The sequence below is a fragment of the Dufourea novaeangliae genome, unplaced genomic scaffold (genome assembly GCF_001272555.1).
Source record: "Dufourea novaeangliae isolate 0120121106 unplaced genomic scaffold, ASM127255v1 scaffold11, whole genome shotgun sequence".
NCBI classification, from domain to species: domain Eukaryota; kingdom Metazoa; phylum Arthropoda; class Insecta; order Hymenoptera; family Halictidae; genus Dufourea; species Dufourea novaeangliae.
Window position 1 is genome coordinate 1362408 of NW_015373895.1, and position 234130 is coordinate 1596537.

General features: G+C 37.4%; 3 protein-coding genes across 3 annotated transcripts in view; all 3 read left to right on the top strand.

Annotated features, from left to right (window-relative positions):
* Positions 1 to 38858: 38858 nt before the first annotated feature.
* Positions 38859 to 192707, top strand: LOC107190826 (Down syndrome cell adhesion molecule-like protein Dscam2). The gene is given in 32 exon segments (XM_015579713.1): positions 38859 to 38946; positions 118517 to 118703; positions 129686 to 129828; positions 149245 to 149409; positions 166492 to 166638; positions 167676 to 167816; positions 168395 to 168588; positions 169383 to 169623; positions 170633 to 170800; positions 170803 to 171000; positions 171555 to 171824; positions 172834 to 172979; positions 174640 to 175075; positions 176941 to 177234; positions 179199 to 179429; positions 180648 to 180803; positions 181365 to 181435; positions 182226 to 182469; positions 182555 to 182701; positions 183011 to 183172; positions 183246 to 183462; positions 184122 to 184210; positions 184289 to 184468; positions 184554 to 184742; positions 184868 to 185053; positions 185146 to 185593; positions 185665 to 185888; positions 186167 to 186335; positions 186469 to 186632; positions 187284 to 187386; positions 189551 to 189757; positions 192656 to 192707. Coding segments are annotated over 32 exon segments (6057 nt in total).
* Positions 192708 to 212155: 19448 nt separating this feature from the next.
* Positions 212156 to 216318, top strand: LOC107189928 (sodium/potassium-transporting ATPase subunit beta-1-like). The gene is made up of 7 exons (XM_015578623.1): positions 212156 to 212296; positions 213037 to 213217; positions 213280 to 213396; positions 214924 to 215096; positions 215180 to 215275; positions 215971 to 216136; positions 216218 to 216318. The coding sequence occupies exons 1-7, from the start codon at positions 212156 to 212158 to the stop codon at positions 216316 to 216318; spliced, it is 975 nt and encodes a 324-aa protein (XP_015434109.1).
* Positions 216319 to 221217: 4899 nt separating this feature from the next.
* The window catches only part of LOC107190665 (sodium/potassium-transporting ATPase subunit beta-2-like), a 28324-nt gene continuing 15411 nt past the window's right edge, over positions 221218 to 234130 (top strand). Inside the window, exon 1 of the mRNA XM_015579512.1 lies at positions 221218 to 221651. Coding sequence (XP_015434998.1) covers positions 221504 to 221651 — 148 coding nt within the window. The 5' untranslated portion in view covers positions 221218 to 221503. The remainder of the gene's footprint in view (positions 221652 to 234130) is intronic.

A 234130-nucleotide genomic window follows, 5' to 3' on the forward strand; every position in this document is an offset into this window, starting at 1 on the left:
TAATGGTCATCTCGTCTGGCATCTGGATTTCCGTGACCACGTTTCAGCGTATCGGGGCACACTCGCTACTGGGAACGTGAAAGCTGTCTTTCTGATGAGTGCAAAAATGGGGGAAAAAGTGTGGTGAAAAAGTAGATGAGAAAAGTTTGATCTGTGTAGATCGGTGTAGATTTCCTGTTGTGACGATTGGTACTGAGGGTAGGGTTGTATCGATACCGCCAAGGTATCGATACCTACTTGTATCGAAGCAAACGTATCGATACCTACTTGAATTGAAACAATAATATCAATACCTACTTGTATCGAAGCAAACTTATCGATACCTACTTGTATTGAAACAAAAATATCGATACCTACTTGTATCGAAGCAAACGTATCGATACCTACTTGTATTGAAACAAAAATATCGATACCTACTTGTATCGAAGCAAACGTATCGATACCTACTTGTATTGAAACAAAAATATCGATACCTACTTGTATCGAAGCAAACGTATCGATACCTACTTGTATTGAAACAAAAATATCGATACCTACTTGTATCGAAGCAAACGTATCGATACCTACTTGTATTGAAACAAAAAGTACTCGGTATCGGATCAAAAGTATCCATATCAAAAGTACTCGGTATCGAAATAAAAGTATCGAGTAACGTACTCGTATTTATTTGTATCGATTCAACCCTAACTGAGGGTGTTGTAATTGACCTTTCATTTTACATATGGAACTTGGTAGGCCATCTAAACTGTAGTGTACCGACACCTTAAAAAGTCTGTGATTTTAGTGACCTCCACGTTATGAGAACGATAAATCTACGGTGGGTAGTGACATTAAAATGGAAATGGGGTAACGTAACCCCAGAAAAGTGGACTGCAAAAATACATTGGATGAAATGTTTGCTCCCATAGGTACCTTGTCTGTGGTATTATGATGTGGAATAAAATGTTGAATTTACAGAAAAAAAATTTAAACTGTAATGGAGCCTCCAGTATCTGAACACCCATTATCCAAATATACTAATATTCGAACGTTCTGTTATCCGAACGTGGTTTCATCCAGCAACAGAAGCTTCCGGTGACATTACGACGTTTATGGTTTTTTTAGTCAACTTTTGTCATTTATTGTTGGCGATTTGCTCGAGACTCCTACACAACTGGTTATCAGGTCCGGCAGATTTTGGCAAAAATTATTTTCAACAAATCCTGGAAACCGTGCCTGACAATACTTTCTACCACACGTAATGTCATCGTCGGAACTTGAATTTTATTGTTAACGAATGATCGAGAATGGCGCCGACTCACCAATCATTCTGCCCGAAAGAGGAAGTCCTCCGCCCGCTACGATCATAAATATACGTTATCGTTACCGTGAAACGATTAAACGGAACACATAAACATGCGCCGGTTAAACGCGCGGCAACGACAAAACTACACCCCGTTCCACCCTCTAGACGCACCACTTGTTACAAAAATAACCACGGTTCTGGAAATATTTCTCCGGGTCGCGAGATGGGATTTATCGAAGGAGAAAAAAAAAATGGCCGCACGGGCGCGCATTACTCCTTCGCGCAACCGGAAGTACGTGAATCCTCTCCGTTCATTCCCGCCCTTTTTTCCTCGCGCGGAAAATGTCACGGATGTACACAGACACGCTGAACCGGCTGGAAATTTATGTCCCATTCATTACGCGGCGAAATTTCGAATGAATTTAATCCTTCCATTACGAGCCGGCCTTAACGGAAGTGCGAAACCGGCTCGTTCTCGAGCGATTCAAAAAACGGGAGATCTAATTTTCGCGAATTTCGGTGGTTCTGAACGTGATAAAAATTACCACGGACTTCCTGCGTTTTCTGATGACACCGGAAGTGTGAGAATTGTATCTCGCATTGTTGGCAGGAGGTAAATGTTTGATTAATAAACTGTGGGTGTTCATGCAAAATAAAATTTTATAAAATAATTCTTGAAGACGAGAACAAAAGTAGAAATTTCTATCGTCGCTTAAGTATGTTATTGAGTTAAGAATAAAATAGAAAAATCGTTGCAAGCGATGAAAATTTTGTCTTTTATTGTATTTCACAGAGCTCTAGAGTTTGTAAATGCATAAAATCGGCAATGTATTGATTAATTTATTACATTAAGTATTCCGCTGTTGTCCATCTGTAGGAGACAAACATTAATTTTCTGCATTCCTTGACGCTACATAAGAACGAATGATTATATGGCGTCAATGATACAATGAGGGGGCTCTCCGTATATTGCCATTGGCGCGAAATTTACTCTCCTATACATATCAAGTGTCCACTGTAGTTAGATTGCCTTTCCCTTCTGTAGTTTTTTGTTATTCTCTGGAGATAATAACAGGATTAGGGTCCGATTCGCGTGATGATTGACATCGCGACTCGTAGTTCATTTCTTAATATCTGCACGACAATAAATAACTTTTTGAGAATTTTTTACTGGAGGAAAATAGTCGAAATTCAATTTTTCCCGACTTGTGGATTCGAGAATTCCCCACCCCTAGGAATGCTAGGGTTAATGAAAGAGTCCCCCAATTAAGAGATGTATGAAAATATTTTTGATTTTCCATCGTCTCATTTCACCACTACTTTTTACTTGACTTGAGAAGTGAGTGGCAATTTTTTCATCTAAGCAGGACCGTCGGTTTCGTTATACTGTTCTGTAATTTTATAATTTGGATTCAGGGGGTGGGGAACAAAGGGAATCCTAATCATTGATTTTCACAGGTCCACGGTGGCAGAAAATCGTTTGCGGTGAATCGCATCTAAACACAACAATGGGTATATGATCAACAATGGGCGTATTGTTTCCTCCGTCATCATCCATTCCGTAGCTCGCGATTCCATCATCAGAACCCTGGAAGCGAAAACAACAAAGGGTATTTCCAATCACCGATAGGCTATTCGTGTTTTCCGCTCCTCCACCCCTCCGTGAATCCTCCTTCTGCCGATTTTTTTTTGCATTGTCAGCTAATACGAGACACATAGCATCGCACAATGCTTCGATAATCTACGCGTTTGTCGAAGGTGAAAGTTCTCCGTCGATTATTGGCCGGACGACGACAGCGGAACCGCTCGGATCGATTTCATTTTTCTCGTCTTTTGTCACTCGTAATGTTTCGCGGTAAATTCACTTGAATCTAGGATGCACAAACATTGTATAGAAATAGTATACAGTCGGGTCCTTTCTAATAGACATAGTGAAAAGTATTAACAATGCACAGTAGTAAAAATGATATTATCTCATTTTTTCAGACTTACACCAGGGGTCAAATTTGCAAAACAAATGTATTTTTAATATTTTTACATTGCAACAGTAATTTCACGTATAAAGCCAAAAAGTAGTTAAAGAAGTGAAAGGGTAATTATGTATAGAGGGTAACTTTATGTATGACCTTGACCTTGACATATGTTGTCAAGTTTTTTTTTTGTTTCTGCAATTAATTTTCTGTGAGCTTTTACCTCAACTAATTACGTGCGAAATTTTCAGCCCAAGGTCATTTTAAGGTTATAGTGTGATACATTGTTGGATACGTTTTGATCTTTTCTTTGTAATGGCAAACAAAAAAAAGGGCATTCCATTTAAAAAACGTTACCATTAGAGAAATATCACAAGATACGACCTTGAGATGACTTTCAATCTCATAGCTTAATTTCCCCCCTAAAATAGACTAACTTTCTCCCGAACCATTTATTTGTACCGTGACAAATAAGAGAATAATTAAGGGTGGTAGAATTAAGTGGGACACCCAGTATAATAAAACTATTTTTCCCCTAAAGAAGTATCAAGTATAAAAGTTTATAAAAATTGAACAAATTAAAATATGAGTAATTATATATAGCCCAATTAAAGGCTTTACTGAGAATTAATAGAATGTATCTCTTGAGGCATAATGTAATCGTTCCTTAACCGACAAAATGAATTTATTGTCGATTCCGGTCTGTTTCGAAAACAGCCTATGAACAGGGGACTTTAAACACATTATTCGTTGAAATGAGCAAATTCTCAGACAATTTTCTTTACCACTGTTGCGATAAATTCACACAATCGCCAGTGTTTCACGCAAAATACGCTCCTCCAAGCATTTTCGTTCTCTCAATACCCTCCGTCGCCCGACTCACGCGACAAAGGTGAGTCGCACTCGAAGAAAGAGCACGCGGCTCAAAAGATTAACGCGTGATAATTACCTGAACAAAGGGGACAATACATTCCATTGACGACTACCAGTTTAACGTGTCTCGAATGCATCGTGTTTCAGCCATTCAACATTGGGCTGGGGACAATATAATTTTTGTATAATTAAAAGCCACGTAATGGCGAACGAGAGGACTAGAGAAGCCGTTTTAATTAAGAAGTATTATGGAATGTGAGACAAATGCAAATGTGAAAAGGAAATTACTCGAGTTAGTAAGTTTTTTCTAAATACAGAAAAAATGTCAGTTAAGAGCGTTAAAAGAGTGTAAATTTCTAGGGTTTATATTTAACTCAGAGAAGTTTTGCGTTAGTTTACCTACCGACAAGGGAAAAAACGTCTAAGAACTCGTGAAGAAATTCAGAGACTAATCGAAATGCAGGATCAAAGAAATTACGCAATTCGTAGGTTTACTAGCATTGACTTGCCCAGTCGTCAAGTATGCTTGTTTAAACTAAATTGTAAACTAAAAACTAGGGTAAACCAACCAGTGAATGACAGAATTGTTGAATTTCTGAACGTTTAAGATTAATACTTGAATGTATTTATTTATAACAACAAAACAGTTGTTGAAATTACAATTACATTTATTTTTCTTGAAATTTTTATAAAAATAATTACTTATCCTCATCGTAATCTTCTAAAAATTATTTATAAAGTGCAAAACGTGTAAAAGCCCAGTAAACTGCTATATTTCTGAAATATTTTTAATAAGAATTGTATTTACTAATGTCTGCTTAATACGCTAAACTAAAAATATGGGATATTAAAAGTGCAACAACGCTCCATTTATAAACATTAAATAATTTTTAAATTTATAATTTACATTTTTTGCCTAATGGTGATTCACTGGTATGCAGTCAATTATTGGTTGGTTTACCTTAAATATGATCCACACAATATATAACAAATACAAATAGTACGTAATAAGTCCAATAAACATTACGTTATTCAGATTTAAAATGAGCTCATTATTTTTGGGACATCCTGTAGTTCTTTAACGATTCTTCTTTTCGTGCCCCATAATATTTAAATTTTTCATCCATTCGGCCGATTACCGTTTTTATAACCGTAGAATTTCTCGATTTTTGACGTATCGCGTTTCCCGCGCGAGTCCCGGTTGGATTTTTTCTTGATTTACGAACCTGTGCCGGTCGTTTCTACGCGGCTCTCTGGTTTGCAAAATTCGCAGGGACCACTTTTACACAGAGTCCCCGCTGACATTGTTTATTGTTCGGCGGCGTGTCCGCGAAAACACGACGCGATTAATTTTTGTTACAGCCCGCGGTCGTAAATTTACGGACGGATTTATTTTGTTTAGTTTTGCGACCACGACTGGCCGAAAAAAATATATTCTTCCAGGAATCATTTATTCCCTACTTTAATGATTAATTAGACGAGATTTAAGCGTTGCGTCGTTGCACATTCATCTCGTTTGAAATTATTTATAAAATTTTGAATTATTGTTACTAAAATCATGATTTCAGTAACGATTAAATTCTACTTTTTATATAGTTATTAATGACCAGCACTTATTTATTTACTTACTTAATACACAGTTTGATATTATAAAATGTATAATATATTACAGAATTATTAATAAGTATGTATATCGACTGTGTTGGTAGAATTGAAGACCACTGAGGAAGAACTTGATAAGTGCATTTTTGCAGTTGCAAGGAGAGGACATAAGCTTTTTAAGAATAGGTGTACAGGGAAATAAAAATTGCATGTCCAAGTGAAACAGGGGAATAATTTGTTAAATCCATGAAGAACTCTTCATTAAAGTCACAATTTAAGTAGTTCAATGACAATTCAAGGAGAGTCTAAGAAGTAATAGCTTGAAAAAATTGGTTATTGAAGAAAAAAAAAGATTAGCAGGGGTAGAAGCTGATAAATTTACGAAATATTTGTAAAAAACTAAGACTTTTTGTTAACAAATCAATGTTATGACAATCAATACTTCTGAATTGTTTTGGAGGGCGACAACAATACATATTTGAACTCAAAACCAAATAAAAACACAGTTTTGATAATATGGAAGTGGTTGGAAGCATTTTGGACTTTAAAATGACTCTCCTGTAAAAACGAAAAATGTGATTCATGTTTTCTCCCTGTGATCTTCAACTAATATGGGCCAACAACATTTACTTATATTTTCAAACAATAATAATAATAATAGTAAGTCTTTATTGCACTTAATACAATTATACAGGGTGTAACAAAAATGTTGAAGGACTCGGAAATGGGAGATTCGTGAGGTGATTTGAAACAAGTTTTTCCTTAGCAAAAATGTTATCCGAGGCTTTGTTAACGAGATATTAACTGAAAACCCCGACCAATCAGAGCGCGCGACTGCCGGCCGATTTCCCGCGGTAGCGTTGTGTACCAATCGCAGCGCGTAGCCGACGTTACCGCGGGAACTCGGCCGGCAGACTCGCGCTCTGATTGGTCGGGGTTTTCAGTTAATATCTCGTTAACAAAGCCTCGGACAACATTTTTGCTAAGGAAAAAAATGTTTCAAATCACCTGACGAGTCTCTCATTTCCGAGTCCCCCAACATTTTAGTTACACTCTGTATAGCAGGGTCTTGATACCCCGACGGTATATTAATTACACAATAAATTGCATAATGCAACACTCTTTATGTTAAACGTCTTGTTTTTCCAATAACGCGATGCTTCAAACCATAAGTTCTCTATTTTCCGTTAACTCTACCGTTGTTGGACTCTGACTCTTGACGTTGTATGGAAGACCCGTTTCATGCGCGGCGGCATCCACGCTTTTCAAACAGCCATCGCATCGTTTCGCGTCTAATAATTTCACTGGGGCATGGATCCGATGGTGAAGTGTGGATACGCAAACACCGTTCGCTTCGCAGACGCCAGCGTTATATCTCGTGGCGATATTCCAGCGTGTTAGCTGACTGGGCGAGCGTGTACGCGATACAAGTTGATTGCATTCCGACCGCATAAAAGATTCCATTCGCGCTAGAATCGAAGGGACGGGATGGGACGGAACGGAGCGCGGTTTACTTTTCCATCCCCTTCGAAGTCGGTGCAGCCACCCCCTTCTTTCGCCTCCCAACGATCCGCAGCCTCCTCCACGGTTCAAAATTTATCCGACCGGAAATTAAACCTTGCTAGTTCGATGACCTGCCTATCTTCCTCCAGTCGCGGTCCACATCTTGCTCACAGTGGTCTCCCCTTGGTTTCTCATCTCCTACTCATTCGACGATAAATCTGGACCCGGTTTCCGGATCGGGATATCACCCGGAGTCCTCTGTCGTTCCATTCTCCGATGAAGGATTGATCTTCTTCACCTGTGAGTACGGTCCGACGTTAGATTTCTGTATGATTCTCAGCATAGGACTAAACTGGACGGAAAAAAGTGGCTTTTGCCCCACCCTACAAAAAAAAATTGGATTCTACCCTCCCCCCCTTCCTAGAGTTATAAAATTTTTGCGTAATATTTAATATTGCAGTATCATTTGAAACACGGCTAACAGCCTTTATTAACAAAACGCATATATTTTTAACGATTTATGACTTTAAAAACAAAATGAAATGTGTCTGGTTACATATGGCCTTTTTCACTGTGGCAGTTGATTTGTTAATATTTTTGCCCCCCCCCGTCCCCCTCGATTGATAACCTGGCTACGCCCATGATTCTCAGTCAATTTTCTATACGCAGTCCCACGATGAATGCACGATCGATAAATACTAATAAGGGACTGGTTTCTTTTATCACTCTATGTACAGGTTGTTCAGTAAATTGTAGTGCAACTGAGAAATAGATGATTTTTCGTGTGGTAACAAAACGAAATCGGAAATTTCATTCGTGTTGAATAAAAAAAGTTCAAACTTTTTTCGAAATTTTGCTTATTATACCATTTAACTTTTGTTCGTAACATTTTCTTCTATCTCTTATACTTCAAGAGTTACACGCGAAAACGTGGGAGTACCTGCTTAACTTTGAGGTTAGCTTTCACACCCTTAAAGGGCGATTGGGCACAATTTAAATATACTGTTATTCTTCTCTGGAATTCCTCTATAAACCCACAAAAAGTTTCATTCCAATTCACGACTTCCCTTGTTCGTGTTGCACTGAAAATCGTATCACAGTAATGTCCCGATGAGTACGACGTACTCGGGTGCTCAATCCGTCATAAATTTGTTTTTTGCCCAATGTCGAGCCTCTACTTAGCTTCTGGTTACTTTGTTTTGATTCGTTCCACGGGGGACTCCCACTGTGGTGGTAATAATGTCGTTGCTCGTGCTGCATTCATCGAGGGATCACTGTACTAATCGATGGTAAATGTCACCAGTGTATGCATATTTTCCGTTGCCATTATATATTTACACCAATACAACTGGATACATTTAATATTTCATAAAATATTCCCTTTTTTTTCTTCGTTTATTTACTGCGCATATACTTTTATCTTCCACTGCGCATTCATGCAACACAGTTCTCATTTCCCCCCATTCATTACTTATAACACGGACACGCGTTTAAAGTGCACTCCACGCGTCTCCCCCTTTCATTAGTACCATCATTCATCAAACATTCTTCTACGCAGTATTTGTACGCAAGCGGGTAACAAATCAGAGGGTACAGAATCACGTCGATCGGTATTACCAATTCAAAAAGATGATTCAGGTATCGTGAAAGCGAGATATTCAGTCGATCGAGGGTCGAAAGGATTTAACGGAAACCCTGACAAAAAAAAAAGCACGGAAATAGACGGGAGTGGTTCGTTCGATACGAATTGATTACAGGATTCGAATGGTGCTCCCGTCGATGGCTGGGTAACAAACAGTGTGAAGATGTTATCGAGTTTAAAGGCGAACCCTTGGAGAAGTGAAAATTAACGATCTTGTCTGGGCCCCGCCGTGAAACACTGCGTTGCATAAAAGCCTCCTCGTTGTTTATGCGTTCGCATCGCTAACGAAATGAAAAAAAAAAAAAAGAACGAAAGGAAGCGGAAAGAAAACAGGTAGGACTCGCGGATAAAGAACCATGAAGAATTCCTTTGATCCATCAATGACTCTCCGGTCGCTGTATTGTAATAAATGTTTTTATACCCTCGTTCTCTTTGTCGACAAGTCTAGCTCGCGTTGTTTCATGACGTAAACGCCGCCAAAGAATTTCCGATTGTTATCGACGCGAGTGGGTTTGGGTCGGATTTTAGTGAACTGTTGCGAGTTTGGACGATTTCGGAAGTTGCAATTGTATTTTCTGTTTCAATAGATACAATCATGAACAAAAAGGTAGCACACTTCAAGGGTACATTCTCGTGTGAACGCTGTAAAAAAAAATTGGTTCCTTTAGGATTTTTACAAAGGGACACTATTGTTTAGTCTATGTGTTATAGTTTTCTTTTGCAAAAAATTGTAATAATGCCGTTTTTCACAACGTTAAGAATTACTCTGTTTCTATTTATAAAACAATATGAATTAAACTCTTTGTATATAGACACAGAGTAGATGCCCCAATTACTGCCACTTTAAGAGTGTAGCGTAAATTCTTTTAATCATTTTATGTCTTGTTTGACCTCAAATTCGGTTCAGTTTGGAACATGAAATTAGTTATCATATCTTTCATTTTAAGGTATGATTTTATAAATTAATTAAAATCTGCGAGCAATACTAATGCCCCTATAACTGTCACCTCAGAAAGTAAATAATTATTATATGCTTGTATAATAAATCTACGTTGAATAATAAAATTACGGCTTTTTCTTTACTATGATTATGCAATCACATCCTACATACGTAGTCACGTTTTTGTCGATCAAAATCCACTTTCATTTCTTAACATTATTTTTTAAATACCTGCTATATACAAGTACAGTAAATCCTCGATAAGTGTAAGCCGGCTCCTCCACGATAAGTGTGAAGTCGTCATCCCCACCACTGGGGAAGGGGGCCGTGGAACCAGTCAAGCGTATAATTTTTTGTCCGGCGCGACGCGACGGTTTCCCTTTCACGAGCCAATGGCTGAACGAGTGCTAGCTAGAAAATAACTGTGTGCTTTCACGATTTGAACTAAAGTTACTTGCGTTTTGAACCACCTAAACTATCGCCAAAAACTGTAGGAACTTTTTTTTTTAATTTGTTTATTATTGTCGCATCAACCTCTTGTAGGTCATTAGCGACTTAACAATATTTCCTTGGTGATTACATACATAGTATGTACATTGTGATAAATGCATCAATATAATACAATGTGTTCCAGTTAAGTTTTATGTTATAATACATTGCATTATAGTATATCATTTCAGTCCATTATTGTTGCAGTTTGCTTTGGTCTTTTTCGTTAACTACTGCTTGTTAGTGAAAATAATAATTATTGCTTTCCTGCTTCTATTTTTGTACATTCAAGTTTGGACACGGTGTAGAAAACTGATTTCTTTTAGGAAGACTAACGTGTTGTCACATGAAGTTTTATCGTTGAGACTTATATTAAGGTCTTCTAGAATGTGATGCTTTATTCTTTGTACTTGAAATAGGGGACAGTCGATAATTAAATGTTGCACTGTTAATGGGATGTGGCAGTGTGGTACATGTTTGGATTTCCTTTCGTTACAATGTGTATGTGGCTTAAATTCGTATTCCCAATTCTCAGTCTCTTTATGGTAGTTTGTTTTTGTCTCGACAAATTTAATGCTGGGCTTTTTTCATGTATATATTTCTTGATTTTATGAATTTTATGTGATTCTAGATTTTGCTATTTTTCGGTCCACGAGTTGTATATTGCATTTTTAATAAGTGTACGAACTTTGTATCCAACCCATTAATTCTTTCAAGAATACCCATGAATTCTCTTCCACAATAACTGAACAACCTCTCGGGATCGAGTTCCGATAGACACGATCGCCGATCGATCCCTGATAGTTTGAAACTTTGTCCCACCGGGAGCTGCGGGATCGAAGCTCATCGTCCAGGAAAACGTAGTTCGTTATCGTTCTCGAATTGCTTAATTCACGGGAACGAGCCTCCTCAATCCCGTGGGCAGGGTGCTCGTACGATGCCTTATTCTCCGCACGCTTAACCCTTCACCGATCGATCGGGGTACCGGTCTCGAGAGCGGCGAAAAATGAGATAAAAGGAGGAGCAGATAGGGAGCACAGGAAATAGAGGGAAAGAAATGGTTAGAGGATTGGTGATGGCGGAGGCGGGGAGGGGGCGGCGGAACGGACAGAGAGGAAGGGGTAAGAAACGACAGCGGGTTTGGAAGGACTCGAATGGTGGGGAGAGGGAGGACGAAAGGAGGATGTGCTGTCGTTCTGAAAGGATAGATTGTTAAGCTACGGCTGAATAGGAACGTCTCCTTTTTACCTCTCGTTCGGTCTTTTCTTTCGCTCGTCTCGCAACCGACTTTTCGATTTTCTACGTCGTCGCGAAGAAAGGATATTGTTCAGCGAGCAGGAGCAAACCAAGAAGACAGACGGTCGGGCAGAAAGGAGACGGCCGCGAGCCGCCGTGAGGATTTTTCATCAGCGTTTGCTCAGCCAAAGTGCTGATTAGCGGGAAACGGCGCCGATGAAATTGTTTCCTGCCTGACGTCGAGCTTCTGATGGAATCGGACCGAGCACTCGGAGGTTCCTGCCGACGGATCTTAACGGTCGACGGATCTCCGTTGAGCCCACGATTTTATTTGACGCTCGGATCATAAGTCTTGGAACTGCTGAGCAGCTCGTTATTAGCTTGAAAACCAGGGATGATGGTACTTATGGTGGTTCGTGACAAATTATGGCAGTCTTACGATTTCTTACCGGATGTATAATCTTGTCTATTCACAGAAAGTAGAACTGCTAACTAAAAACTATGGTACTCAAAAGTATAAATCCTGAGCTTTCTGATAATAAACTAAATCTTGTACCATGCCGATTATTCAACAAGTTTGTATAACATTTCGCGTCTCATTATTAATAATGGAGTCACCCTAGATGGATAACATATAACTTGTTATACATATAACACGAAAAATGTTATGTACCATCACGTTATATAACATTTTTCTTTCTGTTTTTCTAAGAAGTTTTATAACTTTGATATATGTATAACATGTTGTGTCATATAGTGTTGACGCAGCTTAAGATACTGGTGTTAGCGTTTCAATTCACGTTTGTTGCAAATGTTTAAATACAAAGCAATTATTCAGAGAGTGCTCAATATTACATCCTATTGATTATATATATTTGATTACTTGCACATTTTTTTTCATTACTTATGTTGTACCTACATTTCAGTGAAACGCAGTATTAAAGAGTATAAAGAAATATACGTAAGTTAAATGTAAGTAAGAAACATGGCACCCGTTACAGTAAAAAATTACTTTGTTCCTTAACGTCTGTTTGCAATAAATAGACTGCGGATTTTATGCATTCATCGCCTATAGGATTCTGTTATTTACAATAAAAGACAATACTTTCATCAAATGCAACATGTTTTCCAGTTTATATTTAATCCAATAAGACATTTAAAGGAACTAAGAAATTCCTACCCTTATTCTTGTTTTTATGAATTACTTTATAATATGTAATTTTGCATAAAAATTCGTTGTGTAGTAATAAATAAGTATTGTACATATTGTTGTAAACAGAAGCGGTAAATCTCGAGTTTCCATAAAAACGTTACAATTTCTAAAGTACGATACTCGAGAAACTAATGGTAGATCCTCGAGCCAAGAGGGAAACGTCGCTGGTCATTTTTCAGTATGGAATCCGCCACGATAATTCAGCGGCTCAGGGAATTAGCCTTAAGGAGTTTCGTGCGTTTCGCGACAGACGCGGATAGGCCGCAATAGGAGACTTTCTTCGCTGTATGTACGTAGTATGTACTTAGATTTCTTTGTACATAAACGACCGGGGTCGGCTAATGCGAATATACGGGATTCTTAGAATGAAATATGTCAGTAAGGGGTCGGTTAAATTGAGCTTCATAGGATACTTAAGAGAAAAAGAAATTCGGTATGTCCCAAGATGTCAAGTGTATTAACAATTAATAAGAAGCTATTTTTACAAAAATTTTTAAATTTGAAATTAAAACTTTTTTCCTATTTATATTCAATATTTTTTTTATAAAAGAAATAGAAGTTCGGTACTATAATAGCATAAACTATTGGGCGTACTAATAAATGGTCCATTACTTTTGACAAATTTAATGATTGTTATGATTAGACTATAGAATAAACTATAGAATTAAGTAATTTATAAAGAAAGAAGTCAAAGTGGATTTTATTTTTTTTCTAAAGAACTTTATTTAGTTGTAAAAGAAAATATAAATTTTTTTCAGGTCGATTGAAGTTTCTATTTATTACATGTAGACGATAAGTGCATAAAGTTTGAAGTTTATCTGTGACCAACAATCTCAATCTTCTCCACCCTATCATTACTCAATATAAGGCTGAAATGATATGTGAAATTTGAATTGAACTATAACTTAATCAATTTATTGAATTATTCATATTACACTGTTCAATACGTAAAAAAATTTTCATTTTCAATAGGCGTATTTAAAAAAGTTGATTTTTCAAAAACTGGACGTGCTGGAACGAAACGTTTCAACAATTCGTATTCAGCCCACAAATGTCTACTAGGAACGCCCATTGGAGGTTACAAATACTAAAAAAAGTTCAAATTTGTTGGACAGTGATATTTGTTAATTGAGTTTTATTTATTACTTTTCCAATGTGATGAGAATAATAAAAATATACGAAGGTTTTCACATTATTAGATTGTTTTATATATGACAAATTAGTTGAAAGAGGTATTACGACGAAAAGTCTACAAAAGAATCGACTGTAGTGTTACATACTGCCTCTGAAACATGAGCGTCAATATCTTTCAATCTTCAGTTAGAAAGGCCTAGATCGCTGTCAAAGAAACTTTCTTATTAGAACTTTTTCGAAATATTTATCCCCAAAGGTGTATTATGTATTGTCTGTTACGTGTACAGGAATAGAAAGGTGGTAACATGGTGGCCTCGGATATAAATTTCACTTCACTCTGCGAATCTGTACGCACATACACTGACAATGACGGATTGAAATCAGTCTTTATTCTGCGCATAAGTAAATCTTTTTGTATACATATAATTTATATGAAGTCGATGTTGCATGTATTAGATGTTATTAAAGAACATTATTTAACACATTAAACTAATCGTTAAATAGATATCAAGTAATTTCTATAGAATTAATGTCTATTCTTTGACAAAGAAAACTTCCACCAATCTCATTTAGCCCGATCAAATTTATTTTATGTAATATTATTTTCTATGTGTCAATTTTTAACTTCAAAGCAACAGATGTATAATTGATATAAGGGTGGAAGAACACGAAAACTACAAAGAATCTTCTTCAATTTTTGCTATTTTAAGTTCGTCGAAGTGGACTAAAAGAAAAAATTAATATTTTTACAATATAAAATACACGACCAACATACCGTATTTATTCTGTATAAGCCAACATATCTGTATTTAATTTTATTCCGTTATAATATCGAGTAAAGAGAATGCCTACAATAATAAAAACCACTTCTGAATTTCATTATTAATTGACAATTTCATCAAACGTGATTCCAAGTAAAACAGAATTTCATTTATAAATGCGTGTACCCAAATTTCTGAACGACACTGTACACGCCGCGCCATTATTCGTCATTTACTAGCACAAATGACCGTCATCGAAAACAGGCAGATTTATCTAACGATTTACAGATTCCACTCGATTATCGTCTGGCTTGTTCTATACGATTATTGTCCAGGCGTTATCCCCACCTCTGGAGGGGAGGGGGGCGTGGAACTTGTCAAGTGCATACTTTGTTGCCCCTTCCCTTTTATTGACCAGGCTCGGCTTCGGGCAAAAAATGAATTTTCGATGGTCTGAAGCATTTCTCCCTATTCGATTATTGTCTCGACGCGGTCCCGAGTTTGGGACGATAATCGAGATGAGTCTGTATATCGTTCGACCGGGAATGTTCAAGCCACGCCTGCTCGACAACGCGGCGCAGACTGTAGAGAAACAAGCACCGCTCGAGTTGAAGACGGCTTAGAGACGCCTTGAAGACGGCTTAAAGACGCCATAGACCTAAAATAGCTGTAAAATAGGTGTCTTTAAGGCGTCATGGGTTATTTGGGATAGGACCGTCTCCTCGTTCCGAGAGTACTTTTATATTACGTACAAAATTGTATTCGTTTCGTCGTTCGCGCCGTTGTTTGTCGAACCAGTCGATATTACGAACGTGGAAACGAAAGTGGTGGAATCGTGAGCTGAAAATATTCGATCGATGGGACAGTTTTAATTTCCCGCGGCAATGCGGCCATTACTGCGGCGTTTCGGCCTCGTGGCGACAGGGGACGCGTTCGATTATTCCCACACGGTCATACATTTGTTTCCTGGTATCTGCTAATCGGCAATAGAATTGCCGTTTGTTAAAGAGCCGTCGAATTTTCAATTTACGGGGACAATTGCCGCAGAAAATCCCCGGGAACGCATTCTCATCGATTTCAATGGGGATCAGTTGGTGGACCGACTAGATACCCAGGCGAACTCTATCAATTGGATCCTGTGAGAGGTAGAAAATCTGATATATTCTGAAAAAAGGATATTTTATAAAATTGTTTTATGTAACGTGAATGATTGCTCGACGGGACGATTGAAAAAGAACTGAATGATCGGAAAAAAATCCTTTGATAAAGGGTCATTCTACGCCAAATTGATTACTTTTTTGTTCTTGCTATCAGAGATTTTGTTCAAATTGAAATATGTTGTAGTCCGCGCGAAATTAGGTGGGGGGGGGGGGGTTTAAGTCATGATTTATCTGTTCCCGAATTTGTTTAAGAAATACAGGCCGCCGAAATTTACGATTTTTGCCTATTTTCGTGAAACAGAGATGTACTTAAGAATTTATATCACCGAGTCTATTTGTTGTATCGATTTCGTTCTTCGATTGTTTTAATCTAGAAGGATTGCCCAACTGTCATAATTTTTTGTTACATGTAAAATTTATTTTTTAATACTGAAAATTATAAACCAATTCTTTTACCGCGATTTTCTTTGAAGGGGGTGTTTAAATTTAAAATAGTTAGTGCAAATGTAGTCTGTATACATGTATCGACAACAAAGTAAATTGAAACTACATAAAGTGTTATCAGAACATATGAACCAGAATAATTATAATTTCTATCGACATTTTTCATTTCAATCGCATTTTTCTTAAAATCATAAAGTGGTAGACATATTCTGCGGCCAGATTTGAATTCCGCTTGTCGAAGTCTATAGGACATGATGTATAACAAGTCAAGGAAAAAATTCAACCATTACAACGAAAAAATCGAAATTTTCTTAAAAAATGTCAAGTTTGACATAGATTTCGAAGGTGAAAACTTGCGTGTGGTATTTTTTGTGTAATTTTCCCTGACTCTGCAATATTTTAGCTTTAACCTAAAAAAAAAATTCATTCTTCCTCGATTAACCGGATCGTGGTAAACCAACGTCTCCGTTATCCGGAACATAATAAAAGAAATGTAAGCAGATACGTCTGGCTATGATTATATTGTAAAACGGAATGCATCTCCTGTCATACAAAAAGCTTATTTTCTATATAAAATATATCCTCAGTAATTTCACCCCAGGGTCGCCATTAGTTGCTAAGCCTCGATCTATCCGGGCTGCTTGTCTCAGGATTAAGTCGGTTAATCGAGGTCCTACTGTACATTCCAGCTGCAGTTACCTCCAGCCCAATTTGAACGATAATCATCTCGACAACAAACGCGTCGAAGATCACGTTCTAGGTCAGTGATGGCGAACCTATGACACGCGTGTCAGAGGTGACACGCCAAGACGCTTTTAGTGACACGCATCGCCTACGAACGTTAGTCCTCTTTTTATATTCTAAATATAACTGTTATTTACAAGGGCTGAAAATATCACAAAAATTAGGGATATTTCAATGTGTGACACGATACCCTGTTTAAGCTAAATTTTTATCAAATTTTGACACGCATCGCCTACGAACGTTATCCCTCTTTTTATATTCTGAATTTTTCCCGTTGAAGCCCAATTTATCTAATATTTCTTATTTACTAGGACTAAAAATATCACAAAAATTAGGGATATTTCAATGTGTGACACAATACCCTGTTTAAGCTAAATTTTTATCAAATTTTGACACGCATCGCCTACGAACGTTATCCCTTTTTTTATATTCTGAATTTTTCCTGTTTAAGCCCAATTTATCTAATATTCCTTATTTACTAGGACTGCAAATATCACAAACATTAGGGATATTTCAGTGTGTGACACGATACCCTGTTTAAGCTAAATTTTTATCAAATTTTGACACGCATCGCCTACGAACGTTATCCCATTTTTTATATTCTGAATTTTTCCTGTTTAAGCCCAATTTATCTAATATTCCTTATTTACTAGGACTGCAAATATCACAAACATTAGGGATATTTCAGTGTGTGACACGATACCCTGTTTAAGCCAAATTTTTATCAAATTTTGACACGCATCGCCTACGAACGTTATCCCATTTTTTATATTCTGAATTTTTCCTATTTAAGCCCCCAATTTATCTAATATTCCTTATTTACTAGGACTGCAAATATCACAAACATTAGGGATATTTCAGTGTGTGACACGATACCCTGTTTAAGCCAAATTTTTATCAAATTTTGACACGCATCGCCTACGAACGTTATCCCATTTTTTATATTCTGAATTTTTCCTATTTAAGCCCCCAATTTATCTAATATTTCTTATTTACTAGGACTATAAATATCACAAACCTTAGGGATATTTCAATGTGTGACACGATACCCTATTTAAGCTAAATTTTTATCAAATTTTGACACGCATCGCCTACGAACGTTATCCCATTTTTTATATTCTGAATTTTTCCTGTTTAAGCCCAATTTATCTAATATTCCTTATTTACTAGGACTGCAAATATCACAAACATTAGGGATATTTCAATGTGTGACACGATACCCTGTTTAAGCCAAATTTTTATCAAATTTTGACACGCATCGCCTACGAACGTTATCCCATTTTTTATATTCTGAATTTTTCCTATTTAAGCCCCCAATTTATCTAATATTTCTTATTTACTAGGACTATAAATATCACAAACCTTAGGGATATTTCAATGTGTGACACGATACCATGTTTAAGCGAAATTTTTATCAAATTTTGACTTGCCTAGCTTAAAATGTTAGCCATCACTGGTCTAGGTCCTTCTTGTCCGCATTCCGCGCGGCCATTCAAAGCCAATGCCAGGCGTTAGGTCGCCGCCGGGACGTCGCGTGCGAGATGCCCGCCGGGATAAATGAAATTCATAAGATAGCGGGACTTTCGCCGAGGGAGCTGAAGCGTTCGGGGAAGGGTCGGGGTTGGGGGCGAGGTCACGGGGGCCTCGGCCTGTGCAACAAGTGATGTTATTAGGTTGGTGGTGGAGGGTGGAACACCGGCAGGGGGAAATGAGGGGAGGGGGAAAGCTTGCGAACGCCGGATCATAATGCATAACTCTTGCCCGTCCTTGTCTTACCCCTCTGGCTCGACTATTCAACTTCCAGCGAGTTTCTCCGACGCCCGACCGAGATTTCTACGGAAAACCGGAACCCCGTCGATCGATTTGTATGGCGCGAGAGACTCGTATTATGCCACTCTGAGTGTCTTTAAACGACAGGAGTTTACTCTTTCTTATTGGTGTGGGTGAAGATGGAATGAGCTTTCTCAGTGAGGATTTCTATACCTGTTTTATTCACTTGTGACGGAAGTTTGGGTGTGTTTTGTTTGAAATTAGGGGGTGCGTGTGGGGGAGTGTGTTAACCCCTTAACGGAGAAGATTTTTCTTTAGTTTATCGGTGGAAATTATTTAATCTAAGTTTTATGCATGAACTCATAGTTTAACGATATTGTGTCACGTTTTATTCACTTTTTCTTTGTATGCGAAATAGTTTTAGCGAAATAGACAGTTAAGTTTGACACGAACTAGGAAGCTAGCGATGATGCAGACACGTTTCGTTTACTAGAAGCCCATCTATTCTTGTTCCGAGAATGTCGATGTCCCTCTGCGACTAATTGAGGGTTAACAATGCGTCCGTTAGTTTTTGTTCGAACCAAATTTCGGCCAAACTTCGAACTAGAGACGAACGAAGAAGTATCACAGAGTTGGTACCATGTAAAGGGCAGAGTTTACCATACCACTGACGCCTGAAATCCACGAACAACATCCCCCAGAATCATTCCATAAATCCCTACATTTGTTCCGTCAAGCAAACAATCCATATTCACCATCGCCATTTCTCGATGTGAATTAACTCAGTTCTCAGTGCGGTCCCATTCAACAAGACCAGACAGCGTTAGCAGAAATCCTCTGGTAGGCGGTATTTTTCCATAGGTCAGAGGGAGATCTCGGCCTATCCGAGGAACATTTACACTTCAGGTCGGCTTCTCATTAAGGCGGGGTTCGTTCGCCCCCAAAGTGTCCTCTCGGCCGTTACGATAATCGGCTGAATCGAAGATGAGAGTCACCGAGGAAAATAAATTCTTCCCCTCAGAAAAGAGGACAGAGCGCTCCCCACCCAACCGCCGTGAGAGACAAAGAGACTTTATTATGCGCGAAGAACGGTGGAAATTGAGAACGAAGGAAGCCGGAGATTGGCGGTGATGCCAGGTGTTCCTCAGCCGGGATGGCTGGCAAGCTTATATCCGCAGACCATAATTTATTACGGTAGACGGACGTTGTTTTATCTTGCGGCTGCTTTATGAGGACACCTGACGATTTCCGCTTCGATTTGTAATAATATAAAGCCACGTTTGCTCGGTCTTCCCGCCTTAGAATTGGAGTCATCGTCGCAACCACAGTGGTGAGTGGAGATGAACAGTGTGGTCGTAAGTTGAGATTGATGAGCTTCAGTGAATTCTTGGTCCACCAATACGCAATACAATATTTGTTTTGATAAGATGACTACATAATTTAAATTATTAGCTCGTTACATATGGAATGTCCGCCTTTTTTAGTGACCACAGTGTATTGTTGCCTTCCCCAGGAACAATGTCTCATATCATGTATTAGCGATTATGCTAGTCTCCTCTGTGACCTACCGCAACTTAAGGTTAGGCGGCAGAGATGCACCGATGCCGCCACATAAACACAGACGGATTTACGTCTCGTGACACTCAGAGGTCAGAACCACAAGACGTCAATAAAGTATCGGCCACTTGGACTACCGTCGAACCTAAACATTGATGATAGATACAGTAGACTCGCGTTAAAGTCACGGTACGAGCGCTCCAGCTCACACGCATTACTCACACACGTGCGACCACCCCACTATCGGTCGCCATCTGAAACTAATCACCAAGGTGGATCGACCGAACTGCCACGAGATCTTGCGTGTCCATTGGCTCACGTTAAAGTAGCGTTTCCAGGAAGAACCGCCTTGAGAGCGCCGCACCGCTACTTTAACGTGAGTCTACTGTAACTTCTTAATTCTACGTTATACTCATCTGGAGTTAACACGTTCCGTGCCACAGTGAAAAAGGCCGTACGTAGCCAGACAATCTTTATGTCGTTCTTCAAGTCATAAATTACCGAAAATGTGTGTCTTTTGTTAATAGAGGCTGTTGGTCTTGTTTTAAACTACAATTCAACATTAAGACGTGCCATATGTACCACCGATGGTACACGTTAAATTTCCCATGCAGGCTGCGTGTACCACCGGTGGTACATATGGCACGGAACGTGTTAAGTATCAGTTCATAATATTTATAAGAAGTGAATGTAGCCCCGCATTATTTATTTTCCCTTCGGTTTTCTGCTTTCTTTAAGTGTTTTTTGACGCCACCGGATCGATCGACAGAAAGTTCCGTGGCACGCTAATTGAATACCTTCGATTTATCAAATGCTACGAGTGCCCTCGCCGGGCAGATCAAGCTTTTTTCCTCGCAGCCCGTTTCCAATTTAGCGACCAGCGATTCCGTATATCGTGACAGGATGGACGGGTCGGAAGAACGGGAACCGGGGAGTGTCGGTTCGACCACTACGAGCTCCTCCAACTCTCCTCGCCTCCATGCCTTATTCCCTCTTCATCGGTTTCGTACTAACTCACTGTTATTCAATTCGGCTCACCCTGGCACGTTCAAGCGGTATTAGGAATTAAGTCGTGCATTGAATTCTCCGGCTTATAAATCGATTCCGTTTGTTATTTAAAGGAAAAACTAATATACGGGGTTGGTCAAAATGATCGTAAAACGGTTTTTGAAGAACATGTGTTTGTTATCAAATGACATTTGATTCGAATAAATGAGTTTCCTATGTTAAGCTTTCACGTAATTCTGATAAATAGTGTATTCTTGGAAGCGATTAATATCAATGTAGGGATAAACTTCAAGCGGTGATTGTAATTGAAAGAAATACGGTTTTATTCTGAAAAGTACTTATAAATTATAGTTGTACATGAATCGCTCGGACATGCTTGAAGTCTCTGACTTTTTGACGTTCGCTGGTCTCACTGACACCAGTGACACCTTTCTTTCAACCTTTGCGACTTACGGTCACGATCGGTCATAGGTTCGGCCCTATTTATGGTCTTACAAGACGCAAATAGACAATTTGGACCAATAGTAGAAAAACCATTATTTAAACCGACGAACGTATGTATACGTGACTGCATCCAAATCAGTCACTTTGAAAAGCTATGAGGAAGTTCGTGTTTAATATACACGTTCTTTCAACTATTACACAATTTTTAATCCGCATTTTGAACACAATTTCGTACAACGATCACTACAACAATTTTGTTGAAGTTACTGAAAGTTAATTACCAAAACTAGAAAAATTGTTTGAGGCTATTGAAAGGTCTTTACAACTAAACTTTCGTTTGATTTTCTTCTTCTTCCGATAAATTTTCGCACGTACCCTCGTGAATCTTACCGGCTCCGAACTCGGCGCCCTTCTTCCTCTCGCTTAACCGGAAAAGGAACGGAAATTTCTTTCGCGGTCTTCGAACCGGAGAAAAAGCGACCGCGGACTGACAGCTGTAATCGTTTTCCTTGCTGATAAAGAGGGTACGGAATTTAGATAAGGTTCGTCTAAATTTTACGTTCCGCTTAAAAATGGCCTCCATTTGTATTTTTCACCGCGTGTATGTGTGTGTACGTGTGAAAAACGTTCATCGGTCCGACGTAAATTGCATTCAGTAATTTCTGGCTGACGCGAGCGGAGACACGTCGCGCTACTTGACGAGTTTAATCAATCAGAAACGACCCACCGAATTCCTTCGCGAGTCCTTAACGATTTAACCCAATCGGGAAGTTCGTTTCTTTCCCTTCACTCGACTGAAAAATTGACATACGCGTCTGCTGTGTGTTGGGCGTGCCGTCAGTGATTCAGCATTTACAGACTCCTCTCGATTATTGTCTAACTTGTTCTACACGATTATTGTCCAGCCGTTATCCCCACCACTGGGTAGGGAGGCATGTAGAACCTGTTAAGCGCATACTTTGTTGCCCCTTTGCTTTTGATGACGAGGCTTGGGCTTCGGGCAAAAAACGAATTTACGAGGGTCTGAAGCATTTCTCCGTACAAGATTATTGTCCCGGCGCCGACCCGAGTTTGGGACGATAATCAAGAGTTGTCTGTATTAACAAAAGTATGAAACCTATCATGTCCCAAGTAAAGTGGAAACCTCATGTAGCCCTAGTAAACTTTCTAATATATTGCACAGAATAATTGCTATGTACAGGGTGTTAATAAAGATATGAAACACTCTCACAAAGGTGAATTCTGCATGCCAAACTAAGATGAATCAAGAATGACGAAACTGCATTCGAGATTTCATTTCCGACTTATTAATTGTTGAAAATACAGGCGATATTTTAAGCGATGTTGATATTTTAAGATCAAATTAATTTACAAGATTAACAAAAGCACATTTGCTAGATTTATAGGTCTTCCAGTAGGATTGTGACTCGACATCTTTACCCGTACATTCACTGTATAAGACTGTTGAAACTAGTCAGTAGAAAAGAAATATTTAGAAACATCTTGTAACCAGTAATAATCATAATTGTATAACATTGTTTCGTATACATACAAGTTGAAAGAGGAAAGTTCGCAATATTCAATTCATTACGTAAAGTCCGTCTTTAAACTTTTATCGTAATCTCGCCTTGATAAAATCCTCTGTTCATTATTCATTCTAATCATTATTATCCTTCAACATCCGCCACCAGCCTCATGAATGTTAAAGAGCGGGTAGCTATACTGAATTATTTCTCCTCATTAACACACTGAGTGCCGACATTCCTGGTCTTAAAATATTTTTTGCAGTAAAATTTCGCGTTGACTTGTACACGTAGTATTTAGATCGCTACTGTACTACTACAATAGAACTTCATTTCTTCGAACCCTGTCGGGGGAGAAATAAAGTTCATGTAACGGATGGTTCATATAATAGGACTTCATTGATTTTCCCAACTACAGTGGACTCTAACCATATTGCCATGGTCGGGGCTGTAGGGGAGTAAAATGGCAATGAGTTCCCTCCATGCTAAGTTTTATCGTCATAGGTAGAGATAAACACCCTATAGTATAGGGCCTATATAATTAACAGTAGAATAATAATCCATATATTGACTGTATTGCAAATAAATCCATAAATCTTTATATTATTAATAGTAACTACTTAAAGAGGAAGTGCCTCGCGTGGCAATATGTTTAGTGGCAATATAGTTAGAGTCCACTTGTTATTTTACTTACAGTAACGTTTCCAATCTTGTAAACCTGGAAATAAATTTGCGAGAACAATAACTTCGTAATGCTTAGTTTAGTGAATTAATAAAGCATGATTCCTATAATTAATTGGAGTAACGCTTGGCGGTAGTTCGGATAATAGGAGTTCAGTAAATCGGACATTAACTCGAATTCTTTTAAATATAACTACTGTAATTATATTTGCAAGATTGAAATTGTTACTGTTCAGAAATTGAACATTCTTCCATATAATTCGATGGCACCTACCACCGATGAGTATTATCATGGTAGTCAAAGTGTTAATTTGGTAGCTTAATCTGCACGTTACTCAAAATCATTCAATATCTCATATTTTTCCTCGACAGATTCTGAAAATTATGTGAAAACTGTCACGAATATTGATAGGTACTTCTTAATGATTTTTGAAAATCTTGTGACGACTAGGTGATGCAAATTTCTTTGTAATGCCTTTAAACAGTCTACGAAATCGCTGAGATAGTAGATTACTCAAAGAGGATAATTGATAAGGTCATTTCCATTTACTTTCAAGCCCATTGTTACATAACCGTTGTAACGAAGCAGCGACGCCTGGTTTAGTTGGCTTCGTATAACGACATCTTAAGTTGCGTTATTGGATTCCATAATAGCCCGGCACAGCGGCGTTACAGGTTGTTTACCAGGCGTTACGTGACGCAGACTCCCACCGGGAGCTTTATTGTGTTTGTATTCAGACAAGTTTGCTTACTGGTGATCCGCTCCCGTTTCTACTTGCTGATTTCTTTGAAGTCAATTGCACCGGATAATGATGCACAGTTGTTTAAAGTGCAATTCTAATCGAGCAAAAATAAAAAGTGGAAGTACTACCGAACATGATTATTTTCAGCCAAAAATATCCGAAGTAACAGTGATCCCTCGATGAATGCGACACGACCTAAATAGCACAAAAACATCCTATGTACGTCCGTTCCGGACGTTCTGTACATTCGGAGGATGTCCCGAAAAGGTCCATATGTCCCCGTTAGGTCCTCGTTAAGATCTTTAAATGTCTTAGGAAGGTCCTATTTACAAAGTGGAACGTCCTGAGGACGTCCTGTGTCAACATTCTTAAAACGTTTTCCGAATGTGTAAAAGTAACATTCCCTGTACATTTTGGGAACGTTTAAAGAGATTTTAAAAACGCTATGGTAATGTCTTAAAAGACGTATAAGAAACGTTTCCCAAATGTTTAAAATTGCGGTTAGCTTTCATTCGTTGCAAGGTAACAGGAATTAGGTTAGGTTGTTTTGTGTTTAACAAATAAAAGATTAACTTTCTTGCAATTTCCGCACTTAGTAGAAATTAGATCTAGTTAGTCCCTCTTAATAAATAAAAGGTTAAATTTCCTATAACGAATTATAATGAAAATGTAGGTCTAGGGATTATGATCTCAAAGTACATTGCGTTTATTTCTATTTTCCCAGCAAAACTCTGATTCTGTGTTGGTTAGAGAGAGTTTAAGAAAAAAAATGTTTTTCCACTTTCTTGAGGTTTTCGCGCAAAACCACTAGTGTCGTTACACTTCTCTATTGATTCTTTAAAGACTGACAACTTGTTCATGGGGTTCCATCACCTTGCACGGAATGACATTGGCAAAAATGCTAAACGAAGCCATCCAAAATTTAAGTTTTGAAGACATCCGTAGGACTTTTGAACAGACGCTCCTAGAACATTCGAAATTTATGTCTTGAGAACATCCGTAGGACTTTTGGGATGAACGTTTCCAGAACATCCGAAATTTAAGTCTTACGAACGTCCTACGGATGTCCAAAATGGATGTAGGACATTCGGATATAAACTGGACATGAAACAGGCGTCTTTAGGATGTACGGCGCTATTTGGGGAGCAACGGCGTTATTAGTTTCATACATTAAATATGAAAATTTAATTAACGATTAATTAAAATCTGCGAGTAATCCCAGTGTCCCTATAACTGTCCCCTCAAAAATTAATGTAATTCTTATATACTATAACGATTCATTTTGTACAATAAACATAGGTTGAATAATGAAATTTCAGCTCTTCCTTTAGAGTGACTTCGCTATCAATTTTTACTTACATAGGTTCGTTTTTAACGATAAAATTGCACTTTCATTTTTCAACGTTAATTTTGAAATACCAGATACATAAAAGTACACATATTTCCCTATTTTTATGGAAATCAGAGTCCGAATATAATAATAAAATTTTTTGTTCACAATTCTTTATACGTTACATTTTTATTGAGTAAAATAAACATAGTGACAGTATTAGGGACACTGACAGTAATTGGGGACATTTACCCTACGGCCAGCTCGAAATCGTGTACGTCCCGAGCTCGTGCGAAGGTATTCAAACGCTGAAGAGAAGCGAAATTTGCACGATGGCACTCGACAGTGACCGGTTTTGATCCATTATTCACGCGCAGCGAGCCGCGAGACCCCTTTTCATTATTATTTCTGCCCGGCCCTATCGCGCTCGGCCCCCGGGATCGACGTTAAAATTTCTTTCGTATTCAACAGGTGAAGCTCAGACGGGCTCGGATAAGCGATTTAGACATATCCTAGGGCGGACAAAAGGCGGGCCAGACTTTCCGCCGATCGATTGAATAACCGTAGTCCGGGAGAACTTGTTAAAGTGCCAACGAATTCAATATCGTAATTTTCTGGCGAAGTAGATTTTCCGCCGATTAACCTCGCGCTCCCCACAAATCCACCCCTGCTCCACGTAAATCCTTTCGATATTCGCTGCAATAATGGTATTCATTACAGAGGGGCGTGAGAGGGGGAGGGGGCGATCCCTCGAAACGAGCACCGTTCGTACAAACCACGCGTAATGTCTGAAAGAACGTTCGACACTGTGATAGCAAGTCGGCTGGTAATAACTGTTCGTCGACTTCGGTAATTAAATTATGAGTGTCGTAATACAGATTTCTTTCGATTATTGTCCCGAACTCGGGTCCACGTCAGGACAATAATCGTATAGGGAGAAATGCTTCAAACCCTCGTGATTTTGTTTTCTTGGGGGCAATAATGTATACTCTTGACAGGTTCCACCCCCCCCCTCCCACCCACAGTGGTGGGGATAACGCCTGGACAATAATCGTGTAGAACAAGCCAGACAATAATCGAGAGGAGTCTGTACATTGTTCATGGTCACACGTTTTTTTAGATCATTATCCCGCATATGGCAGCTCTGTGAGAAAAGTGTTGCTAGTTAAATATTTCTCATTTTTATTTTATTGCCTATAACAGTGGTTCTCTACCTGTTCGGTTTGCGTACCACTTGGCAATCTATTTCCCTAAATCGTACCCCCTGATAATACAAAAATTGTTGTAATTTATATAGCTACTGGTATTTCAATTCTTTTTGTGTACCCCTTAAACGCCAAGCACGTGATCCCGAGGGTACGCGTACCCCAGGTTGGGAACCGCTACCGTAAAATATCTTCTAATACTTACAATTAGATCGACCATCCAGGAGAAGGATATAAGTCCAATACTTCAAGCGAGATGGCACCAGCGGGACTGTGTTTAATATACAGGGTGTAATAAAAAGTTTGAAGGACCCGGAAATGGGAGACTCGTCAGGTGATTTGGAATAAGTTTTTCCTTAGCAAAACTGTTGTTCCTTAGCTCCTTAATTCCGTAGCTGTATTTATTTTAGAGCTCAAGAAAAACTGCAATATCTATGTTGATACAAACGGTTTTCTACGCGTAGTTTCAGTACTTGGTGAATTGCTGCAAGATCCCGCGTTATGCAGCGAAGATTATTGTCGATTAAACACTTAATTTGATCGTCCCCTGGTAACCAGTGATGTATCAGTCTCGAGCAAATTGCCAGCAATAAATGACAAGTTGTCAAAAAAACCATAGCCATCTGTTTCCGTATTTGACTTGGGTTTTGCAGGCAACGCCAGCTGACAAAATGGTAAAGCAAATTGACAGAAAATCTTGCGACATGACCTATGTCAAATTGAGGGCAAAACCAGAACAAGGTTTGCCCAAGCCAATTTGCTACATATGTTGCTGTCAATTTGCTGTTTATATATTTACAAGTTGTTTACAGCACATCTTGCATCAAACTTGCAGCTATAATTTTATAACAGACATTGGTCAAAATTTGGCTTTGCAGGTTTGGCTGACTTGGATTGTGAATCTTCTATGCCGGAGGATGGTGCATTTTGGAGGGAAAAATCCCCTGAACAAAATTTCGCAAGCCAGTTTTGGCACCCTCATTCTTTAATGGCAATCTGTTCGTACACCTTGCATAACTTTTTACAGGCTTGCGCCACGTTTTTCCCTTTTTGGAAATAAAACAGAGAAAAATGCCGAAAATGCTCGTTTTGGATGTCTATCTTCAAAATAGCGCCACAATTACAGAATAAATCGAATCTTTGAACTTTTCGGTTAAAACCAGTTAAAACGTACTATTAAATGTTAGCTATTAAATACCCATATGCGTTGAAGATTTGAACTAAAGTTAGTTACGTGTTAGAGGTCCTGGAAACAACAATCGCCAAATCAGCGCAACATCTTTGGCCAATCCAATGCATACTTACGAACCAATTATTGTCATCAATACAGCAATAAGATTACAAATCTTGAGGTTTTATTATTACTAAAATACAAAGAACACGACTTTTTCTGATACCTTCGACTCTCTAGTACCAGCACAAACATTAATGAAAGGAGAAGTATACTTTGCCCATTTACCCTAGGGAAGCTTCCCGAACAACGTATAAAAATTCCCGAGAACAGACTGAGGCCAACATTGAATAAGAACCCACGAGGAATCCGTCCCGCGTAGGATCAAACGCAGTCAGCGAGGCTTTCGCGTAAAAAAACCACTCTCTTTTCCGAGCATTTCGAAAAAATATTCCATCAAGCACCGGGACACGTCGCGTCGCGGATAGAGACGGGGAAGAATTATTAAAGGTCTCGAGAAAGAGGGGAAACATTACGCGGAACGGCATCAAGCATCTCGACGTGTATCACATGAATGCGTTATTCGTTGGGAAACGAATGCACGGTGAGTAACCATAGACCGTGGGTGAACAGATTTCGTTCGATCATGCGGCGAGAAAAGCTTCTCCGGGTTCTCCGCCCGCGTGTCTCGCTTTTGCCCGAACCGTTTGATGCTTTTATCCACCGCAATGGCCGACTCGACTGCTCTCAAAGCTTTTTGCGCAAGTCGCCGTTAAAAAGAAGTCGCCGTCCGTTAGAAATCATGTCATCGTTCTCAAATAGGGGGGGGGGGATGTCTCTTTATTTCTTCTTTACAGTTAACGGCTGGAGGACCGGTTCCTCCATCCGATCCGTGCAAATATAACTCGCGAATGGCTATACATTTGTTACACCCTTGCCTCTCCCCCTTTGACGCAACCATGGAACATGAAGGGGGAAGACTTTACTTTCATTGACATTATCAAAGTATCAATGAAAGTTTATAATTAATACAAATAAAAAAAAATATAATAATACAATTATAATATACAATATAATTAATAATTGAATAATATAATCCCACATAGCACAAAAACGTCCTATGTACGACCGATGGACGTACGTTACGGACGTTCTGCACATTCGGAGGATATCCCGAAAAGGTCCATGTATCCCCGTTAGGTCTTCGTTAAGATCTTTAAATATCCTAGGAAGGTCCTATTTACAAAGTGGAACGTCCTGAAGACGTCCTGTGTCAACATTCTCAGAACGTTTCCCGAATGAGTAAAAGTAACATTCCCTGTACGTTTTGGGAACGTTTAAAGAGATTTTAAAAACGCTATGGTAATGTCTTAAAAGACGTATAAGAAACGTTTCCCAAATGTTTAAAATTGCGGTTAGGTTTCATTCTGTGCAAGGTGATAAGGGTTAGGTTAGGTCGGTTTGTGTTTAAGGGGAAGATGGGAATTTTCTGCGAATTTGATTCCTCCCGCGAATGCGAAGAACTGGAGCTTTTTTCCCCTGTTGATCGCGATTCTTCTCTTCTTCAAAGAGTTCGATTCTTCTTTCAAAGAAGTGAAAAACTTTCATCGGATCCAATGATTTTTCTATTTTCGTCTGAACCCAATAAGATACTTAAGAGGAAAAATAAATTTCTATATTTGTGTCTATATTTATAAAGTATTTCAGAAAATGTTATTTTCTATAAAAATCCGCAGTCTAGTGATGAATAATCCGACAAGTATGCAACACTTTTAACTTTTAGAGGACGGAAAGTGAAACGCTTCCCCCACCGAGAAGCCGAGAGTGAAGGGAAGGGGAAACGTTTCTACTCTATCTACAGTAGACTCACGTTAAACTAGGGGAAAGGTGTCTAAAACGATCCCTTTAAGGCGTTATTTATATAAAAAATACAAATACTGATTATTTAAATAACAGGAAAGTAGTTTTTGTAAGTTAGTCTATCTATCTTATCATTGGCTTAAACACAATTTAGCTACGTGATCAATTATATTTTTTATTCACATTTCTATGAGGCATACTTAAGGATCATTTTGTAATGTATGTGTATAAAATGATCCCAAGGGACTACTGATAGTAAATTCTACGAACATTAAAAAGCATTTCAGTTATTACATTTTATTTAAATAAAAACAGCTTTGACGCGTTGGTTTTCTTTCATACTGACGGGGCATTGTTGTAACTAAAACAAAAAACAATAATATAGCATATGGGTAGAATGATTCCTAGGATCATTTTATCCTATTAGAGAGGGATCATATGACCCCAAACACCCAACTCACATTGAGTGGTTGAACATAACATCAACTTATTACATGCGGTAACGAAACATTAATTAACTTATTCTTGAATTGTGGTGAAAAACAAAAGTTACACAACATTAAAAAAGACCTTATCTTAGATAAATTGCAGTAATTTTTAATTTTTCTTGTAGACAACACACAGAGCACTCATATTCACATTGCACTTCTGCTTTATACCGTCTAAAACACGACCCGTTTTTCAGGCCACGCCCATCTACGCAAATCGAGTACCACGAAAACGATGTACAGTAGACTCACGTTACGTTTTATTACTCACACACGTGCTCGCACCTCACTATCGGACGCCATCTGTAATTAAAGTTCTGATCCAATTGGTGGATCGAACGAACTGCCACGAGATTCTACGTGTCCATTGGCTCGCGTTAAAGTAGCGTTTCCAGGAAAAACCCGCCTCGAGAGCCTTGCCTCGCTACTACAAACGCGAGTCTATTGTATAGCGGTGTCCGCAAGTAGGTCTAGGTTAGGTTGCAATTGGTATCCAACCGTGGGAGCTCGGCCGGCAGACTCGCACTTTGGTCGTAGTTTTTTGTTAATATCTCGTTAACAAAGCCTCGGATAACATTTTTGCTAAGGGAAAACTTATTATATTACAGCCCGTAGAATATTACACCCCGTATAATATTCACTATAAAGACTCCTCTCGATTACCGTTCCGAGCTCGTGTTCGCGCCAGGACAATAATCCTATAGGTAGAAATGCTTCAGACCCTCGTAAATTCGTTTTTTTGTCCGAAGCCCGAGCCTCGACAATAAAATATGCGCTTGACAGGTTCTACCGCCACCCAGTGGTGGGGATAACACCTGGACAATAATCGTGTAGAACAAGCCAGACGATAATGAAGAGTAGTCTGTACACGACAAGAAGTCTATGAATACATTAAAAATCCTTAGTGTAAAATTAAGTACGTATTTCCTTAGAAGCTTTTTCTCACAGTAGTTATAACAGTACACTACGTTGTTCTTAATGGGTACTCGAGAGGATCACGTACAGCGGATAGTGGATCGGCTCGATCCGAGAGGATTACGGTCGCAACGAGCGTTCGCGATGGGTTGGTAAAAAACACATTTTGTTGGAACCCCAGGAAAGGTTCAGGATGTCTCGCAGGGACGGCGGCCATGCCAGAGACCGGATGTGCGACAGCGGTCATTTTTCACGACGCGGACGTCCGTTTCCGGTCCACGATCACCGCGAAGCACAAACAAAATAGCGCTGGAAATATGTGAGGAACGAAGTCCAGGGACGAGACTGGCTGGGGCGAAAAAAGAACGACGACCCCTTTGATGTTTTTTTTCGTTCTTTCTCTCGTTCGCTTTTTTTTCTTTGAGCTGTGTCATGCGAAAAGTTCGGATGTACGTACTAAATCGGAGAAAAGTGTCCTGATATGAGAAAATCGGGAAAGATTGACGGATTGGTTGGTGAGAGAGGGTGAGACTTTAATACAGTGATCCCTCGATGAATGCAACAGGAGCAACAGCATTATTCCCACCACTGGGGGAGTCCCCCCGTGGAACCAATCGAAACAAAGTAAACAGAGGCTCAACTTTGGGGAAAAAACAAATTTATGACAGATTGAAAACTTTCCGCCTTGCCACGAATGCTCCAAAGTGGACTGGTATAGTAAAAACTGTTGTCACGAATAAATAAGAATACATCTAAAAAATGTTTCAGTTCCAGTTTCTCTCACAGGTGGCTCATTTTTATTTCTTTTTCCCGTGGGTTGGTACGTTACAATTGAATAGAACAATGAAAAACGATCCTGGTCGCGATCGTAACGTGGATAACACTCGTGATCGAGGGAAGTTCAGACAACCATAACCCGTTTATACTTATTTTCCGTGGGTGACCTAACGCGCTATGACAAATATTGTTTTTCTTCTCTCTCTCTGGTGGATCGTATTTCTCGCCGGTTTATGATGCGTGTACAAGGATTTACCGTAAAGGCCGTCTCGCGTTTTAGCCTCCGAGCGGCGCATAGTCTGACGAAGCATCGCGTTCCGAACAAGAAACTAGCTTCGAAAGGATGATTTATGGGTTGACCACGTGCGCTCGAATTTTTCCACTCTCGGGGAAATCGGTTTACCATCCGGGAAACGCGATTATAATGTATCGTCTGGTATGAAACTGCTGATAAGAAAAAAAGAGCATGGCTCCGATGTTGCCATCGCGGCGACGTTCTTCTACAAAATGGTGAAGTTTGGAAGGACGCATTTATTACTTTATATTTCTTTATTTTTGTTTTGTATGCATTATTGATCAAACAGTTTTGAAACAATTTCACCAGTATTATTAATACATTTTTAATAAGACGAAGCACGTTTACCTGAATCAATCAATAATTCACTGAGTGAAACTGGACAATCAACTGATTACTGTTTGATTTAATTGAATAATGTTTGTCGAGAAATATGGGTACGAAAGAATATATAATATTTAAGCTTAGAATGATTACACACCATCAAATAGTGGATACATGCATTATATTGTGATTTTTAAACAGCAGTAAGTCAGGATATATCGTAACTTTTATTCTTATAAAAATACTTTTTAGATTGTACTATGGTAGATAGATGATTCTGCAGCTCTGATACTACAATTTACTTGAAATTGTTGTATAATGTACTAACCTCAAAATTGTAATATTCTTAGTTAGTTGTCAAAAAAAAAACTTCTTCGTTAATGAATCAGACCAAAGACCCAAGTATGAAAATCATTTAGATATAACTCAAGTTGAAATTCTTTCTATAAATAAAATTGTAATCAATTACTTATATTTTAATCGAAAAGTGCAATTTTTCTAGCAGCCAGGTAACGTCATGAACCTTGGACGAGAATATTTTTTCTTCTTTTTTGAGTATATATTTGACAGATTCCTTTCCTATCGATTCGTTTTATTGTATTAATACATTTTTTTTCTCGACCCCGCCGGACAGCATGAAATATTAAGATAAATGTATTATACGCTCGTGGTAGGACGCCCTGAAAAATAGCACGTCACCCTTCAGAAATAAATGAATATCTTACTTGCGCCACCATCAATCTTATTGCTTATCGACCGGTCTATACGTGTACCTACATCGAGGCTAATACGTATCAATTCGGTGGTTGAAGTGTGGCTTTCATTTTTATTCTCCTCTGCACTCGGATGTAAACTTTTGAAACGGCCAATGAAAACGTAGAATTGCACTCCTTCAACGTAATTTCACTCAACGAAAAAGGGTTCACTTTGCCTTCGTACAATTTTATACCATATACAGGGTGTTTAAAAAAAAGGACCCGAGAAGTTTTATCGATTTTTTTGACTTCAATCCGTTTTATGATAAAGTACATTTAGTTCAATATTGTCCTTTACGTACTATCACCATACATTATCTTCCTAGCAATTCCTCGACAATCTTTGCACAAAAGTTCTTCATTTCTTCAGTGAAATATACACCAACCACAGAAAGTAGAAAGTTTTCGACCACTTCAATATGCTGTAGAGATTTGTACCTTAATTAAACTGAAGAGATTAATTTTAATTATTCTTGACATTTAACTATAAATTGATAAAGGGGCATTCCACGTCAAATCGATCACTTTTTTCCCTCGATTTCTGGGATTTTGTTCAAAATAGGCCATGGTGTAGTCCACGTGAAATTAGAGGGGGTTTAAGTCATCATTGTTCCAGTTTCGAATTTGTTTAAGAAATAGAGGCCTCTTATTTGTTGGTCTTTGCCCATTCTCATGAAACTGAATTGTACTTCTGAATTTATATCTCGGAAATATCGTTTCTTGTTTTAATCGGGAAGGATACGACTTTTCTGAATAAATGTTTTTCCAGGTCAATCATTTTTGCAATACTGAAAATTATAAACAAATATCTGTTTTGCAAATTTCGGCTCGAGGTCGTGATTTTAAAAGTCCGAAAAAAAACTACCACATTCGTTGAAGTGTTTTCTATAAAATAAGCTTATCTGTAGGGTGGTGCGGCTCATATTAACGTCGCAGTAAGCTGTTGAAGACAGCGATGCGCTCCGATTCGGGTAAAAGAACCGTGCGCTCGGCTATTACGGTCCACTGACCGTAACCAGATTATTTTAACTGACGTTTAAAAATAGTATAAAAGTGTCAATGAAAATTTATAATTTATAGAAATATACAAAATATAATAATACAATTATAATATACAATATAATTAATAATTGAATAACGTAATCCCAAATAGCACAAAAACGTCCTATGTACGTCCGATGGACGTACGTTCGGGACGTTCTGTAGATTCGGAGGATGTCCCGAAAAGGTCCATATGTCCCCGTTAGGTCTTCGTTAAGATCGTTAAATATCCTAGGAAGGTCCTATTTACAAAGTGGAACGTCCTGAGGACGTCCTGTGTCAACATTCTTAAAACGTTTTCCGAATGTGTAAAAGTAACATTCCCTGTACATTTTGGGAACGTTTAAAGAGATTTTAAAAACGCTATGGTAATGTCTTAAAAGACGTATAAGAAACGTTTCCCAAATGTTTAAAATTGCAGTTAGGTTTCATTCTGTGCAAGGTAACAGGAATTAGATTAGGTTGTTTTGTGTTTAACAAATAAAAGATTAACTTTCCTGCAATTTCCGCACTTAGTAGAAATTACATCTAGTTAGTTCCTGTTAATAAATAAAAGTTTAAATTCCCTATAAGGAATTATAATGAAAATATAGGACTGGAGATTATGAAATCCAAGTACGTTGTGTTTATTTCTATTTTCACAACAAAACTCTGATTCTGTGTTGGTTAGAGACAGTTTAAGCAAAAAAATGGTTTTTCAACTTTCTTGAGGTTTTCACACAAAACCACTAGTGTCGTTACACTTCTCTATTGATTCTTTAAAGAGTAACATCGTGTTCGTGGGGTTCCATCACCTTGCACGGAATGACATTGGCAAAAATACTAAACGAAACCATCCGAAATTTAAGTCTTGAGAATATCCGTAGGACTTTTGGACGGACGTTTCTAGAACATCCGAAATTTAAGTCTTGAGAATATCCGTAGGACTTTTGGCCGGACGTTTCTAGAACATCCGAAATTTAAGTCTTACGAACGTCCTAGGGATGTCCGAAATGGACGTAGGACATTCGGATATAAACTGGACACGAAACGGACGTCCTTAGGATGTGCGGTGCTATCTGGAATATTTATAATTTCTTTGTTTTTTTTTATGTTTATATATTCTTTTATGATTTCCTATCGATATTATTTTTAGACCTCATTAAAATAATCTGTAGTGGTAGTGGTATGGAAAGTACGAAAATTAGCGGAAAGTACGAAATGTAGATAGACTTATTTTATGGAAAATACTTCAACGAATACAGTAGTATTTTGTTCGGATTTTTAAAATCGCGAGCTCGAGCCGAAACTTGTAAAATAAGAATTTATTTATAATTTTCAGTATTGCAAAAATAATTTTCGAACTGGAAGAAAATTATATAGGAAGGCTGATCCTTCTCGGTTAAAACAAAAGGAGAATCAACCGAATACGATAAATAGTTGACGCGATAAAAATTCATAAGTACAATCCATTTTCACGAAAATTGGTAAAAATCGCAAAATTGAAAGGTCCGTATTTTTTAAACAAATTAGAAACTGGAAAAACGATGATTTAAACCCCGCCTAATTCCACGTGGACTACGTCATAGCCCATTTTGAACAAAATCCTTGACATCGAGTGTAAAAGTGATCGCTTTAGCGTGGAATTACCCTACATTAGTATTACTATTAGACTGCGGATTTTCATGCAAAATAACTTTTTATAAAGTGATTCATACTGACAAAGAACAAATATAGCAATCTCTTTTTTCTCTTATGTATCTTATTAGGTTTAGAATAAAATAGAAAATTTGTAATAATATTTAATAATAATTAATTAGTTATTCAGTACGCTCATAATGACTTCAGAACTGCAGGCAGACGGTGTGTGTTTACGGTTTCGAACTGTTTCAATTCGAATTTAACGAATTTTAACAATTTCGCGTTATTAACGTTATTAAATGTCTGTTCGGCTGCCAGTCCGCGGTTTTTCGGCCAGGATCGTTTAACGGGGCCATTCGGTCGAAATTTTACGCGGGGGGGATGTTACGCGGTCGGTCCGGTGGTGGTTATACACGGTGGCCCATGGAACACACACACACACACACACACGAAAACGTAATAATTGATTAATGGTCAGCAGATGTAGGGGTACCATGCTAATTTGCCCTGTGCCTGTTAACACTCCCGTAAAATCTGTTAAACGCGAAGCCGTAATAAGCGTTACGCTTCCACCGGACCATTCACTTGAATTTATTGAATTCACTGGCGCCTGGAGGCCCATGAATTATTTCGAGCTCATCAATGGGAATACTTGTACGGTTTGGCAACAATGACGCCTCATGATGATCATTAACAGATCGACCGACCCGTTCTCGCAACCGAACTTGCTATAAAAATTTCATATATTGTTGTTCGAGTGAAATGAATTTAATAAATCGATTACCAAAGGTACACTTGCTCACGTAAGTAAGATTGTCACTTCACGTCATGAGAATAGTGTTGTAAATAAAGTAATAATCAATAAGAATACTTTTCATAGAGGAAAAACCAAATTCGACGGTGTGTACAAAGTTCGTAGAATACTGACGTATATACAGGGTGTTCGACTACTAGTGGAAAAAGAATTAAGGGGTAATTCTTTGAGGCAAAATAAGACGAAAGTCAAGAATAACGAAATTGCGACAGATGCTTCGTTTGTTAGTTATAAGCGTTTAAAAATTGACCCAAATGATGGCAATACGCGCGCACGGAGTGTCAGCAGATCAAGGCTCGTAAGGGACGAACAGTCACTTTAAAGACTCAACGACGTACAGGAAAAGTCGGTAGAACAGCTGTCTACTTACCCCGTAGAAGATGTCGATGACTTGTGCCCGCGGTATTCGAGTCGAATCCACTTGTATCGCATTAACTCTGATTACTCGATAAAAGTCGCAAGAAATGTAAATATCTTCTTACGAATATTATCGAGTAGAGAGGATTAATTCCCCCTCTAGTTGTCACGTATAACAATTGTCCTGTCTACGAGTATCCATGAAATTAATCCGCACATGCACGTACACCACAGAAGTCTGCGAAAAGTGTCCACACACACTGCGCGATTGTCCCGTCCGCGAAAAATGTTCACGCACTGCGCGATTAATTAGATTCGCAAGCGGCGGTTCCTCCGTTGGGTTTAACACTGTACACGTTACACAAAACTAACACTCAAAATAATTAATTTATAATTATTTAACACTCATTTTTAACCTACACTAATTAATTTATAATAACTATTTATAGTAATTTTTAACAAGCAATAATTAATAAAACCTATAATATTTCATAAAACCTGCAATAATCAATAAAACCTAGAATATTTAATGAAACCTACAATAATGACTAAAATCTACGATAATTACTAAAATCTACAATATTTAATAAAACCTACAATAATTAATAAAACCTACAATAATTAATTCGCACTATTTATAACAACGACGTACTAAACTAAAACTTAGTTTTCCGAACATGAACTCTATTAGTATATGTAGGTATACATATACACAGGGTGTTCCACTTAACTCTGCCACCCTTAATTATTCTCTTATTTGTCACGGTATAAAAAAATGGTTCGGGAGAAAGTTAATGTATTTTAAGGGGAAATTAGGCTATGAAATTGAAGGTCATCTTAAGGTCATATCTTCTGAGATTTCTCTAATGGTAACGTTTTTTTAAATGGAATGCCGTATTTTTTTGTTTGCCATTACAAAGAGGAGATGAAAACGTATCCAACAATGTATCACACTATGACCTTGAAATGACCTTGAGCTGAAAAGTTCGCACGTAACTGGTTGAGGTGGAAGCTGACAGAAAATGAATTGTAAAAACAAAATAAAGGCCATAATCGCATTATTTATTATTTTAGCGTATGTTCAAAGTGTTGGCACCCAATAATGTGGGATCGTAATCGAGGAATTACTGTAACTGATAGTTTTCTTGCTGCCTCCGCTAAATAATTGACTGTTTGTTGCAAGAATGCGCCGAGAATGCGTTGAATTGATTCCACATCGACGAATTTTGGCTTCGGGAATGAATTCGACCGTGCTGCTCTTTCTTCTGACTGGTGAGTCCTGAATTCTCGATAATTTGTTAACAGCTTCTGTTAAGTAGCTTCGCAAATATCACTTAAAAATAAACAGCTAATAAAGAGGATAACAGCTAATAATAGGACCATTAATTTATACATATACTTGTACACTACGTGGCATAACTATAAAATTAACCTCAAATTTTCAATTAGTATGTATTGTGGTCAAAATACAAATGAACCAAGTATGCCGTGTCTGAAATCGTATTGATTGAACAAAATAATGAAATAAATTTCAAGAAATAAAATTTAATATCTCTTTTTTTGTATAATAAGTTGTGAAGCATTGACCTAGCTCTCTGTACTTTAAACCGAAGAACATATAAATAAATTTGTTTGATTTTCGGTTTAAAGTATGTTTAATTCCGTTTAAACATTCATTTTGATGTACTTGAAATTAATACATTATGAGATAGTTGCTGTAATCATAAATACGAATTATAAAGTCATTTGCCCCTCTCTAAATATAAAATGGCAATAAGGTATAAATTTTAAAATGATGTCAAACTACGTCAACGGTAACAAGTTACAAATTTTATAATGACATGAAGTGTTAATAGAGTTGAATAAACATTAGGTTGGGTCATAATAAATGTAATTTTTTAACTTCAGAGTTCAACAATGACGGTTACCTTAAACAAAGGCATTTAATCTAACTAAATAAGACCTATCTGAATTTGAGCAAGCTTCTTGTACTCACGTTTAAGGATTTTCAGTTGGTTCAAATGAACTAAGAAACAACATTTATTATGGAACAATGTAATATTACCTAGGAGAACATAATAGCTGAATAAGTAAAAATTCGTGAAACTCATCCAAATCTGTTTCATACTTAATTGACGACCGTGAGTGAACATAGTACAAAATAAAAAATAAGAAGCAGACAGTTAAATTCAATCGCGATTGTGAAAGAGCCATTTATTCCACATAATTATGTAAACAGACTCCAACTGCGCTACATCCCAACCCTCATCCAGGGACAACAAACCACATACTTGAGAAAAACAATTTCATCCTCTCATTAATGTTTCAATAAACCAATCGCCGAGCCGCGCGGCTCACAGGACGGTACTGGATCGTCGACGTTATCGCGATTTGACGGTACTCCGCTTGAAACGGAATCCAAATTACCCTCCGTTCAAGCCTCGAAAAAGATCGCAGATTGCCGGCTCTATTGTCTTAAGGAGCTGCCATATAATAACAGTCTTATCTGTCCATTAATCTATACACAGTTGCACCCCCTGTACACGTTCCCAGCAGCACACAAACCCCTCTTCATCCGTCGTGTCGGCCATTATCAAGGTGAGACGGGGGATGTGGGGTCACGGGAGGATGCGTCCAGAAACGAGAATAGGGGTGTCTGGGACACGAGTCACGCCTCGATTGCTGCCAATTCTCTATTGCCGTTGGCAATCGTCCATTTTTCCCTCTTACACTGATCCCTCGATGAGTGCGACACAAGTAACGGCGTTATTCCCACCACTGGGGGAGTCCCCCTGTAGACCCAATCTAAACAGAGTAAACAGAAGCTAAGCAGAGGCTCGGTTTAGATAAAAAAGAAATTTATGAGGGGTTGAAAACCTTTCCGCCTTGCCACGAATGCTCCGAAGTGACGAGAGGAAGTGACAAGAATGCTCGAATGACCCGAGTACGTCGCACTCATCGAGATATTACAGTACATGCTTCTTCGTTCGACGTTATTAATGAAGGAATGAAGGAATTCATTTATTTCGACAGGATTGGATTTTCTTGAATTTCTGGGCAGAGACTTCTACCGAAACGCAATTATAGCGGTATTATACCGATATTTTCGGTTGTACCTTCGCTCTGTATAACTTTATATACGCCTTACTCTTATAGAAATCGAAAGGATACCGGTATTTATTTCGGTTTTCGGTAATATATCGGTATAGCTTTGATGGCGTAATACCGGTATCAAAATCGTACTGGTTTACGTCCCTGCTTCTGGGGCTCTTTGATTGCTGAGGTGGATCTTGAAGTTTGGATCCTATGAGTTTATATTACTGAACGGATTGCTGATAGCTGGAAATGATTTCCGATAGGTTGAAGGTTGGAATTATTATTGAATATTTGTAATCAGGGTAATATTCCATTGTTTAACCGGTTTCTTTATATTAGGATGCCGTAAAATATATTGTATAGTCTTAATCATAATTGATTTCTCGTTAATTTTTCATGTAGCACAGCAATGCTTGAATAGCATAAATCCTGGTGGGATGAATTTTAACAATTGCAATTAATTTCCGTTGAATTTATTATTAAACAAATTGAAACTTCGAAACGCGTATTTTCTGATGCATAGTAATACATCTAGGGAACGATGAATGTTTGACATTACTGTACGGGAATATCTATCAGAACTGATGTTCGGTGTTACAATTTAATACATTCAGTATATTTTCCATGGCAATAGCAGAGATTATATTGCAGTGCAAAATTAATACAATTGTTATTACCCCGATTCTAGTTGTCATAAAACAAACCTTAAAAACGAGATGTATGGTAGGTATCCCAATTACTGCCATTTTAAGATTGTAGCGTAAGTTCATTTTAACATTTTACGTGTTGTTTAACCTATAAATCGTGTCAGTTTAGAACATAATATTATTCAATATCCCCTTCATTAAAAAAATAGTTTAATACATTAGAAGTGAAGAATTAATTAATAATTACTTAAAATCTGCGAGTATCCCATTGTATCTATTACTGTCACTTTAACACTTTGACTGCCACGTCACCCAAATATGGGTGACACGTACATTGAAAAGTGCCTGGATTATTTAAACACTGTTATAAAATGTTTGCATGACATTAATATCGCAGTATAATGTAAAACAAGACCTATAGCCTCTATTAACTAAACACAAATATTTTCGACAATTTATGACTTAAAAAACGAAATAAAGTATGTCTGGCTACGTACGGCCTTTTTCACTGTGGCAGTCAACGTGTTAAAAATCGTCTTGTCCCTATAACTGTCACCCAATAACCGTCAGTCCTATTAAATGTGCTCAGATGTCTGACGGTTCCTATTATTGACAATGAGACAATATTACTGCCAGTACATAACTAAATAACTTTAGTTAAAATCCAATGCAAACTATAGAAGAATTAAATATTACAAGCAACAAACGTACACAATTATAAATAAAATAACCCTACTAAATTATAAATAATAGAAATTACAATGAAGAATCAGAGGATACGTTTCACACGTCAAATCTGAGGTTAGAGTTAAGAACTTTGCAAATGACCCAAATGACAGTCACGCGGACCTACTCTTACATGTCACGTTCTTTCGTCCCGAATACTGACGACAGTGATAGGGACAAGCCGAAAAATATTACCCCTAATAATGTCACCGTTAATTATCATAATTTAACAATAAATACCTATCACTCATTTTATTAGTTGTATCATTAAAATAATTCTTATACACTTTAACAATTCATTTTATGCAAGATATATAGGTTGAACAATAAAATTACGGCTCTTTCTTTAATATGCTTTCGTCATCATTTCCTACTTACTTTCCTACGCACTTTCATTTTTCAACATTAATTTTTGAACACCAGGTATATACAAGTACATGTATTTATTGTTTTTACGTAAATCAGAGTCTCAATTTAATAATAAAATTTGTTGTACGCAATTCTTCATACACCGTTTCGTTTTTATTAACTGAAATAAATAAAGTGGCAGTATTAGGTACACTGGCAGTAATTGGTACAGCTACCCTACACTAACAAGGTAACATACCAAATTGACAATCGCCGATTTTTATGCAATTGTGTGAGTTTATATTTCTCATAAAAATATTTCACACGTATTTTTTTTTAGCTGCTCTTATCCACGTTAAAAGGGTGAAAACAATCCTCAAATTTAGGGGTGTGAACAGTATTCTGTTGAATATATCGGAAATTATTAGAGATAGAAAAACGGTGTAAATTGCACTATTGTGTTTTTTAATAAGAAATTCAATTATATTATTGGATTCCAGAATAATCCATTTGTTTAAACAATACATTTAAAAAACAGCATTTTCTGTTCATTCTTCTGGTCAAATGTTAATCGATTTTCTTCTACATTTGTATGTGAAAACTATATACCCAAATATAAAATACGGATCAATTGGAATTTCGATTTATACCGCTTTTCTATCTCTAATAGTTTCCGAGATATTCGACAGAATACATTTCAAACCCCTAACTTGGAGGGTTGTTTTCACCCGTGTAACGTCGATAAGAGCAGCTAAAAAAAAAAAGAATACGTGTGAAATATTTTTATGACAACAATAATCTCACACAGTTCCATCAAAATCGGCGATTGTCAATTCGGTATATTCTCTTGTAAGAAAGAATCAGGTCTACAAACGGTACTACCGAACAAAAGCGGACGAAATCGGCGGAAAGGTAGACGTCCCTGTCCGCAAGGTGACCACCGTAGACAAAATCGATACCTCGAACGAAGGGGCTCCTGAAAAGGAAGCCGCCCGGTAAAACGGAAGAGTGACCGAAGTTTGATTTGGCAGAGATCGACTCGTATTCCGCGACGACGTTCCCAATCCTTTCCCTCTATTTGTTGGTACGCTGGAACGGGCCCCGCTCTCTGGCTCGCGCCTCGCACAAAGCCAGACACGCTGGAAAAAGGAAGAGCCTCCTCTCGTACACACGTCCGTTGCGCAACGGCTACCTCCGTCGTGGTACGTCCACGGTCGATGCAACGAAAGCGAGACGGAGAGAAAGCTGGACGACGAGCGAGTAGGATCGAGCCTAGAGGAACGACGGTCAGGAGTGAGGGGGGATGGAGGATAGTAGAGGAAAAAAGAGAAAGAAGTACGTTTGGTTTGGCAGCGGGCGGTGGGCGTCGAACTCGGGACATCGCATCGCGCGCGGATGACGAGTAATCGATCACGAGCACTGTGCCAACACTCCGTGTCGAAGAGGCCAGTGATTCTCATTTGCTGGTTTATCGATGTTCCTCGGGACTGGCTCGAAATCGCGATGATTTACTACGGGAAACATGGCGGGAAAGGGGTGGGGGGTGGTTGCCGTGATTCGGAGTTCTATGGCGGAGAAAAAGGGATTGGGTGGGGAGGTGGGCCGCGAAGAAGGACAGTTTGATCTATGGTATTTCCGTACTTTCTTGAAGAAGTGAACTGTTCTTTCAGTGCATTTGTGCGTTCGTTGGACGTGAATCTATGTAAGTATTATACTTTTATTTATTGTCGCATCGGCATGTTTGGCATTAGCGACCACTTTGGATTATAGTTTTGTACATCGACACAGTGATCCCTCGATGAATGCGACATAAGCAACGGCGTTATTCCCACCACTGGGGGAGTCTTCCAGTGGAACCAATCGAAACAGAGTAAAGAGAAGCTAAGCAGAGGGTCGGCTTCGTGTAAAAAACAAATTTATGACGGGCTGAATGCTCCGAAGTGGACTCGAGTACATCGTACTCATCGAGATATTACTGTACTTGTAAGTTTAATGACCTAAATTCCTTTACATACTATTATTACTTGATTAGAGAGCTATTGTATTTGGTATGTTGTTTACGTTGTATGAATTTTATTTTTAATAACTACGTGTCAATTTGCGTTATTATAGTTTATCAAATATTTTAATCTCTTTAAAAAATATAATAGTTCCTATTATACTTTGATGAAATGAACAGATTATATATTTACTTCTTTTATACCGACGTCGTTGTATTCACCCCTGGCGTGACTAATCAAATTTGGAAAATCGTCCGAAAATGCTTACTTTTCTTTTTTTCATAAATTGATTGGCTAACTAGTTCTAGGGAAACAGGAGCAATTCAGAGGAGTATGTATTTTATTGGAAATATGAAAAAAACATACTATTCGATTACAATATATCTAAAAATATTTTAAAGCAAAGAGTACAGGGCTCTGCAAAATACAGTGAAAGACAAAGCTTTTTATAATTAAGGGAAGAATGGAATTCCTATTTTTTGTCCTTGTCTTTAGAAATGACTTTGTGAAATGTCATGTTGCATAAAAATCCGCAGTTTATTTGTACCTATGTCTAATATTTTATAATATTGAAAATACATCTCTATCTAATTCCCAATTCCTTGAACTGTTCTACATAAGTACAAATTTCCACAAACATTCACAATCTAATTATGATACATACCTATCGCTTCCATCCACCGTTCAACCAACAACAAAACCGGTCGATTATGATTACTATGTATTGTATTATGTACTAACAATAAGTATTATGTATTCAGACACTGTGATCGCTAATACCTAGACTGCGGATTTTTATGCAAAATGAAATTTTCTAAAGTAATTTGTAAAAACAGGAGCAAATGTAGGAATTTAGTTTTCCTCTTAAGTGTCTTATTGGGTTCAAAATGAAATACAAAACTCGTTGGATCCAATAAAAGTTCTGCCGTTTATTGTATTTCACAGAGCCCTAGGCTATAAATGCATAAAATTCGAAGTCTACTAATAACTACAAGGTTGATGTGACTTTAAATAAAATAAAAAATCGACAAAGTGTAGAGCACCGTCGACAGTCGCGACAGTCAACAGACGTAAAGTACATTGACATGTACCTACAGGGGCCTGGGTATTGGTCCCACTAGACAGTCCTATTGATTTCTTATTTGTGGCAATCGTCGATGCCAACTGCCGTATCGTACAGGTTTTTTATGCGTTTGCTACGAAGTTTCCAGTCATCGGGAAATTATCCATTAGGAGACGGAGAGACAGATAGCCCGGTGTTGAAATATTGACGAGTAAACGACAGAAAAGGGGGAAGTGGATGCGAGAGGGGGATGATAAGTTGCTCGATCCTCGATTCGAGTGCCTCTCGACGGTAGGAAGAATTTCTCCCAGCAGTTCTTCAAATATTTAAGCAGACTTTCCGGGGAACGATGAGTTGCCTTTATCGTTAATTTCGATGAACAGAAGTCAGCGAATAATCGACGTAGAAAACGCTGACGAGAGAGAGGGAGAGAGAGAGAGAGAGAGTGCTAATTATGAGTGTGTACAAGCCAACGGAATTTCAAACCCATGATTTTTCATTCGTATTTTTTTTTCGGTTTTCTGGCAGGTAAATTAAAAGTTTGATGGGAAATTTGTTGGCCAATTATCGCGACACTGCGACGCGAACAGATTTTCACAGTTAAATTGCAATTTTATTACTTCATTATAAGTTTCGACCGGTTAGAAGCTTGCTGTAATATTCTTAGGTAAGATCGTTTACGTTGGAGGTATTTGTTTGCTGGCTAACAAAGATTCAATTTGCTTAAGAATCGAAACTCCGTCGTACTTCGATTAATATCTGGCGCGTACGGTCTCGCTAACTACAATGCGGCCGCTCGCACAACTCTCGTGGATTAACAACTTCGTAACGAGCACAATGAAGTATTAATTACTACTTGGTGGTTAATTAGCGAGCGGTTAAACAGAATGGCCGCGGAATAATAGCAATTAAGCACTTCCCGTGGCGAATTCCACCGAATAAGGAATCTCTGATCTTGGATGTAGAAAAGTATGCAGTGAATGTTAAAAGTGAGTATACATTTTGGAAGTATTGGATTCATTTATATTTATTTCTCTCAATTTGGAATCTAACATTTTACATAGATGTTGTATTAGATTGAGAGCTGGTCACTGTGGAGAAGGACTTAACTGGTTGTAAGTGTTTTCCAGAAAACAATTTCCAATCACCTTTGCTCTACATTTTGGGTCACAATCTCACTAAAAGACCCATGAATACACTTGCAGCTGAATTCGGTTTTAAAATATTTAAACATCCAAATTCGTCCATACCATAAAAAAAAATCAACTGTCCTACACTAGAAGTTGCCATGTTGCTCCAAACCATAATAGTACATTCACCACGTTTAACGGTATTTACCAAATTTTCTAGTTATATCATCGAACTTCTAATCATCCCAAAAATGTTAAGAAAATCATATCAAACTGTATCAGTGCCATGATCTTACAATAGTAGGATGCAACAAAAACATATTACACGAACCTCACCCTTGTAAGGTGTATACAGTGGACTCTAACTATATTGCCACTGAACATATTGCCACGCGAGGCACTTCCCACTTGATAAATTTATTTGAAGCACAGCAATAAATGTTAAACCGAATGTTAATTTGGCATACATTTCAACAGTTCCCGCTACCAAATGGTAGGAGGCTCTTCTCCTAGGTCATTTTTTCACACTAGTGGTAAAGTGTCGTAGGGGAAGGGCCTCCTATCAGTAGGAAGCCCTTACCCCTGCACCGCTTTTTTCTCCCCTAGCGGAAGTCGAATTTGCACGTTAGTGTACAACACACTATCGAGAATTTTTACACCGGAAGCCAGCAGCCACAGCTGAGAGCCACGTGTAACGCGAACACCCGTGTCCGTAATGCTTTCGTGAAAAATACAGACAGCTAGCCCCACCCCCAGCCCCCCGCCCCCCTAACCGTCCCTGTATCGATTTCTGGCCGATGGAGTATCGCGATACTCGTTCTATCTCGCCTCTCCCCAATGCAACCAGCTCCCACGCAGCCGATCGCCATTCTTTGTGACTCTGCCCACCACCCTCTCGTGCCATCACCCCACCCCCTTCTTCCCTTTTCCTCTTTTTCTTGTTCCTCCGCCTATGTACCTACACGCGTACTTGCGCATCACCGTTTCCTGAGTACCGTAAATGGACATTAACACTAGAACTACCAATGTAGTCGAAATGACTGGTCAGTAGAATATTGTAACGATGATTAAAATGTCACCACAATGCATTTTCTCGGATCTTTCAGTAGTTTCATTATAATATGAAAATGAAGAAATTGGTTAATTCAGGAATTTGAATATATTCGAATGGTTCTTATGATTAGAGATCTGACGGAAATAAATATACGGGGTAATTATTCGGAATAGGTCCATCCTTTCCGATTTCAATGACCTTGAAATATGTTGTCAAGGTCGTCGTTCTGAACAACTTTTCCCCATACATGTTACCGCCGCTCGGCCTTAGTTTCCGACATACTCAGGAAAATATGTTTCAATTTACATGATACTTTTTCAGGTTTTTATTAATTAACTGTATGTTTCACACCTATGACCAGTAAAATGTGTTTAGAAGAATATCTGTGTAATTTAAGGTTAATATAACTTCGTTTGAAAATTTTAATTCATTTGTTAATCAGAGATTCATCTATCCTCTAATGTATAATGAATTCTAAATAAATCGAAAGAAATTCTTTTTGCTTGGAATTCATGATTCGCATTAGAACTGTGCTACTCAGAGATTGCCTATGATTATTATAGTTTCGCGAGCAATTTTTATTATTCCTGATCGTATTTAACTTCCATATTTTCCATCATTTTACTAACTGGTTTCAGTTCGGCGGGTATTTTTCAGATGATCGGAATCTTCGCAACGCAAGAATTCAAAAATTAATGGCAGACGTAACGAGACTGACCCGAATATTCCGTATTCAATCCCGCCGAAATTACTTTAATTTTCGTTCGCGAAAATACTGGCGATGATGAATCGACGGTTCTCAGTCGTTCGGCTAAAATGCAACAATAAAACGATGATTAAAAAGAATAGAGCCTAAAAAGAACAGCTCCTCGCCGCTTGTCCCGTTGTCGCACCTCATTAAAAACGTATTCTTCGTGAGGCGCGAACCAGGATGAGAGGGGGCTGAATAGGAAGAGAAGTTCGCGCCGTAAAAAATAATCTACCCTTTTTTGTAACTTACATTTGTATAAAAACGCTTCGCTATTTTTTACACTGAAAACTCGGGGTACATATGGCGAAGCATATAAAATTCAAGTATATTGATTAGACTGTAGATTCAGTCTATATATCGTATATGTAGACTGCGGATTTTATGCATTTATAGCCAATATAACAGATTAGCATCGTTTTTAGTCTACGATAATAAAATGCCCGTTTGCAATGTGACATTTGGAATTTCTTTTGCAAAAAAATTATCACACTTTTTCTAGTCAACGTTTCAAAGTATATTTATACATATTTGAAGAACATTTATAACTTTGTATGTTGAGAAAAGATAAAAATTGCTAACTCTGTATGCCTTCGTACGTAATCACTAGACTGCGGATTTTGATGCAAATTCATATATTTCATATTGCATATGTTTTGCATGTCTTAGATAAAAGACAGATAACTGAATATGTTACATATTTTCTACATATTGTTGTGACGCCATGGAAAGTCGCCCTTTATTTTCGTTAAACGACCTTTGCAATCCATTCATCTGAAGATGGTTGAATCGAAAGGGTTGCTAAGAGTAGTCTGTTTTAAACAACTTGACAGAGAGTCTTAGATAGAGAATCTTGTAGCACGGACCTGTTGTGAATTTGTTGTCTTTTAATATTGTAGAAAGTTTTGTTAATAAATAATGTTTTGTGTTAGTATTGTAAATAAATAAATAAAATGTCGTACTATAGGACACCTCGCCATAACAATATTTTACGTACTTTCTATTGTTATTAGTTCTCTTTACAACAATTTATAAATTATGAATTATGATTCATGATACTTCCATATTATAACGTGGTCTGATCAGTATAATGTGGTCAGATAATATCCATGTGTATACACAGTCAGTAATATCCAAAAACATGTAAATAGGAACGTTGAGCACGTTATAAAGTAGAGCAACAGAAATGCATTAGGATGTTAGTTTAATTTCATTGTTTTCGGAGGGCTGAACGTTAGAAATATTTACTAATTTTCGTACAATGCCTAAAGTAAGAAGTGCCAAACAAGTTGTAATTAACAAATGGATAAGCGAAATAGCTGATACAAATTTTATAACGGAAGGAGACATTGTTAATTATTAAACGTGTAATAAGCAGATTAACTATAATAGAAAATCACAGTTGACTCATTCGGTAGGCATATTTCCTGTATATTTATTCATATTTTCTGCATATTTTCTGCATAGCTTCTGCATATTTTCTGAAAAGTTTCTCCATATTTCCTGCATATTTGTTACACATTTGGATACGTTTCAGCTGCATAAAAATCCGCAGTCTAGTAATCACTTATAAAACAATGGTCTCCGTGATTCCGGCCGTTATGTCCGTCTGAAATAAAAAAAGAAAAAACAAAAGATTCTTAATTAAGACGAGTTCGGCTACATCATGTCCAGAACTAAAGAAAAAAGTCGATACAGGCTCCTCTCGATTATTGTCTGGCTTGTCCTACACGATTATTGTCCAGGCCTTATCCCCACCACAGGGGGGGGGGGCGTGGAACCTGCCAAGTTTATACTTTGTTGCCCCTCTGCTTTTGTTGCCGAGGCTCGAACTTCGGGAAAAAAACAATTTTACGAGGATCTGAAGCATTTCTCCCTATACGATTATTGTCTGACGATAATCGAGAAGAGTCTGTATCTACTTTTCATGTCGGGCCGATAAGCGTGCGAAGGCGAGAGGCAATTTCCTGGCGCGGATATTCTTTTTCACGGATTCGAGGGAAAGGGGTGACGGTGGACTGTACAGACGTCGTCGCAACTTCATTCGCTGACAGTGCTTACGTTGCCATAACTCGAATCTAGGCATCGGCTGTTCTGAACTGCCGAAACGTGATCGTGTTCCCAGATCGAACCATTTAGTTTACGAGATAGCGTGGTATCTGGTAACACGGGCCAATCCGCGTCGGACAGGCGTATGTTATCCCATTATCATTTTCGGCTCGAGGACCCATCGATTCGGATTATCCGCACGAAATCGGTAACTTGGACTGTTTGCAGGTCGCGGAAATAATTGAGTGAATTAGCTCTAAGACGTTCAGTCGACTATGTATTGGATTTTACGACATATTGGATCAGTGTGAAACAATGAACAATTCCGTTAATCATATTATATGTCGATTTGAATGTAATACAGTGAATTATTGTTTAGAACAAAAATCGACACGATTGATGAGGAACACTATATTCAATTGATGATAAAACCGCAGAGGTTTTTATGTATAGCTCGAAAGTATATGTCACAAAGGATACGAAAATGGAAATTAAAAGTGCTATTGAAAGCTGGTTTGACCTTGAAAGGTCAAACAAGCGTTTGTGAGAAAATGCATAAACAGTGAGTGAGGTAAAAGGAGGAGGGCAAAGAGTGTTCCTTGTGAGTGTGTCGACGCGATTGTGTTTTATTGTGATTGAAATTAAATTAAAATTGAACTCATGAAAAGAATTGAAAAAAATGAAAGGATTTAATTTAATGATCTGTTTGAGAAAGCTGTTATGTTAATCTCACTTTGTGGTAAACTGTAAATTTGTTGATAAAATTTAACTATATAAATTCATTGAATAATAATATTCAAATAATTTATTAATTAGAATAAAAATTTCTATTTCAAATACATATCTATATTATAAAAGTATCAGTGGGTATTTCGTTAAATTACTATAAAATTATAATGTAATTTATTATCAATCGACTCTTTTAGAGTGAATATTTCCTATTTGGTAGTAATTTCCAACACACATTACTAGCCATCAATTACTTTGTAAGTTCACAAAATATATTATTTCCTTCCTACATACCAACACGCGTAATTCGTTTCTACAATAATTAATTCACATATTTTAGGATGCAGAAGTGATTGAATAGCGCAAAGGAATTAAGGATAGGTTTGTTAAAGAATCTAATTGTAAAATTTAATAGACCAACGAAAATATGATTTTGAGGGTCATAAACGCGTTCACCGTTCCGTAACGCGCAACAACCTGGTATAGTTAACAATAGATGTTATAGATTTATGCAAGCATCGCGGAGCGTAACCCGCGTAAACGATCACGAGTCGATCCATCGAGGGCGCTATTTGATCGGCGATATTGTTAATGAAATTTGCGATAGCTGTCAGTGATGCGTTCCGCTCTGCGGTTCGGAGTAAATATTAAGCGCGCATTTTAGCGCCTCTGGCAACGCGCCTTCTGCGGTCACGCAATGCCGTGGAAATGTCCCCCGGGAGACCCTACATAATACTCGTGGATAAAATTGATTCTGAAAAAAACGACGAACCGAAACTCGACTCGCGGCACGTTCCAGTTACTGTGTTCCCTCGATGAATGCGACACGAACAACGGCGTCATTCCCACCACTGAGGGGTTCCCCTGCTGGAACCAATCAAAACAGAGTAAACATAAACTAAACAGAGGCTCAGTTTCGTGCTTAAAAACAAGTTTATGAGAGGCTGAAAATCTTTCCGCTTTGTTACGAATGCTCCGAAGCGAATCCCAGTTCGTTACACTAATCGAGATATTACTGATCTATGTACAGTGGCTCATATTGAAAATCGTCCACGTCCTTTCTTTCTTTAATTTTCTTTACAAAATGTAATACAGTAATACCTCGACTTACGCGAACTCGGAGTTACGCGGTTCTTTATTTTTTCGGTTGGCAATACTACCGCCCGCTATCTGCTGTCTTCAGTGTTTTTGTTGCTGTGATACGCATATGACGCGTTTCGCGCGACCTCTACGTGCACGATTACGATTCTACGATCGACAAAAGTTAAGATTGTTTTGTTATACGTTTTCTAAACCCTTAAAAAAACTATGTCGTCCAAACGAAGTAAATCTGATACTCCTGCACCTAGGAAAACGATATTTTTGGGATGTAAACTTAACATTATCAAGGATTTTGAAAGCAGAATGGAAATTTGTAGATTGTCAAAGAAGTTTGAGATACAGGAATCCACAGTAAGAACAATCATAAAAGATAAGGAAAGAATTCTCGATGTGGTGAAAAATGCTCAGTCCTTGAACTCAAGCATAATTAGTAAACATTATGGTATTATTGCTGAGATGGAAACAATGCTGAAATTATGGTGTGATAATCAAGTAAAAGTGAAGAATTGTCCAGTCGATCAGAACACTGTGTGCTATCAAGCTAAGCTGATTTTTGAGAGGTTGAAAGAAGAAGCTGGGGGGCGGGCGAAGATGAAAACTTCGTAGCTAGTAACGGTTGGTTCAGTCGATTTATAACTCGCTGTAATTGGCACAGCATCGCGGAGAGTGGAGAGTCGGCAAGTGCCGATAAAGAAGCTGCGTCTTCTTTTCCTGAGACACTCAAGGCTATAATAGAAGAAGGTGATTACAACAGTGAAACAGTATTTAACGAAGATGAGACTGGCCTGTTCTGGAAAAAGATGCCAAAAAGAACTGTTATCGCACGCGAAGAAAAAAACTTTCCAGGCTTTAAGGTTTCTAAAGACCGATTGACAGTGATTGTTGGCGGGAATGCAGCTGGTGATTGCAAGTTAAAACCTCTCTTAATTTATCACTCCGAAAACCCAAGAGCCTTAAAAAATATATCTAAAATTAGCTTACCAGTGATTTGGAAGTCAAATCATAAAGCTTGGGTGACAACTTTTGTTTTTGAGGACTGGTTTGGTCATCACTTCATACCCAAAGTCGAACGTTGTAGCAAGTCTAAACAGAGTCCATTTAAAGTGATGCTTCTTCTTGACAATGCACCCGGTTACCCTCCTGCCACCTTAATTGATTTCGACCCACGTGTGAAAGTTGTGTTTTTGCCTCCAAACACAACCAGCTTGCTTCAAGCAATGGACAAGGGAGTCATCAAAATATTCAAAGCTTACTAGACGAGGCGTTTATTTGTACATCTGAAGGAAGTTACGAGGAAAAACAGTGAGATATCTGGTAAAAACTTTTGGAAACAATTTAATATTTTAGATGCCGTTAGAATCATTAGAAAATTTTGGGCTGAAATTTTCAAAAAAACATTGAATGGTGTCTTAAAGAAAGTTTGTCCATTTTTTTTCAAAAACGAGATGGAAACAAGCCAGAAACTATTCATGTCGCTCATGCGATAGAAGAAGTTGTTTATCTTGCCAGGCAATTAGATTTGGAAGTCCATGGTGATGATGTCAATGAGCTGTTGGATTCACATAGTCAAGAGCTGACAATCGATGAACTCATAGAGATGCGTGAGCAAAACGTCACTGAAGTATCCGACACTTCAGACCCAATTCCACCGGAAAAGCACATGACAATTGCAAGCTTGACAGAAGGTCTCAGCTCAATTGAAAAGGGCTTACAAATTTTAGAAAACACAGACTCCAAGGAAGAACGCGTTATAGCTACAAAGTAAGGAATAAAAAAGTTATTAGCTTCCTACGAAGAAATTCTGCGTGATAAAAATTGTGTCGTCAGACGAATTTGTTAGATTTTATGAAGCCATCGATATCGAAATAACTTTTTCACGTAACTCATTTATTTTGTTAATACGTTGTATTAATATGTATAAAGGACTGTAATTCTATTAGATATTTTTCTTCTAAACTAGTATTTTTGTTAGTCCTTGGTCCCAATTAAACAAAATTTATATGTATTTATATGCAAAGTTGTACCCCGACCTATGCGAATTCGACTTAAGCGATTTTCGTCGGATATTACATATTTACGTTACATAGATTATATATTTTTTAAGTTAATCATTAAATCTTATAAATAAAAACAGGTGGACGACTGTATATGCTACCATTATAATATCGTTTCTTCGTCCTTATTCCATAAATCGTTTTATTTCCCAGTCATATTTTATAACAACAAGTAAAGAATATTTCTGTATTGATTATAAACATCTTTTATTTGTATTTAGTGGATTTTACAATGGAGACTAAGGAGCGCGGGTAGTGGACAATTTTCAGTGTGACCAACTGTATATGTATACGATGATTTGAAACAACTTTTTCCTTAGCAAAAATGTTATCCGAGGCTTTGTTAACGAGATATTAAGGAAAAACCCCGACCAATCAGAGCGTGAGTCTGCCGGTCGAGTTCCTGCGGTAACGGCTACGCACTGCGATTGGTAGCCAACGTTACCGCGGGGACTCGCGCAGTGAGTTCAGAGCGCCGATTGGTCGGGATTTTTCCTTAATATCTCGTAAACAAAGCCTCGGAAAACATTTTTTCTAAGGAAAAAGTTGTTTCAAATCACCTCAGGAGTCTCCCATTTTCGGGTCTGCCAACATTTTTGTTATGCCCTGTATTTGGACATACGTTATTAAAATCGTAACGAAAACATCGAACAAAGATATTATAATCGTCTCGAGACGCGTAAATTTGTCGCTAGTTATCGCGATTCAATATCAGTAGGAAGACCGAACCGCGCGCAGCATCGAATCCGGCAATTTCCTGGCTCTAATATCTCTCCTATTACAAGGTTGTTGCACTGACGGCGCGCAAACCCGATTTGTTGTGTCAACCTGACAGCGGAGACGAACTTTAACACGCAATAACGAGCATACGCGTCGACGGGCGTCGCAGTGCCTAACGCCGTCGCCGGCCCGTGATGGATTAGACACGAAAACGCCACGTGACGGATACTAAATGAAAATCTGATTCGAAACGTACGCAGTGTTACAATCGATCGTTCGAAATATTTCGGAAACGAGCACGGACATCGAATGCCTGTCGTGATCATTCGAATTCCCCGTGAACACTTTGGAATTCGGGAGATTCGCACACGATACGGAAATAATTGAAATTTTCGACAGTTGGCCATTTCTTTCACTCAACCAACCTGGAATTTTGAAAACCAATTCTTTTTTTCTCGTATTAAAGGATTATTTGTGATTAGAAATTTTGGAAAATTTGGTAGCATTTATTTGACTTGTTGGAGGGCTGTACTATAGGCCTAGAATAGATGACTGTGTGAGTTATAAAAAAGTTTATTTTACACGTAAATGAAATTTGAAATTTTAATCGCGCTTTTTTCAAAACGACATTTTCATAACCGATGAACACTATCGGTCGCCATTTGTATCCAAAGTTCTGATCCAATTGGTGGATCAACCGAACTGCCACGAGATCCTGTGTGCCCATTGGTTCACGTTAGAGTAACGTTTCCAGAAATTTAACGCGAGTCTACTGTACCTCTAATACTTTAATCACCCACTGTATGTTAATTAAGAATTTTTCACTGCTGTCGGAGATTACTATGAACCCTGAAAATTCTAGGCCCGCTTATCGTGACGTTTCAACAATTAATCTGATTGACCAGGTGACTGTCCATTTATTATTTTATTCTATTCTTAAATTTGAATTATTTTTAAAATTAAAATCTTTATAAATTTGCTACAGAAACTCTTCATGCAGATCATGAATTGACCCATACCTGTAGTGTGTTTTATAAATTTATCATTCGGAAAGATTCAAGTTGCTCGAAATGATTAAAGGCCTCGCAAAGACGATCATTGAGGTTATGTACACTTCGATGACCATCCTCGAGGAATAGTTTCTGTCGTTTCAATCAGAATACGACGTGCCTCGAGTTTCGAATCACATTTTCGACAGGTGATATCCGTCACACGTTGCTTTCGACTCCAATCCATCACGGTTGTCGATCCGATCGATGTCGTGGATACACACCAATACAAATGTTTGTGCTCGGAATTGAGCATCTCGTGATTCCTGCCTTCACGATCTGGAAAATTCAAGTTATCAAAAACATTGTATTAACTTATTAAGTTGATTTAGTTAGTTCACTCCACATCCAATTTCAATTCATAACAATATCGCTATAAATAAAAATTAATGTCATAAAATAAGTAATTATAATACTGAAGTGTTCGAATATTTTATGTTAAAGTATTTATGTTAAAATTTTTGAAAGTTCTCTAGAATACAGAGAGGGTGTCTCATCTAAGACCGAACACCTAAATATCGTTTTTATTTTTAATGATATGAGAAATATTTCAAGCACAGTTTGAATGGTTTCAGAAGGAAAATATCGTACATGGAACATTTCTTCTATGGTCATTTTTTTTCGAATTTTGTTTAGGTCACCGGTATTTTTGGCAGGCCGCATGTCCTTTTTTTACTACGTTATGTAGCACGCGTTAAGTGCATTCAAATATGTCTAACTGATAACCTTGAGGTGAATATGAACATAGAAAAAAATAATGAAATTACGAAATAATGTCACGTATATGATGGTATGTGAACAATGATAATAACGCTAAATGTCATTCCAATCATTTTCTTTCTGCTTGTACCACCAGTTTGGTGACACTCTGCATAAAATCGTGGCAGGAGATGATGGATGAATATTGGACAAATTTTAAGAGATAACGTCGAATATAATTTCATTGTCGGTTTATGAAAAAGTAAAATGTTATTTGACATTCTTTAACAAGTACTATAAACAAACTACATATGGTCGAAGCTATTGTTGAAAAAAATCATCGAAATTTTTCATATAAATTACAGACCGTCGTCAGCGTAGAAATCGAACAATCGGATGCAAACATGGAAGCAAATATGGAAGCATTTATTGATCGGCGAATATTAATAGCAGAAGCATCGGGCGGGTCCGTGTCGGCTGGTTTCGACGACACCGAAACTCGCGATGGTTCTGCAGAATTTTGGAAAATCCTATTTCGCGGCCGGACAAATTCGTCCGACGTCTCGATGACGCGTTCGAACCCGGCTGAATTCAATTATTCCCGCGCCGGGTTATCTACATAATAATCAGGGCTGGGATCCGATTAAATCGGTAAATCGTGTCAGTCATGGACCGTATCTATTCTGAACAATACTCCGCCGTTGTTCGAATGGTATCGACGTCTTGGGGTAGGCATAAAATTGGGTAAACGATTTACGGCCGATTCGCGAACTCAAGCAACTGACCTGCCCTCTAGTGGAAAAACATAGAACTAGTTTTGGAGGTTATAAACAAGATTTCAACACTGTGGTTGACAATAGAATTTATATTGAAGTATTACAAATCAAATCGGTACTGTTAGGTACCACAATGTAAATCAAGGTGTACCAATGACATTTCTCTTTTCATTTTTCCTAAATATGAGAAGCTGAAAAAGCAATGGCATGGCCTTAAAATAGGGAAGAAAATAACCAAGTACATGCCTAGATAGCACATGACGTCTAATGATGCCTTGAAGACAGCTTAAAGGCGACTTAGATCTAAAATAACCGTAAAATGGGCGTCTCTAGGGCGTCATGTGCTATCTGGGTGTATGTGTGCAGTTTGCATTTTCTCAGGAATGATATAATTTTACCAAGTATATTTACTACTTTGTAAGTTTTTTTATTAACGTACAATATTATTCCAGTTATATTTATTTAAATGTAAAACTGTTTTGGTATATATATGTTTATATTTGATCACCTATTTAAGTTTGTATGTTATATTTCTTCATTTTTACATTATCAAAAATGAATGTACATGTTAAATGTTCTTTCATTTTTAACATTATTGTTTGTATGTACAATGGTAAAGTTATTGTGCTATTCGTACTAGATTTTGCTTTCTTTTATTAATAAGTGCGTTGTAACAGTGGAACTACCAGCACTGAATGTATATTAACTTAAATTCTATAATATTGTAATATACATATCAAGAACATATTATCAAGTATATAATGAATTAAAAATCAACATAAAATACGACCAATAGACATTCATAACTTGAGTAATTGTAAAATAAGAAATCTGAAATCCGCCATTTTAACGAGTTTGCATTGCATTGGTCTTATATATCTATAAAGAAAAGGTATTTCTTTAAGTTAAATTTACCGTTCCGTCAATCATCGGTAAGGTAGATGGTCATGCGCAGCCTCAAGGAGACACGTGGAATTTCATGATGGCATGATAACCAATAAATTAATTATTATTAAATATAAATTTGTTAATGTAAAAGTGCGTGAAACGAAGCTGACCATTGAACAATTGACTTCAATTGTCGTTTCTCTAATTTCAGGTAAGGATTTTGTACATAATGTAAGTTAATGTGTAAATAACAGAATAAACTCTAATTTCAGAGCAACACATGAGTTTTGTTGATGGTACATTCCTCACCAATAAATAATATTATATATGTGTACCCTGAAACATTAACCGTAAAAACTGCTACAGTTTCTTTGGTAAAAGAATTTAAAAAATTACATTAACAACATGCGTCTACACTAGAATATTCCCTCAAACAAAAAACATTTTATAAAACGGCAAATCCAAAGAGAATGTTAACTTTGCCATACACCAAATCCGAAACGTCGTGCACCTTTAGTCCACCTTAAATTCAAACTTACTCCCTTGTGTTTCAAATCGTTTTCCATCGACTCGATCTTTCGCGCAGCGTCGTCGCTTTATCGGCGCTCTCCCGTCACCGATAACGGAGAACAACGTGTGCCCGTGGGATCACGAGATTTCGAGAAAGCGGACTCCCGTGGGCTGCGATCGAGAACGGGACGAACGAAAAAGAGCGACGCCTTTTTTACTCTCTTTATCGGCGAAGCACTCGACCACGATGGCTATATTTAATACAGCGCTTACGCGGTGAACCGTGCTACTTGACTCAATTTTCCCCTGGTTCGATGGACTCCAGGGCTAATTCCGATGTATATGGAGCATATACCAGCCGCATTGTGCCCATTATGATGATTGTCAGAGGTGAAAGGACACTGGTAGACTGAACCGATAATATTGTATACAGGGTGTTCCACCTAACTTTGCCACCCTTAATTATTCTCGCATTTGTCACGGTACCAAAAAATGGTTCGGGAGATCGTCCGTGTATTTTAGGAGGAAAATTAGGTTATGAGATTGAAGGTCATCTCAAGGTCATATCTTCTGAGATTTCTCTAATGGTAACGTTTTTTAAATGGAATGCCCTAGTTTTTTGTTTGCCATTACAAAGAAGAGATCAAAACGTATCCAAGAATGTATCACACTATGACCTTGAAATGACTTGTAGAATAATTGAAAAAATGAATTGTAGAAATAATTGTATTATTTATTATTTTAGTGTATGTTCAAAGTGTTGTCACCCCATAGTGTGATACATTGTTGGATACGTTTTGATCTCCTCTTTGTGATCCGAAATTTTCTTGTCGTAAACAAATTATATTATGTATCTCCTCTGGTTTTCGAGATGGTACTTTCGGGTCGAAACTTCGAGGGTTGGTTTCACCCCTTAAAGTCGCGCCTCAGCCGATAAACAAATACGTATCCCTTATTTTTAACTGCTTAACAGACACACGAAGTTTCATCAAAATCGGAGAGGGACACTTCCGTGTTTTCCCTTGTTAGTGGCTAAAATATTTACTATTCGGCCGTTTACAAAGAAAGTTTACCGACCCCTGGTCTAATACCATCACGTTCAATATGTTCCTGCAATTACAACGGTAGTGCACGCACACTCATACCGTTCGACAATTTAAACGTCAGTCATAATTACAATTTCAGAATCAATAATTCCGTCCATTATTGCTCATTAATCCTATCAATCGATTCCAGACCAATCACCGTCGGTGCACGTACCACGACGTTAAGTAATCCTGGTCCTCCCATATTTCTCAAATTATCGTATCCGGAACAGCCTTCAGAGAATTGTCTCCCTGTAATCGAGATGATAGTACAAGGAACACCGTACACTCGAGTGGCCTGCCATGCTGCGGATCTCCGTTTCAGCGCGTCGATTCCTCGTTAAAACGCGGCCGGGACTTCTGTTCGCGATACTCGACACGATCGTGGCATAATGGGACCGCAAACGTGAAGTGTGCACACAGTAATATCTCCACCTCCCACCCCTTCGGGAAGAGGGATCTGGGATAGGTCTCGGGAGGAAGGGTGGGGGATAGTCGGTTAACGTACAGAATAATGCAATAACGTTCTGCTATTATTAACGTTCATGGCTGCAAGAACACGAGAGCTGAAGTAGCTTTCGAGGGCCACTCGACCATATTTCCCGTACGAGGACCGGGACTTTTCCTGTTCCCGTTTCTACGTTTCTCTATTTTTTTTTTTTTTTTTTCAAACCATCGTTCGCTCGATTTCGAGCCGCTATAAAATTTCACGAGGATACGGTCGATTATACGCAACCGGCTCGTACCTCGGACCCTCTCAAGGAATTGACAATCGATGGACTTGTACGCTTCGAGCCGGATTCGGCGAAGTGTTTCTCAGGGCCACTTTCGACCTGTGTGCGGAGGCGATGGGAAATGTTTTACAGGAGAGCACGTTACCGTCTACTAAATGGAGGGCTTTTGAGTGCTCTGATGTAATCGATTATGGTTCTGCGAATGGTTATCGGTGGCGAAGTACAATTAATCTGTGGGTACCATTTCTTTGGCATATGGGTTTGGATTTGTTTTTTGTTCCCTAAAGAGCTTTATTGAAGTGTTTTTACATGTTTCAAACTAAAGCTAAATTCAATATACATGAACGATAGACTGTCATTTGTTAAAAAGTTCCATTTCTTTGGTTAATGTTTCATTCGCGTTTTTTACAGAAATGCCATTTTATGAATTTTTATGTTGAATTCATATCTGTAATTTCAGTATATTTCTGAGAAAACAGTTGATGGATTCTACTATACGTTTAAAAAGTACTATTCTCTTTGTTCATAGGTTTTAATTTTGTCTCCCTTCAACACAAGTGTATATGTAGAACTGTTCAGTATAAGTTGACATTCAATTCAATTTCAATATGATTATAGGTTAGGAAATCATTTTGTCGAGACAGCTGCGACGTCCGGAACCATTTTTCAGTTTCTTTTGACACGAACGCTAGGAAGTCTCAAAATATACAATTTTCCATTGCGTTTGGAAAGCTAGAATTATTAAAATTATTAATCAAAGTAACCCACATACCACATGACGCCCAATAATGCCTTGAAGACGGCTTAAACGCGCCTTAGACGTGAAATAGCCATAAAATGGACATCTTCAAGACGTCACGTGTTATCTGGGAAAGCATCACTTCGGTATGAAAACACTATTTGTTAATCCTTAGACTTTGTTAGAAGAAATTCGAATTCAATATTACACTTAAAAAAATTCAGAACACCAGAACTTATTACTAGTTACTCAGCTTGTTTCCAGACGAAAGTGTAATATAGTTCACATTTGTACCTTGCATATAACAAATATCAATTTGTTTTCCAGATTTAGTGACAGAAGTTTTTTTTGTTAATAACAGCAAGCGAATATAATGTTCAATATATTTAATCTTTTATCCATACAAGTAGTAACACAATCATCACTGTCGTCGCTTTTTTGGGAGCAAATGGAACGCCGCGCCGTGTGAAAAGCCATGTTCGTGTTACATGGTCGTACACGTCGCAGTTCCCCGAATATTTGGGTGAATTTGTTTTTCATTTGTTCGCGGCGATTGTACATCGGACGATCAATATCGCAGCACAGGCACCGTGTATTCCACGCTCGGAGCAAACAATTTATTTATTCAAACAGAACCCCGAGCTCGGCCGATCATTTTCCGAGGTTCCTTCTCGTTGTTTCGAATACCTCCATTGTATACGATTTGTTTCGAGTGTTCCGCGATTAATTCCTGCCTGATGGAAAAAGTTCGAAATGAAATTTACATCGGGAATGCAAACGAAAATGGCACGATCGCCATGGAATGACGTCAACGCGGTTTAAATATAATTTGGTCGTGTGCCACAGGTATATGGGTCAATCAATTGCGGTTGATCCGAATTAAATATAAACTTTCGAAATTTCGTTTCTTTGTCCCGAGCAATCGATACGAGAAATACAGCAAGAACTCCTTAAAGACAACAATAGACACATAAGAGTATTTAAAAAAAGACTCGGATAAACCCACAACAATAGGAAATAGAACTAACATTACAACCCAAATAAATAGCCGATGATGCGTATAAATACATGCTCAGAAGAATACAAGAAAAATGGAACCAAAAATGACAAAGGCGACAGGTTTTCTTTTTTTTTAAATAAATTTTATACTTATTTTTTGAAACCGATCTGTACATTTTGTGCAATTAAACCTAAAATTCTACCAAATACAATTTTTCATTGGTGCGGAATAATTATAAGTATTCATAAAAAAACATGGTGACAGATATTTCGGCTAATCTATATTCGAAAAATATCAAAATCGAAATACACCCTATCATCATCCTTAATCTCTATTTCGAACATCGAATAGTGATACAGAACGCCGATTTAGGAGTTCAGAAGCTTAAATTGGATGTACAAATACGAATTTGAAAACCTCACTTGGTAAACGTATATTTAATAATGGCCATGTTTATTAAAGAAAATACAAAATTAATAAGTAGTGTTTTTTAATAATAATTACTTTATAAACAAAATAAAGAATTATTTTCTTTCACAAGTTCTCTTACATATACCCTTTTCGAAAATTGATGGACTGTCCTTTAAAATAACTCTTTTTGTTTATAACACAATTATTATTAAAAAATATTACTTATTAATTTTATATATTCTTTAATAAATATGAACATTAAATACATGATTACGAAGTTTGCTTTTGAAATTCCCATTTTTACACCCAAATTGAGCTTCTGAATTCCTAACTCGGCATTTCGTACCACTGTGCATCGTCCCGATAGAACCGAAACGTGTCACGGTGAAACAATAAGATCACCAAGTACCTCGTGAAAATCGGTGAAAACCGTTCCTTCGTTGCACGCCTGAAAAGAAGTCGCGATTGAACTGAACCGAGGCGAGAGGTCTCGGTTTATCCAACGATCTCCATTTCCCCGCTCATATTTGTACATTATCCAGAGCGATGGTGAGAGGGGGATGGGTACGGCGCGAAGGGACGCGGATAGAAACGCTGTGCGCTCTTTTGACGCCGGCCGAAGCTTCGGGAAAGCGGGGATTCGCCGCTGGGAGCTTTGATATACGAGCATGGGACCACTCACAATCTCCCGGCTACCAATAATCGAACGTTATTGCGTTACCAGACGCTGAGACCGACCCGTGGTCATATCACGTGCGCAACCAAATAGAGAAAGGCCGTTACGCGTGAAAAAAAAAAAATAACGCACAGTCACAGGGAAATTTCCCACTGCCAGGGGACTCGGTTTCAGTGACACACACCTGCATGCCCATGATTCGGACCTGCCCGTTGCGGTTTGGTCACGCGAGGATGATAATTGGCTGTGTGAAGTTCGAGTTTCAGCTTTGCTTTTGGGGTACGTGAGATGATGATAGTACAGTAAATCGTCGATAAGTGTTCAAGGGCTCCTCGGCTCTGAACATTAAATATTTGATAAACTAAGGGTCGTATGCGGGTGAAACAAATATCATTGGCTCCAGAATTCCAAACTCTATCACTGTGATAAATCTCATTGAAAAGACAGTGCTACACCTGGAGACCTCTCCTTGTCAATGCTGAGGAGCCTTCGAACACTTATCGAGGATTCACTGTAGTGGATAAGTGGGAATGATGGATCAGGAGTTGAAATTTAGTACGTTATAGCCAAGATCGTTCCTGGGTTGTTGGCCGCCCGGGTGCAAAAACAGTACCGCCCTTTTAATTTAATATTATTTAATTAAGAATTTTATATGTAGTCTTTAATTTTTTTTCTAAATATATACATAGTTTTTTAGCATTTGTCATTCAAAGGGAATATTTCATAATTTTTATTTTCGTAAAATAAAACGAAGATCCTTAAAAAATGGTTTTATTTAAAATAACTATTTTAATTCAGATATATGTAGAAAACTAACGTATAGTGGTTGTAATAATGATGTTACGATTGATAAGTAGCGAACATTAATTACCTACACGCATTCAATCCAATATTTCTAGCTAAATATTGTATACGAGTTGTGTTACCAAAATTTCATATGAAATTAATTTGATTAAATTTTATTTGTCTAAAATTTTCATAATCATAAAAAAAGTCGTGAATACTATTTTTACTAGCCAAAATTTTACATATAATAAACGACGAACGGCCTTGCTTATGTTGTTTGCTTTTCGTAGCATAATTATTGGATATTCTTGAATCAAATTTTAAATAACTTAAAATGTGAGTATCGTCTAGTCTAGCTTCATATGACCTAAAAATGGAATTTCATTTTGAACCCTGAATTGAAGAGAAACATAGATCAAATCTACAAGGATTTGATTTTCTTCATTTTAGCGTATCATTCTTCTTAATGACTAATTCAGTAGATTACTGTAGCCGTGGGTGTGGCTTCTGATAAGAAATGCCAATTAATTCCCTTCTGTTAGTGGTCGAGTCCTCCGAAACAGCTACCGGAATAGAGTTTCATGGAGTTATACATTACAAATTACAGTAAACACGCTATAATTGCGTGAATTCAATCCTTCCTAAATTTCGAGCCGAGCCTCGGCAGCTGATCTTGGTATATTGCCGGCGCAAAAAACGACAGCGAGCGAAAAAGATTTAAATACCCTCGTATCCGTGAGCTAATACTAATGCAACGATGAAACTTTTGTATTTTTGGTTCTTTGTTAATGAAACTTTCGATAACATACTAGTGACATATTTCTGATTAAAATGATACTAAACACGTTATAATTTGGATCATACTTACTTATTGATCATTAATGGCACTTAAGGGGTTATGTCTATCTGTGAGCTCGAAAAAAGACATGTACTTTCGGAATTTATTTTTAAAAAACTTGAAGACTTTTTTACACCTACGTCATTGTATTCGAAAGTGTATATTTTAATGTGCTTATAGTAATTTCTTCAATGCAAAATATGAATAAATAGGGGAAATATCAACGATCTCCCGGCGGCGTTTTTATTTTAGGCGTTTTGAGGTGACCACTGTAACTTTGAGTTCGTTTATCTAGAATAAAAAATCCGACCAAATTTAGTTAATATATTAAATTATCTAGCGCCCGATCGTCCATTATTCTGAAAAATTAATTTACGAGAAAATGGCGGCTATTCAAAATCGAAATATCGATTTTCGCCAAAAAAATCGTTTATTTTTGATCTATAAAATAAAAACTATGCAATGAAATACAAAAAGCCACGATCAGGTACTACATTTTTATGTCTACAAAGAGTCCACCAAAGCTGAATCAGTTCGGTGCAGCGGTTTTCCAGATATTTTGGTCACTGATTTTGAAAATGTGGTTTTGAGAAAAGCACGTTTAAAGTTTCAAGTCAGGTTTACAACCGAATCAATGCAAATTTTTTATATGTAGTTATTCTTAGTACTATGGCTTCATATAGCTTTGTGTATTTACTAACACAACCATAAATTGCATTGGGGTACAGTATTCATGACTCACGCACCCCTAGAAAGTAATTCTACCACTTTATATCTGCTCCGAAACTTTCAAGGTCGTATACTTTAAACGGGCATAACTCCGCCAATTTTGGTCGGATCAATTTCAAACTTTCACACAATATTTCTAAAATATTAAAACCAAAAAATCGATTTTTTCAAAATTTATAGGTAGGCATATCCCTTAATCAATATCAACAAGTAAATATAATTCACATTATATCGTTTTTGGTTTTATTTCAATCAGAAAAATCTCACAAACGCATTAGTAAAAGTTCCATTGAGGAATCTCGAAAATGAAAAAGTTTCATCGTTGCATTATTATTGCCTCACCGATACGCCGGTATTTAATCTTTTTTAGGCTCCCCTCATTCTACCGTGGGTTCGTGAAGGGAATAAATTATGCATACGCTTGACCGGTTCCAGTGGGGATGATTCAAGGACAGGCAGCGAGTAGGTCTGGGATAGGTCCATGAAAAAAATAGAATATTTAAGAAAAACTTTTTTGATTATGATATTTAAGAAGAAGTCTTTATGATATTTAAGAAAAAATCTTTATGATATACAGTAAAAACTCTATGAGAGTTTGAAACTGGGGACCGTTTCAAAACGTCACAAATCTATTCTTTTCCGGATGCCTGAGCCTCGACAACAAAATCGGGAGGGGGGGGGGGGGGAACAGTAAATTATGCGCTTAACAGGTCCCATTACCTGATCCTCCCAATGGTGGGGATGAAGTAGAAACTCTCACGAGGAACTTTCTATTCAACTCTCGTGGAGCCTTTACTGTGTGTACATCATAGTATTTACATGTTCTTTTAAGAATCGGAAAAATAAGAAAGAAAAAACGCTTGGAACGAGGAGTGCGTTGCGTTTAGCAGTAGGTCAACATACTTACGTAAGATTTCCGTAAATATCTTCATATTAGCAATTCAGTATTTGTAATAACATAATTATAGTGATTGTATTTGCTATCACAGCACGTGCAACAGTGCCTATAGGAATAAACATTTCTTAGAAGAAAAGTTCCTAAACCCAGCAGAGGGATGTAACGAGGTCATCAGAGGACATTGTATATTTTAATAATTGAAAATCTAAATCTATTTCAATAATTGAAAATCTAAACCCATTTCAATAATTGAAAAATTTGAAAACGCTGTTACTGTCTCGAACTGTCTGAATCTTCTGCTTCATGTATAAATATTAAAATTGAGGCATTTTAACGTCCTAACATAGAATTGCGCTGACGTTTAAATATAAAACCTTAAAATCTCTGAAAACAATAAAAATTAGTCCTATGACACTGTATAAAAAACATTAAGTATCTGTTATTGTAACATAAATACGTAAACACATAATAACACAAAGCGATAATGTCACTGAAATTTATTTCATAAAGTGCAATGAAAATTGTCTTAAACACTAATACCATCGGATATAGTAATTCGTAATGGCAATGGAATGCAATCGACGGCAGAAACGTATCGCGAATCACCGCTAACGACGAAACTCTGGATGAAATTTACGGAAGATAGGCGGGTTTGCGGCGGTGTCGATTTCACCAAGGAAGTTTCTCGGTGAACCGAAGTTCACTGCTAATTTCTCGTCTCGCCACACCTCAAAGTACACTTTAATTACGTTAAACGGGAACTAAATTACATTAGATTGTCAACGCTTGGGGATATAAGCTCCGATGTCGCTAACCTTCGCCGGCGTCCGACATATAAAATAGTAATAAATAATTTTGTTCCATTTGTTCTTGTTAAAGGAAACAATGACAGTTCAAATATTTATTTGTATTATTGTGCGATCTTCCATGACATAAAAATATGTCTTTCAAAATTATTTTATCTCTAATTCTTTCATTACATAACTATAATATAGGATATACACTAAATCTTCGATGAGTGTTCGAAGGCTCCTCGGCACTGACAAGGAGAGGTCACCAGGTGTAACGCTGACTTTTTAATGAAGTATCACACATTAATAGGACTTGGAATTCTGAAGCCTATAACATTTGTTTCGCCCGCCTACGGCCATTAGTTCATGAAATATTTAATGCTCAGTGCTAAGGACTCTTTGAACACTCGTCGAGGATTTACTGTAAATGTATGACTTTGGTTCTTCTGTGCTAATCTTTCGAAAAATCGCTTGTCTCTATTTTAATTCGTAGAGTCAACGTTCTACTATAGTCACATTTTTAGAAAAGCATGAAATCCTTTTTTGAACTTAATAGGGATCTGAAAGGCAGAAATTAACAGCTATGAGGTAGGTAACAGCTTCAGTAAGTAAATAGATAAACGGCTGTGTATAAATTGTTATAACTTATAACAATTACAATTATAGTATTAAATTGTCTCAATGCTTACGTTACAATTTTCAGGGATTTTTTCTACTATAACTCGCTTGTCGCTTGAAGTTCGTTAACAAGAGATTCCAAAGCTGAAGTGGGAACCTCGATTAGTCGTCCTGCAGATTATCTATCGCTATACATCTGTTCGGTCCTTTTTGATATGATCAAACCATTTGTAACACAATGTGTTCAATTCTTACTAAAGTTAATTGTTAAATTCTTACTTAAAATTTGGTCAAATTTATACTGTGTTGCTTAATCATTCTGAGCTAAATTTCAGGTGATTTGATCCATCAGAAATCAGAAGTCTTATCACTAGATTGCGGATATTTATGCATTTATAGTAATGTCTCGATGAGTGCAACATACTAGGGTGCACTTTGGAGCATTCGTGGCAAGGCGCAAAGGCTTTCAGCGCTTGATAAATTTTTTTTTTTGCCCGAAGCCGAGCCTCTGATGAGCTTTTGTTTACTCTGTTTAGATTGGTTCCACAGTAGGATTCCCCCATTAGTGGGAATAACACCATTGCTCGTGTCGCATTCATCGAGGATAGCAAATTTTAATAGGTTAAATGTAATAATCTAAAGACTTCAATAAAACTTAATAATATTTATATATTATTGACATAACAAGGTATCTAGTGCAGGAAATAAATTTCTATCTCATTTTTACGTTCATAAATGCTTAAAATTGTGATTTTGCATAAACATCCACAGTCTACTGATCACTAAACGTTGTCCTTCCAAAGTGCATTTTCCGAGCGGACTTGTTATTGCTAAATGAACGACAGAGGTTATATATACCGAAATTATTGTCAAGAAACTGTTTTAAACTAATAACAGGGACACCAACTTATGATTCCCGGGAGTACAGTGATCCCTCGATGAATGGGACACGAGCAACGGCGTTATTTCCACCATTGGGGGAGTCCCTCTGTGGAACCAATCGAAACAGAGTAAACAGAAGCTAAGCAGAGGCTTGGCTTCGGACAAAAAACAAACTTATGAAGCGCTGAAAACCTTTGCGCCTTGCCTCGAATGCTCCGAAGTAGGCTCGAGTATGTCGCACTCATCGAGACATTACTGTATCAACTTCATATTCAGATATTACTTGAACTGAAACTTTGGCTCTTTACTTATTGACAGATCCTCGTACAAATATCGAACCAATTGCTACTCACAGAGGAAACTTCGTTATTGCACTATCACTTTTGGATCCCTATTTTCGCAAGATAATCAGCCAGGCAATTTCGCCAAGCTGACAACTGCTCCGGGATGGCATTTCCAGGAGCTTAGCTGAACTCCTTGCTTCCGGAATATATCAGGCATTACGCTGGGATCGCGTTCCCGCTGCAATATCCAGCCACTTGATTTAAAATTTCTTCCTCCTGTTGCACACACGTGCATTTAGAAGTGGATGACGTAATCCGAAGCGTAACGGCCCAGTGCTGAAGCTTTTTCCAGTGACGTACGCTTTAGCTTTAAATCCGATCTTACGGGACATTAGCGAGATCGGCGATCGTGGATGTTGCAAAAACAAATTAGAATTGTTACTCGCGAGACTGTTTAACAAATATCCTTCCATAACCTAGAATCTATCGTAACGTTTTGTACCAGCAGCATTCCATCTTCTTAACCTCTTTATTTATAGAGGGCGTCTTAGGTCGGGTAGTACAATCTACCGTACTATCTACTACCGTGTGCAAAAAGTTTCAGGAATTTATTTATAAAATCAGAAATATAATGTTATTAATTGTAAATCTCATTGTTGCCTTTAAAGTGGTCTCCATTGGCCGCAATGCACCTACGTCAGCGTTTGATCCAGCTTTCAAAGCACTTCTGGAATTCGATTTTTAGTGTAGACATCAGCTCAGCCTGCGATTTTCGTTTTATGGTTTCAGTACTATCGAAACGCGTTCCCCGAAGTGGTATTTTTGAGTCGATCGAATAAGAAAAAGTCGCACGTTGGAAAACATGTCTTTTGAGATTTCAACACGATTCCATGTTTGCAAGAAATTCAATTCTTTCGGCACCAATCTTACAGCAACACGTTTCAGACCCATATTAAAAATCGACCAGACACAAAACTTTGAGGTAAACAGAACGCTGTAATTATGATAAATGATAAGCTGTCGAGCTGAATATTGGAGGGAATGTAAACAACAGGGAATGTAACATCGATGACCTTGAAATAACCATCAAGACAGCATCAAACGAAAAGTTTGATTATATCACCATATTTGCCCCCTTGAATAGGGAGCAAATGCTACTCTTTCTTCTTTAACATTTTCTCCAAACTTCAATCCTAACAAAGATACTTAATTGTTCTTTTTGTGGTGAATCGCAGTGTGCAATATAATGTAGAACAGTATAAAAATTAACAGATACTTAATTGTTCTTTTTGTGGTGAATCGCAGTGTGCAATATAATGTAGAACAGTATAAAATTTTTGATGAAGTAAAAGTCAAACTGATAAATTCTGTGATTTCAGTAAGTGTAAAGGAAGAATTCTGAAATCCGTCATTTCGACATAGTTAGTCCCAGTGTTAAGAGCCACGCTTTCTCGGGATAAGGACCTGTCTTGGGAGGAAGAAGTTTTCTCTCCGAGAAGTGTTTCTAGTTTAAGTCCAAGTTCCCTTTCTTTTAACAATCGACGCCACCTGCGACCTTTGTCATGAAGTGTTCAACGAGTCCATCGAATCGTATCTGACCCATTTCCTGCTCCGGGTACACCAATAACCTCCATCTTGAAGGAGGGAGAAGTTCGCGTGCGAGCCAAAAACCATTAAGCGTAAACTAGCTCCGCTTCCTTTCGAACACGCTCAAGCTCGCCATATTTGTTAGCGTCACGTGTGCGCATACGGCCGCCCAATTATAGTGAATCCTCGATAAATGCGATATGAGCAACGGCATTATTCCCACCAATGGGGGAGTTCCCCTGCGGAACCGATTAAATCAGAGTAAACAGAAGTTAAACAAAGGTTCGGCTTCAGGAAAAAAAACAGATTTATGAGGGGCTGAAAACCTTCCTGTCTTGCCATAAGTGCTTCGAAGTGGACCCGAGTATGTCGCACTCATAGAGACATTCCTCTACCTAGTGACTACTATAGCAAATTCTTGTTTCCTTTGTAATGTTTAATATTGTAGTATAATTTGAAACACGACGAACAGCCTCTATTAATAAAACGCATACATTTTCAACGATTTATGACTTTAAAAACAAAATAATTTAATATTTTTGCCCCCCCCTCCCCCCCCCCCCGATTAATAACCTGGCTACGCCCATGTATGTATTAGAAATGTATAATAATGCCAATACATCTGGAATTTATTTTACTTATAACACTAGTTTACAAAATCCAAAAAATTCTATGTGATCCAGACTCCACTATGAAATTCTTATGGAAGGTGGTCGCCTAAACTCAGAAATCGACATGAGACGTAATTCTATGGATACGTTTTTGAGGTATCGCCGGATGAATATTTTGGTAATTTTTTAAAGACGGCAAATCATCGATGTTAAAAAAAAAATAAAATAAAATAAAACAAAATAAAATAAAATAAAATGCATTTCAATTTGTTTTCTTCTTAAATAAATAAATACGCGGAAAACATACATCGAAATTTGTTCTCATTGAAGACAAATACGTAATTCGACAAGAAACAGGAAGAAATAGAGAATAAGTTGAGAATAGGCACTTCCGCTCAATCGCCCATAACTTCCCTATTTGTCCATGGATTTTGCTCAGGTTGGGCTTCTTTTCTTCGTAAAGGTTCGTGCTCTACGTAAAAAATAAGAATCTGGACGTCACATAATTTATATGTTTTCCAGGCGATGTAGTGAATTGTCAATTTCAATTTCGTCCTCAAAAAATGAAATTTATCTTAACTTTCGTTCGATTTCGCCGAAACTATTGATCCGATGGGAAAACAATATAGGAATGAATTGTATGTAATTTAATTACCTTTAATTTAAGAGTCATCTCGATCACATCAGTCAACTATAACGCAAGATACGGCCAAAACGTCTGGTCGTCTTTTTAAAAAATTACCAAAAGATTCATCGGACGATATGTCAAAAACGTATCCAGAGAATTACGTCTCATGTCGATTTTTGAGTTTAGACGACCACCTTCTATAAGAATTTTATAGTGGAGTCTGGATCACCAAATGACTGTAAACTAGTGTAATTATCGATATCTTTGGTCAATGGAAATTTTGTGCCTATTATTCAGCATTCTCAGTCTTTTTTTCGTGATGTTTAATTCAAACAATCTCGAATTGGAGAGAATGAAAAGCACGGAGAATAAAGACAGAACGGCGGACGGATTTATTGCACAATTATGGTTAGGTTCGCCGCGGCGGGCAATGCGTTATTTACATTAATAAATTAACTATTTACTGTGCTGCCCGTAATAAACGCCAGTAACGTGAGAAAGTGCCGCTGGCGAACCACAATCTCGACTAATCTCCGCCGCTGCTGTTGCCACCACCTCTTGGTATTCTGTCGTCTATATGTAGACGTATAAATGAACCCACGAGAGGAATGCACTGGCTGTGAAAATGGCGAAACATTCTAGGAACTATCACGCATTATCCGATCGGAGATTTATTCTATATCAATAGCCTTGAGAAAATTTATTTAAAAATTAAATATAATTTTCAAATTTTATTTCTTTCAATTTAAATTTTTTTGCGAAAATCGGCACTTTTTTGCAAGACTCCGCCATTATGTTATTTTTCAATATTCTTTTATTTATTCCGGTACAGGTGATAGTCACGTTCATACAGATTAAGAATCTTTCTCAGTTTTTGATTTGAGAAAATGTAGACAGCTGATATAATGGCAGCCATGGAGGTACCTTTTTTTAGGCAGTCCCGGAAAATTACAATTACTTTTAATCTGCACTAGATTTTCAAATGAAGAAATTTAAGCTCATCCTATTAGTGTATACGAATTCAAAGAAAGAATTTTAATATCGATATACCTCATAGTTTTTTCTAAAAAAATTCCTGAATTTCGCCTAATTTCTGATTCGTTACAGTAGGGAGAACCCTTCACCTTTATAAGCACGACCAGCAACACATTCGAACAAAGCAGGTCCACGGTACGAAACGTTAATTGTATCTAAATGCTCCACGCGATCCTCCATCGTACAATGGATACCATACGATTACTGTCGAGGGTTAACTCGAGCCGATCGAGAGGTCGGGAATCAAATAGGGGATTTGCAAAGGGCGGGTGAGGTGTGTCGGGGTCGCTGATAAATTCGAGGGAAGCACAGGGATCTCCCGTAGGGCCGCCCTCGTGTTTTCAAAGCGCTTTTGAGCAGCATGATGCAGCATTCGACAGGCCAACCGAACTGCTTTTGACACAGTTTCTGATGCGTCGGTGTCTTGTAGTGTGCAATCGATGCATCGTGTATCCTGCCTTGAAACGCGAGGATACTCGACACGTTTAGATACTCGTGTTGCGTATTCCCATTGAGAAATAAAGTTGCTGTAATATTGCACTGTTTCTTAAAGTTGGACACAGTTCGAGAGAAAAAAGTCACTTTTTTTTTATAATATCTTCTCCAGAAGAATAAACGAAGTTCTATTTGATCTGGTGTACCTGAGACAGATTTTACTTGGAAAGGAGGAAATTGTATTTAACGTGAGGTACATATCGAATAACCGAACATATAAATGAATAACAAAATACTATAAAAAAGAGAATATAGAATTTTGCACTGGTTTGTAAAATTATTTTGTATACATTTTTATACCATTTTAAGTAGAAGCTCGTCTATCGTTTTGGGGGATGATACATTGCTTTTGTTAGTAATTTTGGAAAAAATATATATTCTGTTTTTGACTTCAGCGCATCGAAATCGGTTAGAGAGCCAAACTTCTAAATAATAATAATAACTTTGTTACAACGGCCACCCCCAACTTAAACCATCACAACACTGTTCATGACCTTGATAACAAATTGAAAAATCATCGAAATCGGAGGTGGCTCCTTTATTGTAAATATGTACTATCTTTTGATTAGTAAGCAATGCACCGGAACATGAGCAAGCTCCAGTTTATTAGTGGAGCACCACAAGGTACACACCAGTATCAGTGTGTCATTCGACCCCTTGGTGAAGCTATGTACCTGTAATGCTTGCGACACGTTGGGAAAATAATAGTCCACCAGGACACGGCTTACACCCGAAAGCATGAACAATGATAACTAGGCTGGTGGATCTTTACGCAAAATAACATTTAATGAAGCAATTTATAAGGACAGGATTTGAAACAGAAACTTCTTCTTTCTCTGAAGTTTCTCGGGTTAATAATAAAGTAAATATACAGTGGGTCCAAAAAGTATCCGTACACCCTTTAAAACAGAACAACTCTTTAAAAATTGGACCAAGTGGCTTGAGTTTCTTTGTGAAGTTAGAAGGGTTTGTTTACTAAATGATGTGTTAAAAAAAATTTTGAAAAACTTTCGACTTTTCAGAATGTCGAAGAAAATAGTAAATGTTGTTTTTTACAACTTTTTTGTCTGAGACTGTAATGAAAATTTAATAAAATTTAAAAGAATAAAAAAAATTAATAAATACATTTCGGAGATTTATGTCAGTTATATACATGCTGCAACTTTGATTGAAATTGGTTAATACAGAAACGAGTAACAGGCATCGAAAGATGTAAGAATCTTTTGATATACTACAGTTGTAGGTCAAAAGTCGTGAAAAACTGCGATTTTCAATATTTTTAACCGTTTGTATCTCATAACAACGTTAACCGATTTCGATGAAATTTTCAGCATGCATATAGCTAACATAAATCTAAGCAATGTATTGGTTAAATTTTTATTACAATCTCAGATAAAAAAAGTCGCAAAAAGCGACCTTTACTATTTTCTTCACGATTCCGACCAATTGCAACTTTTTCAACTTTTTGTTAATACATCATTTAGTACACAAATCCTTCTAACTTCACAAAGAAACTCAAGTCATTTGGTCCAATATTGAAAGAGTTGTCCTGTTTTAAACGGTGTAGGAATACTTTTTGGACCCACTGTGTATTAAACCTAATGCAAGTTCTATTTTCATTTGGCTTTCATATACTACTTTATGGTATAAATGCATAAAATCCGTAGTATAGTGATAACTGTCCTTTGTACCACAATTTCAGGGGCACCTTGTATATCGTGATAAATTATTATCAAATATGAATTTGCATAAAGATCGACAATCTGTTATAATTAGAATTTAGAACAGATTTTATTACATTGATCTCCCATTTTTCAGACCATCTCCACTCTTTTCTCACTTTAATAACACAGACCCAATTATTAGAATTTGCACATTGGCAAATAATTGGAACGACGAAGATTGAAATTTTCGTACGTAATATAAATAAAATTAGGTCTCAATTACACAGTGTTTTCTATGATAGGGTAGCAAGTTATTATTATTATAAGGTTAAATACCAATGTATTGTTTATACCTATTTGAATTCTATTTTTATAATTCTCATATCTCACTATACTTCATTTGATGATTTGTTGTATTAGTGTGCCGTAACGTTTTAAAACACGTATTGTAAAAAAGAGTTTTCACCCATACGAATTAAATTAAATTAAATTAAATTAAATCTTGTCGTCTATGTAATATGCCTCAAAATTTAATGTACATATTTCCTGTTTGAAAAATCTTGTTGTCGTGAAAAATACATACTTTAAAGTATAAGAGTTTAGTTTCCAAGCTGCAAGGAATAATCCCAAACTCGATCGAATAAGCTTTGTATTTCGAAAACGCTTTCCAGGCACGCTGTAGTGTGTTTCTAGACAGTAACTGAACTGCACTTGACCCAGTTCCCGATACATTGCTATCATCTCGTCGCGCGGGAAAACCGTGCTTCAGATCAAAGCACCACGGGAGAAGGCTGCACGCTTATATATTGATTGTTTTGTTGTCGTCGTCCCGTTTTACAAATCGCCTCTTGTCCACACGATCCCAGCAACGCCCACAGAAGTACACATTTACGTTTTTTCGAGGGTCCATCGCGAATTCATCCATTGTAATTTTATTCCACGAGACAGTGATTCTAGAATCACGTTCGAAAGAAATAATCTGAACACGATTTTCGTTTACAACGTTCGTCCAATATTTTTACTAAGAAATTGAAACGTTTTCTTCTGGGAGTTCGACATTGTCAAAAATGTCATCCCTTCTTAAAGTCACCCTTACCTTCCTGTATACAGGGTGTCCCAAAATAGTTTCGACTTCTTGAAATAAGAGGTTCCTGGGATGATTTGAAACAACTTTTTCCTTACCAAAAATACTATTCGAGGCTTTGTTAACGAGATATTAACGAAAAACCCCGACCAATCAGAGCGCGAGTTTGCCAGCCGAGTTCCCGTGGTAACGATGGCTACCAATCGCAGCGCGTATTTGATAAATATAGAAATTGAAATATTAACTTTTATGAGTAGTCATCGAAACCTACGGACTGAAACTTTTCTACGGGATTTAACTTGGATTTGTGATTAGATATTAAACTTTATCCTATCACTGGTTGTTATCTACGTGCTCCTTGTGTATTACACAATCTGAAATTGTATGCTGACTATGAAACAGAGGAAGACCTTCTATCTAACGTCGTCTCGCTTTTCATATACGCTGTTTCACAATTTCCGTGCTCGTAATTACGCGTACTCTAATTAGTAATTATTATCAAGAGCTCCAATATTCGCCGTACTAATCCTCGAAGAGCGAGCAATCCAGATTAACGTCACTACTCAATGTCGACTCATCGCTACCGTCCACAAACTATCAAAATCACTGAAAACATTAATGATGTACTGTCAACAAATACTGACAGTAATATCAACCGTGTAACTTCCACTTTAGGTCTATTAGATGTTAATAACATTCTATCGATGTTCCGATTTTCAATAAGATCTGCATTCCTCTGAGATTCTGGGGTAAGTGCCGTGCGGTCCAATACAGTCCCTTAACCAGAAGACACCTTCGCCTTCCCCACTTCGTGGCTAGATCATCCAGGAATAATGTCCTTATTTTTAAGGCAATGCAACGTTCGGCTACTTGCTATCTCCACTTTCCTTCAACTGTTTGTCATAAATAAACGTACAATCGCCGATAGCTGAAGGACGCAACGTGGTCGTCAGCCATCACGTGACATCAGAACTGTTTAGCTTCAAGTCCTATCATAAATCCTTCGATCGTAAAATAGCGCTAGACCATCCGCTTTCGATTCCATTCGAACTGAAAATAAATACTAAAACAACAAACGAAATTTCTATCAGGTAAATACCATCATCATCCAGGGTGTCCCAAAATAGCTTCGACTCCGGGAAATGAGGGGTTCCTGGGATGATTTGCAACAACTTTTTTCTGAGCAAAAATGTTGTCCGAGGCTTCGTTAACGAGATATTAAGAAAAAACTCCGACCAATCAGTGCGCGAGTCTCCCGGCCGAGCTTCCGCGGTAACTTTAGCCACCAATCGCAGCGCGTGGCCAACGCTACCGCGGAAGCTCGACCGGCAGTCTCGCGCTCTGATTGGTCGGTGTTTTTCGTTAATATCTCGTTAACGAAGCCTCGGACGCCATTTTCGCTAAGGAAAAACTTGTTTCAAATTATCCCAGGAACCTCTGATTTCCGAGAGTCGAATCTATTTTGAGACAGCCCATATAATTATCCACCCAGATTATCCGGACGTGAACGAAAATCTTCGACGTAGTTTACAGTTTAAGACGTTGTTACCGTGACTACCAAAACCGGTTGATCACGTTCAATACCATCGTATCACCATTAATTTTCTTGTTGGACGTTGACAGGTGCTCGGATACATCGAACACGAGGCCCGCGTGCAGCGGGAAATACGAACGGATCACCCGGCTCTCCGTATTCCATTCTGTTCACCAGAGACTCGTGAGGATTCGTTTCCCCTGGGTGAACAAGGGACGGCGGGAGGGGGGGGGGCGGATGGGAGTTATATCGGAGCTTTGGAGGTATCGAGGCTTTGGGGATCAAGTCTGCCCGTCCGTTCACGGGCTCATCGAGCTGCGTTGGTGTAAGCCGATTATACAGGCGTAGGCGGCGTTCTTGTTCATCCGACACTAGGCGCACACGCTCCGGTTTCACCGCTCGCACGAGACGAACCGACGGGAGCGCGTGTTCAACGATAGGCGTTCAGCTTTTCGAAGTTTTCGATGAAACGCGGACGGCTGTATAATTTCGCAAAAGTGTATTCATGGTGATTCTTATGCCTGAGTGAGACACACGAAACGCGGCAGCCTGTTGGGTTGGCCCATAGGTAATGTCGGATTTCTGCAGTAGATGATGCTTCCGAAGTGAAACTTTTTTAACCGCGGTAGAAGAATTCATTTCGAACATGTGACTGTAGTGTAGTAAATGTGTCGGAGTGTTTACTATTATTCTGACGCAAGCTTCCATAAAAGTTACACGGAGCTACCTGCATACGTATCACAAAATATAAAATAAGTTTTATCTGTACTTAGCTAGACAGAAGTATTTGGATGTTCCATTGACAACCATAAATTGTAATATAAAACATGAACTTCACGAAAACGTACATTAATCTTTATTTTATCCATTCTTGGTTGGTTCGAGATAAAAGTTCACCTGAAATTTTAAAACAAAGTGTCATATACGACTCAAATGGAACGCCGTCATCCATAGTTTCTCGATGTGTGGACGTCACCAAATAAACGGTATATTTAACAGAACAAACAATTTGTTCGAAGAGCGCGAATGAGCGAGAATGAGTAACGAGGAACCACCTCGTGACGTCATAAATCAGTTCCAAAGCATCTTTTCCATTGGTCGCTGCCCGCTGCATTTGGTACGCATGCGCCATTGTGGAGTCTAGCGATGACGCAATAGATATTCGTTACAAATTGTAATTAAAAGACAATTGCTTGTGAACAAGCAATAAAAATGAGTGAACAAAGATGTACAAACGATAAGCAATCGATTCCATATGAAATTATTGGTGAGTAATGAAAACATATATAAATAAGGGGCTGGGTGATTAAAAAATTCCAGTCGAATTTCTTTAATTTATTGTAAATAGTCAATTAATGAACAAATAATATAAACTAATGAACAATGATGTACAAACGATACACAATAGATTGCGTAAAAGAGAAACTGATATACAGGGTGGTCCACGTAACTTGTTCACTTTGAATAACTTCTAAAGTATGCATTATATGAAAAAACTTTTTGTAGAAAAGTTATATGGTTTGGAGGGATAAATTGTGTAATGCATACATTTTTGTTGTAAGTGGAGGCGTTTCGGAGATTTGAAGGTCAACTTCGTTTTTTTAAATGGAATGCTATATTTTTTATACCAAAATATCGATAAGCTTTCAATTTTGAGTAAAAATGTACTCACCTCTTTATTAGCCGTAAACCTAATAATTAATCAATAATTTCACTTTGTTTCTTGCAAATGGTCTGTACGTAATATCCAAAGATTCTATAAGACCGCAGAGTTTACGTGACAATATTTATCAATATGACGGATTCTGCATATGGAATCGTAATCGCCTATTCTGTCTGTAATTCAGTATTGAAGTTATCATCAGTGTTGATCAGTCTTGAGAAGTTATCATCAATCAACTTGATATTACGCACAGACCATTTCAAGAAACAACCTGAAATTATTCGTTAATTATTAGGTTTATGTCTAATAAAGGTCAGTACTTTTTTACTCAAAATATAACGCTCTGCGATGTGTTGGCATAAAAAATATAGCATTCCATTTAAAAAAACGAAGTTGACCTTCAAATCTCCGAAACGCCTCCACGTACAACAAAAATGTATGCATTATATAATGTATCCCTCCAAACCATACTACTGTTCTATAAAAAGTTTTTTCATACAATGCATACTTTAGAAGTTATTCAGGGTGAACGAGTTGCGTGGACCACCCTTGTATACTCCAATGAGGAGCTAACTTTTCGGAGGTGCGCAACGGTTGGGTCCGCTGAACCAGTCAATGGCGGTCATAGGCGAGTGTAATCCACGGCCAATCTCGCGGTGGCATAGTTGTCGCCGGCGGGAATGCGGGACTACGACGACACACGTCGAATTTTCCAATACTTCGGCCCTTCTCGGCACCCCATCGTCGCCGATCAAAGCGAACGCGTCTTCTGTTTCTTCTGTTTCCCCGGAGGACAGACTGGGCAAAAAGCTAGATAATCTCCTTCTTTCGTGTTTCCGCCCTCTCGCCTCTTATCTCCGGCTGTCGGCGTTCTCCTTTGTTCCCCGCTGTGATTCCCGCTCTTGATTTCATCGCTATCGTCCGCACCGTAAGTGTCTGCTCGCTTGAAAAATTTCGTGCGTCCTCGTGCCCGCTCGTAAAATACGCTTTTTTATACTGGAGAACTTTTGATAGGGATGGATAGGAGTCACTACCGCAGAGAGTTTGCACGACGGATGATCTTGCGTACAGAAGCCTCGCGTATTTACAGAGATAATGTGCGTAGAAATAAAATACGAAAATGTACAATTCAATTTTCTCTTGGGAAGATTCGTTTTTGCAACAATCAAATTTAGTCATTTCTCCGAAACGCGTGAATTGTGGGTGTACAGGGTGTTAAAAAAAGAAGTCTGTAAGATTCGAGGGGTCTGTAGTACTCACCGAGAGGTGTAGAAAATGTCTAATCAACATAGGTTCCAAACATAAGTAGACACTTTCAAAGAAAAATAGAGAAGTTTGTCCTCACATTTGTTACACGTTGCCTTGCCTGTATTACAGAATGTGTATCTTGAACTAATGTGCTTCTCAATAGTTATTGTGTTTACATTGCTTGTAAGTAGAAAAATTAATTACATACTATAACAAACTATACAAAAATTAATTCATACATCTATTATTTATTTTTCGAACTAGTGTCACAAATATCAAAATGATTGGTTGATAAGCCTAATAAGGTTAAAAATTCCATAATTGGTCATATTACAATCCATTTTTCAAGATCGAATTGCAGACAGCTCCCCGTACGCATCAGTCCTCGATACTAATAACATTAAGCGCAGTTAGGTCGCTTCGACGGTACCCAAAGAACAATGCAAACAAGGGTGAAACAATGACGAAGACAATGCTCGCGAGTAGTACTGACTCGCATTATTCCCCCCCCTTTTTTTTTTCTTTTCCTATACCCCATCCCAACTCAATCCGTCCACTGATCCCCATACCCATAGCGCGAAGTCAGAGACGCTTGGTGACGGCCGCCTGCGGGCCGACACCCAGAAGAATAGCCAGCCGAGCGACGACAGCGAGGGACGTGGAAACGAAGAAAGGGGACTTTTTTTTATTTAATTAGCGAGATGTACGTGGTACAAAGACTCCCTCTTCGGGCCATCTGTGCCCACCAAGAGTCTTGGTTCAAAGACAGGGCCGCGCGTTGCACTTTTATCCCCCCCCCCCCGTCCATCGCCCAACGGCTTTTTACCAACCCTCTTACTGCGTCGCTCTTTCTCGCTATCTCTCAGCGCGGGATTAATATCTCTCCAGGTACCGTCACGTGGATCATTCTCGTTTACTCACCCGACGTCGATCGCAACGCCGATTTTTCTGTATCGGGAGCGCGTTAATGGGTTGTCGACATGCTTTGATCTCCGTAAACGTCGTTGCCGTTTTTGGATACGGTTGATCGGATGATACAGTGTTGTTTCGATGAGTGTGAGGTCTGTAAATATAGCACCCTCAAATGCGACATTCTATGAAAAATCATCAGTATTCGTTTGTCCACGATTTGTCCACATTTGTCCAACCAAAATTTTGAAGTCCAACAAAATGTTATAAACACATAAAGAAAGAACCCTGCACTAATTACATGGGAAATTTAATCCCGGGTAATTTCGTTCATTCTCACATATGTTGTACCTTATGACCCGAATGCAATAAGAAATACTCAGAGCTGTCATATCTCATTACTTATGTTTTTTTTTTGTGAATAATTCAATTCTGGTGGGTGGACAAACGAAAATTTAGGGTGGACAAACGTGAACATATCGTGGACAAACGAATACTGTTTATTTTTCATAATATTTTGCATTTTGGGATGCTAATTTCACAAGACCTATGAGTGTGACATACTCGTGTCCAGTTCAGAGCATTCATGGCAAGACGGAAAGGTTTTCAGCTGCTTATAGATTTGGTTTTTGCACGAAGCCGAGCCTCAGCTTAAATTCTGTTTACTTTGTTTTGTTAGGTTTCACAAGGGAAGCCCTCCCCAGTGGTGGGAATAACGTAGTTTTTCGTGTCGCATTCATCGACGGATCGCTGTAGATCTAGGTACTACAATTATTTTCTTCTACATTGGTATGAGATTCACCGAAAAATAACAGTTTAGAATATCAAAGACAAAAATTTAAGAGTAAATTAAGAAATGTGGTTTGTTAAACTATTTTACTACTAAATGAATCAAAACGATATTTCTTTTATAGACGAATAAGAACCGTGTCACTGTATGATTATATCCTTCGAACGTCTTTCTAATTAATCACGGGAAGATTCATCAACCGGTCGACGAATGCTTGGTGTTATCATCTATCAACGTCTCCCCGCCCCCACGAGTCTTCCGTAGAAGCAGGATCGAAGGAATCACCGTCAGGATCTCCCCCTTCTTTCAAGAGCCGGCATACAATCGGTGGTCCATCATCGGTTTCAAATCTGAATCGATAGAAAGATATCGAGTATTGTTTAGGGACGTATTGTCCCGACGAGCTTCCCTATCGTTGTTCTCGTAGTTTCGAGTGGCATTGTGGAATAAATGCGTGCCATTGTCCCGCAGTTTATCGGCCGGGGCGTGCGATGGTTGAGGCTCGTTAGTTCGTTCGATTCGTATATGTGTGTGCTGAATCCGCCGTTTTGCACGAATCACGGCGCTTCTCAATGAATTCTGTGTCATATGTCGCATCCGATTCTAAAACCAAATCTCATTAAGCTAATTATAATTTAAATTGGTATTCCCAATTGGAGAGGTCACCTTGAAGCGAGTTTTAGAACTAAAAATTAATAGATCAAGGAAGTTGAAATTTATATTAACAAAGTTATTACTCTTTTTTTGCAGTGTATCGCCCTGAATGGCTGCCACGATTAGCATTGTTGTATTCACTTGAGACAGAAAGGTCAAAGATAATCTTGATCTACAAGGTGTCTGTTTTATCTCTATACAGTCAAATATCTTTTAAGGAAGTGATGTTACGAAAAAAATGTTATAACAAAAGTTGCTTGATATAGAGGGGGGCGTTATGTGGTGTAGATCCTTTTTTTGTACCTGGTATGGTGAGAGAGATTTCAAAGTCAATTTAATTTTTTTAAATAGAATGCTATATTTTTTCATACATAATATGGTAGTGTATGTTAAGACGAGTTCAATAAGCTCCTAGCAAAGTCATATCCTTTCATGGAAGGTCGTAAAATTGTGAAAACCCGTAAGTCGGAACACCAGACGTTCTTCACTGTCGCGTCAGCCTGCGACGCCTGTTTCACCTCGTATGCAACTGGAATAAGACAGACACAACTATGAGAGAAATTTTCTTCCTTTGAAGAAGTTGCAATCAAGTAAAGCTAGCAAATAGTTGAAGTAGTTGTTGAAGAGTGCTGTCCATTTGGATATACCACCATTCGCAGCCAATGTCCGAATAGATAATCTTGGATTTTGTGTAATAGCAGCCAATACATTCAGTTCATTACTATCCGTAGTAATGGAAGATCGCTGTCTTTGCCTTATAACACTTCCAGTACGTTTAAATAATGAAAAGATATTTTTTATTGTTGTCGGTGTTGGTTTTGGTCTCATTGGATGTCGCTTATGAAATTCGGCACTAACTTCTCGATAAGATAAATGTTCATCACCACGTAAAAGCACTAATTCTATTTTTTCTTCAGTCGTAAAGAACATTTTTTATCGAAGATATTCTTTTCACTACAAAGACCACAAAATTTACTGTTGATTGTTCGAAGACTTGTATTAAACTGACCCTGCAATTGTTTTCAACAATACGTAAACTGCTAGCATTTGTTTCGAGTCTGTTTTGTTTTAGTTGCATACGAGGTCAAATAGACCGACGCGACAGTGAGGAACGTGTGGTGTTCCGACTCCCGGTTTTTCGAAATTTTACAACCTTCTATGAAAGGAGATGACTTTGTTAGCAGTTCATTGAATGCGTCTTAACATACACTACCATATTCTCTATGAAAAAATATAGCATTCCATTTAAAAAAATTAAATTGACTTTGAAATCTCTCTCACTATACCAGGTACAAAAAAAGTATCTACACTACGTAACGTCCCCCTCTATACCAAGAACCTTTTGTTAAAACGTTTTTTTCGTAACATCACTTCCTTAAAAGATATTTGACTGTATAGAGATAAAACAGACACCCTGTATACAAATATGCTTATCATATAAACTTCAATGAAGCAAAAAAAAATGTATTTTAATAAAATAGCAACCATATACAGCGAAAGTATGAATTTTATCATAAAAGTTAGACCCTCGGACGAGAAGAACAGTTATTTTAAATATTGACATAATCCTAATTCGGACCGCAATGTGGCATCTACTTTAACACTAGGTTTACGGGACGCATCATTTTGACGCATTTCGAATGCTTTCTAACCTCGAAATTCTCTATGTGGTATACCTATCTCTATAGCTATGCATTAATTTCAGAGATCATAAATTGTGTACTATATAAAATAAGTTGTTTTTTAAAGAAAATCTGCGGGTTCGTTGATGCGTGCCGTGGAGATACGTACACGATAAGTGCCCGTAAACCTAGTGTTAACTGCTGAACTAGTTTGGTTGACTCATTACTGAGATATCGTGGTAGCCAGTTTGGAAAACGATTTTGAGAAAAACGTGTTCCAAATTTTGCATGCAGTTTCAACAAATGTAGCAATATATTTATGACACTTAATCTACTATTTACTCTGCATAATGGAGGCTCTCTTGTTCCACAAAAATTCATGAGTGCAGAACTCATTCCGAGTAGAGCATGAATCGAATGTCTACCGTAGAAATATCCGTTTGCTTCGTAGTCATAGTTTTTCTTTTAATCTTTATAAAACACCTAAGATGAATCGTTGTATGATATTAAATATCTCTACTCATTAACAATAGGATTCACAAGGACTTATCAAAAAGGACGTAACAAAAATGAAGGACCCGGAAATGGGAGACTCGTGAGGTGATTTGAAACTTTTTCCTTAGCAAAAATGTTATCCGAAGCTTTGTTAACGAGATATTAACGAAAAACTTCGACCCAATCAGAGCACGAGTCTGGAAGCCGAGTTCCCGCGGAAACGTTGGCTACCAATCGCAGCGCGTATTCCGAGATACTCGCGCTCTGATTGGGTCAGGATTTTTCGTTAATATCTCGTTAACAAAGCCTCGGATAACATTTTCGTTAACGAAAAACTTGTTTCAAATGATCCCAGGAAGCCTTCATTTCCGGGAGTTGAAACTATTTTGAGACACCCTGTATATAATCACGATCTAAAGCACCAACCTCTAATACATGCACGGTAGAAGAAAGAAAGGGGATGAAAGGTCTGAAATCGCGCCGAAGAGAAAGCGATGCGATCAGTTTTCTCATAACGCCGTGAGTTTAAAGGCCTGTTAAATATTTACTGGGCCAAGAATCCTTTAATAAGTTTTTTATTGCGGCTCTTTTTCCCATTTCCGACCGCGAACCCCGTAGCGGCTCTTTTTCCACAACTTCGACCCCTTCCTTTCCACTCTCTCTCTCGAGACTGACAATGAACTTGCCACGTTCCTGAACCGTTTTCGAGACGACCGGCGCAAGGAGAACCCGCACTCGACAGTCCGGGAATGCGGATCGACGTTGATTGCCTGCAAAAGCATCCCCGGGATTCCGTGTTTACTCGACGATAAAGCAAATGCCGTGGAAACGTCGATCGGGCCGGCGTGATCCTCGATCGTGATTTCGAACGGTGAGAGAGGCTTCGTAAATGGACCACGTGGATTTCTTTGTTGTCCGAGCCACAATGAAACTGTTAATTCGTTGTAGTGTTTCCTATTAAGGAATTAAGAGTACTCACATTACTCAGATACAAAGTATTTACGTTATAAACACAGCAAAGTTATATAACAAATTGTTATAAAACACTATTTTGTTATACAGTGTAGACGCAGCTTTAGACGACACTGTCAATTCTCCGTCAGATGGGTTTAGTCGCATCAAAGACACACGTGCACAGGGTGGAAAATAATATCAAGCGCAAAAGTAGCTACGTTTTCAGTCTCCGTTGAATAAAAAAAAAACAAAAGAAAATGAACGCATCCCCTGTGTCGAGCACGATGTCCAAACATTCGTAGACATCGCGGAGCACGGATCTCCAATAGAGTATCGACAGCCGTTGACAGTATAAGCTCGCGTTCGGTGCGTTCGGGGATCGACGTGGCCGCCACTGTCAGGAATTCCCGGTTCCATCGAAAGAATAAAGCCACGTCTACACTATACAGGGTCAACCACGAATCGTGATCACTAAAGATTACTCTGTTATTAGCAGTCCGATCGAAAATGTTTTTATCAGGTATAGCGTGGTTTCAAGAGAGCTTTAACGTGATTATAGCAAATGTTGTGTCAACTTTTTTTTTCATGATTTGTCAAGGTCACCTTCAATTTTTTGCAAATACACCTATAATTTTTTTACGCCTATCTGTTAGAGGATTTCAAGACGAGTTCGGTATCATAACATAACATGTGTTAGGCATAAAAAAATTATAGGTATATTTGGAAAAAATTGAAGGTGACCTTGAAAAATCATGAAAAAAATGAGTTGACATAAAATTTGCTATAATCACGTTAAAGCTCTCTTGAAACCATACTATACCTGATAAAAACATTTCCGGTCAGACTACTAATAACAGAGTAATCTCTACTGATCACGATTCGTGGTTCACCTTGTATAACATAACATGTTATACAGCGAAGTTATAAAACTTGTTAGAACAACAGAAAGAAAAATGTTATATAACGTGATGTTACATAACATTTTTCGTGTTATATTGCATGTTATATGTTATCCATCTAGTGTGACGCCATTATTAATAATGGGACGCAAAATGTTATACAAACTTGTTACAGATTTGTCTTGTAACAAGTTATAAAAACATGTTGTATAGCAGGCTTATACAATAATTTGTTGTATAACACTGTTTTGCTGTATAATGTAGACGCAACTTAACGATCTGTTCAGGGCATGCGATACAACCGCTACGCGGCTGCTCGCGCAGAAACGCGAGGGCAAATGGTTCGTTGGAGGGCGATGAGGACCTGGAGGGCGAGGACCCAGGCAGGCGGTCTCGAGTGTCTTGTCAATATGTATAGTGTCATCGATGTCTCCCCACTGGACGTCGATTCTTCGTATGCACGGTGTAACTGAGACGCTTGTGTGTGTATACAGGGTGTCCAGTAAGTTGCAAGGATTCAAACGATTCCAAAAATAATTGCTAATATACCTGTTGTACATTAAAGGTTCTGATCCTTAGGAAAGATTCTTTATGCGAATATCGATCTTTAAAGATTCATTTCCAGAAACTCAAAACGAGCAGAAATTTCTTTACTGCTCTGGAGGCTCTACGAGGGTCTACATAAAATGAAAACCACACTGAAATTTATTGAACATCTTGACATATTGAAATTATGCTATAACGGTTTTGAACCGATACAGAACCGATATTGGTCAAAATCTATTCATCCATAACCATTATAACATTAGTTCGGTTCTTCATAACTATACTGCGGATTTTTATGCAAAATACATTTTTTAAAGTAATTTATAGAGACAGGAGCAAATGTAGAAATTTATTTTGCCTCTTAAATATCTTATTGCGTTCAGAATAAACTAGAAAACTCGTTGGATCCGATGAAAGTTTTGTCTTTCATTGTATTTCACAGAGCCCTATAGGCTATAAATTCATGAAATCCGCAGTCTATTCATAACTGTTACGAAAACCGGGACGAATATTATAACTGTTTTCAATCCCTAGTAAATCGTGGCACAAATTGTCCACGTGAACAAAGAATGTGACAGAAAATGTGTTTTACACAACATCTCGTAAAATCGAATTTGAATAATTATACTAAATGTCGATGGCACTGCGATATTCTCTGTTTTCTGTTACTCAGTTTATATCAAATTACCGTTAAAAATTATTATTATTTATAATCATTGACACAAATGAAAATAATCGGTAATACATAGATAGAAGCACCGAGTTCAGTAGTGTGAAAATGTACATTTCACATTTTCTGAATTTCCAATAAGGGATCATGAATTTTACTTGCTTCGTGGTCCTTGGTATGAAGAACAGTAGTCCGTTTGACAAATGTACTATAGTTTTGTAGTAAAGTGAACCTAATGGGGGTGGCTAGACACTTATGAGCGGTGGTGTATATGTACGAGAAGAAGTCAGAAACGCAATTTTCTTGGATTTTATTGTATATTTTAATTTTGTGTTTACACATACAATAGGGATTTACAGGGTGTAACAAAAATGTTGGAGGACCCGGAAATGGGCGGCTCGTGAGGTGATTTGAAACAAGTTTTTCCTTAGCGGAAATATTATCCGAGGCTTTGTTAACGAGATATTAACGAAAAACCCCGACCAATCAGAGCGCGAGTCTGCCGATCGAGTCCCCGCGGTTACGCGCTGCGATTGGTAGCCAACGTTACCGCGGAGACTCGACCGGCAGACTGGCGCTCTGATTGGTCGGGGTTTTTCGTTAATATCTCGTTAAGAAAGCCTCGGATAACATTTTTTCTAAGGGAAAACTTGTTTTAAATCACCTCACGAGTCTCCCATTTTCGGGTCCTCCAACATTTTTGTTACACCCTGTATTGGGAAAGGGGGTGGAGAGAAGGGTGGCTGGGAATCATCTGCTTGTCTAGTGGCAAGGATGCCTATTGTGGTTGGGGCACTTGGGATAGCGCCAATTTCGTGATTCTAACGTGTTTGTGAAAGTATTGTAGCTTTCTGTTGGTGAGAAATTATGTTCTCCCTGTTTTTTTTTATGATTAGGAAAAATGAGACGAGGAGGAGGCTTGTTGGTAGAATATAGATCTCAGTTGTGTGAGTTGGACGTTGCATAGAAGATTTTTTGAAATCAAGAGGTAGCGCGCTGCAAGTTTCGAAGACATTAACGAAACTTGTGACTTATGCTACGTATCTACATAGAAGTGTCACCAGCAAAGATTTCAAGTTAATTATGTACAATTATAAGCAGTTTTAATCGGAATTTAAAATGTAGAATTGTTCATAATTGCTTGTTAAGTAATAAATAGAATTTCTCACATTCGAATTTTACGATTTAGGCTGCGTGGCCACACGAGATCAACTATAAAAAGGAAGTAACACTCGAATTTTACAACTTGAAATCTTTAACAATTGAGTTTTGTGCTCCAGAAACAGTTACCGATTACTTTTACGATTTGCATGTTGGTACTTGTAACATAGTATTTGTAGTTGCTGTTATTCAGGAGTAGTAGCTTACGAATTTTGTTCTTTCACTTAGAACTGATTGGCGATTACGTTTGCATTCTGATATTCAACAACTGCCTTATTCGAATCCTCCATTATGAAGGACATTTGAATCAAATTCAACGACTTAGTAACCGTCATGCCTGAACATCTCATCCAGTAGCTGCCAATTCGTATTCGACCAATCAGAAATCCGCGTAACCGAGTTCCATGGCTCGAATGATGCCATATTCGGGTTGTATAACTCATAGAGTGCTGTGTCCAAGTTTTACGATTACGACAGCCATCGCATACGAATTTTATAACCCATGAGACTTCGTATTCGATTCCCATCTCTTACAAAGAATTCTATACTTGTTTCTGAATTATTGAAACACATCTAATTAAAGTAATCCTGCAATTTCCATTAAAATAATTCTGCATCAGTTAGTTAATAATTTTTGTGAGAAATTATTACAATTGCATATTTTATAATCAATTTCATGTGATTATCTATACGGAGTTTTCATGTAACTCCTAAGAAGTGTTCGATGAAGGAAATCTTTATTATAATTTATTTCTTCTGGCCCTTACAAAAATATATGAGCAATCCTACCGATACTATTAAAATTTATATCTTTGTCACTGTCGAGATAAAAACATTGTAGCTACAGATTACCACGTTTTTGGAACTGTTTCTTTTTTAATTTTATTGCAATTTCATGGAAGGAGTATAAGTTCAGCTCTTATCTCAATACCATGCAAGGGTTAATCGTCATCAAGATGATACTGTCGGAAGAAAAAGTCGAATCGATGCTTTCCATGGAACAAACAGAAAGGCACGAAGAGAAAATTAAGCGGACTTACGACGCGATATTAATTTAGAAAATTATTGAGGGTCACGGTGTGAATTGTATCGGGCCGTGCGACGATGCCGAATTTATGGAAGTAATTTTCGTGGGACGAGAAATTAATAGGAAAAAGCCCCCATACGTGATCGTAAACAAACGCCACAAATTTCACCGTGGTTATTTAAACGGATCCGATGAAAATGTTGGTGTTATCGGTAATTCTAACGATCAGCACGTGCAACTAATTAACGCCCCATTAGCTATAGGCTGGTATTTTACGGGGTTACCATATCTATTCGTACGATTCAGCTGTGTTTCCGTATCCATTCGGTTTCATTCATAAAACGACGAAAAAGTCATTAATTCGGTTTCACTATATATTTTCGATGAATGATAGGTACGAAATAATACGAAAAATTTACAAGATATCCTGTATGATCTTTTTGTAATGTTTTCTCTTTTTGTAAGAATATTTTGTAGCATTGTAGCTATTCCAACATATTTCCAATTATTATATTAATTTGAATTATTATACAATTATAAATGAATATAATAATTGTAATGTATTGTAGCGATTGTAATGGGTTACAATGATATAATAAATTAAAATGGATTTTAATTATGAATTATAATGAAACTCTTGGAGAATAGTAAATACATAACAGGAAAAATTTGCATAATTTACTTATTATTAAACTTAACTTCATAACATTAAACTTAATTGCTATCTTTAGAAGATTGACTGTTAGAATTACATTTGTTTCACTTTTCAGTGAGCAATTTATCCTTTATTTTATGCCCACCTGTAATAGTAATAATTTATACGAAATACACTGTATAATAATGTACGTTCCTCGAATTAGAAGAATTACACAACACTTAAAATTAGAAATGCATCGAATAGAGTCTAATTTAAGCTATCTTTTTGTTAAGGTTATTGTTATCTAATCTTCCCTAACACTTTGATTGCCACGTCATACAAATATGGGTAACACGTAGATTGCAAAGAGGCTGGATTATTTAAATACAATAGAATTACAAATTTATTAAATACAAATAATTTAAAACAAGACCAACAGCCACTATTAACTAAAAAACAAAATAAAACGTGTCTGGCTACATACGGCCTTTATCACTGTGTCAGTCAATGTGTTAAAGACTTGCCTGCATATTACAAAAACGATCATCAAACCGACTGACTATCTCCAATTAAGAACGAGTAATATTAATTACAACTGGAATATGACAGAAAATATTTAAAAACACAGATTATCTCTTTATTATAATATCATAATCGTAAAACTTGAATGTAAAGTCGTTAGAGATTTCGTTTCATTGATCGAGAAGAGAGTTGCAGACCAAACGAAACAAAAAAACAGGCGAGGCTGGGCGAAATCCATGAAACGTTAATAAATAATTAGCCCCATAATAATGCGAGCGTGCACGAAGAAATGCATCTAGGATTTCCTCGAGGACGAAAATATATTCTGTCCCGTACGAATCGCGGACAGTCTATGCATATTCAGTGTGGTCATTATAATCCAATATAATCTGGAATAATTTACGGGACCGGGTAGAATGTGGGGAAAAGGATAGAGGCCGAAAAAAGAAGACGGACAGCGTGACGTTAGAAACCGCATTGGGTAAATGTCCCAGTTACTGCCAGAGTCCCTAAAGCTGCGTCTACACTATACATATAGCAAAACAGTCTTATACAACAAATTTTTGTATAACCTTGCTATACAACATGTTTTTATAACTTGTTACAAGACAAATCTGTAACAAGTTTGTATAACATTTCGCGTCTCATTATTAATAATGGCGTCACATTAGATGGATAACATAGAACTTGCTAAATAACACGAAAAATGTTACGTAACATCATGTTATATAACATTTTTCTTTCTGTTTTTCTAACAAGTTTTATAACTTTGCTGACATGTTATGTTATATAGTGTAGACGCAACTTAACACTGACACTTTATTTATTTTAAAAACGTAACGTACTAAGAATTGTGACCAAAAAATTTTGTTATTAAATTGGGACTTCGATTTGTATAAAAACAAAAAAATATATGTACTTGTAATCTAGTTTGTAAAAATTAATGACGAAAAATGCAACTGAAATTTGAGTGTTAAAAAGCTGACTACGTATGTAAATAGAAAGTGATGGCAAAATTATACTAAAGGAAGAGCCGTAATTTTACTATTCAACCTATGTTTATTGTACTAAAGTATATTAAAATTACATTAATTTTTTAGGTGACACTTATATGGACACTGGGATTAGCTACTCGCAGATTTTAATGAAAGAGATGTTAAATGATATTATGTTCCAAATTGAAACGATGTCCAAGTTACACAACACGTAAAATGATTAAATAATGTTGCGCCACAATCTAAACGTGGCAGCGATTGGGACATCTACCCTATGGCACGCTCCGACCCGAACATTGTTTGAATCTCACCCCCCTTGTCTCCTCTTGCTTTCGATTAATTAAGTGCTCGACCCTTTTCGGTGGCTACGAACTACCCCGGGGCACACTTCGTGCCTGCCTGACTTCTGAAAAGTGTTTTTTGTCTCCGGGAAGCTACGTCAGGGAAATTGAGTACACTTCGTTCATTCCCCTTTCTCGGACTTTTTCAGCGGAATTCACATTGCTATCAAGACGGTGTGAAAGCATATTCGAGAATTTATGGACTTTATGATAATGGCTGTATCGGAGGCTATGTGATTTAACAGAAGAAAAGTTGAGTAAAAAGTACAATGTAATATAGTACGGTGAGCAGGGCAAACGTCATATTTCGTTATACAGGGTGTTTCGTTTAAAACAGATCACCTATATGTCGTCTCTATCTGTGATTATATGGGATATATTTTTCACGCGGTTTAAATGGCTTCAAAAGTCGAGTCAGATAGTGGAAAAATATGTTTATAAGTGTATTTTTCGTTTTTTTTTAGGTATATACACATAATTTTTTCTGCTGTATGTTATAGCCAACAGTATTACGGATTTACCCATGTATAATAGTATGACCGTTGAAATCACCTTGAACTTTAAAAATGTAAAATTAGTGTAGAACTTACTTATAAGTTATGTAATAACTAATTTTTCGAAAACAATTAATTTACCAATAAATTAGTAATAATTTATTATTTTAGTGTAGTTACAACTAGAACAAGAATAAAAACGTGAGTATTTGACAAAAATGAAAGAAACGGGTACAATTTGTTAAAAATATTTCTATTCTTAAAGTAAGTTCGTAAACTTTTGTGAAGAATTCAAAAATTTTATACCATACCAACGTCGATTTAAATATAAATATAAATTCTATATTAGTCACGTTGTTGACGATTTATTAATTTTTGAAAATGGTATAAGCCATTTGCTGTTCACAAAAACATTATTTTACTTGGAGAATATTTATACCTATGATCACATAATGAAATGAACCATGTCTGAAATCTTAAAAGCGTAAAACAAGTTTATTAGCATTCAACAATATTTGTAAATAGTGTAAAATGCAAAATATTGAATATCTCGAAATAAAGAAAAGAGGATCAGGACTCTACCACTTTAATGGAAAAATGACTCATATAAAGAATAATATTTTTAATAATATACAGTAATGTCTCGATGTCAAAATCGAGTCTCTGCTTAGTTTCAAATTCTTAGTAATCAAATTCTGTCTACCTGCACATGGACGTGTTACACAAATGTTTTAATGGCTCTTCCATCGTCACTTTCTTTTCCTCCACTAGAAAACTGCCTGTTTGTTCAACGAAGCGGAGAACTGCGTATCGATCAATCCAAGTTCCTCGTTATCGACTCACTCGAATCACGAACCTCAGCCGAGCGAACTCGAAAACCAATAATTAGGCGCACGACGGTAATTAAGAATTATTGCCTATCGATCACCCCATCAAACTTCCGGCGGTGGCATCGTGTGCCGTTTCTTTATACGAAGTACTTTTTGTCCCTTTCATTTTCGGTTCGCTGTCTTGTCTAGTCGATTTTGACCATCTTTCCGTATTCTCGATTGAAATCATCCAGGTATTTTCTGCTTTTCAGTCACTTTTTTCTTTTCAATCAAAGTTTCAATCAATCGATTTAGAAAGTTACTACTCCCAATAATATTATATTAGTAAGAATAATAATTAAAACTTTTCTCATGATCATAAAAATTTTAGAGAAACAGAATCCAATCAAGTTCATTTTGTATATAATATTTGTAACACTACTCTTATGCAAGAATAAACTATCTTGGACAGCCCAATATATGGCTTTTAGCTATATTTATTGAATTCCATTCGTGTAGGTAATTAATTGTCCCTATTTATTAAAAATAAATTAAACCATTTATTTTTTAAGGATTTTTGTTTCATTTCATGAGAATTAAAATAAAAAATAATTGCACGATAAATGTTTAAAAAGTATGTATATTGTGTGTATGGATATACAGGAAACAATGTATATCAAATTCTTAGTTAAATAATATTACATTAATACGGGCGGCGATACTGTTTTTGCACCCGGGCGGCCAACAACCCAGGAACGGCCCTGAGTGCGTAACCCGTCCTCGGAGGGACACGTGCATGACTTAAACTAAAAGGTAATTCTCATGGGTGGAAAACGAGGATAGCGGATAAAGCGGACATTTCCAATAAAAAACTTCTTTAAATCCTCTGGAGGGAACGTTTCAAGAATCACTCGTTGCCGTTTACGACAGAATTGACCCGCACGCCGAATGAGGGAGTTCTGACGTTGGTAGCTTCCGTGGGGGAAAGTGACAGTGCTGGTCTTCGCGTCTCATTGTCGACGTGCACTTGTGTGTTACGTGCACGTATGCAGGGCCGTTCCTGGTCGGGGTGCAAAAGGTGCCCCCACACCTGGGCGGCCGCAGATCATTTTTTATATGCTAATTTGTGACTAATAAGAATAACAATCAAAACTTTTTTGATGATTCTTAAAGTTTCATACAAACAGAATTCAATGAAACTAATTTTACACATAATTTTTAGAACACTACTCGTATATACGAATAAGCTCACTTCGTATACAACCCAAAAATGCATATGATATTTAGCCGTATTTATTATAATAGTCGATATTATCAACGTTAGTTTTGTAGTTATATGTAGAATAAATATAATATTCGCCGAAATAATAAAATATTCATCACAAATAAAACCATTTCTTCTTTAAGGATCTTTGTTTCGTTTTATGAAAATATAATTTAGAAAATATTCCTTTCGCATGATAACTGTTTAAAAACTATGTATATAGATTAAAACAACTTAAACATACTTTCATATAGATATAAAGGTAAACACAGCGTAATTGAATAATTTTAAATTCATAAGGGCGGCCATATTCTTATATGCACGACTGTCACAGCCGTCTAGACAGCAATATATTCTACTTTTATTTTTTCTACGAGTAAATTCCATGGTGTACCTTTTTATAACTGTATAAATAATTATGACTATTATTAAATATATAAAACACTGGTTTATCTCAACCTGTCTATTTAAACATTCTCGATCATATGGATACTCGACTTACTCTCAGTAGTTTCATTTTCCGTCACTAGTTGGCGTATCGAAATTCCGACTTTCCCAACATAAAAGTACAATAGAATCACGATGTGCTATTTCAACCATCGCGACCGTTATTTCCACGACCCTTCAAAGTTACGCCAATCCAATCTCCAACATTTTTAATTCTCACAATCGCTAAATCCGGTCGCCGTTAACCTCCAAGCCCGGAAACCTCCCGTCCCCGATCTCCGTGTCTTGAGCACCACTGAAGGTCGGACGTTTCACGACGCATTCACGACAGAAATAAATACGGAGTGAAAAGGGCTCAGGCTCTTTTCACGGAAGAATATAATTGCCAGAAAAATAAACGATTGCAAAGTCTGTTTGCTCGCGCCTCTCCCGCCCATCCTCGGAATTCACCGCCCCCTCCCGTACCACCAACCGGCATCTCATCCCCCTGGTTGCGTTCTCTCTGTGTAATCTGCCACTCGTCGTGGGTCCCACCAACGACTCCTCCATCTTTTTTTCATCCCTCCACGCCTGTCGTTCTCGGTGTCTCTCGCTCTTTCGACCTCCGTCGGTTACCCTCCAACCAGCACCCTACCCCCTCCCCCCAACACCCCTCCCCATCGTCCCACGGTCCCTCTTCAACTGGCGTCCCTCTATTGCGACTTCGTGGAGAAGCTCACTCGACTCGCGGGTCAACGAATTCGCAATTACGATCTTTCACGTCGACGTGACTACCTACTCTCTCGTCGACTTTGGAATACCGGACGATATTCCAAGTCTGGCTGGCGTTCCACTGTACCGTCCTTTCTCCCGTGTCGCCTCTTTTCCACGATTTTCTCGCGTTCACCCAACCCTCCCCGCCTCAGCGCACGATCTTGTTGGTTTTTCCCGTCTTTCCTTCGACTGTTGACTCGTCCCAAGGGCTTTCTTCGACGATTCCTTCGCCCCCTGCCGTTCTGCGGTCTCTTTCAACCTTTCTATCGAACGTTCGATACGTTCAGGTCCCAACCCGGCTTTTATGACGGCCTGGATACATATTGCATTTATTTGTTTATTAAGGAAGGCGAAGATAGATTGGCGGTGAAAGAGTTTTCGAAGTATTTGTTTAAAGGTGATGGGTAGTGTTAGGGAAGTGTTGTATGGTGATATTTTGGTATGGGTGTTTGCATAGTTACAGTAATTCTTCGATAAATGCGACACGAACAACGGCGTTACTCTCATCGCTGGGGGTTTCCCACTCTAGAACCAATCAAAATAGAGTAAATATTACAAATAAAATAAAACGAGTCAATACACGAATACTCCGCAGCACACCCGAGTTCGTCGCACTTAGTGGGTCATTACTGTATAATGTATGAACTAGGAGAAGAAGAATCGTTAGTATTGTAAGGTGTACATTTAGTTTTGACTGTCACTCTAGTCGTCATTGACTACTACGCATTTGGTATATCGCACCAGCTTTTTTAAACCTGTATCAAAATATCTTCCGCGAGTATCTTCAGCCAGTTTTATCACACCTGTCATCAGTCCGTCGGCAATTTCAATGCTGACACATATTGCGAAACTTTCGAGAAATTGGCAGGCGCCATTCGGACGAAAACACGTGGAATGCAGCATCTGGGACTCGGCTTTTGCACGATAAAATGCGTCCTCACAGAGCACGTTTCACTGTTCCGTTTATTAATCTTTTTGGTAAGGACGACGAGTACACAAGTTGTTCATAGAATGCTCGCTATGGCCGAAGATCGAGTAGACAAGTCTTTTTCGAAATCGTATTCATATGATTTCTCCTCGGCCGCCAGGAACAACGACGCACTTTGATGTCGTCGTACCGATAGGTTAAAAAGTTTGAATAGAATTTGTTTGATTACCCACCCACAACCCCGACATCGTGCAGAGATACTCTGCCATACGCCCCTTCACTTAAAGGATTATGCCTACCTGCGAGCTCGAAAAAAGACATGTACTTTCGGAATTTATTTTGAAAAAACTTGAAGCCATTTTTAAACATACGTTATTGTATTCGAAAGTGTACATTTTAAAGTGCTTATAATAATTTTTTCAATGCAAAATATGAGTAAATAGGGGAAATATCAGCTATCTCCCGGCGGCGTTTTTATTTTAGGCGTTTTGCGGTGACCACTGTAACTTTGAGTTCGTTTATCCAAAACAAAAAATCCGAGCAAATTTAGTTAATATATTAAATTATTTAGTGCCAGATTGTTCATAATCCTGAAAATTTAATTTACGGCAAAATGGCGGCTGTTCAAAATCGAAGTATCGATTTTCACCCAAAAAATCGTTCATTTTTGATCTATAAAATAAACTCTACATAATGAAATACAAAAAGCCACGATCAGGTACTAGATTTTTATGTATAGAACGAGTTCTCGAGATATTTTGGTCACCGATTTTGAAAATATGGTTTTCAGAAAAACACGTTTAAAGTTTCAAGTCAGGTTTAGAATCGAATCAATGCAAATTTTTTATATATAATTATTCTTACTATTACGGCTTCATATAGCTTTGTGTATTTACTAACACAACCATAAATTACATTGAGGCACAGTATTCATGATTCACGCATTCCTAGGAAGGGATTCTACCACTTTATATCTGCTCGGAAACTTCCAAGGCCGTATACTTGAAACGGGCGTAACTCCGCCAATTTTGGTCGGATCAATTTCAAACTTTCACACAATATTTCGAAAATGATATACTGTAATTAAAATATTAAAACCCAAAAATCGATTTTTTCCAAATTTATGGGTAGGCATAACTCTATAAAGCAGTAACTTCCATCTCAGGCGCTATCGAAATGACGACGGACTGAAAACAACTGGCTAAAGTCACTGACAAGATATTTTTTTGATGCAGGCTCAAAAAAAGCTGATGCAACAATACCCCAAATACGTGGTTGTCAATGAAAAGTAATGTATGGATGTAGATATTTCGCGCCATGATTTAACCAGACGCTAACCAGACCTTACTTTGTGGATGCGCCTCGTATAAACATGTAATTTTGGAATGATCCACTTATAATTAAGGTGTTGCTACATTTGTTATTAACATAGGGTCATCTTGCCTGGACACGCTTTATGGGGATAAGAAATAGTGTTCTTGAGTGTTTCACCTTTTTCGACAAAGGTTCAACGCAAGACGTTCTCAGACAAATCGTTGAATTCTTCAAGCAGCACGAATCTCACGAGCTGGTTGATTGTTTTGTAGAAGGTTTCCAGGCTCCATGGCGACGGGAGCGCGCGCGCGTCAAGTGCCACGACTGAGCCTAAGGCGATTATGGCACTGCCTTCGGATCTCGAAAATCTCATTACAGTCTCGACGGCTGTGTTCTCGAGAAGACTCGGGCCCTCTCTTGGCCTGCAAGGAAGAAGTCAAAGAAACCGGGCGCGCCGGTATGAAAGAAGCGGCAGAAGAGCGAAAAAGATCAACGGTAGGAGGAAATGTCGGGGGCCAGAAGGTGTTGGTGGAGAGAGGACGCGGAGACTGGAGGAGCACTCGTGTGTTAGGAAAATCTAAATCCTTGAAAGTGTTGCCAACTCTCGAAAGACAACAACGGGAAACTAGATAGTATAAAATTGGGAAGAGAAACATGCAGGCTGTCGAGGAATTAGTGGTTCTTGATACAAAGAAATGTTGCTCCAAGAAAAATCATCGGGTCAGAGATAATTGAAAAAATTAAACTTTGGTATATATCACAGGCCCAAGAGGAAGGTCAAATAGGAGCACATAGAAGACGCGGGAAAGTTGTCGAGAAGCCAATGTGTTACGGTTTCATTAAAGTAGAAACTAATAACTGAATCTAACCACAGACGAGATATAGGAATAGGCCTAACATGCAATGTAACTTTCTGTCCCATGCTTTGGGGGTGTTTTGGAGCTCCCGTACCCTTTCAGTATTCCATTCCTTGCTAGTGAAACCTGGGCAATAATGTATGTATTGCTATATGCAGTCACGGGTGTGTGTGTACTGTGCGTTATCACGGTGTCGAACATAGTTCCTGAAATAGGAACCTTTTATGTAGAGGTGCCTTCGAAGCAGCGTGATTTTAGTGGGACACCAAATCCCATAAGATGTTAGGTCTATTCTTCTTTGGCTGGACAGAAGCTGGGGAAGGCTCACCTATCGCGTGACGCAGGTGCTCACCGGACATGGGTGTTACGGTGTTACCTACGGTTAAGTACCTGTGCCACATTGGGAGGGAACCGACCGTGCAGTGCCACCACTGTCGGGAAGCAAAGAACATGGCGCAGCACATGCTGGAGTCCTGTCCAGCGTGGCAAAAGAGCGCCGTGTCCTGGAGGGGGAAGTTCGATGGGACCTCTCGCTGTCGAGAGTCATCAGAGCGATAAAACTGTTCAACAAATTTGACCTTTTTCTCGTTTCTGGTAGATCTTCATGGGCTGAATACGAATCTCCAAACCGTTTCTTTCCAGCACGCCCAATTGCATAACTATTACTGTAAAAGCACAATACAGTTCCAAAGTTGAAAATTTGCAATTTTTTTTTTAAATTGGTTTTTTCAAAAACTGGACGTGCTGGAAAGAAACGGTTTGCAGATTTGTATTCAGCTCATAAAGTTCTGCCAGAAACGTTTATTGAAAAGTGCAGAAATGGTTAGGTGTTGAACAGTGTAATCGATAGCAAGAGGTAGTGGAACCCATTCGCCTTCTTCTGCGAGCAAGCGATGATGCGGTAGAAGACAGCGGAGCGGGGCCGGCCTTTAAATTTAGGCCCAATTTAATTCAAGGAATAGTAAAGCATTAGTTTATCGAATAGTATGCAAGAATTAATGATTCCCTTGATTTTATATAGATTTGTCAAGAATTATTGACCTACTGTATTTATATAGCCACGAAAAAGTTTACACGCTTTGTGTGGTCGTGCACCAGCGTATACCACTAGCAACACGATGCTGCAAGATACTGCACGTAGGATTATATACGATCGAACACTACTTCCTCGATTATGTAGGATCTAATACTGCTTGCCTGATCACATATGGTCACGTACTACTTGTCGGACAGCATACGCTCCACGTGCTACTCCCCTGGTCAAATATGATCGCATATTACTAGCCTGCATAGATACTACCCTCTCCTACTTGTGCCACCGTGTACTAGCTTATAGCGTTCAGCCACCGTAAACGTTCAAGACTGTAAACAAATTTATATCAATCATTTTGTACAGGTAAAATAGTTTGTAACTATTAGAATATTTTTATTACCTAATTTGGTAACCCCTTGGTTTACTATACCCAAATAAAAATTATGTTTTTATTTCTCCTTAATTACATGGTATGGTAGTTATACAGTGTAGCACGGTCTATAATTTGAAGTTTGAAAATTTGAAGAAGGTGGTAGCTTCAGATATTAACGAAAAACCCTGACCAATCAGAGCGCGAGTCTGCCGGCCGAGTTCCTTGTCTACGTTGGTAACGTTGGCTATGCGCTACGATTGGTAGCCAACGTCACCGCAGGAACTCGGCGGGCAGACTCGCGCTCTGATTGGTCCGGGATTTTCCGTTAATATCTCGTTAACAAAGCCTCGGATAACATTTTCGTTAAGGAAAAACTTGTTTCAAATCACCTCACGAGTCTCCCATTTCCGGGCCCTCCAACATTTTTCTTTATAATTTATTCTGTACGTTCACCAATTATCTATCAGTCCAGTATTAACTGAATCATAGACTGAAATTACGTTCGTTTCCACGAATCACAGCCATCGATTTCCCGGAATAACGGTCCCTGTTGATGATTCAAGCCCGCATCCGTCTCCGCGACTCGGTTCATAAAAAATACAGTCCTGAAATCGCGCATGCATTCCTCATCAAATGTGGAGAAAGAGTAAATATTCCGCATTGATGTTTCTCCTTTTCTCTCGGCACTGCCGCGCCGGGACGTACTCTCATTTATATTTAAGTCACGTCCCGCGCGCTTTCGCACGCACACGCGCTCGCGCCCGGCCCACGTACGTGTCCAATAATACGTCGGTGAAATATATGAAACGCAACCGCTTACATTTATCGATCTTCCGGTTGCGGTTACCTTCGGCCGCGAAATTTTCCGAGCAGCCTGCCTTTCGACAATGCACCATTATCTTTTCCCTCGTTTCACGGCACAGTGACCCGCACGAACGGTGGCGGACTCAATTAATCAAAATTATTTATCCGGGCCCCGAGATGCAGCTGCACAAACAGCTAAAAAGTGTGGAATTGTATTCATAAGTTTTAAAAGGAATTCACATAAATGTACTCCAATGTTTCATTTTTCCAGCAGTACAGTATCTTTCTGTCGGCGTAGAATGTAATCGATGACGATCGAACCACTGTACTATTTTTCGTTAGGCTGATAGCATAAGGAATACAAGCTGGTTCATAAAACGATACTCCATTTGAAAGTTGAATACCTTTTTTTCTATTATTTGTTTCACAACATTTGTTTTAGCTTTTGAAAATTTGTCCCTCGGAAATTTATTAGGGAATTATTTACGACGAAGGAGCGTATATAAATAATTCAATTTTATTTTCAAGTCGGGAATATTAGTCCACAATCGGGCCTAGATTTTTGAGGGCGGAAAAGGCAATACGGTTACGGTTATCGTGACCGGTGACCGATATTGGTGAATAGACTGCGGACTTTATGCATTTATAGCCTCTAGGATTCTAGGAAGTAAAATAAAGAACAAAACTTTCATCCGATACAACAAGTTCTCTATTTTATTCTTAATCCAATAAGATACTTGAGGGAACAAAGAAATTCCTACCTTTGTTCTTGTCTTTATAAATTACTTTAGAATATGTCTATTGATAAATGCTGGGAAATTTTGTACGTTTTGCAATGGAGGACAGGTTTGAGACATGATGGCAGCAACAGGGCGGAACTGCCCAGACTGCCAGGCCCACAATACAACCGGCAAGACAGATTTTTGAAAACTTCATTGACCTTCCCGTTTGTCCGATTTGACTGGATGTATATTAATAATCCTCCGACAGCCCAGCAGCCTAAAGACAACATCCGGAAAGAAATTCAAGCTCTGGAGCCAGCCAGATTAAAGGCTTAAAGGGATATGATAGGATTAGGGGTAATTATTCTCAATAGGGAGCTCCTCACCGATTTGGATGACCTTGAAATATGTTGTCAAGGTCATCATTCTAAACAACTTTTCCATATAGATGTTACCGCCGTTCAGCCTTCGTTTCCGAGATATTTAGGAAAATATGTTTCAAATTATATGATACTTGTTCAGGTTTTTATTTATTAATTAATTATTATACCACGTATCCAACATCCCACCAAACACAAGACACACTCACGCTGTGCTCTGGGGCCCGACAAAGAAACTTCTTTCCTGTTTTGGAGATATTATTAACTAAACTTGTATTTGGAGGGATGTTGAGTACGTGGTATAATAATTAATTAATAAATAAGATGAACGTTCGCTGAATTTTATTTATGACTGTATAAAATGGGTTAGCAGCCCAGATAGCTCATGATGCCTTGAAGACGCACATTTTACGGTTGTTTTACGTCTAAGGCGTCTTTAAGCCGTCTTCAAGGCGTCATTAACCCATTTGCATCACCAGCGCACATTTCCGCGCAATTTCTCTGGGCATTGCTTTTATTTCTTCTTTTATACGTTTTGAAATATTTTCATTTAGATACAATCAACAATAATTTTGGTGATGTGGACGAATTTTCCACTTTTACGTGTGATGCAAATGGGTTAAGCGTCATGTGCTGTCTGGGAGGAAAGTTATTTGAATGAACTCTGTCAAAGCTACTGGGACGTCGTATTTTTCATGGAAAAACGTTCAGGCATAAATTTAATCTCTTTTCATTTTGGAAAGAAACAGTTGTTAAACATGTGGGTCTTTGTGCTCCGTGCGTATTAATTCCGTCAAAATAATGGCTGCACGCTTTTTACTTTCGTGCTTGTCTAACTTTTTTGTTCCCGAGTAAGGATCCCCGCACATCGTGAAATAACACTAGGCTCGCTGCGATGCACCTGCTTCCGCGCGGAAAACGGAAAAATGGCTGGCACTGTCGTTTCCTGGTGCGTTATGCACGTTGCTGAAACCACGAAACGTCCAGATATTCCGTCAAACTCTTACGAGATGTTCACTTTTCATTCTGATATACATTCAGAGTCAAAATTGAGTATACACTTTGAAAGTATGTGATTTATTCATATTTGTTCTTCGAAATTTAGTATCTAACATTTCGCATAGATACTTTATTACATTGAGATCTGATTACTGTGGAGGAGGACTCACATGATCGAAAGTGTTGTCCAGCAAAAAAATTGTAACCATCTTTGCTGTATACAGAGTATTCAACTACTAGTGGGAAAAAATTTAAGGGCTGATATTTTGGGGCAAAATAAGACGAAAATCAAGAATAACGAAATTGCGACAAATGCTTCGTTTGTTAGTTATAAGCGTTTAAAAATTGACCCAAATGATGGCAATCCACACACACGGAGTTTCAGCGGGCAGGGTTCGTAAGGGGCGTACAATCGCTTCAAAGACTCAACGACTTGTATCGCATTAATCCTGATTACTCGATAAAATTCTTAAGAAACGTAAATATCTACGTACGAATATTTTCGAGTAGAGAGAGTTAATATCCCCTCTGGTTGTCACATGCAGCAATTGTCCTTTCCACGAATATCCATGAAATTAATCCGCACATGCACGTGCACCACAGAAGTCCGCGATAAGTGTCCACACAAACACTACGCGATTGTCCCGTCCGCGAAAAGTGTCCACACACATTGCGCGATTGTCCCGACCACGAAAAATGTTCACACACTGCGTGATTAATTAGACACGCACGTGGTTCCTCCGTTGCGTTTACTACTGTCCACGTTATGCAAAACTAACACCCAAAATAACTAATGTATAACTATTATTTACGGTAATTTTTAATCTACACTAATTAATTTATAACTACTATTCATATTAATGTTTAACCTACAGTAATTAATTTATGACAACTATTTATACTAATTTTCAACATGCAATAATTAATAAAACCTGCAATAATTAATAAAACCTACAATATTTAATAAAACCTGCAATAATTAATAAAATCTACAATATTTAATAAAACCTACAATAATTAATAAAACCTGCAATAATTAATAATACCTACAATAACTAATAAAACCTACAATAATTAATTTGCACTATTTATAACAACGACGTACGCTACACTACTAAGTAATCACTACGTAATCGCTAAATAAACTAAAACTTAGTTTTCCGAACATGAACTCTATTTACTCGGGTAATGCAAAGATCTCCACTCTTTCATGATCAATACTTTTTGGGAAGGAAAAGCTGTATGGGAAAGTGTTTTGTAGGTCACGTTTGTCTTCGCATATTCTTAGAGCAACATCTGTATTTTCTTTTCATACACCACTCGAAGCCACTTGGCCACGATACCGAGGGTGTGCAAGTCTGGACATTATAAAACTGTCTCTTGTCTTCTACAGTGCGACCACTCATGGATTGCCTGTAACGTGTTGCTGTCATCGACGAATACCTTGCCTATTATGTTTTCGGCTGTTTCTCTTGACATTAACTTCTAAAAGTAGTAGTAACGTCGGCTACCAATCGGAGCGCGTAACCGCGGGGATTCGACCCGCAGACTCGCGCTCTGATTGATCAGGCTTTTTCATTAATATCTCGTTAACAAAGCCTCGGATAACATTTTCGTTAAGGAAAAAGTTGTTTCAAATCATCCCAAGAACCCCTCATTTCCGGGAGTCGAAGCTATTATGGGACACCCTGTATATTAGTTACTAGATTCGTCGTTACTTCACAGCATATAGTATTGTATAATACGTTATAACAAAATATGTTTAGTACATCATGTTTGGTATTATAGTAAATGAACTCGCATACAGTAATGTGTAAGTTGAAAATGATTGGAGAATGATTCACGGTAGAAGTGTACGATATTCCAGAATTTAATGAAATCCAACGATCCACGAAGACCAACCACAAAACGAGTCGTTCATCGAACGAAACGAATGCTGCTATGCTTTTTCTTCTTTTCATTCACCTTCGCGAAGCTATTTCGAATCGTTCACTGAAAATACAAAGTAGAACGAGTCCTTCCCGTGGCAATTTTCTGCACGTGTCGAGCAATTACCCCCGCATGTTTTCGATTGCTGCCAGCGGGAACGATTATTGCCTCGAGTTAATTGCAGAATTCAATAGAAAACATCCTTGAAGCTCACTGCTTCTTAGGCTTCTCGGGGATCGACGAAATAAATGGAATCACATGTACCTATTTTTATATTTTGACCATATATGATATTTAATTGGGACAATGCTGCAGACTATTCTTATAGGAACTAAAGTTCAGTATAATAATAATTAGATTGCGAATGTTTACGTAAATATAGAATTTTCTGGATTAATTGTTCAAATCTGGACGTAAGGAAAGATTTCTTTGCTTTGTTAAGGGTTCTAGTAGATCGTAGATAGGTACTAGGTTCGAAAGTAAAAGAAAATCTGTATAAACATTCTGCAACATTTTGCTATACTGAATTTTAGAGTTTATGGCTAACGCAAGACACTTTATAATTTAATTCAGTTAATTTTGTCATGACCGAATTTATATTAATATTGGAAAAATATTCGACAATATTTCTTGGGTACAATATTATTTATTGCACATACATAGAATAGTTGTACAATCACAACTAAAAATTCAATAATCACAAAAGGCATAAAAATACAGTAATGTTATATTTTCTGACTAGATACAACAGATAATGCAGATCATATTTAATTCACTAATCGCGGTTGATTGTCAACTATTTCAATGCCGACGATTTCATGTGGTACAACTTCATTGTTGTTGTACTCGATAAAATACTGGGACGAATAGGTACTAACACATCTAACGATCATGTTCATAAGTATATCCATTTCTTCCCCTTCTAAGATTGCACATTGATTAATTTTATTTCTATGATCATAAGTTGAATGGAATCACTTGTCAAGCCGTTCCAAGATACGTGTTACGCCTCCGAGAATACATTGACTTGTACTACTTGCCAGACCATCCTCCAATGTCTGCATCTGACAGTCATGCATAGTACTATTACTGTCTTATTGGCATGGGCGTAGCCACGGGGGCCAGGGGATGGGAAAAGTGGCTTTTGCCCCACCCTAGAAGAAAAAAATTGGATTTTGCACACCCCTCCCTTCCCAGAATTACAAGATTTTTGCGTAATATTTAATATTGCAGTATAATTTGAAACACGACCAACAACCTCTATTAACAAAACGCATACATTTTCAACGATTTATGACTTTAAAAACAAAATAAAGTGTTAAGATTTCGTTCGGACTGCAACTTGCAAAATTCTACTAAAAACTGATTATTGACAGATTGTTTTACGTTCAATTACAATCACTGTTTTTCCAAAAACAAAAACAGTCGGTCTGCCGTGAAATTAACGTAACAGTTTTCTTTGCAACGGCGAGGTCGGTGTATTTTGTATAATAGCAAGACGAAATTAAATCTGACGAAAGGCAAGACTCGCGACCAAGGCAACCAGCCGGCGACGTGGCAACGAGGAGAGAGAGCACGCGGACGGTCGGGCAACGAACAAAAGGCACACCTAAGAAACAAGGTTAACGAACGTTGGCCAGAGAAACAACGTAAACGGCATGCAAAAATAAAGACTAGTGTGCCGTAGACGGGGTGAAACGGTTTTAATAGCATGGTCCTCGACGATGCACACGCTTCACCTTTTTCTTCTCCACCTTTGGACTAAAAAAATACTGTTCAAAGCATTATACTGATCTGACAAGTTAGAACCACTTCAAAAACTCATGGAAGTTGCTTATTTCGTCGTTGAATTCCGCAAAAAATCCACGGTGATAATAATGATACCCTTTTTCTTGAACCGTCTCTAATCAATTTTGAAGCATTACACTCATAGGAGTTGGTTAGAGATAGTTCAAGCTTTTTTTTTTGTTCCTATCTTTTTAATACCCAATGATCGGCGGTTTAAACCTTTTGAAGGTTACTCCTGGTAATATATATCAAGATCAAGGTATCGATTTATCCAGATATTTTATAGAATACTCGGGGAGTACAAAATTTAAATAAATAGACTCAGTATTATCCTCGATTCACAGTATTTTACTGAGGATAATGCGCAATTAATGGCTGCAAACGTAGGACTTGTTTGGAAAAAAGCTTTTGGATCAAAATTCTTCTTTATGATCGATTCCGATTGCTCGATATTATTAAATAACATAGAATTTATATTTACGATCTTTTTTCTGTATCGAATAGTTTCCGTGATATTCGATACAAAGCGAGGTCTCGATAAGCGCGACATACTAGGGTCCACTTCGGAGCATTCATGGCAAGGCGGAAAGGTTTCCAGCTTCTCATAAATTTGTTTTTTTTTCCGAAACCTAACGTTTGCTTAGCTTCTGTTTACAGTAATGTCTCGATGAGTGCGACATACTCGGTTCCGCTTCGAAGCATTCCTGGCAAGATGAAACGGTTTTCAGCCCCTCATAATTTTATTTTTTACCCCAAGGCAAGCCTCTGCTTAGCTTCTGTTTACTCTGTGTTGATTTATTCCAGAGGGGGTCCCTCCAGTGGTGAGAATAATGCCGTTACTCGTGTCGCACTCATCGAGGGATCACTTTAATACACTTTCAGTCTCAATATTGAGGACTCTCTTCATACATAGCCGACAAAAAATAATGCGTCAAATATGTATATCCGTGAGGAAACTGCTTTCTAATTCAATTTTGTAAAATATCATGGCAGTTCTCAATCATCTTCGTGAGTGTTTTTCTAATTAAAAGACTGTTGTCTAATTACAAGACATTTTGTACGTATCCATAGAAAGTGCAAATCAAATTACGCAAACGAATAGAGCACCGCGATCAAAATCAATACCGAGGGAGAGCACCGACAAAATAGGGAGGGGGGGCATGGGTCATGAAAATTGGCGAAACAACGCGATGGGAAAAAGAAGAGGAGAAAGGGAACATTGCCGGTGGGTCGAATGGGTCGGTGGGAGGACACTGTAGATTGGGTGGTGACAAGATGTGGTAAAATTGCAACTGTCGAATCTCACGTTCCACGACCACACGCGCCACCTGCAGACACACCATTCCGAGAGATTTTCCGAGCTTGCGAATGGGGTTTCCCTATCAATCGATCGATGCTATTTCGACCCCGGAACGCCGCTGCGCCTTTGACACACGACTTTCGGAATTGATGGAACGGCGGCGTTTAATGTTATGTCGTTCTATTCGAGCTTTATTGGGTTTTCGATTGCTACGTGGAGGCTTGAGCTCCGTGACAAGCTGAAAACCAATAAGGGTTCGTAATTTCACGAATTCTGGATGACATGTTGCATAGAAAACAGCGCCCTGGATCCTGCATCGACATAAAATGATAACTAGACTGCGTATTTTATGCATTTATGGCTTGTAGAAGTTGAGTATAATCGATCTTTTATTTTATATCCATCTCACTATAATCCCTGACACAAGAAAGATTTTCTTATTTCTGCTCCTGTCTTTATAAACCAATTCATAAAATGAGATTGTGCGTGAAAAATGTACAGTCTAGAGATAACCAATCCTAAGATTATCATTTGCAGGAGATTTCAAATAATTACACTATTTACCATGTAATGTCAATGTCCCTTTTTAGTAATCACGTCTCGATTTCTGCTCAGTACGTATATTTGTTATTTAATATAAAAAGTTAAATCATAAATTAGTTATACAAAGAATTATTTAATTTTGTTCAGTATTTCCGTACAAAATTCTGCAATGCACTGTTCAATAATAGCAGCATTTTAATAAAAATAAGTTTAATAATAATTCTGCCATCGTAAAGAAACGTGATTTAAGTGGTTCCGTTGCGATTGTGAGTTACACGGGAAGGGTGGGTTTCTACTAAAAAAAATTACGGAATCTTTAATATTGTTCGCCAAAGTTTCCTATAGGCACTTCCATTTTCGCTGAGCAAAAATAGGGACATTTTGTCCTTCATATTAAATTAACTATGATCAAGTTAAAATGTTTTCGAAAATACTTTTATTTAAATTTAATTATAAAAGGAGATTTAGATTTTATATCTAATAAGTTTTTTCGCCGATTGTTGCATAAATAAATAATAAAAATCAATTGTTACGATAGCAGAAAATTGTCCCTGTTGTATGCTCGATACATTTTCTCACAGAACTTGTTTCACCTATTGGTGACCTACAAATCATTTGAAAAGAGGGAGGAGCCTGACCTAATCACGGGATAGGTTATCGGACGATGCCTGTGAAATTGTGATTCGAGCGATGGGCAGCGTTCAGCGAACGATTCGAGGAGGCTGGGGGCAGATTATCGATCAGATTGTTTGGAAGACGTAGCCAGCTGTTCGGTTCGCAGGCCAACGTGGATATCACGGCACACACGCGGATCCGACAACTCCGATGACAGGTTTCGAGGGCAGACGAGGTGAAATTGTCGGATCAGCGATTGAAATTCATACCGAAATTAGGACGTTGGCTTATAGAGAACACGGTTGAAAGGATGGTACCATCAAACAGAACCTCATTCTTTATGTAAAATAAATCAAAAGTGCAGAATAACATTTTTTTATCCAGAGCTTAGTTTCCAAGATAATGGATGTTGAACATCAGTATAATTGAACGGGACTTTTCTAACGCGTCTAGTCATTGCATTCCAATTCTACTTATTGCTGGTAGAGTAAAGTAGCCAAATATGAGACCCATTTCTTTAAGCACGCATAATTTTGAATTAAAAATACTGAATTGAAAATACTTTTATTGAAATACACCACACGTTTTAAATATAAGATGTGTACACTTTTACAGCATATTAGAAATTATAACAAAATAGATACAGTTCCATCATAATAAAATAAAAATGATAAGTATGCAGAAACGCGAATTCAAAAACTGATCGCTTAATATGAGACCCAGGTTTCATCCTGTCAAAACTTATTTTTTCTTTTGTTTTTTCACACATTGGCCATATGAAATTAATTGCGTCTGCACCGCAGTCTTCATGGGCCCACTGGTAACATTTGATACATTGAACCTATTGTTCACCAGGTACATCTGAAGAATAAAGTCCTACACAAAACAATCATTCTGCATCATAATTTTCTTCGTCATCACTTTCATCGTTCAAAACAATGTCCTTTTCATATTCATCAGTTGAACTATCACTTTTTACGCGTATCCTTGTAGTGCATTTTTTAAAATTGTTTGCGACGTTCAAGACTTCTCTGTAACGGAGAGAGACTAGGGTCTCATATTAGGCTACTTTATCCTGCTAATTGTACACGCTTTTCAGAATGAGTATTAAACCCTTCAATACCCAGACCCTTAAATCGTTATTTCAAAATTATAAGACTGAATATATGTTGTATCTTGTTATTTTAAAGTAAAAAATTACCGATATTAAACCATCCTATTTTTTTCGTTTTGGTGGCAATGCTTGAATTTCTCAACAGAAAAAATTGAAATTCACTTTACCATGAATGAATTTACGGATCCTTACTGACAAAAGTTAAATATTAACCTGCGACAGAATTCAACGCACTTTTAAAATGAGTGTTGCACCGGTGCAATTCTGGACGTTGAAGGGTTAAAATAAATTTTCTTGAAAACTAAGCCTTCGACGAAAAAAATGTGTGCCATAATTTCGGCGACACCCGGTATATCTCCGTGTAGCATTTAGACTCTTTTTTTCTACCATTGTCTCGTCGCGAGGATTCAATCAGCGATAGAATTGCCGACGTTCTGGATACTAGCCATTCGAAATAATAATCACAGATAAATCAACGGTATTATATTCAGTGTAATGAATAAATTGGTCGAGTTATTGTACACCAAGGTATAAATTAACGCGGACGTCAGCGTGTCGCGCTTTGTTCGATCTTATACAATCGAAACTCGAGATCTGCGCTATGAAATCCCTACTGCAATGCAATGGTACCGGACCTCTTTGATGCAACGGGTTTTACAAATGCGGAAAATAATTGACGATGTATGAAACAAGGTGTATGTAAAGGGATAAATTGGAGTAAAACATCGGCATCGTATAAAAACATCAATTTTATATAGTAACAATATTTAACTAACTATATGAAATGGATATTAACAGACTGTCAGAAGTTTTTGATAAGAAATACTGTATGTGTATTCTAAGTGCAGTGAATCCTCGATGAGTGTTCGAAGGCTCCTCGGCATTGACAAGCAGAAGTCTCCAGATTTATCACGGTGACAGAGCTTGGAATTCTGAAGCCAATGATATTTGTTTCAGCCACATATGGCCATTAGTTTGTGAACTATTTAATTTTCAGTGCCAAGGAGCCTTTGTAGACTTATCGAGGATTTACTGTAGAATAGTATCACTATGAGTTCGGCACAGATAATGACGGCCTAATGGAATAAAATAAAATAAACAGAATAAATATAATGTTTAGTCGGACATACACAGCAGGAACTGTACTTCGTCGGGACAGTGGAATAGGCATCCTCTCTGAGGAGTCCAACAAAATAAAAATAATTGTTGCACAAATAACGGGATTGGAAACATTCCCTGACAGATAAATGTGACACTGAGGCCATTTTTGCTTACACATAAGGACACTTACGGTGACATCAGGGCAATCTTTGACCAGAGAGTAGAATGAGTGGCATGTTCTTGGTCAACAAGCAATATGTATATGATCACATGCGATTAAATAAGCTGCTTAGATCTGTACTTAACACTCTCATGGTCGTTGATCGGTTTTTTTATTGAGACCCAGGAATGAGTTTTCTATAATTCGTGTTCTTCCTCAAGTGCATTTTTTTTCTATCAATAAATGAATTTGAGGCAAGATAGTGGTAGACATTTCCTGAAGGAACGTTTTCCTGCGGGTATCTCCGTGTTTCAAAGCTGCGGTCTCGTGATGGAGATAGATGAGAGGAGTTCGCAGTAGCAGATGTTTCGTATGGTCGTGGAACGCGAGCCCCCTTCAGATTATAATAATGATCAATCTTCGTGTGTGCGTGTTACCGCGCGTATATCCGTAGTGTGCGATAAATCACAAGGTATTAATCAGAGAAAGCAAACGCACCGAAACCGATTGTCAATGGAACTGCAAATAAGTAGCATTAGATGCGGACCACCGATTACTGGTTGAGTTTACGTACAAACTTACTTAGCAAATTAAAATTCCAAGTGAACTCGTTAGTGAAATGCTTGTGTAGGACTTTATTCTTCAGATGTACATGGGTGAACAATAGTTTCAGTGTATCAAATGTTACCTGTGTGCCCACAAAGACTGCGATGCAGACGCAATTAATTTATATGCCCAATGTGTGAAAAATGACAGAAAAAATAAGTTTTGACAAGATGAAACCTGGGTCTCATATTAAGCGACCAGTTTTTGAATTTATGTTTCTGTATACTTTTCATTTTTATTTTATTATGACATTTACAACGTGTATCGTATTTCGATAAAAGTATTTTTAATCGAGAATCATGCGTGCTAATTAATAACAAAAAAACGACGGGACAATGGGTATCGGGATCTGTATGATTTCCAATCAATTCGTCCACGAACTCGTGTGATCTACGGACAGGAAGGAGAGATCCAGCCAGTATTCGTTTTATTAATTCGATTCAATCACTCTGATATTCATCGGTACGCGCTTCCACCAAAGAATGAAGGCATTGAAGTAAATAAAAGCGCCTTTCATTAAATTTCCGATTCAAGTTGAAGAAAATACTGTGAAAGGAGGCTCTCTTCGTTTCTGGTGTCTATAACGCAGAACAAATCAATTGTCACTTGAAGGATAAGAGAGATTCTTCGCCTTGATATACGGGGAAGTAATGATCGAACAGATGAACAAGAATGCAGATACCTTCTGTTCCACGGAACTTCAGTGTTTATTGACGATTTTCATCATAGTAAACTGGGTCTTTATTCAGGATTTCTTTAAATCTACTACGGACTACTGGCGAGAATAAAACTGTATTATTCCTAGTCAGCCCTTGAAACACGATTTCTTTCAAAATATTCATTAAATCATTTTGGAATATTGTCCTGTTGGTTACTCTGATTCTTTGTTTTCTTTTCTAAAGTCAGCAGAGTTTAATTCTATTTAGTGGATCAACTCCAATTCTCAGCTACATATTCTCTATGGTTCGTTTGTGATTTACAAAATTTATGTCTTTAATTTTTGCTCGGACGTATCCAAGAAATGTTACAAGATTAACGATATTTTTAAACGAGGGTTCCAAGCCTGAAAGTATTTTTAAACAAACCTTTTATTTACCTTATGTTTTTAACCAAGAATTTTTTATAGCACTTACGCAACACTAAACCTCGATTACTTCATCAACTACGTATGTTCTTGAGAGCTAGTCCGACCAAATATTTATGTAGGGTAAATGTCCCAATTACTGTCAGTGTTTCTAATACTGTCACTTTGTTTTTAATAAAAATGTGACTTATAAAGAATTGTAAACACAGAATTTTATTATTATATTGGGACTCTGATTTCTATAAAAACAGAGAAATACATGTACTTGTATGTATCTGGTAATTAAAAGTTAACGTTGAAAAATGAAGGTGCAATTTTAGCATTAAAAACGCAACTATGTAAGTAGAAAGTAATGGCGAAATCACGCTAAGAAAGAGCTGTAATTTTACTATTCAACCTATGTTTATTCTACAAAATAAATCATTAAAGTATATAAAAATTACATTAATTTTTTAGATGACAGTTATAAGAACACTGGGATTACTCGCAGATTTTAATTGATCATTAATTAATTGTTCATATTTAATGTATGAAACTATTTTTTGTAATGAAAGAGATATTAAATAATATTATGCTCCAAACTGAGATGATTTTTAGCTTAAACAACACGTAAAATGATCAAACGAAGTTATGGTACAGTCTTAAATTGGCAGTAATTGGGACATCTACCCTACATATATCCGACATTACCTACAAATTCCTATAACATACGTCTGATCAAACGTGTTTATTGATACTTATTTGACTACATGTATACATAATACACAACCATTGGGGTAACTAGGATTGTTGGCTTGGCATAACACTCCCTATCAGGCACCTTTACGTGGGTTACACCAGATGAAGTTATATATTTTAGAATAATTATTTGCATATTTATTTAACATTAAAACTAAGAATATAAAGTGTTGAACTTTCTTATTTTACACACATGAAATGTTTTATTAACTAAATGATAATGAATACGATAGATGTGTCGACATTTTTCTTTCGTTCTCGACCTGCTATAGCCGAACTCGTCCTAGTTAAGAATCTTTTGTTTTTCTTTTCTTTTTATTTCAGATGGGTAGAACGGCCGGAATCACGGAAACCATTGTTTTATAAGTGGTTAGTAATCACTGATTATATACGAAGGCATGCAGTATCCCCAATTTTTATCTTTTCTCGACATAGAAAATTATGAATGTTCTTGAAATGTGTATTAATATACCCTGAAACGTTCACTACAAAAAGTGTTATAATTTCTTCTGCATATAAAATTCCAAATTTCACATTGCAACGCGCATCTCCATTGGAGTAGCCCTATAATGCTACACCATTATCGTAGACTAAAAATGATGCTAATCTGCTTGTCTGATTAATTTCATTGGCCCTTTTGGCCTGTTCTCGTAATATCCCGGACCGCATGCGTCCTTTTCAAGACGATAACTCTTTCACAAGAGTGTTAATCAACCGAACGCGAAACACTAGTCTAGTAAGGCGTAGCCCGACGTGAAATAGAATTTCAATTTCCTGGAAAGGTGTCGGTTTGTACCTCCTAACGAGGAATGCAAATTTCGTCTAGCGTCGCGGTGTGTGACACAGACGCGCCTATATACCGAATCCCGGGCGCGTCAAAATGTATTTTAAGCCGTGTCGTGGTTTTAGATGGGGCTAAATAATTCATCCGATGAATTATTTCCACTCGCCCGCCGCCCGTTAACTAGGATCGATCGGGTGACACGTCTTCCTCGGCCTGGTGTCTCCTTGATCGAGTATAAAGTGGAAAATTTTGCAGTCATCTTAATATTTCAAAACTTTATCCGGGAATTTACACAACCTGAAGATATTAAATACCGTCACAAGCAACTTCAGCTATACTTTTCTATATTTCCTCTTTAAGATAATAATTCACGTTAATTCGTGAACCATTTCGTACACACGGTACCGTTTCCAATACATACCAATAGTAGATTATCTGTACATACAGCGGATTTTTATGTAAAATGATATTATTTAAAGTAATTTTCCGAAGACAACAGCAAAGGTAGAAATTTCTTTCTTCTTTTAAATATCTTATTGACTTCACCCCAGATAGCAGATGACGCCTTGAAGACGGCTTAAAGGCGCCTCAGACTTAAAAAAGCCGTAAAATGGGGGCCTTCAAGGCGTCATCTGCTATCTGGGAGGAGAAAGTAGAAAACACATTGCATTTGACGAAAGTATTATCTCTATTGTATTACACAAAGCCCTTACATTCAGCTCTCAGAAAAATTGCATTAATTCCCAGGTAGTACATGACGCCTTGAAGACGCCCATTTTACGGCTATTTTAGGTCTAAGACGCCTTTAAGCCGTCTTCAAGGCGTTATGTGCTATCTGGGTTATGAGATGACGTAATACAACGATAGGAAATATTCGAAACATTTCATTCAATCTTGACGTTATATGACCTTGGCGGCCATTCTATCGCACAATGTTTGAATTGGTAATGACACACGCTTCTATACAATATAAAAGAGTATAAAAAATGAAAAAATATTTCAAACATACCAAGTTTACATACCCTATTATGTTAATTATAACAAAAAAAACAGTAAATCTTTTCCCTCTTTCACATTTTTCGTATATTTAGGTACGTGAAAAACTCTGGCTATTTTAGCTGCATGAACACCCCGTATAATCGTTCACGAGAAACGGGACGACGGAATGATTTCCCTATAAATCGAGGGGCCACTTTCGAAAGCGCTTTTTAATCCCCGGATTTCGAATTAAATATTTCAACGGACCGGTGACGCGGTTGTCCGTTCCCAGGCCGTTTAATCTCAGGCTGGCCCTTGGTGTCACATCGATGTGGAATGTAGGTCGAATTTGGCTTACCCGGAATTGATTTCTCCGGTTTCTGAATTATTGTTGTAGTGCGCGTGCACTGGACCGTGTGACAATCCTTCCCTCCCGCCCTTTGTCCCTCAACGCAAAATGCGATAGAGGCAGGCAATATCAAAGCGTTCATTGTCGAACCATTTGATGCGGTTCCTCCGTTTGGAAAGTGGTTCTGAATGGTATTATTAAAAATCGCGAATTTGTTACCTATAACTACCTATCGTGATACTTATTTAAGAGTGAACAATATTATAATATTACTTAATAAAGTACAGTACCTTTCGTAATTATTAGAACGATACAAATTCTACAGTAATGTCTCGAAGAGTGCGACGTACTCGAGTACGCTTTGAACCATTCATGGCAAGGCGGAAAGGCTCCCTGCTTAGCTTCTGTTTACTCTATTTCGATCGATTCCAGAGGGGATCCCACTATTAGTGGGAATAACGCCGTTGCTCGTGTCGCATTCATCGAGGAATCACTGTATACTTTACTTCTATTTCCAGAGGCAAATAAATGTCCCCTGTACTTCAAGAATTATTCATAGTGTTCGACGGCCTATATGTTCTTCATTCTTGAAATAAGCAAAAGCAAATAGCATATTGAAGGATTAGACGGTAAAAATTTATACAAGTTTTATCGACTCATTTGCAAAATGAAAAATGAAACAAAAACATATTTGCTCTATTGAAGCGTCTGGAAATGTAGAAAATCATTGACAGATTGTATAATGGTTTCATTGTATTTAATTATACGAATTAATAAGTATCCACCTCCTAGCGGCACAGTATGAAATTTAAATGACCAATATTACAAACTTCAGACAATTATGTGAAAAATAAACGGAGTCATAATTAAATGAAAATTTTGTGTAATTTATAAGCGAAGCCTTTGAAGGCTCGTATTTGTCTGACAGTATTCCATTTGTTTTTCAGCGTTCATTTTGGAAATCGTGCTTGGCCAACAAGGACCGGTGTTCGTTCTCGAGCCACCAAGTACTCTGGTCTTTTCCAATACCACGGGCTCCCAGTTAAGCTGCTCTGCCCATGGGAGTCCGACGCCCCACGTCACCTGGATAATTAGTCCAGATCAGAGATCAGTCACCGCCGTTCCGGGACTAAGGTAATCATTTAACATAAAAATTACGCAAACAATTATACAGGGTGTAACAAAAACATTGGAGGACCTGAGAATGGCAGACTCGTAAGGTGATTTGAAGCAAGTTTTTCCTTAGCAAAAATTTTCTCCGAGACTTAGTCAACGAGATATTGACGAAAAACCCCGGACCAATCACAGCGCGAGTCTGGCTACCAATCGCAGCGCGTAGCCAACGTAACCACAGGAACTTGGCCGTCAAACTCGCGCTCTGATTGGTCGGGGTTTTTTTTATTAATATCTCGTTAAAAGCCTCGGGAAAAATTGTTTCAAATCATCCCAAAAACCCCTCATTTCCGGGAGTCGAAGCTATTTTGGGGCACCATGCATTTCTGTAAATTATTTTGCCTAAACAGAGCGTATAGGAGTTTTCTTCTCTATTCAGGATTTTGCTGGAGTGAAACTAATATAACAAATTTTATTTCCATACATAGTATCGTTGTATTAGCTGTAAATAAGTAGTTATCCTAGACAATGACATGTGGCATGTAATCATTATTAAAGGAAGAATATATATTTGTAGCATACGTGACTATATAGACCACAAAAGAACATGATTAATAATCGATTAAATAACTTAATCCTTCATTCTGGCTTTCGTTACGTAGTTCATAAAACGGCAGTTTGCACATACACAGTCTAGTGATGATAATAGGACGCGCCCATGGTCAGTCAAGTAGAACAAGAATAGGTTCAGTCGGACAAGTAGAACAGGAAGTGCACAGTCAGACAAGTGGAATAAAGATCGTCAGTGGTCAGACGACACAGTAGCAATCGTAATTAGTTAATTTAAATAGAGAGGTTTTTGATCAGTCATCTGGAAGAATGGTAGTATATAGTTTGTAGTATATAGTTTCGGGGTATATAATTATAGTATATAGTTACGGGGTTTTTCGTTAATATCTCGTTAACAAAGCCTCGGATAACATTTTCGCTAAGGAAAAACTTGTTTCAAATCACCTCACGAGTCTCCCATTTTCGGTCATCCAACATTTTTGTTACACTGTGCGTCGTTACCGATATATTCGTGTTCGAAAAACCGTTCACGACGGATGTATCCAACACAGACAGACAGGGTTTCGTTGTCCGGGGCAGGCTTCACGTAATTCCGTTTCAGTTATCGAGCAGCCTTTGTAAGATCCGCTTTTTCAGCTGGAATTTCGCGGCGTTCCCCGTAAGAGTGTACGGGACGATAGAAAAGGGGTAAGCGGATTAGCGTGTCCAGGATTTAGAAGTTTCGAGCCGCTGTAAATTGCCGGAGTTTCCTAACGTGCTCCTAGCGATCAGGACTTACATTGTACCGCCGGAAAAATCTGGCCGCAGAATCGCACGGAACCGTAATTATCGCGTAACTTTGCGGAACTAATTAATAAGTCTGCTCCCCTTCTTTATCGGGCAGCCGTTTCATAAATTGGCGCGTATTTTTTTAAACTGACGCAATTAACCCATGGTACGACGGGTTAGGAAAAACATTCATTTATTGCTAACTTACAATCAAAATTAACGCACACCCTCGAGTTGATGCTGGCAGAAGTATGCACGTTCGAGTTAACTCGAGCAGGGTATAATTTTATATTACAAACACAGGTAATGAAAAATAAAATAAAGAATGTCATGCGAATATAAAAGAAGAATTTCTATTTTAGTATTTGCATAATTTAACTTATTTCTTTAATCAGTTTTGTAACTTTTGTGAGCCTAAAATACCGTGATTCTTCACACAACAACACTAACAACAACACCAACAACAAGACCGTCAACACGAACAACTCGTTTAATCCTGGTTATTCTATTTTGCTGAGTTTCAATACGAAAAAGCTAGTCCAACAATATTTTCGGTCACTGGAAATATCGTTGATGATCAGATCTGGAGTACGTTGGTATTTGTCGGATGGTACCGCTAACGAAGACCACCGGATCGTGTAAGATTCGTATTATTGGAAGTTTGATGCTGTACGCTTGGCAATATCGTAACCGTAGCACCTGGGGAAACCATTTCCTCCTGGTAATTGAAATGTTCCTTATCCAATGGTCGTCTCGTAAGTTTGTCCACAGTTCGATGTCTCAAGGGAGAGCGTAAACTCTCGTTCGCCTGGCTTCGATATATGTGCATCACACGTTAATCGTGTTGACGGAGGGTGGAAACGGAACTTCGATCATTCAGTATTAACCATCATCGTTGCAATAGAAACATCAAGGCAATTAAATTTAAAGTATAAAAGATACAATAATAGAAAAGGATTTAATTATAGGAAACAAAGTATTCTTTGGACTTCTATACATTTTCAATATTAATTGATAGATTAGATCTTACTACATGCAGTAAGTATTCTACTTATCATACCGATAGGTGTAACTTTTTCGATTCCTCGGTTTTGTTTCTACAGTAAAGTCTCGATGAGTGCGACACACTCGAGTCCACTTCAGAGCATTCGTGGCAAGGCAGAAAGGTTTTCAGCTCCTCATAAATTTGTTTTTTGCACGAAGCCGAGCCTCTGTCTTCTGTTTACTCTGTTTTTATTGGTTCCACAGGGGAACTCCCCCAATGGTGGGAATAACGCCGTTGCTCGTGTCGCATTCATTGAGGGATCACTGTAATTATTCTGGCAGGTGTAACTTTTGCAATTCTTTGGTTTAGTATGTGATGAATAGACTGCGGATTTTATGCATTTATAGCCTATAGGTCTCTGTGAAATACAATGAAGGACAAAATTTTCATTGAATGCAACGAGATTTCTGTTTTCTTTTGAGCCCAATAAGATACTTACAAGAAGAAAGAAATTCCTACTACTGTTTTTGTCTTTATGAACAATCTTCTAAAATATGAAACCTTTCTAAATATGTCTAGTGATGAACCCATCCACTCGTCCCTTTACATACAGTATGATTTCACTAGTACTAGGTACTGTCTCTAATCCACTTGCTCGACCACGTACAATGTTATTTATTCAGGGTGGAGTGGTTGTGTCCGGATTTAAACCGGTCCCCGGGAATATCTTCGAACTCGTTGGCGATACCGAGAAATGTTTCAGATAAAAACTGAATGCTTTCTCGGAATAAATAATCTGGTATGAATGATTTTTTCGTAGGTGGACGCGTAGGATATGTGAAAGTCAAATTTGTTTTGAATCATATATTTTTTACTCTAGTAGTCAATGCTGCTCGTTATTCCCTGTGAACAAGTGTTGCCAGTATATACGCCAAAAATCCAATACATGAAGAGACATTTTAATTTAAAAATTGCGCACTGGTAGGGAAAAGGTGTCTAAATCGATCCCTCGGGGTAAAATGATTCCTGGCTGCCCTGTGATTATTAGGGGTGCCATATCGCAATGTCATTCTACAATAGTTCTCTCCGCACGTCACTAGTTGTTGCTCGAAGTGCCATGTGAATATCAATACTCTGTTTGTTGTCCCGAAAAAAAATTTTAAATTACTGCAATTTATCTAAGATAAGGTCTTTTTCAATGTTGTGTAACCTTGTCATAAACGGTTTAATGTGACAGCTGCTTCTTGCGCGGATTTAACCACAATTCAATAATAAGTTAATTAATGTTTCATTACCGCATATATTAACTTGATGTTATATTCAACCACTGAATGTGTGTTGGATGTTTAGGGTGATATGATCCCTCGCTAATAGAATAAAATGATCCCAGGAATCATTTTACCCATATGCTATATTATTGTTTTTTGTTTTAGTTACAACAATGCCCCGTCAGTATGAAAGAAAAACAACGCATCAAAGCTGTTTTTATTTAAATAAAATGTAATAACTCAAATGCTTTTTAATGTTCGTCGTATTTACTATCAGTAGGTATAAAATGATCCCCGGGGATCTTTTTATACACACACATTACAACATGATCCTTAATTTTCAAAGAAATGTGAATAAAAAATATGACTGATCACGTAGCTCAATTTTATTTAAACCAATGATAAGATAGATAGACTAACTTACAAAAACTACTTTACTTTTATTTAAATAATGAGCATTTGTATTTTTTATATAAATTACGCCTTAAAGGGATCCTTTTAGACACCTTTCCCCTACTAATAGGATGTCGGAAAGTTCTATTAGGTTTCCTGTCTTCTTGAAAAGACTCTTTGTTCTGTACGAGAACGAACTAGTATATGTTACTTTTGTTAGTTTCATGGGCGTGGCCAGGTGACTGGGTGGGTGAGTCGTGTGGGAGGAGAGGGGGGAGCAGAATCTATCTCTAATTTAAATGGACTTTAGAGTAATTTTTACATACAAAATATTGGTTGACATAATATAATACATTTTTCTCGCCTAGGGGGAAGGGGACAAAATCCAAGTTTTTCCCTTTAGGGTAGAACAATGGCCACCGTTTTCCTTCCAAGGAGAGGAGTGGTCAAGTACCTTCTATAAATATTTTTGTTTATTTTCTCTAGTTTTTGTTAATATTCACGTTCCATCCGAAATCTACCCTTACACTAGTAATACCACGTGTACCTTTATAAAGTTGATGTTCAAAAGTATGCCCTTCGACCTGAATGCAGAGATTTACACGGTCTCGAAATAATCGATCGAGCCCTTGTAACATTTCTTTCAAAATTTCTTTACATATCAGCCATATTGGCATAAGATGTTAGGTGTCACGCGTACTAACTCTACTACAATTGAGTAGTAATAGTAAATATTCAAATTAAAATATCTCTTAACCTAATGGTCCTCTAGCATAAACAGATTCATACTCTTTTATATGGAATGACGAGTCGCATCAGTTAATGCATTTGAAAATTTCGATGCCTGGACTTCACCAGTCATCTGCGGGTCCGCCTATCAAAAAATTACTTATTAAATTATTGTCTCCTTGACACAATTTATTTTTTATTTGAAACATTTTTCCGTATCGACGACGGTTTCAATGACATTCGTAGGGATCGATTTAAATGAATCGCCCTGTATTATCAGATGACATGTTATAATTATTTAACCCCAGACAGTCCCATTCCGTGTGTTAAATGCATTCTTTTTTCACTTTCTTTAAAATAAAGGGCAAGTTTGATGTTCCTTTTCGTTGAAGAGTCCTGTCTCTATACGAGTATCAGACCGCAGGATTCAATCACAGATAATGACTTTCAGAAAATGTTACTTTCACGGGAGGAAATTCCTCGCCGACCCCCGACCGCGGCGAAGATTGGATCGTTTCCAGCCGAGTTACAACAGGGAACAGTCGCATTCTTCGACTGGATTCGAATAGTAAGAGTTCGAAGCCGCAAAGAAGTTCGTGAATTCGAAAGGAAGGCAACCTTGGATTGGGGAAACAACCTATTCACCCTTCTTCACCCTCCCCAACCTTTCCCTCTTCGAACGAAGGTTTATTTGAGGTTCGATTTTCGCTCTCCATGGTCGGCCATGCAACTGTTCCGTTCATTTACGTCTCGGGAAATTAGCTCCCAGTCATAGAGTATTCTAATACGGAATATTCTAATACATATACGTGACCAAAAGGTTGCGATAAGGGCGAGGAAGAATTTTCTTGAACAAAGAAAGCGGTGAAAAGACGCCGAAAATCGATAAAGTGCAGGTTTTATGCAGTTCTTGTAAGTGTGAATGTGTCAAACACAATAATGTACAAGTTTCTGTGAAGATTAGTGTGAGCTTTATTCGACTTTGGACCCAAAAAAAACTTATAATAAAGAAAACGAACCTTCGACATAATTTGAATTGCATAAATTGATCTATAAAAATTTGAACTTGCATCAATTTCGCAGTCCAGTAATGATTTAGGATTGTTAAAAGAGAACGAAATTGGTAGTTTATATGTGGACGTTAGAAAAGGGGGGTGTATATTAAATCTGATAAATATAAACCTGTAATACTTGTTCGATTGCACTTCTTCTGACACTTGTTACATAAAGCATTGATCTCTGCTGTTTCTATACAGGGTGTCCCAAAATAGCTTCGACTCGATTTGAAACAACTTTTTCCTTAGCAAAAATGTTATTCTAGGCTTTGTTAACGTGATGTTGGATAACTCCGCCGTTTTGTAATTATAAATAATAACTAACGTACGGAAATGAAGTTAAAATACTACCTGACGTCCTTTAAGAAAATTCCAATATTCTACTTAATAATTACGTTAAAAAGAATTTCATTTTACCTATTTTTTATTACATCTACAAGGGGGTGTGCCCTCTTAAGATCAATGCGTGTAACTAAAAAAATTTGAAATAGTCAAGTTCTTGAATACAAAACGAACTACTGCAGGGAATCATAGAATAAAAAGGATAAAAATAGGAGAACAAAGCAGAAAAAATAAATTAAAAGGAAAAAAAGGGCAATTATTGTTACAATTATGTACTTCTTATTAGTTAGTAATATTATTATTATTGTTATTACTATTAGGTGCACCAGTAAGTAATCCATTATAGTTTCAGTGACAATGTAGTTCAAATGCAAAATACTTTTCCAATCATCTGCTTAATCAAAATGGTTGAGAATTATGAAAAGAAATAAATGTTCATTACTTCGACTTACAAGGAACTCCAGGTAGATGTGCCCCTCCGATCCTTTTCATTTTCACATATTTTGTAATATTCAAAACACTAAGCGACACATGTTTTTTCTATATCTGCAGATATTCGGTTTAAATGGGTGAATCCCCTGCTGAAAGACTTACGTGTAACAGGAATAATCGGAATTTTTTATAGAAATATTGAATTCTTTTGAATTTTAGTGGGTGTAGAATATTTAAAGAAAATACAAAACTATAGAAACTATACAAGGTTGATTCACAATTATTGATACACTCCGCAGTGTTGGTTATTTTCGCTGTCTCCCAAAATCCATAAATTGGTAAATTGAAATCACTTGGCATAATTAGTTACCACTATAACTTCCCTTTCGGACTAGAACTAATTCATGTATATTACTTGCTTCTTTCTGTGTTGCAAATGCCTGTAAAATAGACAAACAAAATAGACTGATACGTGACATTTATGAATCATCCTGGTAAATCCGAAAAGAACTACCAACACGAACAATAACGTCGGCTACATGTGACTAGAATCGAATATAACATCGACATACGGTCTCAATGGATTAAATACCGCCAAAAATATATTTTTTTTAATATGGTATATCGTGTAATACAGGCGTTGGAAGCGTGTCATGCACGCTTTTTCACCGTGTCAAGCGTCATTAACAGATTTCCACTCGCTCTTGCGATCGCCCCGCCCAAAACGCGGTCGTCCCATTTTCACGCGGGTCGAGGATGCGTTAACCGATTCTCGGTCGTACATCATCCACGTGATGTCTGGCCGGCCACTGTAAAATATAACAATCCCGGGACGTGTATTAAATGGGTGGCTCCTTCGCTCTGTATACGATTCGCGGAACGTCGGAACTACAAGACAGTTTCACGTGAACGAACGAAAATACGACACACTTCGGTATCGTGAATAGAAACCGTAAAAGTAGAGCCATTTGTGGCTTCTGTAGCTGGAGATGAATCGATACAAGTAAATACGAGTACATTACTCGATACTTTTATTTCGATACCGAGTACATTAGTCGATACTTTTGTTTCGATACGAAGTACATTACTCGATACTTTTGTTTCGATACCGAGTACTTTTGGTATCGATACGTACGGTTGCGATACCAAGTAGGTATCGAAAAAAAGTAGTCGTATCGAATGGAATGAGTATCGACCCATCAACATTTGATATTGTAATTACATTCAACCGAAAAGAATGTTGTTTATATTAATAATTAAGAAATGTGTATTTAAATATATTCAATATTATAATAATAGGTATATATGGTTAAGTGTGAGCTTCCGAAAATGGTATTTTCAAATATAGAATAAGCTTTCCTGCATGGTTTCCTGCAGTTCTCCATCTACCATCTATGTTATGTTTGACATAACCTTGATCAATGCATGCTACCTCCCCAATCAAATATTTTACTACGTAAATTTAGCAAATTTAATTCACTTGCGAAGTCAACGACTGCATTTTCCGTATCAGTTTTGTATTAAATATTTTACTTAATTTTATCATTTATACACGAATTATTCATGTTACTGATGAATCTTTATTTATTCCTTCTTTTTTACAAAAATAAGGGGCTTTCCCATTCTTCTAAGTACAACATCATTGTCTTGTTATACATTCACACAGTTCGATGTCAAGTATATTCAAAACATAAATTCTTGTTCACACATTATCAACGTATGATACTTTTCCATACCGAAAGAATGATACCTTCGTCGTATTTAATTTCCCGCGGGCGTGTAGAAGAGTTCCACGCAGAACCTGTAGTTTTTTTTTGTAGAAATGCGCAGCAACGCGGGGATAAAATTATAGTAAACGCAATGGTCATTCGCGGGTAACGTGTTTCGGTCGTTCACCTAATTTTTCGTTCACCGACTAATCACGATTTGGCGGAGACGGCTGTTTCCGTTCGGCGAGTTTTCAATTTTTCAGGGTTTTACGTTTAATTTCCTGCCAGGAGATAGCCGTTTGTCCTGGACAGGTATACGTCGCCGCCGCCGCGAGCGTGTGTTAAAGAGAGGTCGTGTCCCCTGACTGTCATTTGCATTCGGTCGAGCATGACAGAAAGAGCACGCAAAGTTTCAATCTCCAGTGTTGTTCTGTAAGCACCGTGAAAAAAAAATCTGCTCTGCCAAAAAAACCGAATTTTCGATTTCGATTATCGACTTGTTCCGGACAAGCTTCCCCGCGCATACGCGATAAATATGAACACGGAACGAACGTATCAAGGGAATAATGCACATTGACGATGATTTCGTTCCAACTCGTCGTTCGTGTGTGTATGCGCGTGAAATAAAGTTAAATTCGCTAAGTGATCGAAGCATTATGGTATGAAGCCGTTCTGTTAATAATTACTGAAAATTACGATATGTCACATGTTACTAACAAGGGAATTTACCCAGATGTTAAATTAGTTTTGAAACAATAATGGTTGGAAATCGTAGCAGTCGGCCTCCTAAGGACTGAAATAGGTGTCACTCGCCCGAAAATTTCACTATCATCCAGAAACGTGGCGTCGATATTCGTCATAAGCAGCTCTGAAAATTGATACAAATAACTTTTTTCTTGAGAAATTTGTGATTCCTTACGTTTCTTTAGATACATACAGGGTGTCCAAAAATAGGTGTAAATCCCTGGAAGGGGTGATTCCTAGGGTGATTATAAACAAGATTTTCCTTAGCGAAAAACTGTTTGTTAACGAGATATTAATGAAAAATCCCGACCAATAAGAGCAGGAGAAATCTTAAACGATCAAAGAAATTGTGTAAAGAAGTTTATTCATATTCATTTTCAAACTGACACTTGTTTCAATTTTAAGGAATCGATATCTATGACTTTTTCAAAATTAATGTAACATCCAAGTAACTGTGAACTTATATGACCACATAGTAGAATACCATTTATTTGGCTATGTATCTTCCTAAATTACTTGTTTAAACGATACGTTACCTACACTACTTGCCTTGTCGTAACGTCTGCTACTACTCGTACTAGCCTTTTCATAGTATTTCCTCTCACTGGTCAATCGTTGACCTAACATATGAGCCATTTTTTTTTAAGTGCTATTTGTCTAATTCTGAAAAAATTAGTTAAAATTAGTTTCAGCTGCAAATGGAGGCTTTTCTTGCATTTAAACTAACAAAATCAATACAGTACGATATGCTCAGGAATTAGTCACAAAAAATTTGGCTGCTAAATGAAATTGGATAAATATTTTTTTTTAAAGTAGTATAAGTCTATTAACGGTTAGCAAAAACACTGTTTCACTTAGAGAATATTTATAAAATGACTACATGATAAAATTAACCATGTCTGAAATTTTAAAAGCTTAATACAACCTTCTTAGCGTATAACAATATTTTTAAATTGGGTGAAATGCAAAACATTAAACATCTCGAGATAAAGACATATGAGCTTATACCACTTTAAAAAAATGTATATTCAAGTGAACTACATCAGTACGTTAAACACTTGAACAGCGTGCCTCTCAAGAAGAATAACCAACCACGACAGACGTGTTTTACGAGTATTTCGACCGTATTTTCAACAGTTAATATTTCGGAAACGAAACTTCCAACGCAGTTTCGTTATTCTTGATTTTCGTGTTAGTTTAGCGTGGAGAATCCACCCTGTGAAAGTACCCCACAAATAAATTCACATGAATTAATTAATATTCAATTTTAGAATCAATTGCACCCTCCACATCCTCCGAACCAAATAATATTTTCCTCTATTTTTCTTCCATTTCAAAAGCAAGTCAGATAATAACGATGCTTATGTTACATAAGACACCCTTACATCGGCATAGCCAAGTTATCAGTCAGGGGTAAAAAGTGAAAAAGGCTATACGTAGCCAGACACACTTTATTTTGTTTTTAAAGTCATAAATCGTTGAAAATGTATGCATTTTGTTAATGGAGGCAGTTGGTCGTGTTTCATATTATACTGCAATATTAAGTATTACATAAAAATTTTGTAACTCTGGGAAGGAAGGCGGGATGGGAACAATCCAATTTTTTTTCTTGTAGGGTGGGGCAAAAGCAACTTCTTTCACTGCAGAAATAGTCAAATTCGTCCATCTTTGAAACGAAGCAGCACACGAAAAAATTCTGTTCTAGGTTTTCCATTTATTTTTCCGCGTAGAATAACCTCCTTTCGTATTTACCACTCTTCCTGGCCAAATCTGTACACCCGCAAACGACCGCGTCATATCTACCAACTGAATACAGTTTATGGTCAATGTGCTTCTCGCAGCAGCACGTGAAAAGCTTGTTCTACTTTATATATCTAGTAACCATATAATCAAAGGAAAACCGCGAAAATGTAGAATTTTCATTTGCAGTGCTAACACCGGAAATGGAAATGCGCGGGTGACATTACGGCCGACGACTAACGGTTTTTTTTTCTTCTTTTATTTCCAGGCAATTACTCGGGAATGGGACACTCTACTTTCCACCCTTTCTCGCGCAGGATTTTCGCGCTGAGGTCCACAACGCGAGATACAGATGCAGGGCGACCAGTTCTGTGGGAACGGTCCTCTCTCGGGAGGTCACACTTCGAGCCGGTAAGCCAACAACAATATACAGTGAAAGTCAAAAGTGAGTGTATACTTTGAAAGTATGGGATTCATTCACTTTAAAATCTAACATTTCCCATAGATACTCTATTACATTGAGATCTGGTGACTGTGGAAGTAGGAACTGACCGATTAAAAGTGTTTTCCAGCAAACAATTTTTCACAACCTTTGTTATGTACATATTTTGGGTCATGAACTCTCACTAAAAGACCCATTCTTGCAGCTGAATTTGATTTCGAAATATTTAAATATCCCAATCTGTCCATAGTACTATGAATAGAAACCAACTGTCCTACATCAGAGGTTGCCATGCTGCCCGCAAACCATAATAATACATTCACCATGTGTAACCAAATTTTGTGGTTATAGTTCCGAATTTCTTTTTCTCGGACATGTTGGCTGCCTATTTATCCCGAAAACGTTAAAAAAAATCATATACAAGTGTATTAGTACCAATGTCAATAGCAATGATGGGCAACAGTTTTTTGTTGAAAAATCGTAAAAAAATATACAATTTACAACGATATTTGTATAAATTTAATATCAATGCTCTTAAATACTACTTAATATACAGGCATCGTTTTCGCGTGGTTTACACACGATCAGGTTGCTTCTATCTTTTTTGAATAAAAATAAACATAAATGATTTATAAAAAAGAAACATAATTATTATTAATCTATACTAGTGATACTCTAGTTTAGATTAAAATGTGCGTGAAGTGTCAAGACATCCCAATACACAAATATGTCGTGATGTTTCCTGCCGCGCATCGCTTCCACAGGAGCCCGTGGCTGCCCGCCATTTGCCCGTACGGGCAGCATGCCAGAGCGGGCCCGGTTGCCCATCGCTGATCTATAGCAAGATGCTACAGAAGTATTAGTGGACTCTAACTATATTGCCATGGTCCGGGCTGTAGGGGAGTAAAATGGCAATGAGTTCGGAGCTCCCTCTATGCTAAGTACTATTGTCGTAGCCTCAACCTCAGCGCCTGCGCAAAAGCTGAATCACGCTGGTGCGCCGGCGTATGCAACGTGGTGGGAGAGCGAATTTGTGTGCTCGAAAGTACGTGTGAAGGGGAAGTGCCTAGCGTGGCAATATAGTTAGAGTCTACTGTACCACGAACCTCGTTTTGTAAGGTGTACACTTAGTTTTGACTCTCACTGTATGCAGAAACATTTTTCATCGGTGTTTCCAGAGAAAGATCAACATAATCGTACACGAGTTTGAAAAAATACGACGAAACGAAAAATAATTAAAGAAACCCTCACGGAGACGAGTTGTCACGAAGTTCTTGAATGAACGGACAACTCGCCCCATTGATAATATAAAAACAGTGCAAAATGTGACGGAGGAAGAACGTTCCAGTCGCCCGCTCGCCGTGCATACGGACGCAAGTCTCATTATCGCATCCCAGCGCGGTGCTCATTAATTACTATGCTTTTTTCCAACCTCTTCCTCGACAGTCAGAGGGAAATACGCGACACGCTATTGCAGCGATACGTGGTATTACGAAACTAATTACGTTTTTGGTTCCGAATGAAGGAGGTCTGTCTTATTGTGGTCCCTAATAGAGATTTCCTATTTCCCTTCTTTTTCTCGGATAATTTGTACCTACTCTATCGTTCAAAAGTTTTATCTTTAATTATCAACCAGACGTAAGACAATATAGTGGCTTATTTGTAATAGGCAACCATGTACGACTATAAAACGATAACATTGCTGAAAAATTAATACATTAGAGTACATTATATTATAATCTACTAAAAATTATGAATATTTTCAGTGATTCCAAACGACTGAGCAGAAGTGCACATCAAGATAGTGAAATGAAATGTTGAAAAAAAATGTCTCACATTCACAGTGGGTACTTTTCGAACGGACACTTCGATTTTCCACTCGACTGGATTTTTAACTCAATAACAGCTGCTCGCTTTTGTCAATTTCGCGATCGTCACCTTTTTCACGAATTTTTCGCACCAAGATAATGATCACGACCAGTCTGGCTGACCGTTAGGTAACATAAAACCGTATCCGAAGCTTTCGTCTCATATTCCCCGCTCGTTCTCCGAACTGTTATCCGAGAAGCGTGATCGGTAAACACAGCACCTACTTAACAGACCGCATTGTCGCTTAACAAGCCGGTTGCGACTGTTCTCCGCGCGATTTTCAACGTGCGGATCAATGTTTGAGCTACGCGCGGCGACCGATGCTGTTAACTCTAACCCTTTCGCTACGGCAGACTTTGAGATATACCGCGCTTGTCGTACGGTCGAAGTTTTGTCGCGATGTACGCTGTGAACGACGAAAATTTTCGTCAGTGTGCATTTTTCAGAATTTATATGGTAAACGTCAAAACATTGAATTACTTTATCAATTGTATTACTTTTATCTTACTAGATTAAATTCATCTATCATTTATTTATTGGTGAACGCCTATTTAGATTTTAGAGCGCCTATAAGCGCCAACCGTTTGTAGTGTGCAATATGAAATGTGCGCCTATAGGCGCCAATCGGTTATAGCGAGCAATATGAAGTGAGCGCCTATAGGCGCCAACAGTATTTAAAGGGTTAAGTACTTCCACCCAAGGGAAAAAGCAAACCGTGGATATTATATTAGCTACTTCTGAATCCTGAATAAATTCACCAGTTTTGTTGATTGGAAGTGGAAGCTTCTTACCATAATGAACTGAATATTTAACAGTTTCGAAACAAATTTATCTTGACTGTTCCGTACACAATTCGAGCGTGAATGTTTGAAAATCGGTCGATTCTACTAACTTATTCTTTACTGGTACAAAGTACAACAAAAGTATTCGTACACCCTTTAAAACGGAACAACCTTTTTCAAATTGGTCCGAGTGACTTGAGTTTTTTTGTGAAGTTAGGAACATTAGTTTACTAAATGATGTGTGAAAAAAATTTGAAAAAGCTGCAATTGGTCCGAATCGCGAAGAAAATAGTAAAGGTTACTTTTTACAACTTTTTTCTTTGAGACTGTCATGAAAATTTAATAAATACATATCGAAGATTTATGTCAGTTGTATACATATTGAAAATTTCATCAAAATCGGTTAACGTTGTTATGAGGTACAAACGATTGAAAATCGGACCAATTTGAAAAAAGTTCTTCCGTTTTAAAGGGTGGACGAATACTTTTGTTCCCCACTGTATACAATACATTTGAAGTACCTATAAAGTTAAAAATAATATTTAAATAAATAATATTTTACAACAAATTTAACAAATTCGATGAACGTGTGTTGATGGCTTTTCCCATGTAACAACGATCTTGTGGTACTTTCTTTTGGGAGATTCCAAACTTCAATTGATTTACCCGCAGAATTTCTGAATAATTATTTTGTAGATGGATCACAACCTAAAAACCATGAAGATCAAGTGTTCGATCGCTGCCATTTTGTCATATTTTCACTTATTTTCGACAACTATCCCATCATATTTCGGGTAAATATTAATAATATTTTCTGTCCTCCTGAAGCTACTCTATTAACATCCTGTAAGAATGTTCCGTTCTCAAGATTATCCAAAAATGGTCCATATTCTCCTTTCCAACCCTCGAACGATGATCCACGGGAATTCCGTCGAAACCGCAAATGTTTTTTCACCATTTCCCATCACGTCTCCGTCGCAATCGCCAGTTTCTCGGCGGTGTGTAATCGATCTAGAAAAGAAAAAAACTCGAAAATGTATTTATCCATCGATACGCCGACCGAGTCTTCGGCTAGGATGGTTACGTGCGTACAATAAACGTCAATTACAGACGGAACGTCGGTTCGCGGACGTGACTGGTTGCGACGTCGACTAAAAGTTCCCGAAGATCCCATTATGCCGGAAGCGTCGTAACGGACTGCGTTTCCACCCAGACGTCCCCAGGTAAATACCGAATGGAAAACGCCGCTGAAAGCCGTTAAATTGTATCGGAGGAAGTTCGATTCGAGTTGGATGGGTAGCATGGAGGGGGGGGGGGACGAGTCCTCTCTGAGGCGCAAGCGTTACTGCAACGGGACAAAACTTTGTCCAGTGGGGAAATGGGGGGGGGGGGAGGGGAGCCACCATTTAAATGGCCGATTTTAAGCGAGCCGACGCAACCGGCGCATACAAAGCTACCCCGTGGATAGCACCTGTACACAGAGGAACCGAAATTAGAAAGGAATTTGGATTCCTTCTATTTAAGTTCACCCCTCCGCTGCTCTCGCTAGGACCGTGGTCCCTCGAACGCCAATGGATACGGCCTGTCGAACCTTTAACGCTGTTTACTCCCGCCTGTCGATTTTTTAACGCGCCCAGACTCTTTACACACGATGCTTAATCCAAAATGTAATTACTAGACTACGGATTTTATGCATTTATAGCCTATGGGATTTTGTGAAATACAATCAAAGGAAATAGTATCGTCAGATGCTACGTGGTTTCTATTTTCTTCTTAATCCAATAAGATAGTTAAGAGAGTAAAGAAATTCTTACTTTTGCTCTTGTCTTTATGAATCACTTTATAAAATGTTATTTTGCACAAAAATCCGCAGTCTAGTAATTACCTTCGTCGTTCGCTGTTCTGTCTTGTGAATAATTTTTTTACTCGCCTTTCCCTTCGGCATCTTGAAAATCTTATTGGTATAAAAAACTTGTGAAACAAAAGAAATAAAATAAAAAGGCGATTTTTTTAGCGAACCATAATTAAACACTGTGTTATTAATATAAAACACACAAAAATACTTACTGTAATATAACGAAAATAATTTTTCAAGTCATAGAGTAACTCTCTGCTCGATGCTGCTCGAGTGACTCGACAAGCGTCCAACGACTACGCATCAGCATTCTCATGTATCAGTAAATAAACTCGGTAATTTCGACATTAAAAGAAAAAGGTTTTATAAAAACAAAGTTGGTATCGATTCTGGAGACTTCGATAAGTTCAAGAAACCTTTACTTAATAGAAACACATGAATTATTTAATATTCACGAGCTTAAGAAATGCGCTCTCAATGTTAGCGAAACATTTACGAAGCCATTCATGTCGCACCAAATTCATGATTGCTAAATGATAATATTTTTTTTAAATAATACACCGCGCTTTTGCGAACATTTTTATATGATTTATGATAAGAAATGACTAAGGATAATTATTGTCTACCCTGAAGTTCGTTATTATTTTTTCAAAATTTAATATTAACAAAAATTCACGACAGTGTCCAATCACCAGGACGTGTCCAACCATTGGGACATTTACTTTACTCGATTAAAAGGGAGTCAAAGTTGTCTGATCCCCGCGCTTTCCATCTCCAACCGGTTTGCTCTTCCCGACGCACGACATCACCAAGTGAAAAGACGACGACGGCGCGCTGAAGAGCGATGCCGTGCCGGACAAGCCTGAAAAGCGACGAGGAATTTATCTGAAATGACATCGAGCCGACCCTCGTCTCCAGCAAAGGACCTTATTCTCGAAGAGGGGATGAGAGAGAAAGCGGTATTGTCTAAAAGGGGAATCGTGCTACCCTTTTTTTCCGAGCACCTATCCCAAGCGGGCCACAAGTTCCGCGAGAAGCCAAGGGCCCCTGGGAATATTCATCGAACCGTGGCACTTTCAATCATGATCTCTGACGGAGGCTAGCTGAAGCCTCGAGGAAACGATAGGACGGAACACAACAGGAGAGAGCTGGGGGTTCGTTGTTTTTTAAGGGATCGGTAATTAATTAATTCTCGCTTGAAACGCTAACCCGCGGGATTTCAGCGTATTTATGAAGGTAATTAGTCGCTGTTATTTCATGATCGTTGCCTTTGCTCAGCGATCGGGGATTTGTAATTAATTATGACGGTTACGGAAACGGATGTGACGATGCAGCGTTAGGTGTATTTGACTTGTTCGTGTAAATATTCTCGGATAAATTGCTAGTGCTTTCGTAAACTGATCCAACTCATGGTACAGACACGGGAACATCGGGGACTGATACACTCCGATTTTAATGAAACTTTGCATAAATATTCATTAGACATATCTAAGAAGATAGCTGTAATTCGTTCGTGCCCGTGTTTCAATATGAGGGAGATAAGTGCTTATAAGTCGTAAAGAACAACAGATATCGAAAAATGGTTGATTTAAAAGTTATACCGTTTCTTGAGATCTATAAAGCTGCTTTTATCGATTAAAAAAAAATAAAGTTCTTCAAAATGGAGGGGGGGGGGGTTCAATTTTCCAAAAAAAATAATTTTTTCAACAAAATTTACACGCAATTTTATAGATCTCAAGAAATGGTATAACTTTTATTTCACCTATTTGTTGATATCTTTTGTTGTTTACGACTTATAAGCACTTATATAGAAAGGGCGGTTCGGATAAAAGGGTTTGATATCTCCCTCAAAGTGAAAAACGGGCACGAACGAATTACAGCTATCTTCTTAGGTAGATCTAATAAATATTGATGCAAAGTTTCATCAAAATCGGAGTATATCAGTCCCCGATGTTCTCTTGTGAGAACTTTCGTATTCTGGATCCCAGAACCAGAGTGCGTTAAGTCCACTTTTTAAAAAAACTAACATTTTACATGTTTCCTGTATCAATTACTTCACTCCTCCAAATGGTAAAAATTATTTCGTTTAAAGTCGTCTAGTTTTTAATATAGGTACGTAATAGTCGAAAAATGATATTAAATTCATATTTTTAAAACAGTGTTCATTACATGGGGAATTAATGCAAAGTTCACCATTTTTACATATAGTACAGCGTTTCTCAAACTGTGGTACATATACCACTAATAGTACATTATGTTATTCTTGGTGGTACAATTCTTACACGAAATATGTTGAATCTTTTTGTGGATAAATATTAGTTATTCATTTGAAATTAATAAATAACTAATGTTAAACATGTTCAATGAAACAGGCTCATCCTTCGCATTAATCCTCACCAATAATAAATCTCTTTAATATTTGCTCATGTATTATTACCCACCAATTATTATATTTTATTATAATTTCAAAGTTTCATTTACGAATACAATTAAATCAAATGAATTGAAAATATTTTACTCGTTGATTACGAACACTCCATTTGGGATGTATTGATTTTTAATCGGGAAATGCTTTTATGATGGTACATATTTTTTTTTATTCTCATTTTTGTGATACAAAATATAAAAAGTTTGTAAACATATAAAGAGATTATAGAGACTTGTTTTAAATCCATTCAATAGCTCGAAAGTAGCGATTATTTCTCGCTCAATTATTACCGAACGGTTCCAAAGTTACAAGGTTTGCGTACCTTTCATTTGCTCTCCTCTAAAGTCTGAAAATTGTGACTTAATACACTCTGGCTCTGGATTCCAGATATGGATTACTTAACCATTGAAGGCGGTATTTATATTGTTTCTTTGTGATTTCTTCAAAGTTTCATAAAACGAAAACCATTTGTACGATTAATATCAAATGTTTCAGGCACTTTCATAGAAACAGAAGACATTAAATTAATACGTTGATTTTATATTCAACAAGACTTGTATATAGCCTGGCTAAACAGAAATGTTGCATTTTATCTCTAACGAGTAGAATAATTATTCTCTGATTAAGTGCTGAATTTTGCCGCTTGTCTGATCAGATACATCATCCTACTACTTATTTCAGTAGTTTCTTGAGTAGTATCCGGTTTGCTAATTAGTAATGGGTCATTCCATCGATCACTTTTGGCGGATGTTGTAGGAGATTGTCTTCAAAATAAAATATAATGCAGTCCAGGTGAAATTAGGGGGGTTTAAGTCAATTGTTGACCATTTTCGTCAGACCGCGATGTACTTAAAATTTTATATCTCGGAAACTACTTATTTGATTACATTTTCTCCTAGACCCATAGTTTTTAAAATAAATTGAACAAAATCAGCAGAAATTGGTGCATTTTCAGCGTCCTTTTCAATTTGGTCATTATTTAAATATATTTATCTATCTATAATACAATAACGATTCACATCATTTTGTTCGGAAGAGTCCAGAGAATTATTTCGTATCAAAAGAAACTGAATAACTATTAGTGCAAAAGCACAGCACAGCTCCAACTTTGAAAACTTGCATTTCTTTAAAAAATCGATCGTTTCGAAAACTGGACGTGCTCGGAAGTAACGGTCTATCAAAAACGTCTATTAATGGTTATGAGATTTTTTACGTATTAAACACTATTGTGATACGAATTACAATTTTACGTTTCTCATGATAGGTAGAGTTAAATTATAATAAGGTACTCAGGAGAAAAAAGGAATTCCTACCTTTGCTCTTTTCTTCATAAATCAATATATAAAATGTCATTCTGCATAAAAATTCGTATTCAGCTCATAAGGATCTATCAGAAACGCTTCTGATTGTTTATGAGGTCGGAAAAGCGTTGAAATATGTTGAACAGTACAATCAATAATGGTTCTCACTCTTCTATATTTCGTAATAACAAGGTAGGACATTTGTAAAGCCATATTTACAATCGTGAGAAGATACGATAAAATTGATCACTTGAGAAGAAGCTAATTTCGCCTCGACGAATTGAACCGCTCCTCGCCCCAAGGTATCGACGAATCGAGCCGCATCGACACCGAAATAGACGGCAACGGATGCACGACACCGTCACGTAAACCGAAGAAACTTAATCCCGACGATGGCTGCGAATCCACGGAAATATGGTTGCCCGGTTGGCTGGAGATCTGCGCATATTGGCTTCATTTGCACGTTTCGTTTCGTCCGTCGTACCTACGCCACGAAATTTTACCACCGCCCAACTATTTCCCGACCTCGTAACCGAGCATCGGGAATCGAAGATTTCGTCGAGGCGGTTTCTTAATTTTGTATGCCCCTCTGAAACGACTGTAATACTCAAGATTCCGGGGTTTATAATAATAATAATATTTTATTTATAAATGGGTTATGAACCTCTTGGTATAATATACAAGTGCACTGAACCCTCGATGAATGCGACACGAGCAACGGCGTCATTCCCACCACTGGAGGTTTCCTACTCTAGAACCAATCAAAGTAGAGTAATTATTACGAATTAAATAAAACGAGTAAATACACGAATACTCCGAAGCAGACTCGAGTGCATCGCACTCATCAAGGGATCACTGTATATAGAACTCTAAAGGACAAACGTAAAGTAGGAAGAAATTCCTAATTATCGAAGAAAATAACAAATGACGGAAAATAAAGCAAGAACAGAGTAAAAACTACGAAAGAACATAAAATTAACTGTGAAAAATAAGAATACACCAGAATCAAAATTACGTGTTCTGTATAGACAGTAATACGGATCGTTTAAATGCAGGGAGAGAGTTACAGAAAAAGTTAACGACATTGCAGAAAGAGTTGGCAATGGCACAAATACGGTGTAAGCTGTTGTGTCTACCATAGAGTGTGAGATGGACTTTTTCGGTTTCCAAACGATGTCACCTAATTGGAGCTTTCAGGGTGAGCTTCGTCCTTACGATGTGGCGGTTTATAGTTAATAGTTAGCATACATTTATGGCCACGTTCCGACTGCTTTGCAAGCTGTAAACCGCGAAGTGTAACTAAGAATCTTAAATAATAGTGATCCCTCAATGAATGCGACACGAGCAACGGCATTATTCCAGGGGGAGTACCCCTGTGGAACCAATTAAAACAGAGTAAACAAAAACTAAGGAGAGTCTCAGCTTCGGGCAAAAAACACGTGTTTGACCGTCTGAAAACCTTTTCGATTTGCCACGAATGCTCCAAAGTGGACGCAAATATGTCGGACTCATCGAGACATTACTCTAATTAGGATTCTGTAGGAAACAGTAGGTGTTAAAAGAATAAATTTTACTAAATTTTGAAAATAAATTTCTCTAGAATCATTATCGATCAATTTCTATATCGAGTTTTCGTAAAATGAGGGGCTAGACTTCACTGTACTTTACTTATCGCAGTGATATATGCTGTTACATGAGCAAAGGTCTCCAAACGCTTTATTTTCAAGATTCAGCAGTCGGAAATCTTTATCTCTTATGAAAGGTAATTTCTTTATAATAGTGTTTTATCATATTTTTATTGCCTTGTGCAGCTTATCTATCGATGACCAGCTGATCGTGTAGAAGAAAAGTATTCTAAAATCTTGCCAAATTATTCGAATCAACGAAGAGGTATTTAAATGATGTATTTTTATTACATGAATGTTACATTCGTTTTACTTACTTTACAAACACTCTGTATGTAGAAATATAAAATAAACTTGCATCGATAACTAGACCCGTTTAAAAGACAAGATACTGAATTCGAACAAATTTTTCAAGACGCTTCGTGCAACTTTCTTTCTGAATTTGTTTGGAGCGAACGCCATAGGACTTCGAGGAGACTGAATTTCGGTCATGGTAGAAAAATATCCCGACAGTGAATTTTCGGGAACTTGGCGTCCCATGAAGGACTCAATCGATTGGTCCCTGTCGCAAAGAAGTTCGCAAGTTGAGGCCGTCAACAGCAGCAGAAATTCTTCTGGTTTTCGTCGAGTCATTCCTTGGAAAAGTTTCACGGCGAGGAAGCTCGCAAAGCCAATTTAAGCCGTAACGAGGAATTCAAAAGTCGAATTTAAGATCGCCACTCGTGACCATACGTTCTCCTTTATGGGGACGAATTTGCTGAGTTTGTGAATGGTTCTCAAATGTTTGAAGTCGCCTCGGAGATGGCCGACTCCGATTACATTCTGTCAGATTCGGTTCCGTTTGGTTATTTGTTTGTTAAAAAATAAGGAAAAAGTATTGGTATCGAGAACGTTGTCTCTGTTGATCTAAACGACCTATGGAAAAAAAAACATTAATACCAAATAGAAACTAAATCATGAAAAATTCTACGTTTCCCTTTTGACTAAACATTGACATCTGTCTCTTATTTGACTCCATTCTAGTCTGTTTCGATGGCTTAAGAAGAAAAGAATTGTTTGTATATCTTGTCTGCTCATAGACAATGTTTCACTGATTGAACAATAGACCCTTCCACTTGGTACGACAGACGCTTACTTATACTACTTGTCCACTCAAGCATTCAGACACTGAAATTTTATCCAATCAAACATTTTCTAGTTCTGGGGTTATCCCTATTATTTGTCCAACAATACACTACTTTATTCTGATACGCCAACCATCCACCTGTATTTACAAGTTTGTATTACTTAACTGACTACACATCAATCTGTACCGCTGGGCCCAATTTAACACATGATAGTACAATATACAGGGTGTTAATGAAAGTGCCGGAAAAGTTTAAATATTGGATTCTACATGCAAAACTAAGATAGAAATCAAGAATAACGGCATCGCGTGCGAGGCTTCGTTTCCAAGTTGTTAATTGTTTCATTCATTTCATTTCACTTCATTCATAAATTTAACTAGGTCATTGATCGATCCCGTGTATCAGCTGTAATTCGACTGTTGTAAATAGTATAACCCATCGGAGCCTCGAATGCAACTTCATCGCTCTTGATCTTCGTGTGAAAGTGTCCCACATTTTTATTAACACCCTGTATATCTAATCAACTGTCAGCTGTCAGTACTCTTTCCTGTGAACATCAATTCACTCGATTATTTCACAAACTGCATTGACTTAAATCCCATGAAACATACATCTCCACTATTTGCCTATCACCCACTGATGCCTACTACTTGCCTGACAAAATGTGAAAACAATTACTTGTCTGATAAATGATAAACAGTTACCACTTGCACGACGAAACCTGAAGCTGGTTGCCTAATCAAATCCAAGTTCCTAAAATAGTATAGGGGGTCGAAATAGGCGATCTAGCTATCTATCATTTGTAGGAGGTACAACAATGAAACCTCCATTTGTACAGGCTAGGCCTGTGGGAGAAGACAAGAGTGAGCTGGTACTCACCTTAGGAGACGAAGGATGTGTGATTCCCCAACGTTCAAAGTCCACTAGCTTACAAACTAGGTAGTTATGGACCGTCCTAATGACTCTCCGAATCCTAGCGCGAGTACACTCGTGCCCTCCATGTGACTCTCGGGCCTGAAAAAGATCGAACAAGTGGAAAGCCGGGATAAACAGATACCCCAGGTAACGCCACCCCTAGACTCCACCATAAGTCTTTGCGTAGGCTAGGCCAGGCGGTTTAACAGCTAGTCTGCTGGCCTCGGAGGGAATACCAAAATCCACCTCTCCAGGGAGGAATGTGCCAATATCGCTATCACTAATCAAATACAAGTCCAAATTACTTATCCGACCCTCCCAGAACATCCAGTCGTATTTAAAATACCGTCCCAGATAAAAACTAACCAGCAAAGGGACTGCCCCTTCGTTTTTCGTGAAGATAACACAGTGCTCTGTACAACGGGAGGCGGTATAAGAGGAGGAACACACGGTACGCGTCTCGCAGACCGTTATCAGTCCCTGTTAAAGATACGAACGGTCCCCGGTATCTTTCAAACAGCGATAATTAACGTGGGGATAAGCAACGCGGTCCGTGACTCGAAATGTAAACGGGGTGATGAATGGATACGACGACCCCTATCCTCACGACCAATTAACTGTCTCATTCAGAGTATCTCGTAGATCTAGCCTGGGTAGACACACGAGGACGGTGTCCCGAAGTGCCGGCGACGAATGTGACAGAGACGACAGAAGGACGGAGACGACGAGTAGAGGCTGGCGCTTGGCCGGTCGAAGACCGCCGAGCTGAAAAGGGACGCCGGAAACGAAAAAAAAAAAGGAAACGAAATTGCGAGTCTGACTGGGGGAGGAAAAGAGGGGAGCACGCCAAGAGCGAGCGGCACGGACGATTAGATGAAGATGGCCGGTCCGAGATATCAAAAAGGGGAGCAGAGATAAGGTTCACAGGGAACGAGTAAGGACACAGAGGAAAAGACGGTGGAAAGAGAGAAATTCGCGGAGATAGAAGAAATAAGAAGCAAATAGAAGGGTAGCTGGGTAAAAAGAAAAAAGAGAAGAATGACAGATACAGAAGGGGAGCAAACGCAGGAATGGTAGTGAATCGGACCCCACGATGGTGAAAAAGGTAGCAAGAGTTGGACTTGGGGTAGGGACACGAAATCTTGCTGAATGCCAGGTCACTCGTTTAAATAATTGAACGCGTAATTACCGCCGGCTGGAACACATTCTAATGAACGGTGCCTTTTACACGCTCCCCTCTTCGCTCGTCAGTCGTGCAGCGTCCCATTCCTGGAGGAAGCTCTTGAAGAGTGTCGGAGTCGTCGACCAGGCTATCCCGGTCCCCCGACTTCCGAGACGTTTGGTAAAGCGAGACCAGGCAAAAGTTTTTCATTTGAACTGGCGAACGAAATAGATTAGCTGGTAACAAGGCGGTCCTTTCCGTCTTCTCGTCCTGATCCATCGAGACCCTTTGACCTATGGTCAACGAAAGGACACAATTTGTCCGCCTTGAAAGTTCCTCGTCTTCGTACACAGTTGCTCGAATATCCTCCAAGTGCTGGCAAACGACTCGGGATTATCGGAACGCCGTTCCGAATCGTTTGTTAACGAGACCCCCGGACGAGTATCATCTAATGAGGTTTAATTAACGTTGCTTTTCATAGATCCGCGGCCGCGATCGCGCCTGTGTTCCCGTGCCGGTACTTCCAGACCCTGGACCCCACTTTTTCGCCACGGTAATTACACTTCAGGAGAGGAGAGTTGCCGTTTATTAGTCGGAACTTGTTAGCGAGGTAAAGCGGACGGGTCTACGAAGCCGGGCGATATTTAAAGGCTGTTTGGAACTTGGGCGACGTTTCACGAGGTGCATTTAGTGGAAATACGATTGGAACTTGCTCATTGATTACGGTTAACGAGTGATCGTCCTTAGACCGTGATATTGTTAACTTATTACACGCGTTTTTATTCATCAGAGAAGTAAATCAAACGGCCACTTAATTTATTCGAATTAAATTTCGTTCTTCCTGGACCATGTTTTAAAAGCAGTTTCTAGAGAACAATAAAGTTAATTCCTTCAGACTCCATATACAGTGCCGGACAAAAACCATTTCCTGCATTATTTGAATTAAGGATACTGCTGACATCACATTAAATAATCAATGCCTGCGGGAAGACGAAGTAAGGTCTTTTTCAATCTGTTTCTTCGGAAAATCAATTTTTTGGATGTGCATAATTATACACATTCTGCTTTTTTTGTACAAATGAAAAAGAAAAGATTTAAAAAATAGTGATCAAGTAGAAGTTTAACTTCTTGATGATGAATGATATGTTGTCAAGGTTATCATTCTGAAGAACTCTTTTCTACACATGCTCGGCCTTAGTATTCGAGATATTCACCAAAAACTTTTGTCAAACTTAAATTTATGACTGGTAGTATGTGTCGTACTCTGCTTCTTACAACAGATACAGAGTATACACTTTGAAAGTATGGGATTCATTCATATTTATTTCTCTCAGTTTAGAATCTATCACTATGGGGTGACAAGACTTTGAACATACACTAAAATAATAAATAATTCGATTATGACGTTTATTTTGCTTCTACAATTCATTTTCTGTGAGCTTTCACCTCAACCAGTTACGTGCGAAATTTTCAGCTCAAGGTCATTTCAAGGTCATAGTGTAATACATTGTTGGAAACGTTTTGATCTCCTCTTTGTAATGGAGAACAAAAAAATAGTGCATTCCATTTAAAAAAAGAAGATATGACCTTGAGATAACCTTCAATCTCATAGCCGAATTGCCCTCCTAAAATACACTAACTTCCTCCCGCATCATTTTTTTGTACCGTGACAAATAAGAAAATAATTAAGGGTCGCAGAGTTAAGTGGGATACCCTGTATACCATGACAATCGAAAAAAAATGATCAAAGCGAATGAAAACTAAATACCTTTATATTGGTATCGATACTACTATGTGTATATTAAATAAAAATAGTAATTATGTATAACATGTGAATACTGTTAATAAACACTAATGGTTAATGGTGGAATTTATTGTTAGAAAGAAATATATACAGCTTTTATGAATCTCTGGATATCGGTGACAGAAAAGACACGTCGTAAACGCGTTATGTCCGATATTTAAATTACGCCGCCGAAATGAGACAGCGTAACAGCGTGACGACCGACCTGATAGTACTATTAAGAGCAATATCGTATCTACCTGTCGGATCTGAAAATAAATGGAGCGGCGACGGAACTGCTCGAGTTGAAAATGAATTTCCGGACGCGGCGCTAATCTTATCTCCGCTGGAGAATTCACCCCGACGAACGTCCTCCTTTCTTTCCCTCCTAAAAATGAGTAAATCTAGAGACCGCTGTCAAAAAGAACATTAGTATATTAAAACGTATTCCCCTTAATAATTTAATGTCTTTGATATTTTAGTAAATCTGATCGCCTAATAAATGGAACTCTGAGAAATTGTCTCCTCGAATACACTTCTGTGGTATCCTTAAGAGAAAGATAAAATAAGTGTGTACATAATAGTGTAACATTGTGATACATAGTGTAAACATTGCATACACTTTTGGAATTATAACGAAATACACATTAGCTTTGCTATTATGTGTAATTGAAACTATGCAATTAAAATGACTTTAGAAGATTAAAATGAATTACAGCAACTAGATTGGACCATTTGTGTATCTCTATAAAGAAATATATTTACAGATTTTTCGTTAGTTACATTGATTTTAGGAGCGGAAATAAAATGTGCGAGAACAGTGAAACAGGTAATTAATTTGTTTGTCGTTTCACGTCGTCGAGATATAGAAATACGTGGTGCGTGATCATTATTTTTCGTGCTATTTCAAGTGAATTTCATTTTACACCTTGTAAGTACCATAATTTTAAATGATACTAGTATAAAGTATACTATCTTAGCTACAATTTCACATTCATACTTTCCCATTTGCACTTAAATATAACAATGAAAATATATTTTTCTGGTACAACCTACAAGTTGCCTAATATTGGACCATCGCTAGTTGCCTAAATTGGACTGGTGTATTCTAAGATACAATCTATATCCTATATAAAAATAGTTCAATAATAGTTCAAGTTATACTAACAAAGTTTTTTCCTGTTAAATTTCTTTTTCATTCAGATTCAAAATGGCGACAACACGGAAATATGGAAAATGTGAAACCCACTAAAGAACGTACTAATGCACCACGTGCACGGTACGATACTTTTTTCTTACTGTTTCTACTTTTTTCAATGTCCTGAACAGTGTTTTTTAAATTGTAGTTTTAATTTTATTAGTTTTTAGGAGCCGTCCAGTGTAGGAAACCGGTGGTCCAAATTAGGAAACCAGTTGCCTGGAATGGACCGAAGTCATTAGTTTAGTTTTTTAAAGATATTACTCTTACCACACATTTCTTCAAAACGACCAATACACCATACAATTGCTACGTATAATGATTGTCTTTTTCCGTTTCTCTTTGCATCCTGCGATGTTCTATGCGTGTGTAAGAGAGAAAAATAAAAAAGTGGTCCAAAATAGGCAACTCTCCCCTACGTAAAGTACACAGGTGTGAATGCTGACCAACCATTAATTTTCTACCAACCTAATATTACACCTTTAACGAATATGTCGCCTAACAGAATTAATAAGTCTATTGTTTGTAACTACATTTAGAGTAAAATGTGCTTGATGATATAATAACCTAAGACAGAATGGCTATTGTTTCATATTTTCCCGATTTCTGGAAATTCTGTACTTTATTTGCTCCCTATAAAAAAAATAAATATATATATATTGTAAACTATTCAAAATTCGTCAATAATTTTCTATTTCTCAATGTATTTTATATAGTCACATATGAATTTTTGTCATAATACAGTATAGCATAACATAATGTAATGTAAAATATATAATAAATTGAATGTCAACATAAATTCCCACGCAAGCACCTTAATAGTTTCAGTAATTGTAAAATAACAGATGAAAATTCCGTCATTTTAGGGGGTTTGGTGATTCTAGTGTTAATAAAACTAGGAAACAAATAGGGATCACAAAAGAAAGATACGAGTAATCGTCTAATTCTCCAAATTTTTTGGATTCACTATCATTTGCCTAATGCGTATAAATATTGGACTTCGGTTAAATTGCATTATTCTTACCACATGAAATTTGTTTTCATGCATTCCATTTTTAACAAATACATTAATCCAATATTCTACAGCTCAATTAATGATCAGACTCGAATCTTACAAAACTGTGACATGCGGCGGTTTTCTTTACAGCCAGAAATATACAGAGTGTCCCAAAATACCTTCGACTCCCAGAAATGGAAGACTTGTGAGGTGATTTCAAACAAGTTTTTCCTTGACAAAAATGTTATCTGAGGCTTTGTTAAGGAGATATTAACAAAAAACCCGAACCAATCAGAGCGCGAGTCTGCCGATCGAGTTCCCGCGGTTGCGCGCTGCGATTGGTAGCCAACGTTACCGCGGAGACTCGACTGGCAGACTCGCGCTCTGATGGGCCAAGGTTTTTCGTTAATATCTCGTTAACAAAGCCTCGGATAACATTTTCGCTAAGGAAAAAATTGTTTCAAATCATCCCAGGAACCCCTCATTTCCGGGAATCGAAGCTATTATGGGACACCCTGTATTGTCCAAAAATGTTTACATAACGCAGTATAACTTTGAAATCGTCGAACAGGGAAGTTTTCTAATGCTACTTTAAACCCGTCTGCGAGGGACATCCAACGAAACGAGGGGAACGCAGACTTCCGTGAACGCGATTCCAATTCTTCGATGGGTTCCGAGGCAAAGCAGAAACTTCGGGCCATTACATCCTCGATTTACCCCGGAATCAGGGGGTGAGGTGGAGGGATGGGAAGGAGTTGGAAGGGAAGGGCGTAATGGCAGGCGCGCCGTGGCATCTTCCGTTCGAGGCGTTTCGTCGATTTTTACCGTGAGAATTTCCCGCGTCGAATCGGGACCGGATGTCACGTCGAGCCGCGTGATTTATAACTTCTGCGTCGGGCCTTTACCGGCGCTCGAGAGTGTTGGTAAACAACGTCGAAGTCCATGAAAAATCTCCGCCACGAAGGGGGAGCTTTATGTAAATACCGCGAGGCAGAGCTGAATCCGACCAACCGTCGTACCCGTTCGCTGTCCTCGGGATTCCATTTTATCGTTAAACAAATACTGGCCGCCTGATCTGCGCCCGAGGATGTTGTTCCTCCCACTGATTTATCAGTGTCCAGAGATTAATCAGTTTTTGACGCGTCCATGTCTCTTCTTCTGTGACCCATTCATTTTCCGTGGAATTTTATTATTTAGAGTGGGCCAAAAAAGTATTCGTGCACCCTTTAAAACAGAACAACTCTTTCAAAATTAGACCAAGTGACTTGAGTTTCTTTGTGAAGTTAGAAGGATTAGTTTACTAAATGATGTGTTAAACAATTTTTGAAAAATTTGCAACTTTTCAGAATGTCGAAGGAAATAGTAAATGTCGTTTTTTACAACTGTTTTGTCTGAGACTGTAATGAAAATTTAATAAATAATGTAAGATTTAAGAATCTTTAGATATACTACAGTTTCAGGTCAGAAGTTGCGAAAAACTGCGATTTTCAACATTTTTAACCGTTTGTATCTCATAACAACGTTAACCAATTTCGATGAAATTTTCAGCATGCATACAACTGACATAAATCTAAGCAATGTATTTGTTAAATTTTCATTACAATGTCATATAAAAAAAGTCGCAAAAAGCAACCGTTACCATTTTCTTCGCGATTCCGACCAATTGCAACTTTCTCAACATTTTGTTAACACATCATTTACTACACTAATCCTTCTAAGTTCACAAAGAAACTCAAGTCGCTTGGTCCAATTTTGAAAGATTTGGTCTCTTTTAAAGGGTGTACGAATACTTTTTTTATCCACTGTATGTGCTTGACGTGAGGATAACGCCTGGACAATAATCGTGTAGAACAAGCCAGACGATAATCGAGAATAGTCTGTATTGTTCCTAGTGTCATTGAAAATGTGTGTGAGATCGTGCGTTGTCGTGATGGAAGGTAGCTCCTTTTCTAGATATAAATGACAGTCGTTTCTCTTCTATTGTTGTTTTTAAGAGATTCAGTTGTGAACAGTATTTTGTCGGTATTAATCGTATAATGGTGCGGTAAAAAGTTCATAATAGAATATTCCTTTAACGTTTCTGGAACATCCGAAATTTCAGTCTTGAGAACATTCATAGAACTGTCGGGACGGACATTTCTAGAACATCTTACATAAGTCTTATGAACATCCTAAGGATGTCCTAAATGGATGTAAGACATTCGAATATAAACTGGACATGAAACGGACGTCCTTTGGATGCTATTTGAGTACATGAGTTGTTCTAATATTGGACCTGTCCGTCCCTAAAATATTTTCAACGATTACAATTTACCAGTTCGGGATTTTCTTTGTTGATTTCAGTGCTGACGGTGCCCGGATACGACGTAACGGTGAATAGATCATCGGTGGAGGAGGGGTGCAACGCGGTTTTGTCTTGCACCGCCCAGGAAGATGTCAAAGAACACTTAACAGTCACTTCCTGGTTCCGCGATGACGCCATTCTCTTGCCAGGAAGCACGGATACGGGTAAGTTCACACTTATTTTCTAAATCAGAGTCTTTGGACAGGATAGAGCGAATTTATAACATTTTCTTCGGTGATTGCAAAAACGTTTTATTGCAAAATTTGTATCTAAAATTTCAGCGAGCAATAATACAATGTTTTATCCATGTTATCGTGTTTAATTCAGGTACTTAAACCGGTATGATTTTGATACCGGTATTATGCCATCAAAGCTATACCGAAACCGATATATACCGAACACTGAAGTAAATACAGGAATGTTTTCGATTTCTATAAGGGTAGGGCTTATATAAGGTTATATAGGGCTAAGGTACAACCGAAAATACCGGTATAATACCGTTATTTTACGTTTCGGTAGACGTCCTTGGTTTAATTTCGTTGGTTGTTTTATTAATTTACGTCACGTTACTTTATAACGCAAATATTGCCGTTTCTTGACCGCACATGTACTCGACGCCAAATAAGACCATAACTGCGAAATGACGATTTCAGTTTTGTTTGCGCAATTTCCTCTCGGTTACCTTGGTTACCAACGTCTTAAACAATTGAGCATCACTATGCCTCGTGTAGCATCATAGGGTAGATCGAGGCGAATCGGATAATTTTCTGTTTGATAGTAAAAAAAGAATAGTTAATGTTTAGAAAGCCAATTAGGTATTATAAGTTCGTAATTAGTACACATTTAACTTAAACATTAATAATAGAAAGACGAAGAAAAACTAAAAAATCTTTCTTTTGCAAACAAAAAATGAAAAAGCGAGAAATATCCGATTCATCCCAAAAATTATGACGAATCGGATAATCCAGAAATTTCTGAAAAAACTAAAATTTTCATAAAAAAATTTCTTTATATTAATTTTAAAAAATATACTTTAATGATAATGGGGTCAAATGACTCTACTTGGCACATAAGACGCAAGTACAGTCTCCTTTAACACCATCTGTATCGGCACAATTCTCGTAACATCACTCTTCGCAGACATTGCACTGTATCCAATCTTCTTTCATTTTTTCTGGACACCATGAACCTTGATTGGTCTTTTTAATGTACTTACCAACTATCTTTATATAAATAATTATCGCATTTATAATCATAAAAATATTCAAACGAAGAAAAAGAGTGATCCGATTCATAAGGACTTTAAATTGAATAGGATACGTAGACGAATTATGATATAATCTCTAAAATATATGAAACACCAAATTTGGATACCATACAAACGAATAATAATAAACACATTTGAATTTTCAAGCTTACTTTTTTATTTTAAATACGAAATTGCAGATTACGCATCTTAAATTCGTACTAAAATTATAATATAACGTTCGCACGCGTTCGTCTCAATGGCAACTTGTGCCAGCACTAAACAAGTACATAAAACAATTGATGGATTATTGAATTGAATGTGGGGAACAAGGATGATGCAATATGAACAATCGAAATGTTTGTTTCCATGAGAATATAAAAAATATCGACTGAATTCTTATTTTGATCCGATTCGTCCTATGATCCGATTAACCTCGCTACCCTATATGGGATGACTAGTGAAGTATAAACATGCCAATTCATAAGTATTCATGTCTTGAGAAAACTTCATTGTGTCACGTAGTGTATGACAAATTTTAACGCCCACGTTACAGAACGCACCAAAAAGGTGGGGAGTCGAGGGTTCGAGAGACCTCTCGTGCTCGTTTCAGATGCACGAAACAGTTATGGTCATATTTGGCGTTGACTGTACATATGAAAGAAGCCTTAAAGGGACCGTCCACAGAAGGGTTGTATTCTGCAAAATATTTCATAAAGTCAAGAACAACATTCTGTCGTGGAATTCGTAAGAAATGAACCTCTTTGAAGCGCACTTCCAGCGCGTCTGGGGAATACTTGACTCTGACTAGTGGGAGCCTGGAATGCCATATTAATATTGAAATGTTGGCACCTCGGGGCCATCTGCTGCTCGAAATCATTCCAATTTCAAAACTGTATACAGCATTTTTACAGTATATTTTTTCTATTCTAACCCTCGTACTTTTTAATACAGCAGTAAAATTAAATTAATTGTTTCGGGAGCTTGGAAAGTTGATTAAAATATACTAAAAGTTAATAAAAAAATTCCAAAGTCCGATTAATTCGAAAAGTTTTACGAGTTCTACACATTCTAACGGTTTTAAGAGTTCTGTACGTTACAAAAGTTCTAGGATTTCTAACTGTCCTGTGAGTTCTACCCGTAAATCATAAAATTCAGCTTACGTGTTCTCTCTCCAACAAGATTTGAAGGGATAAATTCGGTAGTGGGTATATAGAAAGACGAATCTCGACTGAGCCCCGTTTCTGAATTATGCAACGCCTCCTGACCCTATGAGTTCATTTTCTCACATAGGCCATGCAGGACATTCCACAAAGATCCCTTGTTCAGGGTAAGCAACTCATAAATCAAATTTCAGCTATATACAAAAAAACAATACTGATATTATGTTTGTATGGATCCCCTCGCATGTGCGAATTGTCGGAAACGAAAAAGCTGATACAGCTGCTAAAGAAGCCATGGAAACATTACCCCAAAGTAATCCGATCTCCCATAACGATTTAATCAAAGAGCTTAAGAAAAGAAATAAACATTGCTGGAATTAGAAATGGACTTAATATTAAATATTAAATATTTATAATAACGGATGCCCCAATATTAGTCACAGAAAAGACCAAGTAATCATTACACGATTTAGCATTGGTCATTCAAATATCTCACACCTCTATAAAATCATGAAAAATCCTCCAATTCTTTGTAATACCTTTAATCTAATAGGGAAAACCGGGTCAAAGTGAGCCTTGGGGTAAAATAAGCTTTTTTAATTATTTATTTGAAAATAGCATATATTTACAAATTCTTGTAACATACTGAATATGTAGAATATAACGATGACAATTATGCACATTCAGGTACTAAGCCTGAACGAAGTCGTATTTTAAACTTTTACAAGTCTACAAATTTTCAGTAATTAAAGTGCAATCGGGAATTAGAGCAACAGATTAACGGACAATTCTATGCTTCGTCATGAGCATGGAAATTCTAACGAATCATTTATGGCATGAAGCACGAATTAATTTTCTTCTCTACGGTGTAATAATTACGTGAATTCTCATCAAGAACGGGGCAATTCAAGGAAACCGTGTGAATGGTATCGTCAGTAGCACGGTAGCATATATAACCTCGAAGCGGTGCTGACCCATATCTGCTTAGCGCCATGATACATTTTGTTGCAATGATAATCGTAAACAAGTCACGTGCACGCGCCGAAAGCAATATTGATGGAGGCAGCTACGAACATGTGGATGCTGATTAAACTACTCCCGGTGATGATAATTAGATCGCTCGGATACCGTGTCTGAAATTCGTTCTTTCGTATTTGCAGCGTGAAAATAAGCTTCCGCGAAAATCCAATGGCGGTCTGTTTATTTCTGCTGCAAACCTGATGCTTTCAGTAGCCAAATACGTAAACACTATGAAGAAACAAATTATTTAGGTACATATTTACTTATCACGAATGGTAAAACCTTTTTATTACCCACATAACATGTGACGCCTAATGACGCCTTAAAGACGGCTTAAAGGCGCCTTAGACCTAAAATAGCCGTAAAAAGGGCGTCTTAAAGGCGTCATGTGCTATCTGTATAGAGTAAAAACGATAATACTTGTGTATTATAAAGGGCAGAGAAAGAAAAAATATAACAGTAATAATAATGATAGCAAAAGAATAAAAGATTAATGTGCTTTGCAAGCACAAAAAAAGATGCGTGTAATACATGTAAGCACAGACAGGACATTATTCATTTACAGTTTATTTTTAATTTTTATTTTTCACCGCAGTATTAGGTTGCAGTACTTTACACCAGGTGTGTTTATTACTGCGAGCAGGTGACTGCGTAAGCTAACCTATTTTCGACCGCATTTACTCACTTAAAAAATAAAGCTACAGAATTAATGTTATTGAAGAAAAAAACAGAATTACAAAATTTTGAGTTTCCTTTGAAAAGTTTATTATTACTTTTTTTTATTATAAATGTTCATAATGTAATAAGGCTTAATACCCAGATAGCACACGACGCCTTGAAGACAGCTTAAAGACGCCTTAGACTTAAAATAGCCGTGAAATGGGCATCTTCAAGGCGTCATGTGTTATCTGGCTATAATGCTATAAATATCTAGTAAATTAATACTTTCTGTCTTGTACATTATATCACATTCTTCTTACAAATAAAATTAAATAATTTTTCTATTTACAGGATATAAGTATTTATACTATATACTAATATTTTGCAACGCGAATTCACAGTAATATACACCCAGTAATAGGTATTTCGTTGGTAACTGGCACACAGTAGTAATACATGCATATCCGCCGTAATTCCTGCAATGAGATGTGGCTTTAATTTCTTTGATTTCTATTATATCCGTCCATTAGGTACACCATCCTCACTTTTTTATAGAATTAATGCCATTCAACTTTCTTTAAAAACAAGAAGCAGAGACTTTCATTCATTTGAACACTTTATCGAGCACTCTAAAGTTAACCTATCCCAAAAGTCCCCAGTAATACCTACACTTACCCTACCTCGTCTGCATCTTTGACATCGCGACCAAACGAAACCTCGGGCATACGAACTCACTGCGGAACATGCCCGTACGTAAACATCCCCACGTTTCATGCATACTCAGATCCGTTCTGCAGAAAAGAATATCATTCCAAAGAATTCTACGAGCATACAATCTCTTTTCGCGACGACATGGAAAAAAAAATAATAAAAGAGAGCGGTCTACAGTTTTCCAACTGGTAAAGACTTTCATAGTCGTCACTCCCACTCGCGAAAGCCAGACGCAAAATTATGCGGAAGCAGGGTTTTATAGCCGAGTAAGCGGCAAACTTTGATCCTCCCTGGGTGTGGTGGTGGCTCGAAAAAAAGAAACCTGCCGACGAACCCGTCCAAGTGGGAGAGCAAAGAAGCACGGGCGAAAACAGCGCGGAAAAACGCCCGTGTAAGGGCTCGAGGAGGAGATCCGAGAGGATCGTGGAAAGTTTCGTCAATTATCCGGATTCGAACTTGGCAACCGTCGACGGAAACGAGGCTCGTGGCTCGTCGACGCACTCATCGACGACGACAACGACGACGACAACGACATTGCCAATGGAAAACAGCTGGGGTGATTGTACAAAGGCATAAAGCCGTAGAGGAACGCTTGAAAGGGGCCCGAACGCGCTCGCAATACTGCAACCAGTGAGCGGTTCACCGGCGGCAGGACAAGGGGCGGGCCATTATTGAAAGCATAAGGCCACTTCTGCGCGTTGCGACAGCGCACAGAGGAATTAAATGGTATGAGGATCTCAAGGCTATGGTTGATTCGATACCGCCAAGATATCGATACTGTTACTCATTACTAGTATTGCACGAAGGTATCGGTACGTACTCGGTATCGAAACAAAAGTATCGATATCTACTTGTATCGATACTTACTCGGTATCGAAACACAAGTACCGATACTTACTTGGTATCGAAGCAAAAGTATCGATACCTACTTGTATCGATACTTACTCGGTATCGAAACACACGTACCGATACTTACTCGGTATCGAAACAAAAGTATCGATACCCACGTGTATCGAATTATATTTTCCTAACCTTGATACCCAACATAAAAGTTGTTTATATCTTGAATAAAAATTCTTTTTTATGGCATTTCGCATATTCGTATCGTCGTATACCTATAGGATTTGCAAATTTTTAGTCGTTCGTGTACTATGGACTTCAATATAACATCGATGTATAGTATTTGGAAGTTATTTAAAACGACAGTATGAATCATGAATTCATTCCATATTTGGAAATTTTTATTCAATTGTAAATAATTGAAAAACAGTTCCCTAATCACTGTTAAACATTTGAAATTATTAGATTTCACGTAATCGTGTATATTATGAATGCATAAAATTCACAATCAACTTATTAATAGGAACGCGTTGACTTCCAGACTATTGTTCCTATAGAGGGTAAGTGAGGAGGAGGGTGCGACAAAGCAGAGGGCGAGCCCTTGTGTGAGGAGTATTAAGAGTCATTCACTATACAATAGGAAAGTGTGAAACAACACCTGTGAAAGGAAGAACAAAATTATGAAAAGATTTTATGAACTGTAATTTCTAAGTAAAACGAATATTCTTAACACTTGCAATTAGAGGACAGATTATTATTCTTTTAGACTTATGCCGTTTTCGAGTATTTTAGAGGAAGTTAAATAAAACTACATGCAATTTTTTGAAACTTTATTATTTTCTTAAAAGGACATCACTATTAATAAAATGTTCAAATTTGTATATCAACATTGTATATTTATAAGATTATCTAATTTGATGACGTAATAATTATATTTAATAGAAAACTATTTTTGTTTTTAGTTGTTGTTTTTTTAGGTTATTATGTTTTAGTAAATTTATTCATAAATTTTATTTTTATAATAATAAACTTGGATAAAATAAAGTGGGTAAATTATATTAAAATTGGTCTATTTTTATCTAGAATATTTTATTTAATTTTTTTTTAAAGTTATTTATCTTAATCTATTTAATATTATTTATAAGTATTAGGTTAATTTTGAAAAAGGATTGGATTTATTTATGGGCCTAAGTTTAATTAATTTATGTGTTTGAAATAAATTATTTATTTGTAATAATAGTTGACTCGGACTAATTAATTTTATTAAATTATGTAATTTTCATATATTAAAATAAATAATCTAACCTGTAACTACAAAACAGACACTTGCTGATCGATCGTTGCAATGAAACCGACGATATCAATATTTTCAAACCGCTTTGGCATCCTTCTGTCCAAATTGGTCGTTACAAAAATTTCAATTATGTTACAACTTACTCCAGTCTTCCCTAATCGGTCAAAGGGTAAAAAACACGGAAGGCCTACCTACTTATTCAAACGGCAACAAGGTTACACCGATACGTTTCGTCCCCATGCTCCCGCCCCCTATAAAAGAGGATGTATCTCCCATCGCATCCGCGCTCAGAGTGTACGTGCGCTAAGTCAGTGGTACGGATCGTCCTGTACACGCTCAGGCATTCATGTCCCATACATATTTATGCCGGTCGGATGCACGTAACAGGTACGCGTATATACAGGTATACAGGGACCGGTCTGCGTCAGGCAGGATATCATGGAGAACATCACGTCGTGTCGGGGTGTGATACGTTTGTTTCGTAACTAGGCGGGTAACATTGTGCCTGTACACGTCGCATGGAAACACCTGCACGTCGTGGCACCGGCGTGCCACCAGCCTCTTCGTCATCTAGCGCGCCGGTTATCACTATCCTGACCCGAGAGAACCCTTCGAAGCGACGCCGAGGCAACGTACCAGCCCCCTGTCATTAACGCATCACCTCTCAAAGAGGTATCCGAGGAACCGTTCTCCGATCTACGGACCCGAACTTCACCCCCTCCCTACCTGGGATCGATGGTACAACAGGCTTTCTTCGACTGAAAGGACATAGCTGGCTTTGGTGTGTTACAGATAGATCGTGTCGGCGATGCGCAGGCTCCTCCGGTCACTACGAGTATAAGGGATGGGGACTGATGTTCTCGGATGGGTGACAGACTGGAGGAGTGGGACAGGGTTGGTCTGGCAGGTTTATGTTTCTATGGAGTAGGCAGGTCGAAATGGTTGCTGAGAAGAAATTCAATGGGCTTTAAGTTCTATTAAGCTTTGCGGTAGTTAGTTCTGCGGACCATGTTTTTTATGTGATTGTTCTACGCATGTATTAGAATAAGGGTGAACCACGAATCGTGATCAGTAGAGGTTACTCTGTTATTAGCAGTCCGATCGAAAATGTTTTTATCAGGTATAGCATGGTTTCAAGAGAGCTTCAACGTGATTATAGCAAATTTTTTGTGAATTTTTTTTTCCATGATTTTTCAAGGTCACCTTTAATTTTTTGCAAATACATCTATAATTTTTTTACGCCTATCTGTTAGAGGATGTCAAGGCGAATTCGGTAAGTATCATAACATAACATGTGTTACTTTTTTTTTTCATCTAGGTCGGGAAAAGATTAAAGAAACATTCGAACTGTAATATTACAAAGAGTATCGTATGCTATGTCATGGTACACGTTCCGATGTTGAGCTCTTGCCTACTGTTTGTAAACATTTCGTTCTGTACATTGGAACACATGTAATGATATCTACTGATCACGATTCATGGTTCACCCTGTATAGCAACCATGAAATTTCAAAGAAGTAAAAAGTATTGTTCAAGGAAGCAAATATGGTGATACGAACAGGTCTTCTATCTGATGTTATCTTTAGGGCTATTTAATGAATTCGAACATCTGAATCAACGGAACAACAGAGGCTTTCTATTGACCTGAAGACGGTCAATGTTTCAGGAGTTTATCTTCAGCAAGCCATGTAAATGGCGCTACTTCACAAGGGCGAATAATGTTGACATCTCATTCCCAGGTTAACGCTGGGTCTCGGTGTCCTGGCTACCTGAAAATTCCTCTTCTGTACGACGTTCTGCTTCAGTGGCGAGCTTGTACGAGTATCTGCACACATTTGCAAAGCAACTAGCTCTCCCCCCACCCACTCGGTCCCCTCCACCTCCGCCCCTTCGTCCTCTCATTTTCCGTTCCCTTTGCGCGAATAGTTATGATTACGGTATTATTCCTTTTTTCGGTAACATCGTTCAAGCTACTTCGTCTCTTCAATTTGTTCGTCACCGATTACATGCAGATACTTCCCTCCGCAAAAGCTTCGGTTTACAAATCTTTAAGAAGTTTATTAAGTGTAACCAGTTAAGTGTAACCAGTTAACTATCTTTACTACAGTGATCCATATTCAACAGAGCCCCATATACATATAGGCTATAATATACAGGGTGTCTCAACCGATTTCGACATCAAAAAATGTTTCAGCGGAGACTTGAATGGTATCGAGTGGAGCATATTCTGATGTTATTAGTTTTTTCGTGAGTAGACGCGTAAAGGTCATATAAAGGTCAACTTTGTTTTTTTAAATAGAATGAGGTATTTTTTAATACATCAATCGATGCATCTGGACATTCGTTATAAAAAAATACTAACCTATGTATGTCGAAAAGTTAGTAGTTCAGGAGATATTTAAATAATTCTAAAATACCATTACTGTCGTACTTTATTACCATTCCTGTAAATTAGTGTAAATAAACGCTAACGTACGGCTTTAATACGGCAGTAATGGTATTTTAGAATTATTGAAATATCTCCTGAATTACTAACTTTTCGACATACATAGGTTAGTACTCTTTTTAACGAATGTCCAGCTGCATCGATTGATGTATTAAAAAATACCTCATTCCATTTAAAAAAACAAGGTTGACCTTTATATGACCTTTACGCGTCTACTCACGAAAAAACTAATAACATCAGAATATGCTCAACTCGATACCATTCAAGTCTCCGCTGAAACATTTTTTGCTACGAGTAACAATAGCGAGAAAATCAAGATGTCGAAATCGGGTGAGACACCCTGTATATGTTCCTTTAAGGGGAGTAAGTGGTACTATCTTTAGCCAGACAATTAGTACAAATCTGATAACGGCGACAGGTAAAATGGGCAACTCTTAGGGAGACAAGTAGAATACGGATATTTCCTTTGAAACTTTTACCACTTAACAAATGAAGGAAGATACCTATCAATCTCATCCCTTAAGTAGAGTAGTATGGTCAGTAGACAATTAGTGTATGTCTGTTTCTGGCGAATGAAGTATTAGGTTGCTCTACGATAAATATGTTTTCGAACTGCTAAGTCATAATGATTATAATTTACCGTAAAATACAAAAATGTAATCGATGTAAGATTCATCTGACTCGATATATAAACAATCTATAAGTTTATTGATCTCACTTTCGTGAAAACTAAGATGGCTGTGGGACTGATTAGGTGCAAAAATATCAGTTATCTATCAATTGAGAACAATTTGGATTTGGGTAGCCGATTAGGCGCACTTACCATACTGTAGGCCAATTTTTGGTTAAAAAGACCACATATTGTTTTCAATAACTTTCAAACAAATGTTGGGAATTTTATTTATTAATTTATTACAATGTTCTTTATGTAAATCTTCTCATTCTACTTTAATGTATATACTCCCAGATTTGTGTGGCACGCGTTAAAATTAATTTTTTTATGTGGGACTGTTTAGGTGCAAAAATATCAATTATCCATCAATTGAAAACTGGGATGAATTTGGGTAGGCGATTAGGTGCGCTTACCATACTGTAAGCCATTTTTTGGAGCGACAAATAAACGTGAAACATTCAAATGTTACACAAGAAACTTTTCCCCTAGATCAACAGTTCTCCAACTCTATTCCAACCTTTTAAAAACATTAATGTATCGAAATACCCTATTTTCTGCAGAAGTTTAGTAACCATGATTCTTCTCACGTATTTTAACGGGTATCAAAGTTATTTCACTACTTTCACGGACGAGTGCACTTTCATCCCGAATAATAAATCCCTCCTTCCCCCTCTCTCTCTCTCTCTCTTTCCCATTTCTGTCGCAACCAAACTGTATCTGGCCGACCTGGCGATCCGCTGTTTGCAGTTGGGAGCCTCGTATCGTGTACGACCGTATATTACTATCTCTTCGTCGTGTCCATGCCGATGCCCGCTCCCGGAATATTTCCCCGTGTTTCCCCGGGATTTCCATATTTCTTCTAGTGTTGCCGTGTTTGTTTTCGCCATTTCCCGATATTAAAACGCTCGAGTGCCGCGGACCCGGTGTTAGGTCTGGGTTAGTACTGTCCCCGTTGCATCGTTCCAGGCGTTATTGTCGTCACTCCAACGGGACCCGTGGCGATTTCTTGCGGAACTGAACGGAAATATTCTTATAGAACCCGTACCAGATGTCGCGATTCTTATGCATCGATGTGCCGGAATTCCGTATTGGCACTTCGATATTCAGATATCTCAATTGACTAACCACCTACCAATTCGATATGTTAAATATTTAAAAATAAAATTTATATCATATGGGTGGCCAATTAAAGACCTTGATACGGGTAGGAAATTATTTATTTCATTACTTTTTATAAATTCAGGTATTATGATAAATGTTATTTTTACAGTGGACTCGAACTATATTGCCATGCTCGGGGCTGTAGGGGAGTAAGTATCTTCTAAAAGAGATGTCTTGTATCGTTACTTCTCTACAATATGTCCGGTTTAAGTATGTATACGCTATTTATTATTTCTTCTGTCTATATATTATTATTTCTCTGACTATTGAAAATACGAAAAAATGTTCCATATGAAAGTTGTTTGATTTTATCGAACACACTTAATCATCCCTTTCTGAGCGACTGTATTTACTAAAGGCTGTAATACTAACTTACACATTATTCAACGAAACTTGAACAGAAATAATTAAAAAAGTTAGGTGAAAAATTTGAAAACCATACCTCCCATCCATATACATAAATGACGTGTTTTTTATTCATTTAAACTAGTGCTGTTTCCTCTACGACTATTGAGTTTTACTTTGAAATACTGCAGGAAAATATTCTGATCTTATACGAGAAGTTACTTCGAGTTTCAGACACTCTGTTCAATAATAGCCTGTAAAGTCGCCCCAAAAATTCTTGCCGGCGGTGCTTGAAAGCTAGAAGAGTAAATGGATGCTCTCGCGAGCGAACGAACCGTTCGATTGAAATACGTGCCTGGAGAATCTGTCGCGAACGTGCGTCCGTCGAGCGCTTGAAGATTTTACGAAGTGGGTTGGGAGCTTTTACGTAAACGCGTCCTGCATTCTCGGTTACTTGAAGTTCAATTCTTTGTCAGAGGCACTTTCCACTCGAGCTAATCTGAAATGCGTGTCTGAGAATGCGCCCGTTGATAGTTCATTGTTTCGGCAGTGCATTGGGTGAGTACGGAGAGTTTGCTTTTCATTTCAAATAAAATCAAATGTAAAGGGGCATTCTACGCAAAATCAGACGCTTTTGGGGGAACCATTTCGGATTTTGTTCAAATTTGGATATGTTGTACTACCAGTTGATATTAAAATAATAGTTACAATAATTATAGTTAGGTTGTAAAATACACTTCTCAGAATGGTGAATTAAGATCTTAAAATCTATATATTAGTCATGTGGCAATTTTTAATAAAAATTGAAAAAAATTTTTTAATAGATTGTAGTCTTTAGCAATATACGGGGTAAGTCACCTAACGTTTGCACCTCAAATATCTGTGTTGTTTTTAAAGACAGGTCAAATGTTTTAAGGACGAAATTGGATGGTTAAATCGGGCTCGCACGATGCCAACAAATTTTTGTTTTTACGTCATTTTTTTAGAGATATCAAGGTCACCTTCATTTTTTTAAATGGAATCACCCTTTTTTAAACACCTACGGTGATAGTCCTTTTCATTAGGAATTCAGTGACTATAATTATTCAAGGTCATTCAACGTTACTGCAGAAGAAACAGCATTAAAATAGCCGTGAGTCTGAAAAATTAATTTATTGCGGAGATCATGGTCACAAGAGATTATAACACGCGCTATTGCAATTATCGATATATTCGAAAATTACGGTTGCTTTATGAAATGTAACGAAAATATTGGAGTACCCGGAAATGGGAGACTCGTGAGGTGATTTGAAACAAGTTTTTCCTTAGCAAAAATGTTGTCCGAGGCTTTGTTAACGAGATATTAACAAAAAACCCCGACCAATCAGAGCTCTGCCGGCAGACACGCGCTCTGAACTCACTGCGCGTGTCTGTCGGTCGCCGGACTCTGATTGGTCGGGGTTTTTCGTTAATATCTCGTTAACAAAGCCTCGGATACAATTTTTGCTAAGGAAAAACTTGTTTCAAATCACCACACGAGTCTCCCATTTCCGGGTTCTCCAACATTTTTGTTACACCCGGTAGAATTCCAACAAACTCTGACGGTTAAAGTGAAAACAACTAAGTCGAAAGTTCATTCGACGACGAAACGAGCACCGAAATGAAATTCTAAATAGTTAACAGAAATATTTATTCTTCATGGCACTAATTCGAGATCGCATCGTGGCAACTTCGCAACTGTTCCCAATGTTTTTTAATTGCTTGTCACGTCGGCAATGGAAGAAATCGGTTCCCATTGATCTATCATGAAAAATTCAAGGTGAACCGAAATAACGTGATTTCTGTCCCTATCGGAAATTACGTTCGTGCCCGCGTTTCTAGTCGTTTCACATAACTTCGACGGGGGATTCGTGTATCGGAGGCCTCTTGAGCGTATCTGCGGTCCTTGTCGATCAATAAACGTCGATTGCGAAGCGGGAATCTCGTGAGCACAATGAAACGCGTCTGGAAATCGAAGTAATAACGAAAACCGCGGCCTCCATGGCAGACAAAACTGGGAAACACGCATGGAAAACGACCTGGAAAATGGTCGAAAAATCTTCCTTTTAAAGTTTTTGAGAGTGTATCGTATGTACGATGAACCACTAGTGACTCACACGTTTGTTCGCATCAAAAAATTGTATTTTCTTGTTCTACGTATGCGAACGTGTTGCTCTATGTTACAATCAAACAATATATGTAAGCAAAAGGGGCAATATTTAAGGAAAGAAAGATGTGATGAATTTAGCAATCATTTTTGTAGGTATAAATGAACAATTTTATGAATCACTGTATGCAGACATAAGCATTGGGACACATCTTAACCCCTTCGCATCGGAGGACGAGATATCTCGCCATGTGATATCGTTCATGATATACTTTGGACGAGATATCTTGCAACGCAATGTCTTTCATGCGATGCTATGTACGAAATATCTCGCGACACAAAATCGTTCGCGTGCTGCTTTGGACGAGATATGTCGCGCTCACGTTCCCATTTTTCAACGTTTACAACTGAATGTCACTCATCGGTTGCTTTTAGACGATGGTATTCCGCTTCTACATTGAATTCATTACAACAGTTTTCATGGAGCATTCCGTAAGTGTAGTCATCATGTTGCGATGATTTAATAAGAATCGCATTATGGAAAAATAAAATCATTAGTTTCTAGAAACAAAAGATTTTCTTCATTTGACAATCCTAACCTTTTCTACATTCACATTCACAGTGACCTACGAATTTATTTTGATACAAATCGTTGGACGAGATATCTCGCGTTGTAATAAAAGAACGACTTTGTGTCGCGAGATATTTCGTACATAGCATCGCATGAAAGACATTGCGTTGCAAGATATCTCGTCCAAAGCATATCACAAACGAAATCACGTGGCGAGATATCTCGTCCTCCGATGCGAAGGGGTTAAATGCGAATCATACCCGGTAAGTTCGTACAAAATCATCGGTGATATTAAATATATTTTGTTCCTGGCATTGTTTATGGTAAATGGTAAAAGTGATGCAAAATATATAGTATCCATGAAATGTTAAATTTTTTGTAGTCAGAACGGGTGTTCTGATCTTCATCGGTGGGCATTGTATACGTTCTGTAAATATGTATATTGAGGTATACAAGGTGTCTCAGATAACTTGATCACTTCGAGTAATGACTTAACGGTACACTTTATGAAAATTTTGAGGCGTGGAACTTAAATGGCATCAAGGGGCACATCTTATAAGGGACGTGCTTTTTTTGTGGGTGGAGGCATTTCCGAGATTTCAAGGTCACCCAGATTTTTTTTAACGGAATGACCTATTTTTTCGACCGTAGATCGATAGAGTATCAAATTCTGAATAAAAATATGTTAACCTTCATACGTCCCAAAACTAATAGTTAACGAGATACCGTAATGTCTCGATGAGTGCAACATACTCGGTTCCACTTCGGAGCATTGATGGCAAGGCGGAAAATTTTTCAGCTCCACATAAATTTGTTTTTCCCCGAAGCCGAGCCTCTGCGTAGTTTCTGTTTACTCTGTTTTGATTGGTTCCAGGGGGGACCCAAGTACGTCGCACTCATCAAGACATTAGTATAGTTCTAAAATCTGGTCACATATAACTCGATATGATTCCCTTCCCTATCATAGTTCCTCCGAGGAACAATTTTCGATTACGAAAATGTCGAATGGATCGTGTGTTTCGCTCGTCTAGCAGACAATGACGTGACGCGACAGAAGTCAGAGTCGAGATAATGAAAATGTGTCTTCCGCGAAATAGACAGACAGCAAGAAGGACAACAAAGCCGGCGAGTGTCGTTTGGCACGTACGAGCCGGCGAAGAAGAAAAACTTGACGATGGATCGATAAATCCCCGCACCACCCTTTTCCTCTTCCTGCCAGGACATATGGAGGGCGCGAAGTTCACCGACATCGGACGCGACCCTGACTGAAACGCATAAAGCACCTTCCGTAATGAAAGCATTCGAGCAAACGACGGCTCTGTCGAAGAACGTGAGCCATTTCCACCCTTTCTTTCGACAGATCGTGCTTCTTGTTGCCGTTTGAAGAGACAGACGTGTACTTAACGTATTGCAGGTGACAGCAATTCAGATATTGTTGGCTACGTGCTCCGTCATTTCTTCTTCTGATGGTTCCCCTTCCCCTGCGTACAGTGAGAGTCAAAACTAAGTATATATTTTATAAAGATAAGGTTCGTGTAATACTTGTGTGGCGTCCTACTATTGTAGGATCATGGCAGTAATACAGTTGGATATGATTTTCTTAACATTTTCAAGATGAATAGATAGCTAAAAAGTTGGAATAAAAGGAATTCGAAGCTATAAACACAAAATTTAGTAAATATCGTTAAACATGGTAAATGTACTACCGTGATTCCTCGATGAATGCGACAGGAGCAACAGCGTTATTCCCATCGCTGGTGCGTCCCTATGTGGAACCAATCAAAACGGAGTAAACAGAAGCTAAGCAGAGGCTGGGCTTGGGACAAAAAATAAATTTATGACAGTCTGAAAACTTTTCCGTCTTGCCATGGATGCTTCGAAGTGGACCCAAGTATGTCGCACTCATCAAGACATTACTGTACTATGGTTTGGAACAGTATGGAAACTTGTGGTTTAGGGCAGTTAGTTTTTATCACAATACTATAGATAAATTTGGATGTTTAAATATTTTAAAATCAAAATTCAGCTGCAAGTGCATTCATAAACATTTCGTGAGTATGTAACCTAACATATACAGCAAAGGTGGTAGTTAAAAATTGTTTTCTGGAAAAATTTCTAGTATAACCAATCCAACTGACCAACACAACTATGTTCGCCGGAAAAATCTCACATATAGATCAGTCTCATAATTCGTTCTACGGTCCCGAGATTCGTTCCGCGATGCGAAAGAATCTCCATCGGATGGTCTGACTTGTCTAGCCAGTCGACGGGTCCGAGGTCCAGCCGTTGGCTGGACTAAATTGAAAATTTCACACCTGACGGTACGTCCGTCGGTGATTCGATGGGATTTCATCGACAGACGCCGGGGATTTTGCATAACCTTTCGTTGCCGCGGATTCGAACATGGAAGCGAAATTATTGGGGTATCGCGGCCTCGCTGTGAAACGACCGTAGTATTTTCCCAGGCCCTGGGCAATCCGGGGTATACTGGTCTTGTTTTCGATTGAAACGGCTTCGCCGGCGCAGCGAAGCAAAGCCTCTTTTCGATCAGCGCCCAGATATGTTTAAAGGGACGTACCTGATCCACTTATACACCGAGGGAACGGGTTCTGACGTCAAACTGTATTATTTTGCCCCATATCGTGTGTACTTTTGATATATAGGGTGAGCTATATAAATCAAGTCCCGTGAATGTCTTCGAAACCGTTAATGATATCGAAAATGTTTCTTATTTTAATATATTATAATATATATAATAATAATAATAATATTAATGTAAATATCAGTAGTATACCGGTATTTTCGGTTGAATCTTCGCCCTATATAACCCAATGTAAGTTCTATCCTTATAAAAGCCGAAAAAATACCGGTATTTATTTCGGTTTTCGGTGATATATCGGTTTCGGTGTAGCTTTGATGGCATAATACCGGTATCAAAATTATACCGGTTTAGGTCCCTGTTTTATACAAGTGACTTTGATCCAATTGCAGGTGGGAGGTTCGTGGTCACATCCCAAGGCGACCTCCACATCAGAGCCGCCAGACAGGAGGACGGCAAGGCGACGTACTCGTGCTTGACTCTTCACGCGTTGACCGGTGAAAGAAGAAAAAGCGAACCTGCTACGTTGACAGTAACAGGCATGTCATTCGTGTCGATTCTTCACAGTAAACTTCTAAGTAAAAGCCAAAAGTTTCCGGCTTAATCTTCGGCTAATACTGAAGAAAAAAAAAGAACTTTTCTTACGTTTCACTTCTGGTTTTGTATGATTTAAAAAAAAAACTGTTCTTACGTTTCAGTGAAATCATAATGTGCACAGAATAACTTTTTAAGCAACGAAAGTGCAACTCACTGTACAATAAAGAATTCACTTCTATTAAATTGTTGCACACGAAATCATCGTTTGTACCAACAGTTGATATTATATTGAACATTGCATGCATTTTATTCGACAAAGTAATATTATATAAATTGTATACACATTTTTCATTGAAATACAGGTGTAACATTCGTGTTTATTTATTACATAATTACTGTACTACATTTGGAGATTACTCTTCGACAACACTTACTTACAGCTGCCTTCTTTGTGGCTGGGTACTCACACGATGCCAACAAATTTTTGTTTTTACGTCATTTTTTTTTTTAGAGATATCAAGGTCACCTTCGTTTTTTAAAATGGAATCACCCTTTTTTAAACACTTACAATGATAGTCCCTTTCATTAGGAATTCAGTGACTATAATTATTCAACGTCATTCAAGGTCACGGAAAAAGAGTGGTTCCATTTAGAAAAATGAAGGTGACCTTGATACCTCTAAAAAAAATGACGTAAAAACAAAAATTTGTTGGCATCGTGCGAGCCCCATTGAACCATTCAACTTTGTCCTGAAGACATTTTACGTATCTTTAAAAACAACAAAGATATTTAAGGTGAAAACGTTCGGTGAGTCACCCTGTATAGCTATCACTAAATCACCCAATTTGTGTGCAACAATCTAATTGCAGGTAAATCAGATTTAGGTCAGAAATATTTGAATCTTATTGCATACATGAACACCAATCTTTTCAGATTACTGACAATTGATTATTATCTGTAATACTTTTCTTTAGAGTCAAAGGTCAATTCGTATGAAATAAACTCCATTAGAATTTAACACTTGTGTTTCAATTTTCAGAACCAAGTAGACATATGCCGCCGAGACTGATGCAGAGGTCCCAGATCGCCATTTCTGCCGAAAGCGGCTCGGACGTTCACCTGACCTGCTCTGCGCAAGGAAACCCGCCCCCGCAATTTACCTGGTATCGCGATGTTAACGGTTGGTTTAATTAGGGGATTGTTTACTGTATAATCCGGAGCACACTGTAGATTGCGTAGCCTAACGTGTTCGCGTAATATCGACATCGTTCGGACATTGTCCTCTAAACAGCAGAGAGCTAGGGTTATAATTTAACTACCATTATCAAGAATGTATGAAAAAGATATTGAGGAATTAACACGTGACACTTCTGTTACAATTTTCACTCGACCAAAGACATATGAAACTGCTTTGTGATATCCTTTTTGGGTGATCCATCGCTTAGGCTGTGGCACAAATATTTTTATTATTCATAAATTGTTCCAGATTTTGTTACCTTAAAACGAACAACATTTTATAAACCTTCCAGATCAGTTTGAACATATTTCACATAAGATTCTGGAGTTATTTTGATTAGTCACCTTACATGGAGATAATATGGATGACCAATTATGTGATTCATCCTGTACACGCGACGTTCCGTTTCGTCTATTTAACAACAACATTGTCAGGACCATTTGGTTACTATCCTCCTAACTGGAAGCAACAGTCGTTAGGATTGTTAGCATCCTGCATAACGTTTATGGTTACTGTTACAGGACACTCGATACCCGTGGAATCATTTAGCCAACGGATTCAACTCTGGGGCGATTTGATGCAAATTCGTCGCGTGGATGCGCAGGACGCAGGCAGATATATTTGCCGGGCCAGCAACCAGGTGGGCGAGCAACGGGCGGAAACACACCTGTCGGTCACGTCAAAACTTAATGCACGGATACAGCCCCGTGTTCAGGTACGAATCTGTCCAGTGACAATCAAACACTTTTATCCTTATGAAATTGAAGCTTATATTATTCCACAAATACTCTCCATAGCCATCAAATTGTAAAACGAATGATAACGTAACAGAAAATTGATAAATACATATAGTCTAGATCAGGCCTGGCCGAAAATTCGCCCGTGGAGCCTAATCAGTTTCATTGCCAAGATCTGAAATCCCAGTTTCGATAATTTATGAAATCTAGGACGAGAATTTCATTACGCAAGTCCAAGTTTCTATTGTGCCGACTCTGTCTCGGGATCATAGATAGCCTGTAATAATTGTCAAAATGTTAGAACTTTTCCATTTCAACTTCACAACATTTCCCAACTACAATGATCCCTCGATGTATGCGACACGAGCAACGGCGTTATTCCCACCACTGGGGAAGTCCCCCTGTGGGACCAATCAAAACAGAGTAAACAAAAGCTAAGCAGAGGCTCGGCTTCGGACAAAAAACAAATTTATGAGGGGCTGAAAACCTCTCCGTGTTGCCACGAATGCTCCGAAGTAGACTCGAGTATGTCGCACTCATCGCAACATTACCGTATAGAGTTAAATATCTTGTGTTAAATAATCGTATTTATTACGTAGACATTGATAAATATATTTATCTAGCACGAAAACAATAGCGCATCGTGATATTCGTTGAAGGGCAACAGACGGAACTGACAGTGGCGGCGGAAGGGAGGACAGGGCTGCGTAATTCGTGACACGGGCATTAACTTTCGAGCACGAATCGTTAACCGTTTCCCGGTTATTTACAGACCATCAATTCCGGAGAGTCCGCCACTATGAATTGCACGGTGGAGGGTTATCCGGTCGAGAGCGTCGAGTGGTTGCACGATGGTGTGCCAGTATTGACCGCTCAGGACACAAGGATCAGATTGCTGGCTCCTCTGGTACTCGTGATAGGCTCGATCGGTCGAAAGGACAAGGGGATGTATCAGTGTCTAGTCAGAAGCGACAAGGAGAACGCTCAAGCCACAGCCGAATTGAAACTTGGAGGTATTTCCACGGATTATACCGTTGTTACGTTCAGGAATATAGTAATTACATGAAACTATTAAAATATGCATAGATATTACTCTATATGAAAACAGGCCCAGAGTATAAGTACCTATCAAAATTAGGAACTGTTGGCGCTACTAGACGATACTAAGAGGGTGTAAATTAGTGTCTTACAAGGAGAGGTCTCTAGGTGTAACGCTGACTTTTTAAGAGGTTTAGCAGAATGATAGAGCTTGGAAATCTGAAGCCAATGATATTTGTTTTAGCCCCATATGACCATTAGTTTACGAAATATTTAATGTTAAAATTGTAGCTTATATGTAGGGAGTTCCCGAACTGATAATACAACCCTAAAAGAATGTGATTTTGCATGCAAAAATATACCGAAAATGTAGAATATAATTTTTTCGTACGATGCTTCGTTTTCTAGACAAACAAATTTGAAAATCTGATAGATCCGCGTGTAATTGAATAGAACTTGGTTAACACGTCTGTTATTATATTCTGTTTCTACTTGTTGTCAACACGAATTGTACATAAGCGTTCCATGGATTTCAAAAATTGATTATCTTGAAAATGAAGCATTATACGAGAAAATTTTATTTTGTATTTTCGACTTATTTTCACATGCAGAATTATATTCTTTCGGGTTGTACCGTCAGAGAATCGAGTACATTGAGTATCGAGTACGTTGAGTACCTTGAGTACCGAAAACTTTGAGTGCAAAGTACTTTGAGTACCTTGAGTGCCAAATAATTTGAGTGCAGAGTACTTTGAATCCCTTGAGTACCTTGGGTACTTTGCGTACCGAATATCTTGAGTACCGAGTACCGAGACCCTTGAGTATCGAGTACCGAATACCTTGAGCGCTGAGTACCTTAAGTACCGATTCCTGTGTCTACCGAATACATAGAGTCCTGAACATCCATATTATAAAAAACAGAGCAATCATGCTCTGAAATACTGACTTATAAAATTCCTATTAATCTTTATTCAATTATCCCAGATACTGTGCCAGAACTGCAATACACGTTCATCGAACAGGCCCTACGACCAGGACCTCCAGTGTCTTTGCGATGCTCTGCAACAGGATCTCCACCCCCATCATTCACATGGCTCCTAGACGGAGAACCTCTGAGCGAAATCGCTGCTGGGCACAGGTGCGAATCGGGATCAGATCGATCAATATTCCACTTCTTAACCACAAACAATGTCCACCCAGGTACGCGATAGGACAGTACGTCGATCAGTCCGGGGATGTGATGAGTCATTTGAACATATCATCAGCCGCGGCTGAAGACGGCGGCCTCTACGCCTGCGTCGCGTTCAACAACTTGGCTACGGTTGAACACAAAGCCAGATTGAATATTTATGGTAATTTTAATAATAATGGAAAAATACTTATTTGTTTATTATAAAAGAAAATACTGACGTTCTATTCGGCATTCTTGATTTGGTTTATTCTAAGGTATTATACATTATGGAGTTTTATAGTTTGGTTAGGACAGTTATTTTTTTCCTGAACTGTGTCTAATCAACTCTGAAGCATTATACTAATCGATTTGCAATTCTATGAAACTAAACGTCCGTTCACGTTAATACCTCTGCTAAATAAGAATGAATCGTTACTCTGTATCAGTCAAATAAACGGAAGGTTAAGCTAAACGAAGCTAATTTAATGCGCTAATACTGATAGTTTGTCGCGAATATTTCGCAAACTAAACAACTCCCCGCGTTATATGTATGGTAAAAAGTTGTTCAAAATGTCGAATTTTACAATATATCCAAAAATCATTCAAATCGGAGGGTAGGTAGCTTTTCTACGTATTCACCCAATGTTTTGAGCGGAGAACGTCGAATTCAGATGCCGATCATTCAACATGGACGAAGCCTATTAGAAAACACTCCTTGTCGATTAATCATTTCAGGTCCGCCGTATATCCGATCTATAGGACCAGTCCGAGCTATAGCCGGTGTCGATACCACCATAACCTGTCCTTACTCGGGTTACCCCATCACATCCGTCGAGTGGTCCCGCGGCGGTGTTAAACTGCTTCTCGACATACAGCACCGTGTCGACAAGGAGGGCCGTCTTACCATTGCCAACGTGGACCCAAACGACGCTGGCACTTACACTTGCATGGTGCGGGCAAGATCAGGTGAAACGGCCAGCAGAGATATCAGACTCACAGTCAGCAGTGAGTATCACATTATAAAAATCCTGGAACGTTCTGGTGTTTACTAGAAAACCAGTTTACCAGTATTTATGAATGGACGTTTATGCAAATTTGCGAGGTGCACCAATGAGTAATTTCAGTTCATATACAATATATCTTCCTGAATCTTGAAGAAAATGCCGTGGAACGGTTGAGAACAGGCAGATAATATGTTAAGGGAACATTATTTTGGATTTGGTTCGAAACAAGTATTAAATTTCGGAAATAATTTTTAATACGTACTTTGTATCTGAAAGCTATGAGAGCTCGAACTGATGCCCCTCAATTTCAATACAGTGATTAGTTTGTAAATACTTCGGTAACTATTAGATTTAGGACGTATGAAGGTCAACATATTTTTACTCAGAATTTGATACTCTATCGAACTATGGTACAAGAAAATAGGTCATTCCGTTAAAAAGAAGCCAAGATATCCTTGAAATCTTTGAAATGCTTCCACCCACAAAAAAAGCACGTAACCCATAAAATGTGTCATTTAATGCCATTTAAGTTCCTGGCCTCAAAATTTTCATAAAGTGTACCGTTACGCCATTATTCGAGGTGAGCATCTTAGCTGGAACACCCTGTAAATATAGAGACTCGTGTTAATAAGAGAGGAAGTTGTTTTTCTTTGTTCATGGTCAACTAGCTTACCGCCGTGAAGAAGTCATGAAGTAAATTGCACACTCGGGTGTATTCGCGGGGCGCTACTCTTTAAGTTTCTCTCATTTGTCAAGGCGTGTGGGGAAAAAGCTGGCGAAAGAATACGTGGATAGAAAACGGTGAACTCTAACCGGAAATAAGTTCCACGCTTTTTATGATTACTATAATAGTTTTGAAGGTCTTTTTCTTTTCTCTAAAAAAATATTGAACTTGTTTCGGACATTCGTGTTACATCTTATTCCACGATTATTCTAAATAAATACGAAACTATAAGTAAGAAAAACAAATAAAATTCATTATTAATCAGATAAAAATTCATCTGTTCCAGGTCCCCCAATTATGAGTCCCTTCAATTTTCCTCTGAACCTCCAGGAAGGCAGTCGTGCTCAGGTCACCTGCAGCGTCACTTCCGGTGATCTTCCCATCGGTTTCTCTTGGCTCAAAGATGGCGAAAAGTTGCCCTCCTCTCTACGTGTACGTTCTTTTTCTTCCCTTACTAATCAGCTATGCGTTTTGTACACTGACAAAATTAAACTACATTGCTTCTATAATATTCTCCTGCAAAAAAATATCGCATCTCTTCTTGGAAAACTTAATTTCTGTGTTTACTTGCAATAAAACGGAAACAACGTTCGTTGTGGGATGATCCAATAATTTATTAGACGGTTACCTACACTGAGAAGATTCAAGTCAATATACAGGGTGTCCCAAAAAGGTAGGATAATCAGTAACATGGATATTCCTCATGCAAATACAAATCGAAAAGTCCTTCACCGTTTTGTAATCTGAAGCTCCATTTCCGAGATATTAGCAGTTACACAAACTCGACTTAGCAGTTAACGACCAGCAGAGGCCAGTGACTTGGACCATGCGCTTTTTGACTGTGTTTGCGCGTAAATATGTGTTCATTTAACTACTAATGTGTCGGAAACGAAGCTTTAGATGACAAAACGATAAAAGACTTTTCGATTTGCATTTGCATGAGGAATATCCATATTGCGGATTGTCCCATCTTTTTGGAACACCCTGTATAGTATGTCCAATAACTTAGAGCACAGGCAAAAAGGTACTGATTCTACATGAAAAAATGAGACCAAAACATACTACAGAATTGATCGTAAATCGTTTCGTTTTCGAGATAATCGAACTTCAATTTTGACGAAATACGTCCACACTGAAGATTTGTTTTAGAAACATGCACAAAACATCTCGAAAACGAAGCTAGCCACGATAAAATTTTCTTCCAAGAGGGTTGATCAGACACTAAAGTTCCCTGTGCTGATAAGGTTTCTACATATAACTTACTCATAAATTAAGCTATCATTCATGAACTTTACACTAATGACTCCTTTTGCATTTATGCACCTGTTCTATCGTGGTACGAGCTTGTAGGTTCCCTCTTCATAAAAATCGGGCTCTTGACGTTCATAACATTCTCGGACAGCATACCGTACGGTTGTATCATCCGAAAACCTTTCTCCAAAATGTTTCTTCAGTGGCCCAGACGGATGAGAATCTGATGGGACCATAAATTTATTTCAATTGCCTATAAATTTCGACGGAAGATACATATTTGGCCCCTAGAAAACCGAATGACAGAGAATTTCTACGCTGGACCATGCTTCAAGTTATGCCACGATTGGACCGTATTGTAAAGAAGCAACATCTCACGTCAATTACATGTGTCATACTGTCAGAACACGTTGGGTCAGAAGTTCAAAAGCAGTATATATACTCACAGAAAAACTAAACTTCCTCTAGCACGCAAGGAAGTACAGTGGACTCTCACTACATTGCCACTGAACATATTGCCACGCGAGGCACTACCCCTTCATATATATTTTCAGTTTCAGAATTCCAGCTTTTGCGCAGCCGCCGAGGTCGAGGCTATGGCGATAGAATGGAGGAGGCTCTAAACTCATTGCCATTTTACTCCCCCACAACCTCGACCACGGCAATATAGTTAGAGTCCACAGTATAACCGACTGGACCCGGTTTTTCATCCTTCGTATATTCTCGTCGTATTTCGTACTACTCTATCCTATTATGCCACCAATCATGGGACACCCTTTAAAATGAAAAATATAACTCTGAAAGGGGCAGAAACAAAGGTTCAACTAAATTTCTCTTTCAGATCGAAGAGAGGGCGGCAGAATTCTTCAGCGTGCTAGTGTTTAAGGAACTGTCCTCGCGTCACAGCGGCAAGTATACTTGCGTAGCAACCAACAGCGCCGCCAGGGTGAACCACACGGCTGAGCTTCTAGTCAAAGTGCCGCCGCAATGGATCTTCGAGCCCCAAGACGTGTCCACCCTTCTTGGGAACCCGTTGATCGTTTATTGCGAAGCGAAAGGTTTTCCACCGCCACGGGTCACGTGGCTACGTGCCAGGGGCCGAACTTCCAATGACTATAAACCCCTGCCCGACGGTTCTGACGGTACGCTAACCATATTACCGAACGGATCACTGTGGACTGCCTCCGCCGGACCCCAGGACGAGCGTCACTACCTCTGTCGTGCCAATAATGGGATTGGATCCGGCCTCAGCAAGGTGATCTACGTGTCCGTTCATGGTACGTGCCGGGAACACTGATACCCAGATAGCAAATGACGCCTAATGACGCCTTGAAGATGGCTTAAAGGCGCCTTAGACCTAAAATAGCCGTAAAATGGGCGTCTTCTAGGCGTCATGTGCTATCTGAGTATTGTATCAGTGATATAAAGGGATTCGATGTTAACCCTCATCCGTCCCTCATTTTCCCAACTGAATTTGTCCCTCGCTATAAAACTGACCCAGTGGTAAAAGTTAATACAAGGAAGTGATAAATAGTTAAATTTGCAAAGTCTTTAAAAATAAAAATCACGAAGCTTCAATTAAATTTACCTACACATGACAGAATAACGTCATTTCTTGGGAGAAAACTGTGTCAAATTGACACATGGGACGAATGAGGGTTAACTAATTACTAGACTACGTATGTTTATGCAAATGGAATAGATTGCCTAATATCGCCATTCGTAATGTCTCATGAATAAAGTGCCAAAATCTGTGCGTAATGAACTGAACTAATGGCCAAGCATATACAAGGTGTAACAAAAATTTTGGGGGACCCGGAAATAGGAGACTCGTGAGGTGATTTGAAACAAGTTTTTCCTTAGCAAAAATTTTATCCGAGGCTTTGTTAACGAGATATTAACGAAAAAACCCTACCAATCAGAGTCCGGCGGCCGACAGACATGCGCAGTGAGTTCAGAGCGCGTGTTTGCTGGCTGCCGGACTCTGATTGGTCGGGATTTTTCGTTAATATCTCGTTAACAAAGCCTCGGATAAAATTTTTGCTAAGGAAAAACTTGTTTCAAATCACCTCAAGAGTCTCCCATTTCCGAGTTCTTTAACATTTTTGTTACACCTTATATAGGAAGACATATCATGGTTACAACGTCATACGAGCAACGTGTAACAAATGGGAAGTATTTCAATAAATCTTGATAGTAGATATAAAAATGTGTTGATCGGTGACAACTTTACGTCACATTGGGAGAAGTAAGTTTCAAAATTCTATGAATGCATGAACATTTACTGGGAGTATCTAATTAATGATATACTTCAGTTATCTAATCAATTCCAATATTCTTGTTAACGAAAACAGTTCTTTTTGTGCCTTGAAACTTACACAGCCACAGAACTGAACTTTGCCCAGCATGTAAACGTGATCGTCTGGAAACATAATATGTGGAAGTATAAGCATTCTGAAATTGTTTTTCCCCATTTTTGTAATAAAGATATTTTTTAAACATAATCCTATTGAAACAGTTCAGCAAAAATGCTCCAAAATGTTCGTATAGTCAAAAATATACTATATTTTATAGTAAAAAATTATTTAAATTTGAGATTTTGCTGTTGCGATAAGTAGGATGTTGTAAGCAACAAGTAATAAAGTTTGTTAATAATTTTCACGCACACCTGAATATATTTTTGGTCGTCCTTGAAAGTATAACTTCCTGGATATCTTTGGTTGATGCGGTTAGATTCATTGATTCAAGATTGTTGATATCTATATCTACGCGTTAGTAAATTTTACTGGGCCACGAATAATATTTGTAAGAGCCGACGATATTTTACTCGTTATCTGCAATATTGTATCAATCAGTGAATTTAACTCTTCAAATAGAAAAGTTAGTAAATCTCGAATGGAAAGTTTCGAGATTTGGTACTCGTTTACTAGTTCTGAAGGACTTTAGCCTCGTCGTATTTACTCAAATTCTCCACTTGCCTCGTTTCTAATTGGCTACACCTTATTAATAACTTTGAAGTATCTGCAGATATCACTGTCTTCTAAAGTAAGTTTAAAGCTCGCGTAAAAACCATCAAGAGCTCAAGAAATTCACAATTAATTTCGTAGATGTTTGTAACTTTTTACATTTTTGTTCTTTTCAGAACCGGCCAGATTCGAGTTCCAAAGCAAAAATGTAACCATCCGACGGGGCGAGTCTGTGACCTTGGATTGCACTGTGATTGGCGACAACCCTATAAAAGTGCAATGGATACACAACAGCGATCGTATAGACACGAACAGTCATCGATTGAGCATAAGTCAAATAAAAACAGACAGTGGCCTTAGATCTCAATTATCTATAGGGAGCAGTGATCGTCAGGATTCTGGGCTTTATCGGTGTACAGCTGACAACGCTTATGGGAGGAGTGAACATCTCATTTATCTGGCGGTTCAAGGTATATTCTTCATCGAGTTATAAACAGAAGAAAAACTTATCGAAAACACATTGCCACAGGAAAATAAGATTATTTTTGTTTCCTACGGAAATACTTTGTTCATGTTATTATTGGGTTGGCCGAAGAGTAATGTCGGAATGCTCTTTATTTCAATACAAAGTATTGCCCCTACCTAACAAACCATATACATATTCTGACAACTGACACATGAATGTGTTATTTTAAAAAAAATCATTACGATTAGGTTACATTTTCTTGCATCGAGCTTGTTTTGAAAATGAGTGATCAGAAGGTATACTAACGAACAATGATGCTTTTTTATTTCTGTTCGTATACACCACGTTAGAAATCTTTATCGTTTGTGCTGCGTTTTTTCCATTCCACAAACAAGAACATCTTATTTACATCTTCCATAAAAATTTTCTATGCTCAAAAATATTTTATGTAAAGAGCATTTCTTCTTTCGTTTACAGTTTCTCGTCAGTCATTTTCAAAACAAGCTCAATTCAATGATATTTAACGGAATAGTAATAATGTTTTTTAATAACGCTTTCAAGAGTCAACATTCAGAATATGTGTGTATATGTATACGAGATTTCATTAGTTAGAAACAAACGTGTCGTCTACTACAGAAGTCCAATATTACTTTTAGGCCAACCTAATATTATGAAAAACCTCACGTTTTTAGAAGTACATATTAGAATTCGAAAGTAAGTGCTTTCTTTATCAAAAAGTGATCTGTATCAGAACCTTAAATAACGTTTTACAAAATTTATTTCTGATTCATATAATGATTTCAATCGAATTATGTCTCTCTATATCATTGGCTGTAAATGATTTTGAAAAACTCTCTAAATAGTTTTACTGCTTAAAATTAGAAAACTTGCAGTGCCTAAAAGGTACAAGATTCAGATGAGTGAGAAGATCAGTGAGTAAAACCGACTTTCCGGTCCATACGGAACGATCAATACACAAACACATTCAGTGAAAACGTAAAAACGTTCTAGCAGAGATGCCTTTTCTGTTAAAAAATCAGTCAATTCCATTTTTTTAAGCACACATAATTCTCGATTAAAATACTTTTATCGAAATACGATAACGGTGTAAATGTAAGATGTGTACACTCTTACAACTTATTAAAAATTATAACGAAACAGATAGAGTTCCATCATAATAAAATAAAAATGAAAAGTATGCAGAAACATAAATTCAAAAACTGGTCGCTTAATATGAGACCCAGGTTTCATCTTGTCAAAACTTATTTTTTCCATCTTTTTTCACACATTGGCTATACCTAATTAATTGCGTCTGCACCGTAGTCTTCATGTGCCCACCGGTAACATTTGATACACTGAACGCATTGTTCACCATGTATATCTGAAGAATAAAGTCCTGTGCAAAACAAGCATTTTGCATCATAATTTTCTTCGTCATCACTTTCATCGTTCAGAACAATGTCTTCTTCACACTCATCAGTTGAACTATCACTTTTTACGCGTTTCATTGTAATGCATTTCTTTAAATTCTTTGCGACGTTCAAGGTTCCTCCTTAACGGAGATAGGCTGGAGTCTCGTATTAGGATACTTTACCATAAATAGGCAAACTGTTTTCGAACCATTCGACTCTACGCTTAAAACCGTCATCACTAGACTGCGAATTTTATGCATTTGTAGCCCGTAGAGCTTTGTGAAACACAATAAAAGACAAAACTTTCATCGGATCCAATGAGTTTTCTATTTTAGTCTGAACCCAATAAGATACTTAAGAGGAAAAATAAATTTCTGTATTTGCGCCTGTCTTTATAAATTACATTAGAAAATGTTATTTTGCATAAAAATCAGCAGTCTAGTCATCAGTTTTTCAAGGATTGCAATATATGTATGTTAAAGTAATCTATCAACGTTAAGGACTATTTGATTAAGGAATATTTGATCGGCTCATTACGTTCACTTTGTGAATGCAGAGAGGCCAGATTCACCGGCTTCGCTGGAAGTCATAGAAATTGGCTCGCGATCGATACGATTGCTGTGGAGAAGAGCCTTTGATGGAAACAGCCCGATACGGAATTACGTTATTCAGTATCGGTCCCTGAATCATGGTTTGACGGACGATTGGAATCTCGCAAAAACGCACAATGTCACCTATACACCGGGAAACTCCAACACTGGCAATACGATCCACTCGACGCAGAACGGTACGTAGCCATGTTTAATCTAACAAGCTTTGATCATTCAGAAACTCATACGTGTCCAAATTTTGCTAGTTGCAGGAGTAACCGTATTACAAAACTTGATTTATTTTACATTTGTAGATTAAATATTTTAACGCTTTGCCTTTTTAGTATATACTCTTTGACTTTTTCCATTTGTGGCGGCCACTGTGTAGAATAAAGACCAAGGACTTAAACCGGTATGATTTTGATACCGGTATTATGCCATCACAGCTGTACCGAAACCGATAAATTACCGAAAACCGAAATAAATACCGGTATTTTTTCGATTTCTATAAGGGTAGGGCTTATATAGGGTTATATAGGGCGAAGGTACAACCGAAAATACGGGTATAATACCGGTATTTTACGTTTCGGTAGAAGTCCCTGATAAAGACTTATTTCATCTCAGGAGCTAAATATTTATTTTATTTTAACTGGTTGATATTTGATCTTTAATTGAAATGGTATGACAATATGTATCAACTTACACAGTGTGTTACTACACTAACATAAATTAGAATGAGCTACAAATGATACACATGAAACGCCTGAATGTTTACTCCTGAAGACATTAGTAACTCGAATATTTTTCGTATCGAAAACATACAGTTAAAGGATCCTCACTTTCATACACCATTTCTTATAGATTTTGACACGCTAGATTCAAATCTTGCTGCAGAATCAGTCCAAAAACGATTTTTTCACTTAAATCACATTTTTCTTAGTATTCTAAAGGATCAGACAAATTCTGCGGCAAGATTAGAATTCAGCGTGTCAAAATCTATAGAAAATGGTGTATGAAAAGTCAAAGAAAACATTCAATCACATATCCTATCGGAAACATCTAAATTTTCTTAAAAAATGTCAAATTTGACATAGATTTTAAAAGTTTATAGGAAATGATGTATAGCAAGTCAAGGAAAAAATTCAACCACACTAACCGGAAAAACCGCAATTTTCTTAAAAAATGTCACGTATGATATAGATTTTCAAAATCATAACTTGTTTGTAATACTTTTTGATAAATCTTTTGTGATAAATTTTTCTGAAATTTGAAATAAAATCTGTGAATTACTGTATTTGACTCTAGCATAGCTATTCTATTATCTCGAATATATTGTTGATACTACGTTTCTGTCATCCTGCAAACGTACGTATCGTAGCGCTACAAAATTTTAAGTGTATTATTCATATTCGAAGGCTTGTCCCCTTTCGAGACGACTAGCGAAGACCAGGAAGTGGCTCTGGTGGGCGAACTTCATCCCGCCGTGACTTATACGTTCCGCATATTCGCTATAAATTCGATCGACGTGAGTGCACCCACGGAAGCCGTGGTGGCAAAAACCCAAGAGGAAGGTGAAGAAAATATATTTCTGTCTTTTTGCAATACTGCCAAGGGAACATACCGAATTGACAATCACCGATTTTGATGCAACTGTGTGAGATTATAGTTCTCATAAAAATATTTATCCACGATAAAGGGGTGAAAACAACCCTCAAAGTTAGAGGTGTAAACTGTATTCTGTCGAATATCTCGGAAGCTATTAGAGATAAAAAAATGGTACAAATTACAATATTATGTGATTATTTATAAGAAGTCTAGCTGTATGATTGTATTCCAGAATAATCGATTTGTTTAAATAATACATTTAAAAAACAGCATTTGTTGTTAATTTTCCTGGTCAAATCTTAATCGATTTTCTTGTACATTTGTATGTGAAAACTATATACCAAATATAAAATACGGATAATTGGAATTTTGATTTTTGCATTATTAAAAAATATACGTGTCAAATATTTTTATGGGAACTATAATCTCATACAGTTGCATCAAAATCTGCGATTGTCAATTCGACATATTCCCTTTTTTTATATTCCCTATTTTGTTATATTTAATGAGATTCTTCCGTACAACAGCACCTACTGAACCGCCACAAAATATTAAAGTGCAATCGGCTGGGCCCGGAGAACTGATGGTTAGTTGGCAGGTAAGGAGGATGTTCCGAAAAATTTATTTATTTAAATAAAATCCATAATTTTATCTAAAAAGAATAACGTACAATTGCTGTGCTTTATGACACAGAATATTCTATATGCATAGTTTAAACCTAGCTTTTTCATAGAAAATATTTAATAATGTTTACAACACACAGGGTTTTAATAAAGATGTGGGACACTTTTACAGTGTAGATTCCATATGCTAAACTATAAGGCGAAAATCAAGCATAACAAAATTGCGTTCCAGATTTAAAGTTAATAATTATTAAAAATACAATAGTTATTTTATTCGAGAAGCGCATTCTTCGACTGTATCATCTAGTTAAATGATTCAGTCGTGATATAAACAAATTGAATATAAACAAATTTTGTTTATATTCAATGAAACGATTTCCTGAAAGAGTCTGTTTGATGAGTTAATTACAATTTAGTGCTCAACCTGTATACAGGGTGTTCCTGAAATGAGAAGTCAAAATTTATGAGTGTTTTCTACACACCGAAGTCATAAAAATATTCCGTACAAATTTCCGTTTGTAAATACCAACTCTACTTCCAAGGTTCAAAGGTTAAAAATGTCTTATTAGAGGAAGTGTTCCAAATGACCTGTTTTAGCAAAAAACTTTTTTAAAAAATTTCAAAAAGTTTATTCAGTATTACTGGAACCCTTTTAATTAACAGAGTAAATAACTTTTTGATTGTGTCCCACTTTAAGGAATTAATCCGTAAAGTTCTATATTCGTATAAACGTCAAAACAAAACGAGAGTCTCTGCCATTCGCAGGCACCGCCGAAGGAATCTTGCAACGGGGACCTGTTAGGCTACATAGTAACATGGTCCGAGCATTCATCTTCGACGTCGGGCGTGAACCAAAGCAAAAGTTTAACCGTAACCGGGTGGGCGACCACGAAGGTGCAACTTACTGGCCTTAGAAAGTTCACCAAGTACGATATATCGATCAGAGCTTTCAACAGTATAGCGAGCGGCCCGGCAAGTGTTCCCATTGTCGGGACCACGCAAGAAGGAGGTACAGAACATTAAAGATTTCAAATCGTTAAAGCTCAGACTAACAATAAGATATCAATAAATCGCGAATTTATTTATTACTTCAGTGCCAGAAACCCCGCCAACTCATGTAGCCTGCGTTCCTGCGTCATCCCAAAGCGTGAAAGTGTCCTGGAGCGCTCCTCCGCCCCACCAACATGGCGGAATCATTCAGGGTTACAAAGTATATTACAGACCAGTTCCTACTGACAACAGTGAGTGACAATTAATTATAAACAGTTGGTATATACACAAGATTTTATTTTAAAAAATGAAGACCATTGAAGTGTAATTAACCTTGCTGCGGTTATTACTTTAACTTTACTCTTGAAATAATGAACACGAAGGAGAACAACGCTGAATAAAAACATTTTCGACGAAACCAGGATGCAGCTTAATCGAAAGATGCTGCATGTCGTGGCAATGTAAGAAAAAATGATTCGGTCGAAAGAAACACAAACCCGCAGCACGGTGAATTAAAAGTTGCCGACGTTCGTATGTGATGTATAATTCAATTGTTCCAGTGGACATATCGACGGTAGGTGAAGTGAAGAAGACTTCTAGCGTGGAGACTTATCTGCACACCCTGTACAAGTACACAAACTACTCGATCAGGGTACTGGCTTACACAGGCGCAGGTGATGGAGTCCTAAGTCCCCCAATTTTTTGCACAACAGTAGAGGATGGTAGGCATCAATCGGGCAACCTCGTTAATTTCAAACGTTTAACGACTACTTCCACGAAATAACTTTCTTCCAGTCCCTGGTCCACCAGCTGGCATCAAAGCCTTAGCATTAACTGCGGAGAGTATATTAGTTTCGTGGTTACCACCCCTGCAGCCGAATGGGAACGTCTCCAAGTACACGGTTTACAGCAGGGAAACTGGCTCTAGCAACCGCAACACACGCACCATGCACGAGCCACCGTCGTCGCCGACCGACACCCTCACCATGGAACTTCGAGGTCTCGTAGAGAGGTAATTGATGGAATTTCAAATAAAAAATACAATGTCTGATCAAAAACTTCAGGGATTTTATGTATAAATCATTTATTATTAATCTTAGCAATAATTCCATGGCATCGCCATGAAGTAATTTTCGCCTGCCCTTATACACGTACGAAATCTTTTTTTGTAGTTTTCGAAAGTGTCATAGAAAGTGGACACCGAAATCAAGTTTAACTCTTGCGATTTCTTAATTCTTGTCTCTCGCGTGGTGAAACGTCATCTTTTTAACACTTGTTTAAGGCGAGGGTACATGACGATAAATTGTTAAAATTAACCGTAACTGGAACGAAACAATAATCTCAACATCGTAACCGTAATCCCCTGTTTCGTCCCCAGTTTCTGTTTAATTGTAAGAAATTTACATTCTCTTCCCTCGCCTTAAAAGAGTGCTAAAATGACGATGCTTTACCACGCGAGAGGCAATAATTAAGAAATCACAAGAACAGCTAGAGTTGAAAAAGAAAATTTCAAAAGTGTATAAGGGAAAAAGGGATTACCTTTATGGTGATACTATGGAATTATTGCTAAGATTAATAATAAATGATTTATACATAGAGTCTACGAACTTTTTCATAAGACTATAAGTTTTCTAGAATAATAAATGTTAAAGAGAATGATTTGTTCGTTAGACAACAGTACGAGTTCTGGGTGTCCGCAACGACTGGTCCAGGCGAAGGCGAGCCGACCACTATAGTGACGCAAACTACAAATACTAGAGGTACCACAAAATTTCTTTAGCTACTCTGTCAGTTTGATTTCTTGCCGACAGTTTAAATATTCTGAAATGTTCTTAAAGCTCCAGCGCGAGTGGCGTCTTTTTCACAATTACTTAGAAGAGCGATCAAGTCATCGATCACCTTGTCGTGTTTGGTTGTCGGGAATCCCACGCCACGACCAATATGGAAATTTCGGGACAGTCAGGTCTCCACTGGCCGTCATTACGAGCTGACCGCCGACGGTCATCTTAACATTCGCGGTTAGTTTGATGTTTGATGTGTATCTCAAAGTAACAATGTATCGAATAAAAATGATCAATGGCTGAAGTTTCGTTATTCTTTCAGGATTAGAAGAGTCAGTTGCTGGAAACTACACGTGCTCGGCTAGAAATCTCTATGGTGATGATTCTATCACTTACACGGTGGTCGTAGTGATGCCGCCGAGAGCACCCATGCTTGAACTACAGTATACTACAACGAATAGCGTAAGGCTTCAATGGAATCGTCCAAATAATGGCGGTGCTACAATTCAAGGCACGTAAAAAATTTAAATAATACATCGCGTCACTGATCCCTCCTTCGTATAATAAAAGATATTATAGAATAATATTGACAAAATAGAGAATTACTATTAATAGAATCGACGTAAATTTCATTAGGGTATGTGCTAAGTTACAAAAGGGACCAAGGTGACTGGGAGGAAATCGCATTATCGCCAGAACAAACGGAGTTCATTTTGTCCGGGTTAAAATGTGGTTCCTCTTACTTGGCGTACTTGACTGCACACAATCGCGTGGGCACGGGAGATCCGAGTCCCAGGATAAGCGCGACGACACAAGGAACTGGTAATTTACACAAAACTATTCACTCGAAACATCAAACAGTTGCTTCGCGGGAAAAGCTATATGAATCTTATTTCGCTGATTTTTATTGGCAGCTCCTTTGCTACCAAAAGACCGGGACATCATTTCAGCGAACGGTACATCCGTAAAGTTGAACCTGTTGTCCTGGCCCAATGGCGGTTGTTCAATTCAATACTACACGGTGGAGTATAGAAGACGAATTAGCACCGAACCGTGGATACTCGTGGAGAAACGTGCCACGGAGAATTTGATTATACGGGACTTGAAGACCGCCTCGTGGTATTCTTTGCGTTTGACGGCCCATAACGACGCTGGGTCGACGCAAACTCAAATGGAGTTCGCGACGACCACCCTTAGCGGAGTCAGTATAGGCCCTCCGAATGATTTGATCATGGAGGACGATGTGAAGAAGGCTATACCCAATCAGAAAGTCCTCTACGTCATCGTACCTCTTGTCTGCGCCATTGTGCTCATCGTCTCGGCCGCTATTTTAGGATTTGTATTGCTGAAGCGCAGTGGAAGGTAAGCTATACTCAGAGTTGCTAGTTATTGTTTCGAAATTGAAGATGTTTACAACACGAATAAATCTTCAGAGGAAATTATTTGGGCGAGATACTCCCTGGGCAACAACCGAATCAGCAGACAGGTTTGGGGCTGGTTCAACAACAACAGCATCAACAACATCATCATTTGTCTAGTTGCATGTCTACTGTGCAATTAAAGTCTACGGCAGAACGCGATAACAGAAGGAATCATCAGGTGTACACTAGCTCACCGGTAAAACAGGATAATCACAAGCCAAACGACCATGGATCAGGTATGCGGATAATGATAATTTATATCAAGAATTCATTGAAAAATATTATAATTGTCGGCAAAAACTATTTCATCTTGTTCATTATTGATTAAAGAGGATACAAAATAAAAATCTAACAATCGGTAAATTATATAGAATTCATAGATCTTAGTTTCTTTCCAAAGTCAGCCTACAACAGTTATTAAAATTTAATTTAGTCCAAAATCGAATTTTATATATATAGAAGTTACTAGTTTCTCCTTGAGTAAGGAAGCTAAAAACGATCATTTCTTCCATAGAAATGTACGAAATAAGTCCGTATGCTACATTCAGCGTTCCCGGTAGAGAAAATCGCTCGGTGACAACAGCCACGCTAGACTATACTATGCAATTCAAAACATTCGGGCATTTGGAGAACGAAGATATCAATACTATCGATTACGAGAGGTCCAGCGTGGACTTCGAAAGGTAACGAAGTTCTCTTTCGATTATTAAGCGCCGCCAAGTGCATGCTTCGTATTTAATGAATGCAAAGTTCCTTGCTTGAATTTCGCTCCGAACCCCTTTTCTCTTCCTCCTTCTGGTGTTGTTTCACGCGCAGGTCCAAAACGCAAAGATGGCACAAACAACGATACTTCCCGAGCATCACGGAAGCTGAAAGCAAGCTGCGCTCCAGCCGGCAGGGTTCCGGAAGTGACACGTCTGGAAGCCCTTGCGGAGAGTGCGCGGGACCTAGTTACAGAGTGCCGGTGAAACCTTGCAGAGGTAAACATTATCCTCTATGGCCTGTCCAACATGTGGCCCACGGGTCACATCGCCAGACGACGCAATCCCCACCATCACTCAGTCCATTCCCCACTACAGTAATGTCCTGATAAGTATGAGCTTGCTCACGATAAATGTGAAGTCGTCATCCCCACCACTGGGGAAGGGGGGCGTGGAATCTGTCGAGCACATACTTTGTTGCCCCTCCAGTTTTGTTGCCAAGGCTCGAGCTCCGGGCCAAAAACGAATTTACGAGGGTCTGAAGCATTTTTCGCTACAAGATTATTGTCCTGACGCGGACCCGGGTTCGGGACAATAATTGAAAAGAGTGTGTACTTATTAACATTTTCTTAATAGGCTAAACTAAAAATATGGGATATAAACAGTTAATAATTTTTCAATTTATAATTTACATTTCTTGCCTAATAGTCATTCACTGGTATGCAGACAATTATTGGTTAGTTTACCCTACGTGTTGTTTGTCGTACGTCAAGTCGTAGTCAAGTTGGAAGCCTCTGCTGTACACTCTTGTAACGAAAAGCTCCATGACATAAAACGTCCTTTTTTCGAGTATATTTTTTTATGAAATCGATAACGTTTGTTTATTGCTTCAACTTCAAACTGACCTTAATCGAGTAAATTTCGTTTCAGATGTGTTTTCACGAGGAGTGGAATCGAGCACAGAGTCCAACAACGAAGGTTCACCATCACTTGCGAGACGACGAAGCCGACAACCGAGCCGGTCTACTCGCAGGTAGCCAAGGTTTGTTTGTTTCCACATAGCACTCAGTCCTGATTATATTTGGTATTTGTATCACGGTCTTATCGGTCTCGTACAAACATAGAATACAGAAATAACGGGACAATGCTGGAAAAATGAAGAACTCTGACTAAAATAATTTAGTTCCGTTGCTCGATATTCCAATGAGTTATTACTTCCAAATAATTTCCGTCGAATTTAAATTTAGCAGAATTTTCGAAAAGTATTTGAAAGTAACGGTTCATTTGAATATTAATTTAAACATTCCATATCACGTAACATTTTATGTTTTTAATATTACTTTGAAAACTATTCAAAAACATAAACTTCAATGTTTAAATACAAGACAATAGTATTCGCGTTGAATTCCGTATAGACTCATCTTCTCTTTCTCACGTTATGTTAGTTAATCAAGTCCTCTCTTCTGTGTTGTAAGCAGGGGTTGAAACATCTCCGAAAATAACTGTTATATAAAGGTTCTGACTGAAAAATTGTTACGAAAAACCGAAATGATGCTATAGGGTCATTCCAAGCGAAGTGGTCCAATGTCATTGCTCGACCATTTTTTTTAAAACTAATTTTTTGTGTATGTTTACTCTCATATGTTAACACTTCAAAGCAAGTGTCAGTTAAAAAAAAAAAATTAAAATATCTCAGTATCTGCTAATCATAGCAACATGGGACAAGAAGCATGTTTTTCAGAAAAGAACATGCTGCAATTATTCTTCTATACACTTTTATCCTAAACGTAACTCCACAAGCTAAAATTTGGGTCTAGTTTGCAAGTTTGATTACTAGAAAAATGAAAGGTTGAATTGAAAATTTCGGCAAGAAAGGATAAAGTCTCAAACTTAATTCTGTTTTTCTTAGCAGAGCACATGCAAATTTAGTTGGCTGATAAATTTCAAGTCTGAGACTGAATCCCTTTTTCTTCTATAATTTCTCAAATATTCCGATTTTCATGATTTTTGCAAACTTTGGGGCTAATTATCTCTGGTGGGGGACGAGATAAAATTCTGAAATTTGGTTATTTACTGATACTATGGGTGTATATTACACAGCAAAAATTTCGAGATTCAGATTCAACTAGACAGTGAGATACGGTGACCAAAAGTGGTGCCTGATGAAGCTCGTTCAGAGGAACAAGTGTCTACAGTATTCTTTCGGTTACTGTCCAAATTTTGTTACTTGTAATATCGGTTCTATGTATACCAGATGCAACACAGTTTTTAAATCGATTCCATCATTCTATCTTCATGTCCAGTTCTTCTTACACGAAGTGTAAGGAAAGGTGTTCACTTTCACGTTTAGTTTACTTCAGTTATAGACACTCGAAAACTTAGCGACAAATAAATGTATTAACTTACTATTTGCAGGAAATAAAATTGCCACGTAAAGGTGAGTACCCTTTCTTACACTTCGTGTAGAAAGAACAGAGCAGGAAATAAAATGACAGAACCAATATAAAAACCATTTTGAACCGATGTAAGACAGACGTAGCCCAGACAGAATAACAGACTGTGGAATCGTAACCAAAACCGATATAAGCCAAAATCTTTTCGACTCATAACAAATACAACATCATTTCGGTTCTTCATAACTTATAGACTGCGGATTTTATGCATTTATAGCCTGTAGGGGTCTGTAAAATACACTAAAGGACAAAACTTTCATCAGATCTAATAAGTTTTTTGATTTATTCGGAACCGAATATGATACTTGAGAAAAGAAAGAAATTCCTACATATGCTATTCTCTGTATGAATTGCTTCAAAAAATCTCATTTTACATAAAAATCCGCAGTCTATTCATAACTGTTTCGAGAACCGGAACGGATATCATGACCGTTTTCAATCCCTGATCGTAAGTGATCAGCTACTCACGAAGTAGGAAACCCTGTACGCTAATCAGAGAAGCTACTCTGATATGGGAACTCCAGCTCGCTGAACCGACCCATTGTTTTCTTTCTCGATTAAATTAATTTGAATCGATGCCACCGACAAGATTCTACCGAGTACAGAGCGAACCCTCGACGAAATCGGTTCAAGTTAATTTGCAAGTTCGATCGGATCGGAGAACGGTGACAAGATCTTCTACGTGTCTTTACGTATTTTAATCATCTGTTTCCCTAAGACGTTTCTCTGGTCTATTGTCCGTAGTTCGGTGGAGGACATGACGTTGTTGCCGCCAAGCGGGTTTAGCGACAGCCGCGAATTGAGCGACGTAGAATGTGATCGTGATCGTGATCGAGATCGTGACCGTGACCGTGATCGTGATCGCGACTGGCAAGGTCTGTCAGCCGGGACCCGCCACGGCGGCAGCTTGGGTAGACTGCCGATCGAGGCCGTCGAATCTATGCTCGCTAGGTATCGACACGAACCTCCGTAGATCGTAGTAAGCTGACACGTTGACATTCATTCTTTTCACGCTTAAGGAGCTACATGCATTTCGGTTACGTCAAAAATTCGATGTCCCAAAAATCCTGTTTAAAAAATTATATCATGGAATTCGTCGAAAATTTCATGTTCAAATTTTTGAAAGAGACAGACCTATGATGCTTCATCCCGTTGACAGTCAAATTAAGGGGTCTCCCTATTGTGACGGGTCAAAAAAATCGATTTTTCTTTTTTTACATTTTCTCAGGGCTTAATATTTCAAAACCATAACCCCAAAAGGATTTCGCCCGATTCGAAATCTTCTTTAACCGAAGCAGCGCGCCGTGGCACGCAGGTTCAAATCGAAACTTTAAACGCGCTTTTCTCGAAAGGACACTCTTGTAAATGGCTGCCACGATATCTCAGAAACTATTTGACGGAGTGGCTTGAAACTATCTAGGCATGTTCAGTAGGTGTATAATTCTCTCCCGTACTAGAATGAAATTGATATTCGCAAAATTCGAATTTTCCAACTTGAAAAACGAGCTACTTTTTTCGCGAAAATCGGCACTTCTTTGCAAGACTCTACCATTGTGTTATTTTTCAATATTTTTTATTCATTCTAGTACAGGCGATAGCCACGTTCATATAGATTAAGAATCTTTCTCAATTTTTAATTTAAGATAACGTAGACAGCTGATATAATGGCAGCCATGGAGGCACCTTTTTTTTAGGCAGTCCCGAAAAATTACAATAACTTTTAATCTGTACTATATTTTCAAATGAAAAAATTTAAGCTTATCCTGTTAATGTATACGAATTCATAGAAAAGAGTTTAACATCGATATACCTCAGCTTTTTCTAGAAAAATTCCTGAATTTCGCCTAATTTTTGAATTGTCACAGTAGGGAGACCCCTTAACGTATTGGTCTTAAAGGATCAGATATTAACCTTTAATTACTCGCATGGGATCATTGTAAGGACGATGTCTTCATAAATGCGTAATTTATCGCAATCTGCACGTATAGCTCCCTAATTAGGTCTTCTTATGAGATTCTAATAATGACTGACTCCATGCGACTAGTTACGCAAAGAAGCATACAGTGATTCCTCGATGAATGCGATACGAGCAAAGACGTTATCCTCACCACTGGACGAGCCCCTTACGACGAGCACAAAGCGGTGTGCGAGTAACTAAAGGTTAATTGAAAGAATCTTGGAAAATGTTTCGGAGATTTGTATGAGAGGCAAAATATATTGTTCCATGTTTTTGGTTTTATCAGAAAGACATTCGATTCAGTAATGGTTTGCGTTAATATTAACGACGATGTCATAATCCAGAAAATAAGCAGGATAACCTCGTTTTTATGTGTACTTCTAACAAAATATCCTACTGTCAGTAAAAATTTGAAAGACAAATTTAATTTTTGTACCACCAGATGTATGTATACCTTTAAGCATCAACAAACTTGTATTATAGCTGCCATATTCTCTAGAAAAATATTAAATACTTCTTAGTCCAACAATAATCAAACCTTATTCGATATGTTACAATAAACCGTACAACTGAGTAATTTTATACATTTGCTAGTAACTTCCGTATATTTTTTTCACAATTATAAACGTTTACTAGTAAGTGTGTATAATTATGGAGGTCTTAGAAAAAAGGAAGAATAGCAACCACTTACCAGCAAGCGTACATTCTATAAAATGCTTTAGTTAAAGCGTATTAATTAATACCAAGTTTCCGTGAAGTGTGTATCATATTAACAAATGGGTTTTCTTAGCAACATCATCTTTTGTATTGCACCTTTAACACTTTTGTGAGCAAATACAGGGCTTTCGAACAGAGTCTTTGTTTTTTAATAGGGGCAATTTTGGATGTGGTGACAGTTTTGTCATTCTGTTTTTTAACATATGTCAAGTACAAGGTCTACAACTTATTATAATGTCTTCAATTTCAATCGAAAATCGCATAAAAATAATTAAAATCCACTATGTGGCTTTAACAAGACGGAGCCACATTCCACAATATATTGCGAACGAAATTTCTCGATCGAATAATTTCGCGTAATTCTGCAGTCAATTGGCCGCTCAGATCGTATGATTTAATGTCGTCAGACTATTTCTTGTGCGGCTATGTGAAAGATCAAGTCTATGCAGATAATACACAATCCATTGAAGCCTAGAAAACCAACATCCGACGCGAAATTGGTGAGATAGAGCCGCAATTAAGCAAAAATGTAATCGAAAATTTTAACAAAAGGATCGACGTCTGTAAACGTGGTCATGGTGGACATTTGTCGGATATTATTTTCGATTCATAAATTGTAGACTTTCTACATTATACATGGTGTAACAAAAATGTTGGAGGACCCGGAAATGGGAGACTCATGAGATGATTTGAAACAAGTTTTCCCTTAGCAAAAATGTTATCCGAGGCTTTGTTACCGAGATATTAATGAAAAACCCCGACCAATCAGAGCGCGAGTCTGCCGGCAGAATTCCCGCGATAACGTTGGCTACCAATCGCAGCGCGTAGTTACCGCGGGAACTCGGCCGATAGACTCGCGCACTGATTGATCGGAGTTTTTCGTTAATATCTCATTAAACAAAGCCTCGGATATTATTTTTGCTAAGGAAAAATTTGTTTCAAATCACCTCACGAGTCTCCCATTTTCGGGTCCTCCAACATTTTTGTTACACCCTGTATATCAATAAAGAAATACAGAACTTTCATCCAAAATGTGTGTTTTATTGAAAATTTAAAAACAAAGTCCCTGTTGAAACGTTCTGTATATGTATACACTTGCTAGTACGTGTACACAATTACTGGTCTTATGCTCTTACTGTAACAGATATAAACAAATTCCACATGCTTCGTTTCAGGTACCAGCAAAGGAAGGAACAAGAGAGACAAGAGTTCACTATACACGTATGATTGGGACCTAGCGAATTCTAGTAGGAGGATTCGGGATATGTAAATGGAAAAGACTGTTGTTGACTGTCTAAACGGCTTGGATGATGTCAATCGGGAATTACAGCTGTGGACAGCGAGTTTCAGTCTAGAGTGTCACACGTTTACCGGTGTAAGTGGAATTACGGGTCGAGATCAATCATAGTTACCTAGCAATGTTCAATCTTGCTAGAAGAGATATTGGTATCCTGAAACGATGACCATTTCATTCGTGGAATCTTCTGAAAAAAAAAAACTATCTGCCCAATAACGCCGTTCCGTAGCACGCCATTTTGCGTTACTTCGAATACGACCAATTGCAGCGCTCGTGAATATACGAAAAAAAGATTATGTATCTTCGAAGCTCGATCCCAAAAAGCATGAATTCCACCACGATTCTTTGAATAATTCCATGGGAATTAGTACACCGGACGCACGTTAGAAAACAAGTCAATTTAGCGACGGATATTGAATTAAACACAAATATAATAACCGTTCACTGTATAGTGTAGAACCTGCGTACTAATCACGCTGTTATAAATGGCGAAATTATCGCAAATTATTGACTGCCATTATCGCGATACAGTGTCCAAGTATTCTTTTATTTTTCTGCCCTAATACGTGCACGAAAATGGCTGATAAGATTTCTGCTTGAGACAGAGGGCCAATTATATACAATACTATTAGTTATCAGTAGACTGCGGATGTTTATGCATTTATAGCAAATTTTAACATGCCAAATGCAGTAAAATAAAGATTTTGGGAAAATTTAATGACACATATATTACTATCAACGTAATGATACATTTAGTACGGGAAATAAATTTTTATCTGATTTTCATGTTTATAAATTAATGTTTAAAATTCTGAATTTGCATACACATCCGCAGTCTAGTTATCGGCATTAATAAGACGCAACTGTGCGATTCGACGTTTCTTTGGAGCGAATAATTCCGTTCATCACCTGTTTCATAGATTACTAAGCATTATTAAACGAGTCGATCCGCGCAGTTGCGGATTGAGGTGAAGCCGTGCGACTGAGACAGAGATGCAAGTTACAAGTGTACATACATGTATGACGTGTACTCTCAGGAGCTAATTCGACTTCCGCTAGGGGAATAGACAGCGTAGAGAAAGGGCCTCCTACCACTTCGTCTCGGCAGTTATTGGAATTTATGCCAAATTAACATTCGGTCTAACATTTATTTCAGCACTTGAAATAAACTTTACCAAGTCGTAGAAAGCCCTTTTCTTACGCCACTTTTTTCCCCTAGGGGAAAAGGCAATGTAGGGGTTAGGGCCTCGTATTGCTTGATAAACTTATTTCAAATACTTAAATAAATGTTAAACCGAATGTTAATTTGGCATAAATTTCAATAATTCCCAATACCAAGTGGTAGGTAGTGGTAGGAGGCCCTTTTCTTAGGCCACTTTTTCCCCTAGTGGAAGCCGAGTTTGCTCGTGGGTGTACAACATATTTAGAGGATGAATAATTTATCGATATAAAACGGACCTCGATCATGAATTATCGCGAAAGGTAACATTATGGATCATGTAGTTTTCATTGACGTAACGGAGGGCGCAAACCGTTTTGTAAAATAACTATATAATATAAATAATAGAACGCTCAACCTTTTGTGATCTTTGCATTTGCGGTTTTCTCAAATGTTCGTAGATATATTTTGTTAAATATTAATCCTAACCCATTCAGGACGGCGCGTGACAATACAAACTAATGCAATACAGCATTAGCACCACATTATTGTGTCATTTTCTATTTAAAAAAAAGAAACACGTATATCTAACAGGTAAAAAGATTAGAAACTGAAAAATAAGTACATATTAGAGTAGACATTCGATTCACGCACGATTCGGAGCTGTAGAGGGCTACATTTCAAGGAACCGTGCATAAATCTAGAGCCAATCAACAATGCGCTTTCCCCACTGATCGTCCGTTCACTTGTGTGATATAGCTACATGGATGGTGGGCTGGATGTACGCACTTTTTAATCACCTTAACTATCTCCGTTATTTTTAGAGATATCAACAAATTATTTCCAAAAGTTATTTAGTATTGAAACATTTTATTAAAATAATATATATATATATACAGGGTGTCTCAAAATAGCTTCGATTCCCGGAAATGAGGGGTTCCTAGGATGATTTGAAACAACTTGTTCCTTAGCAAACATGTTATCCACGATTGGCCGGGGTTTTTCGTTAATATCTCGTGAACAAAGTCTCGAATAACATTTTTGCTAAGGAAAAAGTTGTTTCAAATCATCCCAGGAACCCCTCATTTCCGGGAGTCGAAGCTATTTTGGGATACCTTGTATATGGGGTAGGCGAACATGTTTGAGCGAGGGGATCCCCCCATTGTACATATATCGGGCGTGCGTGAATCGGATGTCTACTGTAATGAGAAAAACGCTTCCCGAATAATTATACCATTCGACCATAACAAACGCCAACAGTAGCGAGCGTTTCGTGAATGTCGCTGCCGTCCTAATTGTGTTAAAATTAATTTGGACAAAAAGATTCGAGTAGAATACTTTCTTTTTATTATAAATGCGAAGAAACAAAAGGTAAGAACATCGATCTCCAGGGCGAAATTCGCGTCGATTTCATCGACCGTATTCTTACGGCGATCGAAGACGATCTATCGAATTTCAACATATATCAGTTGCCACGGACTGACATGGGACTCTGACACGCCAGTATTATGTAAAACTCCAATCCTTGCGCATCGTTCTCAAAATGATGAGACCACGGCCGGTTAATTACGCTTACATTCGTTTCTGCCAAACAGGAATTTACGATTCGCTAAGACAACTCATTTAAGGCTATTGCCTTTCAATTATCGTAATAATATAACGGAGTGTCGGTTTCGGTCGACTGCGACCAGAGATGGGAATTATCTAGATAAAAAATTATTTAAATATCCGTTCGAATAAAAGATACTTTTTTTAATCGAGGCGTTTTATCCGAAGGCTTTGAATAAACTTCGGCCAGCCAGCGAGCTCGAAAAAACGCGTTGGCGAGCGTCGAACATCGAACGTCAAAGGCCAGCGACCGACAGTCGGCATACAATGTAAACAGACGTAGATGAGGTAAGGAATCACGCACAAATAAAAATTTAAACTTTTATAGTTTTCAATATACATTAAATCAAGTGTCATGAATGAACTGAGGAGATTCTATCGGTGGAAATGAGTACAAATACGACATTATTTAGACTATTTTTAATAATATATCATTTTTATCCGCAACATTACGTATGAGTAAAAATTGTGCCATTACATTGAAATTTGGACGCATTTTCATCGCGAGAATCTCTTCAATTCATTCATGACACTTAATATATATTGAAAATTGTAAAAGTTTAAATTTTCATTCGTGCGTGATGAAAATGTGATGACAAAGATGAGAATATTATCGACGCTATGAATAAAACGCCCCGAATAAAAAAAGGATCTTTTATTCGTCAGATAAATCTCGTCGAATAAATTTATTCAATCGACGCTCGTCGAATAAAGATACTTTTTTTATTCAAACTTCGAATAACGAATAAAATTTTTTTTTCTTATATTCATTATTCAAAATTTTTATTTAGATAAAAATTTTGCCTGTCTCCGACTGCTACTCGATCAAGAATCGAACGCGAGGGTATACTTCGTCTGTTTCCTCGAAAAGAGACAGAAACTCGTCCACACACTAACGATTTCCATTAAGATTCACATTTCATAAAACACAGGTCTATTGAAAGTTTCGAACAGTCTGGATCATATACAGTAGAAATTGAATACAGTAATGTCTCGATGAGTGCGATGTACTCGGATCCACTTCGGAGCTATTCGTGGCAAGGCGAAAAGATTTTCAGCCCCTCATAAATTTGTTTTTTACCCGAAACTCAGCCTTTGCTTAGCTTCCGTTTACTCTGTTTTGATTGCTTCCACGGGGGGACTCCCCCAGTGGTGGGAATAACGCCGTTGCTCGTGTCGCATTCATCGAGGAATCACTGTAATATGTGTTGATTAATCGATAAAATCTTCCACACGAATTGCAACGCGTAACAGTATGCATAGCGGATGGTACTTACATACAACTTGACTGTAATTATAATAAGGTTCGGATTAATCCATCGATTCTACCTCGGATTAGTGCAACCCATCACCCTGAACACTTCGTCGACTTTATTCTTACAATAAAGAGCGTACACAATTGCACTAGTCCGAGGCTAATTGCCCAAGATTTAATTTCATGTTAATCAATTAACTGCCAGAAATCAGCTTTATTTAAACTTCCCATGAAAGTGTGAGTTAGATGTACATCTTCGCTTTCTGAAGTTCCTCTGTGACTAATATTAACTAATGTTGCTATGCAACACATGTCGAAAGTTCTTCCAACGTTACTTAATTTTATAAGTACTTTTATCTTTTTAACTCTGCATCTTGCTATTAAGATGCAATATATATATTACATTTACAAATTGAACGAACCTGTACCAAAAGACTTATTTTATGTATCATATCCTTGGATGTGTGAAGATACCGTTAAAAGAAGAAATTGAAAATTTCGACTAGAAGCGAAGTGCATACTTTGCCGTCTTACAAGCGAACAATTTCTTAATCTGTACAGAATATGATGGACTGGACAATTTTCGGGAGGACTGAATCCACGCACCAATTTGAATACGCGAAAGGTAATCGTATGATTTCTAGTCAGCTTTGATCGCAGATGGAAATCGTGATCGTAGTTAGAAGATAATTGGACGACAAATTGAGGGAATTTTGTTCTCGTGGGTGACGAACGCCTGTATGAGTGATCGCGTGTGATATTATAGCAGCTAGGTGAGTAGGCTAGCTACGAACCAGCGAACTATTTGTACATGAAAATCGTAAGACTTAAATTTTATGTATCATATCCTCGTATAAGTATCTATGGACGAAGCTCGATGAATTAATTATCGTTCATTACGGTTAACGTGAAAAGGATGGAATAACTAGAACAATCGAATGTCGTATCGAAGTGTCAAACATTCACAAGGTATGTTAACTCAGCTTGTTAATAAAGAAGGAGAAGAGACATCTATACTGTGATATTTAATTTCTATACCTGCATCAAATAAGAAACTCCCTTCCACGCTCCTTTACAAACGTTTCTTGGATAAATTTTATTCATACAGTCAAATACGTTGTTTGGTTATGCATAGAAACCTACTGTTTGTTTATACAGGGTGTCCCAAAATAGCTTCGACTCCCGGAAACGAAGGATTCATGGAATAATTTGAAACAACTTTTTCCTTAGCAAAAATGTTATCCGAGGCTGGGTCTCATAATACGGAACACTTCTGCTTTGTGGTTCCGATGGTGCCAGAATGGTTTTAGGCATCCGATAAATCGCACGACTAAGCCAGACGCGACCAATCTCAATCGCAATACTAATTAAAAAAATAATAACTTCAATCGCGCTCAGTCATTATCGCAACATTATTTTGAAACATAAAAACAATCTTAAAGGAAACACGGTCTGATTTTCTCGCAACACTATTCTCTAAGTACCTACGATGATCTGTATTGAAAATTTAGAATTCCATGCAAACCGTGATTTCGTTTCATCCGCAACACTAACTCAAAACCACGATTTACCCAATATTGCTGGTGGTTGGGCCGATATGTCGACCACAATACAAACTACTACGACTACAACTACAGGCGAGTACAGTGACAAAGTAGTAACAGAATGACTCCCCATCCGAAGATGCAGAGCCATTAGTGGTTGCCCTTTTCAATGACACAATTTGTGTCGGGCCTCTTCGGCATATAGCCTCTTCTTTTCTTCGGCAGTTCGGCTTTCTTTGTTTCGACGGTCCTATTCTTCCGACCGCGACCACGACACAACTATTCGACGAATTTGAAGAATCGAAATCAAAATTGGAAGCAGACGGCAAACTCCGTCTGGACCAGTTTCGAATCGACGCTACAAATTATCCCGGTAGCAGGACTATCACGCGAATCGACGCTACAAATTATCCCGGTAGCAGGACTATCACGCGAAACCTACACGAGTTTACCCGATCAGAAAATGTGATAGCCTGCCCCGGCCCCTACCTACTTAAAGTCTAATCGTACACATTCACACACCAGAGAGTATGCTACCTACCTACCTAGCCCTATATTTAAAAATAAATTCGCAAAAGACAGATTCTCACCAATACACAACACTCCACGGTTCTCAAGCATACGCCCGGGTGCAAATCAACCTAGGGAGAACGTCCCGGGACGTCTCCGACACCCGAGCGCGACTTTCAACATGCACACTCTAATAGGTACGTACCATTTTCCTGAAATCGACTGGCAAAAGCTAGCGTCCATTGCGACAATAGAAAAATTGTTTAAACAATATACGTATACTTGGTATACTTTATATCGATTATGTGTTAATTTTCTCGTCTGATAGCGAGAGACACGAAACCAGTACACATTCCATGGAAATTTTATTATAAGCATTATATAAAGAAAAGGTATATGTACGACCGATACCGGAGTTGTGAGAAATTGTTCCAAGGAACAACTACACATGAAATGTTAATTGATAGAAATCTAACCGACGCAATTCCACTGCCTAACAATCACACACACACACAAGTGGAAAATACGTCGTGCACGGTAAGTTAACGCATTGCCAGTCGCATACACATGTTATTGTTATTATATATGAAATCAAATCATCGTTCCCCGCTGCTCTCGCCCAATCAAGTAGCACCTGGGCACGTGAAAGGGTTTGAGCAACGAACACGGAATAATTATCCTGAAAATCCTGACTAAAACAATTATTAGTTTCTGCTCTTCTAACGGTCTAATATGTTCTCATTGGTTCTCACTTCATTTGCAACAACCATGACTCGACTTTGTATTAACAAGTAAGAAGATCCTAATGTAAATTCATTTTTAACGACAAAAAGACTCTACATCATGATTATGTAATAAGATATTTGACTCTATAAATTGAACAACTCTCGGACGATTCCGTCGTCAAAGTCAATGTAAGACATATAACATAAGTGTAACAAATCATGTCACTTTGACTCAGAAATCTACCCGTCGCGAAATGCCTTCTTGTACATGGTCTGTAATATCACATTTGTCCAGAACGTTACGTTCTAACTCAATCTATGTGTATCAAAGTGCACTATTTAATTTTTATAACTGTCTTTGAGAAACGTGAGAGTACGTATTTCTGATATATTTCAATACGCATAGTTAATCTGATAATATATATTCTTCACAAGTATTAATCTTAAACTTCTTTGCAGTAGTCTGGTATCATATTAAATCCTGCATTTATTAATCAAATTATAAAATAGTAAGTAGTAAAAAATAGTATTACTAATTACATTAGTAAATACATTCAACTTCCATTCATTTTCTTATTTGTCTACAAGTGACAGTACAACTGTTGAAAATAATAATTAACACACTAATGGGTAAAATCAAATTTTCTTAATATGCAACAAGTAACTATCATAAAAATATAATTTATAACAGAGGTGTCCAAATGTCGCTCACAAGCCACAAGCTGTTCGAGCCTCCCCTCGTGGGTTTCCTCCACTACCGACCTCAGTTTGACTCGACCAAGTCAAACTAAGACCCATAATGAGGGTACCTCCGGAGGGAAAGAATGCTGCTCATAAGCAATAGACGGACACCTCTGCTCTGCCCTTTATAAAAGACAGAATATTCATTCCTTCTGAGTATATACGTCTACCATACAAATATGTTTGTGGGACACAATACATGCTGGTGAAACACAGTAGTACCTTCCCTGCATTTAACGCTCACACTCCATTAAAGTGGTCATGAGTACACGCCAGTACGTCTCGATAGTCTACCCGTGTACGTAACCGTATGACTTCTTTGCCAGTGGCAACGAAAACACCGGCCACGATAACTGGAAATCGCAATGCACTTTTCAATGGTCATACATGCATAACGTGTTAAATTGTTCCATAACACGCGGTTTTTCACTAGGGCGTGCATATCGATGCACAGGTGACATAACTTAATACGACTTCTTTTTATGCACCGATACGTTATTGCAATTCCCAGTACACGTGTTCCACTATTCATGGAACTTGCAAATACAAATGATACCTTTGTGTCTTGCAACACTGGTTCCGGTTTTTGAAACGTGCTGTCGCGTCTCGCGGTATTGCGCTAACTGCTACAACATGCTCAGCTAAGAAGGCACCAATATGTTTTCCCCTTTATTTTAAACATATCGGTATGGTTCCGTTCTTTCTACTCTATATTCAAATCTATTATCTAAATTTCTTTTACACATTAATGAATTCAATACTATTTTTGTACCAGCTGACTGTAGTTGTAGACTACTGTGAATTTATTATATTTTCTATATTCTGTAAATATCCTTTACACCTTTAGACGACGACATTGAAATTATAAGTAAGCAATGTGACTTCGTTCGCATCACATTCACCTCTATATGAAACTTTCAAAGTTGAACTCATAAATATACTTTTAATATAAAATATTTATGAATTGCATTACTAATTGTAAACATGGCATACAAGAAGACCCTAGCCTAGCTAAGGAACACAACAGATCAATGTTACTACTCGCGGATATGATTGCATATCCGCGTTCACTGTACTCGCCAAATTTAGCACGTATACAACCAGTCGCCCGTGCCGCTTCGGACCTATCGTCCTACGGCATGATTGGGGACCAGAGGAATAAAAAAGCATGCGACTCACCCGATGATAGAAGGGCTCCGTATAAGACAAGAATCTTGAATCAAGTGGAGCTTTGCCCGTAGACATCTTATTGAGTACTCAGTGATGAATGTGAGCTTTGTTGGATGACATTATCCTGAAAATCCTGAAATGATTCGACTTTGTATTAATAACAATTGTAAAGCAAAGATTGGATACTTATTAATTTAATAGAATTCAGTCATTAAGAAGAAGACCCTACTGGAAATTCATTTTTAAAAACAAAAAAACTAATCTAGATTCTTTAATAAGATATTTGACTCTAGATATTGAACAACCCACGGGTGATCCCATTGTCAAAGCCATTGTAAGACACATAACATAAGTCTAGCAACCATGTTACTTTGACTCAAACACCTACCCATCGCAAAATGTCTTCTTATCCATGATCTCTAATATAATGTGTGTATGGAACACCTTTTTTTAATGCAAAGTATCAAATTTTTCAATCATGCAAAATATGAAATTAGATCAAGCTATGCAATGATATTCTCATTGGATATCATTCTGTATTATCATTCTGTGATTATATTGGTTAGTGCAAGGAAGAAGTCTGAGGTTGTCACATTCCTCCACTAATGTTTCATTCATCATATATATATTCAATATATTCTAGCCTACAGAGATTCATATATACAATGCACTCAAGAATATGCATTGAATATTCCGAGTATTAATACTGCTTTGTCCAATTATAAAATGTTTATTAATTGTATCAGTAGTAGAAAATTCTATGTATAAGAAGACCCTACCCTAGCTAAGAAATACAATTGATCAATGTTACTACTCGAAGGTATGATAGCATACCCATGTTCACTGCCAAATTTAGCATATATACAACCAGTTGCCTGTGCCATGTTGGACTAATTGTCCTATAGCATGATTAGGCACTGGAGGAATAAAAAAGGCATGCAAAGACTCACCCGATGACAGAAGGGTCTACAGTCATTGCTGGTGGAACTTCACAGTAGGATGTCCATTTTAGTGTTTGACTAAAAACAAAAAGACAAGACAAATTTATTATACTCAATATTATTATTATTGATAAATGTTACACGCTAATTATTTAGTTTATAATATTTATGTATTATGTTGTAGCATAATACATAACTATGCTGTAAGCATGTTTGTTTTTTTATTTAATCCACATCCTGCTTTTGTACATATTCAGAAAATCCTTACAAGTACCAAAATTGCATTAGTTACGCATGCTTTGATACAAAGCATGATAAACTATACAGCTTGTATTAATCAAATTTATATCCAAATCTGTATGTAAATGCAAATACAATAATCTCATATGGAAAGACACGAGAAATTGTTTATTTTAATACGATTTCACGACCGAGATACAGTAAATCACAAACATTTCCAATTTGAATGTCTCGAAGTATTGTCGTTTAAATTTTTTAACATTGAAGGAAGCCATTTTGAATGCTTCAACTAAATATATGAATTGAAAAAAGTGCTCGAAGAAATTCTCATTTGATCTTAACACAAACTACGAAATCACGATTATTTCACTTACGGTTAAAAACGATATAAAAATAAGTAATGAAGTGTCACTTTGTCGTTATAATAAATGTTATAATAAATGTTACAATAACTTACCAGAATTCACCAATTTCCCGCTGAATTCCGTTTGAAGAGACTCAACGATATTCAGGCCGGTAGTGCGTAGTTCCAAGCCGAAACTCTGAAACAGAAAATAAACATGCATTCTATGTCATTACACAACGTTAAGAATAGTTACGTTACAAATGAACAATTACTGAACTCGTGGTGTGTAGCAAAAATTTCAAATTGAGTCAGAAATACGTAAACATTATATTAATTGGTACACAGTGAAACCGAAAAGTAAAGCGATACCTACGATATCGAATTAATTTGGGATTATTCAGTCTATATTGAATAAATAATAGAGGACAGTAACGATAGAGAACTAATGAAGGTACTAGTAATTAATATATATGAATAGAGATGAAAAGTGAATGTCATACACTCACTTTAGCACGAGCAAACGGCTTCTACGTCTTATTGCGTCAACATCTCCGAGACGAATGACACTTCGGTTACACTCGGCCGGTCTCGAGCAGTTCATTCGGCTATCTTCGGGAGATTGCGAGTAGCTGATTGGTCAGGTCAGAGCGGTAGCTTCCCGCCTAATCGACTTGGCGGGAAAAAACATGTGCACTACTCCAGTTTAAAAGCCGAATGTAACACTTGAAAAACATAACACCAAAAATATATACGTATGTATTTTGTCACTCATCTAAAAGATAACTTATCAAATGTCCGTTAACGTGTTTATAGAAAATACTAAATTTATTCAGATTTTACTTGATGGGAAGCATGATCTGGGAAACTAACATATCTCTCATTCTTGTAGACGAAGCCAATGTCAAGATTGATAACAATCGAAAGCCGATCGAAAAATTCTTACTTTCTAACAAATTTGTTCGACACTTATGTACAAAACATAGTTAAACTCATTTAAATAAAATAATTAATATTTAATATCTCTCGCGAAATAATACAAATTATTTACTTGTAAAACTTGATTACCATATCTACATCTTACATGTTACAAATATTAAAGGACAGTAACGATAGAGAGCTAATGAAGGTACTAGTAATTAATATACATGAATAAAGATGAAAGGTAATTGTCAAACACTCACTTTGGCACGAGCAAACAACTTCTACGTCGTATCGCGTCAACTTCTTCGAAACGAATGACACTTCAGTTATATTCGGCCAGTCCCGAGCGATTCATTCGACTATCTTCGGGGACTCGCGCTTGATTGGTCAGAGCAGTAGATCCCTGACTAATACGACTTGACGGGAATATACATGTGCAGTAATCCAATTTAAAAGATGAATGTACCACTTAACAAACTCCTTAAAGAATCTATATACCTGATACAACCATGAGACAGCGGGTAATTGGCGTATGTTAATCGATCAGTTTCCGGAAAATTGGCCCAGTTTATAGAATAGAATTTTTCTCTTACCTCAATTTGTATGAAATTAAATAACAATACATTAAATATTTTCGACAATAGAATATTGATAGCAATCAAATAATTTACAATAAAATAAAATTTATTCCACGTGAAAGTTCCTAAAACGATCCATATCTTGCAAGTTTCTGTATATCTCGATTTCTATCTGTTATAACTATTAACAATTCGCATTGTAAAAGGGATGATACTATTATACGCGCTGCAATTTGTAGCCAACGCTACCGCAGGAACTCGGCTGGCAAACTCGCGCTCTAATTGGTCGGGGTTTTTCGTCAATATCTCGGTAACGAAGCCTCAGATTACATTGTCGCTGAGGAAAAACTTGTTCCAATTCACCCCTTGAGTGCCCCCTTTCCGGGTCGGGCAACATTTTTGTTACACCCTGTATAACACTTGACGATAGAGAGGAGGAAAGCAGTGATGAAGTAAGAGGTGTAAAAAGGCGAAAAATCAGGGTAATAGAGAGTGAACGCGAAAGCAGTATGTAAAAAAAAACTTTGGTTGACAAATTGAGAGGAGATTTTCGCCAGACACGACATCGAGCTTCTACTTCGACCTGCAGTTTTGATGAAGTTCGATTGAATGGGCAGCTACATGTTATGCTAACAGGAGTTAGGAAGGATTGCAAGGTTTGTTGTTAACGGAATAAGCCTGGCGAAAGACACCAAACCACATATTATTGCGATACTTGCCCCGACAAACCGCGGATGCATCTTGGAGACTGTTTTATAAAATATCATACAAAGCAACGATATAGAGCTTAATGTTTAACAAATTTCCTTCTTTGATGTATAAAAATACATAAAATATTAAAATATAAAAGTTTTATACGTTAATTTGTGTGTGAAATCATTTTAAGTTAGCTGTAAGAAATTCACCAGATATGCGGAAAATCGTCTCGAGTTGCTGGTTCATCCGAGCGAGAAAGGCCTCGAGTGCAAAGGGTTAATAGACTTAAATTGTGATCAGCCATTGTGCATACCAAGTTATTATTAATTCATTTTGCTCGTTGATTTCTCTACACAGACTTGGGGTATGGGCAGTGGGTCTGTACCTATTATGGTACGGGCAGTGGGCCTGTGCACTAAGACTGTTTGCCGATCCCTCTGGTTTCTATTGAGAAGCCAGATATCGGACGTGTTTAGTCTTTGCCTGGTAAGTAGGATTTGGAGTAAAGGCTCGTGCGCGCCTGGGTACAATGTACCCGCCTACGGGGTAGTCGGGAGTCTGCTCCGTAAAAGGACTCTGTTTTACAGGGGATCTCGCTTGCACTACCATACTTGGTCATGACCTGTGCTCGGGTCTGGTACGTAGGTGACCAGCCCAAAGGGCCTGGAAAGTGAGAGATGGATTCGGGTTTGCGAGGTTGCGCCCGTCTTTCCTATTTTCTTAAACCAGGTTCTGGCGACAACACTTTTATCGCGATACTTGTTCATACTGTAGTTTAACGTGGTTCATCGTAGAATTAATAACTGCTTGGTATATTAGGTGCGTAAATGAAATGATCGATGGAACTTTTTCCATTCCGTCTATCTCTTTCGTTTGAGTATTAGCGAATACGTTGCGTTTAGTTAAAGTTATTTTGTATTAATAGCGTTAAGTCGTATTAATTAGAATATTACGATAATATTAGTTCTAAGCTGAAGAACGAAGACAACCGACGAGGGAACTTAGTTTTTTATAGGTTTAGGCTCAAGAAAGAAGTCATCCGCGGAGGGATTTTAGTAGCGATAGTATTAGATAGTTAAGATTTAAATTATTTATAAGGTTTATTGTGAAAGGTGGGTAGATGTAGAACTTGTGATTCCATCTACTTGCCTTGGGCCTCCACTCGCAGCAACCTCCTCGTGGTGAGGCCTCGGGGGCAATCGGTATTGTCATCGGTAAAGTACTATAAACTGAAGACAATATCGAGCTAATGGCTGCGAACTTCTAATCTATCTCATAAAACCACGTTCTATATTACATCGAACTAGGATTATTTTAGAAATCGATATGAAATTCAAAGTGTAAAAATGTCTAGTACTTTGAATGTTTTAGAAAATTATTCGAGATAAAGATGTATGGAACTACTGAAAATTACTTTAGATTCCTTTTCCTTATTCTGTAAATTCTTTGATTGGAATATGAATGCTGCTGGAAGTATGAACATTTTCACAGGACAATGATATAAATGGAACTTTAAAACTTTTTTAAGTGTTACAGTGATATTTCGTTATATGTTCCATAATGTCAATAGATTTCCCCGCAACATCCATAATTATTACAAATGTCAATATAACGAAATATCTTTTATGCGATGTTTGTGATGTAATAAAAATCTGTGTTTCGATTACGTTTTTGATACGTATTACTCACTTATATGTAATAATATAGAATAAAAATATACTGTTAGTCCGATATTTGAAAATATACATGCGTTCGTTGTCACTGTTAAACTGTTGTAATAACAATGGAATAATAAAATAATTTACTCAAATGTACATAATAATACATATACATATTCATAAAAACAATATTAAGCGCAATAACTTTTTTGTACGCGAAAAAAAACCAATAGGTCCGTCGGGACTGAAACCCAAGACTCCTTTCTAATACGTCTACTTTACAGCGAACGGACAGATACGTTAATATTCGGCGCCAACTATTTCCCGGTGGCGCTAGACATCCCGTGCGGTGAGATCGTGGGGTCACAGAACCCCCGCTGGAGACGCCAGAGCCCCGGGTGGTGAGATCGTGGGGTTACAGAACCCCCGCACGAGGTGCCAGAGACCCTGTGTGGTGCGATCGAGGGGTCCTAGAACCCCCTATGTAGACGCCAGGGACCCCGTGTGTGTGAGGTGTATAGTAGACATTCGCTTGCTGCGCTACCGTTATCTGCACGAAAGCCATACCCCTTGCTCACACGTATTTCTCTCCGCGCGCGTGTACCGACTCTGCGCCCAGCACGCCCAGGCCGGAACACATACGGTGTCGCGTTTAACTCGCATATCTCATCACGAAAAACGCAGTGTGTATAATACTGTTTTAATGAAATGTTGCTATGTTTTTAGATACTTTCAGTTATAATCAACTACATTTCGTATTATTCTTCATTCATAATGAATATAAATACTTATGTAAGCAGCTAAACCTGTAAAAATTACACAACAAGTATAAGATATAACATAGTTAGAGTGAAGAATAAGAATATTATATATCTTTAAGGTGTTTAACCATAGAAACTGAAAAAATGGTAAAATAATATGTACAGAATATCCGGTTTAACTATATACACGCTATTATTTTTGTAACCATTGAAAATGTCAAGGAATGTTTCATATGAAAACTGTTTGATTTCATGAAGTAAACTTAATAGAATATTTGAATTTTTCTATTATTGTTATTTACTTAGATTCTAATACCAATGTAACTTTTTTACAATGGAACTACATATTTTGTTTACTGTCGTTTCATTAAGCATTTGAAGACGAATTCAACGACATATTTGAATGTTTTGTTTGAACAACAACTTCGCGGACAACTGTATGAATATTGGTAGCAATTTCATTTCATATAGCAATAATAACTTTCTTGTAGGTTGAGTAGGAGTTACATAACAATTCGTGACATATTTCAAATTTTTTATGTAAAATATGTCACGAATTATTACCTTTTTCACATAATACCTTATTACTTTATTACGCAGAATGTTTGGAAGAATTGATTTATGTAATGAAAGTATTTGTTTCATAATATTTCAATATCATTAATAAAAATAACATAATTAACTTTGAAAACTTAGAAGATACTCCACCTACGAAAAACTTGTTACTGCTAAGTAATAGCCCTCTTTATATTGATCAACATCTGTGAATAAACTTTTCTGATATCTCTAAAAATAACGGAGATAATTAATTTAACCGCTATATGTAGTTGCGTCGCTCGACTGAACGGCCGAGTGGTGGGGAAAGCGCTCGGGTAACTGATGACCGATACCTGCATGGTTCCTGGAATTCTGGCCCTCACAGCCCCAACTAGTGTGGGAAACGAATGTCTACTTTAAAAATCTATGTATGTGAACGCAGGAATGAATTATTTTTTCGCAGTAAATCAATAAGTTCCTACGTATTCCTTTTATTACCATATTTATTTATTATGATCGTTCTTTATACTTAAATGTTAAAAATAAAAACAGAAATAGGAAGGAAACAAACGTAATGATCGGTTTAATAAACAACACGTAGTTACCATTTTCTTACCTGCGATTTAAATAATTATGACAAAATTGGCGATTTACATATTATTTATACTTGCAAAAGTATGTTAATTCAACTCTTACGAATAATTTCCGTTCCGATATTTTGTTTCTTATTATTTTGTGATCGCATAATTTTAATTTAAATCTGTCTTGTAATCATGTACACGTAGACATTTGGAAATTGAAAATGGTTATTGAAAAAAAAAGAATCGACCGTTTTGTAGTAGTCCTATGCTTCTTGTAAGCATCCCGTAATAATAATACGAACGGTGTCATATTAGTCGCAGTTAGTTACGCACCGTTTGATTTATCTCACAGTCAGGATTGAAATGTTTACATACAGCTGGAAAGGTCAAAATACATAATAATTGGATGATGCAGGGCCCAGTAAATAAACTGATTTGAGGAAAAAAACTATGATCAACACCACACCCAGATAGCACATGACGCCTTGAAGACGCCCATTTTACGGCACTTTTAAGTCTAAGGCGCCTTTAAGTCGTCTTCAAGGAATCATATGCTATCTGGGCAGGATATCGTAGCATGTAATGGGACTATTGTTTTTTCCGGACTGTCTTCTGGGAAGGAATTCTGAAGTGGACAACTGTTTTGCTTGGCGGTGCATGAGGTGTATCTGACAAGATAACGTCCTATTATCACATGATATACGGATCATTCCACGCCAAGCGAATCATTGCTGAAACCATCCCGCTAGCCTAAATAAGCCCAGACCGATCCAAACCGTCTGTCTTTTGTAATTGTTATTTTCTTAGATCTCCCATACTGATATATTTTCTAAATGTCTTCCTCGAATAAATTGTATATTTTGCTGAATATACCGTCTATTTGAGGATGTCCGTACATCACGAAACTATGGATGATTGCGCTCCATTTGAGCCGTCTATGATGTTTCGTTTTAAAATTTTTGCTGAATTTTTACCTCGTGCCATCCGAGAATGGATAAAATAAAGGTATAACTATAATGTTCTCGTGAAGTTCTTGTTTCAGATTACAATTTATGATTGTGAATGAAACGTCCGAATACTTTTGTCTAGCTATATACAGATAAAACTTCTTTTATATTTTGTGATACGTAAGGTAGCTCCGTGTAACTTTTATGAAAGCTTGCGTCGGAATAATCGTAAACACACTGCAGGGCAGAACTTTAGTAACATCACCATAACAACAAATATAACGAAAAATGTCTTTGTCTGAATTCATTTGCCCGGTACTGTCCCAGATAGCACATGACGCCTTGAAGATGGTTTAAAGACACCATAGACCTAAAATAACCGTAAAAGAGGTGTCTTTAAGGCGTCATGTGCTATCTGGGGTGTGGGATATTCGATTGTGCTCCATCCACCGTGCAGCCCGGACATCGCAGCTTCGGACTTTCATGTGTTCCGAGCTCTTAAACGACATCTGCTGTCGCAGCATTTCCCGTCAAGTTCGCATTGGTTCGCATCATTTTCCGTCAAGTTCGCATCGGTTCGCATCATTTCCCGTGAAATTCGCATCGTTTCGTATTTCCCGTCAAGATCGCATCGGTTAGCATCATTTCCCGTCAAGATCGCATCGGTTCGCATCATTTCCCGTCAAGATCGCAACGGTTCGCATTACTTCCCGTCAAGTTAGTATCGGTTCGCATCATTTCCCGTGAAGTTCGCATCGGTTCGCATCATTTCCCGTCAAGATCGCATCGGTTTGCATCATTTCCCGTGAAATTCGCATTGTTTCGCATTTCCTGTCAAGATCGCATCGGTTAGCATCATTTCCCGGCAAGTTCACATCGGTTCGCATCATTTCCCGTGAAGTTCGCATCAGTTCGCATCATTTCCCGTGAAGTTCGCATCGGTTCGCATCAAGATTCCATCGGTTCGCATCATTTCCCGGCAAGTTCACATCGGTTCGCATCATTTCCCATCAAGATCGCATCGGTTCGCATCATTTTCCGGCAAGTTCACATCGATTCGCATCATTTCCCGTGAAGTTCGCATCGGTTCGCATCATTTCCCGTCAAGTTCGCACCGTGTCGCATCATTTCCCGTCCAGTTCGCATCGGTGCGCATCATTCCCCGTGAAGTTCGCAACGTCTCGCATCATTTCCCGTAAAGTTCGTATCGGTTCGCATCATTTCCCGTAAAGTTCGTATCGGTTCGCATCATTTCCCGTCAAGTTCGCATCGGTTCGCATCATTTCCCGTCAAGATCGCATCGGTTTGCATCATTTTCCGTCAAGATCGCATCGGTTCGCATCATTTCCCATCAAGATCGCAGCGGTTCACATTATTTCCCGTCAAGTTAGTATCGGTTCGCATAATTTCCCGTGAAGTTCGCACCGTGTGGCATTATTTACCGTGATGTTCGTACCGTGACCGCATCATTTTCCGTGAAGTTCGCATCATTTTCCGTGAAGTTCGCATCGGTTCGCATCATTTCCCATAAAGTTCGCATCGTCTGGCATCATTTCCCGTGAAGTTCGCACCGTGTGGCATTATTTACCGTGATGTTCGTACCGTATCGCATCTGGGCAAGAACTTTAATAAGTATACCACTCTCAAAAAGTATATTGGTGATTTTTTCGCATCCCAGCCCCGATTTTTCTGAGAGAAGTCGCATCTGGGCAAGAAATTTGATAATTATACCACTCTCAAAAAGTATATTGGTGATTTTTTCGCATCCCAGCCCCGATTTTTCTGAGAGAAAGACATTCATACCTTGCCGAGCATATAGCTGAATGCTATTGATCATTATCAAGCGGTGATTACATCGTAGAATAGAAATTAAGTTTCCATAAATACAAAATAAAAATAAAACTGGTTGTAAATTGCAAGGACTGATGGGACAGCCCAACAATAGAATTTCGTCATTGTCCCCAATGCAGGTAATAGTAAATGTAGTGGTATACAATTTTTTATAATACATAAATTTTTTTCAAAATATTTCCTTTATGTTGTATTTCAGTGACCTTAAACAATATTGTGTTGGAGGTCGCTGAACTCGTTTCGACAACCGCTTTCAAGTGAAATAAACCAAATTGTAGCTATTACACGAAAGGCAAATTTAAAAAATCTGTTCAAGTCATCGTATAACAAATAATTACTTTGTCCTATCCAATTTTTCTCACAGACCTACCACTTACGAGAAAAACACTGGTAACTAATAGCGTGAACACCCTGTATATCTTTAAATATGTAAATTACATACTTTAAAACAAGTATTTACATAATAGGTAAAAAGGTATCCATGGAAAATATTTACGTTGCATATCCATTTTTTCTATATCAACAGAATGCAGCTACCTTCAAAACGTCGAAAATCTCATATTAACCTGCATAAAAATTTGTGTTCGGAGCTATAAGATTAATTTTGAAATGGTTATATTACACGACGACAAATATTACGAGAGTCGTATACCTCAACCTGATTTAGGAGCCTTTGGAAATATTCTACGGTTTATCTGGAACAAGAAACGAAAAGCATTCCTCGGTAGAACAGGAAAAGAATGGGGTAATGTGAAATAGAGGTTACCGCATTTAACATTTGTCTCGATGCTTTTATTCGATTTTAACAAATCCGTATTTTCGGTTACGAACGTGTTTTGCTTACACAATCTTTAAATGCCGTGGGAAATATTAAAGACGTAGCAACAATGTGTTACATCAATTTATCGTCATCCGGTTTTTTGTATCTTTTGTTGCTCGTCACGAAAAAACGAATCTTTTTCCAAGGTTCTTTTTTAATCAAATATCTGAATTATTTCTTTTAAACTTTTACGTTTTCACGTCGTATTTTGATTGCACAACACAGAACACACATGAGCTCAAGGTTCTTTCAGTTTCATACCGTGGCACATTATTATTTCAATTAATTAAAAAAAAACACTAATAGCCGTGAAGGAAAAGTGATAGAAACTAGAGGATTTTAAAAATTATCGGAGGACAATAATCTTATTGCATGATGATTTTGTATGTTACAAATAATTAGCAAACGATAATTATTTATCCCAGAACGGATGGAAAAGTTAAAATAAACGCCGATATATGCAAGGACATATTTGTGGTTTATAACGCATTTACTTGTTATATTTCTGTTGTTTTTTCGTGTTACGGCATTTACTTCTTTTTGCCGTATTACACATGGTGTAATATCAATTCGTGTTCGTAGCTTTATTCGTTTCAACACTAACGTTTAAGTCGAAGGCATTCGAATACTTTAAGTTCGATGTAAAACATTCTTTTAAAATTTAGCACAGCTAGGACTGTTCTATTTGTGTTTCTTCTCCGTGTTGGGAGCAATATTCGCGCTTCAAATGAAGATCAGTGTGGATTTTGTTTCCAAGTTGGACAAACCGTTCTTTCAGTACACTGACCCAGCTACAAGATCCATATTAATGCCGAAGTATTTCAATTCACTTCGGAAATTCGGTAGTCCAGGTAAGTGGAAAGCATTATTCGAACAAGTAATACTACCGGTATTAAATGCAATTCTTTTGAAGGAATAGCGTTTAAACCAAGAAGTATATCGGCATCATCGCCAATCATTTCGGTGAACAATTCAAGCATCAAAGCTAGACCAAAAAGATATATTCAAGCCTTAACGGATTTCCTCCGAGGTATACAAATACATATGTATATTAGCATTGCTTATACAGGGTGTAATAAAAATGTTGGAGGACCCGGAACTGGGAGACTCGTTAGATGATTTAAAGCAAGTTTTTCCATCGCAAAAATGTTATCCGAGACTTTGTTAACGAGATATTAACGAAAAACCCCGGCCAATCAGAGCGCGAATCTGCCGGCAGAGTTTCTGCTATAACGTTAGCTAAGGGAAAACTTGTTTCAAATCACCTTATGAGTTTCCCATTTCCGGGTCTTTCAACATTTTTGTCACACCCTGTATAAAGAAAATTTAAGATTGTTTAGAACTCAAAATATGAGTTACACGTTCTCTAGACTAGAGTGTAGAGAATTCATAAAAGTTTGTTTATTTTATAATGTATACGCTTTTATAACATTTGTTTATTTTGATTCTACATTCAGTACCCTCGTAGCAATTACTGTTAGCATTTTAATGGGCCTTTGATGCACTATTGGTTGGCCAACAGTTAGAATTGTCACCCTTTTTGCAACTGGGCCAACAATCATACCCAACGTAGGGCCCACGTCACTATACTACGAAGGGCCAACTGGAGGTTTCTTTTTGTAGGGCCAATTGTTGAGTATCTACAATAAACCAACAATAGGAAGACAGTTGGCTATACTACACTTCCATAAAATCCTTTACAAATATTTGAAGGAGCATAACACTGGAAATAATATTTATAATAATTACTTCTTATAATAATTAAACAGGTAAACAAGTGTTTTACCAGAAAAGTAAACTTTACAATTTATTATGTACAATTTATACATGTAGCTAATTATTATAAATTATTTCCAACCTTCTATCCCCTGACACTATTTTCACAAAATGTCAAATGCCAAACGTGTTGCGCGATAGTAACAAATTGTGAATATATTCATAAATAAGAAAGTAAAAAAATCAATTTGAAATATACTAACAAGTTTTTGGTTGTAGCAACGTTTCTGACGTCTTTAAAACGATATTTAAATGTTGGCAAACTTTGAGTGGGCCAATGTTGTATTATCATTGTAAGTTTCTTGTTAATTAACCAACTATAATAATTGTACGCCCAACATTGGATATTCGTTGGCAAATTGTCATAACTTTGTCGTCGTAGGCCCTATTTTTGGAATTTGTAAGCAAAACCACTAACTATATCTCAACTAACTCCCAACTGTTGAATACCATTGGCCAACCATAAATGCTACTAGGGTAACATAACTGTATCCAATCATTTACGAACAGAATTGTATTAAGTGTACCAAGAAATAATCCACGGCATTTCGTCAAATTTAATACTTATTTTCGAGAACATCGGATGCATACGCCGTTTCAGTGATATTTGTCATCGTTGTTTAATCTTCACTGTAATTTTGAAAGAAGAAAAGGCTAGAAAGACTATTTATTGGTGGACCTAATATGTTAGGTATTTTCTTAATTTTCAATTCTCTCTCAAGAAGTATCAGCGTTCATGTATAGGTATATAGAGTAGTACTTGTCTATTGTTTCATTTTAGAGTACAATGCAAATGTATCGAAATATAATGTCAATTGTCAACACCAAAATTATGAATTCAATCGTACGAGGAGGCCTTGTTTCTTTGATACAAAAAGTCTCGGGGTATGCAGTAGATATCCGTACGGATACTCAAAACCTTTGAAACCCTGTGTTCTTGTCAAATTCAATAAGGTAATTTTTAACAATATTTATACAACATAAATATAACATAAGTTGGTTCCTTCATATTATACTTATACATGTAAATGCTGCAGAGGTTCGATTGGGTACCCGATTATTATAATCAATCCTCGCGTTTGCCTAAGAATATGCCGAATAACTTAAAGATGGCGATACAGTCGTCAGAAAAGGTTCGTTTACACAACTACTGGAAGAAAATGTTCAAGATTTTCGTTAATTTGCGAAAGTGATTAACTCTATAAAACTTACATTTAGGATTTATTTTAAATATAATTAGTTAAGCACCAATCAAGTGGTGCGGCACCATTAAAATTTGAAAAAATTAAACAAATGGAGTTAATCACTTTGACCTTAGAATCAGAATTCACAGTTCAAATTTTTATTATCACAAACCTTGATTAATATACAATAGAATGCATTCAACTTGGAAATTTTACACATCTCATTTAAAAAAGGTAGGTATTCCTATTTTAGGCAGTGAAAAAAGAAAATATATACGTATACACCGACCGTCGGAAAAAAATTATTATATTAATATTTAATTATTAATGCAGATGAGAGTATGATCGTGGGTACATCTGATAGAATATTAATTTATTAAATATTATTTTTAGCTTCTTTTTTTAAGGACAATACTTTCTTAAAATAAACTATTTATCACTTCTGAATTGAATATATTCTAACCTTAAGTATATTAATCAAAATTTATAATTATAGAAATTCTAATTAATATTTCGAATTTTAACATCACTTAAATATGCGAAATTTGTTATTACGTATGGAGTGGGCAGATGCTTTTGTGACTAAATGTATATAAATTGTAACCTTCGTGTTGCAAAATAGCATTGAAGTTACTTTGTTGTAGTTTTACATTTGGTTATCTTGCGACGGTGCAAACAGCGTTGATAAAGAGCATATTGGAGAAATAGATTACATTCCAAGTCCTGGGTTTCCAATTGAATATTTTCCGTTTACCGGCCAGCAAGATTATCTTTCGCCCATTGTTGCGTTACATTTCCAGAATTTAACACGTAAGAAAAATCATCTAAATTTCTCTACCAAATAAAATGTACCTTAAATCATGATGCATACTAGTGTTGTGTATATTACAGCAAACAGATTGGTCACGGTTGAATGCAATTTATGGGCCTTCAACATCGAACAACGATCTCATTACTCATTAGACTTCCAAATAATAATAGATGACTGGTAAATATAACTTAAAATAAAATTTATGCAGTTATTAGATAAAATGTCAGTAATAATTTTTTAATATCATTTAGACAGAAGAATGTGGATGACTTTTCGTGAAACGAATCCAAAGAATGAAATAACTTCGTTTACTTAATGAAAATGATATCTATATGCTTGAAATCGATACAAGTATTGGTATAAATATTTATTCTGACGAATAATCCAAGTAAAATTGTGGAAGATTTATTTATGAATTTATTAACAATATTTACTAATTTGTTAAATCTACGGTTACGTAAATATCTACTTTAAAGTGCTGTATTAATTCGTTACTTTAAAATACAATGCGAATTTTATTAATTTTACTGTAGTATTCAATGTATTATACTTTCAAAAGTCAAAAGGCATGAAATCTGTGGTTTGTTAACAAACGGCACCATTTTATTATTATGTGTATTATTTGACTGTGAATACCATATAATGCAAAGTATGGGAAACATATCAATTATAAGTTTCAACTAGCAACTATTTAAATAACAAATATTTATTTGCTTTGTTGTTCGTATAAACTGTCATTTGAATAAGGACATTATTAATAAAACATTATTTCCATATTACGTAATTATAATCCTATCGAATTTTGAAAAATAATTAGACATTAAATTAGACAGAGTAATTAATAGACACGTTAACTAATTTGTAGAAATTTCAACTGACATAACACAGCTCGTTTCGTACATTCCTAATATAAAAAGTAAACCTTGCAACGTCTACTCTAAACGATAAAATATACAACAAACTCCTTTTGTAAATAATCATCCTTCCTTCAATCCGTGAAATCCAATTTACAGCAAAGCGTGATCTTAGTTACGTTTAAACCTCGTGACAAAAAAAACATGCGAAATAATGTGACCTTGAGCGTTTCCGATACATACAGTCATTATTCTGTGTATAACCGTGGAGATAACATCTGATAGGTCTATTAATTTCATGTAAACTACACTACGGTGCATCGTATCGCGTTAATATCACAATTTAATTTAGCGGTTAACGATAATAATAAACTGTTATTAAAATTTCAAATTGCAAACCGACATAAGGGTGATATGAGTATATGGGGGATGGGTACAAACATTTAATCCCTGCATGCCCACCATATTGCTTTTGATACAAGTCAGTTTCAAACAATACAGGGTGTCTCAGTTAACTTGATCACCTCGAATAATGACTTATGAAAATTTTGAGGCGTGGAATTTAAATGGAACCAAGGGACACATCTTTTAAGGTACGTGCTTTTTTGTGGGTGGAGGCATTTCAAACATTTCAAGGTCACCTTGATTTTTTTTAACGAAATGACGTATGTTTTCTACCATAGATCGACTAGAGTAACAAATTCTGAATAAAAATGTGTTGACCTTCATATAACCTAAACTTAATAGTTAACGAGGTATTGACAAAATAATTTGTAATACGTAGTTATTAATTCTAAGACTTAAACTGGTATGATTTTGATACCGATATTACACTATCAAAGCTATACCGATACCGATATATTACCGAAAACCGAAATAAATACCGGTATTTTTTCGGTTTCTATAAGGGTAGAGCTTATACGTATAGGATTATTTAGGGCGAAGGTACGACCGAAAATACCGGTATAATAAAGGTATAATACCGGTTTCATTACTTTTTAATTATTTAAATTACGTTTCGGTAGAAGTTCCTGGTTACTATCTGGAAGCTATAGCTCGAACTGGTGCCCCTCAACTTCAATACAGTGATTTCAATACAGTGATTATTTTGTAAATATCTCGTTATCTATTAGATTTAGAATGTATGAAGGTCAACACATTCGTACTTAGAATTTGATACTCTATCGATGTATGGTACAAAAAGTAGGTAATTATCTTAACAAAAATTAAGGTGACCTTGAAATCTCCGAAATGCCTCCACCCACAAAAAGAGCACATATCTTGTAAGATGTGCCTCTTGATGCCATTTAATTTCCATGCCTCAACATTTTCATAAAGTGTACCGTTAAGTCATTATTCGAGGTGATCAAGTTAGCTGAAACACTTTCTGCATTGGCATATAAACTCCCACATATTTAAAATAATTTTATGGTTTTTCAGATTGTCTTATTTATTTAATTATTTCTTTTTTATTTCATAGTAATTTAATGTAATGAAAACGAGTATCACATCATACTATGTGTGTATATTTTACAATGTTCGTCTTATGTAAGAAAATAGTAAAATTAATTTTTAACGCCGTAATGTTTGGTATCGTTAAGAATAAAATGAACTCTTCATGAGGAAGAATTGTAAATCGTAATGGTTATTCGTGAATGTAATTAATTCCCATGGTAGTCTATGACCATAAAACCATGATTTATTCACGTCTTTAATATAATACTTGAAGTAATTAACACCTTTATGTAAACCTTGATCCTATGATGGAGATTTCTATTACACTCATATTAGGAGTCTAGTCAAATCATTGGATTATTAACTCTGTTCGTTTTTTATGAAGTATTGTGAAGGAATAATTTCCATAATTAATTATTTAATTTAATGGTAATAATTACTATTTTACAATAACTTTCTTTTATTATTATTCGATGGTTATATTCTTTTTACGGCTCGTTTACTTATCAAGATATGAGTTAAGAGGAATTAGTGAGACAGGTGTCCATAGGAGATCTTCGATTGTCAACCAGCTAATTAAGCTGTGTTAATATTCTCGATCGTTCAGCTACCGCAGTCATAAACACTTTTGAGAAAGTTTTATCACAGCATTGGAAAGGTATTGACTTCGGCTGAACACGTAAGTGTAATCTAAAAATGTCGAACAATCCAGTCTTTTGATAGAACTGTACTTACTACCTCAGGTTCATGGCGTAAAACTTAGTTAATTATTATTTCCATTAAAATTTAAATAGCCATTTAGCTTGTCAGTAACTTTCACCATTCTGTTGGAGTATATAATAAGTAGACTACGGATTTTTATGCAAAATAACATTTTCTGAAGTAATTTATAAAGACAGGAGCAAATGTAGAAATTTATTTTTCCTCTGAAGTACTGTATTGAGTTCAGAATAAAATAGAAATCTCGTTGAATTCAATGAAAGTTTTGTCTTTTATCACTGAAAACATTCTCGAAATCGGAATGGACAATGACAATTTTCACTAATGAGAATAGAGTCACGCCAAGCCAGACTCAGGAGTAGTTTGTTGTAATAATATTTCGGATTTGGTTGAAACTTGGATAAGATGTGCTTCGAGACAGCGATAAATTCAATTAATTTTTTTTTCCGACTTCGAGTGGGATGACCTAATAGTGGACTAACAGTGAACATTGACGTAATATAAAAAAAAATAAGAAAAACCAGTCACATGTTTTTCGTGAATTAGACGGTCTGACTAAGCATTACTGTATTCACTTTTCTTCAACATAAAACGATTTTGATTTCCTTTCTGTCGTCCCTTTATTTTGCTTGATGTATTCTTCACAATAGCATTGTATAATGTGTATAATAAATTCTGCTTCAAAAAACCTCATTGTTACACCACTTTTAATTTAATAAAGCAGAACCAAATAATAAAAATTGTTAATAACATTTAAGTAAATAATCACCCGTACTACTTGTGATAGAACGTATTCAATCAAACATGTTTACATGATCACCGCAGGAAGAACAATAGTTATACACGTGTTGAAAAATAGAAAATATCATATATAATTAAATGAATGGAAAATAGGAAGTAGACACTATTCACAGACAATATTAGCTAAACAATATATGTTCACACATATTTTTGTAATAAATATTTTTGTAATAAATATTTTATGGTAAAGAGATCTGCTGAAACCAATTTATGGCCCACTAAATTACACAAAACTACGATCGTAGTCGTATAATTCCCTCGATAAGATACGGTCAACGAGAACAGTTACATCATGCAGCTAATCGCTGATACGAAGGAATACCGCGGAAACTAGAGATGGCGTAAACTGCTACATGTAAATCACGATTGATTCGATCACATTCGTTCCCAATCGCGGTGATTTTTCAAAGTGATTTGTGATTTTTCATGATCGTCTCTGATTAGTGGAGAATATAACAACAATTCTTTGCCCGCGTCACAAACTTGTGTATTTTATATTAATTACATAAAAACAAAAATGCTATGTAGTTACATCGTATAGTATAAAGTAAAGGAATAATGAGTAACAATGATGAATAATGAATAAATTAAGGATTATAAATTCTAATCAACAATATATGTTGTATAATTATAGCAAATCATTCTTTTATAATTGAATTTTTTCTACTGATTTATCAAAACGTAAATATTAATGTAATTCATTTTCAAATCATATTGAATATGTGTTTCTTTAAAGATTGCTTTTAAGAATTCACATCACAGTGAGAAATTTCACTGAAGATAAAAAAATCATTATCACGGACACAAATGAAGTTAAATCACGACCATGATCGTGATTCTGCGATCACTGTGATAAATAGACTGCGGGTTTTATGCATTTGTAGCCTATAGGGCTCTGTGAAATACAATAAAAGGCAGAACTCTCATTGGATTCAACGAGTTTTTTTGCTTTATTTTAAACCCAATAAGACATTTAAGAGGAAAACTAAATTTCTACATTTGCTCCTGTCTTTATAAATTATTTTAGAAAATTTAATTTTGCAGAAAAATCCGCGTCTAATGATAAATCATTATTAGTGTTTTTGCACATCATCTCTAGCAGATGAGGAAACCAAACGCTCGCCGGCGACAAGTGTGATTCGGGCATAAGGCGGGGGACTGTGCGGCTCCTGATGTGTACACACATGTATCACAACATTTCCCACCGCTCGATCGGTAGACGTAGGGGTCCCCAGTCGATCGTAGTCTTGCCAACGAGACTGACTACGCGCGATACCGTTCCGTTTTACTTCGCGGCAAACTACGGCCCGAGCACCTTCCGTTCGAGAGGATTTGCAACCTCGTCGAGCAGTCGCGAGGCCGTTGTACCTACTCCTTCCTTTAAACTCTCGAGAATATATATTTACCACGGACCTGCCACTGCATCCCATCGCGCGCGTACGGTGACTTTATGCACGAGTTAAGGACAGCTCCATCGCGAAGCCAGTTCCGAGTGAGAGTATCGCGAGTTACGGAAAGTCAAAACGGTTCGACAGCATGCCCGGCAAAACGCAACTGAAGAAGGACCCTTACGAGTTCGATTACAATAGAGTGCCCGAATCGAAGACGAAATGGATGGCCGTTCGAGATTACATTCACGATCCCGCCGAGGGCACTTACTGTGGTCACACGGGAAAGAAATGGGGTAATTAACTTTGTTAAAAGTTTTTTGGTTTTTTAACTTGATTTATCGTGAATCGAGGTGGGCCCGCGGACAACAATATCATTCTTTCCGCGCATAGAAGCTTCAACGCTCGTCTAGATAAGTACGCGAGAAACGGGATGATTCTTTAGCGGAAATTGGCCAGCGCTCTTGAACATTCGGCTTTTACGAGACCGTCGCCTTTAACATGGTTGCCCTCTGTGTCACCGAGGTAGGCGTGAGACGGAGTTGAACGCCTAAATCAAATACCGAGAATTACACAGCTCTTCTTTGGGTTTGCTACATGTCACCGGGTTGACCTTGCGGTACCTACTCAGTCTTCCCTGCGCCTTGAACTTCCTTTGTTCGTGTAAAGTAACGGGCCCGCGAAGGTTTAATACGTCAATTGAGGCACGCGTAAACACGTGTACTTATGTTTGTGTTCGGAACGGTGAGTGCGTCGCAAGACGATGCTCGTGCTCTGCCAAACGCAGAATGAAAGGGCACCGGGAATAAATAGCGTCCCAGCTGGGGTAAGATTTAGAGACAAAACATTTCCAATGTTAATTTAACCGGTATCTAACTGGGTAACTTTTTGACGACCAATGCTCATCTAAGCACAATTGAGGACATACGTGTAAAAACGATCTGATGCTTTTTGTGCTACAGCAAATGCGAATAAGACGAAACTTGTATTAGGCAAGTGCAAAAGTTTCTTAGACCAAATATATATACAGAATTTAAAATGAACTTCACCGTTTAAAATATGTAGGTTACCCAGCCTTGAATATCACCAATGTTGAGTAAGAGGAAATAGAGTCGATAGAACATTGAGGGATTTGCTCTGAGGGCGTTTTGCTCTGAGAAATTGAATTAATAATAATTTAATGAAATGCATAATGAAAGGAAGGGTTAACTTTCCGAGCGAGTGTGTACTGTTCTATAAAATGAAGAATTTTAAGCTTGTATTGGGTCAATGCAAAAGTTTTGATGAAATTTTGGGCAGATATGATTGTGATAGTTTTGAGGAAACACGGAACAATTGTGTTAATATATTTTTAGACGGTGTCAGTATAACACACCCTGATAACCAGTTGTATACAAATTTCGAGTAAATTGCCAGCAATAAATGACAAAAATTTTCAAAAAAACCATAGCCATCTGTTTCCGCATATGACTTTGGTTTTGCAGGCAACTGTAAAGCAAATTGGCAGAAAGTCTTGCAAAAGGACTTATGTCAAATTGAGGGCAAAACCGAAACAAGGTTTGCGTAAGCCAATTTTCCGCATGTGTTGCTGCCAATTTGCTGCCAATGTGCGTGCAAGTTGTTTGTAGCAAATCTTGCATAAAACTTGTAGCCAGCACTTTATAACAGGCATTGGACAAAATTTAGTTGATTCGACAATTAGTTGTATAGAACAAAAATTAACGCGATTCAGTGTTTTAGTGTTTAAAGTAAAATAAAAATTGAGCTTTTGAAAAAAATTCAAAAAAGGAAAAGACTGAACGCTTCGAACACCGTAAAGAGCACTTATGATCTGTTTGGAGAAGCTGGTCTGTGAATCACACGCTGTGGTACACTGTAAATTTATAATTTAATTATATAAATTCAATAAATAATGATATTCAAAAATTTGTTTATTAGAATAAAAATTTCCATAGAAACTACACATGTCATAAAAGAATGATTATGTATTTCTTTATATTATTGTTAAATTGTAATTAAAATTATTCTTAATCTACTCGTTTAGAATAAAACCCATCTAAAGCTTTTGCACTGGTCCAATATTTTAACCATGAATGTACCTCGAATATTTCTTGACAATGAAAATAAGGTGGCTAAATAAATGGTATTGTAACAAGAGATAAAAAAAACATTTATGACCATAAACGTATGGGAGATCACTTTAAACTCTAAGAATGAACTGAAAGTAAATAAAAAAGAAGGTTAATGAAGCCAAAGGGTTATTTTACTTTCATATTTCTACACAGAATTTAAAATGAACTAAACTATTCACTGTTTAAAATATCCACTTTACCTAACCTTGAATATCACCGATGTTAAATAAAGTTGATAGAACATCGAGGGATTGTGTTTCGTGCAAAATAGACAACAGAGATGGTCCAGTTCTGACGGCTTAATTGCTATCAGTGACATTGAAACGGTATAGTGCCTCGCTCGAGCATTGATAAGAAATTAGATTTCACTATCTTATTATTTCAGAACGTATTAACCGGCCTCTAACGTGCATGCAGTGCCGATAGCTAATGTATTGGCGCAGACTACTCGCCCCAGTTGAATGCGCGCGTCAATTCAATCTTCGTTAGTGACGCGTTCATGATCGCCGAGAATAACTAGAAAATCGTAAACTAAATTTACGAAAGGCCTGAATTTACCATGATTCTGTTCTTGTTTCCGTATTTTCTTTGGCTGTATGTAGTACATATCTATGTATGTATGTTACACCCCGGATGGAATGTTATGTAGCCTGTTTGAATGAAGAACATCTGACTGTTTCAATCGTGCTGTAATGAATAGACTGCGGATTTTTATGCAAAATAACATTTTCTATAGTATCTTATAAAAACCGGAGTAAATGTAGAAATTTATTTTTCTTCTTAACCCTCATCCGTCCCTCATTTTTCCAAGTTCATTTGTCCCTCGGTGTCAATTTGACCCAGTGGTAAAAATTAATACAATGAAGCGATAAATAGTTAAATTTACAAATTCTTTAAGGTAAAACATCATGAAGCCTCAACTAAATTTACGTAGACATGGCAGAATAACATCATTTCTTAGGAGCAAACTGTGTCAAATTTACACAAGGGATGATGAGGGTTAAGTATCTTATTGGGTTTAGAATAAATAGAAATCTCGTTGGATACGATGAAAGTTTTGTTTTTATCATATTTCACAGAGCCCTATAGGCTACAAATGCAAATGTCTCGCAATTGAATGAAATTTATCGTTTGTTTTTATTTAAATATAAAATACGTTTTATATTGTATCCTGTATTATGAAATAATAACTTTTTCGCATTCATGAGACATCGATCAAATATTTTTATGATAAATTTACCATCATACGTCAATCTGACAGTATTGTTTCGTTTTTTTCTTTTTTAAATGTACATTGTGAATAATAACAGAAAATACAAAAATTCGTTATTAAGCTGTAGTATTTTCTTTTGACTGCTGCAAAAAGTAATGGATTATGAATAAAAGTAAAATCATAAGTTTAACAAATAGAAGTTCACGAAGGTAAAGTACTCGTGATAAAAAAAACATACATATCTCGTAATAAGTATATAACCGATTATTCTGAAGTTTTAATTATAATCTAAAAATAGAAATTCATTAATAAAAAAACAACAATCATTATTAATTCATATGACAAATGAAAATATTCTCATATTTAACAAGTAATAGCGTTTGGACGTATATTCCTCGCGTTTCTTATTATAATTCTGTGCATAAATATAAGATAGTAACAACGGTTGCGGAGCAATGTCGAAACAGAACCGGTTTCTCACTCCACAGTTGTAAACTCTGCAGTTATTCAACGTGAACTATAAAAACCTAATAACAAAAAAAGCAGATTTCTTTCCTTGAAATGATAGTTTAATTTTTATAAAAGCATTTGTACGTATTTTGAATTCAGTGGTTGAAATTTGATTTTTAAAATTAAATAGTGTTAGATGTTGGATTAATTTATATGTAAAACAAGATTGAAAGAATTCGAAATTTTGTCATTTTTGTCTTTAATTTGATACTAATAATGAGTTAATCGAAAATATAATTTCAGTTCATGATATTTACATAAATTCGGTATACATATACTGAAATCTTCAGAATATACCGAAAACGTCCGAGGAAGTTATTAATTTGAAATTCTTATATATAAACCGATCTATCGTTAGATCCCCTATTCTCTGAATCTTTTTGGTGAAATACACACATGATCAATAATGTGTATGAATTACATAATCGTCGCAATTGATTTCCCTGTTCTTCAGGAGTACATACATAAGGGCTCAAACCTTGACAGCTTATTCTACTTACGTTAAGTGAAGAAAAGAAAATGCTTCCTTACACACAATACTTTTTAATTACGTTATTATTGTACAAGAATACCTAGTACATATTTGCCTTTTTAGCCCTGAAATACTTTTTATTTATAGAACACACGCGGAATTAAATATTTCTTCACTATTCACGTTGCATTTAAAACGAACCAAGATATAAAGTCAGTTTTTTAATTTTCATCAGACTAACACCACAATATAGTAATCGACACGCATATACACTACCGTTAATAAGTATTTGTCCATTTAAGTGATAGTCAAACTGACCAAAGAGAAATATTACTATTAATTATCAATTATTATAATTAAGATAAGATTAAGATAGGATTAGAAATAAATAAATAAGTATTTGTCCTCCCATCAAAGAAAGGTTTACGTCCTTCGTTTTAGGTTTTATCTTGAGAATTTTGAATGAATGATCATGAACTTTCCTTGTTTTACAGTACTGCGCAAATTAATGTAAACACAGGTTTCACTTGAGGAGATGTACCTAAGCCATAAATTGGGAATTTAGTCTGACTACGTAAATCTTGTTGCTGATCGAAACTAGTTTTCCTGAAGTTTATTCTACCATTTCTTATTAAAACAACCTCATCACAAGAAGCAGTCTTCCTTTTTCTTCCATGCTTTCTTCTTCCCTTCACTTCAGCTGATCCGGTTTCCTTTTTTTTTTAAGACGTCATTTACTGCACCCAGGTTCACGACGTATTCCTTAGCCATATCTAGGGTTGCTAACTCTGTCGAGTCGCAATAAAAGACACTACAAAATACATTTATTTTAATTCCTTTTTTATTATTATTGTAAATTATTATTGTAATCTAGAATTGATATTCATGTGAACGAACAATTTCTTAAAACTTTCGAAAACATTCGAAAAAAGTTTTACTTTAGTAATTTAGGTAATAATATGTATATCGACTCATTAAACACAAAAGATGCATTATTAGAATAATCATTAGAATTCAATTAAAAAAATGTTAATTCATAAATGTAGAAAAACGTAAAAAAATATTTGAAACTTTTAAAACTAAAGCTAAAGTAAACTTTTAATTTTTAAAATTATATTTATTCTGATTTTTGGCAGACTTGAGGGATTTGCATCATCTTTTATTTTTTCGAAAAATTCTGAACAACTTTCTTCCAAATTACAATATATAAATAATTCATTTTTTATAAGTTCAAATATGTTGTTTTTTGTCCTACAGTACTTCTGCTGCATTTTTTAACAAAGTAATAGAAACAATTATTTGGCGCACTAAAAGACATACATAATATCTGATTTTCAAACCATTTTATCATGTAACTAAAAAAACATTCCCAAAATGATCCTATGGATCTAAGCGTTCACATTAGTGTATAATCCCTGATCCACAGATCCATAAGTACACAGAGGACGCATAAAGTTAATCTTTCTCATGGTCTGACTGTATAATACCTCGAAACTCGTATTAACGTCGCGTGATAAGGCAGATGAACTATCCTTCAGAGAACCACAAAAAGAAATGTAAAAGGAAAGTGGAAAGGCTTTGAGAGCGCAGGAAGCACCGGTTCTTGTCTGACCATTACATGTGAAAACTTTCCACGGTAAGGCTTCGTAATCTACAAGGATCTCCAAAAATGGTCAATGTTCCTATTTCTAATGATATAAGAGTTCTGTTATCGCAGATATTGATTTTTATTATTTATTTATTTAAGCAACAATCGACAAAAAATTTTATTAGACATAAAATTTAAACCTCCTTTTATAATTGAGTTTAAATGAAAGTATTTTTAAAAACATTTTAACTTCATAATAGTTCATTTAATATGAAGTATAAAATGTCCCTATTTCTGTTCAACGAAAATTGAATTGCCAAAACCAAACTTTGGCGAAGAATTAAGTTTTCTTTTAGCACGAACCGGTCATCTCCAGGAATGACGATTCTTCAGAAACTACAAAAAAACTTTCCAAAAAATTAGAGATTCAACTTTTTCTGTTTTCATTATAGTTTGTTATACTTACAAAATTTAAACATGTACAATATACCTTATGCTGTTTTTAGTTTTCCTTGAAAGTCATTTTTTTAAACAATTTGTTGTCTCATGAGGATGACCGTTTTTTGCCTCAAACAAGTAATGATATACGGTAATAAGTTCTTTTGAAATTTATAATGATGTACAAAGAATAAATTAATGTACAGAAATATAATACTTTGCAAGATAAATATTATGCAAAATTTATTTGACCACTTAATCCACATCTGAAGCGTATCTGATTATAGTATAAAATAAAGCAAGCTCTACTAAACACGATTTAGTACATTCATTTCCATTCACACAATTTCTAATTCGTTTACATTTTAAATATACATATAAAATAACAATGTTGTGTGTCTACGGAACGATGGCAGCCAGAGAACAATTTGTTCCAGAAAAAAAAATCGACATAAAGAGAAAAACTCTATTTCACTGAAAAGGAACATCGAGTAGACCATTTACGTAGGAAACACGTATCATTCATCTGCATACTCTGAACCGAATACGTAACAATTGCAGTATTGATAACAGTGGTCTCAAACGTCTGCCTTTTGTAATTCGCTATTTTTGTTCTGCACTGTTGCTCGCTGCAAAATGTGTAATTACACCTTGAGGAAGCTGGAGGAATATAAAAAAAGTAAATTATTGCAGTATTAGTTATGGATTTTAATTCATAACACACGGTGTGTATACTGGGCAGTATTCGCCGAAAAATAAAAAATTTAATTCAAATAAAATAGATTTTCTTCAATAGGCTAAATAATTCGGAATGATAATTAACAATTATGTTTATTTCATACGAATTAATGATGATAATAAAATTAATGAAAATATTAATTTATCAAGAAAGAAAGTAATAGGAATATAAATAAAAAAGTACACGATATTCGAGAATATTAATAAAAAGATACGTTCGGTAATAACGAAATTACTGCAGTTGTTGTTACAATAAACTGGTTATAGTAATACATACTTTGGAGAAAACTTTCTGGCTGAATAACAACCGATAATATTTCTTCTGTAACAAATGAACAGGAAATTAGAATTAATTCGGTGTTTTCACGTTCTAAAGCAAGAATATTTGAAACAACTTCAATTTTCCTGATTATCTGTGAATTATCATTCAACAAAGTACGATTTAACTCGACAAGTAAAATTTTTCTCGATTTTCACACTTTACTACTGGAACACATAAAAGAGTATATAATCATTTTTATGTTATACATAGGTACATACATCCATGCGAGTTTAAATAAACAAATTTAAACAATCACATGTTTTTATCTACTATTCAAAACTACTGTTTTTGCTATGTAAACCACATTTGGTTATTAATAGCAATAAATAAATAAATAAAATATCGTACATCGTTATAAAAATATCGTCGTAATTTTTCAATTACATATTTTTTGAGCTAAAATGTTTTTAATATTTAGACAAACAGATATTTATAGTAAAAATTCCCGACATATTTTTATACGAAATGCAGTTATTTCATTTGATGTTGCATTAGAGTAACATTAACAATTTGTGTGATATATCCGCTGCAAAGTTTTATGCGTTATAAACTATAAAGTTTTATACGGAAAGAAGCGTGCAATAACTTGTTAACCAGCACACTAACGTTAGTATTTTATTTTTATCGAATTTTTTTCGTCGAAAGAGAGGAAAAGTGAAGGACGAGCATTGAGCGAGAGAGGAAGGGGCAAAGAAAAGAAAAGAATGAGATCTATTAGAGCGGAAGTAACTTGTGTCACGATTTATTGATATTAATGCTTCTAATCTCTCCTAATGTGGTAAGATTGAATTCGGCACGGTTATACAATTGTTCCGTCCTACGATTCTCTTTCTTACAGTGGCTAATCCTCCATCGCGGAAATAACAATATGACCGGCTGGCATCTATTTAAAATATCGTTGGATTTTCCATGAAATATTTCTTACGGCAATTTACACGTTCGTCTACGGAATGCACGGTTTTCCAATATTTGATCGACGAATCGGTCTCGACCACGCGCTAATTGTTAAACCGGTAAGAGAAACAATTACGGCCATGAAACCCTTACTATTAGGAGAAATTCGTGAATACAACGCGGTAAAAACGATCCCTTCATCATTTCTGACTCACATCGATAGGTTACTAACACAAAATCACGGTGGCTCGAAGCCCTTACCGACATTGTAGAAGTTTTGTCGACTAGAAAAAAGAACAGCGACTAAAAAAGGAAATAGAGTGAGCCGAAAGCTTCAGTCAATACTTCTGCGGCGTCTTAGCCCGGTCGATTTCATTCAATGACACACGTCGATCAGTTCCCGAATTACTCGGACAGCACCATCACTGTGTGCGTATCGCTCTGGCGAGCGAATGACTCCGGCACCGTCCTAGGAGGGTTAAACAGAGATTTTCCTCCGCTATGTCGCCAGGAAAACCGGAAGGGGCACAACCACTGAAATTTGCTAATTAAAAATTTAATTCGCTTCTTCATTGCCCTTCGACAATTTTTAGCAAATCAGCGAACCGAGCAACATCATATCAATTTTTCTCAAACAAGATCTACCAAATTATTCTCTCCAAGACCGCTAAGTCAATGTTGAAAGTGCGAATTGTTACCCTCACGAGAGATTTAAATTCATTCAAAACAATTTTTTTTCTATTCTGTCTTGTAGGAGATGAAAAATCCAGTCGAATATGCCTGAGTCTATGAGCTGAAGATGACCTTGAACACCAAAAAAGTGATCTCACTCTAAGACAGTGTTATTAGTTGTTCTTATAATACACTTATAACAATAATACACTTTTTAACATTAGTAATCAAGGATCACGATGCTCTTTGAATTATCCACTGATTACATTTTTGGTGTTCAAGGTCATCTGAGACATGCTCGAATGCATTTTTTTATCTTCTACAAGATACAATAAAGAAGAAATTATAGCTTACTGGTAAAAATACCGGTGACTTGAAAAAAAAACGCGGAAGAAAGGAACTTAAAGAATTTTTTTTCCACGATAGTCTTCTTTCGACACCATTCAAAACTGTGCTTTACACATTTCTCATACCATTGAAAAGAGACGAGATATTTAGGTAGTCCCCTTCAGCTGGGACACCCTGCATACCCCGAAAAACTAATAAATTACTACAAATTGTTTATCAATATATTTTTCAATTTTTGTTTCTTTTCTACTACTTCACTAGCAACCTTGAAATACTGCAGTAGATACGCAATTATGCAAAAGGTGATTCGATACGGAGGTAACTTGATAAACGTACCAGTTTTAAACGATAGCAATTGGCGTTGCAACCACAAATTCCCGTGAGTTTTTCGTGTCAGTAGATTCTCATGCAGCCGGTGAATGATACATTGAAATTACACAGGAAGAAAAAAGGAAGTAACTTTAACTACTAAAATTACTGCGTATTCGCAGAAAAATATGCACGTACGCTTGGATAGTTGCCGTATTAACATAGAAACCAGCTGCTCATCCTCGCTGAAAACAAAACACAGATATCGTAAAGCTGCGTCTGCACTATATAACATAACATGTTATATAACAAAGTTATAAAACTTGTTAAAAAAAATCACTGATTTAGAACAAAATACTGATTCCGTGTTGATTAGAGACAGTTTAAGAAAAAAAATGTTGATTCAAATTTCCGGAAGTTTCCACACAAAACAACTATTAGTGTAGTTACGTTTCTCTATTGATTCTCTAAAGAATGACACCTTGCTCATGGGGATCCTCCACCTTGCACGAAATGAAATTGAGTCAAAATTACTAAACGAAACCATCCGTAATTTAAATCCTACAAACATTTGTAAGACTAAAGCTGCGTCTACACTATATGTATAACATAACATATATAGCAAAGTTATAAAACTTGTTAGAAAAACAGAAAGAAAAATGGTATATAACGTGATGTTACATAACATTTTTTGTATTGTATAGCAAGTTATATGTTATCCATGTAGTTGACGCCATTATTAATAATGAGACGCGAAATGTTATATAAACTTGTTACAGACTTATCCGAAAGATAAAGTCTTGTAACAAGTTATCATAACATGTTATATAGCAAGGTTATACAACAATTTGTTATATAACGCTGTTTTGATATATAGTGTAGACGCAGCTTAAGAGGGAGTATTCGTTTAAAAAACTGAAAACCTGCTTACCTTAGCAATCTTCCATTTTTGCCGATATCGTTCTGTTTACTTATTGTTAGTAGAAATATGGTTTTCAACATTTTTTTCATAACAGTGTTTTATACAGGGTGTTAATTTTAACTCGAGCACTTAAATAATTTCCGCTATTATTGAAAGTTAGAAAAAATGACTATATAGGATTTACATAGTTTTAAGGCGTGCATCAGATGTTGACAAAACGTTTTTCACTTCTTATTACGTTTCTTTACTTCTGCATTCTTCAAACTGAAACTGATTTCTTCGCCTTCAAGGTCATGGTGTGTAGGTCGTTGAACTCATCTTGACATCGATTACCACAACACATTATAAAAAATACATGTTAATATGCAAAAAAATACATTGACCTTGAAAAAACTGTTAAAATGACCTACACAGGATTTTTTTTATAACCATCAGATGTATGCCCTAAAACCATGTACATCCTATTTAGTCATTTTTTCTTACTTTCAATAGTAGCGGATATTATTTGGGTGCTCGAGTTAAAATTAACACCCTGTATATTACTTCTTAAGTTACCCAAGACGAAATATTGTATACATAAACTATGAGTAAAATTACTCTAGTTAGTGGAATGTAATATGTACATTTTACATTTAATACAGGACACACTCTAATTTTTTTCAATCAAAATGCCGTATTGTTTGGTACACTTACAAATATACTGACATCTAGTGATGAATAATGCTTTAACCTGTAATTTTGAATGTATAATACATAACTGCAGCATTATTGTGCGGGCAAAGTTATATTCTGGACACTGTCCGGTAATATGATTTAGGTCCTAAGATTTTGCACCACAGTAACATGAACCATCAAGAATGAAATTAATTCTTGGTAGGCATTGGCGTAACTAGAATTTTTTTCTGGGGGGTGCTAGACCCTGTGACTTTCACTCATAACACTTCCCATCAGGCATGTGTACGTAATTTATAACACACGTGTGGATTGCACAAAATAAAATTACACACTATACCATAATTATTTACACATTGTTTAACATTAATACTAAAAATAGAAGGATATAAATATAATTCTTAAAAATAAAAGAAATTTATAATTAATTAAAATCAAGAGTATATTATGTGCAGATACCTATAATTAAAATCTATTACATATAAGCTTCAATTTACTGTTTTTGTTTTCTGTAAAAATATTTTTCACGTTCTCGAGCGCTACTTCCCTTAATTGCATCCGACCCTTCAATTGATGTTGCAGGATTATTAGTTAAATAGAATGTACAAATTAAACAGCTTAATTCTAATACAATTTTACTTAATACTTTAACGTAATAAGGATAGTATTGTATTTTTTATACTTAAGTTGCGTTGTGTATTGCATTTTGGCCCAAGTATTTATTTTTTATAACATAACATTTTACCAACTGAAGAATGTTTTTCTTTACATATTTCAATCATTTCTGGACGGGGGGGGGGGCGGCAGGCCCACTTATTAGTTACGCCAATGTTGGCAGGGAAGCATTCAAGTTGTAATAGTTGGCATGACTTCTATTGACAAATGTAATTAAGCTGGGTAGTTTATGACCGTAAAACTATGGTTTGTTCGCGTCTATGAAGTAGTACTTGAGGTAATTAACACCTTTATGTAAACCTTCACCTAGTATCTAAGGCCATAAATTAAAACCGGAAAGGGTAGCTTGAAATTTGGTAAATATTGAGATTCTGTAGCTTCTCTATTTAATAAGTCTACCGTTTAGTTTTCGATTATGCCGTTGCGGGATGGAATCCAAATGAATTCGATAATTAGTCTGTTGCAGTTGTTGTTTATAACTTATCATACGTATTTCTCATTTCTATGTACAGTAATGTCTCGATGAGTGCAACGTACTGGGTTCCACTTAGTGTTGTATAAAGCTCGAGTCTTTGAAGCTACAAAGCTTAGCCTTAAAGACTGAGTCTTTAAGGCTACAATCATATGAAGCTCGAGGCTCAAGGCTCGAGCTCCAAGACTCGAGTCGTCGAGGCTCGAGGCTCGAGTTTCAAGACTTTGAGTAGTCGAGGCTCGAGCCTCGAAGCTCGAGGCTTTTATGTTTAACACGTTCACTGCTGAGCGTGTTTCTGCTGGTTTTGTCTTCAGCGCCAAAGAGTGATTGCCCATTAGAATCATATAATAATATATTACACAATATGATTATATGTATTGTGCAAACTTATCATGCGT

Coding starts and splice junctions, on each gene's coding strand:
- LOC107189928 (XM_015578623.1), top strand. CDS start 212,156: ATGGTTATATTACACGACGACAAATATTACGAGAGTCGTATACCTCAA. Junction 213,218..213,279: donor TCGGAAATTCGGTAGTCCAG/GTAAGTGGAAAG, acceptor ATTCTTTTGAAG/GAATAGCGTTTAAACCAAGA. Junction 216,137..216,217: donor ACATTTCCAGAATTTAACAC/GTAAGAAAAATC, acceptor TGTATATTACAG/CAAACAGATTGGTCACGGTT.